Source organism: Leptodactylus fuscus, chromosome 2, assembly GCF_031893055.1.
Source record: "Leptodactylus fuscus isolate aLepFus1 chromosome 2, aLepFus1.hap2, whole genome shotgun sequence".
Classification (NCBI taxonomy): Eukaryota; Metazoa; Chordata; class Amphibia; order Anura; family Leptodactylidae; genus Leptodactylus; species Leptodactylus fuscus.
Window position 1 is genome coordinate 73,444,946 of NC_134266.1, and position 265,304 is coordinate 73,710,249.

The following is a 265,304-nucleotide window of genomic DNA, read 5'->3' on the forward strand; positions in this document are numbered from 1 at the left end:
GAAAGACTATATATTTGTTGCAGCCTGTTTCCAAAAAGGATGGGTTACCTGTAGAGATGAGCGAACAGTGTTCTATCGAACTCATGTTCGATCGGATATTAGGCTGTTCGGCATGTTCGAATCGAATCGAACACCGCGTGGTAAAGTGCGCCATTACTCGATTCCCCTCCCACCTTCCCTGGCGCCTTTTTTGCTCCAATAACAGCGCAGGGTAGGTGGGACAGGAACTACGACACGGTGACGTTGAAAAAAGTAGGCAAAACCCATTGGCTGCCGAATACATGTGACCTCTAATTTAAAAGAACAGCGACGCCCAGCTTCGCGTCATTCTGAGCTTGCAATTCACCGGGGACGGAGGTTTCCGTCCAGTTAGCTAGGGCTTAGATTCTGGGTAGGCAGGGACAGGCTAGGATAGGAAGGAGAAGACAACCAACAGCTCTTATAAGAGCTAAATTCCAGGGAGAAGCTTGTCAGTGTAACGTGGCACTGACGGGCTCAATCGCCGCAACCCAGCTTTCCCAGGATCCTGAATGGAATACACTGTCAGTGTATTCCCGTATACCCGATATATACCCCCGATACCCGTTCCAACGGTGTGCCCCCCCCACCTTCACCCCAGAAATACCCTGCAAGTCCCCTAGCAATAGAATTGGGGCTATATACACCCACTATTTTTGCTACTTCCATATAGTGCCATTGTCTCACTGGGAATTCAAAGAATATATTGGGGTTACATATCACTTCAATTCCAGGGAGAAGCTTGTCAGTGTAACGTGGCACTGACGGGCTCAATCGCCGCAACCCAGCTTTCCCAGGATCCTGAATGGAACACACTGACAGTGTATTCCCGTATACCCCATATATACACCCCAAATCCCCGTTCCAACGGTGTGCCCCCCCACCTTCACCTCAGAAATACCCTGCAAGTCCCCTAGCAATAGAATTGGGGCTATATACACCCACAATTTTTGCTACTGCTATACAGTGCCATTGTCTCACTGGGAATTCAAAGAATATATGGGGGTTACGTGCACCCACAATTTTTGCTACTGCTATATAGTGCCATTGTCTCACTGGGAATTCAAAGAATATATGGGGGTTATGTGCACCCACAATTTTTGCTACTGGTATATAGTGTCATTGTCTGACTGGGAATTCAAAGAATATATTGGGGTTATGTGCACCCACAATTTTTGCTACTGCTATATAGTGCCAGTTTCTGACTGGTAATTCAAAGAATATATTGGGGTTACGTGCACCCACAATTTTTGCTACTGGTATATAGTGCCATTGTCTCACTGGGAATTCAAAGAATATATTGGGGTTATGTGCACCCACAATTTTTGCTACTGGTATATAGTGCCATTGTCTGACTGGGAATTCAAAGAATATATTAGGTTTATGTGCACCCACAATTTTTGCTACTGCTATATAGTGCCAGTTTCTGACTGGTAATTCAAAGAATATATTGGGGTTAAGTGCACCCACAATTTTTGCTACTGGTATATAGTGCCATTGTCTGACTGGGAATTCAAAGAATATATTGGGGTTATGTGCACCCACAATTTTTGCTACTGGTATATAGTGCCATTGTCTGACTGGGAATTCAAAGAATATATTGGGTTTATGTGCACTCACAATTTTTGCTACTGCTATACAGTGCCATTGTCTCACTGGGAATTCAAAGAATATATTGGGGTTACGTGCACCCACAATTTTTGCTACTAGTATATAGTGCCAGTTTCTGACTGGGAATTCAAAGAATATATTGGGTTTATGTGCACCCACAATTTTTGCTACTGGTATATAGTGCCATTGTCTGACTGGGAATTCAAAGAATATATTGGGGTTACGTGCACCCACAATTTTTGCTACTGGTATATAGTGCCATTGTCTGACTGGGAATTCAAAGAATATATTGGGGTTACGTGCACCCACAATTTTTGCTACTGGTATATAGTGCCATTGTCTGACTGGGAATTCAAAGAATATATTGGGTTTATGTGCACCCACAATTTTTGCTACTGCTATACAGTGCCATTGTCTCACTGGGAATTCAAAGAATATATTGGGGTTACGTGCACCCACAATTTTTGCTACTGGTATATAGTGCCAGTTTCTGACTGGTAATTCAAAGAATATATTGGGGTTACGTGCACCCACAATTTTTGCTACTGGTATATAGTGCCATTGTCTGACTGGGAATTCAAAGAATATATTGGGGTTACGTGCACCCACAATTTTTGCTACTGGTATATAGTGCCATTGTCTGACTGGGAATTCAAAGAATATATTGGGGTTACGTGCACCCACAATTTTTGCTACTGGTATATAGTGCCATTGTCTCACTGGGAATTCAAAGAATATATTGGGGTTATGTGCACCCACAATTTTTGCTACTGGTATATAGTGCCATTGTCTCACTGGGAATTCAAAGAATATATTGGGTTTATGTGCACCCACAATTTTTGCTACTGCTATACAGTGCCATTGTCTCACTGGGAATTCAAAGAATATATGGGGGTTACGTGCACCCACAATTTTTGCTACTGCTATACAGTGCCATTGTCTCACTGGGAATTCAAAGAATATATGGGGGTTACGTGCACCCACAATTTTTGCTACTGCTATACAGTGCCATTGTCTCACTGGGAATTCAAAGAATATATGGGGGTTACGTGCACCCACAATTTTTGCTACTGCTATACAGTGCCATTGTCTCACTGGGAATTCAAAGAATATATGGGGGTTACGTGCACCCACAATTTTTGCTACTGCTATACAGTGCCATTGTCTCACTGGGAATTCAAAGAATATATGGGGGTTACGTGCACCCACAATTTTTGCTACTGCTATACAGTGCCATTGTCTCACTGGGAATTCAAAGAATATATGGGGGTTACGTGCACCCACAATTTTTGCTACTGCTATACAGTGCCATTGTCTCACTGGTAATTCAAAGAATATATTGGGGTTACGTGCACCCACAATTTTTGCTACTGGTATATAGTGCCATTGTCTCACTGGGAATTCAAAGAATATATTGGGTTTATGTTCACCCACAATTTTTGCTACTGGTATATAGTGCCATTGTCTGACTGGGAATTCAAAGAATATATTGGGTTTACAAATACCCTCATTTCTTGCTACTGCCATATAGTGCCAGTTTCTGACTGGGAATTCAAAGAATATATTGGGGTTACGTGCACCCACAATTTTTGCTACTGCTATATAGTGCCAGTTTCTGACTGGTAATTCAAAGAATATATTGGGGTTACGTGCACCCACAATTTTTGTTACTGGTATATTGTGCCAATGTCTCACTGGGAATTCAAAGAATATATTGGGGTTATGTGCACCCACAATTTTTGCTACTGGTATGTAGTGCCATTGTCTCACTGGGAATTCAAAGAATATATTGGGTTTATGTGCACCCACAATTTTTGCTACTGCTATATAGTGCCAGTTTCTGACTGGTAATTCAAAGAATATATTGGTGTTATGTGCACCCACAATTTTTGCTACTGGTATATAGTGCCAGTTTCTGACTGGGAATTCCCCAAATAATTTGGGGATTCATTCACCCTACATCTCAGGCTCTTGCCATATTCACCCAGGTTGTCAGTGCTGCACCAGCTCGTTCCCAGACAGCTCGGCCCGAAAAACACATTACCTATATAGAGGATTTGGACAATGAAGACAACATGTTCTAAATCTAATGTCTGCACCTTCTCCAGAATTAAAATAAAGGCAGCGTTTAACTTTCAAATAGCACTGCACAAAGGAAGATCTTATCAGCTTGTCTCATGACATGCTACTGAAAAGTGTCATTTGTGTATCTTAATGTAAATATAGTTGTATAAGCTTTTTGGGTTTTAGGCACTGCCAAGTTATTTATTACCACCCGCTCCCTTATAATGATGATGACGCCAAAGTCACTGTGGGTGTTCAGAGCTCACAGCTTTGGTTGACATTTGTCTTGCTCTCTGTCGGTACCAGCTGTCTTTTTGGATACCGTAAAGTTATGTTGACTTTATTAACAGCTATAGAAGCTTTAGCCAGGTTGTGACGGTGTGTAACCCTAACAACACTAAGTGGGATACACATTACTAGTCAGTCTATGTACGCTAAACGTATCACTGAAGTAATTTTTTTCCCTCTCCCCTAATATAAGAAAGGAACAGACATTAGACCTAGACCGGGGTTCGAGGCTTGTAAAAATCCAGTATTATTTGTTCTTCATGATGTGAAATATGTGTTGAAAAGCAACCCAAGATGAAGTCAGCCATGTGTGCCAGTGTGTTACTTGGCATGCCTTTGCTGGCCCCAACTGTAAGGGTCACTCTCCATTTCCTCCATTTTCCACTCCCCTTCACACCATTTGTGGTGAAGCAATGGGATGCACTGAAGTGCACCCTCTAGCCTCGTGTGGGACAGGGACATCAGATGCCACTCCAACCCCCTCGTCTTCCTCCGCCAGCCAACGGTGCGAAGATGAGAGGAGTGTGCTCTGAATGTTTTCTGCCTAGCAGAGGCTAGTTCTCACTTACGAAAATGGCCCCACTTTGACCTGTATATCAGGCACAATGGTGTAGGTTTCAAAGAAACATGGCACCAACAAGTTGGAAAACGTGGGCCATGCGTGGACCGTGTTTGAGTCTGGCAAGCTCCAGATCTGCTACCAGGTTCCAGCCATTATCACAGGCGCAAAAATGCCAGGCCCCAGGTGTAGCAGGGAAAAAAAAATGCCATCTCAGCCAGGATGGCATCCCTGACCTCGGAGGCACTGTGCTGTCTGTCCCCCAAGCTGATCAGTTTCAGCACGGCCTGCTGACATCTCCCCACGCCAGTGTTACAGTGTTTTCCGCTAGTAGCTGGGGTGGAGGTTGCAGCATCGTAGGGTTTCAGTCTACTCCTGCCATGAATTTTGGCCTGGGAGAGGAGATAGGCCACCCCAGTTTGCACCGGGGACCAGACTCCACCACATTCACCCTGCCTGTCATTAAAGATAAGCACTGCAGCATCCCTGACCACAGGCGCTTGTCCATGTGTCGATGGTCAAGTGGACCTTGCAGCAAAGCGCAGAGCTCTGGGCCCGACTGATGTTATGGGACACATGCAGGCGCAAGGCAGGGACAGCACACCAAGAGAAGTAGTAACGGCTAGGCCCAGCATAGGGAGGTGCCCCAGCTGCCATCTGCTGACGGAAGGCCTGGGTCTCCAGAAGCATAAACAAACACCAACATCTCCAGGGCCAGCAGTTTATCGATGAGGCTGTTAAAGGCTTGGGCATGGGGGTGGGTTGTGTTGTACTTCTGCCTGCAATGAAAAGCTTGGGAAATGTGGAGTGGCTGGGAAGAGGCGCATGATGGTGCAGGCCAAAAGGGCGCATGAGGGTGAACTCCCCAATGTGTCAGAGATAGGTGTGTAGGTGTCCTTGCATCATATACTTGCACCATATTTGGCTTTGGAAGTTAATTTTGTGCCAAAAAGTGGTTAAGACAGTGATCCCTCAGCTACTCCCGTTACACTGTCTAGTGAAATTACCATCTTTGGAAGTGGACCACCACTTGTAAGATCCCAAAGGAAGCAGGCAAGAGATGTGCAGTGCAGAAAAAAAGATGAGAAAATAAGTGTAGGCTGTAGAGCACAGAGGGATCGGAGAGGACAGAGCTGGTGTCGGCCAGGTATTCCCACAACATGCGCCTATACTTGTCCCTCCTGGTGACACTAGGCCCCTGAGTGGCAGTAATTTGTCCAGGGGGGCCATTAACGTGTTCCAGACCTAGGAATAAGTCTTCCAACAGGGTAGAGCTTTGCATGCCTTTGCTTCTACCCACTGTTTTTGCTGCTTAGCTTCCCTCCACATCTACACTGCTTTCACCCCTAAACATCACCCCAGTTTATGCCTTTGTTTCTACCCTGTTTTTTTTTGTTGAATTAGCTTCCCTCCACATCTACACTGCTTTAGCCCCTAAACATCACCCCAGTTTATGCCTTTGCTTCTACCCAGGTTTTTTGTTGATTTAGCTTCCCTCTACATCTACACTGCTTTAGCTCCTAGACATCACCCCTGTCCATGTGGGGTCGGTGGCCTCGTCATCCACCAACTCCTCTTCCAATTGCGCACTGGCCCCTTACTGCAAACCGCACATGACCACAGCTTGCCCTGATGGCAACTGTGTCTCATGATCCCCACTTAGGTCCAGACAAGTCGGTGGCGGGTCCAAAACCCCAAAATTGGAAGGAAATGGCGGATGCTGCAGTATTTCTAACACCTGTTCCTGGTGCTCGGGCCTGGTCTGCGTTGTACCCTGCACCCTGCTTAACGCAGCTGCCATATCCGAAGTTGTGCTGAGCGCATGCTAATGTTTCGTGTCCAGTGCAATGGATGGGATGGGATTTCACATAAGTCTGCCACCCATGGCCACTCATGGTTGAGCAACTGAGGGAGTTGACTTTGACGAACCCGAGGGTTTTGGAGTTGGAACTACATCAAAGGTCTGTGCTGCTCACACACTCTGCTCAACACATGATATGTTTAGTGCCAGCAGTGTGGAGACGTCGCACAACAGCCGTTGTTCCAGCAGGTACAGGCGTTGTAGGAGTGCATAGAGGCTAGCAGCGGCAACTATAGACTTTAAAAACTATCCGCACAAGCGCCACACTTTCACCAGTAGCTCAGGAACATTGGGGTACCTTTTTCAAAAGATTAGCAGCAATGAGTTAAAAACGTGGCCCAGGCATGGAATATGTTGCAGGCTGCCAAGCTACAGAGCCGATCCCAGGTTACGGCCATTATCACACATGACAACATGCCTGGGCCCAGGTGCAGTGGCAAAAACCACATTGCCGTCTCATCGAGGATGGCATGACTCACTTTGTAGGCAGTGTGCTGTCTGGCCCCCAAGCTGATGAGCTTCAGCACGGCCCGCTGACGTCTCCCCACACCAGTGTTGCAGCGTTTCCAGCTCGTAGCTGGGGTCAATTTAACAGCGGAGGAGGGTGGTGTTTCAGCCCTCCTCCCAGGAATGTTGTGTGGGGAGACAAGTCAGTCCACCACATTTTGCGACCCGGTCCATGCCTCAAGTACATTCAACCACTGTGCCAAGATTGAAAGGTAGCGTCCCTGTCCGCATGCACTTGTCCATTCGTAGCTGGTCACGTGGATCTTTTGGGCAAAGCGCTGAACTTAGGGACCGCCTCATGTTTGGGGAAAAGTGCTGGTGTGGACGGCACAGTGAGGTGGCGCAGTAGCCAGCAGGCCCAAAAAGGGCAGAGTGTCCACAAGCTGGGACCCCAACATCTCCTGGGCCAGAATTTTTGAGATGAGGCCGTTGAAGCCTTGGGCATGTGGGTGGGTTGTGCTGTACTTTAGCCTGGAATGAAAGACCTGGGAGATGGGGAGTCGCATTGCAAAGTGTGTAAACCACACTCAGTTTGTCCTCGACCTATACATTTAGAAATGATCTCCCCCAGCGAGGAACGTGGCCTCGATGGGGGAATTTTTCTAAGGAAGCTAGAAAAGAGGGCATCTTGGGCCTTGCTGGCTCAGGTCTAGCTTCTGTCATGCAGCTGTCTTCTGCCTCTGGACATCCCTTTGCCTCTAGCCACCTTTTTCCCTGCTTAGCTTGCCTCCACATCCACACTGCTTTTGCCCCTAGACATCATCCCTATCCATGCCTCTGCCCCTAGCCATAACTCTGCCACCCCTGGAAACTCATGGTGCAGAAACTTTGGGAGCTGACTTTGAGGAACCCTTGGGTTTTGTAGATGGAACTCCATCAAAGGTCTGTGCAGCTCACACACCCTGCTCAAGATATGGTATTGTAGGGTTTCAGCGTGTGTGAATGACGGACAACAGCCTGTGTTTGGACAGATGTAGGCCTTGCTAGAGTGTTTTTAGGCTAGCAGCGACTCCTGTGCACTTGCAAAAGTGGGCGCACAAGCGCCGCATTTTCAACAGTAGCTTCGGTACATTTGGGTATGTTTTCAAAAAACTTTGCACCACTAGGTTAGACGTGGGCCAAACATGGAACGTGTTGGAGGCTGACAAGATCCAGAGCCGCTACCAGGTTCCAGCCATTATCACAGGCGCAAAAATGCCAGGCCCCAGGTGTAGCAGGGAAAAAAAAATGCCATCTCAGCCAGGATGGCATCCCTGACCTCGGAGGCACTGTGCTGTCTGTCCCCCAAGCTGATGAGCTTCAGCACTGCCTGCTGACGTCTCCCCACACCAGTGTTTTAGAGTTTGCCGCTAGTAGCTGGGGTGGAGGTTGCAGCGTCGTAGGGTTTCAGTCTACTCCTGCCATGAATTTTGGCCTGGGAGAGGAGATAGGGTACCTCAGTTTGCACCCCGGGACCAGACTCCACCACATTCACCCTGCCTGTCCTTAAAGATAAGCAGCATCCCTGACCACAGGCGCTTGTCCAAGTGTCGGTGGTCATGTGGACCTTGCAGCAAAGCGCGGAACTAAGGGCCCACCTGATGTTGAGTGACACGTGCTGGTGCAAGGCGGGGACGCCACACCGGGAGAAGTTGTGACGGCTAGCGACGGCATAGTGAGGTGCCACAGTTGCCATCAGGTCCGGGAAGGCGGGAGTTTCAACAAGCCGGAACGCCAACCTCTCCTGGGCCAGCAGTTTAGCGATGTTGGCGTTCTAGGCTTGCGTGGGTGGGTGGTTAGCGGTGTATTTCTGCCGGCGCTCCAATGTCTGAGAGATGGTGGGTTGTTATAAAGAAGCGCCTGATGGTGCCTTTGATGGTGCAGGAGAAGGAGATAAGACAGAAACAGGGGAGGATGAGGGAGAAGTCAACAAAGTGGCGGAGGCAGATGAAGTGATGTCCTGGCTCGTCCTCTGGAGTGCATCGCCAGCACTGTGAGCAGAGGCAGTGGCATGAACGGCGGGCGACGTTTGTCCTGCCGTTGCTGCCTGCCACTGATTCCATTGCTTGGATTCCAAATGACGGTGCATTGAAGTGGTGGACAGGTTGCTCTTCTCAGGGCCCCTACTCGATTTCGAGAGGCAAATTGTGTAGACGACACTATATCTGTCCTCGGCGCATTCCTTGAAAAAACTCTACACCTTCAAGAAACGTGCCCTCGATGGGGGAGTTTTTCTGGGCTGGGTACAAAAGGGAACATCTTCGGACATTCCGGGTCTGGCCTGGCTTCGGCAAAGCAGCTGACCTCTGCCTCTGGACATGTCTCTGCCTCTAGCTACCCTTTTTGGTGCTGCACCTGCCTCAACATCCACACTACTTTCCCAGCTTGACATCCGCCTTGTCCAGGTGGGGTCGGTGTCCTCGTCGTCCACCACCTCCTCTTCCAACTCCTGTCTCGCCTCCTCCTCCTGCACAATGCGCATGTCAACTGGCTGCCCTGACAGCAACTGCGTCTCATCGTCGTCGATGAGGGTGGGTTGCTGGTCATCCGCCACCAAATCGACCGGAGATGGAATGGAGCAGACTCTAGTGTTTGAGCATCTGGACACAGATACTCGTCTGTTAGGTCCGTGGAATCGCGAAATGGAGGGGCAGGTTGCGGTACAGTCAAAGGAAGGGAGAACAGCTCTGGGGAGCAGGGACAGTTGGGGTTATTGTTCTGGGAAGATTGGGAATTTTGGGTGGAAGGAGGACAAGACTGTTGGGAAAGAGGAGGTAGAGGCTGACTGGCTGGTGGACAATGTGCTTTAAGCGTTATCCGACAGCCATTGCAAGACCTGTTCCTGGTTCTCGGGCCTACTAATCTTTGTACCATTCAGCCTAGTTAATGTGGAACTTTTGTGCAAAGCGCAGAACTTAGGGCCCGCCTGATGTTAAGGGACACACGCTGGTACAAGGCTCAACTCACCCTAAGTGCCAAAAACACTGCTGGTGCAAGGCTCTACTCATGCCAAGGGCTTCAATCTCTGCTGGTAGCTCAGCTTAAGGTCCTGCAACTTTGTTTGGAAGGGCTCATGTTAAGTGCTAGAAAAGTGAATTTTGGAAGGTCTTACCACATCACACACACACACACACACACACACACACACACACACAAAATGACAGTTAAGGGTGAGGGCTTTTGGAATTCCCATTGCCTATTCCATTTGTGGTTGTCATGGGGAACGTGATTTAAAGGGGTGGTTGTTACTGTTTGTTGAGCTTAAATTGGGGTTTGTGTCCATCCATTTTGGGAGTAAAGAAGGTTTCCAGGTATTTTCCCACTTTGATAGAGGTTTTTTTGAGTGTGTAAAGTGTGTAGTTGTTAGGCTGTAATGTTGGGGTAATAGAGGGTCTTTGGTGTGTTAGATGCCCCCAGACATGCTTCCCCTGCTGTCCCAGTGTCATTCCAGAGGTGTTGGCATCATTTCCTGGGGTGTCATAGTGGACTTGGTGACCCTCCAGACACGGATTTGGGTTTCCCCCTTAACGAGTATCTGTTCCCCATAGACTATAATGGGGTTCGAAACCCGTTCGAACACACGAACATTGAGCGGCTGTTCGAATCGAATTTCGAACCTCGAACATTTTAGTGTTCGCTCATGTCTAGTTACCTGTTATAGGAAGTCAAAATAATAATAAGGGTATAGACCATATAACTTTCTTATCAAGCACCATGCTTAAATTACTGGTCATAATGGTTTTCTCTGAATGCAGGAGGAACAATGTCAGTGTGAAGATGTAGCAACACCCCCGGTCTAATAGGGCAGGAGCCATTACTATTCTGTAAAATATTGGTTAAATTTGAAGTGCCCCTAAACCAGTCTGCCACATATTTTAGAAGAATTGTTTTTAAACAGAGTCATATGACAGAGGTATACACGAAGGGATGCTCCAACTCTATAACTCAGACAAGTACCATTAAGACTTTGCTCAGGAAAGGATTATACAGTCCTATGAAAAAGTTTGGGCACCCCTATTAATCTTAATCATTTTTAGTTCTAAATATTTTGGTATTTGCAACAGCCATTTCAGTTTGATATATCTAATAACTGATGGACACAGTAATATTTCAGGATTGAAATGAGGTTTATTGTACTAACAGAAAATGTGCAATATGCATTAAACCAAAATTTGACCGGTGCAAAAGTATGGGCACCTCAACAGAAAAGTGACATTAATATTTAATAGATCCTCCTTTTGCAAAGATAACAGCCTCTAGTCGCTTCCTGTAGCTTTTAATCAGTTCCTGGATCCTGGATAAAGGTATTTTGGACAAACAATTCAAGTTCAGTTAAGTTAGATGGTCGCCGAGCATGGACAGCCCGCTTCAAATCATCCCACAGATGTTCAATGATATTCAGGTCTGGGGACTGGGATGGCCATTCCAGAACATTGTACTTGTTCTTCTGCATGAATGCCTGAGTCGATTTGGAGCGGTGTTTTGGATCATTGTCTTGCTGAAATATCCATCCCCGGCGTAACTTCAACTTCGTCACTGATTCTTGAACATTATTCTCAAGAATCTGCTGATACTGAGTGGAATCCATGCGGCCCTCAACTTTAACAAGATTCCCGGTGCCGGCATTGGCCACACAGCCCCAAAGCATGATGGAACCTCCACCAAATTTTACAGTGGGTAGCAAGTGTTTTTCTTGGAATGCTGTTTCTTTTTGGACGCCATGCATAACGCCTTTTTGTATGACCAAACAACTCAATCTTTGTTTCAACAGTCCAGATGCTGCAGCTCTTTGGAGGTGGTCTGTGGATTGTCCTTGACTGTTCTCACCATTCTTCTTCTCTGCCTTTCTGATATTTTTCTTGGCCTGCCACTTCTGGGCTTAACAAGAACTGTCCCTGTGGTCTTCCATTTCCTTACTATGTTCCTCACAGTTGAAACTGACAGGTTAAATCTCTGAGACAACTTTTTGTATTCTGCCCATGAACAACTATGTTGAACAATCTTTGTTTTCAGATCATTTGAGAGCGGGCTGCCCATGCTCGGTGACCATCAAACTTATCTGAACTTGAATTGTTTTGTAAAGAGGAATGGTCCAAAATACCTTCATCCAGGATCCAGGAACTGATTAAAAGCTACAGGAAGCGACTAGAGGCTGTTATCTCTGCAAAAGGAGGATCTACTAAATATTAATGTCACTTTTCTGTTGAGGTGCCCATACTTTTGCACCGGTCAAATTTTGGTTTAATGCATATTGCACATTTTCTGTTAGTACAATAAACCTCATTTCAATCCTGAAATATTACTGTGTCCATCAGTTATTAGATATATCAAACTGAAATGGCTGTTGCAAACACCAAAATATTTAGAACTAAAAATGATTAAGATTAATAGGGGTGCCCAAACTTTTTCATAGGACTGTATATGTAAACCCTTAAGACAAAAAATATCTTTCCATACAGCATATGAACAAAACTTTGCCTTTTACATATCATATGACATGTTTTGATGTAAATAATAATGTACAAGAAAACACAAAATGAACTGTCATGTCTTCATCTAACCTGACAAACTGCAACTTGACAAGTTCATTATATAGAGATCAATGTGAGATGTAAGACATAGTAAAGGAATCTCAATTTAATCTACTGTATAGAACTGAAGGAGGAGGAGGAGATACAGAGTGAGCATCATTCAATAAAATGTAATAAGTGGCTGCACTGCCTAAAGACAAAACAATAGCCAGGTTTCATCAAGGAACAAAAATAAATGGTAAAACACATAAAGTCATAAAAAGCAAATATTACATGATATACAGTATAGAACTAATTGAAATATAACCTATGGTCGGTCTATCTATCTATCTATCTATCTATCTATCTCCTATCTATCTAGTAGAAAAAAACGCAGAATCAGCACAGCATACAAACCGGGTGCAAAGCCAAACTAGAAGATGGCTAATCTTCAACTTTACATAAGAAGTGGAAAAAATGGCAGCACTCCAACATTTAGAAAAAGTGTGGGCTTATTCCAAGCAGCGACGTTTCGGTTCTTATCCGAACCTTTTTCAAGCCTTTGCTTGCTTGGAATAAACCCACACTTTTTCTAAATGTTGGAGTGCTGCCATTTTTTCCACTTCTTATCTATCTATCTACAGTGTTGGCCAAAGGTATTGGCACCCCTGCAATTCTGTCAGATAATACTCAGTTTCTTCCAACTCCAAAAATGGGCCAGACAAAAGTATTAGCACCCTCAGCCTAATACTTGGTAGCACAACCTTTAGACAAAATAACTGCGAACAACCGCTTCCGGTAACCATCAATGAGTTTCTTACAATGCTCTGCTGGAATTTTAGACCATTCTTCTTTGGCAAACTGCTCCAGCTCCCTGAGATTTGAAGGGTGCCTTCTCCAAACTGCCATTTTGAGATCTCTCCACAGGTGTTCTATGGGGCCCTACATTATGCTGCAAAATTTGTTGGTAGTCTTCAGACTTCATAATGCCATGCACACGGTCAAGCAGTCCAGTGCCAGAGGCAACAAAGCAACCCCAAAACTTTTGGCCAACACTCTATCTATCTATCTATCTATCTATCTATCTATCTATCTATCTTATCTATCTTCTATCTATCATCGGCTTTGGTTATTATTTACTTAAGAGATATTGTTAAAGCTGATCAAGCTGTCTTATACATATTGTGAATTTTTTTTTGGTAGCATAGATGTTGTGAAGCAGCTTAATAGGGCTATCCAGCTTCCAGAAAGTATCTGCAAAAACATCCACTGCAGTGTTAAAAACTGTTTCCTTGTGCATCCTTTTCTTGGCTTCAATTTTCTTGAGACTCCTTGTATCACTGTTATTTACATGTAGTGAATCTGTGAACAAACAACATTTCCCATAATGCATTTGCTTACTCTGTCCTCCAATGAAATCACAGCTAATTATTCACTTCCACATTTGAGGTAAGATGATGCTGTGATGCTTCGTTTGGATCAGCAAACACAGTGCGTGAGAGCAGGCAGATGCATCATGGGAAATGTAGTTTTTTTTTATTATTTAATTATTATTTAATTATTTATTATTTAATTTTCGGCTTCAAATATCATAAAACAACCCCCCCCCCCCACTATAGCACTCACCTCTTTCTCCAGCAATCCAATGCTGATGCTCCAATCACTGTGACCAAAGTCATGGCATCATGGCTGTGGCCATCATCCTGCCAGTATGGTATGTGACTGCTGTGTCCACTGATTGGCTGTCTACAGTGGTCACATGCCAGCTCTATGCAAACAAACCATGGGATGACCAAAGGACTATCAGCAATAAACCATCAGATGAAAGAATAGGCGAGCAGTGTGTGTTTTTTTTTTTATTGCTGTATAACATTTTTAGAAGTTGGATGCCCACTTTATTGTTGGATGAACACCGTATTGTGTTATTTATTTATATATGTACAGTATACCTGCATGCATAGTCCTCCCAATCTACAGCATTAAGCACCTTTTGGACAATAGAACACCATTAAGTAAAGCACTAACCTATACCAATCAGTGACTTTAACCCCTTCAGCCCACCAAGGAAGTTTTAGTAGGTTTGATTGTTTTTTCTTAAAATAATTTTTGTCTGCCCCATAGTCCGAGCGAATACACTATATAACATTGCTTTTTTAAAATCACAATGCGATCTCGCATGCCTAGCTATTTTTCCTAGATGTTCTAAAGACATTCTACTCACATAGCAATTTAGGTGAGTAAATTTAGCAGCAGACTAATTTTACCTCTCTCTCTATATATTATATTCTTCACTGAAGATTGCTCATGAATTGTGTATTTCAAGGTCAAATTGTAGAACATTCCAAGATTGATTCAGTAATGTCAATATACAACTTACTGTTTGTGCTGCCTGTTTAAATTCCAGTTACTGCAAAAGTTTGTATTAGTAATAGAGATGAGCGAACACTAAAATGTCCGAGGTTCGAAATCCGATTCGAACAGCCGCACACTGTTCGACTGTTCTAACGGATTTCGAACCCCATTATAGTCTATGGGTGTCAGTGACTGATGTGACAGTATTTAGTCCTGGTATAATGGTCAGTGTCTGATGTGACAGTATTTAGTCCTGGTATAGCGGTCTTATTTGATAACTTTGTATGTATATAAATATTTTTTAGTGTATAGAGAAGGGCATGCACCTTGTTGCTTTTGCACCTGATCTTTAAAGATAAGGCACAGAAGTAACTAGTTTGCCTAGGAAAAAAAAACCTTACAAATTTACAAACAACCACTTAAAAAACATTAAGAACACCCCTGTAAGTACCAGTAATAATAATAATAATAATACATTTTATTTATATAGCGCCAACATATTCCGCAGCACTGTACAATTTATAGGGTTCAGATACAGACATACATAACAAAGAACGTCATTTCACACAATGGGACTGAGGGCCCTGCTCAAAAGAGCTTACAATCTATGAGGTAGAGGGGGTGACACAAGAGGTAGCAGGGGTGGCATTGCTTATACAGTGTTCAGACAATTTTGTGCATTAGGAATTGGCCTGCGGCACATTGAATTAACAGAATGTGACTATATTGTATGTAAAAGTGGGGCCCCACTTTTAATTTTGGCCAGGGCCCCACTTTTTTCTAAAACCAGCCCTGCCTAGAAGCTGTGTGTAAGGGTCAGTTCACATTAGCGTTTGTATTCCGTCCGGTTAGAGTCTGCATGGAGACTCCCTGGATGGAATACAATCTCAATTGCAAGCGCTGTGCTGTTAAAGCACACAGACCCCATAGACTATAATGGGGTCTGTGTGCTTTTACAGCACAGTGCTTGAAATTGCGATTGTATTCTGTCTGGGGGGACTCCATGCGGACTCTTACCGGATGGAATACATACACTAGTTTGAACCAGGGATAAGAGCAGTTGTACTGCAAACTGAAATCAAACCAGAACCCACAGCAAAACTCATAAGGCAAATAAAACCAGGAGAGTGGAATCAAAAAAATAATTGTGTCCAAGCCAAGATCAATTGGAGAATTAATAGTCAAAGCCAAAATCGGCAAGCAAGCGAATATCCAGTAAACAAGTAAAGGTTAGGAATACAGCAAACCAACAAATATAATCAGGGTACAGGAGCCCGACTAGTCACAACTAGAGATGAGCGAATAGTATTCGAAACTCTAGTTTCGAATACCTCGCCCCCGCCAGCCGCTTCCATTCATTTCTATGGAGCGAGGTATTCGAAACTAGAGTTTCGAATACTATTTGCTCATCTCTAGTCACAACTAACAGCAAGCATTTTAGGAGTTCAGAACATACTTTAAATATCCCTCCTCAGCTGCTTATTGGTCCAGCATCTGAGCTCTGATAAGATGCAGAAAGCTTCACATGTCTGCATGACAACCTTAAGGCAACAGAATTGAGGAGAGTACATGCTGAGATTCTTATCTCATATTTCATACAACATACACTATATTTGTATCATATTCTTATGGATTTTGTTTTTATTTTTTTTTACTGTGTAACAAAATTCACGTCACCTATATTCTATAAGTGAGTGAGATCACGGCAATGCCAAGTTTATATAGTTTTTGTTTTAATGCCTTTACAAAAATGCAAATCTTTGAAGAATATAGAAATTCTAAAGAAGGAAGCATGCTGTCACTCTTTTTTATATTTCCACATATAGAGCTTTTTCATGGTCAAGCTGTATTTTTATCTTTTCAATTTTGAGGATTGTCTGTATTGACCACTCTTTATTCAATTAGTTTTCAAAGATAAATGTATGATATATATATATATATATATATATATATATATATATATATATATATAGACATTATTTATAATTTCAGCATTTGTGAGGATACCTAGGGAAAGGCGGTGATTTGAAATTTTATATTTTAATTTTTACAATTAAATCTTTACAATTCTACTTTGTTTATAGACCCTTTTGGAGACTTACTGTATATACTCGAGTATAAGCCGACCCGAATATAAGCCGAGGACAATAATTTTACCTAAAAAAAAACTGGGAAAACTTATTGACTTGAGTATAAGCCGAGGAGGGGAAATGCAGCAGCTACTGGAAATTTTCAAAAATTAAAATGGTCTGAGTTTTTGGGTGCAGTAGATGCTGGGAGCTGGGAAAGGGGAGGGGGTGTTTTGGTTGTCTGTCTGGCCATTCCCTGAGCTTGAGGACTGTTTTTTTTTTCCCCACTTGGAATTCAGCCTGGCTGAATATAGGGTATCTGCAGTGCTCCTATTAACCCCTTTCCGACGGAAGAGGAGCACTGTAGATACCCTATATTAAGTAGACACAGGGATACCTAATGGGTATGTGTTTCACAGTAATTTTCTACTTTTTCATGTATTCTAGGTAAAGGAGTGATTTACAACTTTTATTTTTTATTTTTTTTAAAACTTCTCTTTTTTTCCTTTATTCTATGGGAGATTATATACATTGAAATTGCGGCTGGTCAGCGACCCCCCAACCCTCCTAAAAAAAAAAAAAATTAAATTTTTTTTTTGCTGACTCGAGTATAAGCCGAAGGGGGCTTTTTCAGCACAAAAACTGTGCTGAAAAATTTGGGTTATACTCGAGTATATACGGTAAACCCTAGGGGATCTAATTGTCACGATAAACAATATAATGCAACCTATAATAAAAGCATAGTATTGACAGAGCAGGGTGTCCTCAACAGATTACTGACTGTCATGGTAATTGTTCGCCATTCAGGATCTGATAGATGACAATTTGAGTCAACACGGCAGCACCTGCACACCTAAGCTTATATGCCTTGGTTGCATTTGACTGAATAAACTGAAAGTTAAACCCTGCGATTAGAGAAGACTCGGCGCCTCAGCAGACACCAAGTTTAATGTCCTGATATCTGTTGTGCATGCATGTCATGAAGAGGCTAATAATTTATCCCACTAGATTTTAGCTAAAATAGAAAATAAAGAAAGGTGATGCCTGTGATTTAGTGGTGTCACTCATCCATTTAGTTGTGTTCAGTAAAAGGTTTTTTTTTTATAAAAATAAATTTTAGATTTAATTTTTTTCAGTATTATTCAGATTCTTTTATAATAGGTCATAATAAAAGTTATGTATTATGTTTAAGGACCATATAAGTTTTGCTAGTGTCTGTCACACGGGTCCTTCCACCATCGGTGACTGTAACGTTTACGTAAGCTTTACATATATTGGATCTTGTCCTTTAATTTATTAAAGTTTTGCCTATAAGGTCTAAATGTAATATAAATATTTTATTTTGTTATGGTCACATCTTGCCATGTAAGAGGGTGATGTGTCTTTCCTAACCTCTCGTCTTGACTGGACACATCCAAATATTTGTCTTAGGAGATTGCTAGCTTTAAAAAAAATATATATATATATATATTTTTTTTAATCAAAGGTTTTTATTAAAATTTTTCACAACAAGAATTACAGAAAAAGAAAGAGAACACAAACAGTACAAATACAGCATGTACAGCTTATACAGTGCAGCATTGTTTAGAAGTGCCAATACCAACCTGATCCTTACATTTTTCCATAAGAAAGTCCAAGTAAATGCACAACATAACCGCATATAAAGAAAGAATTCGACAAAAGAAAGAGCAGGAGAAGAGAAGAAAAGGAGGGAAAAAGAAGGGAGCAGAAAGGAAAGAGGTGAGAAAAGAAAGGCAAGGGGGATGGCCAAGTCAGGGTTTAAGGAGCAGCCAGGGGGTCCAGACTTCCAGATATTTGTCATGGCTGCGGGAAGACCAGCTAAGCAATTCTTCAAAACGTGCAATTTGGTTCACTTTTTCTTTCCAGAGCAACACAGAAGGAGAGACACGTTGCATCCACAGAAGCGGGATAAGGGATTTTGCAGCAGAGATAAGGTAAGTCACAAGCTTATCCTTAGTAGGTTTGTACATCTTGAAGGGCAGGTACAGAAAAATCATCTCCGGGGAGAGGGTGAAGTACAGATAACTTACAGATCGAATGTGGGATTGTACTTCATTCCAAAAAGGGAGTATAATCGGGCACGACCACCACAGATGTAAATATGAACCTGGTCCCATTAGGCATCTCCAACATCAGTAAGTTGTATGTAGCTTTCGCTTTTACAGCCATTCTGGGGTACGATACCATCTTGACAGTAATTTGTAGCTATTTTCCTGAAGGCGGATACAGGGAGAGAAGCCATGGGAGGTACACAAAACCGTATCAATGTCTTCAACAGATAGGGAGATATCAAGCTCCTTTTCCCACGCTGTGATAAATGGAAGCTTAAAGGATTTAGGTGGATCGATAAAATGATGAAGGAAGTGTGATGCTTTGCAAAGAAAAGAGGTCTTGGATGCCAGCAATTTCTCAAATTCAGTAAGTTGGACACGGAGGGAGAATCGCTGCTGAAGCTCGGATAGGACAGCCTGTAGGTGCTGCTCATGAAGGAAAGTCCAAGGAAAATCGGTCAATAGCTGGAGTATATCCGGGAATGGCAGTAGGCCTGTGGGGGAGCAAATGTCAAATAAGGTATACGACCCCAGTTTATTCCACATAGCAGTATGAGCGGCAGTGTCCAGACCTAGCAAGTGAGGGATGAGATTCAGAGGGAGTAGGGGCGAGGGTTGAGGCGTAAAGGTTTCAAACAGGACTGACCATTCAGACGAGGTGGCATGGAGAAGGGGGGCTGCAGATTTCACAGATTTGGAGCAGCTGTCCGGAAACCATAAGGTAGCACGAAGGGAGGAGTCCATACTGCGTTGCATCAGTGCGGCAGGCGATGCAGAGCTGAGGGGTACAGCCAGGTCAACCCACCAGTTAAGATGGATTGCAGAATAATAATTACGAACAGCCGGCAAGCCCATACCGCCTTGCCTCTTCTGTTTAGTAATTTGCAACCAGGAAAGATGGGGGGGTTTACCCCTCCAGATGAATCTCAAAACTATGCTTCTCAGGGACTTAAAGAAGGAGTTCGGGATCGTAATTGGAAGCATAGCTATTTTGTACAATATCTTCGGGAATAAAAAGGTTTTGATAAAGTTTTTCCTACCAAACCAAGATAGCGGTAGAGCCTCATATCCTTGTAGCGTACTTCAAAAAAAATATTTTGTGTCAAGTAGTTGTGATATGGATTGTGCGCTGTTCTGTGAGAATATTGAGATATATGCATTTATATTGATTTGATTTTGTGAGAAAGTTACGTTTATGATCAAATTTATATTAAGTTAGGGTATAGACATCTGTAGCATCATTCTGTATCGTACTGGTACAGATATGCAGTTCCTTACCTTTCTTCTTGGCTAAATATCTGCAGATACAGTATATGCTTATAAATGTGGCCACCCAGAGGTTGTGTTATAAATTACAGCCTGTCAGTTTTTCTAGCTTGTCAAGACATTTTATTGAATTGCTCTGCTTAACTAAAAAAGAACTAATGCATCTTAAGAGTGGATACCATTGCTCAAGAAATGTCTAGAATATGATGGTATTATTTACACATTGTCAGCAATAGGGGTCTAATACCCAGATATATCTGCTCACTGAATACAAATTCTGTGGGGTATCCTTACATTTTACTCACCACACCTGCAATCATAAAAATGGGTACTCCGCTTACACACTCCCTTCCAGCTCATCAGTTATACTTTGATACACAAGGGTAGAGCGACCCCTACAATCGCACATCTATACACAGAGCTGCCACTTGCCACTTTATGGCAGTTGAGACACTAATATATGGCATGTTAAAGCCAAAAGAACCAAACTTATTAAATTTTAAATTTAATATGCACAAAAGGTACAATGATTTTAACAATTAAAAGATGGAACTACAAAACTCATTCGCATACAAACAATAAAAAAAAGGGGAAATTTAAAGGGATTCTACCATTAAACTACTTTTTTTTTCTAATGAACACGTCGGAATAGCCTTAAGAAAGGCTATTCGTCTCCTACCTTTAGACGTGGTCTCTGCCGCGCCGTTCCGTAGAAATACCGGTTTTAACCGGTATGCAAATGAGCTCTCCGCAGCAATGAGGGCGGGCCCCAGTGCTGAAAGGCCGATGAGCGCATCCCCATTGCTGCCCGAGAGCTCTTTCCTGCGTCGCCTCCTTGTTCTGCAGCAACTCCGCCTCTTCTGGCTTCTCTTGCTCTTGTAGTTCTATATAGGAGCATAGAGAGGCCACCCCAAAATGGCCGCCGGCCGGCTCCTGTATTGAACTGCAAGAGAGGCTACCCAAAATAAGCCGCCGGCCGGCTCTTGTATTGAACTGCAAGAGCAGCTACCCAAAAATGGCCGGCGGCCATTTTTGGGTAGCCGATCTTGCAGTTCAATACAGGAGCCGGCCAGCGGCCATTTTTGGGTGGCCTCTCTATGCCCCTATATAGAACTACAAGAGCAAGAGAAGCCAGAAGAGGCAGAGTTGCTGCAGAACAAGGAGGCGGTGCAGGAAAGAGCTCTCGGGCAGCAATGGGGATGCGCTCATCGGCCTTTCAGCGCTGGGGCCCATCCTCATTGCTGCAGAGAGCTCATTTGCATACCGGTTAAAACCGGTATTTCTACGGAACGGCGTGGCGGAGACCACGTCTAAAGGTAGGAGACGAATAGCCTTTCTTAAGGCTATTCCGACGTGGTAATTAGAAAAAAAAGTAGTTTAATGGTAGAATACCTTTAAGTATAGACCTATTTATCGCTGGAGGTGAAGAAGGGTACCGACGCCAGGAAACTCTAGCACAGAGAAGAACAAAAAGGCCACATCTCTTTACACCAATGAATAAAAAAAATTAACATTAACTATAAGGAAATCCCTAAATTGACACATCATTCATATCAAGATACTCACATATTTAATTATGCATAGTAAATTAATATAGGGCAAAACCTCTCAGAAGGTACCGTATCAGCCAAAAGCCTGGCAACACCTAATTTTATAGAAATGATATTTGTTCACTGGGGTTGAGCCGGTCTTGAGATTTCAGGATTGTTTTTAAAATCCAATTTCCGATCATTTTCCATTTGAACCTGATCCCAATGCAAGTCAATGGGATTTTTTTAATTATCGAAGATCAGATTTTAAAAACAATCCTATTCACTACATAGCATGGAATCTAAAAATTTAATGCTTTAATTGTTAGATTCCCATTAGAATGAATGGACGCAGACGGCGCGCAGGGGGTTAAGCTGCCGGACGCCAGCAAAGGCTGTGTGCCGGCTGCATCCATTCATTCCTATGGGACCTAGCTAACATTGTTAGCTTTTCCCACAATGCTTGGCCAGTAGCAAAGCATTGTGGGAAATAACCTCCGACCTCGATCTCGCCTAAAAATCGCGATCGCGATCGTGAAATTTACTTGATCGCCAATCGGAATCCGATCTTTTCCGATCCCGATCGCTCAACCCTATTGTTCACAAATATAAAATATTACAGTTGATATTACAGTATAATGTTTAAATACAATGTTTAAAGTACTTGTTTCATATTGAACATTCAGACTTGAAAACTGCTGAACCCCAATTATTCAGTCATCATTTTAAAGATATTATGAATATATCAAACTTTGGGCAGCATGAGATAATTTCCTGAGGGATGTGTACGATACCTATGAATATTAGATTTTCTCACCGCGCAGCAGGCTTGCACATTTCATGTATCTAATATGGCCAGATAAAATTGAGTACTGGCATTGTGTATGAATTAAATAGTCTGAACTAGCTTTCCTACCAGTGTTTAGAGAATCATCCTTGATTACAAATCAAAACTTAATTAGATCATTTTTATGCAAATTTTAAATGTGCAGCTTTTTCTTTAGACTCCAGCAAATTAGAAATGTTCTGTTAATCTTACATTAAACCTTTTATAAGTCACCTGAGTATGTATGTGTACAGTGCTGACTAAAAAGATGTACTATTATTATACTGAAATCTTACATAGAATTATGTAATTCAATAGTCAGCAAACTAGATAATTATGATTGTTCCCTGCCTATTTCACAAAGTGTATGACCTTCTCACAAAAGTGTAGGGAGTATCTGAGTATTCCCCCTTCCGTATGTTCGGTGTATTCCTGCTGCAAAGAATCTTGATGTATACAAACAACATGGACACCAAGGGACCCATCCTTCTCTCTTTATGCTCCTAGGAGGATATTCAAATTTGCTGCTGCTTGTAAATAGTCCTTATACTATAGATGGTCTGTACAGTAGTTTGTAGTCTTTTTCATTATGTACAAATGTACTAAACTTTAACTTGACAGTGCAACTTGTGGATTTACAAAGCTGGTTTTCACTTTTTAACCACCATTTGTTTTGTTCCTTTATAATGTAGATTGTGAGCCCCATATAGGGCTCACAATGGACATTTTTTCCCTATCAGTATGTATTTGGCGTATTAGAAGAAATCCACGCTAACACGGGGAGAACATACAAACTCCTTATAGAAAAGGATAGTAGGATCCGCTCGACCAGGTAAGTTAAAAAATAACTTTTAATCCGACATGGTTAAAAAACACACAAAAGTAAATAGATGTGAAATGACAAAAAAGAAGAAAAATGGTGATTAAAACCACATTCTGATAGCTCTAGCTGACGCGTTTCAAGCTATGAGTAAGAGACCTTGCGTCTTGAAACGCGTCAGCTAGAGCTATCAGAATGTGGTTTTAATCACCATTTTTCTTCTTTTTTGTCATTTCACATCTATTTACTTTTGTGTGTTTTTTAACCATGTCGGATTAAAAGTTATTTTTTAACTTACCTGGTCGAGCGGATCCTACTATCCTTTTCTATATGCTTCAACTACAAAGTGCCTTAGTCAGAGGCCAGGATCGTGCACCCAGGAATTATAAGGACTTATCAAGCTAACTGGAGGTGGTGAGCTATATGCTTATTTTTCTTATCTATTTATACAAACTCCTTGCAGATGTTGTCCTTGGCAGGATTTGAGCCTAGGAATCCAGCGCTGCAAGGCTGACCACTGAGCAACTGTGTTGCCCTTTTTAACCACCATTTGAGACAAAACAGGTTGAAAGTGGAATTTTAAATTTTCTCTCACCACGTACCAGAAAGGGGGTATGTCAAGTGGTATGTCTACAAAGGATGTCTTGATTTAATATGAGGTGTGCTTCACATAATAAAGCATCCACAGGGATTCAGACCAGTGTACTGAATGCCAGTCCTGAAATACCTCTCAATGAGTTAAAAAGTTTTAAAACAGCAACATTTGTACTTTTTCTGAGGCTATTCAATGACTTTTGGTATATGACAACAAGCTTCAGCAAGTTATCAATTTAACGCGCGTATATTTTTGCAAAATACACGTGTAAAAATAAGACTCCCATTGACTTCAATGATATTTTTTAGGGTGCATTCACACGATGTAATACGATCCTAACTCCCATTGAAATGAATGGGAGCTTTTACGGCGCACAAACTCTGATACGCCGTATACGTGCCAGATCACGCTGCAGGTTACATCGTGTGAATGCACCCTAAGGGTGCATTCACACTACTGATACGCTGCCTGTTTCTGAATGTTAAAACACGTTCAGAATCAGCGAGTATAAAGCAGTTCCCATTCATTTCAATGGAGCCGGCATACGAGCGCTCCCCATTGAAATGAATGGGCTGCTTTTTTCACTATGAGCGCTCCCATTGAAGTGAATGCGAAGTGCTCACGTGTACAGCTAGCTCTGCTCATTCCGAGCCGTACACGCGAGCACTTCCCATTCACTTCAATGGGAGCGCTCGTAGGGAAAAAAGCAGCCCATTCATTTCAATGGGGAGCGCTTGTATGACGGCTCCCATTGAAATGAATGTGAACTGCTTTATACGCGCTGATTCTGAACGTGTTTTAATGTTCAGAATCAGGCAGCGTATCAGTAGTGTGAATGCACCCTAACACGTGTAAAAATACGCCTGTAAAAATACGCCTGAAAAATGTCATTGAAGTCAATGGGAGTCTTATTTTTACATGTATATTTTTACACATTTTATTTTTTTTTTCAAAAATACACGCCCGTTTACTCCGTGTGAAGGCTCCCTCAATTTGAAGAATGCTACATCTGTATTTCTCTGTGACTTTTAGGACAGAATAAACAGAGGATAAAGCCTTTGTAACTTTTTATCACCTAACTAACCGATCTATGGATGCACTTGTCTCACATCTTGTTTGTACTTTCACACCAGCTGTCAAACATCATTTGATAAAAATCTTTAGCCTTTACTTTTTCTGTATTTTTTTTAAAGCATACTCTGATCTTAGGCCTAGTTCACATCTGCATTCGGTAAGCCGTTCTGGGGACTACCAAATGCACTGGCAAGCAGTGATCAGTGAAAGCAACCAGACTCCATTCTAGTCTGTGGGGTCCATGTGCTTTCACTGCTCACCGCTTGCCAATGCGTTCGGTAGTCCGTTCGGGGGGTCCTCATGCAGACTCCTTGGATTACCAAGCGCAGATGTGAACTAGGCCTTACTCTACCATGTACCCTAAACAAAATACTTATGTTTGTGGTTTTTCCTCACTGTATAAGAATGCTTATTCTTCTATGAATTCTGAGCATCTACCATACACCAAATGTGTTAAAACATTTGCTCCCAAAAGCCTGGAAGCTGTGATATATAGTGCTCTATCTGACCAAGATACCCTTTGTTCTTTAATAGATCTCTTACAGTATGCATTCTGCCCTTGACATTAATTGAAACTGCTATAAATAAGGTCTCTAATGATCTCTTGATGTCCAGTGGTGAGAGACAGTCCTCACCCTTAATATTTGAGGATCCATCTGCTGAATTTGATATAAATGTCTTATTAATCATGTTTAAAATTGCATTATTGATTCGCTGGTTTGGTCCAAATGTTTGATTCGGATCTGAACCGGTTTGATCCAAGTCAAAAGTGCAAATTTTCTTAAAAAGTCATGTATTTTACTTGGAGTGCTCCTAGAAATCTAACATCTTTCTTGCTTTAATGTAAGTAGAGAGGCATAAACCGGTTCCTAACAAATCAAATTTGATCCAAAGTTTTCAAAAACTTCAGATTCAGGTGAACCCAAACCTACTGAGGTTCTAGACCAGGGGCAGCAACTTTCGTCACACCAGCTGGTGTGAAACTACAACTCCCAAAATGCTCCGTTCACTTCCATGGGAGTGTCAAGAACAGCAGAGCAAGTATGCATGCTGGGAGTTGTAGTTTTATAACAGCTGGAGTGCCGAAGGCTGCCTACCCCTGTCCTAGTCACACAAACTGGCTATAATGGAATCTATCATGTGGAAGCATGAAGAAAACAGGGAAAGATGATCACATGACCTTAGGTATCAGGCAGGCTTCTACATCATGCCTTGTAAGTAATCTCCATGACGGAGGACATCCAATTATGAGAGACTATAGGTCAGATGTTACAGTCAATATAAAAGCCTAGTCAGAGAGAGAAGGTGTCTATTTTCTGGGGAAATATTAGACAAAAGGGAATATCTCAGACATTAAGATAGAGAGATAAGAAACAATACACTGATAATGCAGTCTGTGAATTTTTGGGAAGTGTAATGCACTTAAAACTGAAGAAAAATTCTTTAAAGTGAGTCTATCATTGGCAAAACACGTTTTTAACTAAAGCTGTGTTTGAATATCCCTTTTTACTGGCTATTCTATTCATGCTTGTCTTTCTTTTCAGCACGCTGCCATTTCTTTGAAAAAATGTTTCTTATCATATGCAAAATATACTCAGGATGCATTGCCTCCTGTTGTATAGTATGACTCCATTTACACTACTTTTTTAAAAATGTAGATTGTGAGCCCTATAAAGGGATCACAGTGTACATTTTTTTTCCCTATCGGTATGTTTTTGTAGAATGGGAGGAAATTCACGCAAATACAGGGAGAACATACAAACTCTTTGCAGATGTTGTTCCTGGTGGAATTCGAACTCAGGACTCCAGGACTGCAAGGCCACCGTGTTGCCCCACTTAATGCCACTTTTGTGGCGTAAATGTTTGTGAATTTAGGGTATGTGGCAATCCCACACACTTCCGCAAAAATGGAATGGGCAGTGCAAAAACTCAATTTTTCTGGCCTAATGAATTTGATGAATCCCCCCATTGTAAAAATTGCGGTCCATTTTTCTGACTCAAAGCCAGATAATAAGTGGTCTATAGTTAGACTAGGCAGTATATTGCATGTAACATAAGTAATGGATAACAATACAGTGTTTGTCAACAGATATTCATTCCAACCTCAATACACATGATCACTTGATTCAGAATGTGTTCTAAATAGGGAGAGGGCAATGGAGGCTGGGGTATGTCTTCACTTGGAGCCATACAGCTATATTCCTGTATAAATTGCAGGTTTTCTATATTTTTCATTTCTTGTATAGCATTTTCAACCTTGTGTTGTTGTTTGCTATTAAAAAGATTATCCAGCATAAACTAAAACTTTAACACAAAGCTAAACCCCCTCCACCTGCCTAACTTCTAATTTACTCCCTAGAAAATGAAAATGAAAGGTATGTGAAGTGGGAAGGAGAGAGAGAAAAAAATATGATAGAAGATTGGGTTAGAGATGTCGACACCTGCACACACCAGATAACTGTTAGAAATACACCTGGAACCTCTACAGTTGCTATGTGAGGTTGCCAGTCTTTTCTTAACACTTTCTGTTTGTATGTGTGCACCTGTTTAAGAACTGCTCGTTTGTCTTTCCAAGTCCTTATTAGTCCACTTCCATCTTTCCCTCACTGCTGGCTATTCAGTATTCCTGGTGGTTAAGCTGTTTGTACTTGTTCCTGTTTACCGTTTTTATCTGACCCTTGTCCTCGTTTCTTGACTATGTTCCTGCCTTCTGAATCTGTTCCCTCTTTCCTCTCTGTCATGACCCCTGCTTGCCTACTGAACCAACTTTGTACCACGCTGATCTCCTGCTACCAACAGGACTGTCGACTATTCTCTTATCTGATCCTTTTGTACTCTGTTGTCGTCCTGCTACCAACTGGACCGATGACCAAGATATACTCTGCCACTAGCTTTGTGGCTAAAGCTGCTCTCCTTCTACTACGGGTGCTTTCAGACCATCTGCCAGGTCCAACACAATTCTGGGGAGTTATTCCGCTCTTCTGGGTTTCCTGTTACCTATGGTGCACCTGTAGTGTCTTTCATTAGCTGCTAACTCTGAAGAAATCTGCCAAGTCCAACCCCATCATTAAGGTTTCTGGTGAACACATCTGGAGGCTGGACTTGTAGTGAGGTACAGGGTGCTGGGTGCACTGACGATAGTTTCTACCAGTACTAGAGTTTTCTGGAGGTTTGAACTGTATTTTCTCATAACAATGACACCAGTATCATCTCGTGGGGCCACAAACGATATTCAGAGGTACTGTGCATGCATGTGGGTCCAGAAACAGCTAGGGCATAGAAAATTGAATGGTTCCACCAATGTCCCAAAAGCTAAGGGTTTAATTTTTGAATTATTATGACTGATGCTTAGAAAATAATTATTTCAAGTTTGTTAATTAATATTTTATACATTTACAATGTTTTTTATGTTGGACCGCCATGGTCATCCACGTATGAAAACATCATGATGACGGTCCTTGAAGAAACATATTGAAAAAATGAGCCTACTGGGTGGGGTATTCATGTTGCCTACAGACTAGCCTTTTGGTTTGTCTTTTATGAGAGCTGTTCAGTTTTTAGTATCCATTTCTCCATAATATCTGCATTGAGCTTTCTAGCTACAGCGGTATCATGTCAAACTAACAATATACCATGGATACTACTTGAATTAGCTTTATCTCTGTCCAACACCTACAATGTATCTGGATGTTGGTGTATTTGGGGATTTAGATACATTTTTTACTGTGGGGGTACGTTGTTATCATATTGGGGTACAATTTCATTTGGTGTGCTGTACCCCAAGCCTTACAGCTTGAGTTACATTTGCATTGCAGTTACATGACTAACATTGTCATAACTAATTATATGATAAATAGTTGCAAGTCTAAATGTATGTATAAGCTAGCCAAGATGATTGCTTATAAAACACGGGTAGTCTCATTTTCAAAACTGTAGTGGATGGTGAGATATGAAGCCTGAAAGTCAAAAGTTCAAAAACTTTTTGCTTTTCAGTGTAAAAATGGAGCATAAAAATACCTGTTGGACTGAAGCCACAAGTTGAAACTGTCTTGGCAGTGCATAGGTGTGTCGGGAGGGTTGGGCTCACACAAGATGACAATGACTAGGGTCTATTCTCGCTGTTCCAGTTATTAGAACTCCCCCACAGGAGCAAGGGGCTGTAGATCGGTTCTTTGTGCAGTCTATAGTTCTAGAGAGTGTTGTATTTTCACTGTACTTTAGTGAAATTTGTTGGGTTGAGCAGTGGGGGCAATGTGTAATACGGCTAATAATTCAACTGTCTTTAACCCATCCAGGGCTGGTCTCTAGGCCTAGTAATATTACAGTCACAATCCATTAGCAATCCATTAGTGGCTGACATTGCATACATACTATAGTGCAAAACATGTTATGTCAGGCACAAATCAACTACACTGCCAATAAGTATTTGGACACCCATGCAAATGAAGATATTTGCGGTGTCTTGCCTTCTGCCATTAAATATCGAGTAGGAAACAACATTGGCATTAGTCGCATGCAAGAGGCCATGAAGTGTAGAGTTGTCCGATTTCGAGAAAGGGGTAATTGTCGAGAACCACAGAAATGGTTGATCCTTAAGGGACATACAGGTAGCAAGTGACCTGAATTACTCAAAATCGACAGTTGCCTATGTGATTATGAAGTGGAAGGTGAACAGTGATTGTCGGAATGTGCCCCAAGTCGGCAGACCCCAAAACTGGGAGATAGAGACCGATGGGTGCTGGCCAGAGAAATTCGGAAGAATCAAATCTCCCAAGTGATGGCTCACATACACCAGGAGTTTCAACAGGCATCCAGGAGTATTGTGTCTATTGAATATGAAGAAATATTGTTTTTCTATTCTACCACAGGGGTCCAAATACTTATTGTTAGATAATATAGAAACATTTTTTAGTGTTCCCAGTGGGACATTTCATATGGACTTCTGGACCACAAGATTAAACTAGTGGCAGGAACTGGTCTGCCAATGATCACAGTTTGCCAACTATTCATTAAAAGTGGCGCGAAATGGGGAATATGGCAAAGTTTGTTGGACATCTTTGGTGGAAATATAGCCCTTGCACCAAAGATAAACCTATATCTACGGTCATCTACATACATTTTTTTTGGCATAGAAAAAATTTTGAAGTCTCTCATTATGTTTTTTTGAGGGTAGGGGCAAAAGCAGTAAAACGTAAAAAAAAAAACTACACATGTTGCAATAATTATACTCACCCACAGGTAATGCACTTAACAATAACATGCTGCACGATGAGGAGTTCAAAATTTGTACCCCAGAGTTAATAAAAGTTAACTATTACATTATTTACTGTATATGTATATTGAAAAATACAACTTATTCTGCCAAAAACAATTCCTCATAAGGCAAAATCAATAAAAAAAAAAATGTTTTCGCGTTTAGAATACAGCAATAACATGATGGAAAAAATATTTGGTCATTAACGGTCAAATAGGCATCATTGTTAAGGGGTTAATAAATATGCTTAAAATAAAATGTAACATCTTGCAAAAAACTTGCACCAGATTAAGTTTCCCAGTAAACATTATTCAGGAGCAGTCACAAAAGTAAATGTGGGCAACTCTCTTAAAATAATTCAGCATTTTGCAATGTAAGATGTAATGAATCACGTTTACACGGTTCTTTTTCTGGTAGATCTGCATTACAAAACTTTACATTGTGTATTTCAATGTGTACTTTAAATATTTAGAGTTCACATTCTGCCTATTTTCAAGATTAATAGAACTCATTTAATGGCGGCTAGGATGCCGATAAACTTCCCAGCTATGTCTGCTTGTGCATAACACAAAAATATACATAGATGTATTTTGCAATTTTGTAATTGAGAAATTACGTCATTTTACAGCAATTTCTCTGCAGGGCTTGAATTGTATTTGTTCTTGCAATGTTTCACTTGCAGTAGCTGTTATTCAATATCACTTGAGTGTTGTTCATTATTTAATAATCTCCTGGAAATCAGAGGCAAGACCTTGTTCTGTGTACTTGTATTCTCATCTCAGTCTGGAGTGTTAATATGAGAAAAAAAAATACTAAGTGAATGCCGCAGACTTTTACTGTTGTCATTTGCTATAACATTAGGTGTGGATTTCTATAATGGAATAGATGGTACTTTGGTTTGAAACAGTGTATTTGATGAGTAGTGTTGAATCATGGCTTAGACGAGTCACAAATAGAGAAAATAACATTTCTTGTTTGGCACTACTATAATGTTTGAAATAGCCCTATGTCTGCAAATAGGAAACATTCTTTTCACCCAACATATACTGTATGTAATGAATCATTCTGTTTCAAAGGTATTTATTGAATGACAATAACAATAAAACATTAGTGCAAAATAGTAGCAAGTCAGACAGTCGTGAGTGAGAACAGAGCATGCATAGTATCATACAAAAACACAACATCTTATCAAAAAGAAGAAATCCAGTAACAAAATATGAAGAAAAAGGTAATTAATAGAGATGAGCGAACACTAAAATGTTCGAGGTTCGAAATCTGATTCGAGTAGCCCCTCAATGTTCGACTACTCAAATCTAATATCGAACCCTATTATAGTCTATGGTGGGAAAATGCTCGTTTCAGGGGTAGACAACATTCGATCAAAGTATACTTACCCACGAGTGAGGGTCGGACTGGATCCTCCGAGAAGTCTTGTCCGTGCAGCGTCCCCGTGGCATCTTCCGGCTCTGAATTCACTCTACCAGGCATCGGGCCTGGGCAGAGCCGACTGCGCATGTCCGCACTACAAGTGGGCATGCGCAGTCGGCTCTGCCCAGGCCCGATGCCTGGCAGAGTGAATTCAGAGCCAGAAGACGCCGCGGGGAAGCTGCACGGAGAAGACTTCTAAAGGTAGGAGAAAAACCAGCGTTGATTGGCCGACTGTATAGCATTCGGCCAATCAATGCTGGTTCTGCATCAAACTTCTCCATTCGAATAGCGAGTGGTATGAGTATTTCAATACCGTAGTATTCGATCGAATACCTACTCAATCGAATACTACTCGCTCATCTCTAGTAATTAACCAATAACAAACATAAAGGGGGGAGAAAGAAAAGGGTGAACAGCACAGATCGAGGTGAAGATGAAGGAATGTTCCCTGCCAAGGGTATAAAAACAAAACACTCAGCCACATCAATAGGTTAAAGATGGAGACAGTACAACAGGCCTGGAATATTAGTACTATTAACCCAAGGAGACCATACACTGTCAAAATGGGGACGAATTGATGGTTGATGGTTTCAGTCCGAGTGGAAAAAAACTAGGACATTTAGTGGGGTGGACTGTCCAAAGAGTCATTGCACCACCCCATGAATGAACGTCCATAAGCATTGAGCTAAAGGGCAAGTCTACCAGATATAAAGAGTGTCGTCTGAAGTGGCACATACCTGAAAACACGGGGCATGAAACCGTAGATTAAATACTATGTAGCCTATAGAGAATAAAATAGTTTCTGTGAAGAATTCTTAAGGAGGGTTCTATTAGGGTGACTTCCCAGCTGCCTTTGTTAATAAATGTCCAACACTACAGTATATGGTGTTGGGGTTAGGGTGGTCTTCAAGGTCTGTTCTTCCCAGGCCGACATATAATGGAATTAATCATTTGAATGAAAATATTTGACTAATAAAAAGAAGATTTGCAACTAATTGTGAATATCAAATGAAACTTTATGAGGCATGTTTATTGGTCCTAAGGATGCGTGTATACAAAAAACACATCTCCCTCCCAAAAATGCAGAACCATGAAACCCTTTAATGATTTTAGTTTTAAATACATTGCATTTTCCATTTTTGTATTTAATATCACAAATATGAATAAAATAAAATATTACAAATCCATTAGAGTATCCACTGGTAAAAACCCATTGGGTATCACAAGTGTTTCGTGCTTAGCACTGTTGCCTTGTAGCCGTGGAATCCTAAGGTTGGATCTGACCAGCAACTTCTGCAAAGTTAGGTCCAGAAATATTTGAGCAGTGACACAATCTTTATGATTTGGGCTCTGCAGCCACTAAATTGGATTTGTAATGAAAGAACTGAGATGCAATTAAATTTATACTTTTAGGTTTAATGCAAGAGGTTGAACAAAAATACTCTGGGAAATGTTTAGGAATTGCAACCAATTTTCTAGAAAGCCTCCTCAAAAGTAAATGGTGTAACTAATATTACTGTAAAAAAAATGTTAATTTTTAATACTTTGTAGAGAATTATTTATCTAAAACCCATGATCATCATCAACATTACCAGAGATCAGGGATACAGGGCACCCAAAGTCCCCCTATAGCCTTGAGATTACACTCCTGGAAGCCGCATAGATTTGAATGGACTGGTCACACAAGCACACTGGACCTCCATTCACAAGGAGGTTTTCCAACCTCCTGATCACTGGGAGACCCACCCTTTGGGCCCCACGAATCGAACATTTATTCTCTGTCCTTCATGGATAGGTCATCAAAATCACTTTTACCTGGATCTCATACAAATTATTTATGTCCTCATGAATCCCTGAAAACAACTGCATTATTCAGACCATAAAGATGCATATCTGGTAGAATGAGTCCTCAGTAGAGATGAGCTAGTAGTGAAATATTCGAGATTCGATATTCGTTTCGAGTAGAGCCTCAATTCTTGACTACTCAATCGAATATCAAATCCCATTACAGTCTATGGGAACAAATGCTCGTTTCAGGGGAAACCACTATTCGACTAAAGGAGAGTCACCAAGTCCACGAGTAGTAGGAGGAGAGTGTTTAGGAGGAGCGTTGTGCAGTTAAAGCGCATGGACCCCATAGACTATAACGGGACTGTGTGCTTTAACTGCACTGCGCTTGCAGTTGCGCTGATATTCCATTCGGGGGGTCCTCCTGCGGACTCCTTCTGGACGAGAGGCAAGTGCTAATGTGAACTTACTCGTCCTGCAGGCTCTTCTTTGCTAGTCGGGAGAGCTGGCAGCTTGCGTTATGCGGGAGCTGACGTTTTCTCATAGGTATGCATTGACCAGCTTTGATTGGCTGAATGCTATACAGCTAATATATATCAGCTAATCAATGCTGGTCAATGCATTCCCATGAGAAAAAGTCAGCTCCCGCATAATCGAAAGCTGCCAGCTCTCCCAACTAGCAAAGACAAGCCTGCTGCAGAACCAGCATTGATTGGCCGAATGCTATAGCATTTGGCCAATCCATGCTGGTTCTGAATCAAATCTTTACTGCGAATAGTATTAGAACGAGTATGAGTATATTGAATACCATAATATTCTATCAAATACCTACCCAATCGAATACTACTCACTCATCTCTAGTTCTGAGGGTCTGCAAAAAATCTATTGCAGATTTTTCAGCAGAATTTGGTAAAATCTGCATCCATTTCTCTGTATGTTTTTCTCTAGATGTGTTAAATCTCATTCAATTTTCTGCAAATGCACTATACTACAATTCTTAATACAAAAGCTATATTGAAAAAATTTATTGAGGGCAGACGGGATGTCCATTCCATTCTCCATCTCGTTGCATTTCACATTTAAAGAAATGTGGTTATTTTAAACACCAGTGGTCATTTACAAATACTTACCTTTCTGATTTTTTCAAAAGCTTCTTTTCCAATATGAATAATATGAATGTTGTTTTCCATCTAAGGGCATATATGTTTGATCGTAACACTAATCTTTCTGATTCCTTTGGAAATTCTTCTCTAATATGAATGCATAATATAAATGAAATGTTAAACTATTTATTCAGGTGGTATAATGTATTATGTTTTTAGTTGTTTTTATTCCCATAACATCATAAGTTTAGTATATTCCAGCTTTGATTTATCGCATTGGTTTGTTTTTTGCTGATCGAAGTGTCAGGTGTTTCCACTTGACACAGACCGGCTGAAACCTTTATATTGGAGTCCTATATGGTATTATGTCAGGCTACGACTAAGAGGATCATACATCCTCGAAACGCGTCAGTGGATATTTCCTGATATGTTTTTGTATATGGACATGAACAGAAAGATATGATGATGGATGGTTTTAACCATTGAAAATAAATGCTAAGTTTTAAGAAAACTTCACGTTGGTGCCGGATATCGTCTGTATATTTCTCTACTACTCATACCGATGGAGGCTGTTGGTTCCGGGCATCCGTGATTATTCCACAACACTGCACAAGTGAAGATCGTATCATATTATCACCTTACTAGAGTAAGTGGGCTGTGATTTTCCCTTTTCCCGTACCCTTTTGTATACAATATATGTTTCGGTTTCACGTGCCCCAGGAAGTGTTGGATTGTATAAGGACATAATTTTCTATACAGACTTTTCTCCTACTAAGGTTTCCATTAATACAGGACTGATATTGCAAGATACAATCCCATTTCCTAATCTCTATTTTTAATTCTGAATAATTAGGAAGTTTTTTCTTTTGGCTTCCGCTTTGGTTTGTACAATTTTTTTGATATCGGTGCAGTGTGTTTTTTACATTACATCTTGATTCATCGGATAATCATCCATACACACAATATAGTGTGATGATCAAAATTTGTTAAGTTTTTGAAATCATGGAAACTACAACTGCAGATCCCTTCTCGGAAGAAAATAGATTAAAAATCTTACGGAATATGTTTGAAGAGAACCAAACTGACATTGATACTAAGCAAGGTACGGGTAATAGTTGTAGTTCTTTATTATCTAAATTGTCCAAATTGTGGACCCAAGAAATCCGTACCTGGTGGGACTATAAAACCCTAAACACATACCTGAAAAAAAAGTTGATACCTCAGGGTTTGAGGATAAATAAATATCCCACATACGTTTTCAATCAATGTTTTAAAGAGGAATGAGAGTCTATCCTCTCTGAATGTTCTCTCAAACTTATCCAGTTAATAGTTAAACACGAGGAGGAGAGACTCGTTATGCTAAAAACAGATATTAGTCGTGTGAAGGAAGAACTAGACACATTCAAGTCAACACAAGAATATGAAACCAAGTTTAAAAACATACAAAGTCGAATTAATAAGATGGAGGATGATATTATTGAAATGAAACGGAACAAATTTCAACGTGATAAACAAGATTATGCACAGAAACAAGTATATAAATGGAATCAGGATTTTACATCCACTCCTAGATCCATTTTAAAGAATACTAGGAATTTTTCCCATCACAAGCGGCAACGCACAGATAAACGCATGGATAGGAGAGTGTCTTTTAGTTCGACTGAATATGATACAGACATGTCTGATGTTGAGCCCAATACTAGTTCGGGCAGTTTTTTGGAAATACGGGGAAATCAAAGAAAAATGTCGGGAAATATAAGAGAATCACGCCCACAGCAACAACAAAAAAACTCCCAAAAAAACAGAGACGAAGACGACATCGAGCAGGATGCAAACACAACAAGAAGACATTCTCGATATCCAACTCGCAGGAACAACAGAGTATAATTCAAGAAATTTCTTTGTGCGGTAATCTTGGCTGCACAGACAATACAAATGTACTCAATTTATCATCATTTCAACTTACCCAAAGCGATATTTCTTTATTATCGAAGGGTCTCAGTTTTGTTCCCTGGAACCATTTTAACCTATTTGATACTCTTTTGGACTTAAATAAGTTCATCCGTAATATGACAGTTAGAAAACATTTCCATGGGAACACTGAGAATCAACGATTAAAAACATCAGCATGTAATAGGAATAGATTTGATTGTTTCTCATTTAAAGAGCAATGTTGTATATTAAATTTACAGTCGATGTCGGATGATAAGTGTGAATATCAAATAGATATAGACACCAAAGTTGATGTTAGTAATCCTTCGTTTTATCCACTGGCTTCCAGGACAACACCAATAGAACAATTTCAAAATGTTGTTGAAAAAGAATTGATTAAACTTCATAGTCAAACTTTGGTAGCACCATTGAAAAGTAATTTGACGGATTTGGAGAAAATAAGCCTTAAGAGATTGGAAGAGAATTCTAACTTAATAATAAAAATGGCGGACAAAGGTGGATTGGTTGTTGTCCTGGACGCCAGTGATTATGAAAAAGCAGTGTATGATATATTAGGTGATACATCGACTTACAGATTGCTCCAATCCGATCCCACTGATGTTTTTTCCAAAAAACTTGAAAAATTATTGTTGGACGGTATACACATTGGCACGTTTTCCGAAAAGGAATTGAGGTATTTGAGGAATGAGTCACCGGTGGTTCCCCTGTTTCACGGCCTCCCGAAGGTCCACAAAGGTGTGCTCCCCCCTCCACTCAGGCCAATTATATCCGGGATTAATTCTCTTAATGAAAAAGTTTTTCAATGGGTTGACAAAATTTTTCAACCATTGGCTACGAGAGTCCCTGGTCACATAAGGGACACTAAGGAGGTTCTCAAAATTTTTGAGGACTTCCAGTGGAGGGGGTAGTACACCTGGCTTTCGTGTGATGTCGTGTCCTTGTATTCCACAATACCACACAATGTGGCTGTACAGGCTGTGGAGTTTCATCTGGCTAAATATTCAAAATTAACGGACAAACAGTGTGAGTATGTCATTACCATCATAAGATACCTCCTCAACCATAATTATTTTATGTTTGATCAGAAGTATTACATCCAAATATGTGGTGCCCCAATGGGCGCGAAATTTTCACCATCTCTTGCAAACATAGTTATGGCATGGTGGGAGGAGAGGTACATTTTTTGTGACGATAATCCATACAAAGAGGCAATAGCCTATTATGGCAGGTATATTGACGATACTCTCATTGTTTGGTCCAAGGAGAAAACATTAATTCCACAGTTTGTCAGCTACATAAATAATAATCCGTTTAATCTGAAATTTACGCATCAAGTAGAGGAACATCATATGAATTTTTTGGATGTCACTCACAGGAGACGCTGCCAGTGGGAAGGTGTCAGCCTGCATGTTCCGTAAGGAGCTTGCAGGTAACACAATTCTTCATGCCAGCAGTGCTCATCCCCAACATACTTTAAAATCCTTGCCGGTTGGCGAGTTTAAGAGAGTGCGGAGAGCATGCACAGATTTGTCTACATTTGAGATGCATGCACGGCAGACTTGGGGGAGACTAAAACAGCGTGGGTACCCCGATTGGTCGTTACAAAGAGCCAAACGTATAGCTTTGGACACAGATAGAAAAACTATGCTTTCTGATGATAGTAATAAAGAAATTTTTGGCAAAGAGTCATCTCTGTGTTTTTCTACCAGCTACAGTAACGACTATTATAGTGTGGTTAAAATAATTAAGAGAAACTTATCTATTCTATATCAAGATGATGAATTACATGATATACTATCAGGGGGTTGTAATTTCGTCACCAGACGTGGAAAAACGTTGGGTAACCATTTGTCCCCCAGCTTATATGTTAGTAATGTCACCCCCAGGTCTGAAACGTGGCTGCATCTTAAGGGATTTTTTAGATGTGGGGCTAGTAGATGCCGGATGTGTAAATATGCGGACAAAAATAACACCTTTTTTGATGCCTCAGGGTTACATGAATATGACATCAAGGAGTTTGTAAACTGCAATATGGAATTTTCTGTTTATTTGATTACATGCACTCTGTGTCAGTTGCATTATGTAGGGAGCAAATGTAGACCTGTCAAAACGAGGATCTCGGAGCATATCCAGAGTATACATAATCCAAAATCTGGAAAATCGACAGGGGTATCAAATCATTTTATACAGGAACATCAGGGAGATTGCACCTCATTTATATTTAAAGTTATTGAGAAGGTACATAAACCCATTAGAGGGGATGATTGGGACCATAGACTCAGAGTCAGGGAGGCCTTTTGGATTTTTAAGTTAGGTACCAGAAAACCCGGGGGTTTGAACCGGAGAAATGATCTAGCATATATCTATGCTTCAGAGAGACCTTCCAGATGCTACTCACAAGCGTAAATGCACCAAAAAGAGCCTCACAGGGAAGAAGAATTGAGTTTAGTGAGCGTTAGTCAACTCGTTACAGTAAAAAAAAAAAAAGATTTTCATAAAAAAAGTATAATAACACATTCATTTTATAAGTCTGTTTCTGCTTATTTTTGAGGTATTGCCTTATTTAACATAGTTACTGTACCTAAATTGTCAGGAAACATGATGTCCTATGACATAATGGAGGTCATTTTCAGATTCAGTGCATCAAAATATATAAAGGTTACGTGGAATAACCAAAACAACTCTTGAAAAAAAAATTTTTTTTGCAGATCTGTGTTATCACAGTTTTTTTAGATTGATTTCAGTGATCTAAAGAGTCCTGAGACACAAGAGCATCCATGAGTTTAATTGAAAACCAAAAGATGAAACTTTTATGACACTTAAAGGGGTTGGCCACTTTCAGACCAATATTGACAAACAAATGTACAATAAAAAGATATACAATTTTCCAATATACTTTCTGTATCAATTCCTCATGGTTTTCTAGATCTCTGCTCTCTGTCATTCATTCTGTTACTTCTAGAGGATAAAACTCTGACCATGGTCATGTGATGAGTACACAGGTGCACAGCTCATTACCAGGCAGATGTCTGATTACTGTGCTGTGACTATAACGAGCAGCACCTGTGTGCTCATCACATGACCATGGACTATATATCACATGACCGTGGTCAGAGTTTTATCCTCTAGAAGTAACAGAATGAATTACAGCAAGCCGAAATCTAGAAAACTGTGAGGAATTGATACAGAAAGTATATTGGAATATTGTATATCTTTTTATTGTACATTTGTTTGTCAATATTGGTCTGAAAGTGGCCAACCCCTTTAAATATTATTTGCATAACAATTTGGAACATGGGGTATAATATGGGAGTATTTTCATTACTATGGTTTCAATTGTACCAAAACAATGGATGGAGAAATTGTGTCTATAGTCAGGACAGATGGAAGGAGGAAGAAGAAGGAGAGCCTTCATAACAGAGTGCAATGTCTGACAGGAACAAGTTTGCTAATTTTACACCAGTTTCAGACATGTAAGGATTGAAAGCCTCATGTGAACTTCTGACCTGCTCCACAGCCTACAGACTCCGCCTCCTGTTTTTCCCGACAACCTACTGATTTCTTAGTTTAGGACAGAAGTTTCAAAGAGGGGGTGTAATCCCAATCTAAATTGTACATCTGACGCTGTCATGCCGATCCTGGCCGTCAGCGCTGGTCAGCATTTTATGCTCTCCACGGCTAAACTGTTTTTTTAAACCGGACACAAAGTCCTGCATGTCCGACTCTGTGTCCGATTAAAAAAAAACAAAATGGTTTCGCCGCAGAGAGCATAAAACGCTCACCGGCGCTCACAGCCGGACACTTTTCAAACCCATTCAAATGCATGGATTGTAAAATGCCTGCAGGTTTCCGTCTCCTGCCCAGTTTCGGGCAGGAAACGGAAACCTGCATAACGGAGACCCCGGGTGCAGATGTGAAAGAGCCTTAAGGAAATAGAGGGTGTATGGATTATGAGATACAGTTTTAAGGACTAATACTGAGGTTACCCTGAATTATTACTCCATTTATGTTTTTCCTATGAGTCTTTCTTTCTCATGTACTGTTGATATTGTTCTGGGGTTTATGTGCTGCCAGTGACTTAGGCAAGGGGAAAAGTTGAGTCAGGATGACTACTTCGCTACAGAATCACATTTTGCTGCCCCTACTCAGAAGGAGCAGAAAGCTGCCTGAAGCAGGAGACTCAGCTGGACTTATGGTTGGTATGGTCTTGGTCACAATTAGGTAAGTATCAGAATGGGGGCTCATTGTAGAGATAGGTCCCGGGACCTTTAATAACAAGATATCAAAGAGGATTTCCATTGGTATGGTTTTCTAATATTTTAAAGCACCTCCAAATATTTTCATCTTATTAAGATATTCTGGCAATCTAGTGCAGTTGTTAGCATACTACATTTGAGATTACATGTGCATTAGATAATAAACTAAATTGTTTCCATCATTGGCCATCTACAAGTGTCTCATGTACAGTTATGACATTATTTTGCTGGTAACATTCTAAGAACTGCGGTAATTTCAATTAGTCTAGATTGCACCGGTTTTTCCTCTTTTCGAATAACAAGAAAGTATATGGGCCAAATCGCCACAAAAACAAAGCAGATTCAATTTGTTTTATACTTGCCACAGTAAAAACTGATTTGATTGTAAGTTGGACAAACGTCACTTCATCAATTTTATTTTTTCAAGCATTAATAAATACTGGAGGTGATTGACTACCCAACAGCACATCCAAAAATATGCCAGATTAAAATCCTTCTGAACACACTACAAAATTCAACTTGCTGGAGGATACACATCACTCCACTGAGTTTGGTGTGCTAGTAGGGTTACACCCCATATAGAATAATAGTATACAAACACATGGCACTAAATGAGATAATGGAGAAATCCAAAGTTTTTCATTTTGATATACAATCCAAAGTAAAGCTAAGGCCCCACCTTGCAGAAATGCAGCTTTTTTTTTGTTGCAGATTTTTTAAATAATAATCCAAAAGTGAATAATAATTTAAATTTAAAATATAACTTTTAATGCATGCACGATAAAAATGTCATGAACCAATCAAACCCAATAATGAAACTCTGGCTTTAAGCCTAGCTAACTCTACCAGATAACATTGAGTCAATATAATAAATAAGACACTGAGACGCGGCGGTCTCCCCAAATATAATAAAAAAGGAAAAAATGTGACTCACCAGTATCAGTAGCAATAGGAGTCACATACTGGAGGTCCATGGTGTCCAATAGAGCAAAACAGTACAGAGGGATAAGGGTGGCAGCACTCGAGGTGTGTGAAATGGAACAACACACAATCTGGAAAATCTGGACAATCTGAATCTGGAAAAGTATCTGTATAGAAAATGACATGAACAGGTGCCAACCCTACATGCAAGTTTCATCAGGGCACAAATACAAACAATGCCCTGAATCATCAGGGGTTAAATGGCATGTTTCATGAATGCACATAAAGTGCTATCTTAATGTAGGGTCACACAGTGGCTCCCAACCCAGTCACTCACATTCAAACCACATACGATACCCAGTCCAAACGTCAGAGTACTGGTATAGGGGACCGTGGATAGTGAGAGTAACGCGCCTCAGCGTACACAAAGAGCGGCACACATTGCCTATACACCAGGAGGAGCAGACCCCAGATACAAAGCAACCTGTAAGAGAAGCTGACAAGCGGCCAGTGACGCGCGCGCCATTTAAACATAGTTCGTGCATGTGCCCAAGATCCCGTCCGAAAACATCGTCAACACGCATGTGCATGCTGACCCGCGCATGCGTCACAAACGAACAGTGGAACGTGAATAGGTAGGTATCAAATCATGAACCACCAATATAGAATCCTATATGCTGCTCCCTGAAGATACTAAATCAGGGGCAAGAGTAGGACATAAACAGCAATAATAATAAAGGTGAATATCCCCCCCCCCCCCAAACAAAAGGATTAAAATTAAGCACAACATGTCATCTTAAATTGTACTAAGATAAAAATACACCTTTGATCCACAAATAACAATGTAGGTGTATGTAGTATTTACACAGGCGCAAACAGCACAGGAATTGGAACTAACGCAGCAGTCAATAACCAGAACTTTAAATGAAGGAGGAAAAACTAAGTTTTTCATTTAGACCTGCTGAATTCACCGTGTTCAGTAGGAAAATCCATTTGGTCTCCATTTATGTAATAGTCTGATCCCAATCCCCTCTACGTACCGAGGGCTTAATCTGATCTATCCCCATGAATTTAATGCAAGATGCATCATCATGGTGAATCAGTCTAATATGCCGGGCAATAGGAGTCTAAATTCACGGATAGTTTTTCTGACATATTCCAAGCCAGAGATACAATTGGCCTTGTAGATCACCCCCTTAGAGCGACATATAGTATAACTTTTACCAGTAACATTGGAGGAAAATCGTTTGCCAGAAGCTATAAAGGGGCAAGCCACACAACCACTACAACGATGTCATCCCAATGTGGGTGCTGAAAGCCAATTCCGGATACCCATAGATTCAACAAAATGGCTAGACACTACCTGATCACAAATATTTTGGCCAAGCCGATAGGTAATTTGTGGCTGTTGGCCGATGACAGGCTTAATATCAGGGTCCACAGTGAGTAGATTGCAATACTTAGACACTATGTCACGTACTTGATTCGACAAACATCATACGTGGCGATCAGTCGGATTTGTTTATCCTGTATCGGTGTCTTTTTCGAAGCCAATAATTGTGAATGATCACTACATAGAGCTTTCTGATAGGCCTGCCGTAAAACAAAATCAGGGTATCCCCGGGAGAGGAATCTTAGCCTAAGGTCACCCGCTTGTTTTTTTTAAATTCAACTAGAGTGGAGCAATTCCGTCTTAACCGGAGGTATTGTCCCTTCGGAATACCTCTTTCTAAAGGCAGTGGATGGTGGCTCTCCCAACGTAACAAAGAATTAGTGGATGTTGGTTTACGAAAAACTGTTGTTTGTAAGTTTGTACTTGTTGTTGTACTAGCTCTGGTAGTATGCATTTAGACCCCCTCAAAAATGTACATACATTTAATGGAGATCTTAAAACACATAATAATAGTAATGATAATTATAATAAAACTGTAATTAATAAGTTATGCCTTTATTGAAATGGTGCCAAAAATACAAATGATCACACAAAAAAACAACCTCTCATATGGCTACATACAGTAGTCAGAAAAATTAGGAAGACTATGGCTTTTGGAATTTCAGTTCTTTGTATACTTTAAGGCTAGGGCTACACAATGACATTTGCATTAAAATTGCATGACAAAAAAGCTATGCAACTAATGCAATTCGATGTTGCACAATATAATTTTTGCTGAGATTTCACTGTGAAATGTATACCATAGCGATTGCGTGTTTTGTTTTTTTTTTATATGTGTACTAGAGATGAGCGAAAAGTGTTCTATCGAACTCATGTTCGATCGGATATTAGGCTGTTCGGCATGTTCGAATCGAATCGAACACCGCGTGGTAAAGTGCGCCATTACTCGATTCCCCTCCCACCTTCCCTGGCGCCTTTTTTGCTCCAATAACAGCGCAGGGTAGGTGGGACAGGAACTACGACACGGTGACGTTGAAAAAAGTAGGCAAAACCCATTGGCTGCCGAAAACATGTGACCTCTAATTTAAAAGAACAGCGACGCCCAGCTTCGCGTCATTCTGAGCTTGCAATTCACCGGGGACGGAGGTTTCCGTCCAGTTAGCTAGGGCTTAGATTCTGGGTAGGCAGGGACAGGCTAGGATAGGAAGGAGAAGACAACCAACAGCTCTTATAAGAGCTAAATTCCAGGGAGAAGCTTGTCAGTGTAACGTGGCACTGACGGGCTCAATCGCCGCAACCCAGCTTTCCCAGGATCCTGAATGGAATACACTGTCAGTGTATTCCCGTATACCCGATATATACCCCGATACCCGTTCCAACGGTGTGCCCCCCCACCTTCACCCCAGAAATACCCTGCAAGTCCCCTAGCAATAGAATTGGGGCTATATACACCCACAATTTTTACTACTGGTATACAGTGCCATTGTCTGACTGGGAATTCAAAGAATATATTGGGAATACAAATACCCTCATTTCTTGCTACTGCCATATAGTGCCAGTGTCTGACTGGGAATTCAAAGAATATATTGGGGTTACGTGCACCCACAATTTTTACTACTGGTATACAGTGCCATTGTCTGACTGGGAATTCAAAGAATATATTGGGAATACAAATACCCTCATTTCTTGCTACTGCCATATAGTGCCAGTGTCTGACTGGGAATTCAAAGAATATATTGGGGTTACGTGCACCCACAATTTTTACTACTGGTATACAGTGCCATTGTCTGACTGGGAATTCAAAGAATATATTGGGAATACAAATACCCTCATTTCTTGCTACTGCCATATAGTGCCAGTGTCTGACTGGGAATTCAAAGAATATATTGGGGTTACGTGCACCCACAATTTTTACTACTGGTATACAGTGCCATTGTCTGACTGGGAATTCAAAGAATATATTGGGAATACAAATACCCTCATTTCTTGCTACTGCCATATAGTGCCAGTTTCTGACTGGTAATTCAAAGAATATATTGGGGTTACGTGCACCCACAATTTTTACTACTGGTATACAGTGCCATTGTCTGACTGGGAATTCAAAGAATATATTGGGAATACAAATACCCTCATTTCTTGCTACTGCCATATAGTGCCAGTGTCTGACTGGGAATTCAAAGAATATATTGGGGTTACGTGCACCCACAATTTTTACTACTGGTATACAGTGCCATTGTCTGACTGGGAATTCAAAGAATATATTGGGAATACAAATACCCTCATTTCTTGCTACTGCCATATAGTGCCAGTGTCTGACTGGGAATTCAAAGAATATATTGGGGTTACGTGCACCCACAATTTTTACTACTGGTATACAGTGCCATTGTCTGACTGGGAATTCAAAGAATATATTGGGAATACAAATACCCTCATTTCTTGCTACTGCCATATAGTGCCAGTTTCTGACTGGTAATTCAAAGAATATATTGGGGTTACGTGCACCCACAATTTTTACTACTGGTATACAGTGCCATTGTCTGACTGGGAATTCAAAGAGTATATTGGGAATACAAATACCCTCATTTCTTGCTACTGCCATATAGTGCCAGTGTCTGACTGGGAATTCAAAGAATATATTGGGGTTACGTGCACCCACAATTTTTACTACTGGTATACAGTGCCATTGTCTGACTGGGAATTCAAAGAATATATTGGGGTTATAAATACCCTCATTTCTTGCTACTGCCATATAGTGCCAGTTTCTGACTGGTAATTCAAAGAATATATTGGGGTTACGTGCACCCACAATTTTTACTACTGGTATACAGTGCCATTGTCTGACTGGGAATTCAAAGAATATATTGGGAATACAAATACCCTCATTTCTTGCTACTGCCATATAGTGCCAGTGTCTGACTGGGAATTCAAAGAATATATTGGGGTTACGTGCACCCACAATTTTTACTACTGGTATACAGTGCCATTGTCTGACTGGGAATTCAAAGAATATATTGGGAATACAAATACCCTCATTTCTTGCTACTGCCATATAGCGCCAGTGTCTGACTGGTAATTCAAAGAATATATTGGGGTTACGTGCACCCACAATTTTTACTACTGGTATACAGTGCCATTGTCTGACTGGGAATTCAAAGAATATATTGGGAATACAAATACCCTCATTTCTTGCTACTGCCATATAGTGCCAGTGTCTGACTGGGAATTCAAAGAATATATTGGGGTTACGTGCACCCACAATTTTTACTACTGGTATACAGTGCCATTGTCTGACTGGGAATTCAAAGAATATATTGGGAATACAAATACCCTCATTTCTTGCTACTGCCATATAGTGCCAGTTTCTGACTGGTAATTCAAAGAATATATTGGGGTTACGTGCACCCACAATTTTTACTACTGGTATACAGTGCCATTGTCTGACTGGGAATTCAAAGAATATATTGGGGTTATAAATACCCTCATTTCTTGCTACTGCCATATAGTGCCAGTTTCTGACTGGTAATTCAAAGAATATATTGTGGTTACGTGCACCCACAATTTTTACTACTGGTATACAGTGCCATTGTCTGACTGGGAATTCAAAGAATATATTGGGAATACAAATACCCTCATTTCTTGCTACTGCCATATAGTGCCAGTTTCTGACTGGTAATTCAAAGAATATATTGTGGTTACGTGCACCCACAATTTTTACTACTGGTATACAGTGCCATTGTCTGACTGGGAATTCAAAGAATATATTGGGAATACAAATACCCTCATTTCTTGCTACTGCCATATAGTGCCAGTGTCTGACTGGGAATTCAAAGAATATATTGGGGTTACGTGCACCCACAATTTTTACTACTGGTATACAGTGCCATTGTCTGACTGGGAATTCAAAGAATATATTGGGGTTATAAATACCCTCATTTCTTGCTACTGCCATATAGTGCCAGTTTCTGACTGGTAATTCAAAGAATATATTGTGGTTACGTGCACCCACAATTTTTACTACTGGTATACAGTGCCATTGTCTGACTGGGAATTCAAAGAATATATTGGGAATACAAATACCCTCATTTCTTGCTACTGCCATATAGTGCCAGTTTCTGACTGGTAATTCAAAGAATATATTGTGGTTACGTGCACCCACAATTTTTACTACTGGTATACAGTGCCATTGTCTGACTGGGAATTCAAAGAATATATTGGGAATACAAATACCCTCATTTCTTGCTACTGCCATATAGTGCCAGTGTCTGACTGGGAATTCAAAGAATATATTGGGAATACAAATACCCTCATTTCTTGCTACTGCCATATAGTGCCAGTTTCTGACTGGTAATTCAAAGAATATATTGGGGTTACGTGCACCCACAATTTTTACTACTGGTATACAGTGCCAATTTCTAACTAGGAATTCAAAATGCGCAAGGCTCCCGGAAAGGGACGTGGACGAGGCCGTGGGCGAGGTCGGGGGAATGGTTCTGGGGAGCAAGGTAGCAGTGAAGCCACAGGGCGTCCCGTGCCTACTCCTGTGGGGCAGCAAGCATTGCGCCACTCCACAGTGCCAGGGTTGCTTGCCACATTAACTAAACTGCAGGGTACAAACCTTAGTAGGCCCGAGAACCAGGAACAGGTCTTGCAATGGCTGTCAGAGAACGCTTACAGCACATTGTCCAGCAGCCAGTCAGACTCTGCCTCCTCTCCTCCTATTACCCAACAGTCTTGTCTTCCTTCCTCCCAAAATTCCGAAGCTTTACAGAACAATAACCCAAACTGTCCCTGCTCCCCAGAGCTGTTCTCCGCTCCTTTCATTGTCCCTCAACCTGCCTCTCCACGTCACGATTCCACGAACCTAACAGAGGAGCATCTGTGTCCAGATGCTCAAACACTAGAGTCTCCTCCATCTCCGTTCGATTTGGTGGTGGATGACCAGCAACCCACCCTCATCGACGATGATGTGACGCAGTTGCCGTCAGGGCATCCAGTTGACCGGCGCATTGTGCGGGAGGAGGAGATGAGACAGGAGTTGGAAGAGGAAGTGGTGAATGATGAGGACACTGACCCGACCTGGACAGGGGGGATGTCAAGCGGGGAAAGTAGTGTGGATGTTGAGGCAGGTGCAGCACCAAAAAGGGTAGCTAGAGGCAGAGGCAGAGGTCAGCAGCTTAGGCGAAGCCAGGCCACACCCGGAATCTCCCAAGATGTTCCAGTTCGTACCCAGCCCCGAAAAACTCCCACCTCGAGGGCACGTTTCTCGAAGGTGTGGAGTTTTTTCAAGGAATGCGCCGAGGACAGATATAGTGTTGTCTGCACAATTTGCCTCTCGAAATTGATTAGGGGCTCTGAGAAGAGCAACCTGTCCACCACTTCAATGCGCCGTCATTTGGAATCCAAGCACTGGAATCAGTGGCAGGCAGCAACGGCAGGACAAAGGCCGCCTGCCGTTCACGCCACTGCCACTGCCTCTGCCACTGCCTCTGCCTCTGCCACTGCCACTGCTGACTGTGCTGGCGATGCACTCCAGAGGACGAGCCAGGACACCACTTCATCTGCCTCCGCCACTTTGTTGACTTCTACCTCATCCTCCCCTGGTCCTGTCTTATCTCCTTCTCCTGCACCATCAAAGGCACCATCAGGCGTTTCTTTACAACAACCCACCATCTCTCAGACATTGGAGCGGCGGCAGAAATACACTGCTAACCACCCACACGCGCAAGCCTTGAACGCCAACATCGCTAAACTGCTGGCCCAGGAGATGTTGGCGTTCCGGCTTGTTGAAACTCCCGCCTTCCTGGACCTGATGGCAACTGCGGCACCTCGCTATGCCGTCCCTAGCCGTCACTACTTCTCCCGGTGTGCCGTCCCCGCCTTGCACCAGCACGTGTCACTCAACATCAGGCGGGCCCTTAGTTCCGCGCTTTGCACAAAGGTCCACTTGACCACCGACGCGTGGACAAGTGCATGCGGACAGGGACGCTACATTTCACTGACGGCACACTGGGTGAATGTAGTTGAGGCTGGGACTGCTTCCCAAACTGGCCCGGTGTACCTCGTCTCCCCGCCTAACATTCCTGGCAGGGACACGAGAAGAACACCCCCCTCCTCCTCCTCCTCTACCGCCTCCTCCTCCGCCACCGCCTCCTCCTCCGCTGTTAGATTGACCCCAGCTACGAGTTGGAAACGTTGCAGCACTGGCGTTGGTAGACGTCAGCAGGCTGTGCTGAAGCTGATCAGCTTGGGGGACAGACAGCACACTGCCTCCGAGGTGAGGGATGCCCTCCTCGATGAGACGGCAATATGGTTTGAGCCGCTGCACCTGGGCCCAGGCATGGTCGTTTGTGATAACGGCCGGAACCTGGTAGCAGCTCTGGAGCTTGCCGGACTCCAACATGTTCCATGCCTGGCCCACGTCTTCAACCTAGTGGTGCAACGTTTCCTAAAGAGCTACCCCAATGTTCCAGAGCTACTGGTGAAAGTGCGGCGCATGTGCGCCCACTTTCGCAAGTCGACAGTAGCCGCTGCTAGCTTAAAATCTCTCCAGCAACGCCTGCATGTGCCACAACACCGGCTTTTGTGCGACGTCCCCACACGCTGGAACTCAACGTTTCAGATGTTGAATAGAGTGGTTGAGCAGCAGAGACCTTTGATGGAATACCAGCTACAAAACCCTAGGGTGCCACAAAGTCAGCTGCCTCAGTTTCACATCCATGAGTGGCCATGGATGAGAGACCTTTGTGACATCCTACGGGTCTTTGAGGAGTCCACAAGGAGGGTGAGCTCTGAGGATGCGATGGTGAGCCTTACAATCCCGCTCTTGTGTGTTCTGAGAGAATCCCTGATTGACATCAGGGATAACTCAGATCACACAGAGGAGTTAGGGATAGCATCCAATCCGTCACAGCTGGAGAGTAGGTCCACACATCTGTCCGCTTCACTGCGTTTAATGGAGGAGGAGGAGGAGGAGGAAGAAGAGTTGTCCGATGATGTGATGGTGATACAGGAGGCTTCCGGGCAACTTCGAATCGTCCCATTGTTGCAGCGCGGATGGGTAGACATGGAGGATGAGGAGGAAATGGAGATTGAACTTTCCGGTGGGGCCAGAGGAGTCATGCCAACTAACACTGTGGCAGACATGGCTGAGTTCATGTTGGGGTGCTTTACAACCGACAAGCGTATTGTCAAAATCATGGAGGACAACCAGTACTGGATCTTTGCTATCCTTGACCCCCGGTATAAAAACAACATCTCGTCTTTTATTCCGGTAGAGGGGAGGGCCAATCGCATCAATGCTTGCCACAGGCAATTGGTGCAGAATATGATGGAGATGTTTCCAGCATGTGACGTTGGCGGCAGGGAGGGCAGTTCCTCCAGTAGGCAACCAAGTTCTCACCGGTCCACACAAACGAGGGGCACACTGTCTAAGGTCTGGGACACCTTGATGGCACCCCCTCGCCAAAGTGCCGCCACGGAGGGTCCTAGTGTCACCAGGCGTGAGAAGTATAGGCGCATGTTGCGGGAATACCTTTCCGACCACAGCCCTGTCCTCTCCGACCCCTCTGCGCCCTACACGTATTGGGTGTCGAAGTTGGACCTGTGGCTTGAACTTGCCCTATATGCCTTGGAGGTGCTGTCCTGTCCTGCCGCCAGCGTCCTATCTGAGAGGGTGTTCAGTGCAGCCGGTGGCATCATCACTGACAAGCGCACCCGTCTGTCAGCTGAGAGTGCCGACCGGCTCACTTTGATAAAAATGAACCACCACTGGATAGAGCCTTCATTTTTGTGCCCACCTGTGTAAAGCACCCCAACATGAAACTCCATGTCTGTACTCAACCTCTCCAATTCCTCCGCATCCTCATACTCATCCACCATAAGCGTTGCACAATTCTGCTAATACTAGGCTCCCTCCAACATGATTTCCCCCAACTCTGCTGGTTAGAGGCTCCCTCCACCCTGATTTCCACCAACTCTGCTGGTTAGAGGCTCCCTCCACCCTGCTTTCCCACAACTCTGCTGGTTAGAGGCTCCCTCCACCATGAATTTGCCCAAACTGGGCTGGTTAGAGGCTCCCTCCACCATGAATTGGTCCAAACTGGGTTTTTTAGAGGCTCCCTCCACCATGAATTGGTCCAAACTGGGGTTTTTAGAGGCTCCCTCCACCATGAATTGGTCCAAACTGGGCTGTTTAGCGGCTCCCTCCACCATTAATTGGTCCAAACTGGGCTGGTTAGAGGCTCCCTCCACCATGAATTTGCCCAAACTGGGCTGTTTAGAGGCTCCCTCCACCATGAATTTGCCCAAACTGGGCTGGTTAGAGGCTCCCTCCACCATGAATTGGTCCAAACTGGGGTTTTTAGAGGCTCCCTCCACCATGAATTGGTCCAAACTTGGCTGTTTAGAGGCTCCCTCCACCATGAATTTGCCCAAACTGGGCTGTTTAGAGGCTCCCTCCACCATGAATTGGTCCAAACTGGGCTGTTTAGAGGCTCCCTCCACCATTAATTGGTCCAAACTGGGCTGGTTAGAGGCTCCCTCCACCATGAATTTCCCAAAACTTGGCTGTTTAGAGGCTCCCTCCACCATTAATTGGTCCAAACTGGGCTGGTTAGAGGCTCCCTCCACCATGAATTTGCCCAAACTGGGCTGTTTAGAGGCTCCCTCCACCATGAATTGGTCCAAACTGGGTTTTTTAGAGGCTCCCTCCACCATGAATTGGTCCAAACTGGGCTGTTTAGAGGCTCCCTCCACCATGAATTTGCCCAAACTGGGCTGTTTAGCGGCTCCCTCCACCATTAATTGGTCCAAACTGGGCTGGTTAGAGGCTCCCTCCACCATGAATTTGCCCAAACTGGGCTGTTTAGAGGCTCCCTCCACCATGAATTTGCCCAAACTGGGCTGGTTAGAGGCTCCCTCCACCATGAATTGGTCCAAACTGGGTTTTTTAGAGGCTCCCTCCACCATGAATTTGCCCAAACTGGGCTGTTTAGAGGCTCCCTCCACCATGAATTGGTCCAAACTGGGCTGTTTAGAGGCTCCCTCCACCATTAATTGGTCCAAACTGGGCTGGTTAGAGGCTCCCTCCACCATGAATTTCCCAAAACTTGGCTGTTTAGAGGCTCCCTCCACCATTAATTGGTCCAAACTGGGCTGGTTAGAGGCTCCCTCCACCATGAATTTGCCCAAACTGGGCTGTTTAGAGGCTCCCTCCACCATGAATTGGTCCAAACTGGGTTTTTTAGAGGCTCCCTCCACCATGAATTGGTCCAAACTGGGCTGGTTAGAGGCTCCCTCCACCATGAATTGGTCCAAACTGGGGTTTTTAGAGGCTCCCTCCACCATGAATTGGTCCAAACTTGGCTGTTTAGAGGCTCCCTCCACCATGAATTGGTCCAAACTGGGGTGGTTAGAGGCTCCCTCCACCATTAATTGGTCCAAACTGGGCTGGTTAGAGGCTCCCTCCACCATTAATTGGTCCAAACTGGGCTGGTTAGAGGCTCCCTCCACCATTAATTGGTCCAAACTGGGCTGGTTAGAGGCTCCCTCCACCATGAATTTGCCCAAACTGGGCTGTTTAGAGGCTCCCTCCACCATGAATTGGTCCAAACTGGGTTTTTTAGAGGCTCCCTCCACCATGAATTGGTCCAAACTGGGCTGTTTAGAGGCTCCCTCCACCATGAATTTGCCCAAACTGGGCTGTTTAGCGGCTCCCTCCACCATTAATTGGTCCAAACTGGGCTGGTTAGAGGCTCCCTCCACCATGAATTTGCCCAAACTGGGGTGTTTAGAGGCTCCCTCCACCATGAATTTGCCCAAACTGGGCTGGTTAGAGGCTCCCTCCACCATGAATTGGTCCAAACTGGGGTTTTTAGAGGCTCCCTCCACCATGAATTGGTCCAAACTTGGCTGTTTAGAGGCTCCCTCCACCATGAATTGGTCCAAACTGGGGTGGTTAGAGGCTCCCTCCACCATTAATTGGTCCAAACTGGGCTGGTTAGAGGCTCCCTCCACCATTAATTGGTCCAAACTGGGCTGGTTAGAGGCTCCCTCCACCATTAATTGGTCCAAACTGGGCTGGTTAGAGGCTCCCTCCACCATGAATTGGTCCAAACTGGGGTTTTTAGAGGCTCCCTCCCCCATGAATTGGTCCAAACTTGGCTGTTTAGAGGCTCCCTCCACCATTAATTGGTCCAAACTGGGCTGGTTAGAGGCTCCCTCCACCATGAATTGGTCCAAACTGGGTTTTTTAGAGGCTCCCTCCACCATGAATTGGTCCAAACTGGGGTTTTTAGAGGCTCCCTCCACCATGAATTGGTCCAAACTGGGCTGTTTAGCGGCTCCCTCCACCATTAATTGGTCCAAACTGGGCTGGTTAGAGGCTCCCTCCACCATGAATTTGCCCAAACTGGGCTGTTTAGAGGCTCCCTCCACCATGAATTTGCCCAAACTGGGCTGGTTAGAGGCTCCCTCCACCATGAATTGGTCCAAACTGGGGTTTTTAGAGGCTCCCTCCACCATAAATTGGTCCAAACTTGGCTGTTTAGAGGCTCCCTCCACCATTAATTGGTCCAAACTGGGCTGGTTAGAGGCTCCCTCCACCATGAATTGGTCCAAACTGGGTTTTTTAGAGGCTCCCTCCACCATGAATTTGCCCAAACTGGGCTGTTTAGAGGCTCCCTCCACCATGAATTGGTCCAAACTGGGCTGGTTAGAGGCTCCCTCCACCATGAATTTCCCAAAACTTGGCTGTTTAGAGGCTCCCTCCACCATTAATTGGTCCAAACTGGGCTGGTTAGAGGCTCCCTCCACCATGAATTTGCCCAAACTGGGCTGTTTAGAGGCTCCCTCCACCATGAATTGGTCCAAACTGGGTTTTTTAGAGGCTCCCTCCACCATGAATTGGTCCAAACTGGGCTGTTTAGAGGCTCCCTCCACCATGAATTTGCCCAAACTGGGCTGTTTAGCGGCTCCCTCCACCATTAATTGGTCCAAACTGGGCTGGTTAGAGGCTCCCTCCACCATGAATTTGCCCAAACTGGGCTGTTTAGAGGCTCCCTCCACCATGAATTTGCCCAAACTGGGCTGGTTAGAGGCTCCCTCCACCATGAATTGGTCCAAACTGGGGTTTTTAGAGGCTCCCTCCACCATGAATTGGTCCAAACTTGGGTGTTTAGAGGCTCCCTCCACCATGAATTGGTCCAAACTGGGGTGGTTAGAGGCTCCCTCCACCATTAATTGGTCCAAACTGGGCTGGTTAGAGGCTCCCTCCACCATTAATTGGTCCAAACTGGGCTGGTTAGAGGCTCCCTCCACCATTAATTGGTCCAAACTGGGCTGGTTAGAGGCTCCCTCCACCATGAATTTGCCCAAACTGGGCTGGTTAGAGGCTCCCTCCACCATGAATTGGTCCAAACTGGGTTTTTTAGAGGCTCCCTCCACCATGAATTTGCCCAAACTGGGCTGGTTAGAGGCTCCCTCCACCATGAATTTGCCCAAACTGGGCTGGTTAGAGGCTCCCTCCACCATGAATTGGTCCAAACTGGGTTTTTTAGAGGCTCCCTCCACCATGAATTTGCCCACACTGGGCTGGTTAGAGGCTCCCTCCACCATGAATTGGTCCAAACTGGGGTTTTTAGAGGCTCCCTCCACCATGAATTTGCCCAAACTGGGGTGTTTAGAGGCTCCCTCCACCATGAATTTGCCCAAACTCTGCTGGTTAGAGGCTCAATCCACCCTGATTTTCAAAACAAATGTTGGTGCCAACCTCAACTTACTACAAGGGCCAAATTCACTGCTGGTGACAAGCTCTCCTCACTGCAAGTGCCAAATACACATGTTTCAAGGTGTTTTCCTACTGTCAGAGAGGTGGTATTGAGTGTGTAAAGTGTGTAGTTGTTAGGCTGTGATGTTGGGGTAATAGAGGGTCTTTGGTGTGTTAGATGCCCCCAGACATGCTTCCCCTGCTGTCCCAGTGTCATTCCAGAGGTGTTGGCATCATTTCCTGGGGTGTCATAGTGGACTTGGTGACCCTCCAGACACGGATTTGGGTTTCCCCCTTAACGAGTATCTGTTCCCCATAGACTATAATGGGGTTCGAAACCCATTCGAACACACGAACATTGAGCGGCTGTTCGAATCGAATTTCGAACCTCGAACATTTTAGTGTTCGCTCATCTCTAATGTGTACATTAAAGATTACAATTATCTGTGTATAACTGCACAAATTCATATAAATAAAAAAAATGGATAGTAAGAAACATTTCAGGAAAGATTGCAATTGTAGTCATGTTAAACTTGCTGTTGCAAGCAACACAATTTCTGTCTACGGAAGTGGTGTTGCATGTCACATTGACATGCCACCAAGTGTCGGACGAGGTTGGAGTTTTGTCATGTCACACGTCACAACATGTCGCATGCAACATGATAAAAATTAATCGCTTTTTGGTTGTGCAACAAATGTCATCATAAAGCTTTAGCCTCATAAGCTCCACTTCCCTGATTCCAGTGCATTTGAAATATTTTCTCTAACCCCCTCCATTACTGAGCAATCATTTCTATTAGTTTTACCACTCAATAAATAAAGATAAACAATGATAAATAGACTTTCTGCTGTCAGGTAGGTGATCCTCGAATGGGGCAGGCAGTGTGACTGTCCTCCTAGCAATAGAGGGCCTGGACCTACTTAGCATATTGAGTGCTGAAACAGAACAGAGTGCTAAAACAGAAATGAATGATGGAAGCTAGAGAAAAAATTCAGTGTGCTGGAATCAGTGGCATTACACATAATAAGGAATGCAAAGTTAGAGTTGATGAAGGGAATGCTAGGTTCTCGTTGAGATGTTATAGGATTAATTAACATACTATTTCCATTGCATAACATTAAATAAGTAGGCTATAGCTCTACTTTAGTAAATTTTAGCTATGCTTACGTTTTTTTTGGTGGGGGGGGGGGTTGCTGTACCTGGAATTATCTAAATATTTTTTTTTTTTATTAATCATTTACAAGCACCATCATTGTAAATATGCAAACAAATATTTTTAAAAACTTCAAACATAAATATATCCATATTTTAATATGATACTTTTCAGTAATATCTGCATTTCAAGTTATGATTTGTGCTTTCAGGGTCTTAGCTAAGTAGTATTCTCTTAACACAGACCTCCCAGTGTTTAAGTGAGACTTTATCTTCTCTGTCATTTTCAAGTCATTTCGAAAACATTACTTTGGAATGCAAATGACAATGCTCTGTGGGTAGCTGACAAGTAATCTCATGTGAAAATAACTTTCCTTTGGATATTTAAAGCATCAGTTCATGAGTCCAGACAATTTATACAAAAAGTAGGAATACAAGGATTTTCATATCAATGACAGCATGAAGTATTATTGTAAGGATTTGTACAGTAGAATCTCTAATCACTGACTAGTCAATCAAATCTTTAAGTCTTATATACTAATTATGACCAGTCATTTTTAACAATGTTAACATGTGACTATTTTGGAAATTTGGTGCATCTTTGAATGTGTAAGCTGATTATTTCAAACAAAGAAATGACTAAGTAGTGAGCATTAGAGATGAGCGAGTAGTACTCGATCGAGTAGGTGTTCGATCGAATACTACGGTATTCGAAATACTCGTACTCGATCGAGTACTACTAGCTGTTCGAAGTTAAGATTCGATGCAGAACCAGTGTTGATTGGCAGAATGCTATACATTGCCAATCAACGCTGGTTCTTCTCTTACCTTTAGAAGTCTTCTCCCTGCGCAGCGTCCCCGCGGCGTCTTCCGGCTCTGAATTCACTCTGCCAGGCATCGGGCCTGGGCAGAGCCGACTGCGCATGTCCGCTTGTAGTGCGGGCATGCGCAGTCAGCTCTGTCCAGGCCCAATACCTAGCAGAGTGAATTCAAGGCCGGAAGAGGATGCGGGGACGCTGCGCAGGGAGAAGAATCCAGCCCGACCCTCACTCATGGACTTGGAAAGTAGAATTTGATCGAATGTTGCATACCCCTAAAACGAGCATTTCCCCCCATAGACTATAATGGGATTCGAAACCCATTCGAACAGTGTGCAGCTGTTCGAATCGGATTTCGAACCCCGAACATTTTAGTGTTCGCTCATCTCCAGTGAGCTTACTTCTGTGGTATAGTCTGCCCCCTCAACCACTATGTATACATGTAAGCAGAGTACAGAAAGTATTCCTTATATTAACATGAACATATTCATATTTAGAGTGTAGAGTAAATAATCGGCCACTAACTGTTGGAATAATCCAGTAGGCAGTGGATGATAGGGAAACCACTGAAGATGTCTAAAATATCTGGAAGTCATTGAGATAAGTACTAATCTACAGCATTTGTTGATAATGCTGCTTCTTATATTGCATAATAACTAGTAAGAAAACATTGAATGCCAATAATTTATTATACCACAGGTAAAGTTCTGAGGGTAAAATATACAGATGGACCACATTCTTGGAAAGAATACTTACATCTGGAATGACCACAATAATATCCGACTCCCTCAGTTTTAAAGGTATACACTCCGACCAATAGGTCGGTCAGTGTTGGGGATGACGGGATGATTTCTAGATAGAAGGTTGTGTTCAACCAGTGCCCGAATGATCAAGAAGAAACAAAAGCCGCAGGAATACAGTATAAATACCTTGGAACTGCCAAAAGTTCCAAAAACCAAAGTCGGAAATTGCACTCCTCACACTGTTAGCTAGAGTAGAAAACAGCTTTAGTCAAAATAACACGTTTCAGGATGTGAATTGCTTATGAATTGCACACCTCTTCATCAGATCATTAGGAGGCTCAGAGGAGTATATGTGTATGTATGTATGTATATATTCCCCTGAGCCTCCTAATGATCTGATGAAGGGCTATACTATTCGTAACCAATTCGCACCCCGAAATGCAGTATCTTGCATAAAACTGTTTTGTACTCTACTAAACAACTAACGGTATACCCAGTGTATCTGTAAGGAGCATGATTCCTGGACTTATTTCTTGGCACTTTTGGCAGTTCCAAGGTATTTCTGTACTATACCACTGGTGTTATAGTAATATATTGACTGATTAGTTCATAACACATATAGTCTTCATATACATTTTAGCAGTCATGTGGGATTTATTGTCAGTTAGGGCTAGTTCACACGGGGGCAAAGAGGCTGATTTTGACAGCAAATTTCGCTTCAAAATCCGCCCCTTTACAATAGTGGTCTATGTAGACTGCTAGCTTTTTTTTTTCTGTTAGCAGATTTTTCTGCGACATGACCTTTCTTTAGGCGTTTTCCACCTGAAGAAAGCAATAGAGGTGAATGGGAAGCGAAAAACGCACATTTTTTTCCGCCTATTCACTTTACGGGAGAGGAAAACAGCCTGGTGTTTTTTGAAGCGGTTTTTTTTAAAAAAAACTCTCCAAAAAAAGCTCAAAAAAGCACGGCAAGGTCCAAAAAAAGCTTCCTAATTAGAGATGAGCGAACAGTAAAATATTCGATGTTCGTTATTTGTTTCGAATAGCCTCTCAATATTCGACTATTCGAACGAATATCGAACCCCATTATAGCCTATGGGAGAAAATGCTTCGTTTCAGGGAATCCCACCATTCGACTCAGGAGGGTCACCAAGTCTACTATCACACCTCAGCAAATGATGCCAACACCTCTGCAATGCAACTGCGACAGCAGGGGAAGCATGTCTGGGGGCATCTAACACACCAAAGTCCCTGTATTACCCCAACATCACAGCCTAACAACTACACACTTTCCACATTCAAAAAAACCTCTATCAAAGTGGGAAAATACCTGGAAACCTTCTTTACTCCCCAAATGGATGGACACAAAGCCAAATTTAAGCTCAACAAACATTAACAAGCACCCCTTTAAATCACGTTACCCATGACAACCACAGATGGAATAGGCAATGGGAAATCCAACAGTACCCACCCTGAACTGTCATTGTGGATGTGGATGTGTGTGTGTGTGTGTGTGTGTGTGATGACCTTCCAAAATTCACATTTCTAGCTCTTAACATGAGCCCTTCCAAATTAAGTTACAGGTGCTTAAGCTGAGCTACCAGCAGAAATTGAGGCCCTTTAGGTGACTTCAGCCTTTTACCTTCAGAGTTTTAGGCCCTTTAACTTAGTTCAGCCTTGCACCAGCAGAGATTTGTTGGTTCTTTGAGTGAGTTGAGCCTTTAAACAGCAGAGATTTAGTTTTTAGCCCTTGGCGTGGGTAGAGCCTTTAAAATACAGTGCTTTTGGCCATTGGCATGAGTACAGCCTTTAAAATACAGTGAAGATGAAGGAGGTAAGGTCCGCAACTCTTGTTCGTAAAAAATATCAACTTTATTCCATCATTTTAAAAAAGCTTGACAAAAGATGTCATACAAAAGAAGTGAAAAAAGGAAAGAAACGTGAAATAAAACACACAAAAAATCACATCTCTGGCTTGGCTGACGCGTTTCGAAACCGCAAAGGTTTCTTAATCATAGCCTGATGTGTGCCTTACATGGACTAACACTAACTGTTCCCTATAAATACTGAGTTCAACAGGTGTAATTGATAGACTTTCTAACAGGGAGGATGGTAACTTCCTGTTGTATATACTCCAGGTTTTATAAATAAAGATTTGTTAAAACAAAATCATTTCCATTTATAATGCTATTGATACAATAAAAGTATCTCACGTGTTTTATATTTGTATATTTACTCACATATGTGTCTAAAGAAATAAGGATATCTGGAATCGAAGAGAAGGACATACTTCAGTGAACATTACCCAGATCCCATTCATAATTTCTACTCCGATCACGTGACCGGAGCTAACCAATCATAATCCACTACCTCCGTAGTGGGATGCATTGTAGTTTACATGGCCGTGCATATTATGAAATCGGGCTAAAAGATCCATAACTCTTCATAACTAGAGATGAGCGAACACTGAAATGTTCGAGGTTCGAAATTCGAATCGAACAGCCGCTCACTGTTCGTGTGTTCGAACGGGTTTCGAACCCCATTATAGTCTATGGGGAACATATACTCGTTAAGGGGGAAACCCAAATCCGTGTCTGGAGGGTCACCAAGTCCACTATGACACCACAGGAAATGATGCCAACACCTCTGGAATGACACTGGGACAGCAGGGGAAGCATGTCTGGGGGCATCTAACACACCAAAGACCCTCTATTACCCCAACATCACAGCCTAACAACTACACACTTTACACACTCAATACCACCTCTCTGACAGTAGGAAAACACCTTGAAACATGTGTATTTGGCACTTGCAGTGAGGAGAGCTTGTCACCAGCAGTGAATTTGGCCCTTGTAGTAAGTTGAGGTTGGCACCAACATTTGTTTTGAAAATCAGGGTGGATTGAGCCTCTAACCAGCAGAGTTTGGGCAAATTCATGGTGGAGGGAGCCTCTAAAAACCCCAGTTTGGACCAATTCATGGTGGAGGGAGCCTCTAAAAACCCCAGTTTGGACCAATTCATGGTGGAGGGAGCCTCTAAAAAACCCAGTTTGGACCAATTCATGGTGGAGGGAGCCTCTAAACAGCCCAGTTTGGACCAATTCATGGTGGAGGGAGCCTCTAACCAGCCCAGTTTGGGCAAATTCATGGTGGAGGGAGCCTCTAACCAGCCCAGTTTGGGCAAATTCATGGTGGAGGGAGCCTCTAAAAACCCCCGTTTGGACCAATTCATGGTGGAGGGAGCCTCTAAACAGCCCAGTTTGGGCAAATTCATGGTGGAGGGAGCCTCTAACCAGCCCAGTTTGGACCAATTCATGGTGGAGGGAGCCTCTAAAAACCCCAGTTTGGACCAATTCATGGTGGAGGGAGGCTCTAAAAACCCCAGTTTGGACCAATTCATGGTGGAGGGAGCCTCTAAAAACCCCAGTTTGGACCAATTCATGCTGGAGGGAGCCTCTAAACAGCCCAGTTTGGGCAAATTCATGGTGGAGGGAGCCTCTAAAAACCCCAGTTTGGACCAATTCATGGTGGAGGGAGCCTCTAAAAACCCCAATTTGGACCAATTCATGGTGGAGGGAGCCTCTAAACAGCCCAGTTTGGGCAAATTCATGGTGGAGGGAGCCTCTAAAAACCCCAGTTTGGACCAATTCATGGTGGAGGGAGCCTCTAAAAACCCCAGTTTGGACCAATTCATGGTGGAGGGAGCCTCTAAAAAACCCAGTTTGGACCAATTCATGGTGGAGGGAGCCTCTAAACAGCCCAGTTTGGGCAAATTCATGGTGGAGGGAGCCTCTAAAAACCCCAGTTTGGACCAATTCATGGTGGAGGGAGCCTCTAAAAACCCCAGTTTGGACCAATTCATGGTGGAGGGAGCCTCTAAAAACCCCAGTTTGGACCAATTCATGGTGGAGGGAGCCTCTAAAAAACCCAGTTTGGACCAATTCATGGTGGAGGGAGCCTCTAACCAGCCCAGTTTGGACCAATTCATGGTGGAGGGAGCCTCTAAAAACCCCAGCTTGGACCAATTCATGGTGGAGGGAGCCTCTAAACAGCCCAGTTTGGACCAATTCATGGTGGAGGGAGCCTCTAAAAACCCCAATTTGGACCAATTCATGGTGGAGGGAGCCTCTAACCAGCCCAGTTTGGACCAATTCATGGTGGAGGGAGCCTCTAACCAGCCCAGTTTGGACCAATTCATGGTGGAGGGAGCCTCTAAAAACCCCAATTTGGACCAATTCATGGTGGAGGGAGCCTCTAAACAGCCCAGTTTTGGCAAATTCATGGTGGAGGGAGCCTCTAAAAACCCCAGTTTGGACCAATTCATGGTGGAGGGAGCCTCTAACCAGCCCAGTTTGGGCAAATTCATGGTGGAGGGAGCCTCTAACCAGCAGAGTTGTGGGAAAGCAGGGTGGAGGGAGCCTCTAACCAGCAGAGTTGGTGGAAATCAGGGTGGAGGGAGCCTCTAACCAGCAGAGTTGGGGGAAATCATGTTGGAGGAAGCCTAGTATTAGCAGAATTGTGCAACGCTTATGGTGGATGAGTATGAGGATGCGGAGGAATTGGAGAGGTTGAGTACAGACATGGAGTTTCATGTTGGGGTGCTTTACACAGGTGGGCACAAAAATGAAGGCTCTATCCAGTGGTGGTTCATTTTTATCAAAGTGAGCCGGTCGGCACTCTCAGCTGACAGACGGGTGCGCTTGTCAGTGATGATGCCACCGGCTGCACTGAACACCCTCTCAGATAGGACGCTGGCGGCAGGACAGGACAGCACCTCCAAGGCATATAGGGCAAGTTCAAGCCACAGGTCCAACTTCGACACCCAATACGTGTAGGGCGCAGAGGGGTCGGAGAGGACAGGGCTGTGGTCGGAAAGGTATTCCCGCAACATGCGCCTATACTTCTCACGCCTGGTGACACTAGGACCCTCTGTGGCGGCACTTTGGCGAGGGGGTGCCATCAAGGTGTCCCAGACCTTAGACAGTGTGCCCCTCGTTTGTGTGGACCGGTGAGAACTTGGTCGCCTACTGGAGGAACTGTCCTCCCTGCCGCCAACGTCACATGCTGGAAACATCTCCATCATATTCTGCACCAATTGCCTGTGGCAAGCATTGATGCGATTGGCCCTCCCCTCTACCGGAATAAAAGACGAGATGTTGTTTTTATACCGGGGGTCAAGGATAGCAAAGATCCAGTACTGGTTGTCCTCCATGATTTTGACAATACGCTTGTCGGTTGTAAAGCACCCCAACATGAACTCAGCCATGTCTGCCACAGTGTTAGTTGGCATGACTCCTCTGGCCCCACCGGAAAGTTCAATCTCCATTTCCTCCTCATCCTCCATGTCTACCCATCCGCGCTGCAACAATGGGACGAATCGAAGTTGCCCGGAAGCCTCCTGTATCACCATCACATCATCGGACAACTCTTCTTCCTCCTCCTCCTCCTCCTCCATTAAACGCGATGAAGCGGACAGATGTGTGGACCTACTCTCCAGCTGTGACGGATCGGATGCTATCCCTGACTCCTCTGTGTGATCTGAGTTATCCCTGATGTCAATCAGGGATTCTCTCAGAACACACAAGAGCGGGATTGTAAGGCTCACCATCGCATCCTCAGAGCTCACCCTCCTTGTGGACTCCTCAAACACCCGTAGGATGTCACAAAGGTCTCTCATCCATGGCCACTCATGGATGAGAAACTGAGGCAGCTGACTTTGTGGCACCCTAGGGTTTTGTAGCTGGTATTCCATCAAAGGTCTCTGCTGCTCAACCACTCTATTCAACATCTGAAACGTTGAGTTCCAGCGTGTGGGGACGTCGCACAAAAGCCGGTGTTGTGGCACATGCAGGCGTTGCTGGAGAGATTTTAAGCTAGCAGCGGCTACTGTCGACTTGCGAAAGTGGGCGCACATGCGCCGCACTTTCACCAGTAGCTCTGGAACATTGGGGTAGCTCTTTAGGAAACGTTGCACCACTAGGTTGAAGACGTGGGCCAGGCATGGAACATGTTGGAGTCCGGCAAGCTCCAGAGCTGCTACCAGGTTCTGGCCGTTATCACAAACGACCATGCCTGGGCCCAGGTGCAGCGGCTCAAACCATATTGCCGTCTCATCGAGGAGGGCATCCCTCACCTCGGAGGCAGTGTGCTGTCTGTCCCCCAAGCTGATCAGCTTCAGCACAGCCTGCTGACGTCTACCAACGCCAGTGCTGCAACGTTTCCAACTCGTAGCTGGGGTCAATCTAACAGCGGAGGAGGAGGCGGCGGCGGAGGAGGAGGCGGTGGCGGAGGAGGAGGCGGTAGAGGAGGAGGAGGAGGGGGGTGTTCTTCTCGTGTCCCTGCCAGGAATGTTAGGCGGGGAGACGAGGTACACCGGGCCAGTTTGGGAAGCAGTCCCAGCCTCAACTACATTCACCCAGTGTGCCGTCAGTGAAATGTAGCGTCCCTGTCCGCATGCACTTGTCCACGCGTCGGTGGTCAAGTGGACCTTTGTGCAAAGCGCGGAACTAAGGGCCCGCCTGATGTTGAGTGACACGTGCTGGTGCAAGGCGGGGACGGCACACCGGGAGAAGTAGTGACGGCTAGGGACGGCATAGCGAGGTGCCGCAGTTGCCATCAGGTCCAGGAAGGCGGGAGTTTCAACAAGCCGGAACGCCAACATCTCCTGGGCCAGCAGTTTAGCGATGTTCAAGGCTTGCGCGTGTGGGTGGTTAGCAGTGTATTTCTGCCGCCGCTCCAATGTCTGAGAGATGGTGGGTTGTTGTAAAGAAGCGCCTGATGGTGCCTTTGATGGTGCAGGAGAAGGAGATAAGACAGGAACAGGGGAGGATGAGGGAGAAGTCAACAAAGTGGCGGAGGCAGATGAAGTGGTGTCCTGGCTCGTCCTCTGGAGTGCATCGCCAGCACAGTCGGCAGTGGCAGGCGGCCTTTGTCCTGCCGTTGCTGCCTGCCACTGATTCCAGTGCTTGGATTCCAAATGACGGCGCATTGAAGTGGTGGACAGGTTGCTCTTCTCAGAGCCCCTAATCAATTTTGAGAGGCAAATTGTGCAGACAACACTATATCTGTCCTCGGCGCATTCCTTGAAAAAACTCCACACCTTCGAGAAACGTGCCCTCGAGGTGGGAGTTTTTCGGGGCTGGGTACGAACTGGAACATCTTGGGAGATTCCGGGTGTGGCCTGGCTTCACCTAAGCTGCTGACCTCTGCCTCTGCCTCTAGCTACCCTTTTTGGTGCTGCACTTGCCTCAACATCCACACTACTTTCCCCGCTTGACATCCGCCCTGTCCAGGTCGGGTCAGTGTCCTCATCATCCACCACTTCCTCTTCCAACTCCTGTCTCATCTCCTCCTCCCGCACAATGCGCCGGTCAACTGGATGCCCTGACGGCAACTGCGTCACATCATCGTCGATGAGGGTGGGTTGCTGGTCATCCACCACCAAATCGAACGGAGATGGAGGAGACTCTAGTGTTTGAGCATCTGGACACAGATGCTCCTCTGTTAGGTTCGTGGAATCGTGACGTGGAGAGGCAGGTTGAGGGACAATGAAAGGAGCGGAGAACAGCTCTGGGGAGCAGGGACAGTTGGGGTTATTGTTCTGTGAAGCTTGGGAATTTTGGGAGGAAGGAGGACAAGACTGTTGGGTAATAGGAGGAGAGGAGGCAGAGTCTGACTGGCTGCTGGACAATGTGCTGTAAGCGTTCTCTGACAGCCATTGCAAGACCTGTTCCTGGTTCTCGGGCCTACTAAGGTTTGTACCCTGCAGTTTAGTTAATGTGGCAAGCAACCCTGGCACTGTGGAGTGGCGCAATGCTTGCTGCCCCACAGGAGTAGGCACGGGACGCCCTGTGGCTTCACTGCTACCTTGCTCCCCAGAACCATTCCCCCGACCTCGCCCACGGCCTCGTCCACGTCCCTTTCCGGGAGCCTTGCGCATTTTGAATTCCCAGTTAGAAATTGGCACTATATACCAGTAGCAAAAATTGTGGGTGCACGTAACCCCAATATATTCTTCGAATTCCCAGTCAGACAATGGCACTATATACCAGTAGCAAGAAATGAGGGTATTTATAACCCCAATATATTCTTTGAATTCCCAGTCAGACAATGGCACTGTATACCAGTAGTAAAAATTGTGGGTGCACGTAACCCCAATATATTCTTTGAATTACCAGTCAGAAACTGACACTATATGGCAGTAGCAAGAAATGAGGGTATTTGTAACCCCAATATATTCTTTGAATTCCCAGTCAGAAACTGGCACTGTATACCAGTAGTAAAAATTGTGGGTGCACGTAACCCCAATATATTCTTTGAATTACCAGTCAGAAACTGGCACTATATGGCAGTAGCAAGAAATGAGGGTATTTGTAACCCCAATATATTCTTTGAATTCCCAGTCAGAAACTGGCACTGTATACCAGTAGTAAAAATTGTGGGTGCACGTAACCCCAATATATTCTTTGAATTCCCAGTCAGACAATGGCACTATATACCAGTAGCAAGAAATGAGGGTATTTATAACCCCAATATATTCTTTGAATTCCCAGTCAGAAACTGGCACTATATGGCAGTAGCAAGAAATGAGGGTATTTATAACCCCAATATATTCTTTGAATTCCCAGTCAGACAATGGCACTGTATACCAGTAGTAAAAATTGTGGGTGCACGTAACCCCAATATATTCTTTGAATTACCAGTCAGAAACTGGCACTATATGGCAGTAGCAAGAAATGAGGGTATTTGTAACCCCAATATATTCTTTGAATTCCCAGTCAGAAACTGGCACTGTATACCAGTAGTAAAAATTGTGGGTGCACGTAACCCCAATATATTCTTTGAATTCCCAGTCAGACAATGGCACTATATACCAGTAGCAAGAAATGAGGGTATTTATAACCCCAATATATTCTTTGAATTACCAGTCAGAAACTGGCACTATATGGCAGTAGCAAGAAATGAGGGTATTTATAACCCCAATATATTCTTTGAATTCCCAGTCAGACAATGGCACTGTATACCAGTAGTAAAAATTGTGGGTGCACGTAACCCCAATATATTCTTTGAATTACCAGTCAGAAACTGGCACTATATGGCAGTAGCAAGAAATGAGGGTATTTGTAACCCCAATATATTCTTTGAATTCCCAGTCAGAAACTGGCACTGTATACCAGTAGTAAAAATTGTGGGTGCACGTAACCCCAATATATTCTTTGAATTCCCAGTCAGACAATGGCACTATATACCAGTAGCAAGAAATGAGGGTATTTATAACCCCAATATATTCTTTAAATTACCAGTCAGAAACTGGCACTATATGGCAGTAGCAAGAAATGAGGGTATTTGTTACCCCAATATATTCTTTGAATTCCCAGTCAGAAACTGGCACTGTATATTAGTAGTAAAAATTGTGGGTGCACGTAACCCCAATATATTCTTTGAATTACCAGTCAGAAACTGGCACTATATGGCAGTAGCAAGAAATGAGGGTATTTGTAACCCCAATATATTCTTTGAATTCCCAGTCAGAAACTGGCACTGTATACCAGTAGTAAAAATTGTGGGTGCACGTAACCCCAATATATTCTTTGAATTCCCAGTCAGACAATGGCACTATATACCAGTAGCAAGAAATGAGGGTATTTATAACCCCAATATATTCTTTGAATTCCCAGTCAGACAATGGCACTGTATACCAGTAGTAAAAATTGTGGGTGCACGTAACCCCAATATATTCTTTGAATTCCCAGTCAGAAACTGGCACTATATGGCAGTAGCAAGAAATGAGGGTATTTATAACCCCAATATATTCTTTGAATTCCCAGTCAGACAATGGCACTGTATACCAGTAGTAAAAATTGTGGGTGCACGTAACCCCAATATATTCTTTGAATTACCAGTCAGAAACTGGCACTATATGGCAGTAGCAAGAAATGAGGGTATTTGTAACCCCAATATATTCTTTGAATTCCCAGTCAGAAACTGGCACTGTATACCAGTAGTAAAAATTGTGGGTGCACGTAACCCCAATATATTCTTTGAATTCCCAGTCAGACAATGGCACTATATACCAGTAGCAAGAAATGAGGGTATTTATAACCCCAATATATTCTTTGAATTACCAGTCAGAAACTGGCACTGTATACCAGTAGTAAAAATTGTTGGTGCACGTAACCCCAATATATTCTTTGAATTCCCAGTCAGACAATGGCACTATATGGCAGTAGCAAAAATAGTGGGTGTATATAGCCCCAATTCTATTGCTAGGGGACTTGCAGGGTATTTCTGGGGTGAAGGTGGGGGGGCACACCGTTGGAACGGGTATCGGGGGTATATATCGGGTATACGGGAATACACTGACAGTGTATTCCATTCAGGATCCTGGGAAAGCTGGGTTGCGGCGATTGAGCCCGTCAGTGCCACGTTACACTGACAAGCTTCTCCCTGGAATTTAGCTCTTACAAGAGCTGTTGTGGTTGTCTTCTCCTTCCTATCCTAGCCTGTCCCTGCCTACCCAGAATCTAAGCCCTAGCTAGCTGGACGGAAACCTCCGTCCTCGGTGAATTGCAAGCTCAGAATGACGCGAACCTGGGCGGCGCTGTTCTTTTAAATTAGAGGTCACATGTTTTCGGCAGCCAATGGGTTTTGCCTACTTTTCTCAACGTCACCGGTGTCGTAGTTCCTGTCCCACCTACCCTGCGCTGTTATTGGAGCAAAAAAGGCGCCAGGGAAGGTGGGAGGGGAATCGAGTAATGGCGCACTTTACCACGCGGTGTTCGATTCGATTCGAACATGCCGAACAGCCTAATATCCGATCGAACATGAGTTCGATAGAACACTGTTCGCTCATCTCTATTCATAACCAAACTCTCCACATATAAATCTATTCATATATCCTCATATTGTACGTTCCCCTTCATTGAACAAACTTTTAACTGTATGTCGTTGTTCAATCAGCAACTTGCAATCACGTGACTTAAAATGCTCCAATGAACCAATGAACATTCCTTAGGTTCCATTCATAATTTCTATTCCGATCACGTGACCGGAGGCAACCAATTATAGCCCACTACCTCCGTGACAGAGCGCAGTGTACATTCTAGCTTTGGTTAGGCAGGAAATAACAGCTCTTTTCAGAGCTTAATTAATCCGCAAATCATGCAGCGTAGCAGCAGGGGACGTGCGCGAGGACATGGACGTGGATACCCAGTTGGATATCCAGTCCACAGTGCAGGTACTGGAGAGGGGCTGCCAGCAGTGCCCCTTGTCAGTAGCAGCAGGGGACGTGGGCGAAGACGTGGATATCCAGCTGGGTATCTAGTCCACAGTCCAGGTACTGGAGAGGGGCTGCCAGCAGTGTCCCTCGTCAGTATGAGCAGGGGACGTGGGATAGGATGTGGATACTCAGCTGTATATCCACTCCACAGTCCAGGTATTGGAGACGGGCTGCCAGCAGCAGCAGGGGACATGGGAGAGGACGTGGATATCCAGCAGGGTGTCCACTCCAGAGTCCAGGTACTGGAGAGAAGCTGCCAGCGCCCAATTTACTGTTCCTCCTCATCCTCCTGCTACAACCCCAGCCCCTACTTCTGAATGTGATTTATATATATATATATATATATATATATATATATATATATATATATATATATATATTCCATTATCCCCCCCCTTTCAGGGGCTTGCAACTCGATTTTTTAGGGCTCCATCCCAAGGGCCTGCAAAATAGTTTTTTAGGGCTCACTCCCAATGGGCTGAAATCTAATTTTTTGGGCTGCATGGCTCTAGTCACCCCAAGAGCCAAAAAATAAAACACTGCTGCTGCATGGCTCTAGTCACCCAAAGGGCCTAAAGCACTGTATTTTAAAGGCTCTGCTCACACCAAGGGCCCAAAACACTGCTTTTTAAAGGATGTACTCACGCCAAGGGCCAAAAGCACTGTATTTTAAAGGCTGTACTCACGCCAAGGGCCAAAAGCACTGTATTTTAAAGGCTGTACTCATGCCAAGGGCCAAAAGTACTGTATTTTAAAGGCTGTACTCGTGTCAGGGGCCAAAAGCACTGTATTTTGAAGGCTATACTCACACCAAGGGCCAAAAGCACTGTATTTTAAACCAAAAAAACGAGAAAAAGTTATATGACTCACCACTCGATGCAAGGTGCACGACCTGATTCTTCCGGACTTTAAGAAGAAAAATGCTTGCGAAGATGAAGGAGGTAAGGTCCGCAACTCTTGTTCATAAAAAAAATCAACTTTATTCCATCATTTTAAAAAAGCTTGACAAAAGATGTCATACAAAAGAAGTGAAAAAAGGAAAGAAACGTGAAATAAAACACACAAAAAAATCACATCTCTGGCTTGGCTGACGCGTTTCGAAACCACAAAGGTTTCTTAATCATAGCCTGATGTGTGCCTTACATGGACTAACACTAACTGTTCCCTATAAATACTGAGTTCAACAGGTGTAATTGATAGACTTTCTAACAGGGAGGATGGTAACTTCCTGTTGTATATACTCCAGGTTTTATAAATAAAGATTTGTTAAAACAAAATCATTTCCATTTATAATGCTATTGATACAATAAAAGTATCTCACGTGTTTTATATTTGTATATTTACTCACATATGTGTCTAAAGAAATAAGGATATGTGGAATCGAAGAGAAGGACATACTTCAGTGAACATTACCCAGATCCCATTCATAATTTCTACTCCGATCACGTGACGGAGATAGAAATTATAATGGAACTCGTAGAGGGAATGTTCATTGGTTTCATTGGAGCATTTATGAAGTCACGTGATCGCAAGTTGCTGATTGAACAACGACATACAGTTAAAAGTTTGTTCAATGAAGGGGAACGTACAATATATATTGTACGTTCCCCTTCATTGAACAAACTTTTAACTGTATGTCGTTGTTCAATCAGCAACTTGCGATCACGTGACTTAAAATGCTCCAATGAACCAATGAACATTCCTTAGGTTCCATTCATAATTTCTATTCCGATCACGTGACCGGAGGCAACCAATTATAGCCCACTACCTCCGTGACAGAGCGCAGTGTAGTTTGTATAGCCGTGTATATCAAAAAGAAGGCGATCAGCAAGTACCTAATTCAGCAACGTAACCACACAGCAGCAACCATAAGGGTACAAAGGTACAAAGGTAAGTACTTAATAGACAGATCTAAGTTAACAAAATACTCCAAGTATCTGTTGGACCTTAAAGCTGTTCGGAAAGAGCTTTCAATTTATATTCACAAATTCATTTTTGGATGAGTGACAAAAAATGCCTTTATGACGTCCAGTTAATGCTGTCCAGATCCCAGGGTTCTATATATTATTTCAGAAATATAGTGGGTCAATGTAAATAATTGGGTAATGGACTAACATTCACAGCTTTGGTAATTCGTTGGTGTCAACAATATCAAATTGTAGTCCCCAACCAGAATGCAAAAGTCGAATACTAAAAGAGCGAGTGCCAAAAAATAAATAACCATAGCTGTCAATAAATTAGGGATAAATCCGATCTCATATTCAGACCCTGCGGTTGTCTACAACCAAAACGCAGGATCCAAAGGGCTTCTTTTTTTAACAACATTTCTTTAATATTACCCCCCCTTTGGGATATTTGGATGACATCTATTCCCCAGTAAATGATTTATTTAAAAATAAAGAGAGACTTTTAATTCAGGAACTTTTTTGGGACCAAGCAACATTATCACAATATATAGAAAAATCAATGATACCGCGAGGTCTCAGGCTGCATAAACTCCCATCTTTTGAATATGATGATAATTTTCTAACTATGTGGAACAGAGTCCTGAGTGATTGTTCCATTAAACTCATGGGCCTGATTGTGGATTTTGAGAATAAAAAACTTAATAAAATAAGAGAGGAAGTTTCTTTGTTGGAACAAGAGATTGAGAAATCTAAATCTGGTGATAAACCTAATGAATGGGATGTCAACATGAAATCTAAGTTGGTTAAAATTGAGGAGAAAATCATGGAGAATAAAAAAAAGAAGTTTGAAAGAGATACACGTGACTATAAAGAAGGTTACGTCTATAAAAGACCGCTCAAAACCTCCTCTCCTATACCAAGACCTATTCTTAAGAGAAAACGCAATCAGAGAACAGGTGCACGACCTAACAACAAAAATGTATCTTTTGACACATGGAAAGATTCGGACTCATCATCATATTTTTCAAAAAGATATACCAGCTCTACGGATTCTTTGGAAAGTACATCGGATATTCATGCTAGAAGGAATCACGATTCTTTTCCAAAAAACGACGTACAAGAAGGGGACAAGGGGGAGTCAAGAAAGAAAAGAGTCAGATACTTCACCCGCTCAAAACAGCGTTAAATAAGAAAGAAGAGGAAGACATAAGTGTTGTCAATCTGTCTTCTGTTACTTTGACTACTTCACAGCTTGCGTTACTTAATAAAGGACTGAACTTTGTACCAGTTAAACACTTTAATCTATTTGAGACAATTTTAGACACCAACAGATTTGTGCGTTCCTTAGTGGTGAAAAAACATTTTTTTTCACAGTGTAGAAGATACACTTTCGTATGGTAATAAACAAGAGATAGATGAGGTTTCTCATGTAATTGAGGAAAGAAAGGGGTTAACATTGAGTGCCTCTTGCCAAGAACACACAGTTATGCAAGGCCTTTTAGATTCAGACTATGAAGACAGATCTATTGCTAGAAACATCGATACTATCAAAGTAGATAGAGAAAATTCCAAATTTTATCCTTTGAAAGAAAGAAATATTAACTTTATATTATTCCAACAAAAAATTGAGGAAGATCTTATCAAACTTGAAAGAAATACCAGATATAAAAAAACACCTAAAAATAATCTAACATGCAGTGAAAGAAGGGCTTTTCAGGAACTAATTAAAGAACAAAATTTGATCATAAAAAAAGCGGACAAAGGTGGGAGTACAGTAGTGTTAAATAAAAGTGATTATATAGAGAGCTGCTATAAGATCCTTAACCCCTTCCCGCCGATGGCATTTTTTGATTTTCGTTTTTCGTTTTTGACTCCCCTCCTTCTAAACCCCATAACTTTTTTATTTCTCCGCTCCCAGAGTCATATGAGGTCTTAATTTTTGCGGGACAATTTTTTCTTCATGATGCCACCATTAATTATTCTATATAATGTACTGGGAAGCAGGAAAAAAAATTCAGAATGGGGTGGATTTGAAGAAAAAATGCATTTCTGCGACTTTCTTACGGGCTTTGGTTTTACGGCGTTCACTGTGCAGCCAAAATGACATATCCCCTATATTCTGTGTTTCGGTACGGTTCCAGGGATACCAAATTTATATGGTTTTATTTACATTTTGACCCCTAAAAAAAATTCCAAAACGGTGTTAAAAAATTTTTTTTCTAAAAGTCGCCATATTCCGACGGCCGTAACTTTTTTATACGTGCGTGTACGGGGATGTATAGGGCGTCTTTTTTTGCGGGGCCGGGTGTACTTTTTAGTTCTACCATTTTCGGGAAATGTTATTGCTTTGATCACTTTTTATTCAAATTTTTATCAGAATTAAAACAGTGAAAAAACGGCGGTTTGGCACTTTTGACTATTTTTCCTGCTACGGCGTTTACCGAACAGGAAAAATATTTTTACAGATTTGTAGAGCGGGCAATTTCGGACGCGGGGATACCTAACATGTATATGTTTCACAGTTTTTAACTACTTTTATATGTGTTCTAGGGAAAGGGGGGTGATTTGAACTTTTAATTCTTTTTATATTTTTTAATATTTTTTTTAACTTTTTTTTTTTATTTTTTTTTTTGCATTTATTAGACCCCCTAGGGGTGTTGAACCCCAGGGGGTCTGATCACTAATGCAATGCATTACAATGCTAATGCATTGCAATGCATTGCAAAAAATCATCATCTCTTTTGCAGGCTGCATACACCAGCCTGCAAAAGAGAGAATTTGCAGACCGGCTGGGAGCCTTTAACAAGGCTCCCGGCTGTCATGGCAACGGGGGTCGGCCCTGGAGCATGCTCCAGGAGCCGGCGATCCCTGCCAAAATGGCGGCGCCCATGCGCCGCCGGGAAAATGGTGCCTCCGGCGCCTTTGACAGCAGCGCCGGAGGGGTTAATGCCTCCGATCGGTCCGGGGACCGATCAGAGGCATCAGAGCCGGTTGTCTACTGCTTAAAGCTAAGGCTCCCGGGCGGTCGCCATAGTTACAGACCCGACACGCGCCGTACTATTACGGCGCATGTCGGGAAGGGGTTAAAGATACAGACACCTACCAGTTACTCACATACAATCCAACTGAAAAATTTAACAAAAAGATAAAAGATCTAATATTAGAAGGGGTTGCATTGGGCATCTTTTCTCAATTGGAAGCAGAATTCCTATATAATCCTAACCCTACAGTACCTACCCTATGTGGGTTACCTAAGCTACACAAATTGGAAAGACCGGTACCGCTATGCCCGATAATCTCGGGAAAAAACTCCATCAACGAGCGTTTAGGTTCCTGGCTTGATAAAATTTTGCAGCCCCTAGTTATTCGCACTCCGGGCTTTATACGTGCCAGTAAAGAAGTCCTAAATTGTTTTAAGGATTTCAGATGGGACCAAAATTGCTCTTGGATTACATGTGATGTGCAGGCTTTGTATCCCAGTATCCCCCACGGGGATGCCCTGGAAGCACTGGCATTTCATTTATATAAATATAGTCAATGTACTGAAATTTTTAATGAATTCACTCTCACAGTTACAAAATTCTTGTTGAGTCAAATTTTTTTGTTTTTGATAACAATTTTTATTTACAGATTCGGGGGGCACCTATGGGTGCCCCCTTTTCACCTTTGTTAGCGAATCTGTTTTTGGCGTATTGGGAAGAACGGTTTTTGTTTTCTATTCATAATCCTTTTTTGATTCATTTACACTGGTATGGGCGTTACATAGACGACCTACTGATTGTGTGGGTCGGCGATGTAACGCCCATACCAGGTTTCATAAATTTTTTGAATAGTAACAATTATGGTTTAAAATTCACTTTCGAACATCAGTCGGTTGAAATTAATTTTCTTGATATTTCCTTAAAGGGGTCAATTGAGGATGCGAAAGTTATAACTAATTTGTACAGAAAACCATCTGCTGGCAACAGTTTATTAAAAGCCAACAGTTGTCATCCAAGTGCCACTGTAAGGGGTGTCCCCATGGGGGAACTGATACGTGCCAAAAGAGCATGCAGCAACAATGAAGATTATATCAAACAAGCAGAAAAACTTATAGGAAGGTTAAAACAAAGAGATTATCCGAATTGGATGATTGAACGAGCATTAAAACTGGTAGACGAAAAAGAAAGAGATACTTTATTGCTAGACCATAGGATGAGTAACGAACTTGATACTCAGAAAACAGTTTTTTCTACATCGTTTAGTCCTGAGTTCAAAGAAATCAAAAAAATAATCCAAAAAAATTTACCCATTCTTGAAGCTGATGCAACTACAGGGAAAATCTTAGAGAAAGGTGTACAGTTCGTAGCCAAAAGGGGAGTCACATTAGGAAACTCGTCCCCTAGTTTTCTTTCTACAGATAATATTAAAAAATCAATAGAGAAAAAAGGGTTCTTCAAATGTAATGAATTGAAATGCAAGACTTGTAAATATACCAGCAATAGAACTGAGTTGTCAAGTTTGGTCACTGGCTATGAAGTTAGATATCAATCATACATAAATTGCTGTACCCAAGCGGTAATATACTGCATAAGGTGTGAGGAATGTATGTTGGAATATATTGGGTGCACAACAAGACCTTTAAAAACAAGGATCATGGAACATATCAAGGACAGTAGTAAGAATCTAACGGAGGGAATGTCGGGTGCCTCGAAGCATTTTGCTTTAGTACATAAGGGTTCTGTCTCCACATTTAGATTTTGGGGAATAGATGTCATCCAAATATCCCAAAGGGGGGGTAATATTAAAGAAATGTTGTTAAAAAAAGAAGCCCTTTGGATCCTGCGTTTTGGTTGTAGACAACTGCAGGGTCTGAATATGAGATCGGATTTATCCCTAATTTATTGACAGCTATGGTTATTTATTTTTTGGCACTCGCTCTTTTAGTATTCGACTTTTGCATTCTGGTTGGGGACTACAATTTGATATTGTTGACACCAACGAATTACCAAAGCTGTGAATGTTAGTCCATTACCCAATTATTTACATTGACCCACTATATTTCTGAAATAATATATAGAACCCTGGGATCTGGACAGCATTAACTGGACGTCATAAAGGCATTTTTTGTCACTCATCCAAAAATGAATTTGTGAATATAAATTGAAAGCTCTTTCCGAACAGCTTTAAGGTCCAACAGATACTTGGAGTATTTTGTTAACTTAGATCTGTCTATTAAGTACTTACCTTTGTACCTTTGTACCCTTATGGTTGCTGCTGTGTGGTTACGTTGCTGAATTAGGTACTTGCTGATCGCCTTCTTTTTGATATACACGGCTATACAAACTACACTGCGCTCTGTCACGGAGGTAGTGGGCTATAATTGGTTGCCTCCGGTCACGTGATCGGAATAGAAATTATGAATGGAACCTAAGGAATGTTCATTGGTTCATTGGAGCATTTTAAGTCACGTGATCGCAAGTTGCTGATTGAACAACGACATACAGTTAAAAGTTTGTTCAATGAAGGGGAACGTACAATATGAGGATATATGAATAGATTTATATGTGGAGAGTTTGGTTATGAAGAGTTATGGATCTTTTAGCCCGATTTCATAATATGCACGGCCATGTAAACTACAATGCATCCCACTACGGAGGTAGTGGATTATGATTGGTTAGCTCCGGTCACGTGATCGGAGTAGAAATTATGAATGGGATCTGGGTAATGTTCACTGAAGTATGTCCTTCTCTTCGATTCCACATATCCTTATTTCTTTAGACACATATGTGAGTAAATATACAAATATAAAACACGTGAGATACTTTTATTGTATCAATAGCATTATAAATGGAAATGATTTTGTTTTAACAAATCTTTATTTATAAAACCTGGAGTATATACAACAGGAAGTTACCATCCTCCCTGTTAGAAAGTCTATCAATTACACCTGTTGAACTCAGTATTTATAGGGAACAGTTAGTGTTAGTCCATGTAAGGCACACATCAGGCTATGATTAAGAAACCTTTGCGGTTTCGAAACGCGTCAGCCAAGCCAGAGATGTGATTTTTTTGTGTGTTTTATTTCACGTTTCTTTCCTTTTTTCACTTCTTTTGTATGACATCTTTTGTCAAGCTTTTTTAAAATGATGGAATAAAGTTGATTTTTTTTATGAACAAGAGTTGCGGACCTTACCTCCTTCATCTTCGCAAGCATTTTTCTTCTTAAAGTCCGGAAGAATCAGGTCGTGCACCTTGCATCGAGTGGTGAGTCATATAACTTTTTCTCGTTTTTTTGGTTTAAAATACAGTGCTTTTGGCCCTTGGTGTGAGTATAGCCTTCAAAATACAGTGCTTTTGGCCCCTGACACGAGTACAGCCTTTAAAATACAGTACTTTTGGCCCTTGGCATGAGCACAGCCTTTAAAATACAGTGCTTTTGGCCCTTGGCGTGAGTACAGCCTTTAAAATACAGTGCTTTTGGCCCTTGGCGTGAGTACATCCTTTAAAAAGCAGTGTTTTGGGCCCTTGGTGTGAGCAGAGCCTTTAAAATACAGTGCTTTAGGCCCTTTGGGTGACTAGAGCCATGCAGCAGCAGTGTTTTATTTTTTGGCTCTTGGGGTGACTAGAGCCATGCAGCCCTAAAAAATTAGATTTCAGCCCATTGGGAGTGAGCCCTAAAAAACTATTTTGCAGGCCCTTGGGATGGAGCCCTAAAAAATCGAGTTGCAAGCCCCTGAAAGGGGGGGGGGGATAATGGAATATATATATATATATATATATATATATATATATACATATATAAATCACATTCAGAAGTAGGGGCTGGGGTTGTAGGAGGAGGATGAGGAGGAACAGTAAATTGGGCGCTGGCAGCTTCTCTCCAGTACCTGGACTCTGGAGTGGACACCCTGCTGGATATCCACGTCCTCTCCCATGTCCCCTGCTGCTGCTGGCAGCCCGTCTCCAATACCTGGACTGTGGAGTGGATATACAGCTGAGTATCCACATCCTATCCCACGTCCCCTGCTCATACTGACGAGGGACACTGCTGGCAGCCCCTCTCCAGTACCTGGACTGTGGACTAGATACCCAGCTGGATATCCACGTCCTCGCCCACGTCCCCTGCTGCTACTGACGAGGGGTACTGCTGGCAGCCCCTCTCCAGTACCTGGACTGTGGACTAGATACCCAGCTGGGTATCCACATCCACGTCTTCGCCCACGTCCCCTGCTGCTACTGACAAGGGGCACTGCTGGCAGCCCCTCTCCAGTACCTGCACTGTGGACTGGATATCCAACTGGGTATCCACGTCCATGTCCTCGCGCACGTCCCCTGCTGCTACGCTGCATGATTTGCGGATTAATTAAGCTCTGAAAAGAGCTGTTATTTCCTGCCTAACCAAAGCTAGAATGTACTGTATCACCCTGAGAACAACCTCTCCCTATCACTCCAAAACTGAAATGAAACAAAGATGGCCAACACTATTCTTATGAATCAGAGGTCACATGTGTTCGGCAGCCAATGGGTTTTTTCAATTTTTTTGACTGCCTACGTTGTTGTAGTTCCTGCCCCACCTCCCCTGCACAGTTATTGGTGCAAAAAAAGCGCCAGAAAAGGTGGGAGGGGATACGAATTTTTACTGCATTTGTGGCCTTGTATTCGACTGGAATCGAATATCCCGAACGGCCTTATATTCGATCAAATACCTATTCGACTGAACGGTGTTCGCTCATCTCTATTCCTAATTACGAAGCATTTTTCTCTGGTGTCAAAATAAGCCACACGTAATTTATGTGTGAACTAAGCCTTATGCAAAAATTTAAAAAAACCGCATGCTAATTGTCGGCAAATTATATGCAAATTTATGCACATTGTATGCTAATTTATGCAAAATGATAAAACTTTTTATTTTTCCAAAAGGCCGTGCGTCGGTTGTCTGCTTTTGATGGTTCTGCTTTTCTTTTATAAAGAAGTAGCAGAAGAAAGCTCATTCAGAGAGGTGAAATTACATTGAAATAAATATATAATTCCAACTCGACATGAGTAATTCCTTTGATCATTGACCTGTCTGTCCCACACTTTATTAAAACAATGCAAAATGTACGCAAATTTTTTTAAAAAAAATTAACAAAATCTGCATGCTAATTGTATACAAATTATATGCAAATTTATGCACATTTTATGCTATTTTAAGCGAAATGGAAAAAAACCCTCTTTTTTTTTTCAAAAAGCCTTGCATCGTGACAATATTTACCCAGACAAACTTAAATCTGTGCTAAAGAAAGGTTGGGACAATTTTCAACATTTACGCTTTAGAACTATACTTTCAGGGATCATGTCTACAGTCTTTGACGAGAGAAATTTTGCTCAAAATTTTTCAAACTTACTCTCCACGATGGAAAGAGTTTGAGCTTTTGTCTAATCGTGATGGCGGTTGGCAACAATGTTGTACACGTCGCTTGTCTGCTTTTGATGGTTCTGCTTTTCTTTTATGAAGAAGTAGCAGTAGAAAGCTCATTCAGAGCGGTAAAATTACATTGAAATAAATATATAATTCCAACTCGACATGAGTAATTCCTTTGATAATTGACCTGTCTGTCCCACACTTTAGTAAAACAATGCAAAATGTACGCAAAAATAAAAAAAAAATTACAAAATCTGCATGCTAATTGTATACAAATTATATGCAAATTATACACATTTTATGCTAATTTATGCGAAATGGAAAAAAAAACTCTTTATTTTTTCAAAAAGCCTTGCATCGTGACAATATTTACCCAGACAAACTTAAATCTGTGCTAAAGAAAGGTTGGGACAATTTTCAACGTTTACGCTTTAGAACTATATTTTCAGGGATCATGTCTACAGTCTTTGACGGGAGAAATTTTGCTCAAAATTTTTCAAACTTACTCTCCACGATGGAAAGAGTTTGAGCTTTCGTCTAATCGTAATGGCAGTTGTCAACAATGTTGTATGCGTCGGTTGTCTGCTTTTGATGGTTCTGCTTTTCTTTTATAAAGAAGTAGCAGTAGAAAGCTCATTCAGAGCGGTAAAATTACATTGAAATAAATATATAATTCCAACTCGACATGAGTAATTCCTTTGATCATTGACCTGTCTGTTCCACACTTTAGTAAAACAATGCAAAATGTAGGCAAAAATGTAAAAAAAATTTATGCGAAATGATTAAAAAAAACCTCTTTTTTTTCAAAAAGTCTTGCATCGTGACAATATTGTTATACGTGTCGGCTGTCTGTTTTTGATGACTCTACTTTTCTTTTATAACGAAGTAACAGAAGAAAGCTCATTCAAAGGGGTGAAATTTCAATAAAATAAATATATAATTTTAACTGGACATGAGTAATTCCTTTGATCATTGACCTGTCTGTCCCACACTTTAGTAAAACAATGCAAAACAATGCAAAATGTATGCAAAAATGTAAAAAAATGACAAAAACTGCATGCTAATTGTATACAAATTATATGCAAATATATGCACATTTTATGCTAATTTATGCGAAATGATTTTTTTTAAAAAAAAAAAAAACAATTTTGCAAAGCCTTGCATCATGACAATATTTACCCAGACAAACTTGTCATAACTTTTGTGTTGGGGATAAGTCCGGGAATTTCCACATAGTGGTTCGCCATAACTTAAAACTGTGCTAAAGAAAGGTTGGGACAATTTTCAAAATTTACGCTTTAGAGCTATACTTTCAGGAATCATGTCTACAGTCTTTGACGGGAGAAATTTTGCTCAAAACTTTTCAAACTTACTGTCAACGATGGAAAGACTTTGAGCTTTCGTCTAATCGTGATGGCGGTTGGCAACTATGTTGTACGCGTCGGTTGTCTGCTTTTGTCTACTTTAGTAAAACAATGTAAAATGTATGCAAAAAATGTAAAAACTGCATTCTAATTGTATGCAAATTATATGCAAATTTATGCACATTTTATGCTAATTTATGCGAAATGATACAAAAAATTTTTGGGAAAAAGCCTTGGATCGTTACAATATTTACACAGAAATTTTCCTCGAATATGTGGAAACTTACTCTCCACGATGAAGAGAGTTTGAGCTTTCTTGAAAGTGAGAATGCGTTTGGCAACCGTGTTGTAAGCGTCGATTGTCTGCTTTTGATGACTCTGCTTTTAGAAGAAAGCTCATTCAGAGTGGTGAATTTACCTTGAAATAAATATATAATTCAAACACGACATGGGTAATTCCTTTGCTCATTAACCTGTCTGTCCAACACTTTAATAAAACAATGTAAAATGTATGCAAATTTTTTTTTAAAAAAACTGCATGCTAAAAGTCGACAAATTATATGCAAATTGATGCACATTTTATGCTAATTTATGCGAAATGGAAAAGCCTTGCATCGTGACAATATTTACCCAGACAAACTTAAATTTGTGCTAAAGAAAGGTTGGGACAATTTTCAAAATTTACGCTTTAGAACTATACTTTCAGGGATCATGTCTACAGTCTTTGACGAGAGAAATTTTGCTCAAAATTTTTCAAAATTACTCTCCACGATGGAAAGAGTTTGAGCTTTCGTCTAACCGTGATGGAGGTTGGAAACAATGTTGTACGCGTCGCTTGTCTGCTTTTTTCTACTTTAGTAAAAAAAATGTAAAATGTATGCAAAAATGTAAAAACTGCATTCTAATTGTATGCAAATTATATGCAAATGTATGCACATTTTATGCTAATTTATGCGAAATGAGAAAAAACCCTCTTTTTTTCAAAAAGTCTTGCATCGTGACAATATTGTTGTACGTGTCGGTTGTCTGTTTTTGATGACTCTTCTTTTATAACGATGTAACAGAAGAAAGCTCATTCAAAGGGGTGAAATTTCAATAAAATAAATATATAATTTTAACTGGACATGAGTAATTCCTTTGATCATTGACCTGTCTGTCCCACACTTTATTAAAACAATGCAAAATGTACGCAAATTTTTTTTAAAAAAATTAACAATATCTGCATGCTAATTGTATACAAATTTTATGCAAATTTATGCACATTTTATGCTAATTTATGCGAAATGGAGAAAAAAAAACTCTTTATTTTTTCAAAAAGCCTTGCATCGTGACAATATTTACCCAGACAAACTTAAATCTGTGCTAAAGAAAGGTTGGGACAATTTTCAACGTTTACGCTTTAGAACTATATTTTCAGGGATCATGTCTACAGTCTTTGACGGGAGAAATTTTGCTCAAAATTTTTCAAACTTACTGTCAACGATGGAAAGAATTTGAGCTTTCGTCTAATCGTGATGGCGGTTGGCAACTATGTTGTACGCGTCATTTGTCTGCTTTTGATGGTTCTGCTTTTCTTTTATAAAGAAGTAGCAGTAGAAAGCTCATTCAGAGCGGTAAAATTACATTGAAATAAATATATAATTCCAACTTGACATGAGTAATTCCTTTGATCATTGACCTGTCTGTCCAACACTTTAGTAAAACAATGCAAAATGTACGCAAAATGTTTTTTAAAAAAATTAACAAAATCTGCATGCTAATTGTATACAAATTATATGAAAATCTATGCACATTTTATGCTAATTTATGCGAAATGAAAAAAACCCTCTTTTTTTTCCAAAAAGCCTTGCATCGTGACAATATTTACCCAGACAAACTTAAATCTGTGCTCAAGAAAGTTTGGGACAATTTTCAAAATTTACGCTTTAGAACTATACTTTCAGGAATCATGTCTACAGTCTTTGACGGGAGAAATTTTGCTCAAAATTTTTCAAACTTACTGTCAACGATGGAAAGACTTTGAGCTTTCGTCTAATCGTCATGGCGGTTGGCAACTATGTTGTACGCGTCGGTTGTCTGCTTTTGTCTACTTTAGTAAAACAATGTAAAATGTATGCAAAAATGTAAAAACTGCATTCTAATTGTATGCAAATTATATGCAAATTTATGCACATTTTATGCTAATTTATGCGAAATTATTCAAAAAAAAAATTGAAAAAGCCTTGCATCGTGACAATATTTACCCAGAAATTTTCCTCGAATGTGTTGAAACTTACTCTCCACGATGAAGAGAGTTTGAGCTTTCTTGTAAGCGCGAATGCGGTTGGCAACTGTGTTGTACGCGTCGATTGTCTGCTTTTGATGACTCTGCTTTTAGAAGAAAGCTCATTCATAGTGGTGAATTTACCTTGAAATAAATATATAATTCAAACACGACATGGGTAATTCCTTTGCTCATTGACCTGTCTGTCCAACACTTTAATAAAACAATGTAAAAGGTATGCAAAAATTGTTTAAAAAACGGCATGCTAAATGTCGGCAAATTATATGCAAATGTCTGCACATTTTATGCTAATTTATGCGAAATGATAAAAAAAAACCTTTTTTTTCCCAAAAAGTCTTGCATCGTGACAATATTGTTGTACGTGTCGGTTGTCTGTTTTTGATGACTCTACTTTTCTTTTATAACGAAGTAACAGAAGAAAGCTCATTCAGAGGGGTGAAATTTCAATAAAATAAATGTATAATTTTAACTGGACATGAGTAATTCCTTTGATCATTGACCTGTCTGTCCCACACTTTATTAAAACAATGCAAAATGTACGCAAATTTTTTTAAAAAAAAATTAACAAAATCTGCATGCTAATTGTATACAAATTATATGCAAATTTATGCACATTTTATGCTATTTTATGCAAAATGGAAAAAAAACCTCTTTTTTTTTTCAAAAAGCCTTGCATCGTGACAATATTTACCCAGACAAACTTAAATCTGTGCTAAAGAAAGGTTGGGACAATTTTCAACGTTTACGCTTTAGAACGATATTTTCAGGGATCGTGTCTACAGTCTTTGACGGGAGAAATTTTGCTCAAAATTTTTCAAACTTACTCTCCACGTTGGAAAGAGTTTGAGCTTTCGTCTAATCGTGATGACGGTTGGCAACAATGTTGTACGCGTCGGTTGTCTGCTTTTGATGGTTCTGCTTTTCTTTTATAAAGAAGTAGCAGTAGAAAGCTCATTCAGAGCGGTAAAATTACATTGAAATAAATATATACTTCCAACTCGACATAAGTAATTCCTTTGATCATTGACCTGTCTGTCCCACACTTTAGTAAAACAATGCAAAATGTACGCAAAAATGTAAAAAAAATACAAAAACTGCATGCTAATTGTATACAAATTATATGCAAATATATGCACATTTTATGCTATTTTATGCGAAATGATTAAAAAAAATTTTTCCAAAAGCCTTGCATCATGACAATATTTACCCAGACAAACTTGTCATAACTTTTGTGTTGGGGATAAGTCCGGGAATTTCCACATAGTGGTTCGCCATAACTTAAAACTGTGCTAAAGAAAGGTTGGGACAATTTTCAAAATTTACGCTTTAGAACTATTCTTTCAGGAATCATGTCTACAGTCTTTGACGGGAGAAATTTTGCTCAAAATTTTTCAAACTTACTGTCAACGATGGAAAGAGTTTGAGCTTTCGTCTAATCGTCATGGCGGTTGGCAACTATGTTGTATGCGTCGGTTGTCTGCTTTTGTCTACTTTAGTAAAACAATGTAAAATGTATGCAAAAATGTAAAAACTGCATTCTAATTGTATGCAAATTATATGCAAATTTATGCACATTTTATGCTAATTTATGCAAAATGATTCAAAAAAATTTTTGAAAAAGCCTTGCATCGTGACAATATTTACCCAGAAATTTTCCTCGAATGTGTTGAAACTTACTCTCCACGATTAAGAGAGTTTGAGCTTTCTTGTAAGCGCGAATGCGGTTGGCAACTGTGTTGTACGCGTCGATTGTCTGCTTTTGATGACTCTGCTTTTAGAAGAAAGCTCATTCATAGTGGTGAATTTACCTTGAAATAAATATATAATTCAAACACGACATGGGTAATTCCTTTGCTCATTGACCTGTCTGTCCAACACTTTAATAAAACAATGTAAAAGGTATGCAAAAATTGTTTAAAAAACGGCATGCTAAATGTCGGCAAATTATATACAAATGTCTGCACATTTTATGCTAATTTATGCGAAATGATAAAAAAAAACCTTTTTTTTCCCAAAAAGTCTTGCATCGTGACAATATTGTTGTACGTGTCGGTTGTCTGTTTTTGATGACTCTACTTTTCTTTTATAACGAAGTAACAGAAGAAAGCTCATTCAGAGGGGTGAAATTTCAATAAAATAAATGTATAATTTTAACTGGACATGAGTAATTCCTTTGATCATTGACCTGTCTGTCCCACACTTTATTAAAACAATAATGGAAAGACTTTAAGCTTTCGTCTAATCGTGATGGCGGTTGGCAACTATGTTGTACGCGTCGGTTGTCTGCTTTTGTCTACTTTAGTAAAAAACAATGTAAAATGTATGCAAAAATGTAAATACTGCATTCTAATTGTATAGAAATTATATGCAAATTTATGCACATTTTATGCTAATTTATGCGAAATGTTAAAAAACCCTCTTTTTTCAAAAAGTCTTGCATCGTGACAATATTGTTATACGTGTCGGTTGTCTGTTTTTGATGACTCTACTTTTCGTTTATAACGAAGTAACAGAAAAAAGCTCATTCAGAGGGGTGAAATTACATTAAAATAAATATATAATTTTAACTGGACATGAGTAATTCCTTTGATCATTGACCTGTCTGTCCCTCACTTTATTAAAACAATGCAAAATGTACTCAAATTTTTTTTAAATAATAACAAAATGTGCATGCTAATTGTATACAAATTATATGCAAATTTTGGCACATTTTATGCTAATTTATGCGAAATGGAAAAAAAAAACTCTTTATTTTTTCAAAAAGCCTTGCATCGTGACCATATTTACCCAGACAAACTTAAATCTGTGCTAAAGAAAAGTTGGGACAATTTTCAACGTTTACGCTTTAGAACTTTATTTTCAGGGATCATGTCTACAGTCTTTGACGGGAGAAATTTTGCTCAAAATTTTTCAAACTTACTCTCCACGATGGAAAGAGTTTGAGCTTTCATCTAATCGTGATGGCGGTTGGCAACAATGTTGTACGCGTCGCTTGTCTGCTTTTGATGGTTTTGTTTTTCTTTTATAAAGAAGTAGCAATAGAAAGCTCATTCAGAGCGGTAAAATTACATTGAAATAAATATATAATTCCAACTTGACATGAGTAATTCCTTTGATCATTGACCTGTCTGTCCCACACTTTAGTAAAACAATGCAAAATGTACGCAAAAATGTAAATAAAATTACAAAAACTGCATGCTAATTGTATACAAATTATATGCAAATATATGCACATTTTATGCTAATTTATGCGAAATGATTAAAAAAAAAATTTTTGCAAAAGCCTTGCATCATGACAATATTTTCCCAGACAAACTTGTCATAACTTTTGTGTTGGGGAGAATTCCTGGAATTTCCACATAGTGGTTCGCCATAACTTAAAACTGTGCTAAAGAAAGGTTGGGACAATTTTCAAAATTTACGCTTTAGAACTATACTTTCAGGAATCATGTCTACAGTCTTTGACGGGAGAAATTTTGCTCAAAACTTTTCAAACTTACTGTCAACGATGGAAAGACTTTGAGCTTTCGTCTAATCGTGATGGCGGTTGGCAACTATGTTGTACGCGTCGGTTGTCTGCTTTTGTCTACTTTAGTAAAACAATGTAAAATGTATGCAAAAATGTAAAAACTGCATTCTAATTGTATGCAAATTATATGCAAATTTATGCTAATTTTATGCGAATTTATGCAAAATGATATAAAAAAAATTGAAAAAGCCTTGCATCGTGACAATATTTACCCAGAAATTTTCCTCGAACGTGTTGAAACTTACTCTCCACGATGAAGAGAGTTTGAGCTTTCTTGTAAGCGCAAATGCGGTTGGCAACTGTGTTGTACGCGTCGATTGTCTGCTTTTGATGACTCTGCTTTTAGAAGAAAGCTCATTCAGAGTGGTGAATTTACCTTGAAATAAATATATAATTCAAACACGACATGGGTAATTCCTTTGCTCATTCACCTGTCTGTCCAACACTTTAATAAAACAATGTGAAATGTATGTAAAAATTTTTTTAAAAAACTGCATGCTAAATGTCGGCAAATTATATGCAAATTTATGCACATTTTATGCTAATTTATGCGAAATGATAAAAACCCTCTTTTTTTCAAAAAGTCTTGCATCGTGACAATATTGTTGTACGTGTCGGTTGTCTGTTTTTGATGACTCTACTTTTCTTTTATAACAAAGTAAAAGAAGAAAGCTCTTTCAGAGGGGTGAAATTACATTAAAATAAATATATAATTTTAACTGGACATGAGTAATTCCTTTGATCATTGACCTGTCTATCCCACACTTTATTAAAACAATGCAAAATGTACGCAAAAAAAAATAAAATCTGCATGCTAATTGTATACAAATTATATGCAAATTTATACACATTTTATGCTAATTTATGCGAAATGGAAAAAAAACTTTATTTTTTCAAAAAGCCTTGCATCGTGACAATATTTACCCAGACAAACTTAAATCTGTGCTAAAGAAAGGTTGGGACAATTTTCAACGTTTACGCTTTAGAACGATATTTTCAGGGATCATATCTACAGTCTTTGACGGGAGAAATTTTGCTCAAAATTTTTCAAACTTACTCTCCACGATGGAAAGAGTTTGAGCTTTCATCTAATCGTGATGACGGTTGGCAACAATGTTGTACGCGTCGGTTGTCTGCTTTTGATGGTTCTGCTTTTGATGGTTCTGCTTTTCTTTTATAAAGAAGTAGCAGTAGAAAGCTCATTCAGAGCGGTAAAATTACATTGAAATAAATATATAATTCCAACTTGACATAAGTAATTCCTTTGATCATTGACCTGTCTGTCCCACACCTTAGTAAAACAATGCAAAATGTACTCAAAAATGTAAAAAAATTACAAAAACTGCATGCTAATTGTATACAAATTATATGCAAATATATGCACATTTTATGCTAATTTATGTGAAATGATTAAAAAAAAATTTGCAAAATCCTTGCATCATGACAATATTTACCCAGACAAACTTGTCATAACTTTTGTGTTGGGGATAAGTCCGGGAATTTCCACATAGTGGTTCGCCATAACTTAAAACTGTGCTAGAGAAAGGTTGGGACAATTTTCAAAATTTACGCTTTAGAACTATACTTTCAGGAATCATGTCTACAGTCTTTGACGGGAGAAATTTTGCTCAAAATTTTTAAAACTTACTGTCAACGATGGAAAGAGTTTGAGCTTTCGTCTAATCGTGATGGCGGTTGGCAACTATGTTGTACGCGTCGGTTGTCTGCTTTTGTCTACTTTAGTAAAACAATGTAAGATGTATGCAAAAATGTAAAAACTGCATTCTAATTGTATGCAAATTATATGCAAATTTATGCACATTTAATGCTAATTTATGCGAAATGATACAAAAAACAATTTTTGAAAAAGCCTTGCATCGTTACAATATTTACCCAGAAATTTTCCTCGAATGTGTTGAAACTTACTCTCCACGATGAAGAGAGTTTGAGCTTTCTTGTAAGCGCGAATGCGGTTGGCAACTGTGTTGTACGCGTCCATTGTCTGCTTTGGATGACTCTGCTTTTCTTTTATAATGAAGTAACAGAAAAAAGCTCATTCAGAGGGGTGAAATTACATTAAAAAAATATATAATTTTAACTGGACATGAGTAATTCCTTTGATCATTGACCTGTCTGTCCCACACTTTATTAAAACAATGCAAAATGTACGCAATTTTTTTTTTTTTTTAAATAACAAAATGTGCATGCTAATTGTATACAAATTATATACAAATTTATGCACATTTTATGCTAATTTATGCGAAATGAAAAAAACCCTCTTTTTAAAAAAAAAAAAGCCTTGCATCATGACAATATTTACCCAGACAAACTTAAATCTGTGCTAAAGAAAGGTTGGGACAATTTTCAAAATTTACGCTTTAGAACTATACTTTCAGGAATCATGTCTACAGTCTTTGACGGGAGAAATTTTGCTCAAAATTTTTCAAAATTACTCTCCACGATGGAAAGAGTTTGAGCTTTCGTCTAATCGTGATGGCGGTTGGCAACAATGTTGTATGCGTCGGCTGTCTGCTTTTGATGGTTCTGCTTTTCTTTTATAAAGAAGTAGCAGTAGAAAGTTCATTCAGAGCGGTAAAATTACATTGAAATAAATATATAATTCCAACTCGACATGAGTAATTCCTTTGATCATTGACCTGTCTGTCCCACACTTTAGTAAAACAATGCAAAATGTACGCAAATTTTTAAAATAAAAATTAACAAAATCTGCATGCTAATTGTATACAAATTATATGCAAATTTATGCACATTTTATGCTAATTTATGCGAAATGAAAAAAACCCTCTTTTTAAAAAAAAAAAAAAAATCCATGCATCGTGACAATATTTACCCAGACAAAATTAAATCTGCTAAAGAAAGGTTGGGACAATTTTCAAAATTTACGCTTTAGAACTATACTTTCAGGAATCATGTCTACAGTCTTTGACAGGAGAAATTTTGCTCAAAATTTTTCAAAATTACTCTCCACGATGGAAAGACTTTAAGCTTTCGTCTAATCGTGATGGCGGTTGGCAACTATGTTGTACGCGTCGGTTGTCTGCTTTTGTCTACTTTAGTAAAAAACAATGTAAAATGTATGCAAAAATGTAAATACTGCATTCTAATTGTATACAAATTATATGCAAATGTATGCACATTTTATGCTAATTTATGCGAAATGTAAAAAAACCCCTCTTTTTTTCAAAAAGTCTTGCATCGTGACAATATTGTTATACGTGTCGGTTGTCTGTTTTTGATGACTCTACTTTTCTTTTATAACGAAGTAACAGAAAAAAGCTCATTCAGAGGGGTGAAATTACATTAAAATAAATATATAATTTTAACTGGACATGAGTAATTCCTTTGATCATTGACCTGTCTGTCCCTCACTTTATTAAAACAATGCAAAATGTACTCAAATTTTTTTTTAAATAATAACAAAATGTGCATGCTAATTGTATACAAATTATATGCAAATTTATGCACATTTTATGCTAATTTATGCGAAATGGAAAAAAACCTCTTTAGTTTTTTCAAAAAGCCTTGCATCGTGACAATATTTACCCAGACAAACTTAAATCTGTGCTAAAGAAAGGTTGGGACAATTTTCAAAATTTACGCTTTAGAACTATACTTTCAGGAATCATGTCTACAGTCTTTGACGGGAGAAATTTTGCTCAAAATTTTTCAAACTTACTGTCAACGATGGAAAAACTTTGAGCTTTCGTCTAATCGTGATGGCGGTTGGCAACTATGTTGTACGCGTCGGTTGTCTGCTTTTGATGACTCTGCTTTTAGAAGAAAGCTCATTCAGAGTGGTGAATTTACCTTGAAATAAATATATAATTCAAACACGACATGGGTAATTCCTTTGCTCATTGACCTGTCTGTCCAACACTTTAATAAAACAATGTGAAATGTATGTAAAAAATTTTTAAAAAAACTGCATGCTTAATGTCGGCAAATTATATGCAAATTTATGCACATTTTATGCTAATTTATGCAAAATGATAAAAAAACCCTCTTTTTTTCAAAAAGTCTTGCATCGTGACAATATTGTTGTACGTGTCGGTTGTCTGTTTTTGATGACTCTACTTTTCTTTTATAACAAAGTAAAAGAAGAAAGCTCATTCAGAGGGGTGAAATTACATTAAAATAAATATATAATTTTAACTGGACATGAGTAATTCCTTTGATCATTGACCTGTCTATCCCACACTTTATTAAAACAATGCAAAATGTACGCAAACATAAAAAAAATAACAAAATCTGCATGCTAATTGTATACAAATTATATGCAAATTTATGCACATTTTATGCTAATTTATGCGAAATTATAAAAAAAACCTCTTTTTTTCAAAAAGTCTTGCATCGTGACAATATTGTTATACGTGTCGGTTGTCTGTTTTTGATGACTCTACTTTTCTTTTATAACGAAGTAACAGAAAAAAGCTCATTCAGAGGGGTGAAATTACATTAAAATAAATAAATAATTTTAACTGGACATGAGTAATTCCTTTGATCATTGACCTGTCTGTCCCACACTTTATTAAAACAATGCAAAATGTACGCAATTTTTTTTAAAAAAATTTTTAACAAAATCTGCATGCTAATTGTATACAAATTATATGCAAATTTATGCACATTTTATGCTAATTTATGCGAAATGAAAAAAAACCTCTTTTATTTTAAAAAAAGCCTTTCATCATGACAATATTTACCCAGACAAACTTAAATCTGTGCTAAAGAAAAGTTGGGACAATTTTCAAAATTTACGCTTTAGAACTACACTTTCAGGAATCATGTCTATAGTCTTTGACGGGAGAAATTTTGCTCAAAATTTTTCAAAATTACTCTCCACGATGGAAAGAGTTTGAGCTTTCGTCTAATCGTGATGGCGGTTGGCAACAATGTTGTATGCGTCGGTTGTCTGCTTTTGATGGTTCTGCTTTTCTTTTATAAAGAAGTAGCAGTAGAAAGCTCATTCAGAGCGGTAAAATTACATTGAAATAAATATATAATTCCAACTCGACATGAGTAATTCCTTTGATCATTGACCTGTCTGTCCCACACTTTAGTAAAACAATGCGAAATGTACGGAAATTTTTTTTTAAAAAAAAAATTAACAAAATCTGCATGCTAATTATATACAAATTATATGCAAATTTATGCACATTTTATGCTAATTTATGCGAAATGATAAAAAAACCTCCTTTTTTTTTCAAAAAGTCTTGTATCGTGACAATATTGTTATACGTGTCGGTTGTCTGTTTTTGATGACTCTACTTTTCTTTTATAACGAAGTAACATAAAAAAGCTCATTCAGAGGGTTGAAATTACATTAAAAAAAAATATAATTTTAACTGGACATGAGTAATTCCTTTGATCATTGACCTGTCTGTCCCACACTTTATTAAAACAATGCAAAATGTACGCAATTTTTTTTTAAAAAAAAAAAATTAACAAAATCTGCATGCTAATTGTATACAAATTATATGCAAATTTATGCACATTTTATGCTAATTTATGCGACATGGAAAAAAAACTCTTTAGTTTTTTCAAAAAGCCTTGCATCGTGACAATATTTACCCAGACAAACTGAAATCTGTGCTAAAGAAAGGTTGGGACAATTTTCAACATTTACGCTTTAGAACGATATTTTCAGGGATCATGTCTACAGTCTTTGACGGGAGAAATTTTGCTCAAAATTTTTCAAACTTACTCTCCACGATGGAAAGAGTTTGAGCTTTCGTCTAATCGTGATGACGGTTGGCAACAATGTTGTATGCGTCGGCTGTCTGCTTTTGATGATTCTGCTTTTCTTTTATAAAGAAGTAGCAGTAGAAAGCTCATTCAGAACGGTAAAATTACATTGAAATAAATATATAATTCCAACTCGACATGAGTAATTCCTTTGATCATTGACCTGTCTGTCCCACACTTTAGTAAAACAATGCGAAATGTACGCAATTTTTTTTTTAAAAAAATTAACAAAATGTGCATGCTAATTGTATACAAATTATATGCAAATTTATGCACATTTTATGCTAATTTATGCGAAATGAAAAAAACCCTCTTTTTAAAAAAAAAAAAAAAAAAAGCCTTGCATCATTACAATATTTACCCAGACAAACTTAAATCTGTGCTAAAGAAAGGTTGGGACAATTTTCAAAATTTACGCTTTTGAACTATACTTTCAGGAATCATGTCTACAGTCTTTGACGGGAGAAATTTTGCTCAAAATTTTTCAAAATTACTCTCCACGATGGAAAGAGTTTGAGCTTTCGTCTAATCGTGATGGCGGTTGGCAACAATGTTGTATGCGTCGGTTGTCTGCTTTTGATGGTTCTGCTTTTCTTTTATAAAGAAGTAGCAGTAGAAAGCTCATTCAGAGCGGTAAAATTACGTTGAAATAAATATATAATTCCATCTCGACATGAGTAATTCCTTTGATCATTGACCTGTTTGTCCCACACTTTAGTAAAACAATGCGAAATGTACGCCAATTTTTTTTAAAAAAAAATTAACAAAATCTGCATGCTAATTGTATACAAATTATATGCAAATTTATGCACATTTTATGCTAATTTATGCGAAATGATAAAAAAAACCCTCTTTTTTTCAAAAAGTCTTGCATCGTGACAATATTGTTATACGTGTCGGTTGTCTGTTTTTGATGACTCTACTTTTCTTTTATAACGAAGTAACATAAAAAAGCTCATTCAAAGGGTTGAAATTACATTAAAAAAAATATATAAATTTAACTGGACATGAGTAATTCCTTTGATCATTGACCTGTCTGTCCCACACTTTATTAAAACAATGCAAAATGTACGCAATTTTTTTTTTAAAAAAATAATAATAACTAAATGTGCATGCTAATTGTATACAAATTATATACAAATTTATGCACATTTTATGCTAATTTATGCGAAATGAAAAAAAACCCTCTTTTTTTTAAAAAAAAAAAGCCTTGCATCATGACAATATTTACCCAGACAAACTTAAATCTGTGCTAAAGAAAGGTTGGGACAATTTTCAAAATTTACGCTTTAGAACTATACTTTCAGGAATCATGTCTACAGTCTTTGACGGGAGAAATTTTGCTCAAAATTTTTCAAAATTACTCTCCACGATGGAAAGAGTTTGAGCTTTCGTCTAATTGTGATGACGGTTGGCAACAATGTTGTATGCGTCGGCTGTCTGCTTTTGATGATTCTGCTTTTCTTTTATAAAGAAGTAGCAGTAGAAAGCTCATTCAGAACGGTAAAATTACATTGAAATAAATATATAATTCCAACTCGACATGAGTAATTCCTTTGATCATTGACCTGTCTGTCCCACACTTTAGTAAAACAATGCGAAATGTACGCAATTTTTTTTAAAAAAAATTAACAAAATGTGCATGCTAATTGTATACAAATTATATGCAAATTTATGCACATTTTATGCTAATTTATGCGAAATGAAAAAAACCCTCTTTTTAAAAAAAAAAAAAAAAAGCCTTGCATCATTACAATATTTACCCAGACAAACTTAAATCTGTGCTAAAGAAAGGTTGGGACAATTTTCAAAATTTACGCTTTTGAACTATACTTTCAGGAATCATGTCTACAGTCTTTGACGGGAGAAATTTTGCTCAAAATTTTTCAAAATTACTCTCCACGATGGAAAGAGTTTGAGCTTTCGTCTAATCGTGATGGCGGTTGGCAACAATGTTGTATGCGTCGGTTGTCTGCTTTTGATGGTTCTGCTTTTCTTTTATAAAGAAGTAGCAGTAGAAAGCTCATTCAGAGCGGTAAAATTACGTTGAAATAAATATATAATTCCAACTCGACATGAGTAATTCCTTTGATCATTGACCTGTCTGTCCCACACTTTAGTAAAACAATGCGAAATGTACGCCAATTTTTTTTTAAAAAAAATTAACAAAATCTGCATGCTAATTGTATACAAATTATATGCAAATTTATGCACATTTTATGCTAATTTATGCGAAATGATAAAAAAAACCTCTTTTTTTTCAAAAAATCTTGCATCGTGACAATATTGTTATACGTGTCGGTTGTCTGTTTTTGATGACTCTACTTTTCTTTTATAACGAAGTAACATAAAAAAGCTCATTCAAAGGGTTGAAATTACATTAAAAAAAATATATAAATTTAACTGGACATGAGTAATTCCTTTGATCATTGACCTGTCTGTCCCACACTTTATTAAAACAATGCAAAATGTACGCAATTTAAAAAAAAAAAAAAAAAAAAATAACTAAATGTGCATGCTAATTGTATACAAATTATATACAAATTTATGCACATTTTATGCTAATTTATGCGAAATGAAAAAAACCCTCTTTTTTTTTAAAAAAAAGCCTTGCATCATGACAATATTTACCCAGACAAACTTAAATCTGTGCTAAAGAAAGGTTGGGACAATTTTCAAAATTTACGCTTTAGAACTATACTTTCAGGAATCATGTCTACAGTCTTTGACGGGAGAAATTTTGCTCAAAATTTTTCAAAATTACTCTCCACGATGGAAAGAGTTTGAGCTTTCGTCTAATCGTGATGGCGGTTGGCAACAATGTTGTATGCGTCGGCTGTCTGCTTTTGATGATTCTGCTTTTCTTTTATAAAGAAGTAGCAGTAGAAAGCTCATTCAGAGCGGTAAAATTACATTGAAATAAATATATAATTCCAACTCGACATGAGTAATTCCTTTGATCATTGACCTGTCTGTCCCACACTTTAGTAAAACAATGCAAAATGTACGCAAATTTTTTAAATAAAAATTAACAAAATCTGCATGCTAATTGTATACAAATTATATGCAAATTTATGCACATTTTATGCTAATTTATGCGAAATGAAAAAAAACCCTCTTTTTAAAAAAAAAAAAAAAATCCATGCATCGTGACAATATTTACCCAGACAAAATTAAATCTGCTAAAGAAAGGTTGGGACAATTTTCAAAATTTACGCTTTAGAACTATACTTTCAGGAATCATGTCTACAGTCTTTGACGGGAGAAATTTTGCTCAAAATTTTTCAAAATTACTCTCCACGATGGAAAGAGTTTGAGCTTTCGTCTAATCGTGATGGCGGTTGGCAACAATGTTGTATGCGTCGGTTGTCTGCTTTTGATGGTTCTGCTTTTCTTTTATAAAGAAGTAGCAGTAGAAAGCTCATTCAGAGCGGTAAAATTACATTGAAATAAATATATAATTCCAACTCGACATAAGTAATTCCTTTGATCATTGACCTGTCTGTCCCACACTTTAGTAAAACAATGCAAAATGTACGCAAAAATGTAAAAAAAAATACAAAAACTGCATGCTAATTGTATACAAATTATATGCAAATATATGCACATTTTATGCTAATTTATGCGAAATGATTAAAAAAAATTTGCAAAAGCCTTCCATCGTGACAATATTTACCCAGACAAAATTAAATCTGCTAAAGAAAGGTTGGGACAATTTTCAAAATTTACGCTTTAGAACTATACTTTCAGGAATCATGTCTACAGTCTTTGACGGGAGAAATTTTGCTCAAAATTTTTCAAAATTACTCTCCACGATGGAAAGACTTTAAGCTTTCGTCTAATCGTGATGGCGGTTGGCAACTATGTTGTACGCGTCGGTTGTCTGCTTTTGTCTACTTTAGTAAAAAACAATGTAAAATGTATGCAAAAATGTAAATACTGCATTCTAATTGTATACAAATTATATGCAAATTTATGCACATTTTACGCTAATTTATGCGAAATGATAAAAAAAACCTCTTTTTTTCAAAAAGTCTTGCATCGTGACAATATTGTTATACGTGTCGGTTGTCTGTTTTTGATGACTCTACTTTTCTTTTATAACGAAGTAACATAAAAAAGCTCATTCAAAGGGTTGAAATTACATTAAAAAAAATATATAAATTTAACTGGACATGAGTAATTCCTTTGATCATTGACCTGTCTGTCCCACACTTTATTAAAACAATGCAAAATGTACGCAATTTTTTTTAAAAAAAAATAATAATAACTAAATGTGCATGCTAATTGTATACAAATTATATACAAATTTATGCACATTTTATGCTAATTTATGCGAAATGAAAAAAAACCCTCTTTTTTTTAAAAAAAAAAGCCTTGCATCATGACAATATTTACCCAGACAAACTTAAATCTGTGCTAAAGAAAGGTTGGGACAATTTTCAAAATTTACGCTTTAGAACTATACTTTCAGGAATCATGTCTACAGTCTTTGACGGGAGAAATTTTGCTCAAAATTTTTCAAAATTACTCTCCACGATGGAAAGAGTTTGAGCTTTCGTCTAATCGTGATGACGGTTGGCAACAATGTTGTATGCGTCGGCTGTCTGCTTTTGATGATTCTGCTTTTCTTTTATAAAGAAGTAGCAGTAGAAAGCTCATTCAGAACGGTAAAATTACATTGAAATAAATATATAATTCCAACTCGACATGAGTAATTCCTTTGATCATTGACCTGTCTGTCCCACACTTTAGTAAAACAATGCGAAATGTACGCAATTTTTTTAAAAAAAAAATTAACAAAATGTGCATGCTAATTGTATACAAATTATATGCAAATTTATGCACATTTTATGCTAATTTATGCGAAATGAAAAAAACCCTCTTTTTAAAAAAAAAAAAAAAAAAAGCCTTGCATCATTACAATATTTACCCAGACAAACTTAAATCTGTGCTAAAGAAAGGTTGGGACAATTTTCAAAATTTACGCTTTTGAACTATACTTTCAGGAATCATGTCTACAGTCTTTGACGGGAGAAATTTTGCTCAAAATTTTTCAAAATTACTCTCCACGATGGAAAGAGTTTGAGCTTTCGTCTAATCGTGATGGCGGTTGGCAACAATGTTGTATGCGTCGGTTGTCTGCATTTGATGGTTCTGCTTTTCTTTTATAAAGAAGTAGCAGTAGAAAGCTCATTCAGAGCGGTAAAATTACGTTGAAATAAATATATAATTCCAACTCGACATGAGTAATTCCTTTGATCATTGACCTGTCTGTCCCACACTTTAGTAAAACAATGCGAAATGTACGCCAATTTTTTTTTAAAAAAAATTAACAAAATCTGCATGCTAATTGTATACAAATTATATGCAAATTTATGCACATTTTATGCTAATTTATGCGAAATGATAAAAAAAACCTCTTTTTTTCAAAAAGTCTTGCATCGTGACAATATTGTTATACGTGTCGGTTGTCTGTTTTTGATGACTCTACTTTTCTTTTATAACGAAGTAACATAAAAAAGCTCATTCAAAGGGTTGAAATTACATTAAAAAAAATATATAAATTTAACTGGACATGAGTAATTCCTTTGATCATTGACCTGTCTGTCCCACACTTTATTAAAACAATGCAAAATGTACGCAATTTAAAAAAAAAAAAAAAAAAAAATAACTAAATGTGCATGCTAATTGTATACAAATTATATACAAATTTATGCACATTTTATGCTAATTTATGCGAAATGAAAAAAAACCCTCTTTTTTAAAAAAAAAAAAGCCTTGCATCATGACAATATTTACCCAGACAAACTTAAATCTGTGCTAAAGAAAGGTTGGGACAATTTTCAAAATTTACGCTTTAGAACTATACTTTCAGGAATCATGTCTACAGTCTTTGACGGGAGAAATTTTGCTCAAAATTTTTCAAAATTACTCTCCACGATGGAAAGAGTTTGAGCTTTCGTCTAATCGTGATGGCGGTTGGCAACAATGTTGTATGCGTCGGCTGTCTGCTTTTGATGATTCTGCTTTTCTTTTATAAAGAAGTAGCAGTAGAAAGCTCATTCAGAGCGGTAAAATTACATTGAAATAAATATATAATTCCAACTCGACATGAGTAATTCCTTTGATCATTGACCTGTCTGTCCCACACTTTAGTAAAACAATGCAAAATGTACGCAAATTTTTTAAATAAAAATTAACAAAATCTGCATGCTAATTGTATACAAATTATATGCAAATTTATGCACATTTTATGCTAATTTATGCGAAATGAAAAAAACCCCTCTTTTTTAAAAAAAAAAAAAATCCATGCATCGTGACAATATTTACCCAGACAAAATTAAATCTGCTAAAGAAAGGTTGGGACAATTTTCAAAATTTACGCTTTAGAACTATACTTTCAGGAATCATGTCTACAGTCTTTGACGGGAGAAATTTTGCTCAAAATTTTTCAAACTTACTCTCCACGATGGAAAGAGTTTGAGCTTTCGTCTAATCGTGATGGCGGTTGGCAACAATGTTGTATGCGTCGGTTGTCTGCTTTTGATGGTTCTGCTTTTCTTTTATAAAGAAGTAGCAGTAGAAAGCTCATTCAGAACGGTAAAATTACATTGAAATAAATATATAATTCCAACTCGACATAAGTAATTCCTTTGATCATTGACCTGTCTGTCCCACACTTTAGTAAAACAATGCAAAATGTACGCAAAAATGTTAAAAAAAAATACAAAAACTGCATGCTAATTGTATACAAATTATATGCAAATATATGCACATTTTATGCTAATTTATGCGAAATGATTAAAAAAAAAATTGCAAAAGCCTTCCATCGTGACAATATTTACCCAGACAAAATTAAATCTGCTAAAGAAAGGTTGGGACAATTTTCAAAATTTACGCTTTAGAACTATACTTTCAGGAATCATGTCTACAGTCTTTGACGGGAGAAATTTTGCTCAAAATTTTTCAAAATTACTCTCCACGATGGAAAGACTTTAAGCTTTCGTCTAATCGTGATGGCGGTTGGCAACTATGTTGTACGCGTCGGTTGTCTGCTTTTGTCTACTTTAGTAAAAAACAATGTAAAATGTATGCAAAAATGTAAATACTGCATTCTAATTGTATACAAATTATATGCAAATTTGTGCACATTTTATGCTAATTTATGCGAAATGTTAAAAAACCCTCTTTTTTTCAAAAAGTCTTGCATCGTGACAATATTGTTATACGTGTCGGTTGTCTGTTTTTGATGACTCTACTTTTCTTTTATAACGAAGTAACAGAAAAAAGCTCATTCAGAGGGGTGAAGTTACATTAAAATAAATATATAATTTTAACTGGACATGAGTAATTCCTTTGATCATTGACCTGTCTGTCCCTCACTTTATTAAAACAATGCAAAATGTACTCAAATTTTTTTTAAATAATAACAAAATGTGCATGCTAATTGTATACAAATTATATGCAAATTTATGCACATTTTATGCTAATTTATGCGAAATGGAAAAAAACCTCTTTAGTTTTTTCAAAAAGCCTTGCATCGTGACAATATTTACCCAGACAAACTTAAATCTGTGCTAAAGAAAGGTTGGGACAATTTTCAAAATTTACGCTTTAGAACTATACTTTCAGGAATCATGTCTACAGTCTTTGACGGGAGAAATTTTGCTCAAAATTTTTCAAACTTACTGTCAACGATGGAAAGACTTTGAGCTTTCGTCTAATCGTGATGGCGGTTGGCAACTATGTTGTACGCGTCGGTTGTCTGCTTTTGATGACTCTGCTTTTAGAAGAAAGCTCATTCAGAGTGGTGAATTTACCTTGAAATAAATATATAATTCAAACACGACATGGGTAATTCCTTTGCTCATTGACCTGTCTGTCCAACACTTTAATAAAACAATGTGAAATGTATGTAAAAATTTTTTTAAAAAACTGCATGCTTAATGTCGGCAAATTATATGCAAATTTATGCACATTTTATGCTAATTTATGCAATATGATAAAAAAAACCCTCTTTTTTTCAAAAAGTCTTGCATCGTGACAATATTGTTGTACGTGTCGGTTGTCTGTTTTTGATGACTCTACTTTTCTTTTATAACAAAGTAAAAGAAGAAAGCTCATTCAGAGGGGTGAAATTACATTAAAATAAATATATAATTTTAACTGGACATGAGTAATTCCTTTGATCATTGACCTGTCTATCCCACACTTTATTAAAACAATGCAAAATGTACGCAAAAATAAAAAAATAACAAAATCTGCATGCTAATTGTATACAAATTATATGCAAATTTATGCACATTTTATGATAATTTATGCGAAATGATAAAAAACCCTCTGTTTTTTTCAAAAAGTCTTGCATCGTGACAATATTGTTGTACGTGTCGGTTGTCTGTTTTTGATGACTCTACTTTTCTTTTATAACAAAGTAAAAGAAGAAAGCTCATTCAGAGGGTTGAAATTACATTAAAAAAAATATATAAATTTAACTGGACATGAGTAATTCCTTTGATCATTGACCTGTCTGTCCCACACTTTATTAAAACAATGCAAAATGTACGCAATTTTTTTTAAAAAAAAAATTAACATAATCTGCATGCTAATTGTATACAAATTATATGCAAATTTATGCACATTTTATGCTAATTTATGCGAAATGGAAAAAAACTCTTTAGTTTTTTCAAAAAGCCTTGCATCGTGACAATATTTACCCAGACAAACTTAAATCTGTGCTAAAGAAAGGTTGGGACAATTTTCAACATTTACGCTTTAGAACGATATTTTCAGGGATCGTGTCTACAGTCTTTGACGGGAGAAATTTTGCTCAAAATTTTTCAAACTTACTCTCCACGATGGAAAGAGTTTGAGCTTTCGTCTAATCGTGATGACGGTTGGTAACAATGTTGTACGCGTCGGTTGTCTGCTTTTGATGGTTCTGCTTTTCTTTTATAAAGAAGTAGCAGTAGAAAGCTCATTCAGAGCGGTAAAATTACATTGAAATAAATATATAATTCCAACTCGACATGAGTAATTCCTTTGATCATTGACCTGTCTGTCCCACACTTTAGTAAAACAATGCAAAATGTACGCAAAAATGTAAAAAACAATTACAAAAACTGCATGCTAATTGTATACAAATTATATGCAAATATATGCACATTTTATGCTAATTTATGCAAAATGATTTTAAAAAAATTTTTTTGCAAAAGCCTTGCATCATGACAATATTTACCCAGAAAAACTTGTCATAACTTTTGTGTTGGGGATAATTCCGGGAATTTCCACATAGTGGTTCGCCATAACTTAAAACTGTGCTAAAGAAAGGTTGGGACAATTTTCAAAATTTACGCTTTAGAACTATACTTTCAGGAATCATGTCTACAGTCTTTGACGGGAGAAATTTTGCTCAAAATTTTTCAAACTTACTGTCAACGATGGAAAGACTTTGAGCTTTCGTCTAATCGTGATGGCGGTTGGCAACTATGTTGTACGCGTCGGTTGTCTGCTTTTGTCTACTTTAGTAAAAAAAAATGTAAAATGTATATGCAAATTTGTGCACATTTTATGCTAATTTATGCGAAATGTTAAAAACCCTCTTTTTTTCAAAAAGTCTTGCATCGTGACAATATTGTTATACGTGTCGGTTGTCTGTTTTTGATGACTCTACTTTTCTTTTATAACGAAGTAACAGAAAAAAGCTCATTCAGAGGGGTGAAATTACATTAAAATAAATATATAATTTTAACTGGACATGAGTAATTCCTTTGATCATTGACCTGTCTGTCCCTCACTTTATTAAAACAATGCAAAATGTACTCAAATTTTTTTTTAAATAATAACAAAATGTGCATGCTAATTGTATACAAATTATATGCAAATTTATGCACATTTTATGCTAATTTATGCGAAATGGAAAAAAACCTCTTTAGTTTTTTCAAAAAGCCTTGCATCGTGACAATATTTACCCAGACAAACTTAAATCTGTGCTAAAGAAAGGATGGGACAATTTTCAAAATTTACGCTTTAGAACTATACTTTCAGGAATCATGTCTACAGTCTTTGACGGGAGAAATTTTGCTCAAAATTTTTCAAACTTACTGTCAACGATGGAAAGACTTTGAGCTTTCGTCTAATCGTGATGGCGGTTGGCAACTATGTTGTACGCGTCGGTTGTCTGCTTTTGATGACTCTGCTTTTAGAAGAAAGCTCATTCAGAGTGGTGAATTTACCTTGAAATAAATATATAATTCAAACACGACATGGGTAATTCCTTTGCTCATTGACCTGTCTGTCCAACACTTTAATAAAACAATGTGAAATGTATGTAAAAAATTTTTAAAAAAACTGCATGCTTAATGTCGGCAAATTATATGCAAATTTATGCACATTTTATGCTAATTTATGCAAAATGATAAAAAAAACCCCTCTTTTTTCAAAAAGTCTTGCATCGTGACAATATTGTTGTACGTGTCGGTTGTCTGTTTTTGATGACTCTACTTTTCTTTTATAACAAAGTAAAAGAAGAAAGCTCATTCAGAGGGGTGAAATTACATTAAAATAAATATATAATTTTAACTGGACATGAGTAATTCCTTTGATCATTGACCTGTCTATCCCACACTTTATTAAAACAATGCAAAATGTACGCAATTTTTTTAAAAAAAAATTAACAAAATCTGCATGCTAATTGTATACAAATTATATGCAAATTTATGCACATTTTATGCTAATTTATGCGAAATGATAAAAAACCCTCTGTTTTTTCAAAAAGTCTTGCATCGTGACAATATTGTTGTACGTGTCGGTTGTCTGTTTTTGATGACTCTACTTTTCTTTTATAACAAAGTAAAAGAAGAAAGCTCATTCAGAGGGGTGAAATTACATTAAAATAAACATATATTTAATTTTAACTGGACGTGAGTAATTCCTTTGATCATTGACCTGTCTATCCCACACTTTATTAAAACAATGCAAAATGTACGCAAAAATAAAAAAAATAACAAAATCTGCATGCTAATTGTATACAAATTATATGCAAATTTATGCACATTTTATGCTAATTTATGCGAAATGATAAAAAAACCTCTTTTTTTCAAAAAGTCTTGCATCGTGACAATATTGTTATACGTGTCGGTTGTCTGTTTTTGATGACTCTACTTTTCTTTTATAACGAGGTATTAGAAAAAAGCTCATTCAGAGCGGTGAAATTACATTAAAATAAATATATAATTTTAACTGGACATGAGTAATTCCTTTGATCATTGACCTGTCTGTCCCACACTTTATTAAAACAATGCAAAATGTACGCAAAAATGTAAAAAAAAATGACAAAGACTGCATGCTAATTGTATACAAATTATATGCAAATATATGCACATTTTATGCTAATTTATGCGAAATGATTAAAAAAAAAATTTGCAAAATCCTTGCATCATGTCAATATTTACCCAGACAAACTTGTCATAACTTTTGTGTTGGGATTAAGTCCGGGAATTTCCACATAGTGGTTCGCCATAACTTAAAACTGTGCTAAAGAAAGGTTGGGACAATTTTCAAAATTTACGCTTTAGAACAATACTTTCAGGGATCATGTCTACAGTCTTTGACGGGTGAAATTTTGCTGAAAATTTTTCAAACTTACTGTCAATGATGGAAAGAGTTTGAGCTTTCGTCTAATCGTGTACGCGTCGGTTGTCTGCTTTTGATGATTCTGCTTTTCTTTTATAAAGAAGTAGCAGAAGAATTCTCATTCAGAGTGGTGAAATTACATTTAAATAAATATATAATTCCAACTGGACATGAGTAATTTCTGTGATCATTGACCTGTCTGTCCAACACTTTAATAAAGCATTGCAAAATGTATGCAAAAGTTTTTTTTTAAAACGGCATGCTAAATGTTGGCAAATTATATGCAAATTTATGCACATTTTATGCTAATGTATGCGAAATGAATAAACCCTTCTTTTTTTCAAAATGCCTTGCATCGTGACAATATTTACCCAGACAAACTTGTCATAATTTTTGTGTTGGAGATAAGTCTGGGAATTTCCACGTAGGGGTTCGCCATAACTTAAATCTGTGCTAAAGAAAGGTTGGGACAATTTTCAAAATTTACGCTTTAGAACTATACTTTCAGGAATCATGTCACGTGTTGGTTGTCTGTTTTTGGTGACTCTACTTTTCTTTTATAACGAAGTAACAGAAGAAAGCTCATTCAGAGGGGTGAAATTTCAATTAATTAAATATATAATTTTAACTGGACATGAGTATTTCCTTTGATCATTGACCTGTCTGTCCCACACTTTATTAAAACAATGCAAAATGTACGCAAATTTTTTAAAAAAAATTAACAAAATCTGCATGCTAATTGTATACAAATTATATGCAAATTCATGCACATTTTATGCTATTTTATGCAAAATGGAAAAAAAACCTCTTTTTTTTTTCAAAAAGCCTTGCATCGTGACAATATTTACCCAGACAAACTTAAATCTGTGCTAAAGAAAGGTTGGGACAATTTTCAACGTTTACGCTTTAGAACGATAATGTCGTACGCGTCGGTTGTCTGCTTTTGATGGTTCTGCTTTTCTTTTATAAAGAAGTAGCAGTAGAAAGCTCATTCAGAGCGGTAAAATTACATTGAAATAAATATATAATTCCAACTCGACATAAGTAATTCCTTTGATCATTGACCTGTCTGTCCCACACTTTAGTAAAACAATGCAAAATGTACGCAAAAATGTTAAAAAAAAATTACAAAAACTGCATGCTAATTGTATACAAATTATATGCAAATATATGCACATTTTATGCTAATTTATGCAAAATGATTAAAAAAAAATGTGCAAAATCCTTGCATCATGACAATATTTACCCAGACAAACTTGTCATAACTTTTGTGTTGGGGATAAGTCCGGGAATTTCCACATAGTGGTTCGCCATAACTTAAAACTGTGCTAACGACAGGTTGGGACAATTTTCAAATTTTACGCTTTAGAACTATACTTTCAGGAATCATGTCTACAGTCTTTGACGGGAGAAATTTTGCTCAAAATTTTTCAAACTTACTGTCAACGATGGAAAGAGTTTGAGCTTTCGTCTAATCATAATGGCGGTTGGCAACTATGTTATACGCGTCGGTTGTCTGCTTTTGTCTACTTTAGTAAAAAAAATGTAAAATGTATGCAAAAATGTAAAAACTGCATTCTAATTGTATGCAAATTATATGCAAATTTATGCACATTTTATGCGAATTTATGCAAAATGATATAAAAAAATTTGAAAAAGCCTTGCATCGTGACAATATTTACCCAGAAATTTTCCTCGAATGTATTGAAACTTACTCTCCACGATGAAGAGAGTTTGAGCTTTCTTGTAAGCGCGAATGCGGTTGGCAACCGTGTTGTACGCGTCGATTGTCTGCTTTTGATGACTCTGCTTTTAGAAGAAAGCTCATTCAGAGTGGTGAATTTACCTTGAAATAAATATATAATTCAAACACGACATGGGTAATTCCTTTGCTCATTAACCTGTCTGTCCAACACTTTAATAAATCAATGTAAAATGTATGCAAAATTCTTTTTTTAAAAAACTGCATGCTAAATGTCGGCAAATTATATGCAAATTTATGCACATTTTATGCTAATTTATGCGAAATGATAAAAAAAGCCTCTTTTTTTCAAAAAGTCTTGCATCGTGACAATATATTTATACGTGTCGGTTGTCTGTTTTTGATGACTCTACTTTTCTTTTATAACGAAGTAACAGAAAAAAGCTCATTCAGAGGGGTGAAATTACATTAAAATAAATATATAATTTTAACTGGACATGAGTAATTCCTTTGATCATTGACCTGTCTGTCCCACACTTTATTAAAACAATGCAAAATGTACGCATTTTTTTTTTTAAAATAATAACAAAAACTGCATGCTAATTGTATACAAATTATAGGCAAATATATGCACATTTTATGCTAATTTATGCAAAGTGATTTTTTTAAAAAAATTTTTTGCAAAAGCCTTGCATCATGACAATATTTACCCAGACAAACTTGTCATAACTTTTGTGTTGGGGATAAGTCCGGGAATTTCCACATAGTGGTTCGCCATAACTTAAAACTGTGCTAAAGAAAGGTTGGGACAATTTTCAAAATTTACGCTTTAGAACTATACTTTCAGGAATCATGTCTACAGTCTTTGACGGGAGAAATTTTGCTCAAAATTTTTCAAACTTACTGTCAACGATGGAAAGAGTTTGAGCTTTCGTCTAATCGTGATGGCGGTTGGCAACTATGTTGTACGCGTCGGTTGTCTGCTTTTGTCTACTTTAGTAAAACAATGTAAAATGTATGCAAAAATGTAAAAACTGCATTCTAATTGTATGCAAATTATACGCAAATTTATGCACAATTTATGCTAATTTATGCGAAATGATACAAAAAAAATTTTTAGAAATAGCCTTGCATCGTTACAATATTTACCCAGAAATTTTCCTCGAATGTGTTGAAACTTACTCTCCACGATGAAGAGAGTTTGAGCTTTCTTGTAAGCGCGAATGCGGTTGGCAACCGTGTTGTACCCGTCGATTGTCTGCTTTTAATGACTCTGCTTTTAGAAGAAAGCTCATTCAGAGTGGTGAATTTACCTTGAAATAAAAATATATTTCAAACACGACATGGGTAATTCCTTTGCTCATTAACCTGTCTGTCCAACACTTTAATAAAACAATGTAAAATGTATGCAAAAATTGTTTTTTTTAAAAAAAAACTGCATGCGAAATGTCAACAAATTATATGCAAATTTATGCACATTTTATGCTAATTTATGCGAAATGATAAAAAAAACCCTCTTTTTTTAAAAAAAAAAGTCTTGCATCGTGACAATATTGTTATACTTGTCGGTTTTCTGTTTTTGATGACTCTACTTTTCTTTTATAACGAAGTAACAGAAAAAAGCTCATTCAGAGGGGTGAAATTACATTAAAAAAAATATATAATTTTAACTGGACATGAGTAATTCCTTTGATCATTGACCTGTCTGTCCCACACTTTATTAAAACAATGCAAAATGTACGCAATTTATTTTTTTAAAAAATAACAAAATCTGCATGCTAATTGTATACAAATTATATGCAAATTTATGCACATTTTATGCTAATTTATGCAAAATGGGGGGAAAAAAACAACTCTGTTTTTTTTCAAAAAGCCTTGCATCGTGACAATATTTACCCGGACAAACTTAAATTTGTGCTAAAGAAAGGTTGGGACAATTTTCAAAATTTACGCTTTAGAACTATACTTTCAAAGATCATGTCTACAGTCTTTGACGGGAGAAATTTTGCTCAAAATTTTTCAAAATTACTCTCCACGTTGGAAAGAGTTTGAGCTTTCGTCTATTCGTGATGGCGGTTGGCAACAATGTTGTACGCGTCGGTTGTCTGCTTTTGATGGTTCTGCTTTTCTTTTATAAAGAAGTAGCAGTAGAAAGCTCATTCAGAGCGGTAAAATTACATTGAAATAAATATATAATTCCAACTCGACATGAGTAATTCCTTTGATCATTGACCTGTCTGTCCCACACTTTAGTAAAACAATCCAAAATGTACGAAAAATTTAAAAAAAATGACAAAGACTGCGTGCTAATTGTATACAAATTATATGCAAATATATGCACATTTTATGCTAATTTATGCAAAATGATTTTAAAAAATTTTTTTGCAAAAGCCTTGCATCATGACAATATTTACCCAGACAAACTTGTCATAACTTTTGTGTTAGGGATAAGTCCGGGAATTTCCACATAGTGGTTCGCCATAACTTAAAACTGTGCTAAAGAAAGGTTGGGACAATTTTTAAAATTTACGCTTTAGAACTATACTTTCAGGAATCATGTCTACAGTGTTTGACGGGAGAAATTTTGCTCAAAATTTTTCAAACTTACTGTCAACGATGGAAAGAGTTTGAGCTTTCGTCTAATCGTCATGGCGGTTGGCAACTATGTTGTACGCGTCGGTTGTCTGCTTTTGTCTACTTTAGTAAAACAATGTAAAATGTATGCAAAAATGTAAAAACTGCATTCTAATTGTATGCAAATTATATTCAAATTTATGCACATTTTATGCTAATTTATGCGAAACGATACAAAAAAATTTTTGGGAAAAAGCCTTGCATCGTTACAATATTTACCCAGAAATTTTCCTCGAATGTGTTGAAACTTACTCTCCACAATGAAGAGAGTTTGAGCTTTCTTGTAAGCGCGAATGCGGTTGGCAACCGTGTTGTACGCGTCGATTGTCTGCTTTTAATGACTCTGCTTTTAGAAGAAAGCTCATTCAGAGTGGTGAATTTACCTTGAAATAAATATATTATTTAAACACGACATGGGTAATTCCTTTGCTCATTAACCTGTCTGTCCAACACTTTAATAAAACAATGTGAAATGTATGCAAATTTTTTTTTTAAAAAAACTGCATGCTAAATGTCAGCAAATTATATGCAAATTTATGCACATTTTATGCTAATTTATGCGAAATGACAAAAAAACCTCTTTTTTTTTTTTTTCAAAAAGCCTTGCATCGTGACAATATTTGCCCAGACAAACTTAAATCTGTGCTAAAGAAAGGTTGGGACAATTTTCAACATTTACGCTTTAGAACGATATTTTCAGGGATCATGTCTCCAGTCTTTGATGGGAGAAATTTTGCTCAAAATTTTTCAAACTTACTCTCCACGATGGAAAGAGTTTGAGCTTTCGTCTAATCGTGATGACGGTTGGTAACAATGTTGTACGCGTCGGTTGTCTGCTTTTGATGGTTCTGCTTTTCTTTTATAAAGAAGTAGCAGTAGAAAGTTCATTCAGAGCGGTAAAATTACATTGAAATAAATATATAATTCCAACTCGACATGAGTAATTCCTATGATCATTGACCTGTCTGTCCCACACTTTAGTAAAACAATGCAAAATGTACGCAAAAATGTAAATAACAATTACAAAAACTGCATGCTAATTGTATACAAATTATATGCAAATATATGCACATTTTATGCTAATTTATGCAAAATGATTTAAAAATTTTTTTTGCAAAAGCCTTGCATCATGACAATATTTACCTAGAAAAACTTGTCATAACTTTTGTGTTGGGGATAATTCCGGGAATTTCCACATAGTGGTTCGCCATAACTTAAAACTGTGCTAAAGAAAGGTTGGGACAATTTTCAAAATTTACGCTTTAGAACTATACTTTCAGGAATCATGTCTACAGTCTTTGACGGGAGAAATTTTGCTCAAAATTTTTCAAACTTACTGTCAACGATGGAAAGACTTTGAGCTTTCGTCTAATCGTGATGGCGGTTGGCAACTATGTTGTACGCGTCGGTTGTCTGCTTTTGTCTACTTTAGTAAAAAAAAATGTAAAATGTATGCAAAAATGTAAAAACTGCATTCTAATTGTATGCAAATTATATGCAAATTTATGCACATTTTATGCGAATTTATGCTAAATGATATAAAAAAATTTGAAAAAGCCTTGCATCGTGACAATATTTACCCAGAAATTTTCCTCGAATGTGTTGAAACTTACTCTCCACGATGAAGAGAGTTTGAGCTTTCTTGTAAGCGCGAATGCGGTTGGCAACTGTGTTGTACGCGTCGATCGTCTGCTTTTGATGACTCTGCTTTTAGAAGAAAGCTCATTCAGAGTGGTGAATTTACCTTGAAATAAATATATAATTCAAACATGACATGGGTAATTCCTTTGCTCATTGACCTGCCTTTCCAACACTTTAATAAAACAATGTGAAATGTATGTAAAAATTTTTTTAAAAAACTCCATGCTTAATGTCGGCAAATTATATGCAAATTTATGCACATTTTATGCTAATTTATGCAAAATGATAAAAACCCCTCTTTTTTTCAAAAAGTCTTGCATCGTGACAATATTGTTGTACGTGTCGGTTGTCTGTTTTTGATGACTCTACTTTTCTTTTATAACAAAGTAAAAGAAGAAAGCTCATTCAGAGGGGTGAAATTACATTAAAATAAATATATAATTTTAACTGGACATGAGTAATTCCTTTGATCATTGACCTGTCTATCCCACACTTTATTAAAACAATGCAAAATGTACGCAAAAATAAAAAAAATAACAAAATCTGCATGCTAATTGTATACAAATTATATGCAAATTTATGCACATTTTATGCTAATTTATGCGAAATGATAAAAAACCCCTCTTTTTTTCAAAAAGTCTTGCATCGTGACAATATTGTTATACGTGTCGGTTGTCTGTTTTTGATGACTCTACTTTTCTTTTATAACGAAGTAACAGAAAAAAGCTAATTCAGAGGGGTGAAATTACATTAAAATAAATATATAATTTTAACTGGACATGAGTAATTCCTTTGATCATTGACCTGTCTGTCCCACACTTTATTAAAACAATGCAAAATGTACGCAAATTTTTTAAAAATAAAATTAACAAAATCTGCATGCTAATTGTATACAAATTATATGCAAATTTATGCACATTTTATGCTAATTTATGCGAAATGGAAAAAAACTCTTTAGTTTTTTCAAAAAGCCTTGCATCGTGACAATATTTACCCAGACAAACTTAAATCTGTGCTAAAGAAAGGTTGGGACAATTTTCAACGTTTACGCTTTAGAACAATATTTTCAGGGATCATGTCTACAGTCTTTGACGGGAGAAATTTTGCTCAAAATTTTTCAAACTTACTCTCCACGATGGAAAGAGTTTGAGCTTTCGTCTAATCGTGATGACGGTTGGCAACAATGTTGTACGCGTCAGTTGTCTGCTTTTGATGGTTCTGCTTTTCTTTTATAAAGAAGTAGTAGTAGAAAGCTCATTCAGAGCAGTAAAATTACATTGAAATAAATATATAATTCCAACTCGACATAAGTAATTTCTTTGATCATTGACCTGTCTGTCCCACACTTTAGTAAAACAATGCAAAATGTACGCAAAAATGTAAAAAAAAATTACAAAAACTGCATGCTAATTGTATACAAATTATATGCAAATATATGCACATTTTATGCTAATTTATGCAAAAATTGATTTTTTTTTTTTAAAAAAAACTTTTTTTTGCAAAAGCCCTGCATCATGACAATATTTACCCAGACAAACTTGTCATAACGTTTGTGTTAGGGATAATTCCGGGAATTTCCACATAGTGGTTCGCCATAACTTAAAACTGTGCTAAAGAAAGGTTGGGACAATTTTCAAAATTTACGCTTTAGAACTATACTTTCAGGAATCATGTCTACAGTCTTTGACGGGAGAAATTTTGCTCAAAATTTTTCAAACTTACTGTCAACGATGGAAAGAGTTTGAGCTTTCGTCTAATCGTGATGGCGGTTGGCAACTATGTTGTACGCGTCGGTTGTCTGCTTTTGTCTGCTTTTGTCTACTTTAGTAAAACAATGTAAAATGTATGCAAAAATGTAAAAACTGCATTCTAATTGTATGCAAATTATATGCAAATTTATGCACATTTTATGCGAATTTATGCAAAATGATATAAAAAAAATTTGAAAAAACCTTGCATCGTTACAATATTTACCCAGAAATTTTCCTGGAATGTGTTGAAACTTACTCTCCACGATGAAGAGAGTTTGAGCTTTCTTGTAAGCGCGAATGCGGTTGGCAACCGTGTTGTACGCGTCGATTGTCTGATTTTAATGACTCTGCTTTTAGAAGAAAGCTCATTCAGAGTGGTGAATTTACCATGAAATAAATATATAATTCAAACACGACATGGGTAATTCCTTTGCTCATTAACCTGTCTGTCCAAAACTTTAATAAAACAATGTAAAATGTATGCAAAAAATTTTTTTTTAAAAAAACTGCATGCTAAATGTCAGCAAATTATATGCAAATTTATGCACATTTTATGCTTATTTATGCAAAATGATAAAAAAACCCCTCTTTTTTTCAAAAAGTCTTGCATCGTGACAATATTGTTGTACGTGTCGGTTGTCTGTTTTTGATGACTCTACTTTTCTTTTATAACAAAGTAAAAGAAGAAAGCTCATTCAGAGGGGTGAAATTACATTAAAATAAATATATAATTTTAACTGGACATGAGTAATTCCTTTGATCATTGACCTGTCTATCCCACACTTTATTAAAACAATGCAAAATGTACACAAAAATAAAAAAAAACATAACAAAATCTGCATGCTAATTGTATACAAATTATATGCAAATTTATGCACATTTTATGCTAATTTATGCGAAATGATAAAAAAAACCTCTGTTTTTTCAAAAAGTCTTGCATCGTGACAATATTTACCCAGACAAACTTAAATCTGTGCTAAGGAAAGGTTGGGACAATTTTCAACATTTACGCTTTAGAACGATATTTTCAGGGATCATGTCTACAGTCTTTGACGGGAGAAATTTTGCTCAAAATTTTTCAAACTTACTCTCCACGATGGAAAGAGTTTGAGCTTTCGTCTAATCGTGATGACGGTTGGCAACAATGTTGTACGCGTCGGTTGTCTGCTTTTGATGGTTCTGCTTTTCTTTTATAAAGAAGTAGCAGTAGAAAGCTCATTCAGAGCAGTAAAATTACATTGAAATAAATATATAATTCCAACTCGACATAAGTAATTCCTTTGATCATTGACCTGTCTGTCCCACACTTTAGTAAAACAATGCAAAATGTACGCAAAAATGTAAAAAAAATTACAAAAATTGCATGCTAATTGTATACAAATTATATGCAAATATATGCACATTTTATGCTAATTTATGCAAAAATTGATTTTTAAAAAAAACTTTTTTTTTGCAAAAGCCCTGCATCATGACAATATTTACCCAGACAAACTTGTCATAACTTTTGTGTTAGGGATAAGTCCGGGAATTTCCACATAGTGGTTCGCCATAACTTAAAACTGTGCTAAAGAAAGGTTGGGACAATTTTCAAAATTTACGCTTTAGAACTATACTTTCAGGAATCATGTCTACAGTCTTTGACGGTAGAAATTTTGCTCAAAATTTTTCAAACTTACTGTCAACGATGGAAAGACTTTGAGCTTTCGTCTAATCGTGATGGCGGTTGGCAACTATGTTGTACGCGTCGGTTGTCTGCTTTTGTCTACTTTAGTAAAAAAAAATGTAAAATGTATGCAAAAATGTAAAAACTGCATTCTAATTGTATGCAAATTATATGCAAATTTATGCACATTTTATGCTAATTTATGCGAAATGATAAAAAAAACCCTCTTTTTTTCAAAAAGTCTTGCATCGTGACAATATTGTTATACGTGTCGGTTGTCTGTTTTTGATGACTCTACTTTTCTTTTATAACGAAGTAACAGAAAAAGCTCATTCAGAGGGGTGAAATTACATTAAAATAAATATATAATTTTAACTGGACATGAGTAATTCCTTTGATCATTGACCTGTCTGTCCCACACTTTATTAAAACAATGCAAAATGTACGCAAACATAAAAAAAATAACAAAATCTGCATGCTAATTGTATACAAATTATATGCAAATTTATGCACATTTTATGCTAATTTATGCGAAATGATAAAAAAAACCTCTTTTTTTCAAAAAGTCTTGCATCGTGACAATATTGTTATACGTGTCGGTTGTCTGTTTTTGATGACTCTACTTTTCTTTTATAACGAAGTAACAGAAAAAAGCTCATTCAGAGGGGTGAAATTACATTAAAATAAATAAATAATTTTAACTGGACATGAGTAATTCCTTTGATCATTGACCTGTCTGTCCCACACTTTATTAAAACAATGCAAAATGTACGCAATTTTTTTTAAAAATTTTTTTAACAAAATCTGCATGCTAATTGTATACAAATTATATGCAAATTTATGCACATTTTATGCTAATTTATGCGAAATGAAAAAAAACCTCTTTTATTTTAAAAAAAGCCTTTCATCATGACAATATTTACCCAGACAAACTTAAATCTGTGCTAAAGAAAAGTTGGGACAATTTTCAAAATTTACGCTTTAGAACTACACTTTCAGGAATCATGTCTATAGTCTTTGACGGGAGAAATTTTGCTCAAAATTTTTCAAACTTACTCTCCACGATGGAAAGAGTTTGAGCTTTCGTCTAATCGTGATGACGGTTGGCAACAATGTTGTATGCGTCGGCTGTCTGCTTTTGATGATTCTGCTTTTCTTTTATAAAGAAGTAGCAGTAGAAAGCTCATTCAGAACGGTAAAATTACATTGAAATAAATATATAATTCCAACTCGACATGAGTAATTCCTTTGATCATTGACCTGTCTGTCCCACACTTTAGTAAAACAATGCGAAATGTACGCAATTTTTTTTTAAAAAAAATTAACAAAATGTGCATGCTAATTGTATACAAATTATATGCAAATTTATGCACATTTTATGCTAATTTATGCGAAATGAAAAAACCCTCTTTTTAAAAAAAAAAAAAAAAAAAAGCCTTGCATCATTACAATATTTACCCAGACAAACTTAAATCTGTGCTAAAGAAAGGTTGGGACAATTTTCAAAATTTACGCTTTTGAACTATACTTTCAGGAATCATGTCTACAGTCTTTGACGGGAGAAATTTTGCTCAAAATTTTTCAAAATTACTCTCCACGATGGAAAGAGTTTGAGCTTTCGTCTAATCGTGATGGCGGTTGGCAACAATGTTGTATGCGTCGGTTGTCTGCTTTTGATGGTTCTGCTTTTCTTTTATAAAGAAGTAGCAGTAGAAAGCTCATTCAGAGCGGTAAAATTACGTTGAAATAAATATATAATTCCATCTCGACATGAGTAATTCCTTTGATCATTGACCTGTTTGTCCCACACTTTAGTAAAACAATGCGAAATGTACGCCAATTTTTTTAAAAAAAAAATTAACAAAATCTGCATGCTAATTGTATACAAATTATATGCAAATTTATGCACATTTTATGCTAATTTATGCGAAATGATAAAAAAAAACCTCTTTTTTTTCAAAAAGTCTTGCATCGTGACAATATTGTTATACGTGTCGGTTGTCTGTTTTTGATGACTCTACTTTTCTTTTATAACGAAGTAACATAAAAAAGCTCATTCAAAGGGTTGAAATTACATTAAAAAAAATATATAAATTTAACTGGACATGAGTAATTCCTTTGATCATTGACCTGTCTGTCCCACACTTTATTAAAACAATGCAAAATGTACGCAATTTTTTTTTTAAAAAAATAATAATAACTAAATGTGCATGCTAATTGTATACAAATTATATACAAATTTATGCACATTTTATGCTAATTTATGCGAAATGAAAAAAAACCCTCTTTTTTTTTAAAAAAAAAAAGCCTTGCATCATGACAATATTTACCCAGACAAACTTAAATCTGTGCTAAAGAAAGGTTGGGACAATTTTCAAAATTTACGCTTTAGAACTATACTTTCAGGAATCATGTCTACAGTCTTTGACGGGAGAAATTTTGCTCAAAATTTTTCAAAATTACTCTCCACGATGGAAAGAGTTTGAGCTTTCGTCTAATTGTGATGACGGTTGGCAACAATGTTGTATGCGTCGGCTGTCTGCTTTTGATGATTCTGCTTTTCTTTTATAAAGAAGTAGCAGTAGAAAGCTCATTCAGAACGGTAAAATTACATTGAAATAAATGTATAATTCCAACTCGACATGAGTAATTCCTTTGATCATTGACCTGTCTGTCCCACACTTTAGTAAAACAATGCGAAATGTACGCAATTTTTTTTAAAAAAAATTAACAAAATGTGCATGCTAATTGTATACAAATTATATGCAAATTTATGCACATTTTATGCTAATTTATGCGAAATGAAAAAAACCCTCTTTTTTTAAAAAAAAAAAAAAAAGCCTTGCATCATTACAATATTTACCCAGACAAACTTAAATCTGTGCTAAAGAAAGGTTGGGACAATTTTCAAAATTTACGCTTTTGAACTATACTTTCAGGAATCATGTCTACAGTCTTTGACGGGAGAAATTTTGCTCAAAATTTTTCAAAATTACTCTCCACGATGGAAAGAGTTTGAGCTTTCGTCTAATCGTGATGGCGGTTGGCAACAATGTTGTATGCGTCGGTTGTCTGCTTTTGATGGTTCTGCTTTTCTTTTATAAAGAAGTAGCAGTAGAAAGCTCATTCAGAGCGGTAAAATTACGTTGAAATAAATATATAATTCCAACTCGACATGAGTAATTCCTTTGATCATTGACCTGTCTGTCCCACACTTTAGTAAAACAATGCGAAATGTACGCCAATTTTTTTAAAAAAAAAATTAACAAAATCTGCATGCTAATTGTATACAAATTATATGCAAATTTATGCACATTTTATGCTAATTTATGCGAAATGATAAAAAAACCTCTTTTTTTTCAAAAAATCTTGCATCGTGACAATATTGTTATACGTGTCGGTTGTCTGTTTTTGATGACTCTACTTTTCTTTTATAACGAAGTAACATAAAAAAGCTCATTCAAAGGGTTGAAATTACATTAAAAAAAATATATAAATTTAACTGGACATGAGTAATTCCTTTGATCATTGACCTGTCTGTCCCACACTTTATTAAAACAATGCAAAATGTACGCAATTTAAAAAAAAAAAAAAAAAAAAATAACTAAATGTGCATGCTAATTGTATACAAATTATATACAAATTTATGCACATTTTATGCTAATTTATGCGAAATGAAAAAAAACCCTCTTTTTTTTAAAAAAAAAGCCTTGCATCATGACAATATTTACCCAGACAAACTTAAATCTGTGCTAAAGAAAGGTTGGGACAATTTTCAAAATTTACGCTTTAGAACTATACTTTCAGGAATCATGTCTACAGTCTTTGACGGGAGAAATTTTGCTCAAAATTTTTCAAAATTACTCTCCACGATGGAAAGAGTTTGAGCTTTCGTCTAATCGTGATGGCGGTTGGCAACAATGTTGTATGCGTCGGCTGTCTGCTTTTGATGATTCTGCTTTTCTTTTATAAAGAAGTAGCAGTAGAAAGCTCATTCAGAGCGGTAAAATTACATTGAAATAAATATATAATTCCAACTCGACATGAGTAATTCCTTTGATCATTGACCTGTCTGTCCCACACTTTAGTAAAACAATGCAAAATGTACGCAAATTTTTTAAATAAAAATTAACAAAATCTGCATGCTAATTGTATACAAATTATATGCAAATTTATGCACATTTTATGCTAATTTATGCGAAATGAAAAAAAACCCTCTTTTTAAAAAAAAAAAAAAAATCCATGCATCGTGACAATATTTACCCAGACAAAATTAAATCTGCTAAAGAAAGGTTGGGACAATTTTCAAAATTTACGCTTTAGAACTATACTTTCAGGAATCATGTCTACAGTCTTTGACGGGAGAAATTTTGCTCAAAATTTTTCAAAATTACTCTCCACGATGGAAAGAGTTTGAGCTTTCGTCTAATCGTGATGGCGGTTGGCAACAATGTTGTATGCGTCGGTTGTCTGCTTTTGATGGTTCTGCTTTTCTTTTATAAAGAAGTAGCAGTAGAAAGCTCATTCAGAGCGGTAAAATTACATTGAAATAAATATATAATTCCAACTCGACATAAGTAATTCCTTTGATCATTGACCTGTCTGTCCCACACTTTAGTAAAACAATGCAAAATGTACGCAAAAATGTAAAAAAAAATACAAAAACTGCATGCTAATTGTATACAAATTATATGCAAATATATGCACATTTTATGCTAATTTATGCGAAATGATTAAAAAAAATTTGCAAAAGCCTTCCATCGTGACAATATTTACCCAGACAAAATTAAATCTGCTAAAGAAAGGTTGGGACAATTTTCAAAATTTACGCTTTAGAACTATACTTTCAGGAATCATGTCTACAGTCTTTGACGGGAGAAATTTTGCTCAAAATTTTTCAAAATTACTCTCCACGATGGAAAGACTTTAAGCTTTCGTCTAATCGTGATGGCGGTTGGCAACTATGTTGTACGCGTCGGTTGTCTGCTTTTGTCTACTTTAGTAAAAAACAATGTAAAATGTATGCAAAAATGTAAATACTGCATTCTAATTGTATACAAATTATATGCAAATTTATGCACATTTTACGCTAATTTATGCGAAATGATAAAAAAAACCTCTTTTTTTCAAAAAGTCTTGCATCGTGACAATATTGTTATACGTGTCGGTTGTCTGTTTTTGATGACTCTACTTTTCTTTTATAACGAAGTAACATAAAAAAGCTCATTCAAAGGGTTGAAATTACATTAAAAAAAATATATAAATTTAACTGGACATGAGTAATTCCTTTGATCATTGACCTGTCTGTCCCACACTTTATTAAAACAATGCAAAATGTACGCAATTTTTTTTAAAAAAAAATAATAATAACTAGAGATGAGCGAACAGTGTTCTATCGAACTCATGTTCGATCGGATATTAGGCTGTTCGGCATGTTCGAATCGAATCGAACACCGCGTGGTAAAGTGCGCCATTACTCGATTCCCCTCCCACCTTCCCTGGCGCCTTTTTTGCTCCAATAACAGCGCTGGGTAGGTGGGACAGGAACTACGACACCGGTGACGTTGAAAAAAGTAGGCAAAACCCATTGGCTGCCGAAAACATGTGACCTCTAATTTAAAAGAACAGCGACGCCCAGCTTCGCGTCATTCTGAGCTTGCAATTCACCGAGGACGGAGGTTTCCGTCCAGCTAGCTAGGGCTTAGATTCTGGGTAGGCAGGGACAGGCTAGGATAGGAAGGAGAAGACAACCAACAGCTCTTGTAAGAGCTAAATTCCAGGGAGAAGCTTGTCAGTGTAACGTGGCACTGACGGGCTCAATCGCCGCAACCCAGCTTTCCCAGGATCCTGAATGGAATACACTGTCAGTGTATTCCCGTATACCCGATATATACCCCGATACCCGTTCCAACGGTGTGCCCCCCCACCTTCACCCCAGAAATACCCTGCAAGTCCCCTAGCAATAGAATTGGGGCTATATACACCCACAATTTTTACTACTGGTATACAGTGCCATTGTCTGACTGGGAATTCAAAGAATATATTGGGAATACAAATACCCTCATTTCTTGCTACTGCCATATAGTGCCAGTTTCTGACTGGTAATTCAAAGAATATATTGGGGTTACGTGCACCCACAATTTTTACTACTGGTATACAGTGCCATTGTCTGACTGGGAATTCAAAGAATATATTGGGAATACAAATACCCTCATTTCTTGCTACTGCCATATAGTGCCAGTGTCTGACTGGGAATTCAAAGAATATATTGGGGTTACGTGCACCCACAATTTTTACTACTGGTATACAGTGCCATTGTCTGACTGGGAATTCAAAGAGTATATTGGGAATACAAATACCCTCATTTCTTGCTACTGCCATATAGTGCCAGTTTCTGACTGGGAATTCAAAGAATATATTGGGGTTACGTGCACCCACAATTTTTACTACTGGTATACAGTGCCATTGTCTGACTGGGAATTCAAAGAATATATTGGGGTTATAAATACCCTCATTTCTTGCTACTGCCATATAGTGCCAGTTTCTGACTGGGAATTCAAAGAATATATTGGGGTTACGTGCACCCACAATTTTTACTACTGGTATACAGTGCCATTGTCTGACTGGGAATTCAAAGAGTATATTGGGAATACAAATACCCTCATTTCTTGCTACTGCCATATAGTGCCAGTTTCTGACTGGGAATTCAAAGAATATATTGGGGTTACGTGCACCCACAATTTTTACTACTGGTATACAGTGCCATTGTCTGACTGGGAATTCAAAGAATATATTGGGGTTATAAATACCCTCATTTCTTGCTACTGCCATATAGTGCCAGTTTCTGACTGGGAATTCAAAGAATATATTGGGGTTACGTGCACCCACAATTTTTACTACTGGTATACAGTGCCATTGTCTGACTGGGAATTCAAAGAATATATTGGGGTTATAAATACCCTCATTTCTTGCTACTGCCATATAGTGCCAGTTTCTGACTGGTAATTCAAAGAATATATTGGGGTTACGTGCACCCACAATTTTTACTACTGGTATACAGTGCCATTGTCTGACTGGGAATTCAAAGAGTATATTGGGAATACAAATACCCTCATTTCTTGCTACTGCCATATAGTGCCAGTGTCTGACTGGGAATTCAAAGAATATATTGGGGTTACGTGCACCCACAATTTTTACTACTGGTATACAGTGCCATTGTCTGACTGGGAATTCAAAGAGTATATTGGGAATACAAATACCCTCATTTCTTGCTACTGCCATATAGTGCCAGTTTCTGACTGGGAATTCAAAGAATATATTGGGGTTACGTGCACCCACAATTTTTACTACTGGTATACAGTGCCATTGTCTGACTGGGAATTCAAAGAGTATATTGGGAATACAAATACCCTCATTTCTTGCTACTGCCATATAGTGCCAGTTTCTGACTGGGAATTCAAAGAATATATTGGGGTTACGTGCACCCACAATTTTTACTACTGGTATACAGTGCCATTGTCTGACTGGGAATTCAAAGAATATATTGGGGTTATAAATACCCTCATTTCTTGCTACTGCCATATAGTGCCAGTTTCTGACTGGGAATTCAAAGAATATATTGGGGTTACGTGCACCCACAATTTTTACTACTGGTATACAGTGCCATTGTCTGACTGGGAATTCAAAGAATATATTGGGGTTATAAATACCCTCATTTCTTGCTACTGCCATATAGTGCCAGTTTCTGACTGGTAATTCAAAGAATATATTGGGGTTACGTGCACCCACAATTTTTACTACTGGTATACAGTGCCATTGTCTGACTGGGAATTCAAAGAGTATATTGGGAATACAAATACCCTCATTTCTTGCTACTGCCATATAGTGCCAGTGTCTGACTGGGAATTCAAAGAATATATTGGGGTTACGTGCACCCACAATTTTTACTACTGGTATACAGTGCCATTGTCTGACTGGGAATTCAAAGAGTATATTGGGAATACAAATACCCTCATTTCTTGCTACTGCCATATAGTGCCAGTTTCTGACTGGGAATTCAAAGAATATATTGGGGTTACGTGCACCCACAATTTTTACTACTGGTATACAGTGCCATTGTCTGACTGGGAATTCAAAGAGTATATTGGGAATACAAATACCCTCATTTCTTGCTACTGCCATATAGTGCCAGTGTCTGACTGGGAATTCAAAGAATATATTGGGGTTACGTGCACCCACAATTTTTACTACTGGTATACAGTGCCAATTTCTAACTAGGAATTCAAAATGCGCAAGGCTCCCGGAAAGGGACGTGGACGAGGCCGTGGGCGAGGTCGGGGGAATGGTTCTGGGGAGCAAGGTAGCAGTGAAGCCACAGGGCGTCCCGTGCCTACTCCTGTGGGGCAGCAAGCATTGCGCCACTCCACAGTGCCAGGGTTGCTTGCCACATTAACTAAACTGCAGGGTACAAACCTTAGTAGGCCCGAGAACCAGGAACAGGTCTTGCAATGGCTGTCAGAGAACGCTTACAGCACATTGTCCAGCAGCCAGTCAGACTCTGCCTCCTCTCCTCCTATTACCCAACAGTCTTGTCTTCCTTCCTCCCAAAATTCCGAAGCTTTACAGAACAATAACCCAAACTGTCCCTGCTCCCCAGAGCTGTTCTCCGCTCCTTTCATTGTCCCTCAACCTGCCTCTCCACGTCACGATTCCACGAACCTAACAGAGGAGCATCTGTATCCAGATGCTCAAACACTAGAGTCTCCTCCATCTCCGTTCGATTTGGTGGTGGATGACCAGCAACCCACCCTCATCGACGATGATGTGACGCAGTTGCCGTCAGGGCATCCAGTTGACCGGCGCATTGTGCGGGAGGAGGAGATGAGACAGGAGTTGGAAGAGGAAGTGGTGGATGATGAGGACACTGACCCGACCTGGACAGGGGGGATGTCAAGCGGGGAAAGTAGTGTGGATGTTGAGGCAGGTGCAGCACCAAAAAGGGTAGCTAGAGGCAGAGGCAGAGGTCAGCAGCTTAGGCGAAGCCAGGCCACACCCGGAATCTCCCAAGATGTTCCAGTTCGTACCCAGCCCCGAAAAACTCCCACCTCGAGGGCACGTTTCTCGAAGGTGTGGAGTTTTTTCAAGGAATGCGCCGAGGACAGATATAGTGTTGTCTGCACAATTTGCCTCTCGAAATTGATTAGGGGCTCTGAGAAGAGCAACCTGTCCACCACTTCAATGCGCCGTCATTTGGAATCCAAGCACTGGAATCAGTGGCAGGCAGCAACGGCAGGACAAAGGCCGACTGCCGTTCACGCCACTGCCACTGCCTCTGCCTCTGCCTCTGCCACTGCCACTGCTGACTGTGCTGGCGATGCACTCCAGAGGACGAGCCAGGACACCACTTCATCTGCCTCCGCCACTTTGTTGACTTCTACCTCATCCTCCCCTGGTCCTGTCTTATCTCCTTCTCCTGCACCATCAAAGGCACCATCAGGCGTTTCTTTACAACAACCCACCATCTCTCAGACATTGGAGCGGCGGCAGAAATACACTGCTAACCACCCACACGCGCAAGCCTTGAACGCCAACATCGCTAAACTGCTGGCCCAGGAGATGTTGGCGTTCCGGCTTGTTGAAACTCCCGCCTTCCTGGACCTGATGGCAACTGCGGCACCTCGCTATGCCGTCCCTAGCCGTCACTACTTCTCCCGGTGTGCCGTCCCCGCCTTGCACCAGCACGTGTCACTCAACATCAGGCGGGCCCTTAGTTCCGCGCTTTGCACAAAGGTCCACTTGACCACCGACGCGTGGACAAGTGCATGCGGACAGGGACGCTACATTTCACTGACGGCACACTGGGTGAATGTAGTTGAGGCTGGGACTGCTTCCCAAACTGGCCCGGTGTACCTCGTCTCCCCGCCTAACATTCCTGGCAGGGACACGAGAAGAACACCCCCCTCCTCCTCCTCCTCCTCTACCGCCTCCTCCTCCGCCACCGCCTCCTCCTCCGCCACCGCCTCCTCCTCCGCTGTTAGATTGACCCCAGCTACGAGTTGGAAACGTTGCAGCACTGGTGTTGGTAGACGTCAGCAGGCTGTGCTGAAGCTGATCAGCTTGGGGGACAGACAGCACACTGCCTCCGAGGTGAGGGATGCCCTCCTCGATGAGACGGCAATATGGTTTGAGCCGCTGCACCTGGGCCCAGGCATGGTCGTTTGTGATAACGGCCGGAACCTGGTAGCAGCTCTGGAGCTTGCCGGACTCCAACATGTTCCATGCCTGGCCCACGTCTTCAACCTAGTGGTGCAACGTTTCCTAAAGAGCTACCCCAATGTTCCAGAGCTACTGGTGAAAGTGCGGCGCATGTGCGCCCACTTTCGCAAGTCGACAGTAGCCGCTGCTAGCTTAAAATCTCTCCAGCAACGCCTGCATGTGCCACAACACCGGCTTTTGTGCGACGTCCCCACACGCTGGAACTCAACGTTTCAGATGTTGAATAGAGTGGTTGAGCAGCAGAGACCTTTGATGGAATACCAGCTACAAAACCCTAGGGTGCCACAAAGTCAGCTGCCTCAGTTTCACATCCATGAGTGGCCATGGATGAGAGACCTTTGTGACATCCTACGGGTCTTTGAGGAGTCCACAAGGAGGGTGAGCTCTGAGGATGCGATGGTGAGCCTTACAATCCCGCTCTTGTGTGTTCTGAGAGAATCCCTGATTGACATCAGGGATAACTCAGATCACACAGAGGAGTTAGGGATAGCATCCGATCCGTCACAGCTGGAGAGTAGGTCCACACATCTGTCCGCTTCACTGCGTTTAATGGAGGAGGAGGAGGAGGAGGAGGAGGAAGAAGAGTTGTCCGATGATGTGATGGTGATACAGGAGGCTTCCGGGCAACTTCGAATCGTCCCATTGTTGCAGCGCGGATGGGTAGACATGGAGGATGAGGAGGAAATGGAGATTGAACTTTCCGGTGGGGCCAGAGGAGTCATGCCAACTAACACTGTGGCAGACATGGCTGAGTTCATGTTGGGGTGCTTTACAACCGACAAGCGTATTGTCAAAATCATGGAGGACAACCAGTACTGGATCTTTGCTATCCTTGACCCCCGGTATAAAAACAACATCTCGTCTTTTATTCCGGTAGAGGGGAGGGCCAATCGCATCAATGCTTGCCACAGGCAATTGGTGCAGAATATGATGGAGATGTTTCCAGCATGTGACGTTGGCGGCAGGGAGGGCAGTTCCTCCAGTAGGCAACCAAGTTCTCACCGGTCCACACAAACGAGGGGCACACTGTCTAAGGTCTGGGACACCTTGATGGCACCCCCTCGCCAAAGTGCCGCCACGGAGGGTCCTAGTGTCACCAGGCGTGAGAAGTATAGGCGCATGTTGCGGGAATACCTTTCCGACCACAGCCCTGTCCTCTCCGACCCCTCTGCGCCCTACACGTATTGGGTGTCGAAGTTGGACCTGTGGCTTGAACTTGCCCTATATGCCTTGGAGGTGCTGTCCTGTCCTGCCGCCAGCGTCCTATCTGAGAGGGTGTTCAGTGCAGCCGGTGGCATCATCACTGACAAGCGCACCCGTCTGTCAGCTGAGAGTGCCGACCGGCTCACTTTGATAAAAATGAACCACCACTGGGTAGAGCCGTCATTTTTGTGCCCACCTGTGTAAAGCACCCCAACATGAAACTCCATGTCTGTACTCAACCTCTCCAATTCCTCCGCATCCTCATACTCATCCACCATAAGCGTTGCACAATTCTGCTAATACTAGGCTCCCTCCACCCTGATTTCCCCCAACTCTGCTGGTTAGAGGCTCCCTCCACCATGAATTTGCCCAAACTGGGCTGTTTAGAGGCTCCCTCCACCATGAATTGGTCCAAACTGGGTTTTTTAGAGGCTCCCTCCACCATGAATTTGCCCAAACTGGGCTGTTTAGAGGCTCCCTCCACCATGAATTGGTCCAAACTGGGCTGGTTAGAGGCTCCCTCCACCATGAATTTCCCAAAACTTGGCTGTTTAGAGGCTCCCTCCACCATGAATTTGCCCAAACTGGGCTGTTTAGAGGCTCCCTCCACCATTAATTGGTCCAAACTGGGCTGGTTAGAGGCTCCCTCCACCATGAATTTGCCCAAACTGGGGTGGTTAGAGGCTCCCTCCACCATTAATTGGTCCAAACTGGGCTGGTTAGAGGCTCCCTCCACCATGAATTTCCCAAAACTTGGCTGTTTAGAGGCTCCCTCCACCATTAATTGGTCCAAACTGGGCTGGTTAGAGGCTCCCTCCACCATGAATTTGCCCAAACTGGGCTGTTTAGAGGCTCCCTCCACCATTAATTGGTCCAAACTGGGCTGGTTAGAGGCTCCCTCCACCATGAATTTGCCCAAACTGGGCTGTTTAGAGGCTCCCTCCACCATGAATTGGTCCAAACTGGGGTGGTTAGAGGCTCCCTCCACCATGAATTGGTCCAAACTGGGGTGGTTAGAGGCTCCCTCCACCATTAATTGGTCCAAACTGGGCTGGTTAGAGGCTCCCTCCACAATTAATTGGTCCAAACTGGGCTAATTAGAGGCTCCCTCCACCATGAATTGGTCCAAACTGGGTTTTTTAGAGGCTCCCTCCACCATGAATTTGCCCAAACTGGGCTGTTTAGAGGCTCCCTCCACCATGAATTGGTCCAAACTGGGCTGGTTAGAGGCTCCCTCCACCATGAATTGGTCCAAACTGGGGTGGTTAGAGGCTCCCTCCACCATGAATTTGCCCAAACTGGGCTGTTTAGAGGCTCCCTCCACCATGAATTGGTCCAAACTGGGCTGGTTAGAGGCTCCCTCCACCATGAATTGGTCCAAACTGGGGTGGTTAGAGGCTCCCTCCACCATTAATTGGTCCAAACTGGGCTGGTTAGAGGCTCCCTCCACCATTAATTGGTCCAAACTGGGCTGGTTAGAGGCTCCCTCCACCATGAATTTGCCCAAACTGGGGTGGTTAGAGGCTCCCTCCACCATTAATTGGTCCAAACTGGGCTGGTTAGAGGCTCCCTCCACAATTAATTGGTCCAAACTGGGCTAATTAGAGGCTCCCTCCACCATGAATTGGTCCAAACTGGGTTTTTTAGAGGCTCCCTCCACCATGAATTTGCCCAAACTGGGCTGTTTAGAGGCTCCCTCCACCATGAATTGGTCCAAACTGGGCTGGTTAGAGGCTCCCTCCACCATGAATTTCCCAAAACTTGGCTGTTTAGAGGCTCCCTCCACCATTAATTGGTCCAAACTGGGCTGGTTAGAGGCTCCCTCCACCATTAATTGGTCCAAACTGGGCTGGTTAGAGGCTCCCTCCACCATTAATTGGTCCAAACTGGGCTGGTTAGAGGCTCCCTCCACCATGAATTTCCCAAAACTTGGCTGTTTAGAGGCTCCCTCCACCATTAATTGGTCCAAACTGGGCTGGTTAGAGGCTCCCTCCACCATGAATTTGCCCAAACTGGGCTGTTTAGAGGCTCCCTCCACCATGAATTGGTCCAAACTGGGTTTTTTAGAGGCTCCCTCCACCATTAATTGGTCCAAACTGGGCTGGTTAGAGGCTCCCTCCACAATTAATTGGTCCAAACTGGGCTAATTAGAGGCTCCCTCCACCATGAATTGGTCCAAACTGGGTTTTTTAGAGGCTCCCTCCACCATGAATTTGCCCAAACTGGGCTGTTTAGAGGCTCCCTCCACCATGAATTGGTCCAAACTGGGCTGGTTAGAGGCTCCCTCCACCATGAATTGGTCCAAACTGGGGTGGTTAGAGGCTCCCTCCACCATTAATTGGTCCAAACTGGGCTGGTTAGAGGCTCCCTCCACCATTAATTGGTCCAAACTGGGCTGGTTAGAGGCTCCCTCCACCATGAATTTGCCCAAACTGGGGTGGTTAGAGGCTCCCTCCACCATTAATTGGTCCAAACTGGGCTGGTTAGAGGCTCCCTCCACAATTAATTGGTCCAAACTGGGCTAATTAGAGGCTCCCTCCACCATGAATTGGTCCAAACTGGGTTTTTTAGAGGCTCCCTCCACCATGAATTTGCCCAAACTGGGCTGTTTAGAGGCTCCCTCCACCATGAATTGGTCCAAACTGGGCTGGTTAGAGGCTCCCTCCACCATGAATTTCCCAAAACTTGGCTGTTTAGAGGCTCCCTCCACCATGAATTTGCCCAAACTGGGCTGTTTAGAGGCTCCCTCCACCATTAATTGGTCCAAACTGGGCTGGTTAGAGGCTCCCTCCACCATGAATTTGCCCAAACTGGGGTGGTTAGAGGCTCCCTCCACCATTAATTGGTCCAAACTGGGCTGGTTAGAGGCTCCCTCCACCATGAATTTCCCAAAACTTGGCTGTTTAGAGGCTCCCTCCACCATTAATTGGTCCAAACTGGGCTGGTTAGAGGCTCCCTCCACCATGAATTTGCCCAAACTGGGCTGTTTAGAGGCTCCCTCCACCATTAATTGGTCCAAACTGGGCTGGTTAGAGGCTCCCTCCACCATGAATTTGCCCAAACTGGGCTGTTTAGAGGCTCCCTCCACCATGAATTGGTCCAAACTGGGGTGGTTAGAGGCTCCCTCCACCATGAATTGGTCCAAACTGGGGTGGTTAGAGGCTCCCTCCACCATTAATTGGTCCAAACTGGGCTGGTTAGAGGCTCCCTCCACAATTAATTGGTCCAAACTGGGCTAATTAGAGGCTCCCTCCACCATGAATTGGTCCAAACTGGGTTTTTTAGAGGCTCCCTCCACCATTAATTGGTCCAAACTGGGCTGGTTAGAGGCTCCCTCCACAATTAATTGGTCCAAACTGGGCTAATTAGAGGCTCCCTCCACCATGAATTGGTCCAAACTGGGTTTTTTAGAGGCTCCCTCCACCATGAATTTGCCCAAACTGGGCTGTTTAGAGGCTCCCTCCACCATTAATTGGTCCAAACTTGGCTGTTTAGAGGCTCCCTCCACCATGAATTTGCCCAAACTGGGCTGTTTAGAGGCTCCCTCCACCATTAATTGGTCCAAACTGGGCTGGTTAGAGGCTCCCTCCACCATGAATTTGCCCAAACTGGGGTGGTTAGAGGCTCCCTCCACCATTAATTGGTCCAAACTGGGCTGGTTAGAGGCTCCCTCCACCATTAATTGGTCCAAACTGGGCTGGTTAGAGGCTCCCTCCACCATGAATTTGCCCAAACTGGGCTGTTTAGAGGCTCCCTCCACCATGAATTGGTCCAAACTGGGCTGGTTAGAGGCTCCCTCCACCATGAATTTCCCAAAACTTGGCTGTTTAGAGGCTCCCTCCACCATTAATTGGTCCAAACTGGGCTGGTTAGAGGCTCCCTCCACCATGAATTGGTCCAAACTGGGGTTTTTAGAGGCTCCCTCCACCATGAATTGGTCCAAACTGGGGTTTTTAGAGTCTCCCTCCACCATGAATTGGTCCAAACTGGGGTTTTTAGAGTCTCCCTCCACCATGAATTGGTCCAAACTGGGGTTTTTAGAGGCTCCCTCCACCATGAATTTGCCCAAACTCTGCTGGTTAGAGGCTCAATCCACCCTGATTTTCAAAACAAATGTTGGTGCCAACCTCAACTTACTACAAGGGCCAAATTCACTGCTGGTGACAAGCTCTCCTCACTGCAAGTGCCAAATACACATGTTTCAAGGTGTTTTCCTACTGTCAGAGAGGTGGTATTGAGTGTGTAAAGTGTGTAGTTGTTAGGCTGTGATGTTGGGGTAATAGAGGGTCTTTGGTGTGTTAGATGCCCCCAGACATGCTTCCCCTGCTGTCCCAGTGTCATTCCAGAGGTGTTGGCATCATTTCCTGGGGTGTCATAGTGGACTTGGTGACCCTCCAGACACGGATTTGGGTTTCCCCCTTAACGAGTATCTGTTCCCCATAGACTATAATGGGGTTCGAAACCCGTTCGAACACACGAACATTGAGCGGCTGTTCGAATCGAATTTCGAACCTCGAACATTTTAGTGTTCGCTCATCTCTAATAATAACTAAATGTGCATGCTAATTGTATACAAATTATATACAAATTTATGCACATTTTATGCTAATTTATGCGAAATGAAAAAAACCCTCTTTTTTTAAAAAAAAAAAAGCCTTGCATCATGACAATATTTACCCAGACAAACTTAAATCTGTGCTAAAGAAAGGTTGGGACAATTTTCAAAATTTACGCTTTAGAACTATACTTTCAGGAATCATGTCTACAGTCTTTGACGGGAGAAATTTTGCTCAAAATTTTTCAAAATTACTCTCCACGATGGAAAGAGTTTGAGCTTTCGTCTAATCGTGATGACGGTTGGCAACAATGTTGTATGCGTCGGCTGTCTGCTTTTGATGATTCTGCTTTTCTTTTATAAAGAAGTAGCAGTAGAAAGCTCATTCAGAACGGTAAAATTACATTGAAATAAATATATAATTCCAACTCGACATGAGTAATTCCTTTGATCATTGACCTGTCTGTCCCACACTTTAGTAAAACAATGCGAAATGTACGCAATTTTTTTAAAAAAAAAATTAACAAAATGTGCATGCTAATTGTATACAAATTATATGCAAATTTATGCACATTTTATGCTAATTTATGCGAAATGAAAAAAACCCTCTTTTTAAAAAAAAAAAAAAAAAAAGCCTTGCATCATTACAATATTTACCCAGACAAACTTAAATCTGTGCTAAAGAAAGGTTGGGACAATTTTCAAAATTTACGCTTTTGAACTATACTTTCAGGAATCATGTCTACAGTCTTTGACGGGAGAAATTTTGCTCAAAATTTTTCAAAATTACTCTCCACGATGGAAAGAGTTTGAGCTTTCGTCTAATCGTGATGGCGGTTGGCAACAATGTTGTATGCGTCGGTTGTCTGCTTTTGATGGTTCTGCTTTTCTTTTATAAAGAAGTAGCAGTAGAAAGCTCATTCAGAGCGGTAAAATTACGTTGAAATAAATATATAATTCCAACTCGACATGAGTAATTCCTTTGATCATTGACCTGTCTGTCCCACACTTTAGTAAAACAATGCGAAATGTACGCCAATTTTTTTTTTTTAAAAATTAACAAAATCTGCATGCTAATTGTATACAAATTATATGCAAATTTATGCACATTTTATGCTAATTTATGCGAAATGATAAAAAAAACCTCTTTTTTTCAAAAAGTCTTGCATCGTGACAATATTGTTATACGTGTCGGTTGTCTGTTTTTGATGACTCTACTTTTCTTTTATAACGAAGTAACATAAAAAAGCTCATTCAAAGGGTTGAAATTACATTAAAAAAAATATATAAATTTAACTTGACATGAGTAATTCCTTTGATCATTGACCTGTCTGTCCCACACTTTATTAAAACAATGCAAAATGTACGCAATTTAAAAAAAAAAAAAAAAAAAATAACTAAATGTGCATGCTAATTGTATACAAATTATATACAAATTTATGCACATTTTATGCTAATTTATGCGAAATGAAAAAAAACCCTCTTTTTTTTAAAAAAAAAAAGCCTTGCATCATGACAATATTTACCCAGACAAACTTAAATCTGTGCTAAAGAAAGGTTGGGACAATTTTCAAAATTTACGCTTTAGAACTATACTTTCAGGAATCATGTCTACAGTCTTTGACGGGAGAAATTTTGCTCAAAATTTTTCAAAATTACTCTCCACGATGGAAAGAGTTTGAGCTTTCGTCTAATCGTGATGGCGGTTGGCAACAATGTTGTATGCGTCGGCTGTCTGCTTTTGATGATTCTGCTTTTCTTTTATAAAGAAGTAGCAGTAGAAAGCTCATTCAGAGCGGTAAAATTACATTGAAATAAATATATAATTCCAACTCGACATGAGTAATTCCTTTGATCATTGACCTGTCTGTCCCACACTTTAGTAAAACAATGCAAAATGTACGCAAAGTTTTTTAAATAAAAATTAACAAAATCTGCATGCTAATTGTATACAAATTATATGCAAATTTATGCACATTTTATGCTAATTTATGCGAAATGAAAAAAACCCCTCTTTTTTTAAAAAAAAAAAAATCCATGCATCGTGACAATATTTACCCAGACAAAATTAAATCTGCTAAAGAAAGGTTGGGACAATTTTCAAAATTTACGCTTTAGAACTATACTTTCAGGAATCATGTCTACAGTCTTTGACGGGAGAAATTTTGCTCAAAATTTTTCAAACTTACTCTCCACGATGGAAAGAGTTTGAGCTTTCGTCTAATCGTGATGGCGGTTGGCAACAATGTTGTATGCGTCGGTTGTCTGCTTTTGATGGTTTTGCTTTTCTTTTATAAAGAAGTAGCAGTAGAAAGCTCATTCAGAGCGGTAAAATTACATTGAAATAAATATATAATTCCAACTCGACATAAGTAATTCCTTTGATCATTGACCTGTCTGTCCCACACTTTAGTAAAACAATGCAAAATGTACGCAAAAATGTTAAAAAAAAATACAAAAACTGCATGCTAATTGTATACAAATTATATGCAAATATATGCACATTTTATGCTAATTTATGCGAAATGATTAAAAAAAATTTTGCAAAAGCCTTCCATCGTGACAATATTTACCCAGACAAAATTAAATCTGCTAAAGAAAGGTTGGGACAATTTTCAAAATTTACGCTTTAGAACTATACTTTCAGGAATCATGTCTACAGTCTTTGACGGGAGAAATTTTGCTCAAAATTTTTCAAAATTACTCTCCACGATGGAAAGACTTTAAGCTTTCGTCTAATCGTGATGGCGGTTGGCAACTATGTTGTACGCGTCGGTTGTCTGCTTTTGTCTACTTTAGTAAAAAACAATGTAAAATGTATGCAAAAATGTAAATACTGCATTCTAATTGTATACAAATTATATGCAAATTTGTGCACATTTTATGCTAATTTATGCGAAATGTTAAAAAACCCTCTTTTTTTCAAAAAGTCTTGCATCGTGACAATATTGTTATACGTGTCGGTTGTCTGTTTTTGATGACTCTACTTTTCTTTTATAACGAAGTAACAGAAAAAAGCTCATTCAGAGGGGTGAAGTTACATTAAAATAAATATATAATTTTAACTGGACATGAGTAATTCCTTTGATCATTGACCTGTCTGTCCCTCACTTTATTAAAACAATGCAAAATGTACTCAAATTTTTTTTAAATAATAACAAAATGTGCATGCTAATTGTATACAAATTATATGCAAATTTATGCACATTTTATGCTAATTTATGCGAAATGGAAAAAACCTCTTTAGTTTTTTCAAAAAGCCTTGCATCGTGACAATATTTACCCAGACAAACTTAAATCTGTGCTAAAGAAAGGTTGGGACAATTTTCAAAATTTACGCTTTAGAACTATACTTTCAGGAATCATGTCTACAGTCTTTGACGGGAGAAATTTTGCTCAAAATTTTTCAAACTTACTGTCAACGATGGAAAGACTTTGAGCTTTCGTCTAATCGTGATGGCGGTTGGCAACTATGTTGTACGCGTCGGTTGTCTGCTTTTGATGACTCTGCTTTTAGAAGAAAGCTCATTCAGAGTGGTGAATTTACCTTGAAATAAATATATAATTCAAACACGACATGGGTAATTCCTTTGCTCATTGACCTGTCTGTCCAACACTTTAATAAAACAATGTGAAATGTATGTAAAATTTTTTTTTAAAAACTGCATGCTTAATGTCGGCAAATTATATGCAAATTTATGCACATTTTATGCTAATTTATGCAAAATGATAAAAAAAACCCTCTTTTTTTCAAAAAGTCTTGCATCGTGACAATATTGTTGTACGTGTCGGTTGTCTGTTTTTGATGACTCTACTTTTCTTTTATAACAAAGTAAAAGAAGAAAGCTCATTCAGAGGGGTGAAATTACATTAAAATAAATATATAATTTTAACTGGACATGAGTAATTCCTTTGATCATTGACCTGTCTATCCCACACTTTATTAAAACAATGCAAAATGTACGCAAAAATAAAAAAATAACAAAATCTGCATGCTAATTGTATACAAATTATATGCAAATTTATGCACATTTTATGATAATTTATGCGAAATGATAAAAAACCCTCTGTTTTTTTCAAAAAGTCTTGCATCGTGACAATATTGTTGTACGTGTCGGTTGTCTGTTTTTGATGACTCTACTTTTCTTTTATAACAAAGTAAAAGAAGAAAGCTCATTCAGAGGGTTGAAATTACATTAAAAAAAATATATAAATTTAACTGGACATGAGTAATTCCTTTGATCATTGACCTGTCTGTCCCACACTTTATTAAAACAATGCAAAATGTACGCAATTTTTTTTAAAAAAAATTAACATAATCTGCATGCTAATTGTATACAAATTATATGCAAATTTATGCACATTTTATGCTAATTTATGCGAAATGGAAAAAAACTCTTTAGTTTTTTCAAAAAGCCTTGCATCGTGACAATATTTACCCAGACAAACTTAAATCTGTGCTAAAGAAAGGTTGGGACAATTTTCAACATTTACGCTTTAGAACGATATTTTCAGGGATCGTGTCTACAGTCTTTGACGGGAGAAATTTTGCTCAAAATTTTTCAAACTTACTCTCCACGATGGAAAGAGTTTGAGCTTTCGTCTAATCGTGATGACGGTTGGTAACAATGTTGTACGCGTCGGTTGTCTGCTTTTGATGGTTCTGCTTTTCTTTTATAAAGAAGTAGCAGTAGAAAGCTCATTCAGAGCGGTAAAATTACATTGAAATAAATATATAATTCCAACTCGACATGAGTAATTCCTTTGATCATTGACCTGTCTGTCCCACACTTTAGTAAAACAATGCAAAATGTACGCAAAAATGTAAAAAACAATTACAAAAACTGCATGCTAATTGTATACAAATTATATGCAAATATATGCACATTTTATGCTAATTTATGCAAAATGATTTAAAAAAAAATTTTTTGCAAAAGCCTTGCATCATGACAATATTTACCCAGAAAAACTTGTCATAACTTTTGTGTTGGGGATAATTCCGGGAATTTCCACATAGTGGTTCGCCATAACTTAAAACTGTGCTAAAGAAAGGTTGGGACAATTTTCAAAATTTACGCTTTAGAACTATACTTTCAGGAATCATGTCTACAGTCTTTGACGGGAGAAATTTTGCTCAAAATTTTTCAAACTTACTGTCAACGATGGAAAGACTTTGAGCTTTCGTCTAATCGTGATGGCGGTTGGCAACTATGTTGTACGCGTCGGTTGTCTGCTTTTGTCTACTTTAGTAAAAAAAAATGTAAAATGTATATGCAAATTTGTGCACATTTTATGCTAATTTATGCGAAATGTTAAAAACCCTCTTTTTTTCAAAAAGTCTTGCATCGTGACAATATTGTTATACGTGTCGGTTGTCTGTTTTTGATGACTCTACTTTTCTTTTATAACGAAGTAACAGAAAAAAGCTCATTCAGAGGGGTGAAATTACATTAAAATAAATATATAATTTTAACTGGACATGAGTAATTCCTTTGATCATTGACCTGTCTGTCCCTCACTTTATTAAAACAATGCAAAATGTACTCAAATTTTTTTTTAAATAATAACAAAATGTGCATGCTAATTGTATACAAATTATATGCAAATTTATGCACATTTTATGCTAATTTATGCGAAATGGAAAAAAACCTCTTTAGTTTTTTCAAAAAGCCTTGCATCGTGACAATATTTACCCAGACAAACTTAAATCTGTGCTAAAGAAAGGATGGGACAATTTTCAAAATTTACGCTTTAGAACTATACTTTCAGGAATCATGTCTACAGTCTTTGACGGGAGAAATTTTGCTCAAAATTTTTCAAACTTACTGTCAACGATGGAAAGACTTTGAGCTTTCGTCTAATCGTGATGGCGGTTGGCAACTATGTTGTACGCGTCGGTTGTCTGCTTTTGATGACTCTGCTTTTAGAAGAAAGCTCATTCAGAGTGGTGAATTTACCTTGAAATAAATATATAATTCAAACACGACATGGGTAATTCCTTTGCTCATTGACCTGTCTGTCCAACACTTTAATAAAACAATGTGAAATGTATGTAAAAAATTTTTAAAAAAACTGCATGCTTAATGTCGGCAAATTATATGCAAATTTATGCACATTTTATGCTAATTTATGCAAAATGATAAAAAAAACCCCTCTTTTTTCAAAAAGTCTTGCATCGTGACAATATTGTTGTACGTGTCGGTTGTCTGTTTTTGATGACTCTACTTTTCTTTTATAACAAAGTAAAAGAAGAAAGCTCATTCAGAGGGGTGAAATTACATTAAAATAAATATATAATTTTAACTGGACATGAGTAATTCCTTTGATCATTGACCTGTCTATCCCACACTTTATTAAAACAATGCAAAATGTACGTAATTTTTTTAAAAAAAATTAACAAAATCTGCATGCTAATTGTATACAAATTATATGCAAATTTATGCACATTTTATGCTAATTTATGCGAAATGATAAAAAACCCTCTGTTTTTTCAAAAAGTCTTGCATCGTGACAATATTGTTGTACGTGTCGGTTGTCTGTTTTTGATGACTCTACTTTTCTTTTATAACAAAGTAAAAGAAGAAAGCTCATTAAGAAGGGTGAAATTACATTAAAATAAACATATATTTAATTTTAACTGGACGTGAGTAATTCCTTTGATCATTGACCTGTCTATCCCACACTTTATTAAAACAATGCAAAATGTACGCAAAAATAAAAAAAATAACAAAATCTGCATGCTAATTGTATACAAATTATATGCAAATTTATGCACATTTTATGCTAATTTATGCGAAATGATAAAAAAAACCTCTTTTTTTCAAAAAGTCTTGCATCGTGACAATATTGTTATACGTGTCGGTTGTCTGTTTTTGATGACTCTACTTTTCTTTTATAACGAGGTATTAGAAAAAAGCTCATTCAGAGCGGTGAAATTACATTAAAATAAATATATAATTTTAACTGGACATGAGTAATTCCTTTGATCATTGACCTGTCTGTCCCACACTTTATTAAAACAATGCAAAATGTACGCAAAAATGTAAAAAAAAATGACAAAGACTGCATGCTAATTGTATACAAATTATATGCAAATATATGCACATTTTATGCTAATTTATGCGAAATGATTAAAAAAAAAATTTGCAAAATCCTTGCATCATGTCAATATTTACCCAGACAAACTTGTCATAACTTTTGTGTTGGGATTAAGTCCGGGAATTTCCACATAGTGGTTCGCCATAACTTAAAACTGTGCTAAAGAAAGGTTGGGACAATTTTCAAAATTTACGCTTTAGAACAATACTTTCAGGGATCATGTCTACAGTCTTTGACGGGTGAAATTTTGCTGAAAATTTTTCAAACTTACTGTCAATGATGGAAAGAGTTTGAGCTTTCGTCTAATCGTGTACGCGTCGGTTGTCTGCTTTTGATGATTCTGCTTTTCTTTTATAAAGAAGTAGCAGAAGAATTCTCATTCAGAGTGGTGAAATTACATTTAAATAAATATATAATTCCAACTGGACATGAGTAATTTCTGTGATCATTGACCTGTCTGTCCAACACTTTAATAAAGCATTGCAAAATGTATGCAAAAGTTTTTTTTTAAAACGGCATGCTAAATGTTGGCAAATTATATGCAAATTTATGCACATTTTATGCTAATGTATGCGAAATGAATAAACCCTTCTTTTTTTCAAAATGCCTTGCATCGTGACAATATTTACCCAGACAAACTTGTCATAATTTTTGTGTTGGAGATAAGTCTGGGAATTTCCACGTAGGGGTTCGCCATAACTTAAATCTGTGCTAAAGAAAGGTTGGGACAATTTTCAAAATTTACGCTTTAGAACTATACTTTCAGGAATCATGTCACGTGTTGGTTGTCTGTTTTTGGTGACTCTACTTTTCTTTTATAACGAAGTAACAGAAGAAAGCTCATTCAGAGGGGTGAAATTTCAATAAAATAAATATATAATTTTAACTGGACATGAGTATTTCCTTTGATCATTGACCTGTCTGTCCCACACTTTATTAAAACAATGCAAAATGTACGCAAATTTTTTAAAAAAAATTAACAAAATCTGCATGCTAATTGTATACAAATTATATGCAAATTCATGCACATTTTATGCTATTTTATGCAAAATGGAAAAAAAACCTCTTTTTTTTTTCAAAAAGCCTTGCATCGTGACAATATTTACCCAGACAAACTTAAATCTGTGCTAAAGAAAGGTTGGGACAATTTTCAACGTTTACGCTTTAGAACGATAATGTCGTACGCGTCGGTTGTCTGCTTTTGATGGTTCTGCTTTTCTTTTATAAAGAAGTAGCAGTAGAAAGCTCATTCAGAGCGGTAAAATTACATTGAAATAAATATATAATTCCAACTCGACATAAGTAATTCCTTTGATCATTGACCTGTCTGTCCCACACTTTAGTAAAACAATGCAAAATGTACGCAAAAATGTAAAAAAAAAATTACAAAAACTGCATGCTAATTGTATACAAATTATATGCAAATATATGCACATTTTATGCTAATTTATGCAAAATGATTAAAAAAAAATGTGCAAAATCCTTGCATCATGACAATATTTACCCAGACAAACTTGTCATAACTTTTGTGTTGGGGATAAGTCCGGGAATTTCCACATAGTGGTTCGCCATAACTTAAAACTGTGCTAACGACAGGTTGGGACAATTTTCAAATTTTACGCTTTAGAACTATACTTTCAGGAATCATGTCTACAGTCTTTGACGGGAGAAATTTTGCTCAAAATTTTTCAAACTTACTGTCAACGATGGAAAGAGTTTGAGCTTTCGTCTAATCATAATGGCGGTTGGCAACTATGTTATACGCGTCGGTTGTCTGCTTTTGTCTACTTTAGTAAAAAAAATGTAAAATGTATGCAAAAATGTAAAAACTGCATTCTAATTGTATGCAAATTATATGCAAATTTATGCACATTTTATGCGAATTTATGCAAAATGATATAAAAAATTTGAAAAAGCCTTGCATCGTGACAATATTTACCCAGAAATTTTCCTCGAATGTATTGAAACTTACTCTCCACGATGAAGAGAGTTTGAGCTTTCTTGTAAGCGCGAATGCGGTTGGCAACCGTGTTGTACGCGTCGATTGTCTGCTTTTGATGACTCTGCTTTTAGAAGAAAGCTCATTCAGAGTGGTGAATTTACCTTGAAATAAATATATAATTCAAACACGACATGGGTAATTCCTTTGCTCATTAACCTGTCTGTCCAACACTTTAATAAATCAATGTAAAATGTATGCAAAATTCTTTTTTAAAAAAACTGCATGCTAAATGTCGGCAAATTATATGCAAATTTATGCACATTTTATGCTAATTTATGCGAAATGATAAAAAAAGCCTCTTTTTTTCAAAAAGTCTTGCATCGTCACAATATATTTATACGTGTCGGTTGTCTGTTTTTGATGACTCTACTTTTCTTTTATAACGAAGTAACAAAAAAAGCTCATTCAGAGGGGTGAAATTACATTAAAATAAATATATAATTTTAACTGGACATGAGTAATTCCTTTGATCATTGACCTGTCTGTCCCACACTTTATTAAAACAATGCAAAATGTACGCAATTTTTTTAAAAAAATAATAACAAAAACTGCATGCTAATTGTATACAAATTATATGCAAATATATGCACATTTTATGCTAATTTATGCAAAGTGATTTTTTTTAAAAAATTTTTGCAAAAGCCTTGCATCATGACAATATTTACCCAGACAAACTTGTCATAACTTTTGTGTTGGGGATAAGTCCGGGAATTTCCACATAGTGGTTCGCCATAACTTAAAACTGTGCTAAAGAAAGGTTGGGACAATTTTCAAAATTTACGCTTTAGAACTATACTTTCAGGAATCATGTCTACAGTCTTTGACGGGAGAAATTTTGCTCAAAATTTTTCAAACTTACTGTCAACGATGGAAAGAGTTTGAGCTTTCGTCTAATCGTGATGGCGGTTGGCAACTATGTTGTACGCGTCGGTTGTCTGCTTTTGTCTACTTTAGTAAAACAATGTAAAATGTATGCAAAAATGTAAAAACTGCATTCTAATTGTATGCAAATTATACGCAAATTTATGCACATTTTATGCTAATTTATGCGAAATGATACAAAAATTTTTTTTAAAAAAAAAAGCCTTGCATCGTTACAATATTTACCCAGAAATTTTCCTCGAATGTGTTGAAACTTACTCTCCACGATGAAGAGAGTTTGAGCTTTCTTGTAAGCGCGAATGCGGTTGGCAACCGTGTTGTACCCGTCGATTGTCTGCTTTTAATGACTCTGCTTTTAGAAGAAAGCTCATTCAGAGTGGTGAATTTACCTTGAAATAAAAATATATTTCAAACACGACATGGGTAATTCCTTTGCTCATTAACCTGTCTGTCCAACACTTTAATAAAACAATGTAAAATGTATGCAAAAATTTTTTTTTTTTAAAAAAAACTGCATGTGAAATGTCAACAAATTATATGCAAATTTATGCACATTTTATGCTAATTTATGCGAAATGATTTAAAAAAACCCTATTTTTTTTAAAAAAAAGTCTTGCATCGTGACAATATTGTTATACTTGTCGGTTTTCTGTTTTTGATGACTCTACTTTTCTTTTATAACGAAGTAACAGAAAAAAGCTCATTCAGAGGGGTGAAATTACATTAAAAAAATATATAATTTTAACTGGACATGAGTAATTCCTTTGATCATTGACCTGTCTGTCCCACACTTTATTAAAACAATGCAAAATGTACGCAATTTATTTTTTTAAAAAATAACAAAATCTGCATGCTAATTGTATACAAATTATATGCAAATTTATGCACATGTTATGCTAATTTATGCAAAATGGGGGAAAAAATACAACTCTGTTTTTTTTCAAAAAGCCTTGCATCGTGACAATATTTACCCGGACAAACTTAAATTTGTGCTAAAGAAAGGTTGGGACAATTTTCAAAATTTACGCTTTAGAACTATACTTTCAAGGATCATGTCTACAGTCTTTGACGGGAGAAATTTTGCTCAAAATTTTTCAAAATTACTCTCCACGTTGGAAAGAGTTTGAGCTTTCGTCTATTCGTGATGGCGGTTGGCAACAATGTTGTACGCGTCGGTTGTCTGCTTTTGATGGTTCTGCTTTTCTTTTATAAAGAAGTAGCAGTAGAAAGCTCATTCAGAGCGGTAAAATTACATTGAAATAAATATATAATTCCAACTCGACATGAGTAATTCCTTTGATCATTGACCTGTCTGTCCCACACTTTAGTAAAACAATCCAAAATGTACGAAAAATTTTTAAAAAAATGACAAAGCCTGCGTGCTAATTGTATACAAATTATATGCAAATATATGCACATTTTATGCTAATTTATGCAAAATTATTTTAGAAAAATTTTTTTGCAAAAGCCTTGCATCATGACAATATTTACCCAGACAAACTTGTCATAACTTTTGTGTTGGGGATAAGTCCGGGAATTTCCACATAGTGGTTCGCCATAACTTAAAACTGTGCTAAAGAAAGGTTGGGACAATTTTTAAAATTTACGCTTTAGAACTATACTTTCAGGAATCATGTCTACAGTGTTTGACGGGAGAAATTTTGCTCAAAATTTTTCAAACTTACTGTCAACGATGGAAAGAGTTTGAGCTTTCGTCTAATCGTCATGGCGGTTGGCAACTATGTTGTACGCGTCGGTTGTCTGCTTTTGTCTACTTTAGTAAAACAATGTAAAATGTATGCAAAAATGTAAAAACTGCATTCTAATTGTATGCAAATTATATGCAAATTTATGCACATTTTATGCTAATTTATGCGAAACGATACAAAAAATTTTTGGGAAAAAGCCTTGCATCGTTACAATATTTACCCAGAAATTTTCCTCGAATGTGTTGAAACTTACTCTCCACAATGAAGACAGTTTGAGCTTTCTTGTAAGCGCGAATGCGGTTGGCAACCGTGTTGTACGCGTCGATTGTCTGCTTTTAATGACTCTGCTTTTAGAAGAAAGCTCATTCAGAGTGGTGAATTTGCCTTGAAATAAATATATTATTCAAACACGACATGGGTAATTCCTTTGCTCATTAACCTGTCTGTCCAACACTTTAATAAAACAATGTGAAATGGATGCAAAAATTTTTTTTAAAAAAACTGCATGCTAAATGTCAGCAAATTATATGCAAATTTATGCACATTTTATGCTAATTTATGCGAAATGACAAAAAACCTCTTTTTTTTTTTTTTTCAAAAAGCCTTGCATCGTGACAATATTTACCCAGACAAACTTAAATCTGTGCTAAAGAAAGGTTGGGACAATTTTCAACATTTACGCTTTAGAACGATATTTTCAGGGATCATGTCTCCAGTCTTTGACGGGAGAAATTTTGCTCAAAATTTTTCAAACTTACTCTCCACGATGGAAAGAGTTTGAGCTTTCGTCTAATCTTGATGACGGTTGGTAACAATGTTGTACGCGTCGGTTGCCTGCTTTTGATGGTTCTGCTTTTCTTTTATAAAGAAGTAGCAGTAGAAAGTTCATTCAGAGCGGTAAAATTACATTGAAATAAATATATAATTCCAACTCGACATGAGTAATTCCTTTGATCATTGACCTGTCTGTCCCACACTTTAGTAAAACAATGCAAAATGTACGCAAAAATGTAAATAACAATTACAAAAACTGCATGCTAATTGTATACAAATTATATGAAAATATATGCACATTTTATGCTAATTTATGCAAAATGATTTTTAAAAAAATTTTTTGCAAAAGCCTTGCATCATGACAATATTTACCTAGAAAAACTTGTCATAACTTTTGTGTTGGGGATAATTCCGGGAATTTCCACATAGTGGTTCGCCATAACTTAAAACTGTGCTAAAGAAAGGTTGGGACAATTTTCAAAATTTACGCTTTAGAACTATACTTTCAGGAATCATGTCTACAGTCTTTGACGGGAGAAATTTTGCTCAAAATTTTTCAAACTTACTGTCAACGATGGAAAGACTTTGAGCTTTCGTCTAATCGTGATGGCGGTTGGCAACTATGTTGTACGCGTCGGTTGTCTGCTTTTGTCTACTTTAGTAAAAAAAATGTAAAATGTAAAAACTGCATTCTAATTGTATGCAAATTATATGCAAATTTATGCACATTTTATGCGAATTTATGCTAAATGATATAAAAAAAATTTGAAAAAGCCTTGCATCGTGACAATATTTACCTAGAAATTTTCCTCGAATGTGTTGAAACTTACTCTCCACGATGAAGAGAGTTTGAGCTTTCTTGTAAGCGCGAATGCGGTTGGCAACTGTGTTGTACGCGTCGATCGTCTGCTTTTGATGACTCTGCTTTTAGAAGAAAGCTCATTCAGAGTGGTGAATTTACCTTGAAATAAATATATAATTCAAACATGACATGGGTAATTCCTTTGCTCATTGACCTGCCTGTCCAACACTTTAATAAAACAATGTGAAATGTATGTAAAAATTTTTTAAAAAAACTGCATGCTTAATGTCGGCAAATTATATGCAAATTTATGCACATTTTATGCTAATTTATGCAAAATGATAAAAACCCCTCTTTTTTTCAAAAAGTCTTGCATCGTGACAATATTGTTGTACGTGTCGGTTGTCTGTTTTTGATGACTCTACTTTTCTTTTATAACAAAGTAAAAGAAGAAAGCTCATTCAGAGGGGTGAAATTACATTAAAATAAATATATAATTTTAACTGGACATGAGTAATTCCTTTGATCATTGACCTGTCTATCCCACACTTTATTAAAACAATGCAAAATGTACGCAAAAATAAAAAAAATAACAAAATCTGCATGCTAATTGTATACAAATTATATGCAAATTTATGCACATTTTATGCTAATTTATGCGAAATGATAAAAAACCCCTCTTTTTTTCAAAAAGTCTTGCATCGTGACAATATTGTTATACGTGTCGGTTGTCTGTTTTTGATGACTCTACTTTTCTTTTATAACGAAGTAACAGAAAAAAGCTAATTCAGAGGGGTGAAATTACATTAAAATAAATATATAATTTTAACTGGACATGAGTAATTCCTTTGATCATTGACCTGTCTGTCCCACACTTTATTAAAACAATGCAAAATGTACGCAAATTTTTTTTTAAAAAAAAATTAACAAAATCTGCATGCTAATTGTATACAAATTATATGCAAATTTATGCACATTTTATGCTAATTTATGCGAAATGGACAAAAAAACTCTTTAGTTTTTTCAAAAAGCCTTGCATCGTGACAATATTTACCCAGACAAACTTAAATCTGTGCTAAAGAAAGGTTGGGACAATTTTCAACGTTTACGCTTTAGAACGATATTTTCAGGGATCATGTCTACAGTCTTTGACGGGAGAAATTTTGCTCAAAATTTTTCAAACTTACTCTCCACGATGGAAAGAGTTTGAGCTTTCGTCTAATCGTGATGACGGTTGGCAACAATGTTGTACGCGTCGGTTGTCTGCTTTTGATGGTTCTGCTTTTCTTTTATAAAGAAGTAGCAGTAGAAAGCTCATTCAGAGCAGTAAAATTATATTGAAATAAATATATAATTCCAACTCGACATAAGTAATTCCTTTGATCATTGACCTGTCTGTCCCACACTTTAGTAAAACAATGCAAAATGTACGCAAAAATGTAAAAAAAAAATTACAAAAACTGCATGCTAATTGTATACAAATTATATGCAAATATATGCACATTTTATGCTAATTTATGCAAAAATTGATTTTTTAAAAAAAAAAAAATTTTTTTTGCAAAAGCCCTGCATCATGACAATATTTACCCAGACAAACTTGTCATAACTTTTGTGTTAGGGATAATTCCGGGAATTTCCACATAGTGGTTCGCCATAACTTAAAACTGTGCTAAAGAAAGGTTGGGACAATTTTCAAAATTTACGCTTTAGAACTATACTTTCAGGAATCATGTCTACAGTCTTTGACGGGAGAAATTTTGCTCAAAATTTTTCAAACTTACTGTCAACGATGGAAAGAGTTTGAGCTTTCGTCTAATCGTGATGGCGGTTGGCAACTATGTTGTACGCGTCGGTTGTCTGCTTTTGTCTACTTTAGTAAAACAATGTAAAATGTATGCAAAAATGTAAAAACTGCATTCTAATTGTATGCAAATTATATGCAAATTTATGCACATTTTATGCGAATTTATGCAAAATGATATAAAAAAATTTTGAAAAAACCTTGCATCGTTACAATATTTACCCAGAAATTTTCCTGGAATGTGTTGAAACTTACTCTCCACGATGAAGAGAGTTTGAGCTTTCTTGTAAGCGCGAATTTGGTTGGCAACCGTGTTGTACGCGTCGATTGTCTGATTTTAATGACTCTGCTTTTAGAAGAAAGCTCATTCAGAGTGGTGAATTTACCATGAAATAAATATATAATTCAAACACGACATGGGTAATTCCTTTGCTCATTAACCTGTCTGTCCAAAACTTTAATAAAACAATGTAAAATGTATGCAAAAATTTTTTTTTTAAAAAAACTGCATGCTAAATGTCAGCAAATTATATGCAAATTTATGCACATTTTATGCTTATTTATGCAAAATGATAAAAAAACCCTCTTTTTTTCAAAAAGTCTTGCATCGTGACAATATTGTTGTACGTGTCGGTTGTCTGTTTTTGATGACTCTACTTTTCTTTTATAACAAAGTAAAAGAAGAAAGCTCATTCAGAGGGGTGAAATTACATTAAAATAAATATATATTTAATTTTAACTGGACATGAGTAATTCCTTTGATCATTGACCTGTCTATCCCACACTTTATTAAAACAATGCAAAATGTACGCAAAAATAAAAAAAAAAAAAAAATCTGCATGCTAATTGTATACAAATTATATGCAAATTTATGCACATTTTATGCTAATTTATGCGAAATGATAAAAAAAACCTCTTCTTTTTCAAAAAGTCTTGCACCGTGACAATATTGTTATACGTGTCGGTTGTCTGTTTTTGATGACTCTACTTTTCTTTTATAACGAAGTAACAGAAAAAAGCTCATTCAGAGGGGTGAAATTACATTAAAATAAATATATAATTTTAACTGGACATGAGTAATTCCTTTGATCATTGACCTGTCTGTCCCACACTTTATTAAAACAATGCAAAATGTACGCAATTTTTTTTAAAAAAAATTAACAAAATCTGCATGCTAATTGTATACAAATTATATGCAAATTTATGCACATTTTATGCTAATTTATGCAAAATGGGAAAAAAACTCTTTATTTTTTCAAAAAGCCTTGCATCGTGACAATATTTACCCAGACAAACTTAAATTTGTGCTAATGAAAGGTTGGGACAATTTTCAACGTTTACGCTTTAGAACGATATTTTCAGGGATCATGTCTACAGTCTTTGACGGGAGAAATTTTGCTCAAAATTTTTCAAACTTACTCTCCACGATGGAAAGAGTTTGAGCTTTCGTCTAATCGTGATGACGGTTGGCAACAATGTTGTACGCGTCGGTTGTCTGCTTTTGATGGTTCTGCTTTTCTTTTATAAAGAAGTAGCAGTAGAAAGCTCATTCAGAGCGGTAAAATTACATTGAAATAAATATATAATTCCAACTCGACATAAGTAATTCCTTTGATCATTGACCTGTCTGTCCCACACTTTAGTAAAACAATGCAAAATGTACGCAAAAATGAAAAAATTTTTTACAAAAACTGCATGCTAATTGTATACAAATTATATGCAAATATATGCACATTTTATGCTAATTTATGCAAAAATGATTTTTTAAAAAACTTTTTTTTGCAAAAGCCTTGCATCATGACAATATTTACCCAGACAAACTTGTCATAACTTTTGTGTTAGGGATAAGTCCGGGAATTTCCACATAGTGGTTCGCCATAACTTAAAACTGTGCTAAAGAAAGGTTGGGACAATTTTCAAAATTTACGCTTTAGAACTATACTTTCAGGAATCATGTCTACAGTCTTTGACGGGAGAAATTTTGCTCAAAATTTTTCAAACTTACTGTCAACGATGGAAAGACTTTGAGCTTTCGTCTAATCGTGATGGCGGTTGGCAACTATGTTGTACGCGTCGGTTGTCTGCTTTTGTCTACTTTAGTAAAAAAAAATGTAAAATGTATGCAAAAATGTAAAAACTGCATTCTAATTGTATGCAAATTATATGCAAATTTATGCACATTTTATGCGAATTTATGCAAAATGATATAAAAAAAATTAGAAAAATCCTTGCATCTTGACAATATTTACCCAGAAATTTTCCTCGAATGTGTTGAAACTTACTCTCCACGATGAAGAGAGTTTGAGCTTTCTTGTAAGCGCGAATGCGGTTGGCAACTGTGTTGTACGCGTCGATTGTCTGCTTTTGATGAATCTGCTTTTAGAAGAAAGCTCATTCAGAGTGGTAAATTTACCTTGAAATAAATATATAATTCAAACACGACATGGGTAATTCCTTTGCTCATTGACCTGCCTGTCCAACACTTTAATAAAACAATGTGAAATGTATGTAAAAAATTTTTAAAAAAACTGCATGCTTAATGTCGGCAAATTGTATGCAAATTTATGCACATTTTATGCTAATTTATGCAAAATGATAAAAAAAAACCCCTCTTTTTTTCAAAAAGTCTTGCATCGTGACAATATTGTTGTACGTGTCGGTTGTCTGTTTTTGATGACTCTACTTTTCTTTTATAACAAAGTAAAAGAAGAAAGCTCATTCAGAGGGGTGAAATTACATTAAAATAAATATATAATTTTAACTGGACATGAGTAATTCCTTTGATCATTGACCTGTCTATCCCACACTTTATTAAAACAATGCAAAATGTACGCAAAAATAAAAAAAATAACAAAATCTGCATGCTAATTGTATACAAATTATATGCAAATTTATGCACATTTTATGCTAATTTATGCGAAATGAAAAAAACTCTTTAGTTTTTTCAAAAAGCCTTGCATCGTGACAATATTTACCCAGACAAACTTAAATCTGTGCTAAAGAAAGGTTGGGACAATTTTCAACGTTTACGCTTTAGAACGATATTTTCAGGGATCATGTCTACAGTCTTTGACGGGAGAAATTTTGCTCAAAATTTTTCAAACTTACTCTCCACGATGGAAAGAGTTTGAGCTTTCGTCTAATCGTGATGACGGTTGGCAACAATGTTGTACGCGTCGGTTGTCTGCTTTTGATGGTTCTGCTTTTCTTTTATAAAGAAGTAGCAGTAGAAAGCTCATTCAGAGCAGTAAAATTACATTGAAATAAATATATAATTCCAACTCGACATAAGTAATTCCTTTGATCATTGACCTGTCTGTCCCACACTTTAGTAAAACAATGCAAAATGTACGCAAAAATGTAAAAAAAAAATTACAAAAATTGCATGCTAATTGTATACAAATTATATGCAAATATATGCACATTTTATGCTAATTTATGCAAAAATTGATTTAAAAAAAAAAACTTTTTTTTTGCAAAAGCCCTGCATCATGACAATATTTACCCAGACAAACTTGTCATAACTTTTGTGTTAGGGATAAGTCCGGGAATTTCCACATAGTGGTTCGCCATAACTTAAAACTGTGCTAAAGAAAGGTTAGGACAATTTTCAAAATTTACGCTTTAGAACTATACTTTCAGGAATCATGTCTACAGTCTTTGACGGGAGAAATTTTGCTCAAAATTTTTCAAACTTACTGTCAACGATGGAAAGACTTTGAGCTTTCGTCTAATCGTGATGGCGGTTGGCAACTATGTTGTACGCGTCGGTTGTCTGCTTTTGTCTACTTTAGTAAAAAAAAAAGTAAAATGTATGCAAAAATGTAAAAACTGCATTCTAATTGTATGCAAATTATATGCAAATTTATGCACATTTTATGCTAATTTATGTGAAATGATAAAAAAAACCCCTCTTTTTTTCAAAAAGTCTTGCATCGTGACAATATTGTTATACGTGTCGGTTGTCTGTTTTTGATGACTCTACTTTTCTTTTATAACGAAGTAACAGAAAAAGCTCATTCAGAGGGGTGAAATTACATTAAAATAAATATATAATTTTAACTGGACATTAGTAATTCCTTTGATCATTGACCTGTCTGTCCCACACTTTATTAAAACAATGCAAAATGTACGCAAATTTTTTTTTTAAAAAAACTTAACAAAATCTGCATGCTAATTGTATACAAATTATATGCAAATTTATGCACATTTTATGCTAATTTATGTGAAATGGAAAAAAAAACTCTTTATTTTTTTCAAAAAGCCTTGCATCGTGACAATATTTACCCAGACAAACTTAAATCTGTGCTAAAGAAAGGTTGGACAATTTTCAACGTTTACGCTTTAGAACGATATTTTCAGGGATCATGTCTACAGTCTTTGACGGGAGAAATTTTGCTCAAAATTTTTCAAACTTACTCTCCACGATGGAAAGAGTTTGAGCTTTCGTCTAATCGTGATGACGGTTGGCAACAATGTTGTACGCGTCGGTTGTCTGCTTTTGATGGTTCTGCTTTTCTTTTATAAAGAAGTAGCAGTAGAAAGCTCATTCAGAGCGGTAAAATTACATTGAAATAAATATATAATTCCAACTCGACATAAGTAATTCCTTTGATCATTGACCTGTCTGTCCCACACTTTAGTAAAACAATGCAAAATGTACGCAAAAATGTAAAAAAAAATTACAAAAACTGCATGCTAATTGTATACAAATTATATGCAAATATATGCACATTTTATGCTAATTTATGCAAAAATTGATTAAAAAAAAACAACTTTTTTTTGCAAAAGCCTTGCATCATGACAATATTTACCCAGAGAAACTTGTCATAACTTTTGTGTTAGGGATAAGTCCGGGAATTTCCACATAGTGGTTCGCCATAACTTAAAACTGTGCTAAAGAAAGGTTGGGACAATTTTCAAAATTTACGCTTTAGAACTATACTTTCAGGAATCATGTCTACAGTCTTTGACGGGAGAAATTTTGCTCAAAATTTTTCAAACTTACTGTCAACGATGGAAAGACTTTGAGCTTTCGTCTAATTGTGATGGCGGTTGGCAACTATGTTGTACGCGTCGGTTGTCTGCTTTTGTCTACTTTAGTAAAAAAAATGTAAAATGTATGCAAAAATGTAAAAACTGCATTCTAATTGTATGCAAATTATATGCAAATTTATGATCATTTTATGCGAATTTATGCAAAATGATAAAAAAAATTTTGAAAAATCCTTGCATCGTGACAATATTTACCCAGAAATTTTCCTTGAATGTGTTGAAACTTACTCTCCACGATGAAGAGAGTTTGAGCTTTCTTGTAAGCGCGAATGCGGTTGGCAACTGTGTTGTACGCGTCGATTGTCTGCTTTTGATGAATCTGCTTTTAGAAGAAAGCTCATTCAGAGTGGTAAATTTACCTTGAAATAAATATATAATTCAAACACGACATGGGTAATTCCTTTGCTCATTGACCTGCCTGTCCAACACTTTAATAAAACAATGTGAAATGTATGTAAAAATTTTTTAAAAAAACTGCATGCTTAATGTCGGCAAATTATATGCAAATTTATGCACATTTTATGCTAATTTATGCAAAATGATAAAAAAAAAACCCCTCTTTTTTTCAAAAAGTCTTGCATCGTGACAATATTGTTGTACGTGTCGGTTGTCTGTTTTTGATGACTCTACTTTTCTTTTATAACAAAGTAAAAGAAGAAAGCTCATTCAGAGGGGTGAAATTACATTAAAATAAATATATAATTTTAACTGGACATGAGTAATTCCTTTGATCATTGACCTGTCTATCCCACACTTTATTAAAACAATGCAAAATGTACGCAAAAATAAAAAAAAAAAAAATCTGCATGCTAATTGTATACAAATTATATGCAAATTTATGCACATTTTATGCTAATTTATGCGAAATGATAAAAAAAAAACCCTCTTCTTTTTCAAAAAGTCTTGCATCGTGACAATATTGTTATACGTGTCGGTTGTCTGTTTTTGATGACTCTACTTTTCTTTTATAACGAAGTAACAGAAAAAAGCTCATTCAGAGGGGTGAAATTACATTAAAATAAATATATAATTTTAACTGGACATGAGTAATTCCTTTGATCATTGACCTGTCTGTCCCACACTTTATTAAAACAATGCAAAATGTACGCAATTTTTTTTAAAAAAAAAAATAACAAAATCTGCATGCTAATTGTATACAAATTATATGCAAATTTATGCACATTTTATGCTAATTTATGCAAAATGGGAAAAAAACTCTTTATTTTTTCAAAAAGCCTTGCATCGTGACAATATTTACCCAGACAAACTTAAATTTGTGCTAAAGAAAGGTTGGGACAATTTTTAACGTTTACGCTTTAGAACGATATTTTCAGGGATCATGTCTACAGTCTTTGACGGGAGAAATTTTGATCAAAATTTTTCAAACTTACTCTCCACGATGGAAAGAGTTTGAGCTTTCGTCTAATCGTGATGACGGTTGGCAACAACGTTGTACGCGTCGGTTGTCTGCTTTTGATGGTTCTGCTTATCTTTTATAAAGAAGTAGCAGTAGAAAGCTCATTCAGAGCGGTAAAATTACATTGAAATAAATATATAATTCCAACTCGACATAAGTAATTCCTTTGATCATTGACCTGTCTGTCCCACACTTTAGTAAAACAATGCAAAATGTACGCAAAAATGAAAAAAATTTTTACAAAAACTGCATGCTAATTGTATACAAATTATATGCAAATATATGCACATTTTATGCTAATTTATGCAACAATGATTTTAAAAAAAACTTTTTTTTGCAAAAGCCTTGCATCATGACAATATTTACCCAGACAAACTTGTCATAACTTTTGTGTAAGGGATAAGTCCGGGAATTTCCACATAGTGGTTCGCCATAACTTAAAACTGTGCTAAAGAAAGGTTGGGACAATTTTCAAAATTTACGCTTTAGAACTATACTTTCAGGAATCATGTCTACAGTCCTTGACGGGAGAAATTTTGCTCAAAATTTTTCAAACTTACTGTCAACGATGGAAAGACTTTGAGCTTTCGTCTAATCGTGATGGCGGTTGGCAACTATGTTGTACGCGTCGGTTGTCTGCTTTTGTCTACTTTAGTAAAAAAAAATGTAAAATGTATGCAAAAATGTAAAAACTGCATTCTAATTGTATGCAAATTATATGCAAATTTATGCATATTTTATGCGAATTTATGCAAAATGATATAAAAAAAATTGAAAAATCCTTGCATCTTGACAATATTTACCCAGAAATTTTCCTCGAATGTGTTGAAACTTACTCTCCACGATGAAGAGAGTTTGAGCTTTCTTGTAAGCGCGAATGCGGTTGGCAACCGTGTTGTACGCGTCGATTGTCTGCTTTTGATGAATCTGCTTTTAGAAGAAAGCTCATTCAGAGTGGTAAATTTACCTTGAAATAAATATATAATTCAAACACGACATGGGTAATTCCTTTGCTCATTGACCTGCCTGTCCAACACTTTAATAAAACAATGTGAAATGTATGTAAAAAATTTTGAAAAAAACTGCATGCTTAATGTCGGCAAATTGTATGCAAATTTATGCACATTTTATGCTAATTTATGCAAAATGATAAAAAAAACCCTCTTTTTTTTCAAAAAGTCTTGCATCGTGACAATATTGTTGTACGTGTCAGTTGTCTGTTTTTGATGACTCTACTTTTCTTTTATAACAAAGTAAAAGAAGAAAGCTCATTCAGAGGGGTGAAATTACATTAAAATAAATATATAATTTTAACTGGACATGAGTAATTCCTTTGATCATTGACCTGTCTATCCCACACTTTATTAAAACAATGCAAAATGTACGCAAAAATAAAAAAAATATCAAAATCTGCATGCTAATTGTATACAAATTATATGCAAATTTATGCACATTTTATGCTAATTTATGCGAAATGAAAAAAAACTCTTTAGTTTTTTCAAAAAGCCTTGCATCGTGACAATATTTACCCAGACAAACTTAAATCTGTGCTAAAGAAAGGTTGGGACAATTTTCAACGTTTACGCTTTAGAACGATATTTTCAGGGATCATGTCTACAGTCTTTGACGGGAGAAATTTTGCTCAAAATTTTTCAAACTTACTCTCCACGATGGAAAGAGTTTGAGCTTTCGTCTAATCGTGATGACGGTTGGCAACAATGTTGTACGTGTCGGTTGTCTGCTTTTGATGGTTCTGCTTTTCTTTTATAAAGAAGTAGCAGTAGAAAGCTCATTCAGAGCAGTAAAATTACATTGAAATAAATATATAATTCCAACTCGACATAAGTAATTCCTTTGATCATTGACCTGTCTGTCCCACACTTTAGTAAAACAATGCAAAATGTACGCAAAAATGTAAAAAAAAATTACAAAAATTGCATGCTAATTGTATACAAATTATATGCAAATATATGCACATTTTATGCTAATTTATGCAAAAATTGATTTAAAAAAAAAAACTTTTTTTTTGCAAAAGCCCTGCATCATGACAATATTTACCCAGACAAACTTGTCATAACTTTTGTGTTAGGGATAAGTCCGAGAATTTCCACATAGTGGTTCGCCATAACTTAAAACTGTGCTAAAGAAAGGTTGGGACAATTTTCAAAATTTACGCTTTAGAACTATACTTTCAGGAATCATGTCTACAGTCTTTGACGGGAGAAATTTTGCTCAAAATTTTTCAAACTTACTGTCAACGATGGAAAGACTTTGAGCTTTCGTCTAATCGTGATGGCGGTTGGCAACTATGTTGTACGCGTCGGTTGTCTGCTTTTGTCTACTTTAGTAAAAAAAATGTAAAATGTATGCAAAAATGTAAAAACTGCATTCTAATTGTATGCAAATTATATGCAAATTTATGCACATTTTATGCTAATTTATGTGAAATGATAAAAAAAACCCCTCTTTTTTTCAAAAAGTCTTGCATCGTGACAATATTGTTATACGTGTCGGTTGTCTGTTTTTGATGACTCTACTTTTCTTTTATAACGAAGTAACAGAAAAAGCTCATTCAGAGGGGTGAAATTACATTAAAATAAATATATAATTTTAACTGGACATGAGTAATTCCTTTGATCATTGACCTGTCTGTCCCACACTTTATTAAAACAATGCAAAATGTACGCAATTTTTTTTTAAAAAAATTAACAAAATCTGCATGCTAATTGTATACAAATTATATGCAAATTTATGCACATTTTATGCTAATTTATGCAAAATGGGAAAAAAAACTCTTTATTTTTTTCAAAAAGCCTTGCATCGTTACAATATTTACCCAGACAAACTTAAATCTGTGCTAAAGAAAGGTTGGGACAATTTTCAACGTTTACGCTTTAGAACGATATTTTCAGGGATCATGTCTACAGTCTTTGACGGGAGAACTTTTGCTCAAAATTTTTCAAACTTACTCTCCACGATGGAAAGAGTTTGAGCTTTCGTCTAATCGTGATGACGGTTGGCAACAATGTTGTACGCGTCGGTTGTCTGCTTTTGATGGTTCTGCTTTTCTTTTATAAAGAAGTAGCAGTAGAAAGCTCATTCAGAGCGGTAAAATTACATTGAAATAAATATATAATTCCAACTCGACATAAGTAATTCCTTTGATCATTGACCTGTCTGTCCCACACTTTAGTAAAACAATGCAAAATGTACGCAAAAATGAAAAAAATTTTTACAAAAACTGCATGCTAATTGTATACAAATTATATGCAAATATATGCACATTTTATGCTAATTTATGCAAAAATGATTTTTAAAAAAACTTTTTTTTGCAAAAGCCTTGCATCATGACAATATTTACCCAGACAAACTTGTCATAACTTTTGTGTTAGGGATAAGTCCGGGAATTTCCACATAGTGGTTCGCCATAACTTAAAACTGTGCTAAAGAAAGGTTGGGACAATTTTCAAAATTTACGCTTTAGAACTATACTTTCAGGAATCATGTCTACAGTCTTTGACGGGAGAAATTTTGCTCAAAATTTTTCAAACTTACTGTCAACGATGGAAAGACTTTGAGCTTTCGTCTAATCGTGATGGCGGTTGGCAACTATGTTGTACGCGTCGGTTGTCTGCTTTTGTCTACTTTAGTAAAAAAAAATGTAAAATGTATGCAAAAATGTAAAAACTGCATTCTAATTGTATGCAAATTATATGCAAATTTATGCACATTTTATGCGAATTTATGCAAAATGATATAAAAAAAATTAGAAAAATCCTTGCATCTTGACAATATTTACCCAGAAATTTTCCTCGAATGTGTTGAAACTTACTCTCCACGATGAAGAGAGTTTGAGCTTTCTTGTAAGCGCGAATGCGGTTGGCAACTGTGTTGTACGCGTCGATTGTCTGCTTTTGATGAATCTGCTTTTAGAAGAAAGCTCATTCAGAGTGGTAAATTTACCTTGAAATAAATATATAATTCAAACACGACATGGGTAATTCCTTTGCTCATTGACCTGCCTGTCCAACACTTTAATAAAACAATGTGAAATGTATGTAAAAATTTTTTAAAAAAACTGCATGCTTAATGTCGGCAAATTGTATGCAAATTTATGCACATTTTATGCTAATTTATGCAAAATGATAAAAAAAACCCCTCTTTTTTTCAAAAAGTCTTGCATCGTGACAATATTGTTGTACGTGTCGGTTGTCTGTTTTTGATGACTCTACTTTTCTTTTATAACAAAGTAAAAGAAGAAAGCTCATTCAGAGGGGTGAAATTACATTAAAATAAATATATAATTTTAACTGGACATGAGTAATTCCTTTGATCATTGACCTGTCTATCCCACACTTTATTAAAACAATGCAAAATGTACGCAAAAATAAAAAAAATAACAAAATCTGCATGCTAATTGTATACAAATTATATGCAAATTTATGCACATTTTATGCTAATTTATGCGAAATGAAAAAAACTCTTTAGTTTTTTCAAAAAGCCTTGCATCGTGACAATATTTACCCAGACAAACTTAAATCTGTGCTAAAGAAAGGTTGGGACAATTTTCAACGTTTACGCTTTAGAACGATATTTTCAGGGATCATGTCTACAGTCTTTGACGGGAGAAATTTTGCTCAAAATTTTTCAAACTTACTCTCCACGATGGAAAGAGTTTGAGCTTTCGTCTAATCGTGATGACGGTTGGCAACAATGTTGTACGCGTCGGTTGTCTGCTTTTGATGGTTCTGCTTTTCTTTTATAAAGAAGTAGCAGTAGAAAGCTCATTCAGAGCAGTAAAATTACATTGAAATAAATATATAATTCCAACTCGACATAAGTAATTCCTTTGATCATTGACCTGTCTGTCCCACACTTTAGTAAAACAATGCAAAATGTACGCAAAAATGTAAAAAAAAAATTACAAAAATTGCATGCTAATTGTATACAAATTATATGCAAATATATGCACATTTTATGCTAATTTATGCAAAAATTGATTTAAAAAAAAAAACTTTTTTTTTGCAAAAGCCCTGCATCATGACAATATTTACCCAGACAAACTTGTCATAACTTTTGTGTTAGGGATAAGTCCGGGAATTTCCACATAGTGGTTCGCCATAACTTAAAACTGTGCTAAAGAAAGGTTGGGACAATTTTCAAAATTTACGCTTTAGAACTATACTTTCAGGAATCATGTCTACAGTCTTTGACGGGAGAAATTTTGCTCAAAATTTTTCAAACTTACTGTCAACGATGGAAAGACTTTGAGCTTTCGTCTAATCGTGATGGCGGTTGGCAACTATGTTGTACGCGTCGGTTGTCTGCTTTTGTCTACTTTAGTAAAAAAAAAAAGTAAAATGTATGCAAAAATGTAAAAACTGCATTCTAATTGTATGCAAATTATATGCAAATTTATGCACATTTTATGCTAATTTATGTGAAATGATAAAAAAACCCCTCTTTTTTTCAAAAAGTCTTGCATCGTGACAATATTGTTATACGTGTCGGTTGTCTGTTTTTGATGACTCTACTTTTCTTTTATAACGAAGTAACAGAAAAAGCTCATTCAGAGGGGTGAAATTACATTAAAATAAATATACAATTTTAACTGGACATTAGTAATTCCTTTGATCATTGACCTGTCTGTCCCACACTTTATTAAAACAATGCAAAATGTACGCAAATTTTTTTTTTAAAAAAACTTAACAAAATCTGCATGCTAATTGTATACAAATTATATGCAAATTTATGCACATTTTATGCTAATTTATGTGAAATGGAAAAAAAAAACTCTTTATTTTTTTCAAAAAGCCTTGCATCGTGACAATATTTACCCAGACAAACTTAAATCTGTGCTAAAGAAAGGTTGGACAATTTTCAACGTTTACGCTTTAGAACGATATTTTCAGGGATCATGTCTACAGTCTTTGACGGGAGAAATTTTGCTCAAAATTTTTCAAACTTACTCTCCACGATGGAAAGAGTTTGAGCTTTCGTCTAATCGTGATGACGGTTGGCAACAATGTTGTACGCGTCGGTTGTCTGCTTTTGATGGTTCTGCTTTTCTTTTATAAAGAAGTAGCAGTAGAAAGCTCATTCAGAGCGGTAAAATTACATTGAAATAAATATATAATTCCAACTCGACATAAGTAATTCCTTTGATCATTGACCTGTCTGTCCCACACTTTAGTAAAACAATGCAAAATGTACGCAAAAATGTAAAAAAAAATTACAAAAACTGCATGCTAATTGTATACAAATTATATGCAAATATATGCACATTTTATGCTAATTTATGCAAAAATTGATTAAAAAAAAAAACTTTTTTTTGCAAAAGCCTTGCATCATGACAATATTTACCCAGAGAAACTTGTCATAACTTTTGTGTTAGGGATAAGTCCGGGAATTTCCACATAGTGGTTCGCCATAACTTAAAACTGTGCTAAAGAAAGGTTGGGACAATTTTCAAAATTTACGCTTTAGAACTATACTTTCAGGAATCATGTCTACAGTCTTTGACGGGAGAAATTTTGCTCAAAATTTTTCAAACTTACTGTCAACGATGGAAAGACTTTGAGCTTTCGTCTAATTGTGATGGCGGTTGGCAACTATGTTGTACGCGTCGGTTGTCTGCTTTTGTCTACTTTAGTAAAAAAAATGTAAAATGTATGCAAAAATGTAAAAACTGCATTCTAATTGTATGCAAATTATATGCAAATTTATGATCATTTTATGCGAATTTATGCAAAATGATAAAAAAAAATTTTGAAAAATCCTTGCATCGTGACAATATTTACCCAGAAATTTTCCTTGAATGTGTTGAAACTTACTCTCCACGATGAAGAGAGTTTGAGCTTTCTTGTAAGCGCGAATGCGGTTGGCAACTGTGTTGTACGCGTCGATTGTCTGCTTTTGATGAATCTGCTTTTAGAAGAAAGCTCATTCAGAGTGGTAAATTTACCTTGAAATAAATATATAATTCAAACACGACATGGGTAATTCCTTTGCTCATTGACCTGCCTGTCCAACACTTTAATAAAACAATGTGAAATGTATGTAAAAATTTTTTAAAAAAACTGCATGCTTAATGTCGGCAAATTATATGCAAATTTATGCACATTTTATGCTAATTTATGCAAAATGATAAAAAAAACCCCTCTTTTTTTCAAAAAGTCTTGCATCGTGACAATATTGTTGTACGTGTCGGTTGTCTGTTTTTGATGACTCTACTTTTCTTTTATAACAAAGTAAAAGAAGAAAGCTCATTCAGAGGGGTGAAATTACATTAAAATAAATATATAATTTTAACTGGACATGAGTAATTCCTTTGATCATTGACCTGTCTATCCCACACTTTATTAAAACAATGCAAAATGTACGCAAAAATAAAAAAAATAAAAAAATCTGCATGCTAATTGTATACAAATTATATGCAAATTTATGCACATTTTATGCTAATTTATGCGAAATGATAAAAAAAAACCTCTTCTTTTTCAAAAAGTCTTGCATCGTGACAATATTGTTATACGTGTCGGTTGTCTGTTTTTGATGACTCTACTTTTCTTTTATAACGAAGTAACAGAAAAAAGCTCATTCAGAGGGGTGAAATTACATTAAAATAAATATATAATTTTAACTGGACATGAGTAATTCCTTTGATCATTGACCTGTCTGTCCCACACTTTATTAAAACAATGCAAAATGTACGCAATTTTTTTTAAAAAAAAAATTAACAAAATCTGCATGCTAATTGTATACAAATTATATGCAAATTTATGCACATTTTATGCTAATTTATGCAAAATGGGAAAAAAAACTCTTTATTTTTTCAAAAAGCCTTGCATCGTGACAATATTTACCCAGACAAACTTAAATTTGTGCTAAAGAAAGGTTGGGACAATTTTCAACGTTTACGCTTTAGAACGATATTTTCAGGGATCATGTCTACAGTCTTTGACGGGAGAAATTTTGCTCAAAATTTTTCAAACTTACTCTCCACGATGGAAAGAGTTTGAGCTTTCGTCTAATCGTGATGACGGTTGGCAACAACGTTGTACGCGTCGGTTGTCTGCTTTTGATGGTTCTGCTTATCTTTTATAAAGAAGTAGCAGTAGAAAGCTCATTCAGAGCGGTAAAATTACATTGAAATAAATATATAATTCCAACTCGACATAAGTAATTCCTTTGATCATTGACCTGTCTGTCCCACACTTTAGTAAAACAATGCAAAATGTACGCAAAAATGAAAAAAATTTTTACAAAAACTGCATGCTAATTGTATACAAATTATATGCAAATATATGCACATTTTATGCTAATTTATGCAACAATGATTTTTAAAAAAAACTTTTTTTTGCAAAAGCCTTGCATCATGACAATATTTACCCAGACAAACTTGTCATAACTTTTGTGTAAGGGATAAGTCCGGGAATTTCCACATAGTGGTTCGCCATAACTTAAAACTGTGCTAAAGAAAGGTTGGGACAATTTTCAAAATTTACGCTTTAGAACTATACTTTCAGGAATCATGTCTACAGTCTTTGACGGGAGAAATTTTGCTCAAAATTTTTCAAACTTACTGTCAACGATGGAAAGACTTTGAGCTTTCGTCTAATCGTGATGGCGGTTGGCAACTATGTTGTACGCGTCGGTTGTCTGCTTTTGTCTACTTTAGTAAAAAAAAAATGTAAAATGTATGCAAAAATGTAAAAACTGCATTCTAATTGTATGCAAATTATATGCAAATTTATGCATATTTTATGCGAATTTATGCAAAATGATATAAAAAAAAATTGAAAAATCCTTGCATCTTGACAATATTTACCCAGAAATTTTCCTCGAATGTGTTGAAACTTACTCTCCACGATGAAGAGAGTTTGAGCTTTCTTGTAAGCGCGAATGCGGTTGGCAACCGTGTTGTACGCGTCGATTGTCTGCTTTTGATGAATCTGCTTTTAGAAGAAAGCTCATTCAGAGTGGTAAATTTACCTTGAAATAAATATATAATTCAAACACGACATGGGTAATTCCTTTGCTCATTGACCTGCCTGTCCAACACTTTAATAAAACAATGTGAAATGTATGTAAAAATTTTTTAAAAAAACTGCATGCTTAATGTCGGCAAATTGTATGCAAATTTATGCACATTTTATGCTAATTTATGCAAAATGATAAAAAAAACCCTCTTTTTTTTCAAAAAGTCTTGCATCGTGACAATATTGTTGTACGTGTCAGTTGTCTGTTTTTGATGACTCTACTTTTCTTTTATAACAAAGTAAAAGAAGAAAGCTCATTCAGAGGGGTGAAATTACATTAAAATAAATATATAATTTTAACTGGACATGAGTAATTCCTTTGATCATTGACCTGTCTATCCCACACTTTATTAAAACAATGCAAAATGTACGCAAAAATAAAAAAAAAAAATAAAATCTGCATGCTAATTGTATACAAATTATATGCAAATTTATGCACATTTTATGCTAATTTAAGCGAAATGATAAAAAAAAACCCTCTGTTTTTTCAAAAAGTCTTGCATCGTGACAATATTGTTGTACGTGTCGGTTGTCTGTTTTTGATGACTCTACTTTTCTTTTATAACAAAGTAAAAGAAGAAAGCTCATTCAGAGGGGTGAAATTGCATTAAAATAAATATATATTTAATTTTAACTGGACATGAGTAATTCCTTTGATCATTGACCTGTCTATCCCACACTTTATTAAAACAATGCAAAATGTACGCAAAAATAAAAAAAAAAAAAAAAATCTGCATGCTAATTGTATACAAATTATATGCAAATTTATGCACATTTTATGCTAATTTATGCGAAATGATAAAAAAAACCCACTTCTTTTTCAAAAAGTCTTGCACCGTGACAATATTGTTATACGTGTCGGTTGTCTGTTTTTGATGACTCTACTTTTCTTTTATAACGAAGTAACAGAAAAAAGCTCATTCAGAGGGGTGAAATTACATTAAAATAAATATATAATTTTAACTGGACATGAGTAATTCCTTTGATCATTGACCTGTCTGTCCCACACTTTATTAAAACAATGCAAAATGTACGCAATTTTTTTTAAAAAAAATTAACAAAATCTGCATGCTAATTGTATACAAATTATATGCAAATTTATGCACATTTTATGCTAATTTATGCAAAATGGGAAAAAAAACTCTTTATTTTTTCAAAAAGCCTTGCATCGTGACAATATTTACCCAGACAAACTTAAATTTGTGCTAATGAAAGGTTGGGACAATTTTCAACGTTTACGCTTTAGAACGATATTTTCAGGGATCATGTCTACAGTCTTTGACGGGAGAAATTTTGCTCAAAATTTTTCAAACTTACTCTCCACGATGGAAAGAGTTTGAGCTTTCGTCTAATCGTGATGACGGTTGGCAACAATGTTGTACGCGTCGGTTGTCTGTTTTTGATGACTCTACTTTTCTTTTATAACAAAGTAAAAGAAGAAAGCTCATTCAGAGGGGTGAAATTACATTAAAATAAATATATAATTTTAACTGGACATGAGTAATTCCTTTGATCATTGACCTGTCTATCCCACACTTTATTAAAACAATGCAAAATGTACGCAAAAATAAAAAAAATAACAAAATCTGCATGCTAATTGTATACAAATTATATGCAAATTTATGCACATTTTATGCTAATTTATGCGAAATGAAAAAAAAACTCTTTAGTTTTTTCAAAAAGCCTTGCATCGTGACAATATTTACCCAGACAAACTTAAATCTGTGCTAAAGAAAGGTTGGGACAATTTTCAACGTTTACGCTTTAGAACGATATTTTCAGGGATCATGTCTACAGTCTTTGACGGGAGAAATTTTGCTCAAAATTTTTCAAACTTACTCTCCACGATGGAAAGAGTTTGAGCTTTCGTCTAATCGTGATGACGGTTGGCAACAATGTTGTACGCGTCGGTTGTCTGCTTTTGATGGTTCTGCTTTTCTTTTATAAAGAAGTAGCAGTAGAAAGCTCATTCAGAGCAGTAAAATTACATTGAAATAAATATATAATTCCAACTCGACATAAGTAATTCCTTTGATCATTGACCTGTCTGTCCCACACTTTAGTAAAACAATGCAAAATGTACGCAAAAATGTAAAAAAAAATTACAAAAATTGCATGCTAATTGTATACAAATTATATGCAAATATATGCACATTTTATGCTAATTTATGCAAAAATTGATTTAAAAAAAAAAACTTTTTTTTTGCAAAAGCCCTGCATCATGACAATATTTACCCAGACAAACTTGTCATAACTTTTGTGTTAGGGATAAGTCCGAGAATTTCCACATAGTGGTTCGCCATAACTTAAAACTGTGCTAAAGAAAGGTTGGGACAATTTTCAAAATTTACGCTTTAGAACTATACTTTCAGGAATCATGTCTACAGTCTTTGACGGGAGAAATTTTGCTCAAAATTTTTCAAACTTACTGTCAACGATGGAAAGACTTTGAGCTTTCGTCTAATCGTGATGGCGGTTGGCAACTATGTTGTACGCGTCGGTTGTCTGCTTTTGTCTACTTTAGTAAAAAAAATGTAAAATGTATGCAAAAATGTAAAAACTGCATTCTAATTGTATGCAAATTATATGCAAATTTATGCACATTTTATGCTAATTTATGTGAAATGATAAAAAACCCCTCTTTTTTTCAAAAAGTCTTGCATCGTGACAATATTGTTATACGTGTCGGTTGTCTGTTTTTGATGACTCTACTTTTCTTTTATAACGAAGTAACAGAAAAAGCTCATTCAGAGGGGTGAAATTACATTAAAATAAATATATAATTTTAACTGGACATGAGTAATTCCTTTGATCATTGACCTGTCTGTCCCACACTTTATTAAAACAATGCAAAATGTACGCAATTTTTTTTAAAAAAAATTAACAAAATCTGCATGCTAATTGTATACAAATTATATGCAAATTTATGCACATTTTATGCTAATTTATGCAAAATGGGAAAAAACTCTTTATTTTTTTCAAAAAGCCTTGCATCGTTACAATATTTACCCAGACAAACTTAAATCTGTGCTAAAGAAAGGTTGGGACAATTTTCAACGTTTACGTTTTAGAACGATATTTTCAGGGATCATGTCTACAGTCTTTGACGGGAGAACTTTTGCTCAAAATTTTTCAAACTTACTCTCCACGATGGAAAGAGTTTGAGCTTTCGTCTAATCGTGATGACGGTTGGCAACAATGTTGTACGCGTCGGTTGTCTGCTTTTGATGGTTCTGCTTTTCTTTTATAAAGAAGTAGCAGTAGAAAGCTCATTCAGAGCGGTAAAATTACATTGAAATAAATATATAATTCCAACTCGACATAAGTAATTCCTTTGATCATTGACCTGTCTGTCCCACACTTTAGTAAAACAATGCAAAATGTACGCAAAAATGTAAAATAAAATACAAAAACTGCATGCTAATTGTATACAAATTATATGCAAATATATGCACATTTTATGCTAATTTATGCGAAATGATTAAATAAAAAAATTGCAAAATCCTTGCATCATGACAATATTTACCCAGACAAACTTGTCATAACTTTTGTGTTGGGGATAATTCCGGGAATTTCCACATAGTGGTTCGCCATAACTTAAAACTGTGCTAAAGAAAGGTTCGGACAATTTTCAAAATTTACGCTTTAGAACTATACTTTCAGGAATCATGTCTACAGTCTTTGACGGGAGAAATTTTGCTCAAAATTTTTCAAACTTACTGTCAACGATGGAAAGAGTTTGAGCTTTCGTCTAATCGTGATGGCGGTTGGCAACTATGTTGTACGCGTCGGTTGTCTGCTTTTGTCTACTTTAGTAAAACAATGTAAAATGTATGCAAAAATGTAAAAACTGCATTCTAATTGTATGCAAATTATATGCAAATTTATGCACATTTTATGCGAATTTATGCAAAATGATATAAAAAAAAATTGAAAAAACCTTGCATCGTTACAATATTTACCCAGAAATTTTCCTGGAATGTGTTGAAACTTACTCTCCACGATGAAGAGAGTTTGAGCTTTCTTGTAAGCGCGAATTTGGTTGGCAACCGTGTTGTACGCGTCGATTGTCTGATTTTAATGACTCTGCTTTTAGAAGAAAGCTCATTCAGAGTGGTGAATTTACCATGAAATAAATATATAATTCAAACACGACATGGGTAATTCCTTTGCTCATTAACCTGTCTGTCCAAAACTTTAATAAAACAATGTAAAATGTATGCAAAAATTTTTTTTTTAAAAAAACTGCATGCTAAATGTCAGCAAATTATATGCAAATTTATGCACATTTTATGCTTATTTATGCAAAATGATAAAAAAAAACCCTCTTTTTTTCAAAAAGTCTTGCATCGTGACAATATTGTTGTACGTGTCGGTTGTCTGTTTTTGATGACTCTACTTTTCTTTTATAACAAAGTAAAAGAAGAAAGCTCATTCAGAGGGGTGAAATTACATTAAAATAAATATATAATTTTAACTGGACATGAGTAATTCCTTTGATCATTGACCTGTCTATCCCACACTTTATTAAAACAATGCAAAATGTACGCAAAAAAAAAAAATAAAATAAAATCTGCATGCTAATTGTATACAAATTATATGCAAATTTATGCACATTTTATGCTAATTTATGCGAAATGATAAAAAAAACCCTCTGTTTTTTCAAAAAGTCTTGCATCGTGACAATATTGTTGTACGTGTCGGTTGTCTGTTTTTGATGACTCTACTTTTCTTTTATAACAAAGTAAAAGAAGAAAGCTCATTCAGAGGGGTGAAATTACATTAAAATAAATATATATTTAATTTTAACTGGACATGAGTAATTCCTTTGATCATTGACCTGTCTATCCCACACTTTATTAAAACAATGCAAAATGTACGCAAAAAAAAAAAAAAAAATCTGCATGCTAATTGTATACAAATTATATGCAAATTTATGCACATTTTATGCTAATTTATGCGAAATGATAAAAAAAAAACCCTCTTCTTTTTCAAAAAGTCTTGCACCGTGACAATATTGTTATACGTGTCGGTTGTCTGTTTTTGATGACTCTACTTTTCTTTTATAACGAAGTAACAGAAAAAAGCTCATTCAGAGGGGTGAAATTACATTAAAATAAATATATAATTTTAACTGGACATGAGTAATTCCTTTGATCATTGACCTGTCTGTCCCACACTTTATTAAAACAATGCAAAATGTACGCAATTTTTTTAAAAAAAAATTAACAAAATCTGCATGCTAATTGTATACAAATTATATGCAAATTTATGCACATTTTATGCTAATTTATGCAAAATGGGAAAAAAACTCTTTATTTTTTCAAAAAGCCTTGCATCGTGACAATATTTACCCAGACAAACTTAAATTTGTGCTAATGAAAGGTTGGGACAATTTTCAACGTTTACGCTTTAGAACGATATTTTCAGGGATCATGTCTACAGTCTTTGACGGGAGAAATTTTGCTCAAAATTTTTCAAACTTACTCTCCACGATGGAAAGAGTTTGAGCTTTCGTCTAATCGTGATGACGGTTGGCAACAATGTTGTACGCGTCGGTTGTCTGCTTTTGATGGTTCTGCTTTTCTTTTATAAAGAAGTAGCAGTAGAAAGCTCATTCAGAGCGGTAAAATTACATTGAAATAAATATATAATTCCAACTCGACATAAGTAATTCCTTTGATCATTGACCTGTCTGTCCCACACTTTAGTAAAACAATGCAAAATGTACGCAAAAATGAAAAATTTTTTTACAAAAACTGCATGCTAATTGTATACAAATTATATGCAAATATATGCACATTTTATGCTAATTTATGCAAAAATGATTTAAAAAAAAACTTTTTTTTGCAAAAGCCTTGCATCATGACAATATTTACCCAGACAAACTTGTCATAACTTTTGTGTTAGGGATAAGTCCGGGAATTTCCACATAGTGGTTCGCCATAACTTAAAACTGTGCTAAAGAAAGGTTGGGACAATTTTCAAAATTTACGCTTTAGAACTATACTTTCAGGAATCATGTCTACAGTCTTTGACGGGAGAAATTTTGCTCAAAATTTTTCAAACTTACTGTCAACGATGGAAAGACTTTGAGCTTTCGTCTAATCGTGATGGCGGTTGGCAACTATGTTGTACGCGTCGGTTGTCTGCTTTTGTCTACTTTAGTAAAAAAAAATGTAAAATGTATGCAAAAATGTAAAAACTGCATTCTAATTGTATGCAAATTATATGCAAATTTATGCACATTTTATGCGAATTTATGCAAAATGATATAAAAAAAATTAGAAAAATCCTTGCATCTTGACAATATTTACCCAGAAATTTTCCTCGAATGTGTTGAAACTTACTCTCCACGATGAAGAGAGTTTGAGCTTTCTTGTAAGCGCGAATGCGGTTGGCAACTGTGTTGTACGCGTCGATTGTCTGCTTTTGATGAATCTGCTTTTAGAAGAAAGCTCATTCAGAGTGGTAAATTTACCTTGAAATAAATATATAATTCAAACACGACATGGGTAATTCCTTTGCTCATTGACCTGCCTGTCCAACGCTTTAATAAAACAATGTGAAATGTATGTAAAAATTTTTTTAAAAAACTGCATGCTTAATGTCGGCAAATTGTATGCAAATTTATGCACATTTTATGCTAATTTATGCAAAATGATAAAAAAACCCTCTTTTTTTCAAAAAGTCTTGCATCGTGACAATATTGTTGTACGTGTCGGTTGTCTGTTTTTGATGACTCTACTTTTCTTTTATAACAAAGTAAAAGAAGAAAGCTCATTCAGAGGGGTGAAATTACATTAAAATAAATATATAATTTTAACTGGACATGAGTAATTCCTTTGATCATTGACCTGTCTATCCCACACTTTATTAAAACAATGCAAAATGTACGCAAAAATAAAAAAAATAACAAAATCTGCATGCTAATTGTATACAAATTATATGCAAATTTATGCACATTTTATGCTAATTTATGCGAAATGAAAAAAAATCTTTAGTTTTTTCAAAAAGCCTTGCATCGTGACAATATTTACCCAGACAAACTTAAATCTGTGCTAAAGAAAGGTTGGGACAATTTTCAAAATTTACGCTTTAGAACTATACTTTCAGGAATCATGTCTACAGTCTTTGACGGGAGAAATTTTGCTCAAAATTTTTCAAGCTTACTGTCAACGATGGAAAGACTTTGAGCTTTCGTCTAATCGTGATGGCGGTTGGCAACTATGTTGTACGCGTCGGTTGTCTGCTTTTGTCTACTTTAGTAAAAAAAAATGTAAAATGTATGCAAAAATGTAAAAACTGCATTCTAATTGTATGCAAATTATATGCAAATTTATGCACATTTTATGCTAATTTATGTGAAATGATAAAAAAAACCCTCTTTTTTTCAAAAAGTCTTGCATCGTGACAATATTGTTATACGTGTCGGTTGTCTGTTTTTGATGACTCTACTTTTCTTTTATAACGAAGTAACAGAAAAAGCTCATTCAGAGGGGTGAAATTACATTAAAATAAATATATAATTTTAACTGGACATTAGTAATTCCTTTGATCATTGACCTGTCTGTCCCACACTTTATTAAAACAATGCAAAATGTACGCAAATTTTTTTTTAAAAAAAAATTAACAAAATCTGCATGCTAATTGTATACAAATTATATGCAAATTTATGCACATTTTATGCTAATTTATGTGAAATGGAAAAAAAAACTTTTTAGTTTTTTCAAAAAGCCTTGCATCGTGACAATATTTACCCAGACAAACTTAAATCTGTGCTAAAGAAAGGTTGGGACAATTTTCAACGTTTACGCTTTAGAACGATATTTTCAGGGATCATGTCTACAGTCTTTGACGGGAGAAATTTTGCTCAAAATTTTTTAAACTTACTCTCCACGATGGAAAGAGTTTGAGCTTTCGTCTAATCGTGATGACGGTTGGCAACAATGTTGTACGCGTCGGTTGTCTGCTTTTGATGGTTCTGCTTTTCTTTTATAAAGAAGTAGCAGTAGAAAGCTCATTCAGAGCGGTAAAATTACATTGAAATAAATATATAATTCCAACTCGACATAAGTAATTCCTTTGATCATTGACCTGTCTGTCCCACACTTTAGTAAAACAATGCAAAATGTACGCAAAAATGTAAAAAAAAATTACAAAAACTGCATGCTAATTGTATACAAATTATATGCAAATATATGCACATTTTATGCTAATTTATGCAAAAATTGATTTAAAAAAAACAACTTTTTTTTGCAAAAGCCTTGCATCATGACAATATTTACCCAGACAAACTTGTCATAACTTTTGTGTTAGGGATAAGTCCGGGAATTTCCACATAGTGGTTCGCCATAACTTAAAACTGTGCTAAAGAAAGGTTGGGACAATTTTCAAAATTTACGCTTTAGAACTATACTTTCAGGAATCATGTCTACAGTCTTTGACGGGAGAAATTTTGCTCAAAATTTTTCAAACTTACTGTCAACGATGGAAAGACTTTGAGCTTTCGTCTAATTGTGATGGCGGTTGGCAACTATGTTGTACGCGTCGGTTGTCTGCTTTTGTCTACTTTAGTAAAAAAAATGTAAAATGTATGCAAAAATGTAAAAACTGCATTCTAATTGTATGCAAATTATATGCAAATTTATGATCATTTTATGCGAATTTATGCAAAATGATAAAAAAAAATTTTGAAAAATCCTTGCATCGTGACAATATTTACCCAGAAATTTTCCTTGAATGTGTTGAAACTTACTCTCCACGATGAAGAGAGTTTGAGCTTTCTTGTAAGCGCGAATGCGGTTGGCAACTGTGTTGTACGCGTCGATTGTCTGCTTTTGATGAATCTGCTTTTAGAAGAAAGCTCATTCAGAGTGGTAAATTTACCTTGAAATAAATATATAATTCAAACACGACATGGGTAATTCCTTTGCTCATTGACCTGCCTGTCCAACACTTTAATAAAACAATGTGAAATGTATGTAAAAATTTTTTAAAAAAACTGCATGCTTAATGTCGGCAAATTATATGCAAATTTATGCACATTTTATGCTAATTTATGCAAAATGATAAAAAAAACCCTCTTTTTTTCAAAAAGTCTTGCATCGTGACAATATTGTTGTACGTGTCGGTTGTCTGTTTTTGATGACTCTACTTTTCTTTTATAACAAAGTAAAAGAAGAAAGCTCATTCAGAGGGGTGAAATTACATTAAAATAAATATATAATTTTAACTGGACATGAGTAATTCCTTTGATCATTGACCTGTCTATCCCACACTTTATTAAAACAATGCAAAATGTACGCAAAAATAAAAAAAATAACAAAATCTGCATGCTAATTGTATACAAATTATATGCAAATTTATGCACATTTTATGCTAATTTATGCGAAATGAAAAAAAACTCTTTAGTTTTTTCAAAAAGCCTTGCATCGTGACAATATTTACCCAGACAAACTTAAATCTGTGCTAAAGAAAGGTTGGGACAATTTTCAACGTTTACGCTTTAGAACGATATTTTCAGGGATCATGTCTACAGTCTTTGACGGGAGAAATTTTGCTCAAAATTTTTCAAACTTACTCTCCACGATGGAAAGAGTTTGAGCTTTCGTCTAATCGTGATGACGGTTGGCAACAATGTTGTACGCGTCGGTTGTCTGCTTTTGATGGTTCTGCTTTTCTTTTATAAAGAAGTAGCAGTAGAAAGCTCATTCAGAGCAGTAAAATTACATTGAAATAAATATATAATTCCAACTCGACATAAGTAATTCCTTTGATCATTGACCTGTCTGTCCCACACTTTAGTAAAACAATGCAAAATGTACGCAAAAATGTAAAAAAAAATTACAAAAATTGCATGCTAATTGTATACAAATTATATGCAAATATATGCACATTTTATGCAAAAATTGATTTAAAAAAAAAAACTTTTTTTTTGCAAAAGCCCTGCATCATGACAATATTTACCCAGACAAACTTGTCATAACTTTTGTGTTAGGGATAAGTCCGAGAATTTCCACATAGTGGTTCGCCATAACTTAAAACTGTGCTAAAGAAAGGTTGGGACAATTTTCAAAATTTACGCTTTAGAACTATACTTTCAGGAATCATGTCTACAGTCTTTGACGGGAGAAATTTTGCTCAAAATTTTTCAAACTTACTGTCAACGATGGAAAGACTTTGAGCTTTCGTCTAATCGTGATGGCGGTTGGCAACTATGTTGTACGCGTCGGTTGTCTGCTTTTGTCTACTTTAGTAAAAAAAATGTAAAATGTATGCAAAAATGTAAAAACTGCATTCTAATTGTATGCAAATTATATGCAAATTTATGCACATTTTATGCTAATTTATGTGAAATGATAAAAAAAACCCTCTTTTTTTCAAAAAGTCTTGCATCGTGACAATATTGTTATACGTGTCGGTTGTCTGTTTTTGATGACTCTACTTTTCTTTTATAACGAAGTAACAGAAAAAGCTCATTCAGAGGGGTGAAATTACATTAAAATAAATATATAATTTTAACTGGACATGAGTAATTCCTTTGATCATTGACCTGTCTGTCCCACACTTTATTAAAACAATGCAAAATGTACGCAATTTTTTTAAAAAAAAATTAACAAAATCTGCATGCTAATTGTATATGCAAATTTATGCACATTTTATGCTAATTTATGCAAAATGGGAAAAAAACTCTTTATTTTTTTCAAAAAGCCTTGCATCGTTACAATATTTACCCAGACAAACTTAAATCTGTGCTAAAGAAAGGTTGGGACAATTTTCAACGTTTACGCTTTAGAACGATATTTTCAGGGATCATGTCTACAGTCTTTGACGGGAGAACTTTTGCTCAAAATTTTTCAAACTTACTCTCCACGATGGAAAGAGTTTGAGCTTTCGTCTAATCGTGATGACGGTTGGCAACTATGTTGTACGCGTCGGTTGTCTGCTTTTGTCTACTTTAGTAAAACAATGTAAAATGTATGCAAAAATGTAAAAACTGCATTCTAATTGTATGCAAATTATATGCAAATTTATGCACATTTTATGCTAATTTATGCGAAATGATACAAAAAATTTTTTTGAAAAAGCCTTGCACCGTTACAATATTTACCCAGAAATTTTCCTCGAATGTGTTGAAACTTACTCTCCACGATGAAGAGAGTTTGAGCTTTCTTGTAAGCGCGAATGCGGTTGACAACCGTGTTGTACGCGTCGATTGTCTGCTTTTAATGACTCTGCTTTTAGAAGAAAGCTCATTCAGAGTGGTGAATTTACCTTGAAATAAATATATTATTCAAACACGACATGGGTAATTCCTTTGCTCATTAACCTGTCTGTCCAACACTTTAATAAAACAATGTAAAATGTATGCAAATTTTTTTTTAAAAAAACTGCATGCTAAATGTCGGCAAATTATATGCAAATTTATGCACATTTTATGCTAATTTATGCGAAATGACAAAAAACCTCTTTTTTAAAAAAAATTTTTTCCAAAAAGCCTTGCATCGTGACAATATTTACCCAGACAAACTTAAATCTGTGCTACAGAAAGGTTGGGACAATTTTCAAAATTTACGCTTTAGAAGTATACTTTCAGGAATCATGTCTACAGTCTTTGACGGGAGAAATTTTGCTCAAAATTTTTCAAACTTACTGTCAACGATGGAAAGAGTTTGAGCTTTCGTCTAATCGTGATGGCGGTTGGCAACTATGTTGTATGCGTCGGTTGTCTGCTTTTGTCTACTTTAGTAAAGCAATGTAAAATGTATGCAAAAATGTAAAAACTGCATTCTAATTGTATGCAAATTATATGCAAATTTATGCACATTTTATGCTAATTTATGCGAAACGATACAAAAAAATTTTTTGAAAAAGCCTTGCACCGTTACAATATTTACCCAGAAATTTTCCTCGAATGTGTTGAAACTTACTCTCCACAATGAAGAGAGTTTGAGCTTTCTTGTAAGCGCGAATGCGGTTGGCAACCGCGTTGTACGCGTCGATTGTCTGCTTTTAATGACTCTGCTTTTAGAAGAAAGCTCATTCAGAGTGGTGAATTTACCTTGAAATAAATATATTATTCAAACACGACATGGGTAATTCCTTTGCTCATTAACCTGTCTGTCCAACACTTTAATAAAACAATGTAAAATGTATGCAAATTTATTTTTTGAAAAAACTGCATGCTAAATGTCGGCAAATTATATGCAAATTTATGCACATTTTATGCTAATTTATGCAAAATGACAAAAAACCTCTTTTTTTTAAATTTTTTTTTCCAAAAAGCCTTGCATCGTGACAATATTTACCCAGACAAACTTAAATCTGTGCTACAGAAAGGTTGGGACAATTTTCAAAATTTACGCTTTAGAACTATACTTTCAGGAATCATGTCTACAGTCTTTGACGGGAGAAATTTTGCTCAAAATTTTTCAAACTTACTGTCAACGATGGAAAGAGTTTGAGCTTTCGTCTAATCGTGATGGCGGTTGGCAACTATGTTGTACGCGTCGATTGTCTGCTTTTGTCTACTTTAGTAAAACAATGTAAAATGTATGCAAAAATGTAAAAACTGCATTCTAATTGTATGCAAATTATACGCATAATTATGCACATTTTATGCTAATTTATGCGAAATGATACAAAAAAATTTTTGGGAAAAAGCCTTGCATCGTTACAATATTTACCCAGAAATTTTCCTCGAATGTGTTGAAACTTACTCTCCACGATGAAGAGAGTTTGAGCTTTCTTGTAAGCGCGAATGCGGTTGGCAACCGTGTTGTACGCGTCCATTGTCTGCTTTTAATGACTCTGCTTTTAGAAGAAAGCTCATTCAGAGTGGTGAAATTACATTAAAATAAACATATAATTCCAACACGACATGAGTAATTCCTTTGATCATTGACCTGTCTGTCCCACACTTTAGTAAAACAATGCAAAATGTACGCAAAAATGTAAAAAAAATTGTCAAAAACGGCATGCTAATTGTATACAAATTATATGCAAATATATGCACATTTTATGCTAAATTATGCAAAATGATTTTTAAAAAATTATTTACAAAAGCCTTGCATCATGACAATATTTACCCAGACAAACTTGTCATAACTTTTGTGTTGGGGATATGTCCGGTAATTTTTCACGTAGTGGTTCGATATAACTTAAAACTGTGCTAAAGAAAGGTTGGAACAATTTGCAACATTTCCGCTTTAAAACTATACTTTCAGGGATCATATCTTTAGTCTTTGACGGGAGAAATTTTGCTCAAATGAATTCAAACTTACTCTCCACGATGAAGACAGTTTGAGCTTTCTTCTAAGTGTCAAGGCGGTTAGTAACGATGTTGTACACTTCGTTTGTCTGCTTTTGATGACTCTGCTTCTCTTTTATAAGAAGTAGCAGAAGAAAGCTCATTCGGAGAGGTGAAATTACATTGAAATAAATACATAATTCCAACTCGACTTGAGTAATTCCTTCGCTCATTGACCTGTCTTTCCCACACTTTAGTAAAACAATGTAAAATGTACACAAATATGTAAAAAGTGTGTTCTAATTTCATGCAAATTATATGCAAATTTATGCACATTTTATGCAAATTTATGTGAAATGATGAAAAAAAAAATCAAAAAGCCTTGCATCGGGACAATATTTACCCAGAAATTTTGCTCAAAAGTGTTGAAACTTACTCTCCACGATGAAGAGAGTTTGAGCTTTATTGTAAGCGTGAATACGGTTGGCAAATGTGTTGTACGCGTCGATTGTCTGCTTTTGATGACTCTGCTTTTAGAAGAAAGCTCATTCAGAGCGGTGAAATTACATTTAAATAAATATATAATTTTAACTGGACATGAGTAATTTCTTTGATCATTGACCTGTCTGTCCCACACTTTAGTAAAACAATGCAAAATGTACGCAAAAATTAAAAATATTAACAAAATCTGCATGCTAATTGTATACAAATTATATGCAAATTTATGCACATTTATGCTAATTCATGTGAAATGATAAAAAAAAACCTTTTTTTTTTTTTTTTTTTTTTCCCCAAAAAGCCTCGTGACAATATTTACCCAGACAAACTTTTCATAACTTTTATGTTGGGGATAAGTCCGGGAATTTCTGCATAGGGATTTGCCATAAATCAAAAGTGTGCTTAATAAAGGTTGAGTCAGGGCTCAGTGGTTAGCTCTGCAGCCTTGCAGCGCTGGGTTCTTGTGTTCAAATCCAACCAAAGGCAAAAAAACATCTGCAAGGAGTTTGTATGTTTTCCCTGTGTTTGCATGGATTTTCCTCCCATATTCCAAAAAGACATACTGATAGGGGAAAAAAAATGTACATTGTGAGCCCTATGTGGGGCTCACAATCTACATTTAAAAAAAAAAAAGAAAGAAATGTTGGGGCAATTTGCTTCATTTATTGAAAGTGTTCAACCTCACTCTCCACGATGAAGACAGTTTGAGCTTTCTTCTAAGCGTGAACGTGGTTGGCAATTATTAGAGATGAGCGAACACTAAAATGTTCGAGGTTCGAAATTCGATTCGAACAGCCGCTCACTGTTCGAGTGTTCGAATGGGTTTCGAACCCCATTATAGTCTATGGGGAACATAAACTCGTTAAGGGGGAAACCCAAATTCGTGTCTGGAGGGTCACCAAGTCCACTATGACACCCCAGGAAATGATACCAACACCCTGGAATGACACTGGGACAGCAGGGGAAGCATGTCTGGGGGCATAAAAGTCACTTTATTTCATGGAAATCCCTGTCAGTTTGCGATTTTCGCAAGCTAACTTTTCCCCATAGAAATGCATTGGCCAGTGCTGATTGGCCAGAGTACGGAACTCGACCAATCAGCGCTGGCTCTGCTGGAGGAGGCGGAGTCTAAGATAGCTCCACACCAGTCTCCATTCAGGTCCGACCTTAGACTCCGCCTCCTCCGGCAGAGCCAGCGCTGATTGGCCGAAGGCTGGCCAATGCATTCCTATGCGAATGCAGACTTAGCAGTGCTGAGTCAGTTTTGCTCAACTACACATCTGATGCACACTCGGCACTGCTACATCAGATGTAGCAATCTGATGTAGCAGAGCCGAGGGTGCACTAGAACCCCTGTGCAAACTCAGTTCACGCTAATAGAATGCATTGGCCAGCGCTGATTGGCCAATGCATTCTATTAGCCCGATGAAGTAGAGCTGAATGTGTGTGCTAAGCACACACATTCAGCACTGCTTCATCAAGCCAATACAATGCATTAGCCAGTGCTGATTGGCCAGAGTACGGAATTCGGCCAATCAGCGCTGGCTCTGCTGGAGGAGGCGGAGTCTAAGGTCGCTCCACACCAGTCTCCATTCAGGTCCGACCTTAGACTCCGCCTCCTCCGGCAGAGCCAGCGCTGATTGGCCGAAGGCTGGCCAATGCATTCCTATGCGAATGCAGACTTAGCAGTGCTGAGTCAGTTTTGCTCAACTACACATCTGATGCACACTCGGCACTGCTACATCAGATGTAGCAATCTGATGTAGCAGAGCCGAGGGTGCACTAGAACCCCTGTGCAAACTCAGTTCACGCTAATAGAATGCATTGGCCAGCGCTGATTGGCCAATGCATTCTATTAGCCCGATGAAGTAGAGCTGAATGTGTGTGCTAAGCACACACATTCAGCACTGCTTCATCAAGCCAATACAATGCATTAGCCAGTGCTGATTGGCCAGAGTACGGAATTCGGCCAATCAGCGCTGGCCAATGCATTCTATTAGCCCGATGAAGTAGAGCTGAATGTGTGTGCTAAGCACACACATTCAGCACTGCTTCATCAAGCCAATACAATGCATTAGCCAGTGCTGATTGGCCAGAGTACGGAATTCGGCCAATCAGCGCTGGCTCTGCTGGAGGAGGCGGAGTCTAAGGTCGCTCCACACCAGTCTCCATTCAGGTCCGACCTTAGACTCCGCCTCCTCCGGCAGAGCCAGCGCTGATTGGCCGAAGGCTGGCCAATGCATTCCTATGCGAATGCAGACTTAGCAGTGCTGAGTCAGTTTTGCTCAACTACACATCTGATGCACACTCGGCACTGCTACATCAGATGTAGCAATCTGATGTAGCAGAGCCGAGGGTGCACTAGAACCCCTGTGCAAACTCAGTTCACGCTAATAGAATGCATTGGCCAGCGCTGATTGGCCAATGCATTCTATTAGCCCGATGAAGTAGAGCTGAATGTGTGTGCTAAGCACACACATTCAGCACTGCTTCATCAAGCCAATACAATGCATTAGCCAGTGCTGATTGGCCAGAGTACGGAATTCGGCCAATCAGCGCTGGCCAATGCATTCTATTAGCCCGATGAAGTAGAGCTGAATGTGTGTGCTAAGCACACACATTCAGCTCTACTTCATCGGGCTAATAGAATGCATTGGCCAGCGCTGATTGGCCAGAGTACGGAACTCGACCAATCAGCGCTGGCTCTGCTGGAGGAGGCGGAGTCTAAGGTCGGACCTGAATGGAGACTGGTGTGGAGCGATCTTAGACTCCGCCTCCTCCAGCAGAGCCAGCGCTGATTGGCCGAATTCCGTACTCTGGCCAATCAGCACTGGCTAATGCATTGTATTGGCGTGATGAAGCAGTGCTGAATGTGTGTGCTTAGCACACACATTCAGCTCTACTTCATCGGGCTAATAGAATGCATTGGCCAGCGCTGATTGGCCGAATTCCGTACTCTGGCCAATCAGTGCTGGCCAATGCATTCTATTAGCTTGATGAAGCAGAGTGTGCACAAGGGTTCAAGCGCACCCTCGGCTCTGATGTAGGAGAGCCGAGGGTGCACTTGAACCCTTGTGCACCCTCAGCTCTGCTACATCAGAGCCGAGGGTGCGCTTGAACCCTTGTGCACACTCTGCTTCATCAAGCTAATAGAATGCATTGGCCAGCGCTGATTGGCCAATGTATTCTATTAGCCTGATGAAGTAGAGCTGAATGTGTGTGCTAAGCACACACATTCAGCTCTACTTCATCGGGCTAATAGAATGCATTGGCCAGCGCTGATTGGCCGAATTCCGTACTCTGGCCAATCAGTGCTGGCCAATGCATTCTATTAGCTTGATGAAGCAGAGTGTGCACAAGGGTTCAAGCGCACCCTCGGCTCTGATGTAGGAGAGCCGAGGGTGCACTTGAACCCTTGTGCACCCTCAGCTCTGCTACATCAGAGCCGAGGGTGCGCTTGAACCCTTGTGCACACTCTGCTTCATCAAGCTAATAGAATGCATTGGCCAGCGCTGATTGGCCAATGTATTCTATTAGCCTGATGAAGTAGAGCTGAATGTGTGTGCTAAGCACACACATTCAGCTCTACTTCATCGGGCTAATAGAATGCATTGGCCAGCGCTGATTGGCCAGAGTACGGAACTCGACCAATCAGCGCTGGCTCTGCTGGAGGAGGCGGAGTCTAAGATCGCTCCACACCAGTCTCCATTCAGGTCCGACCTTAGACTCCGCCTCCTCCAGCAGAGCCAGCGCTGATTGGCCGAATTCCGTACTCTGGCCAATCAGCACTGGCTAATGCATTGTATTGGCTTGATGAAGCAGTGCTGAATGTGTGTGCTTAGCACACACATTCAGCTCTACTTCATCGGGCTAATAGAATGCATTGGCCAATCAGCGCTGGCCAATGCATTCTATTAGCGTGAACTGAGTTTGCACAGGGGTTCTAGTGCACCCTCGGCTCTGCTACATCAGATTGCTACATCTGATGTAGCAGTGCCGAGTGTGCATCAGATGTGTAGTTGAGCAAAACTGACTCAGCACTGCTAAGTATGCATTCGCATAGGAATGCATTGGCCAGCCTTCGGCCAATCAGCGCTGGCTCTGCCGGAGGAGGCGGAGTCTAAGGTCGGACCTGAATGGAGACTGGTGTGGAGCGACCTTAGACTCCGCCTCCTCCAGCAGAGCCAGCGCTGATTGGCCGAATTCCGTACTCTGGCCAATCAGCACTGGCTAATGCATTGTATTGGCTTGATGAAGCAGTGCTGAATGTGTGTGCTTAGCACACACATTCAGCTCTACTTCATCGGGCTAATAGAATGCATTGGCCAATCAGCGCTGGCCAATGCATTCTATTAGCGTGAACTGAGTTTGCACAGGGGTTCTAGTGCACCCTCGGCTCTGCTACATCAGATTGCTACATCTGATGTAGCAGTGCCGAGTGTGCATCAGATGTGTAGTTGAGCAAAACTGACTCAGCACTGCTAAGTCTCTGCATTCGCATAGGAATGCATTGGCCAGCCTTCGGCCAATCAGCGCTGGCTCTGCCGGAGGAGGCGGAGTCTAAGGTCGGACCTGAATGGAGACTGGTGTGGAGCGATCTTAGACTCCGCCTCCTCCAGCAGAGCCAGCGCTGATTGGTCGAGTTCCGTACTCTGGCCAATCAGCGCTGGCCAATGCATTCTATTAGCCCGATGAAGTAGAGCTGAATGTGTGTGCTTAGCACACACATTCAGCTCTACTTCATCAGGCTAATAGAATACATTGGCCAATCAGCGCTGGCCAATGCATTCTATTAGCTTGATGAAGCAGAGTGTGCACAAGGGTTCAAGCGCACCCTCGGCTCTGATGTAGCAGAGCTGAGGGTGCACAAGGGTTCAAGTGCACCCTCGGCTCTCCTACATCAGAGCCGAGGGTGCGCTTGAACCCTTGTGCAGCCTCGGCTCTGCTACATCAGAGCCGAGGGTGCGCTTGAACCCTTGTGCACACTCTGCTTCATCAAGCTAATAGAATGCATTGGCCAGCACTGATTGGCCAGAGTACGGAATTTGGCCAATCAGCGCTGGCCAATGCATCCCTATGGGAAAAAGTTTATCTCACAAAAATCACAATTAAACACCCGATAGAGCCCCAAAAAGTTATTTTTAATAACATTCCCCCCTAAATAAAGGTTATCCCTAGCTATCCCTGCCTGTACAGCTATCCCTGTCTCATAGTCACAAAGTTCACATTCTCATATGACCCGGATTTGAAATCCACTATTCGTCTAAAATGGAGGTCACCTGATTTCGGCAGCCAATGACTTTTTCCAATTTTTTTCAATGCCCCCAGTGTCGTAGTTCCTGTCCCACCTCCCCTGCGCTGTTATTGGTGCAAAAAAGGCGCCAGGGAAGGTGGGAGGGGAATCGAATTTTGGCGCACTTTACCACGTGGTGTTCGATTCGATTCGAACATGGCGAACACCCTGATATCCGATCGAACATGTGTTCGATAGAACACTGTTCGCTCATCTCTAGCAATTATGTTGTCCATGTTGGTTGTCTGCTTTTGATGTCTCTGCTTTTGATGTTTCTGCTTCTTTTTTTTTTTTTATAAAGAAGTAGCAGAAGAAATTTCATTCAGAGTGGTGAAATTACATTGAAATAAATATATAATTCCAACACGACTTGGGTAATTCTTTCCTCATTTTGTATTTTAAAAAAAGCAATCCATCGAAAAGTATTTTAATTTGAAATAACTCATGATATTTTGACAAATATCAACAATGATAGTCTTTGCTGTTTGAGAAACAATGGAAGTTATTGCTAACAATATAACCAAAACTGTCTTAAAATGGCTCAGTAAGTAAAAGGATTTTATATGCTCAATGTGACTTCTAATGACATGAAACAAATTTTGCCCAATCTATAAAAATATTTTTCCTGTACGGTAAACGCCGTAGTGGGGAAAAAAAAGTCAAAAGTGCCAAACCGCCATTTTTTCATTGTTTTACCTCTGATCAAAATTTGAATTAAAAATGACCAAAGCAATACCAATTCCTCAAAATGGTAGAACGAGTGATTATGAAGATAATCTTGTTTCCCTTAGTCCTAACAGCGGCACAATGTGGGGTATTTCTGCCCCTGTGTGCTGGTAGGACAGGCGGATATTTAATTAGCCAATAAGATGCGTGGCAGGCCCTATAAGAGGGCACAAGAACCTCCCCTCTGCGTGTAAATACAAAAGTACCTCCATAATATTTATATACAGTTTTATACATAAGATATGATTCCCAGGGTGGGAAATCTTGTGCTGCTGTTAGGACTAAGGGAAACAAGATTATCTTCATAATCACTCGTTCTCTATCGTCCTCAACAGCGGCACAATGTGGGGATATAGCAAGCAGGTCCCCAAGATGGGTGGGATTAACCCATAACCGAACTTAGAACGGTATGGGCAAAGGCAGTGGAGTCTGCCACTTGGTCCTTCAGGCGATAATGCTGGATGAAGGTAGATTCCGACGCCCACGAGGCCGCTGCACATATTTGATCCACCGGCAAGGCACTTTTTTCTGCCCGAGAGGTGGAAACTGCCCTGGTTGAATGGGCATGAAGAAATGCTGGAGCCGACAAACCTTGGGCGGTATAGGCGACTTTAATAGTCTCGGTAACCCACCGGGATATTGTGGCTTTAGCGGCTTTGGCGCCCTTGTTTCTCCCAGTGTAGCTGACCAACAGGTTTTCAGTTCACCTAAAAGGGCGAGTGCGCTGCAAGTAAATCTGTAAACATCTGACCACATCCAGTTTGTGCCATCTTTCTTCTTCAGCAGAAGAAAGAAAGGGAAAAAATACCGGAAGGGAGATTATCTGGTTTCTGTTTACAGCGGATGGAACCTTGGGACGAAAACCCGGGAGGAACCTAAGCTGCACATGGTCAGAAAAAAAGGTGGTATATGGCTCCTCAGCGGACAAGGCTTGCAGTTCACCAACCCGTTTGGCAGTTGTTACTGCCAATAGTAGCGCCATCTTGTCGGTTAGTGACTTGAGGGAGATTTCCTCCAAAGGTTCAAATGGATGAACACATAGAGCGTTTAGGACTGGAATAAGGTCCCATTGGTGGACAGGGGTGTTTACCACCGGTCTCAGCCTAGTTGCCCCTTTAATAAAGGTGCTCACTAAGGAATCCTGAGACAAACGCCTGCCCAGATAGGCGGACAGGGCCGCCACGTGTACCTTGAGTGTGGCCGCAGCAAGACCTCTGTCTAGTTCGTCTTGAAGGAAGTCCAGGATCACCTCCGTCGGGGGATCGGTGGAGTCCACTTGATGCTGCAGACACCAGGCATTAAAGATGTTACTTATTCGACGGTAGTTCTTGTTAGTCGAATCTGCTCTGGCGCTGGATAGGGTCTTCAAGACGGCTTGTGACAGTCCTCTATTCCTCAATAGGGACTGGTCAACCTCCAGGCTGTCAGGTTGAGTCTCCTCAGATCCTGGCATCTCAGCTCTCCTTGGGTTACCAGGTCTGGGAGTGGGGGAAGCCTCCAATATATGCCCTGACTCATTTGTATGAGCTGAGCAAACCAAGCCCTTTTTGGCCAGAACGGGATTATGGCTATTCCCGAGGCTTGGTCCTGTCTTATTTTTATCAATACCTTCGGTATGATTGGAATTGGAGGGAATATGTAAAACAGCCTGAACCTCCATGGGATAGACAGGGCATCCACTGCCAAGGGATTGTCCTCCTGGTACAGGGAGCAGAAGGTCCCTACCTTGGCATTGAGTCGGGTAGCCATAAGATCGACCTCTGGGAGACCCCATCTCTGGACGATCTGTTGAAATATGTCTGGATTGAGAGACCATTCTCCTGATACGGTAATACCCCGACTCAGCTGATCCGCTACTATGTTTAGGGAGCCCTTTATGTGAACAGCGGATAACTGGACTAGATTCTTCTCTGCCCAGGTGAATATGAGATTCGTCTCTCTCAGCAAGGTTGGTGACCTGGTGCCCCCTTGTTTGTTTATATAAACAACCACCGTCGTATTGTCTGACCGGATTTTGACTGACTTGCCTTTCAATTCCGGGGCAAAGTGTACTAGGGCCAGGTACACTGCTCTGAGTTCCTTGAGATTGGATGACCCCAGCTCCGGACATCTCCATCGTCCCTGAACCATTTTGTCTTGACAATGGGCTCCCCATCCCCACTGGGATGCATCTGTTGTCAACAGGGTCCACAATGTCGGGACTGTGGACCTTCCGTCTTTCAGGTGTATCCACCATCTGAGGGAAAGACGGGTAGCGGGAGAAAGGCAGATCTTCTTGTGCAATCCCTGTGGAGACCTGTTCCAGGTTCTCAACACTTCCATCTGTAGGGGACGCAAATGCCATAAAGCCCAAGGGACCGCCCTGGCCGAGGATGACATCAGGCCCAGAACTCTCATGGCGGTGCGGATGGTTACCTGCCGAGTGCGCAATAGGAATCGTGCACTGGCTTGGATCCTTTCTTTTCTTGGACTGGAGAGGAAGATCTGCATCGCTTCTGAATCCACTAGAAAACCGAGGAATTTCCTTCGGGTGGATGGAACGACTTCGGACTTCTCCCAATTGATAATCCATCCTAATTCTTGTAGGAAGTTGGTGGCAAGGTTGAGTTGCTGGAGGAGAGCAGCAGAAGACTGAGCTTTCAGTAGCCAGTCGTCTAGATAAGGGACGATGAAAAGACCCTGAAGTCTGAGGGTCGCGGCGACCGGGGCGATCACCTTGGTGAATACCAATGGGGCGGATGTGATGCCGAAAGGCAGAGCTGTGAATTGATAGTGCTCCCTGTGGCCTGCCATAGAGACGGCAATCCTGAGGAACTTCCTGTGGGAACGAGCAATAGGGACATGTAGATAAGAGTCCTTCAAGTCGAGGGTAACCATCACCTCTCCTGGTTGAAGAAAAACAGCCACGGAATCCACGGTCTCCATTCGAAATGACCTCTTCCTGATAAACTGGTTGAGGTACCTCAGGTCTATTATCATTCTCCAGCCTCTGGTGACTTTGGGGACCAGAAAGATGGGGGAGTAAACTCCCAGACCGTGATCTGAGGCTGGTACCTTCTCCAGGGCACCCTTGGTAACATAATCAGTGACCGAGGCTTCCAGACTAGCCTGCTGAGAAGGTGGAAGAATTCGGGTGGTGACGAACCGATCTGGAGGTGGAAGGTGAAAATCGATATGATACCCGTGCTGTATAATCTTCAACACCCATGGGTCTTGAATATGGGTGAACCATGCTTTGAAAAAGGAGGAGAGACGTCCTCCCACAGGAAGAGGGGCCACAGGGAGCTGCCCCACGTCAAAACTCAGGCTTCCTCTTGGTGTCCTCCTTGGAAGCGCCACATCCGGCACCCCTAGGGTGGTATCTAGAACACAGTTGCTGAGCTGGGCGTCTATAATTAGAGGAAGAACCTCTGCCTCTAGAGGGAGCACGTCTGCCCCTGGATGCTTGAGGTAGGGACTTTCCCCTACCTTCAGCTAATCCCTCCATAATGGCATCCAAACTTTGGCCAAACACTCTTCCCGGTTCAAAAGGGAGAGCGCAGAGAGCTGCCTTAGATGCAAAATCTGCACGCCAAGGCTTTAGCCACAGGGGTCTACGGGCAGCGGTAGACAACGCCATAGATTTGGCGGAGATCTTCAATTGATGGCGGGAAGCTTCCGCCAGATAATCTGCAGCCCTATGAACTCTCTTCATAGAGGTCAGAATTTCATCTCTATCCACGCCCGCATCTATATCCCGCTCCAAGGCGGCTAAACGGTTGCGCAGAAAGTTGCCAACTGTGGAGGAGGCTATGGCCACAGATGCTTGTGCAGAGGAAGCGGAGTAGATCTTTTTTAGAATGGAGTCCGCCCTACGATCCAGAGGATCTTGAAGATTTGATCCGTCTTCTAAGGGCACCAGGGTTCTGCGGGACAGCTTGGCTACGGCCAAATCCACCTTCGGGGGAGGCCCCCAGGAATCCCACTGGGCAGTGTCAACAGGAAACAGAGTCTTGAAAATCCTGGAGAGAGAGTGTCCCTTCTCTGGCTGTTTCCACTGCTGCGCCATAAGGTCGGACAGCGTGGCGTCCGCATGGAAGGCAATATGTCCCACAGAGGCAGACGTGGAGGCTTCCCCGTCAACATCTCGGCCCACTGTAGACTGGATGGACTTCAGCAGCCTGCCTGTTTGTTCATAGTGGAACACAGGTCTGCCGGAAATCACTGAGTCGTCCTCGGAGGAATCATCCTCTGCCACCCGCAGCTGTTCCAAAGGGGGCAGGGAGAAGGAACGGTGCTCAGGGCATGGTCTCTTGGTGAGCTGAGACAAGGTGGAATGGATCCCTTTGAGGGAATCATCCTGCAAAACAAAAGGAGAGTACAAGCAAGGGAAAAACTATTTACTCAAGCGATGCCCAAACTCACCATCTCCTTGACCCAAGCCATCATATCTCTGGGAGAGGGCTCCTCAGGTGGAGGGCCTCTACACCCGCGACAACAGGCCCATTCGTAGCCTAAAAATAATAGGCAAGTTATAGGACCACAATACATCAAAGGGAACAACCCCTTAAGCCGCTACCTACCATCAGGGAGCGGTGTGTCGCAATTAAAACAGGAAAGATGTTTCCTCTTGGCAGAGGTTTTCCTCCTACCATCCCCAGGGGGGGTAGTAGAGGATGACATATCCTGCAAAAAAGAGACAATAGACCATGCAATACTGTCACCATGACATCATACCATTGATTTAAAAAAAGAGAGTAGATCTTACCAGGTTCAGAAGACCGGATCAATAAAGATGACAGACCAATAAGGTTTAACAACAGCAATCAAGCTAGTGCACAACAATAGCACAGCCTTCCAGATACTGCAGGAAGGTACTAGTGACACGGCCGGCCTGACCTTTAACCTGGCCGGCCGGAAATGGGAGGAGCCAACCGCTCCCATCACTACCCCAGACAGGGGTTAATCAGATTGACTTTATCTCCCATTCCCCAGCAATCCCCTACCAGGGGAACACTCACCCCCTCCTCCGCTAGGACTCCGAGTATAGCCGTGGAGCCTGGAGGAACATAGAGCCGGCTGCGGCTGCCGTGCCGCGAACTTCCGGTCAAAACCGGAAGTGAGCGCAAGCAAAATGCGGCCGCTGCGAATGCAGCCGTACACAATAGTTCTGGCTGCCGCACGGACCCGCCGTAACCACGGACGCAGTGGCGTGGTGAAGGGACGGCTCTGAAGATCAGCGCTCACCTACAGACGCTGGAAGGGTAAGAAGGAGAGGGGAGGGAGGGAGGGAGGGAGGGAGAGAGGAGAAGGAGGATTTAGAGGATAAATAAGCCAACGCAGGCTAAACAGCACCCTCTTTCCCTAGGAAGGAGGGTGACTTTTAAACAAAAAACATCATGCTCAGCCCAGCTGAGCCCTGTAAGAGGACACAAGTCCTCCCACCTGTCCTCTGTCCACACAGGACAGAAAAAAACATGCAGAGGGGAGGTTCTTGTGCCCTCTTATAGGGCCTGCCATGCATCTTATTGGCTAATTAAATATCCGCCTGTCCTACCAGCACACAGGGGCAGAAATACCCCACATTGTGCCGCTGTTGAGGACGATAGGGAACTAAAAAGTACACCCTGCCCTATAAAAACAGATTTCATATACACCCCGTAGATGGAAGTCTAAAAAAGTTATAGATGTCAGAATATGGAGACTTTTAGAAAAAAAAAAAAATTGGCACAGTTTTGGATTTTTGCTAAGGGGTTAAAATGCAAAAAGAACCATACAAATTTGGTATCTCCAGAATCGTACTGAAAATTAGAATACAGATGACGTCATTTTGGCTGCACAGTAAACGACGTAAAAACAAATCCTGTAAGAAAATCACACAAATGCACTTTTCATATGGCTCTGAGAGTGGAGAAATAAAAAAGTTATGGGGTTTGGAAGGGATGGGGATTCAAAAACGAAAATAAAAAAATACTGTCAGCGGGAAGGGGTTAAAACACCAGCCATTGTAATTGTTACATGATGCTGGAGTGACACACCCCTATGATGTTAGCTACCTGTGTCTTTGCAGACACAGTGTGGAGAGAGAAGCAGGAAGTGATGAGATAGGGAGCTGCAGCTATCTTGGCAGAGGAAAGACTGTCTGTGATATATTGAGTAGGTGTGGAGATCTCTGAGGACTTCCCTTTGCAGCTAAGCTGTAGATATTTCAGTCCAGAGGCAAACAGAGTATAAAGAGACAGTGCGTCTAGTGGACCACATTACAAGAACTGTGCTAAGTAGATACCCTGTGAAACTGACATTGTGGCTAAGTATATTACCACCACAAATAGAGACTCTCGCAGTACGTACTGTTTAAGTACCAGACAGTAGCTGCAAAACCTTGGCTTACATCCCAGCTCTGCTGAGTGATATCTGCTGTTGGACTCCATTGCATCCATTTGGTCTCCCTGCTTGCTGAGAATTTCATCACTTCAGATATCCTGATAACCATGAGGAGAAGATGCTTCACTAGAAAAGAAAGGAGCGACTTTGGGCCCCACTGTGCACTTCTACAGACTATAAGTGGTCCATCTGGACCACTAGGAAAACGGGGTGCGCACCCAAATGTGAAGTGAGGGTCAGTTAGGGACAGTGTTGTGTATATTGTTCATTCAGTGTCCGTACTGCAGAAGCAGACATAGTACAAGTGGAAAACATTGCAAAATCTACCTTGAATTGTTCATACTATACTGTATTTTGCTTATTCTTCCTCTTGTTATTTGACCGTTAACTTGCCTTTATTAACCTGTAGTAAATACATTTTTCCCTTGAACTTGATCACCACGTCTGTGTTCATTTTTGGTTGCGGAGTCCAAACCACCAGCTATATAGTAGGCAGCATATAAGGCCACACCATTATAACAGAAACCTCCCACTTAAAAAAAAAAGATCCAAGATCCAAACAGACTTAGAACATAGACTCCTTAACCCCTTCCCGCCGATGGCATTTTTTGATTTTCGTTTTTCGTTTTTGACTCCCCTCCTTCTAAACCCCATAACTTTTTTATTTCTCCGCTCCCAGAGCCATATGAGGTCTTAATTTTTGCGGGACAAATTTTTCTTGATGATGCTATCATTAATTATTCTATATAATGTACTGGGAAGCAGGAAAAAAATTATGAATGGGGGGGATTTGAAGAAAAAATGCATTTCTGCGACTTTCTTATGGGCTTTGGTTTTACGGCGTTCACTGTGCAGCCAAAATGACATGTCCCCTATATTGTGTGTTTCGGTCCGGTTCCAGGGATACCAAATTTATATGGTTTTATTTACATTTTGACCCCTAAAAAAAATTCCAAAACGGTGTTAAAAATTTTTTTTTCTAAAAGTCGCCATATTCCGACGGCCGTAACTTTTTTATACATAGGTGTACGGGGATGCATAGGGCGTCTTTTTTTGCGGGGCCAGGTGTACTTTTTAGTTCTACCATTTTCGGGAAATGTTATTGCTTTGATCACTTTTTATTCAAATTTTTATCAGAATCAAAACAGTGAAAAAACGGCGGTTTGGCAATTTTGACTATTTTTCCTGCTACGGCGTTTACCGAACAGGAAAAATATTTTTATAAATTTGTAGAGCGGGCGATTTCGGACGCGGGGATACCTAACATGTATATGTTTCACAGTTTTTAACTACTTTTATATTTGTTCTAGGGAAAGGGGGGTGATTTGAACTTTTAATACTTTTTATATTTTTTTTATATTTTTTTTAACTTTTTTTTTTAATTTTTTTTTGCATTTATTAGACCCCCTAGGGGTGTTGAACCCCAGGGGGTCTGATCACTAATGCAATGCATTACAATGCTAATGCATTGCAATGCATTGCAAAAAATCATCATCTCTTTTGCAGGCTGCATACACCAGCCTGCAAAAGAGAGAATTTGCAGACCGGCTGGGAGCCTTTAACAAGGCTCCCGGCTGTCATGGCAACATGACGTCGGCCCTGGAGCATGCTTGCAGGAGCCGGCAATCCCTGCCAAAATGGCGGCGCCCATGCGCCGCCGGGCAAATGGCGCCTCTGGCGCCTTTGACAGCAGCGCCGGAGGGGTTAATGCCTCCGATCGGTCCGGGGACCGATCGGAGGCATTAGAGCCGGTTGTCTACTGCTTAAAGCAGTAGACACCCGGCGGCTATGACAGCCGCCCGGCTCCCGGGCGGTCGCCATAGTTACAGACCCGACACGCGCCGTACTATTACGGCGCATGTCGGGAAGGGGTTAAACATGAAACTGACAATCAGCTCCAACACTCCTGATATCTTGTGAGAAGTATTAGAGATGAGTGAGTAGTATTCGATAGAGTAGATATTCAATCGAATACTATGGTATTCGAAATACTCCTACTAGGTCGAATACCATGCGGTAAACGCAGTAAAAATTTTATTCTCCTCCACCTTCCCTGGTGCTTTTTTTACACCAATAACTATGCAGGGTAGGTGGGACAGGAAGTAGGACAACGTGGGCATCGAAAAAAAAATGTATGCAGTCATTGGCTGGCTAAATCAGGTGACCTCCACTCTATAAGAATAGAAAGTTTCAGATTTGGTTCAGATGCAACTGTGAATTAGACTAATTTTCCCCCAATCTACCTTTCCCATCTCCTGTCCTATACCTGTTGTAAGCTAGGTGTATACTTGCTATACAGTACGCTTGTATACATCTAACATACAGAGGATTTTGGGCTCTTTATACCTTGCCCATCTCCAGTTATATACGTGTTTTAAGCTCAGTATATACTTCTAACTTACAGAGGTATTTGGGTGTTATATACCTTGTCCATCTCCAGTTATATACGTGTTTTAAGGACAGTATATACTTCTAACATACAGAGGTATTTCAGTCCAAAACAGCAAACAGCCTCACACGTTTTATCCATGAATAATGCATGTAAAAAATAAATAAAGTATGAAAAAGTGGTAACTCAGTGTTTGTTCTCAGTAGCCATGGTGCAGTGGTCGGATCATAGATATAAGTGCACGGATAATCTCCACCGGCTGAGATGTTGTAATTGAAGAGAAGAAATATTGAGAAATCCAGCACTCAGAGATCCACCATCGATATACAATAAAACTTGACTTTTTTTTCATGGGAGACATACTCCAAGTAAAAACATTAATAGGTCCAAGCGTAGAGGTTGGTTCACTGGCTAGTTTGTGAACCAACCTCTGCATTTGGGCCTATTACTGTTTTTACTTGGAGTATGTCTCCCATGAAATAAAAGTCAAGTTTTATTGAATATCAATGGTGGATCTCTGAGTGCTGGATTTCTCAATATTTCTTCTCTTCACTGTTCTACCAGAAACTTTATTCTGCCCCTTCTATGGCCTGCCCCTCAGAGATTGACTCTTTCCTCCATTCCCTCCATCTTCCTTCAGTCTCTGCCCTGAATGACCCAATAACTACGGAAGAATTTGATGTTCCTATAGTTGCCCTTAAAAATGGGAAAGACCCTGGGCTTAATGGCTTCTCTTCCCTATATATAGCCCCGACCTCCCTACAAGCTCTGCTTTGGACCCCAAGGTCAACTGCCACACCCTTCCTGCAGCTGCCAAGGTTACTGATTATATGCTACAATTTTGTCAGAGGGTTCATTTTCACTATTGTTTGGGAAGTCCGATCTGTCTGCTAATTCACTTATTTTTAAATCTCCTATTATCTTCTGGTCTATCCCTTGAGGTTTTTGCTTGGTAGAGGCACAAAAAGGTTTTGCAATTTTATTAACTTTGTCTCAGACAAAGACTACTTTGTTAGCACTTATTCCCACTGTTTCATTTTCTCCTTTCACTTACTCAGTTCAATCCAGAAGTCTCTCCTATTAGTTTTAAGAAGTTTTGTTCATTTAGAGCCACAGATAGGAGTTTCCTTTCTCTTGTATACAGTTTACTATATGGTTCTCCCCCTCTGACATAAGTTGGACTTTATGGCAGCCTGGGAATGAGATCTTGATTCCAATTTGAACCTAGCCCAGTAGATTGACTGTTGCTTATCTATCAGCAAAGGCAGCTGACAGGTCACCCTTATGGAACGTCTTTGAAGTTCCTTCATAGGACCTACTTGATACCTCACCATTTACACAGTTTTTATCCTTCAATTTTGCCTCTATGTTTCCGAGACTGTAATGTCTTAGGTACTTGTCAGGATACGGAGTCGCCGCAGTCTAAATTATAATTTTGATACATTTGGTTTAACCCTTTCCCAACATTCACCATAATAGTATTACAGATGTTGGATAGTTAAAAATGATGGCAATGCCTGCAATCTGTGTCCACACTAGTCATGGGCATAATCACATCCCTGCACCTTCATCAAAGGTGACCAAGGCACCATTTTCCTGACAACAAATGCTGGGATCCATTGCCATGACAGCTATTGAAGGCTCCCAGGCTTGATTGGCATTAGCTTTTATTACTAGAGATGAGCGAACACTGTTCTGAACAGCCCTTCCGAACAGCACGCTCACAGCACGCTCCCATAGAAATGAATGGAAGCGGCTGGCATGCGGGGGGGTTAAGCGGCCGGCAAAGTCTGCGTGCCAGGTGCTTCCATTCATTTCTATGGGAGCATGCTGTTCGGATCGGCTGATCCGAACAGTGTTCGCTCATATCTATTTATTACAGATTGCTCTATGTGGCCTGTAATAGAAGTGCCACAATTTTGCATTAGCAATTGCATTTGCATTAGCATTGAAATTCATTATATTAATGATCAGACCCCAGGGGTTCAAGACTCTTAATGGGGTCTAAAAGTGAAAGTTGAAAAAATATTTAAAAAAATACAAAAGAAGTAAAAATTCAAATCATCCCCCCTCCCTTAGAACACATATATATGAAACACTAGCTGGTACCCGCGACTTCGTCTGCGGTGATTGTAGAAGTGGGTATATACAGGCGCGGGTAAGGTTTTCGTACTGTGTATAAGGTATGGGATATAAAATGTAACTGTGTATCTTGTTGTTGCTGTAATTCTGAGAGCACATGAGACTTTTGTGTTGAATGTAATTTGTATTTCAGCCGCTATACGGTGTTGGTATAAACTGTACATAGTGTCTTTGGGACAGAGGTATTTCAGGTTAATATACTTCGATATATGACATTGTATGATTTGTTATTTTCCGCCAGTACATGTAAGTTTTGGGCACAGGATACTCTTGAGTAAGCAGCATAAAGTCTGGCCCTGTGCATGACAGTTTAGTAACTCCATGTGCCTCTCATTAATAGCAATTAACCCCATCATGTCCCTCACATTAACCCCAGTGTAAGAGTTACTGATAGAGATGAGCGAGTACTGTCGGGATCAGCCGATCCGAACAGCACGCTCGCATAGAAATGAATGGATGTAGCCGGCACGCGGGGGGTTAAGCGCGCTGGCTACGTCCAAGCGGAAGTACCAGGTGCATCCATTCATTTCTATGGAGCGTGCTGTTTGGATTGGCTGATCCCAACAGTACTCGCTCATCTCTAGTTACTGATATGTGAGAGACTTGGAGGTAATAATTAAGTATCTTCATTACTGAGGTCTTTTATTAGTACCTCCATATGTCTCACATATTAGTAACCTTTATATGGAGCACACAGGGGTGAATATGAGGGACATGATGGGGGTTATTCCTATTAATGTGAGGCACATGGAGTTACTAACACTAAACTAATAACCCCAAATGCCTGACATTAATGAGAATAGGAAGTAAAGGAAGGGAGCTGTGTGTTTCTTACTTTCAGTTTGCTAGCAGCTTCGGCAGGAGCTATCACTATAGCAGGCAGGCAGAGACTTGAGCGATGAAGCTCCACCCCCTGGGTTTCCTGCACCCCTCTCAAAGGGGAGTGTCCTTATGTCTTTGCTCTAGCAGAGACTTTATTTAACTCTTGCAGGTCCTGTGCTGCTGGCATGCCAGTGAAATATGGCAGGAGTGCCACTCTTGGCATGTGTGCCAGGGGTTGCTGACCTCTGCTGTAGGGGGTAATATGAATTTTGTGGCTTGCTATGGTCCAAAGTGTGTGAGATTGCAGAGATAGTGAGGTGAGTTTGGGTTTTGGGGGGGTCCTGGGAAAAACGTATGTGCGCTATTGTGACGAAAAGTACCCTATTGCGCAATCGAGTGTAGGGACTATGTTTGTGGAAAATTTCAGCCAAATCGGTGGAGCGGTTTTTGCGTGATTGACCGCCAAAGATCCGAACATCCAAAGGGTCCTGGGAAAAACGTATGTGCGCTATTGTGACGAAAATTAGCCTATTGCGCAATCGAGTGTAGGGACTATGTTTGTGGAAAATTTCAGCCAAATCAGTGGAGCGGTTTTTGCGTGATTGACCGCCAAACATCCGAACATCCAAAGGGTCCTGGGAAAAATGTATGTGCGCTATTGTGACGAAAAGTAGCCTATTGCGCAATCGAGTGTAGGGACTATGTTTGTGGAAAATTTCAGCCAAATCGGGGTCCAAAGTGTGTGAGATTGCAGAGATGGTGGTGTGAGTTTGGGGTTTGTGGGGGTCCTGGGAAAAACGTATGTGCGCTATTGTGACGAAAAGTAGCCTATTGCGCAATGGGGTGTATTAACTATGTTTGTGGAAAATTTCAGCCAAATCGGTCAAGCGGGTTTTGCGTGATTGACTAACAAACATCCGAACACACAAACCCACAAACATCCAAACTCACAAACTTTCACATTTATAATATTAATAGGATATACACATTATGTACCTTTGTCTGAAAACAATCAGTCTACAAACACCTAAAAACAACATAGATGGCAAAAAAATCAAAACAGCTAAATTATGATGTACAGTTTGTCTTACAAAAGTTAAGTCGTCATTCAGCTATATGAATTGAATAATAAAAAAGTAATGGCTTTTGGAGAGTAGGAAGTCAAAAAGGAAAATAGAAAAATACCTGCACAGGGGTTAATAAAGCACCTGCATTGTTTTTCTCTTTAGACAAGAATTGTTTAGCATTAAATACATTAATTTTGCTATTTTTAGGAAGAAATTCAATAGGGTCTATATCATTATGTAAAATGAGAACATGTTTCATTTATATGTGGTTTCATGAAGAGATTTTCTAGAAAATTGAAATACACTTATTTGCAGCTAAATTAAAAATAAATGAATTGTATCCAGTCAACCTCTTCATCTGTTCTTCAAAAACAAGAACAAAATGTGTTATACAGCAAACGAGAAGTGGAAGTGAGAGTTTGATTTTAAAGTACCGCTACATAAAGATGGCAGCTGCTGATTTTTAATGGGAGATTTGCATAGAAAAAAAAAGGCAATCATTTTTTTCCGCAACGAGCAAAAATTCATTTACTTTGTGTATTCTTTCTATATACCACAGCTGCAAAACATTCTAAAGCAACAGCAAATCCCACCATGTATTTCTCATTTGGTATATTTGCATCCTTGGTTCCATTTGGTGCTTTGATTGCACTATAGTATATTGCCAATACGGTTGTAGAGAAAAAAAATTGTAAATAAAGAAATTAATTTTGGATTATATAAGGCATGTGTTTTATCTTGGTTGCTTATTATTACTTTTAAAATTGTTTAAGACAAGTAAAATGTTTGACCAAAAGTAACAAAATAATTGTGTAATTTAATATTTCATGTGAATATAATTTAGGATCTTCAAGTGGATCTTTCAGTCTAGAATTATTATTATTATACCAAATGACACAAATAAAATTTGTGATTCATTTATCAAAGCTATGAAACCGAAAAGCTCATCCTTCATCTCCGAAAAAAGTTATGTGACTGATTTCAATGGGCAACAAGACCAAAGTTTTCATTAGATTGTTTTGAGGAGTCTTCAGTAGTTGACACCTTTTTTAATGGCTAACTAAAAATTATGACATATTACAAGCTTTCGGGACTACTAAAAGGTCCCTACATCAGGCTGGTACCAATTGGGCAAAAGTGTCTTAGTACCTAAACTTAGCTTACTATTTCTAATATGTGCTGGTAAATGCCTCAGTACATGCACTAAAAATGTGTGAATTGGTTTGTAACAAAGCAGATTCTACCCAAATATCTCAAATTATTATTTTTTTATGAAACCAAACAAATGGAGATTTGTTTCGGAAAAACTAAAATGGTCACTGCATTATACTCTGGGATCTGCTCAGATTCCAGATTATAATAGGTGGAGACCCAAGGTAGGTGAAAAAAATCAAAAACATTCATACTCGTATTCCCTTACCTCTTTTGGGACCCCTTGCAGCGTCTGGCACTCTTCTGTGATGTCATAGACCCAATCACAGGCCTCAGCTGTGACCCAGGGCTCCAACATACGTCACCAGGAGAGTGCCAGAGGACACAAGGAGGCTCAAAAGAGGTAAGGGAAGGTGAGTATGAATGGGGTCTAAAGAAACCGGAGAGAATAATGTCACTTTCACTTTAACATGACTTTTGCTGGATTTGCCTTAGATAGTTAGAAAATCAGTTACATTGTAATTAGAGATGAGCGAACACTAAAATGTTCGAGGTTCGAAATTCGATTCGAACAGCCGCTCAATGTTCGTGTGTTCGAACGGGTTTCGAACCCCATTATAGTCTATGGGGAACAGATACTCGTTAAGGGGGAAACCCAAATCCGTGTCTGGAGGGTCACCAAGTCCACTATGACACCCCAGGAAATGATGCCAACACCTCTGGAATGACACTGGGACAGCAGGGGAAGCATGTCTGGGGGCATCTAACACACCAAAGACCCTCTATTACCCCAACATCACAGCCTAACAACTACACACTTTACACACTCAATACCACCTCTCTGACAGTAGGAAAACACCTTGAAACATGTGTATTTGGCACTTGCAGTGAGGAGAGCTTGTCACCAGCAGTGAATTTGGCCCTTGTAGTAAGTTGAGGTTGGCACCAACATTTGTTTTGAAAATCAGGGTGGATTGAGCCTCTAACCAGCAGAGTTTGGGCAAATTCATGGTGGAGGGAGCCTCTAAAAACCCCAGTTTGGACCAATTCATGGTGGAGGGAGACTCTAAAAACCCCAGTTTGGACCAATTCATGGTGGAGGGAGACTCTAAAAACCCCAGTTTGGACCAATTCATGGTGGAGGGAGCCTCTAAAAACCCCAGTTTGGACCAATTCATGGTGGAGGGAGCCTCTAACCAGCCCAGTTTGGACCAATTAATGGTGGAGGGAGCCTCTAAACAGCCAAGTTTTGGGAAATTCATGGTGGAGGGAGCCTCTAACCAGCCCAGTTTGGACCAATTCATGGTGGAGGGAGCCTCTAACCAGCCCAGTTTGGACCAATTCATGGTGGAGGGAGCCTCTAAACAGCCCAGTTTGGGCAAATTCATGGTGGAGGGAGCCTCTAAAAAACCCAGTTTGGACCAATTCATGGTGGAGGGAGCCTCTAATTAGCCCAGTTTGGACCAATTAATTGTGGAGGGAGCCTCTAACCAGCCCAGTTTGGACCAATTAATGGTGGAGGGAGCCTCTAACCACCCCAGTTTGGGCAAATTCATGGTGGAGGGAGCCTCTAACCAGCCCAGTTTGGACCAATTAATGGTGGAGGGAGCCTCTAAACAGCCAAGTTTTGGGAAATTCATGGTGGAGGGAGCCTCTAACCAGCCCAGTTTGGACCAATTCATGGTGGAGGGAGCCTCTAAACAGCCCAGTTTGGGCAAATTCATGGTGGAGGGAGCCTCTAAACAGCCCAGTTTGGGCAAATTCATGGTGGAGGGAGCCTCTAACCAGCCCAGTTTGGACCAATTAATGGTGGAGGGAGCCTCTAAACAGCCAAGTTTTGGGAAATTCATGGTGGAGGGAGCCTCTAACCAGCCCAGTTTGGACCAATTCATGGTGGAGGGAGCCTCTAACCAGCCCAGTTTGGACCAATTAATGGTGGAGGGAGCCTCTAACCAGCCCAGTTTGGACCAATTAATGGTGGAGGGAGCCTCTAAACAGCCAAGTTTTGGGAAATTCATGGTGGAGGGAGCCTCTAACCAGCCCAGTTTGGACCAATTCATGGTGGAGGGAGCCTCTAAACAGCCCAGTTTGGGCAAATTCATGGTGGAGGGAGCCTCTAAAAAACCCAGTTTGGACCAATTCATGGTGGAGGGAGCCTCTAATTAGCCCAGTTTGGACCAATTAATTGTGGAGGGAGCCTCTAACCAGCCCAGTTTGGACCAATTAATGGTGGAGGGAGCCTCTAACCACCCCAGTTTGGGCAAATTCATGGTGGAGGGAGCCTCTAACCAGCCCAGTTTGGACCAATTAATGGTGGAGGGAGCCTCTAAACAGCCAAGTTTTGGGAAATTCATGGTGGAGGGAGCCTCTAACCAGCCCAGTTTGGACCAATTCATGGTGGAGGGAGCCTCTAAACAGCCCAGTTTTGACCAATTAATGGTGGAGGGAGCCTCTAACCAGCCCAGTTTGGACCAATTAATGGTGGAGGGAGCCTCTAAACAGCCAAGTTTTGGGAAATTCATGGTGGAGGGAGCCTCTAACCAGCCCAGTTTGGACCAATTCATGGTGGAGGGAGCCTCTAAACAGCCCAGTTTGGGCAAATTCATGGTGGAGGGAGCCTCTAAAAAACCCAGTTTGGACCAATTCATGGTGGAGGGAGCCTCTAATTAGCCCAGTTTGGACCAATTAATTGTGGAGGGAGCCTCTAACCAGCCCAGTTTGGACCAATTAATGGTGGAGGGAGCCTCTAACCACCCCAGTTTGGACCAATTCATGGTGGAGGGAGCCTCTAACCACCCCAGTTTGGACCAATTCATGGTGGAGGGAGCCTCTAAACAGCCCAGTTTGGGCAAATTCATGGTGGAGGGAGCCTCTAACCAGCCCAGTTTGGACCAATTAATGGTGGAGGGAGCCTCTAAACAGCCAAGTTTTGGGAAATTCATGGTGGAGGGAGCCTCTAACCAGCCCAGTTTGGACCAATTCATGGTGGAGGGAGCCTCTAAACAGCCAAGTTTTGGGAAATTCATGGTGGAGGGAGCCTCTAAAAAACCCAGTTTGGACCAATTCATGGTGGAGGGAGCCTCTAATTAGCCCAGTTTGGACCAATTAATTGTGGAGGGAGCCTCTAACCAGCCCAGTTTGGACCAATTAATGGTGGAGGGAGCCTCTAACCACCCCAGTTTGGGCAAATTCATGGTGGAGGGAGCCTCTAACCAGCCCAGTTTGGACCAATTAATGGTGGAGGGAGCCTCTAAACAGCCAAGTTTTGGGAAATTCATGGTGGAGGGAGCCTCTAACCAGCCCAGTTTGGACCAATTCATGGTGGAGGGAGCCTCTAAACAGCCCAGTATGGGCAAATTCATGGTGGAGGGAGCCTCTAAACAGCCCAGTTTGGGCAAATTCATGGTGGAGGGAGCCTCTAACCAGCCCAGTTTGGACCAATTAATGGTGGAGGGAGCCTCTAAACAGCCAAGTTTTGGGAAATTCATGGTGGAGGGAGCCTCTAACCAGCCCAGTTTGGACCAATTAATGGTGGAGGGAGCCTCTAACCAGCCCAGTTTGGACCAATTAATGGTGGAGGGAGCCTCTAACCAGCCCAGTTTGGACCAATTAATGGTGGAGGGAGCCTCTAAACAGCCAAGTTTTGGGAAATTCATGGTGGAGGGAGCCTCTAACCAGCCCAGTTTGGACCAATTCATGGTGGAGGGAGCCTCTAAACAGCCCAGTTTGGGCAAATTCATGGTGGAGGGAGCCTCTAAAAAACCCAGTTTGGACCAATTCATGGTGGAGGGAGCCTCTAAAAAACCCAGTTTGGACCAATTCATGGTGGAGGGAGCCTCTAATTAGCCCAGTTTGGACCAATTAATTGTGGAGGGAGCCTCTAACCAGCCCAGTTTGGACCAATTAATGGTGGAGGGAGCCTCTAAAAAACCCAGTTTGGACCAATTCATGGTGGAGGGAGCCTCTAATTAGCCCAGTTTGGACCAATTAATTGTGGAGGGAGCCTCTAACCAGCCCAGTTTGGACCAATTAATGGTGGAGGGAGCCTCTAACCACCCCAGTTTGGACCAATTCATGGTGGAGGGAGCCTCTAACCACCCCAGTTTGGACCAATTCATGGTGGAGGGAGCCTCTAAACAGCCCAGTTTGGGCAAATTCATGGTGGAGGGAGCCTCTAAACAGCCCAGTTTGGGCAAATTCATGGTGGAGGGAGCCTCTAACCAGCCCAGTTTGGACCAATTAATGGTGGAGGGAGCCTCTAAACAGCCAAGTTTTGGGAAATTCATGGTGGAGGGAGCCTCTAACCAGCCCAGTTTGGACCAATTCATGGTGGAGGGAGCCTCTAAACAGCCCAGTTTGGGCAAATTCATGGTGGAGGGAGCCTCTAAACAGCCCAGTTTGGGCAAATTCATGGTGGAGGGAGCCTCTAACCAGCCCAGTTTGGACCAATTAATGGTGGAGGGAGCCTCTAAACAGCCAAGTTTTGGGAAATTCATGGTGGAGGGAGCCTCTAACCAGCCCAGTTTGGACCAATTAATGGTGGAGGGAGCCTCTAACCAGCCCAGTTTGGACCAATTAATGGTGGAGGGAGCCTCTAACCAGCCCAGTTTGGACCAATTAATGGTGGAGGGAGCCTCTAAACAGCCAAGTTTTGGGAAATTCATGGTGGAGGGAGCCTCTAACCAGCCCAGTTTGGACCAATTCATGGTGGAGGGAGCCTCTAACCAGCCCAGTTTGGGCAAATTCATGGTGGAGGGAGCCTCTAAAAAACCCAGTTTGGACCAATTCATGGTGGAGGGAGCCTCTAATTAGCCCAGTTTGGACCAATTAATTGTGGAGGGAGCCTCTAACCAGCCCAGTTTGGACCAATTAATGGTGGAGGGAGCCTCTAACCACCCCAGTTTGGACCAATTCATGGTGGAGGGAGCCTCTAACCACCCCAGTTTGGACCAATTCATGGTGGAGGGAGCCTCTAAACAGCCCAGTTTGGGCAAATTCATGGTGGAGGGAGCCTCTAACCAGCCCAGTTTGGACCAATTAATGGTGGAGGGAGCCTCTAAACAGCCAAGTTTTGGGAAATTCATGGTGGAGGGAGCCTCTAACCAGCCCAGTTTGGACCAATTCATGGTGGAGGGAGCCTCTAAACAGCCAAGTTTTGGGAAATTCATGGTGGAGGGAGCCTCTAACCAGCCCAGTTTGGACCAATTAATGGTGGAGGGAGCCTCTAACCAGCCCAGTTTGGACCAATTAATGGTGGAGGGAGCCTCTAACCAGCCCAGTTTGGACCAATTAATGGTGGAGGGAGCCTCTAAACAGCCAAGTTTTGGGAAATTCATGGTGGAGGGAGCCTCTAACCAGCCCAGTTTGGACCAATTCATGGTGGAGGGAGCCTCTAAACAGCCCAGTTTGGGCAAATTCATGGTGGAGGGAGCCTCTAAAAAACCCAGTTTGGACCAATTCATGGTGGAGGGAGCCTCTAATTAGCCCAGTTTGGACCAATTAATTGTGGAGGGAGCCTCTAACCAGCCCAGTTTGGACCAATTAATGGTGGAGGGAGCCTCTAACCACCCCAGTTTGGGCAAATTCATGGTGGAGGGAGCCTCTAACCAGCCCAGTTTGGACCAATTAATGGTGGAGGGAGCCTCTAAACAGCCAAGTTTTGGGAAATTCATGGTGGAGGGAGCCTCTAACCAGCCCAGTTTGGACCAATTCATGGTGGAGGGAGCCTCTAAACAGCCCAGTTTGGACCAATTAATGGTGGAGGGAGCCTCTAACCAGCCCAGTTTGGACCAATTAATGGTGGAGGGAGCCTCTAAACAGCCAAGTTTTGGGAAATTCATGGTGGAGGGAGCCTCTAACCAGCCCAGTTTGGACCAATTCATGGTGGAGGGAGCCTCTAAACAGCCCAGTTTGGGCAAATTCATGGTGGAGGGAGCCTCTAAAAAACCCAGTTTGGACCAATTCATGGTGGAGGGAGCCTCTAATTAGCCCAGTTTGGACCAATTAATTGTGGAGGGAGCCTCTAACCAGCCCAGTTTGGACCAATTAATGGTGGAGGGAGCCTCTAACCACCCCAGTTTGGACCAATTCATGGTGGAGGGAGCCTCTAACCACCCCAGTTTGGACCAATTCATGGTGGAGGGAGCCTCTAAACAGCCCAGTTTGGGCAAATTCATGGTGGAGGGAGCCTCTAACCAGCCCAGTTTGGACCAATTAATGGTGGAGGGAGCCTCTAAACAGCCAAGTTTTGGGAAATTCATGGTGGAGGGAGCCTCTAAAAAACCCAGTTTGGACCAATTCATGGTGGAGGGAGCCTCTAATTAGCCCAGTTTGGACCAATTAATTGTGGAGGGAGCCTCTAACCAGCCCAGTTTGGACCAATTAATGGTGGAGGGAGCCTCTAATTAGCCCAGTTTGGACCAATTAATTGTGGAGGGAGCCTCTAACCAGCCCAGTTTGGACCAATTAATGGTGGAGGGAGCCTCTAACCACCCCAGTTTGGACCAATTCATGGTGGAGGGAGCCTCTAACCAGCAGAGTTGGTGGAAATCAGGGTGGAGGGAGCCTCTAACCAGCAGAGTTGGGGGAAATCAGGGTGGAGGGAGCCTAGTATTAGCAGAATTGTGCAACGCTTATGGTGGATGAGTATGAGGATGCGGAGGAATTGGAGAGGTTGAGTACAGACATGGAGTTTCATGTTGGGGTGCTTTACACAGGTGGGCACAAAAATGACGGCTCTACCCAGTGGTGGTTCATTTTTATCAAAGTGAGCCGGTCGGCACTCTCAGCTGACAGACGGGTGCGCTTGTCAGTGATGATGCCACCGGCTGCACTGAACACCCTCTCAGATAGGACGCTGGCGGCAGGACAGGACAGCACCTCCAAGGCATATAGGGCAAGTTCAAGCCACAGGTCCAACTTCGACACCCAATACGTGTAGGGCGCAGAGGGGTCGGAGAGGACAGGGCTGTGGTCGGAAAGGTATTCCCGCAACATGCGCCTATACTTCTCACGCCTGGTGACACTAGGACCCTCCGTGGCGGCACTTTGGCGAGGGGGTGCCATCAAGGTGTCCCAGACCTTAGACAGTGTGCCCCTCGTTTGTGTGGACCGGTGAGAACTTGGTTGCCTACTGGAGGAACTGCCCTCCCTGCCGCCAACGTCACATGCTGGAAACATCTCCATCATATTCTGCACCAATTGCCTGTGGCAAGCATTGATGCGATTGGCCCTCCCCTCTACCGGAATAAAAGACGAGATGTTGTTTTTATACCGGGGGTCAAGGATAGCAAAGATCCAGTACTGGTTGTCCTCCATGATTTTGACAATACGCTTGTTGGTTGTAAAGCACCCCAACATGAACTCAGCCATGTCTGCCACAGTGTTAGTTGGCATGACTCCTCTGGCCCCACCGGAAAGTTCAATCTCCATTTCCTCCTCATCCTCCATGTCTACCCATCCGCGCTGCAACAATGGGACGATTCGAAGTTGCCCGGAAGCCTCCTGTATCACCATCACATCATCGGACAACTCTTCTTCCTCCTCCTCCTCCTCCTCCTCCTCCATTAAACGCAGTGAAGCGGACAGATGTGTGGACCTACTCTCCAGCTGTGACGGATCGGATGCTATCCCTAACTCCTCTGTGTGATCTGAGTTATCCCTGATGTCAATCAGGGATTCTCTCAGAACACACAAGAGCGGGATTGTAAGGCTCACCATCGCATCCTCAGAGCTCACCCTCCTTGTGGACTCCTCAAAGACCCGTAGGATGTCACAAAGGTCTCTCATCCATGGCCACTCATGGATGTGAAACTGAGGCAGCTGACTTTGTGGCACCCTAGGGTTTTGTAGCTGGTATTCCATCAAAGGTCTCTGCTGCTCAACCACTCTATTCAACATCTGAAACGTTGAGTTCCAGCGTGTGGGGACGTCGCACAAAAGCCGGTGTTGTGGCACATGCAGGCGTTGCTGGAGAGATTTTAAGCTAGCAGCGGCTACTGTCGACTTGCGAAAGTGGGCGCACATGCGCCGCACTTTCACCAGTAGCTCTGGAACATTGGGGTAGCTCTTTAGGAAACGTTGCACCACTAGGTTGAAGACGTGGGCCAGGCATGGAACATGTTGGAGTCCGGCAAGCTCCAGAGCTGCTACCAGGTTCCGGCCGTTATCACAAACGACCATGCCTGGGCCCAGGTGCAGCGGCTCAAACCATATTGCCGTCTCATCGAGGAGGGCATCCCTCACCTCGGAGGCAGTGTGCTGTCTGTCCCCCAAGCTGATCAGCTTCAGCACAGCCTGCTGACGTCTACCAACGCCAGTGCTGCAACGTTTCCAACTCGTAGCTGGGGTCAATCTAACAGCGGAGGAGGAGGCGGTGGCGGAGGAGGAGGCGGTGGCGGAGGAGGAGGCGGTAGAGGAGGAGGAGGAGGGGGGTGTTCTTCTCGTGTCCCTGCCAGGAATGTTAGGCGGGGAGACGAGGTACACCGGGCCAGTTTGGGAAGCAGTCCCAGCCTCAACTACATTCACCCAGTGTGCCGTCAGTGAAATGTAGCGTCCCTGTCCGCATGCACTTGTCCACGCGTCGGTGGTCAAGTGGACCTTTGTGCAAAGCGCGGAACTAAGGGCCCGCCTGATGTTGAGTGACACGTGCTGGTGCAAGGCGGGGACGGCACACCGGGAGAAGTAGTGACGGCTAGGGACGGCATAGCGAGGTGCCGCAGTTGCCATCAGGTCCAGGAAGGCGGGAGTTTCAACAAGCCGGAACGCCAACATCTCCTGGGCCAGCAGTTTAGCGATGTTGGCGTTCAAGGCTTGCGCGTGTGGGTGGTTAGCAGTGTATTTCTGCCGCCGCTCCAATGTCTGAGAGATGGTGGGTTGTTGTAAAGAAACGCCTGATGGTGCCTTTGATGGTGCAGGAGAAGGAGATAAGACAGGACCAGGGGAGGATGAGGTAGAAGTCAACAAAGTGGCGGAGGCAGATGAAGTGGTGTCCTGGCTCGTCCTCTGGAGTGCATCGCCAGCACAGTCAGCAGTGGCAGTGGCAGAGGCAGAGGCAGAGGCAGTGGCAGTGGCGTGAACGGCAGGCGGCCTTTGTCCTGCCGTTGCTGCCTGCCACTGATTCCAGTGCTTGGATTCCAAATGACGGCGCATTGAAGTGGTGGACAGGTTGCTCTTCTCAGAGCCCCTAATCAATTTCGAGAGGCAAATTGTGCAGACAACACTATATCTGTCCTCGGCGCATTCCTTGAAAAAACTCCACACCTTCGAGAAACGTGCCCTCGAGGTGGGAGTTTTTCGGGGCTGGGTACGAACTGGAACATCTTGGGAGATTCCGGGTGTGGCCTGGCTTCGCCTAAGCTGCTGACCTCTGCCTCTGCCTCTAGCTACCCTTTTTGGTGCTGCACCTGCCTCAACATCCACACTACTTTCCCCGCTTGACATCCCCCCTGTCCAGGTCGGGTCAGTGTCCTCATCATCCACCACTTCCTCTTCCAACTCCTGTCTCATCTCCTCCTCCCGCACAATGCGCCGGTCAACTGGATGCCCTGACGGCAACTGCGTCACATCATCGTCGATGAGGGTGGGTTGCTGGTCATCCACCACCAAATCGAACGGAGATGGAGGAGACTCTAGTGTTTGAGCATCTGGATACAGATGCTCCTCTGTTAGGTTCGTGGAATCGTGACGTGGAGAGGCAGGTTGAGGGACAATGAAAGGAGCGGAGAACAGCTCTGGGGAGCAGGGACAGTTTGGGTTATTGTTCTGTAAAGCTTCGGAATTTTGGGAGGAAGGAAGACAAGACTGTTGGGTAATAGGAGGAGAGGAGGCAGAGTCTGACTGGCTGCTGGACAATGTGCTGTAAGCGTTCTCTGACAGCCATTGCAAGACCTGTTCCTGGTTCTCGGGCCTACTAAGGTTTGTACCCTGCAGTTTAGTTAATGTGGCAAGCAACCCTGGCACTGTGGAGTGGCGCAATGCTTGCTGCCCCACAGGAGTAGGCACGGGACGCCCTGTGGCTTCACTGCTACCTTGCTCCCCAGAACCATTCCCCCGACCTCGCCCACGGCCTCGTCCACGTCCCTTTCCGGGAGCCTTGCGCATTTTGAATTCCTAGTTAGAAATTGGCACTGTATACCAGTAGTAAAAATTGTGGGTGCACGTAACCCCAATATATTCTTTGAATTACCAGTCAGAAACTGGCACTATATGGCAGTAGCAAGAAATGAGGGTATTTATAACCCCAATATACTCTTTGAATTCCCAGTCAGACAATGGCACTGTATACCAGTAGTAAAAATTGTGGGTGCACGTAACCCCAATATATTCTTTGAATTCCCAGTCAGAAACTGGCACTATATGGCAGTAGCAAGAAATGAGGGTATTTATAACCCCAATATATTCTTTGAATTCCCAGTCAGACAATGGCACTGTATACCAGTAGTAAAAATTGTGGGTGCACGTAACCCCAATATATTCTTTGAATTACCAGTCAGAAACTGGCACTATATGGCAGTAGCAAGAAATGAGGGTATTTATAACCCCAATATATTCTTTGAATTCCCAGTCAGACAATGGCACTGTATACCAGTAGTAAAAATTGTGGGTGCACGTAACCCCAATATATTCTTTGAATTACCAGTCAGAAACTGGCACTATATGGCAGTAGCAAGAAATGAGGGTATTTATAACCCCAATATATTCTTTGAATTCCCAGTCAGACAATGGCACTGTATACCAGTAGTAAAAATTGTGGGTGCACGTAACCCCAATATATTCTTTGAATTCCCAGTCAGAAACTGGCACTATATGGCAGTAGCAAGAAATGAGGGTATTTGTATTCCCAATATACTCTTTGAATTCCCAGTCAGACAATGGCACTGTATACCAGTAGTAAAAATTGTGGGTGCACGTAACCCCAATATATTCTTTGAATTCCCAGTCAGAAACTGGCACTATATGGCAGTAGCAAGAAATGAGGGTATTTATAACCCCAATATATTCTTTGAATTCCCAGTCAGACAATGGCACTGTATACCAGTAGTAAAAATTGTGGGTGCACGTAACCCCAATATATTCTTTGAATTCCCAGTCAGAAACTGGCACTATATGGCAGTAGCAAGAAATGAGGGTATTTGTATTCCCAATATACTCTTTGAATTCCCAGTCAGACAATGGCACTGTATACCAGTAGTAAAAATTGTGGGTGCACGTAACCCCAATATATTCTTTGAATTCCCAGTCAGAAACTGGCACTATATGGCAGTAGCAAGAAATGAGGGTATTTATAACCCCAATATATTCTTTGAATTCCCAGTCAGACAATGGCACTGTATACCAGTAGTAAAAATTGTGGGTGCACGTAACCCCAATATATTCTTTGAATTACCAGTCAGAAACTGGCACTATATGGCAGTAGCAAGAAATGAGGGTATTTATAACCCCAATATATTCTTTGAATTCCCAGTCAGACAATGGCACTGTATACCAGTAGTAAAAATTGTGGGTGCACGTAACCCCAATATATTCTTTGAATTCCCAGTCAGAAACTGGCACTATATGGCAGTAGCAAGAAATGAGGGTATTTGTATTCCCAATATACTCTTTGAATTCCCAGTCAGACAATGGCACTGTATACCAGTAGTAAAAATTGTGGGTGCACGTAACCCCAATATATTCTTTGAATTCCCAGTCAGAAACTGGCACTATATGGCAGTAGCAAGAAATGAGGGTATTTATAACCCCAATATATTCTTTGAATTCCCAGTCAGACAATGGCACTGTATACCAGTAGTAAAAATTGTGGGTGCACGTAACCCCAATATATTCTTTGAATTCCCAGTCAGAAACTGGCACTATATGGCAGTAGCAAGAAATGAGGGTATTTGTATTCCCAATATACTCTTTGAATTCCCAGTCAGACAATGGCACTGTATACCAGTAGTAAAAATTGTGGGTGCACGTAACCCCAATATATTCTTTGAATTCCCAGTCAGAAACTGGCACTATATGGCAGTAGCAAGAAATGAGGGTATTTATAACCCCAATATATTCTTTGAATTCCCAGTCAGACAATGGCACTGTATACCAGTAGTAAAAATTGTGGGTGCACGTAACCCCAATATATTCTTTGAATTCCCAGTCAGAAACTGGCACTATATGGCAGTAGCAAGAAATGAGGGTATTTGTATTCCCAATATACTCTTTGAATTCCCAGTCAGACAATGGCACTGTATACCAGTAGTAAAAATTGTGGGTGCACGTAACCCCAATATATTCTTTGAATTACCAGTCAGAAACTGGCACTATATGGCAGTAGCAAGAAATGAGGGTATTTATAACCCCAATATATTCTTTGAATTCCCAGTCAGACAATGGCACTGTATACCAGTAGTAAAAATTGTGGGTGCACGTAACCCCAATATATTCTTTGAATTCCCAGTCAGAAACTGGCACTATATGGCAGTAGCAAGAAATGAGGGTATTTGTATTCCCAATATACTCTTTGAATTCCCAGTCAGACAATGGCACTGTATACCAGTAGTAAAAATTGTGGGTGCACGTAACCCCAATATATTCTTTGAATTCCCAGTCAGAAACTGGCACTATATGGCAGTAGCAAGAAATGAGGGTATTTATAACCCCAATATATTCTTTGAATTCCCAGTCAGACAATGGCACTGTATACCAGTAGTAAAAATTGTGGGTGCACGTAACCCCAATATATTCTTTGAATTCCCAGTCAGAAACTGGCACTATATGGCAGTAGCAAGAAATGAGGGTATTTGTATTCCCAATATACTCTTTGAATTCCCAGTCAGACAATGGCACTGTATACCAGTAGTAAAAATTGTGGGTGCACGTAACCCCAATATATTCTTTGAATTCCCAGTCAGAAACTGGCACTATATGGCAGTAGCAAGAAATGAGGGTATTTATAACCCCAATATATTCTTTGAATTCCCAGTCAGACAATGGCACTGTATACCAGTAGTAAAAATTGTGGGTGCACGTAACCCCAATATATTCTTTGAATTCCCAGTCAGAAACTGGCACTATATGGCAGTAGCAAGAAATGAGGGTATTTGTATTCCCAATATACTCTTTGAATTCCCAGTCAGACAATGGCACTGTATACCAGTAGTAAAAATTGTGGGTGCACGTAACCCCAATATATTCTTTGAATTACCAGTCAGAAACTGGCACTATATGGCAGTAGCAAGAAATGAGGGTATTTATAACCCCAATATATTCTTTGAATTCCCAGTCAGACAATGGCACTGTATACCAGTAGTAAAAATTGTGGGTGCACGTAACCCCAATATATTCTTTGAATTCCCAGTCAGAAACTGGCACTATATGGCAGTAGCAAGAAATGAGGGTATTTATATTCCCAATATACTCTTTGAATTCCCAGTCAGACAATGGCACTGTATACCAGTAGTAAAAATTGTGGGTGCACGTAACCCCAATATATTCTTTGAATTCCCAGTCAGACACTGGCACTATATGGCAGTAGCAAGAAATGAGGGTATTTGTATTCCCAATATATTCTTTGAATTCCCAGTCAGACAATGGCACTGTATACCAGTAGTAAAAATTGTGGGTGCACGTAACCCCAATATATTCTTTGAATTACCAGTCAGAAACTGGCACTATATGGCAGTAGCAAGAAATGAGGGTATTTGTATTCCCAATATATTCTTTGAATTCCCAGTCAGACAATGGCACTGTATACCAGTAGTAAAAATTGTGGGTGTATATAGCCCCAATTCTATTGCTAGGGGACTTGCAGGGTATTTCTGGGGTGAAGGTGGGGGGGCACACCGTTGGAACGGGTATCGGGGTATATATCGGGTATACGGGAATACACTGACAGTGTATTCCATTCAGGATCCTGGGAAAGCTGGGTTGCGGCGATTGAGCCCGTCAGTGCCACGTTACACTGACAAGCTTCTCCCTGGAATTTAGCTCTTATAAGAGCTGTTGGTTGTCTTCTTCTTCCTATCCTAGCCTGTCCCTGCCTACCCAGAATCTAAGCCCTAGCTAGCTGGACGGAAACCTCCGTCCTCGGTGAATTGCAAGCTCAGAATGACGCGAAGCTGGGCGTCGCTGTTCTTTTAAATTAGAGGTCACATGTTTTCGGCAGCCAATGGGTTTTGCCTACTTTTTTCAACGTCACCGGTGTCGTAGTTCCTGTCCCACCTACCCAGCGCTGTTATTGGAGCAAAAAAGGCGCCAGGGAAGGTGGGAGGGGAATCGAGTAATGGCGCACTTTACCACGCGGTGTTCGATTCGATTCGAACATGCCGAACAGCCTAATATCCGATCGAACATGAGTTCGATAGAACACTGTTCGCTCATCTCTAATTGTAATGTCTCTGCCTGTTCGGATCAATGCACCACAATGCTGCGGTGCAGGAGGCGTGTGCAGTTTCATTCCTTGCTTAGAGTTTTTGGTTGCACTGTGTGAACATGGCTCTATTTCTGTATTGATTTTCCACCACACCCGTCTGTCTTCACCTTCATTTCCCTCTGCTCCTCTAATGGTTAAATTTAGTCTTTCCCTGTGATTGACAGCTGGCCTTCCTATCAGGTCCAGGATGGGTTCATCCTCCCTATTTATGCTTGGGTCACATTCACATTGGTGCTTGCTATTGCCTTGTGCGTGCTGGCTTTTCTCTCGCTGTTCATTCTTGTATTCCTATTCTTGACCTCTGGCTTTCCCTATTGACTACTCTTTTGGATTTGCCTTTTCACACTGCATTGTTCGACTGTTACTGACCCCTGGCTAGCTGACCTCCCTTTGTTGTTTGTCTTGTCTGCATTTTGTGTGTCACGTATTTAGGAAGGGTTTTGTTGTCCAGTTGTCACCTATTACCTAGGATAGGACCAGCAAGCAGGAAGGGACAATGGGGGATTTCAGACCAGGTCTCACTGTCTCTTGTGCCCCTTCCTCCAGGGTTTCCAGCAGCTACTGAGGAATTGCTGTCCTAGCAATTTTCTAACATTCATAGATTTTTAGTAGCTCTGAGACTATTCTGTGATATGTTTTAAGCCAATTTAAGGTTTGATTCATACCAAATGTGTTCAACCTCAAATAAGTTAGTAACCCAAACCAGCTAAACATGCTATGAGAGGTTCACCTATCTCTAACATGGACCTACTGTATATCTTCAGTGGGAGGTTTATACTTACCAAATCTAAGGACCATTTAAATCCTTCAACACTACATACTGTACAGTAATGATTATACCAAACGACAATGTAATATATGCCTACACAAAGTAATATAGCAAGGAGATATAACTACCCCTATAGTAACTTGTGTGGCATGTTATTACAATCATGTGGAAGTATTCAATAACTATCCTAGCTTAAAATACTACAGTAGCATTTTATTGAATACATATTGTACATGTAATAAAACCACTGTAAATAGGGGATAATTGTCTTTGATAGGATCACTTCTTTTTCTAACGTGTTAAAGGAACATCAGATCTTGTGTATTAGCCCCACCCCAGACGACACCATACAAAATAAAAATTACCGTAATGGAAAGAAAAGACTATTTTATAAAGTGTTTTAATAGCACTTTGTGTTATTAAATAAAAAAAAAAAAAAGAAAAGTGAAAAACACACACAATTTCCCTCCTATTTTGTTTATATTTTCCCAGATATAAAAAAAATTCAAACACATGCAAAAATAAATCAACATAAAAATAAAGCCCTATGTGGAACTGGAAAGAGTTGAAGAAATTAGTTGAATAACACATATGATAAAAGTTAGAGATGAGAGAGTAGTAGTAGTAGTTTCATCTGGCTGTTTTCAGCATTCTCCTCAATCTTTTTCTGTCTCTGAGTGAGGTCATATGTCCCAGGCATCATTGCTGGGATCTGTGATTGGGTCTCATGGGCCATGTGACTTCTCAGGCCCAATTACAGGCTTCAGCAGTGACCCCTGGAGAATGTGACCTCAGTCACAGGCCAATAGAACCCCAAAGAGGATGTTGGGGATCATCAAAAGGCCAGGAAAGGTGTATAAGTGTTTGTTATTTTTACTCACATCCCCTGGGTAGTCGATGTGTCTAGCAGTTGGGGAACCAGGTGTTATGGTCTGGGGATCTCTGACCATGGTCTGGCCCCTAACTGATAACTTATCAGACAGGTTAAAGAAAATACATACAAAAAACAGAAGTATGAGCAGTTTGGAATACTAGTGTGGATACTCCTATACCCTGCCTTGCACAACTAGAAGTAGCCATGGGCCTGACTAAATTGCCTGAGTGGGCGCGGACACAGCCGGAGAGATAACTAACCTAATAGAGAAACAGAAACCCCTGACTAGTTTCACATTTGTGAAGGAGAAGCAGATAGAGAAAAAGCCCCCCACAGAGGTCCGACTGGACACGGTGAATTTGAGGGAACACAAAGTATAGTGTAGCAAATAAATGTGAAATAAAGGAATACTGATAAACAGAACTTAGTATCACACACAAAAAAACTCACAAAAAATCCAAACCTCCAAACAGAAAAAATAAACTAGGGCTCACTACGCCCGGAACAGCTATGTTTGGATAAGGAGCTCAATACTTAACAAGGTCCAGATAGTGTGAACAGGCAGCTATGGAAGGTGCCAGGACTCAGGTGCAGATGGAATAGCAGGCTTCAGACAGACAGACCATGTCTGGGACACAGGCACTAAAGATTTAAGACCGGCACTGACAAAATGCAAGGCGGAATATAAATGGCCAAAAGCAGGAGTAAAGAGAAGGCCCATTGGATATTAGAACCACCTGAATAGAAGCCTAGCACAGCAGAGACACTTAACCCCTTCTGAGGCTAAGACACACTAGCAATGGTCAGCAGTGCAGCTCATAGCACAATCCATGCCAGAGTGTAGCCACCGAACTGCATGCCAGTGTGAACATTCCCCTACTGCACATCGGACAGTTCACGTGCAGAATGCCATTCTGACACTCAACACCCAAACCTAGCAGGCTGAGATAGAGATTACTGGGTCCTAACACCAGGCTTTCCCTGATCACTATAATGGTGTTGTTGGGCCCTGACCATCTCCAGCTGGCTGCGGTCCCTTTATCACCAGCAGTACTGTGCTGTAGGTGTTTGAAATTTGGCACTACATTGCTACATTTGAGTATGTGGATCTTGGTTTTAAACATCAGTTGTGGTTATTACACTCTCCCAATACTCACAGAACTCCCGCCCACTGTTTTAATAGCCCCAACTTTCCTGCTCTCCTAGTAGTCACAGTACGTCTCCCTCTTCTTAGATCACCCCCCCCCCCCCAATTCACGCCAAGAATAATCATGAGGCCTATGAAGCAGATTCTTGGAGCCTACCTAACTTATTCCTTTAAATTCTTTTATTGAGTTCTCACAGGCCTCTAAGTCACCTACCCAACTTGGCATATAAAAACTATTTGGCTTATATAATTTCTATAGCTAGAGATTTAAGGTTACTTTTAAAAGCATACTTTGTTTTTTGAAATATATTCAGAGACCACAACAAAAAGTTTTGCACACTACTTTTGATTTCAAGCGACTCTCATGACATTTCTGTGCTTCTATTCCTCATATGATACATAATATTAGAGGAATGTTGTCATGTTCCTAGGAAAGAATGAGTGAATAGAGAATGGATATTACCGTTTTCTTTGGGTCACTCATAAGTGGAATCGTAATGCATAGTGCTCAATTTATTCATACTGTACATTTCCAGAAGTAGCTACAATAGCACACTGCATAGTCCAAAGATTAGATATTCGAGCATTATTATTTAATGAGAATTTTTTAATTTTTTTTTTACTAAAGCAGACATGTCAACCAGTGGCGTAACTAGGAATGGTGGGGCCCCTGGCAAACTTTTGACATGGGCCCCCCCCAGCACCGACGATCTTGCCCGAGTCCCGCCAACGCATTCCCGCACTATTATGCCCCATGGTGGACCCTGCACACAATATTATGCCCATACGCTATAACAGGACGATTGTGGATAAAAAGTCTGGTCATGTGCATTACAATTTAGTAACTCCATGTGCCTCATATTAATAGCAGTTAAACCCATCATGTCCCTCACATTAACCTTTGTGTACCTCACATAAGAGTTACTGATATGTTGGAGACATGGAGGTAATAATAAAGTATCTTCATTATTATTACCCCCATATGTCTCACATATTAGTAACTCTTATGGTGAGGCACACAGGGGTTAATGTGAGGGACATGATGGGGTTAATTGCTATTAATATGAGGCTCATGGAGTTACTAAAACAAAATTAATCACCCCAAATGCCTGATATTAAAAAGTATAGTAACCCCAGTATGTCCTGTGTACCTGTGTTTTCTTCTTTTAGTTTCACTTTCCTGGAGCTTCTTCTCTTGCATGCAGGAGCTCGGCAGGGGTCCATTTCCTGTATAGGGATAAGTCCCGCCTCCTGGGCTCTCCTCAGCCCTCTCATTGGTGGGCAGAGGACAGCCAGAGAAAGGGAGGGGGAGGGGAGAGAGAAAGCGTCCTGAAGCACTGAGAGTAGCAAGACCTGCAGCTCCTGTGTATCAGCCGTAGCTGCAGCATCGTACATATACTTTCCCTATATTAATTGGGAGAGTATTCCACCAACAGTGGGCCCCGATCATTGTACTCGGGGGTCCGAAAAGACCCCCGAGAATAATGATAGCAGTGGTAGCGGCTGTCACCGGGCCCCTAATGTCCCGGGCCCTGTGGCAGCTGCCTCTGCTGCCTCCGTGGTAGTTATGCATTACATCACGGAAAAAGCTCAAGCCAACACACAATCAAATTTGTTAAAAATTTGTAAATATTTATTAAATATTTTGGCAAATAATTGACACTTAAAAATCAATAATATACAGCAGGGCAGATGGATTTAGCCAAAGACACAAACAAATAGACACATAGACTAAATAGCATAAGGCATAATGCTGAATCCCATAAATATAAGATTAAGTAAATACAATGTAAATATATGTTAGGATTGTGCAGAGACTGCGGCCATGATATGGGCGTCGCTGTCTGTTCCTCTGCACAATCCAGGGTTGCAAGGGTTAACCTGCCTTGCAACAGCCGGGCGTGGTCGACTGGTTGATCGACATGTGTGTCGACCAATGGACGCTCGGATTGGGCAGCTGGGCTATCTGCTGGTGACCGCCCCTTGCCTATATAAGGGGGCTGGTCTGGACGCCCGGCGTCTCCTTGATCTCATTCCAAACCTGAAGTGTTGTGTGTTGTGTGTTGTGTGTTGTGTGTTGTGTGTTGTGTGTTGTGTGTTGTGTGTTGTGTGTTGTGTGTTGTGTGTTGTGTGTTGTGTGTTGTGTGTTGTGTGTTGTGTGTGCTTGGGTTCCTGCCTGAAATATTATTAGAATTGCCCTAGTTAGCAAATGACCCCTGAGCTAGCATTTCCACAGTTAGTCAGGCAGCATGCTGCCTTGTATGTGTGGTACAACTCTGTAGGGGCAGCTAGCAATACTTCCCAGACAGGGTGACTGGGAGTGGGCTAGGCAGTAGTTGCCTAGGTGTTGAGTGGAACTACCACACACAGGGTTTACATGGTCTCTGGCTAGTCCTGGAGTTCAGGCTAGCCAGTTTGTTTATTTGTGCGGCTGCTCTGATTGCACAGGGCTCTGTGAATTGCAACAGAGCACACCTGGTCATTTAATTTAGCTTGCAGTGACATCAACTGTCAGACACTGTTCACACCAGGTTGGTTAGTAGTCAGTGGCCCAGAGGGCTACATAGGGTTTAGTTTGTTTTATTTTTTTTAATAAACCCTGCTGACCATAACAATATATGGAATAACAGAACTCTGTTATACTAGCAGTTGAGTATTATTGATATATAACAAAATTCAGAATATGTCACCCATAATAAAGATATATGATATAATATCAGTGCATCATAAGTAGCAATGGGAGACACATCAGAACTTTGTTACACAGAATTGAACATGAAGATGTAAGGCAGCTAAAGAAATAATAGTCCCATTGACAAAAGTATAGCTCCCATAGAATTATGTATAAGTATGCCCAATCACTTTCAACCTAAGTGTAACATCCTGCTGCAGAGCCTGAAAAAATTCCAATATAATGGTGACTATGTTAATTACCTGATGTCATGTTGAAAAAGTTAAGTGGTCAGCTAAACGTCCCAAAAACAATGTACTGATAGGTAGAAGGACCACCCCAATCCGTGGTAGTTATACCACTGATTTTTTTTGATTGAAAATGCGTTTATTCACAATCAGTCGTCAAGCAAAAGTATTTACAAAGTACTGCGTCGCAGCGCATTTGATACACCACTTACAATACTTGCAGAATAAATAAATAAATAAATAGAAATACTTTTCCCATACCTAATGGGGCAGGGCAAAGCAGAGACCCAGAAGAAGACTCCTGAGTGCTCTGCCTCGTCCTGCCTCATACCAGTACTTCCTAGCCCCACAGCATGCATGCATTCAACAACTAGCTATCTGACATGTGGAGGAGGGGGGGAGGGGAGTAAACACAGTGCCCGAAGCTTTATTGAAGAACACACAAACACGAGGGAGCAACACAATGTCTAATAGCCAGCTTGGGGGAGGGAGGAGAGAGAGGGAAGACTGGCTCAGAGCTCTGACAATGCAACTATACCAAATGCAAAGACAAAAATGGCAAAGTCCCAAAATGGAGGAAACAATCGAAGAAAAAGGCTTCTCAGTCTTCTTCTTCGTCTTCGCCTCTCAGGCTGTCCAGGATGGTGTAGTCCCGCAGCAAGCTGTGGATGAGCCTGCAGCAGTCCTGAAAGGTGACTTGTTCCCTCCTGAGAACAAGCCGGTTTCTGGCGAACCAGATAGCGTCTTTGAAACAGTTGAGGATCCTCCAGGCCTTCTCGCAGTCTGTCTCTCGATGGGTCCCCGGGAAGAGTCCATAAAAAACAGAATGGTAAGAAAGCTGGTTCCGGGGGACCGAGTCCTGCAAGTCGTCCTCCAGGGCATCCAACAGGCCCTGAGCAAACGGGCAGGCCCAGAAAAGATGGTGGGTGGTCTCCTCCTTGAAGGGACATCTGGGGCAGTAGTGCGTCTTGCTCAGGTTGCGGGCATGCATGAACGACCTCACCGCCAAACCTCCTTGCACGGCCATCCACGACATATCCTTGTGCCCGTTGGTCAGCTGGGCCGAAGAGATGTTCTTCCAAACGACCTCCGCGGTTCCAGCCGGCAGCCCTGGGAATTCCTCCATGGTGTCCTTAGCTCGGATGAGCTTGTGGACGGTCTTGGGTTTCCAAAGGTCAGGCTTGAGCTCCTCCAGCTGGTGCTCCCTCACGAACCGGGTGACGTCTTGGTAGTGCCAAGGGACGGTCCAGTTGTAAGGGACGGAGCTGTTCCACTTGTCCCATCCTAGGCGACGCCACAGGGGTAACAGGAACAAACGGGACATGGCTCGGCCTGCCGATTCCTTTCCAGTCCTCAGGGTTCTGCGGACACAATCACAAACAAAGGTTAGTCTCAACAGAGTGGGGATGTCGGGGACACCCTTACCTCCTTTGGACGGATCCTTGTACATGATGGCCCGCTTCACCCTGTCCATCTTGGAGCCCCAGATGAAGTGGAAGACGATCCTGTAGATGGCTTTGACCACGGTGTTGAGAGGTGGCCAGGCCTGCGCGGTGTAGAGGAGCACAGGCAGGATCTCATTCCGCAGGACCAGCGTCTTCCCTTCCAGCGAAAGCTGTCTGAGGCTCCACAGTCCAATCCTCTGGTTGCATTTGGCCAAGCGCTCGTTCCAGGACTTCAGGGCCGCTCCCTCCTTTCCGAACCAGACTCCCAGGATCTTGATGAAGTCCGGTTGCACTGTGAAAGGAAGGGGAGAGGATGAAGCCAGACGCCAGTCTCCGAAGAGCATGACCTCTGACTTCGCACAGTTGACTTTTGCCCCCGAAGCCCGGCCGAACTTCTCGCAGGTCTGGACGAGCGCTGAGACCGATGATCTGTCGGAACAGAAGACGGTGACGTCGTCCATGTACAGCGAGCACTTGACCACGTGGTTGCCAGGTCCCGGTGCGGTGATCCCTCTAATCCCTGCATTCTGTCGGATAGACTCCGCGAAGAGTTCTATAACACAAACAAAAAGAAGGGGTGAAAGAGGGCAGCCTTGTCTGACCCCAGAAAGGACCGGAAAGGGGTCAGTCTTCCAGCCGTTCACCATCACCGAGCTGTGGATGTCAAAGTACATTAGGTTGACATACTTACAGAACCCCGCACCCAGACCGAGTCTGCGGAGAGCCTTAGCCATGAAGGCGTGAGAGACACGATCGAAGGCCTTCTCCTGATCAAGACTGACCAGGGCCGCGTGTGCACGGCGGTCTCCGATGTAGTGCAATGTGTCTCTCACCATGGCCAGGCTATCCGCAATCCTACGGCCAGGAATGCCGCAGGTTTGGTCGGGGTGGATGATCCTGTCGATGACAACCTTCAGTCTCGTCGCCAACACCTTTGCCAGGATCTTGTAGTCCACGTTGAGGAGAGAGATGGGTCGCCAATTCTTCAGCTTGCACCTGTCCCCCTTCCGCTTGTACAGGATCGTGACCAGACCTTCCCTCAGCGACGGCGGCATAGCACCCTCCACCACCATCTCCTCGTAAAGGTCCTTCAGGTCCGGGCAAATGAGGTCGCCCAGCGCTACGTAGAGCTCCGCTGGGAGACCGTCACTGCCCGGGGTCCTTCCGGTCCTAAAGGATTTAGTGGCAGAGAGCACCTCTTCCGCCGTCAGAGGGTCATCGAGCCCCTCGGCACCTGCAGGATCAAGGGTGTTAGTGATACCTGACAGGAACTCCTCGGCGTCGTCGTCATCGATGGGCCTTTGGGAGTAGAGGTCGCGGTAGTAGTCGTGGACGACTCCCATCACTTCCTGCTTCCCCTGCCGGATGTTGCCGTCCTCATCCTTCATCTCTGTCACAGGCGTGTGGCTGGCGTGGAGCTTCCTGAAAAAGAACGAGTTACATTTCTCACCCTTCTCCAGTGTCTCCACCTTGGAACGGAAGATGATGTGCTGGGCCTCCTCCTCGAAGTGCCTTTTCAGGTCCCTCTTGGCCTCGGCGAGCATGTCCCTGACGTCCCAGCCGCAGCGATCGAGGTCCATCAGTGAGTTGAGCTCGCGCTGCATCCCCTTGAGGTCCCTCTTGCGCTGTGACGCCTGCTGGCGTCCCTTGGCCTGGAAGAAATGACGGATTTGGAGTTTAACATATTCCCACCATTCCCAAACAGTCCTGAAAAAGAAGCGGTCGTTACGCCAACACAAGTACGCATTTCTAAGCTCCGCCAGCGACCCCTCATTTTCCAGCAGTGCGCAGTTCAACTTCCAGGAACCTGGGCCAGGAGGAAAACCGTGGCCCAGAGTACCCTGGAAGAGAATGCCCCTGTGGTCAGAGAAGAAGCAGGGGATCATAGAGTGCCTTACCTGGGTGACCGATCGAGAGGTGAACACAAAGTCAATCCTGGAGCGCTGCGAGCCATCCGGGCGGCACCAGGTATAATTAACTGATGCCGGCCCCATGGAACCCACAGCGTCCCGAAGAGAGGCTTCGGACACCATCTCGATCAGTAGCTTTGACGTGACGTCCAGCTTCGCAGATGTCGAGGAGCTTCGTCCGTCTGCTTTGACAGGGCAGTTGAAATCCCCGGCCAATACCACTGCCCTGGTGGTGACGAGCTGAGTGTGCAGGATCTGGAAAAGCTCCAGTCGCTTGGCCTTCATGGGGGAAGACCGCAAGACGGCCAACGACGAGCTCCTGGACGGATTCAACAGTGAAGGCGTTCTCCTTAATGAGGACAGCAATACCTGCGGACTTACAGTCGCCCCCACCAAACCAGTAGGACGGACCGTGGCTCCACTCCCTGCACAGGTGATGGTATGACCTGGAAGAAGGAAGGGAACACTCCTGCAACATAATAACATTAACACTAGGAATAGCAGCAAAAAAAGCAAGTGCCGTCTGTCGTCTCCTCTTCTCTCTCACACTTCGCACGTTAATGGAAAGAAGGTTAATTCCTGCCATAGTGAAAAGGTAAAAGGGTTAAGTTAACAATCAGAACGATACATGCTGTTACCGCTCCCATCGTAGATGTCTGGGCCCATCTCCGGTGTCCCGAGGCTGAGGCCGCTTCCGTAGATATCTTCCTCCAGATCCTTGATCACGAGGGCCATCTGGCTGGGAGGTCCTTCACCCTCTAAGACGGCAACGATGTCTGGGTCCATCTCCGTGGCGGAGTCGTCCACCAGCTCGTCGACCCTCTTCTCCAGTTCGATGACCTCAGGGATGGGATCTCTCTGGACGTCCACCTCGATGGCGTCCTCTGAGACTTCGATGGCGATCTTTTTGGAAGAGTCGTCATCTGAGTCCTCCCTGTCCTTCCTCTTCTTAGGCTGCTTGGGCGGCTCTGAGGAGACAAGAGATCGACAAGGGAGGGGGGGAACTCCTCCATAGACAATACCGAGGTAGCTGGAGGAAGGTCTGTTAGTGCTACCTCGGGGGAAGGGCGGGTGGGGGGTTGGGTGTTAACAGGGGTGTCCACCGAGGTTGTGGAGACTATAGGGGTGGAAACCTCGGTGGGGGTGGAGGTAGGGAGGGGTGCCGATTTCTTACCCTTGGCCTGTCCCTTTTTCTTCTCCTTCTCCGGTCCCGGTTTCTTCTCCTTAGTGGCCGCCTGGGCTCTAGCCTGGGTCCCGGAGGGACCGGCCCGAGCCGCTGGGGCCTTGGCGTTTCCGGCTGGGGCTTTGGAGGCCTTCGCCGGTCCCGTCTTGGCCCCGGCAGAAACCACGGTGGAGGGGGGTTCCTTGGCCACGGAAGCCCAGGATCGGGTGCGCATCTTGCAAGCCTTGTAGACATGGTCCGCCATGCCGCACAGGTTGCAAGTCTTGGCCATAGGGCAGTTTTTCGTGGCATGGCCCTCCACTCGACACATCCTGCAGGCGTCAGCTTTGCAGTCTTTCATCTGGTGGCCCTCCTTTCCGCAGCGCCGGCAGGTCTTCGGTAGGTCGGGGTAATAGATGAGACCGCTGCTGTTACCTAAGGAAAATGTTTGAGGGAGATGCCTTACCTCGCCATCCCGTCGCAGTTTGACGACCACCGACCATCTTCCAGTCCAGTAGCCCGTCTTGTTCAGGATGCGAGTGGGATCCCGCAGCACTGTGCAAAAACGAGCCAGGAACCGGGCGATGTCTCCGGGTGGGGTGTGCGGGTTCCTCATCGTCACCGTCACCCTCCTCTCATCCATCTGGACAGGGCAACTGCCCAGGAAGGCCTTGAAGGGGGAGCCTGGTGCCGCTGACTTGACCGCCTCCCAGTACCGGCGGCAGATCTCCTTACTGGCGAACATGACGTAGAACAAGCCCGTCACAAAGCTCTGGACGCTGAGGGTCTGGCAGGGTGAGAAGCCCTGGTCTGCCATCATGGTCCGGCAGAAGACCTCCTCACTCAGGTCCGGGAGCCTCCCGTCCACCTCCCTAAGCTTGAGCACCACGGTCTGCTTCATCCAGGGCTCCAGTGAAGGAGGTCCCTGTTTCCGCAGACCGGGTACACCAGGCCCGGGGAGAGTTTCAGGGCTGGCGTCTCCGGTTGCCGTCTTCCGTCCGACGTCTTCTTGAGGAGCAGCAGCGGTGGTTGCCACGTCGTCTCTTGAAGTCGCCATCCTTGTCGTCTTCTTCTTCTCCAGCAGTGTTCTAGCTCAGTTGCCTCTTCAGCTGCTCTCTCTTGCTCCTCGTCGTCCGAAGTGTTCTATCACTCGTAGACAAGGGGCTCGTGTTCTCGGCCCCGAACTGGTGGGATACAAGGTTTCTCTGGAATCAGAATAAATTCTGATAAGAACAGATTTTTTTTTTTTTTAACTTGTTTACCCCCACTGGGGCACCATTTATTTTTCTATAAAAACCATACATACATCAAAAAATATCAATAAGTACAATTACATATACAATACATAAAAGACATACAAATAACAGTAATTTCCATAATTTCTATAACACCTACAACTTTGTCATACAGTTACATAACCAATACATAAATACATAAAATATCTGTATATCAGCACAAATTATATTCACAATTTCCCCTTTATTTTCATTTTTAATCATTATCTAACGGATAACCACCCTCCAAAGCTTTTACTACCAAGAAGGAACTTTTATAATTTCTAGATATCTTATACCGACTTATATGATCTCTTACCCAGGCCTCTGGAATATATCTCTCCATAAACACATTTTTGTCTTTTTCCCAATCCCGAAGTATCTTTTCCTTTACTTCCTCACCTGCTTTACCTCTCGGCATCCAAATCATTACTTTAAACATTACTGCTTCAAGAGTATCACATCCAATTGCTCCCTCTCTCATTCCCCCCATTTCATCCAAATACACATCTCTCAAATCATACGGCGTCCACTCTGCAGGAATCCTCTCTTCCCCAAATTTAATAACTCTCCTTTTAGCTTTCAACTCTTAACTTCTATTATTTTTGCGTTCTCCACATTCACACCTTCCAAATCTACCACCTCCCCGCAACTCACTACTACATCAGACTCATTCACTACCCCAAAGGACAGTAATTCCCTAGATGAAGGTGATCCTGCAAAAGAAACATCATCAACACCAAAAAAAATTCCAAATTCACTTTTCACTTCTTTCTCTTGTATATAAGAGTCCTTTGCCTTTTCAGGCTGAGCCTCATCAAATGAGGTCTCACAAAAATCCATCTCTGGTACATCAGAGATCTGTGCACCAACAGTCTCAAAGACATCACAGTGATTGTCCATAGTTACCACATCCTGGTCACTGCTTTCCTTACTGGGTGACCCTTTTTTCCGGCCTCCATCTTCCCAGTAACAGTAACCAGTCTTTCCATCAAAGTCCATAAGTCCATTTAATTTGTCCATATCAATGTCCCGAATCCAGACTGAAAATCTCCGCTTTCCAGTCCAATACTTGGCTTTGTTCAATAAGTCTTTCTTAAATCTCACCATTGGGGCATGCAGTCTCAGGAAACCCAAAACGGTCCGGGCATCCACAAAAGGGTCGTCCATAGACACGATCAGGCTCCGCCACCCTCCGTGCAATGAAGCCAAACAACAGACCTTCTTCCTGACTCCAGCTGCTCCTCCCTCGTACCACCTCAGGAAGGCCTCCGAACACAGGTGATCTGAACTGAAGGTCACGTCGTAAGAGCCTCTGGTCGGGTTGAACTGCATGGCCACCACATCCTTCTTGTCCACCAGGAGACACTCCCTCAGGATCTGGTCCAAAAAGAGCTCATCCCACTCCTCCATCACAACGTCCTTTTTGAGGAAGAATCGCAGGCAGTGCTTCTTCTCCCTCAGATCCATAATGGCAAACGGCAATCAGCAAACCTGCAAGACACAGTAGTGCACTTCAGGGATCGCTCCTCGTTGCCCCGGGACTAAGCCTCAAACCCTATAGCAGCATGTGCATCCAGCCAGGCTATAAACCTGGATTTCCACACAAGGCCGAGTAGAGGGTACCCGGGGCACCTCCGGCTAAGATCTCTGGCAGCACACAGACACTGAGCAGAAAGTATGCTACACTTGATCTTAGCCAGGAGGCCGAGAAGCGAGTTATACCACTGATGTCAACAGTGATTGTATTAGGGAGCCTATCACATTGAAAGCAATAGGTAAAAATGCCTCCATTGAGCGCACGTATGTCGGCACACATTCAAGTCGATGAGATCTGTTTTTTACGCTGCTCACTCTGAACGATTTTTATGTTCAGAATGAGCGAATGTAAACTCCATGTAATGCTCCCTTATTGGTTATATTGGTTGTTAAGTTGTGGTAATTGAAAAAACATGTATACATTATGTATGTAGTATGTATTTTTATACAATCCATATTTAACAACATCCTACTTGTCCTAGTAGTATATTCCATCAGTATTCTCTCCACAGAAGTCAATGCATAGCTTTTCATATTTAAATCTGTGTTTTATTTGTGTGTGCCTACAGTGCAAAATGTAATTTAACGCTAAGGAAAACAAAACTGGCAGTAGCAAAACAGGTTAAGGGACGTTCACACTACTGTTGTTAATGTCCGTTGCTGTCTTCCGTCATAGGATGACAGCAATGGACAGTAAACTGTTGCAGAGATTACTTTTGTAATGGAAGGTAAAATCGCACATGCAGGACTTTATCTTTCGTTAAAGGTAAACAAACAGGGCAGAAGATAGCGATGGACTTTAACAACAGTAATGTGAATGCTCCCCTATTTAAGAACATTCCAAAAGATAAAATAAAGGACACTAATTAACATAAGCAAATTAGTATAACATAAAATAGATTTTAATGCAGTGAAATCCAAAATATATTCTGAATATTAAAGTATGAACATGACAACATTGTTTTACATGGTTATAATAATGCTAAAATTACTTTGATGCAATGTGTTAGCTTTGTGGACATTTGTGTAACCTTCATAATTAAGGTTATTATCTAAGTGCTTCATACCAATTCAATTTTATATTAAAATAACAGTTTCCATGCCTCCAGTGCCATATAATCCTATTAATATTATAAATGTGAAAGTTTGTGAGTTTGGATGTTTGTGGGTTTGTGTGTTCGGATGTTTGTTAGTCAATCACGCAAAACCCGCTTGACCGATTTGGCTGAAATTTTCCACAAACATAGTTAATACACCCCATTGCGCAATAGGCTACTTTTCGTCACAATAGCGCACATACGTTTTTCCCAGGACCCCCACAAACCCCAAACTCACACCACCATCTCTGCAATCTCACACACTTTGGACCCCGATTTGGCTGAAATTTTCCACAAACATAGTCCCTACACTCGATTGCGCAATAGGCTACTTTTCGTCACAATAGCGCACATACATTTTTCCCAGGACCCTTTGGATGTTCGGATGTTTGGCGGTCAATCACGCAAAAACCGCTCCACTGATTTGGCTGAAATTTTCCACAAACATAGTCCCTACACTCGATTGCGCAATAGGCTAATTTTCGTCACAATAGCGCACATACGTTTTTCCCAGGACCCTTTGGATGTTTGGATCTTTGGCGGTCAATCACGCAAAAACCGCTCCACCGATTTGGCTGAAATTTTCCACAAACATAGTCCCTACACTCGATTGCGCAATAGGCTACTTTTCGTCACAATAGCGCACATACGTTTTTCCCAGGACCCCCCCAAAACCCAAACTCACATCACTATCTCTGCAATCTCATACACTTTGGACCATAGCAAGCCACAAAATTCATATTACCCCCTACAGCAGAGGTCAGCAACCCCTGGCACACATGCCAAGAGTGGCACTCCTGCCATATTTCACTGGCATGCCAGCAGCACAGGACCTGCAAGAGTTAAATAAAGTCTCTGCTAGAGCAAAGACATAAGGACACTCCCCTTTGAGAGGGGTGCAGGAAACCCAGGGGGTGGAGCTTCATCGCTCAAGTCTCTGCCTGCCTGCCTGCTATAGTGATAGCTCCTGCTGAAGCTGCTAGCAAACTGAAAGTAAGAAACACACAGCTCCCTTCCTTTACTTCCTATTCTCATTAATGTGAGGCATTTGGGGTTATTAGTTTAGTGTTAGTAACTCCATGTGCCTCACATTAATAGGAATAACCCCCATCATGTCCCTCATATTCACCCCTGTGTGCTCCATATAAAGGTTACTAATATGTGAGACATATGGAGGTACTAATAAAAGACCTCAGTAATGAAGATACTTAATTATTACCTCCAAGTCTCTCACATATCAGTAACTAGAGATGAGCGAGTACTGTTGGGATCAGCCAATCCGAACAGCACGCTCCATAGAAATGAATGGATGCACCTGGTACTTCCGCTTGGACGTAGCCAGCGCGCTTAACCCCCCGCGTGCCGGCTACGTCCATTCATTTCTATGCGAGCGTGCTGTTCGGATCGGCTGATCCCGACAGTACTCGCTCATCTCTATCAGTAACTCTTACACTGGGGTTAATGTGAGGGACATGATGGGGTTAATTGCTATTAATGAGAGGCACATGGAGTTACTAAACTGTCATGCACAGGGCCAGACTTTATGTTGCTTACTCAAGAGTATCCTGTGCCCAAAACTTACATGTACTGGCGGAAAATAACAAATCATACAATGTCATATATCGAAGTATATTAACCTGAAATACCTCTATCCCAAAGACACTATGTACAGTTTATACCAACACCGTATAGCGGCTGAAATACAAATTACATTCAACACAAAAGTCTCATGTGCTCTCAGAATTACAGCAACAACAAGATACACAGTTACATTTTATATCCCATACCTTATACACAGTACGAAAACCTTACCCGCGCCTGTATATACCCACTTCTACAATCACCGCAGACGAAGTCGCGGGTACCAGCTAGTGTTTCATATATATGTGTTCTAAGGGAGGGGGGATGATTTGAATTTTTACTTCTTTTGTATTTTTTTAAATATTTTTTCAACTTTCACTTTTAGACCCCATTAAGAGTCTTGAACCCCTGGGGTCTGATCATTAATATAATGAATTTCAATGCTAATGCAAATGCAATTGCTAATGCAAAATTGTGGCACTTCTATTACAGGCCACATAGAGCAATCTGTAATAAATAGATATGAGCGAACACTGTTCGGATCAGCCGATCCGAACAGCATGCTCCCATAGAAATGAATGGAAGCACCTGGCACGCAGACTTTGCCGGCCGCTTAACCCCCACCGCATGCCAGCCGCTTCCATTCATTTCTATGGGAGCGTGCTGTGAGCGTGCTGTTCGGAAGGGCTGTTCAGAACAGTGTTCGCTCATCTCTAGTAATAAAAGCTAATGCCAATCAAGCCTGGGAGCCTTCAATAGCTGTCATGGCAATGGATCCCAGCATTTGTTGTCAGGAAAATGGTGCCTTGGTCACCTTTGATGAAGGTGCAGGGATGTGATTATGCCCATGACTAGTGTGGACACAGATTGCAGGCATTGCCATCATTTTTAACTATCCAACATCTGTAATACTATTATGGTGAATGTTGGGAAAGGGTTAAACCAAATGTATCAAAATTATAATTTAGACCGCGGCGACTCCGTATCCTGACAAGTACCTAAGACATTACAGTCTCGGAAACATAGAGGCAAAATTGAAGGATAAAAACTGTGTAAATGGTGAGGTATCAAGTAGGTCCTATGAAGGAACTTCAAAGACGTTCCATAAGGGTGACCTGTCAGCTGCCTTTGCTGATAGATAAGCAACAGTCAATCTACTGGGCTAGGTTCAAATTGGAATCAAGATCTCATTCCCAGGCTGCCATAAAGTCCAACTTATGTCAGAGGGGGAGAACCATATAGTAAACTGTATACAAGAGAAAGGAAACTCCTATCTGTGGCTCTAAATGAACAAAACTTCTTAAAACTAATAGGAGAGACTTCTGGATTGAACTGAGTAAGTGAAAGGAGAAAATGAAACAGTGGGAATAAGTGCTAACAAAGTAGTCTTTGTCTGAGACAAAGTTAATAAAATTGCAAAACCTTTTTGTGCCTCTACCAAGCAAAAACCTCAAGGGATAGACCAGAAGATAATAGGAGATTTAAAAATAAGTGAATTAGCAGACAGATTGGACTTCCCAAACAATAGTGAAAATGAACCCTCCGACAAAATTGTAGCATATAATCAGTAACCTTGGCAGCTGCAGGAAGGGTGTGGAAGTTGACCTTGGGGTCCAAAGCAGAGCTTGTAGGGAGGTCGGGGCTATATATAGGGAAGAGAAGCCATTAAGCCCAGGGTCTTTCCCATTTTTAAGGGCAACTATAGGAACATCCAATTCTTCCGTAGTTATTGGGTCATTCAGAGCAGAGACTGAAGGAAGATGGAGGGAATGGAGGACATTCAACACAAAAGTCTCATGTGCTCTCAGAATTACAGCAACAACAAGATACACAGTTACATTTTATATCCCATACCTTATACACAGTACGAAAACCTTACCCGCGCCTGTATATACCCACTTCTACAATCACCGCAGACGAAGTCACGGGTACCAGCTAGTTTCAGAATATTTTCCACTATACACAGTTTGTCAAGTGAATGTTTTTGTTACCTTCATTTTAGATAATGACATTTATAGGTAATAGTCATGAGACAAATACAAGAGATCTGCAGTTGTTATTGACACAAAGGGAGTTAGATTCGTACACAGCGGGAGGTTAATTACAGGTCTTATACTGAGATAATAGTACAACACAAGATATATAACAACAATTAGTATTTTTGCTATTTTCTTTCTTTTTTATTTTTTTGCCAGATTGCAGAAATGGAGAAAGAGATTTAAGAGTGACAAGGCAATTACTACATAATACATGTATGTAGGGAAACTCTGAACAAAACAGTAAAAAAAAAAATGTTGAAAATAGAACTGTAAATAGTATATGCTGCACAGTATGGAAGTCCAATCTCCCTTGGAGAAAATCACAAAATGAAGAAAATTCTGTATGGATTATGACTGGATTCATAGCATTCCCATTTGCTGCCCTGAAGGGTTTATTTAATAATTAAATCATAACACGGGACATTTGTGCAGAAAACGGTATCAATTATTTATTACATTTTTATAAAATAAAAGCACTATTATATTATTTATTTTAATAGATAAATGAAGCATGAAAGTGGCTAAGTAAATAGGCATAAAAATAACTAAAATATGTGCCAAAAACGATTAAGGCTTGTGGATGCAAACTCAATTTCTAGCTACAGCAAGGATACAGCCCCACAAAAATTTCTTCGTTCACCAGAGGGGCATCCATCTTCTAGCATTTGACTGTGTGGAGGGATTCTTTGCAAACAGACATGACCTTTATTTTCATAAAAAGGACCATCAAAATATCAGTCATGTGAATAACCCCCAATCACATCAGCCATATGACAGATATATATATAAAAAAAAAGTAGCAGGTGCAAGATCTGCATATGATCAAATTTCAAGCTGCAATCTGTAGCATGTTGGAGGGGCATAAAGGCCAGATTGAGAACAAAGCTTTTTAGCCACCTGAAAACTTGTAAACATAAAAAAATTGTATTAAATAGTGTGGGATGATTGTACAATGTCTCCCATTAATTCATTGTACCAGTTATCACCACTTACCACAGACTTAGACGAAAAGAATCTCAGAAGTCAGAGATGTTGATTTATCACTTTGTCCGATTGCTAGGCTGATATGTCAGCACTGCTCAACATATTGTGTCCCAGTGGTTGAACAATGAATTGGAATGACACCATGAGGTGAGTGGAGGCGAAGTTCTACAACTGATGAACTTCTGAGTGGAGGAACAGTTCTTTATCCATTCTGCACTGCAAGGACATGAAGGAAATTGATACTGACAACCCACATACCCACGGAAGTGAGATCCACCACCCAGAACCCACACAGACAAGAAGAAACAGCCAAGACAGAATTGTCAACAAGAGCGGGAGACAACTGCTGAACATGTGCTGAAGCCTAGGACTATACATAATGAACGGACGTATCAGAGGTGACTCCATAGGACGCTTCACACTAAACTCCCAAGTGGGCAACAGTGTGGTGGACTACGCCATTCAGACATTGAAGACTTCACAATCGCCCCCGACTGTCACCTATCAGACCACAACCAGATCCTGCTCTGCATGAGAACCACGAACAAAACACCCCCACAAGAGCCCCAACAGACCGGCCTCTACAACCTACCAAGACATTTCAATTGGGCCAACCACCAAATGGCCCAACACTGGCCAATTAGAACTGTTAAATATCTTGTATTTGTGGGTGAGACTTGTTCCATGTGTTGTGGGCCTTATCCACGATAGGAAGAAGTCAGCTTGTTATAAATCAGTGTAGAGGTTTATTAATATCTTGAAGGAAAACACAGGAACAGGGAAAGTATCCAAATAACACATATATCAGTCAATGTCAATAGCTTACATCTTCAGATAAGTTAAATCATCAGGATATCTTGTAGTTACAGCTTGGTTCATGCTTGATCATCTGGTCTGGTCATCTGGGATATTCACAACATCTTGTCCAGGATGACAGAGAGGGATAGCAGACAGACCTGACATAGATTCCCCATGGATCCCCCTCATGGATGACAACCTGCAAGGGTCACCCACCCTGGTCATCCCAACGACCGTCCTCCTGGTCTTCCCAAAGACAGACCTCGACATGTGTATTTGTCACTAATTTATATACATGAGAGGGGATGTTACCTTCCATCTTACAGCTATGTAAGGAGATTTCTACTATGGTGTACTCTAACCGCACCCATGTTCCCAGAATATAGCAAATATGATGTCAGTAGGGTATTAACCCTTATTGCACTAGAGAATATTGTAACTGTCATACTATTTAACAAGAACACTGTCCTAATTCCTCTCCACTGTAATTGACTTTCCACCACACCCATCTCCTGCACTTTGTTTCCCTCTGGCCATCAAATAGTTAATCTTAGCCTTGCCTGTGTGATTGACAGCCTGTCTACCAATAAAGTCTGGGGCAAGTCCTGGATTTCCTATATACAGGTCATCAGCCCACACAGGTTTGCTGGATATTTTGATTCTGTCTAGTGACTTTGTCCTCGCTAACTTCCTACTTGCTCTTTCTAGTGTATTACTGACCTCTGACCTTTGGCTTCCCCTGTGACTACTCTTTGGATTACAATTTTGTACTGCTTTGTCTGTCTGGCTTTGACCCTTGGCTTGATGCCTCCCCTTCTGTGTTATTTTTCTTGTCTTTGTGTGTGTCTGTCATCACGTATATTTAGGGACGGTTGTGCTACTAAGTTGTCTTCTGCTGTTGAAGGCAGTAAGGCAAGTAGGCATAGACAGGAGTTGGGTAAAGTTTAGGACTCACTGTCTCTGTCTCCCTTGTTCTATTGTTCCAGCAGCACTAGGGAATTGCACAACTAGCAATTTCCTTACATATACTTTTACCTCTATACAAATCAGTAAGTAGATCACATATGAAGTATAGTTCAGTATAGCATTTGGGGGCAGAGCTGAAGTATTTTTAGGGTACATTGAGAAGGTTTTTTGCACTACCATGAAAGATTATCAAAATTTGAGTTATTATTTTAAGCAAAAACATTTAATGAATCACTATGTACTGTATATCAGCACTGTGGACAGAAGAGGGATCAGTTTATACAGATAAATCAAGAGGGAAACCACAATGTCTAGATTAAGAGAAAAGAAGCATTTTATGTAAGAAGACTGTAATATAATAGTAAGAAATATAGACTTTTTCCAGTGCTTTATTTTGGTATAATAGTTGAAAGATTTGTATGCCTTTACAAAAGAATACCATGTTTGTTGGGATTATGTGGAAATTGAAAGTTAATTCAATGATTTTTTAATATGTTAAGCGTAATACTAAGTTTCAGACTGATGTCTTCTTTCCCATTTTCAAATGCTATTTTAAACAATTTGCCATCTGCTCCTAGTTTCATAATTTTCTCATGTGCTCTGTCCCTTGGAGTAATACATGTTGGATGTAAGTTTGGAGTGTCAAGAAATTCACCATCGATAGACTGAAAAACACTTTCTATGATTACACCGTAAAACTGTCCACTAAACTATAATTATTAGAGATGAGTTACTACGAATACTATGCGGCAAACACAGTAAAAATTCATTTCCCCTCCCACCAGGAACTATGACAATGTAGGCATTGAAAAAAAATAGGAAAAAGCCATTGGCTGCCGAAATCAGGTGACCTCGGATTCATAAGAATAATGGCCGCCATGTTTGTCTCATTTGCGGCTTGGAGAGATAGGGACAGAGATCTGCTGAGGGCTAGAGAGGGATTAGCTTCTGCTAGGCAGGAAAACATTCTGAAACAACAGCTCTTTTCAGAGCTACACTACGAGGAAATCCAGCTGAGCATCCAGTCCACAGTCCTGGTACTGGAGAGGGGCTGCCAGCAGTGCCCCTTGTCAGTAGCACAAGGGGGCGAGGATGTGGAAATCCAGCTGGGCATCCAGTCCACAGTCCAGCTACTGGAGAGGGGCTGCCAGCGGTGCCCCTCGTCAGTAGCACAAGGGGCCGAGGATGTGGACATGAAAATCCAGCTGGGCATCCAGTCATCAAGCGGGGTGCACACAATTTACTTGTCCTCCTCCTCCAACACCAGCTTCACCGAAATGTAATACTTAAAAAAAACCATTAATGTTTTAGGGCTCCCCCCCAAGGGCCTGAAAAGTAATGTTTTAGGGCTCCCCCCCCCACAAGGGCCAAAAATTAATGTTTTAGGGCTCCCCCAAATGGCCTGAAAATTAATGTTTTAGGGCTCCCCCCAAGGGCCTGAAATCTAATTTTTTAGGGATCACCCAAACGGCATAAAACTCTGCTGCTATAAAGTTCAACTCAATTTAAGGGCCTAAAACTCTGCTGCTACAAGGCTCAACTCTATTTAAAGGCCTAATACTCTAATGATGCAAGGTTCAACTCACTCCAAGGGCCAAAAAGTAAAACACTGCTGGTGCAAGGCTCTACTCACCCCAAGGGCCAAAAACACTGTTGGTGCAAGGCTCAACTCACCTCAAGATCCAAAAAGACTGCTGATGCAAGGCTCTACTAACCCCAAGGGCCAAAAAGTAAAACACTGCTGGTGCAAGGCTCTACTCACCCCAAAGGCCAAAAAGTAAAACACTGCTGGTGCAAGGCTCTACTCACCCCAAGGGCCGAAAACACTGTTGGTGCAAGGCTCAACTCACCTCAAGAGCCAAAAAGACTGCTGGTGCAAGGCTCTACTCACCCCAAAGGCCAAAAAGTTAAACAATGCTGGTGCAAGGCACTACTAACCCCAAGGGCCAAAAAGTAAAACACTGCTGGTGCAAGGCTCAACTCACCCAAAGGGCCTAACATTCTGCTGGTTAAAGGCTCAACTCACCCAAAGGGCCTAACATTCTGCTGGTTAAAGGCTCAACTCACCCAAAGGGCCTAACATTCTGCTGGTTAAAGGCTCAACTCACCCAAAGGGCCTAACATTCTGCTGGTTAAAGGCTCAACTCACCCAAAGGGCCTAACATACTGCTGGTTAAAGGCTCAACTCATCCAAAGGGCCTAACATTCTGCTGGTTAAAGGCTCAACTCACCCAAAGTGCCTAACATTCTGCTGGTTAAAGGCTCAACTCACCTAAAGGGCCTAAAATTCTGCTAGTTAAAGACTCAACTCACCCAAATAGCCTAACATTCTGCTGGTGCAATGCTCAACTCAATTAAAGGTGCAACGTTTAGATGGCTTCTTTCCAAACTGAGGGTGATTCCTTTCGGTAAGATCTGATGGCTGTTTCCAGCCCTGATTATCCTGGTTGATCTTGTTCAGTAATGAGGCCAGCTCAGCATGATTATCTTGTACGTCAGATTGTCCATGCCCACTAATGTGCATGAAGACTCAATCACAGTAAATGTTCTTATTTGTCTCCAATTCAATCTCTGAATGAACTGCTCTGACAGATGGCCTAGGCACTTCTGCAATGGCAATCACTGGGTTTTCCTGTTCTGGTTCCAAAGAATCTTGTGTCTTACTTGATGAAGTGACAATCTTAGGCTGACTGCTGGTTGTTTGTGCTGCAGCATTTGGAGTTGGGTCTGTCAGCCTTGTGATGAACTCCTCACACTCACACATACATACACAATAAGAGTTAAGGGTAGGTACTGTTGGATTTCCCATTGCCTATTCCATCTGTGGTTGTCATGGGCAACGTGATTTAAAGGAGTGCTTGTTAAGGTTTCATTAGCGTAAAATTTGGATTTCAGTCCATACAATTGGGGAGAAAAGAAGGTTTCCAGGTATTTTTCCACGTTCATAGAGGGTTTTTTGAGTGTGAAAAGTGTCTAGTTGATAAGCTGTGATGGTGGGGTAAAACTGTGACTTGGGTGTGTTAGATGCTTCCCCTGCTGTCCCAGTTGCATTCTAGAGGTGTTGTCACTTGCTGAGGTGTCATAGTGGACTTGGTGACCCTCCTAAGTCGAATAGTGGTTTCCCCTGAAACAAACTTTTTTCCCCATAGACTATAATGGGATTCGATATTCGTTCGAATAGTCTAATATTGAGGGGCTATTTGAATTGAATATTGAATATTTCACTGTTTGCTCACCTCTAGTAATTATGCCTTCATTATGATTCACACAGTAAACGAGCTTATGAGAGGGTCTTATATGATAGTAATGACCTGTATAGTAATACTGTCCCCTCTGTGTCCTGACATTGTAATAATGCTCCCCTATATTTGACCATATAGTATAATGCTTCCCATATGATAATAATACTCCCATATTTTTTTAATGAGTGGACAGATTTTAATAAAATAGCAAATTGTTAAGAGTCACAAGCAGCAATCAAATGATGTATGTCAGTTAGAATTATGCACTTAGTAAAAGGTCATCTTTAAGAAGCAAATGTTATAAAAACAGGCTTTGTGCTTTTCTTTGCACCAATAATCAAATAATATTCAAAATACAAAACCATTATATTCTCTACTTTACTATCATTGCCCCTTAGTTTCACATTAAATTTTCAGTTGCTTAGGTATTAAGAATATATATATATATATATATATATATATATATATATATATATATATATATATATATGTATATATATATATATATATACTAGAGGGAGGACCCGGCTTCGCACGGGTATATTACATTTTATGTTTGTGTAGTGGCCCCATAAGAAATGTCCAATTTTGCACTGGTGTATTTTGTATGTGGTTTGTGTGTATGTCCATAAGCGTCATGTGATTATGTGTATCTCATTTTGGATATCAGTGAAAAACCTGTGATCAGTTGTTATGGATACCTGGAGTAAAGCTGTATTTAATCCTTCCCCGTGTAGTACTGTGTTTAGACGCAAGTATCTAATCCTTGTTGGTGTGGTACTGTGTGCAGATGCACATATCTAATCCTCCGGCGTGTGGTACTGTGTGCAGATGTGTGTATCTAATCCTCCCCCGTGTGACATTGTGTGAAGAGGCACGTATCTAATCCTCTGGTAAGTGAAACTGTGTGCAGACGTTCATATCTAATCTTACGGCATGTGGTACTATGTGCAGACGCGCGTATCTAATCCTCTGGCGTGTGGTACTGTGTGCAGACAGGTGTATCTAATCCTCTGGCATGTGGTACTGTGTGCAGATGCACGTATCTAATCCTCCCCCATGTGGTACTGTGTGCTGAGACGCGTATCTAATTATCTGGCATGTGGTACTGTGTGCAGAGGCATGTATCTAATCCTCCAAAGTGTGGTACTGTGTTCAGACGCACGTATCTAATCCTCCCCTGTGTGGTATTGTGTGAAGAGGCGCGTATCTAATCCTACGGCATGTGGAACTGTGTGTAGACGCACGTATCTAATCCTACAGCATGTGGTACTGTATGCAGACGTGTGTATCTAATCCTATGGCGTGTACAACTGTGTGAAGATGTGCGTATCTAATCGTCTGACATGTGGAACTGTAAGCAGACGTGCGTATCTAATCCTACGGCATGTGGTACTGTGTGCACACATGCTTATCTAATCCTCTGGTGTGTGGAACTGTGTGCAGATGCGCGTAGCTAATCCTCCCCTGTGTGGTATTGTGTGATGAGGCGTGTATCTAATCCTACGGCGAGTGGAACTGTGTGTAGACGCGCGTATCTAATCCTACGGCATGTGGTACTGTGTGCAGATGCGTGTATCTAATCCTCTTGCATGTGGTACTGTGTATTGAGACACATATCTAATTCTCTGGCTTGTGGTACTGTGTGCAGAGGCTTGTATCTAATCCTCCAAAGTGTGGTACTGTATGCAGACACACGTATCTAATCCTTCCCTGTGTGGTATTGTGTGAAGAGTCGCATATCTAATCCTACGGCGTGTGGAACTGTGTGTAGACGCGCGTATCTAATTCTTTGGCGTGTGGTACTGTGTGCAGATACGCGTATCTAATTCTTTCCTGTGTGGTACTGTGTGCTGATGCGCGTATCTAATTCTCTGGCTTGTGGTACTGTGTGCAGAGGCATGTATCTAATCCTCCAAAGTGTGGTACTGTATGCAGACATACGTATCTAATCCTCCCCTGTGTGGTACTGTGTGAAGAGGTGCGTATCTAATCCTACGGCATGTGGAACTGTGTGTAGATGCGCGTATCTAATCCTACAGCATGTGGTACTGTGTACAGATGCGCGTATCTAATCCTCTGGCGTGTGGCACTGTGTGCAGATGCGCGTATCTAATCCTCTGGCATGTGGTACTGTGTGCAGATGTGTGTATCTAATCCTCCCCAGTGTGGTACTGTGTGCTGAGGCTTGTATCTAATCCTCCAAAGTGTGGTACTGTATGCAGACACACGTATCTAATCCTTCCCTGTGTGGTATTGTGTGAAGAGTCGCATATCTAATCCTACGGCGTGTGGAACTGTGTGTAGACGCGCGTATCTAATTCTTTGGCGTGTGGTACTGTGTGCAGATACGCGTATCTAATTCTTTCCTGTGTGGTACTGTGTGCTGATGCGCGTATCTAATTCTCTGGCTTGTGGTACTGTGTGCAGAGGCATGTATCTAATCCTCCAAAGTGTGGTACTGTATGCAGACATACGTATCTAATCCTCCCCTGTGTGGTACTGTGTGAAGAGGTGCGTATCTAATCCTACGGCATGTGGAACTGTGTGTAGATGCGCGTATCTAATCCTACAGCATGTGGTACTGTGTACAGATGCGCGTATCTAATCCTCTGGCGTGTGGCACTGTGTGCAGATGCGCGTATCTAATCCTCTGGCATGTGGTACTGTGTGCAGATGTGTGTATCTAATCCTCCCCAGTGTGGTACTGTGTGCTGAGACATGTATGTAATTCTCTGGCTTGTGGTACTGTGTGCAGAGGCATGTATCTAATCCTCCAAAGTGTGGTACTGTGTGCAGACACACGTATCTAATCCTCCCCTGTGTGGTATTGTGTGAAGAGGTGCGTATCTAATCCTACGGCATGTGGAACTGTGTGTAGACGCGCGTATCTAATCCTACGGCATGTGGTACTGTGTGCAGACGCATGTATCTAATCCTCCCTGTGTGGTACTGTGTGCTGAGACGTGTATGTAATTCTCTGGCTTGTGGTACTGTGTGCAGAGGCATGTATCTAATCCTCCAAAGTGTGGTACTGTGTGCAGACACACGTATCTAATCCTCCCCTGTGTGGTATTGTGTGAAGAGGCGCGTATCTAATCCTACGGCATGTGGAACTGTGTGTAGATGCACATATCTAATTCTACGGCATGTGGTACTGTGTGCAGATGTGCATATCTTATGCTCTGGTGTGTGGTACTTTGTGCAGACACGTGTATCTAATCCTTCGGCATGTGCATCTGTGTGCAGAAGCACGTATTTAATCCTCTGATTTGTGGGACTGTGTGCAGACGCGTGTATCTAATCCTCTGGCGTGTGATACTGTGTGCTGATCTGTGTATCTAATCCTCTGATGCATGTATCTCAGTTTGGATATCAGTGTTGGGTTGTGTATGTGGAGTGACCATGTGTATTGCAGTTGGAATATGAGTGAAAGACTTGCAGGTTTGTATTGGCTAAGGGGGAGGGCATTGTGTTTGGAATGCTGTATCTCAGCAACGGTACGTCCGAGCGAGTTGGAGTCTCATCTTAAACCTTCCCGGATATCTGAAGTATCTCTGTACCAAATTTGGTGAAGATCGGTCCAGTCGTTTGGTTCGCATTAGAGTACAGACAGACAGACAGACGGACAGACAGACAGACAGACAAGAATTCATTTTTATAAGATAGGGAGATATATATATATATATATATATATATATATATATATATTTATATATTCATCTATTGCAAAAGATGGCAATGCATTTTTAATGGCAAACACGATAGAATGAGTCCACAGCCTGTCATATAGACCAAGTGATGATGCACGGACCAGTCCCCCGGATTGGGACGGCAAGACATGTACAAGAGAAAATTAGTCCAGCACCACAAGCATATAATATGCTAAAACATAGCTTTTAATTATAAAAAGTAAAAAAACATATATGGGAGGATACAAAAAAGATACACAATGTCCTTTAAATTCCACACATATTCATGAAAAAATCAATAGATGGAAGAAAAAAAAAAAAAAAAAAAAGAGCATGACTGAGATATTGAAATGGAACAAACCACGTCCCTGTTCACATGATGAGAGCTGACGCGTTTCGAGATGTTTAATCTCTTAGTCGTCAGACAGACGACTAAGAGATTAAACGACTGTTCACATGATGAGAGCTGACGCGTTTCGAGATGTTTAATCTCTTAGTCGTAGCCAGAAATGCGTATTTAATCCTCTGGTGTGTGGGACTGTGTGGAGACCCGTGTATCTAATCCTCTGGCGTGTGATACTGTGTGCTGATCTGTGTATCTAATCCTCTGGAGTATGGAACTGTGTGTAGACGCCTGTATCTAATGCTTCGGCATGTGGAACCGTGTGCAGGCGCACGTATCTAATCCTATGGCATGTGGTACTGTGTGCAGAAGTGCGTATTTAATCCTCTGGTGTGTGGGACTGTGTGCAGACCCGTGTATCTAATCCTATGGCGTGTACAACTATGTGAAGACACGTGTATCTAATCCTCCCCTGTATGGTATTGTGTGAAGAGGCGCGTATCTAATCCTACGGCGTGTGGAACTGTGTGTAGACGCGCGTATCCAATCCCCCGGCATGTGGTATTGTGTGCAGATGTGCGTATCTAATCCTATGGCATGTGGTACTGTGTGTAGACGCGCGTATCTAATCCTCCCCCGTGTGGTACTGTGTGCAGACGTGCATATCTAATCCTTTGGCGTGTGGAGCTATGTGTAGACGCGCGTATCTAATCCTACTGCATGTGGTACTGTGTGCAGACGCGTGTATCTAATCCTATGGCATGTACAACTGTGTACAGATGCGCGTATCTAATCCTCTGGAATGTGGAACTGTGTGCAGACGCGCATATGTAATCCTCTGGAATGTGGAACTGTGTGCAGACGCGTGTATCTAATCCTATGGCGTGTACAAATGTGTGCAGACGCACGTATCTAATCCTCTGGAGTGTGGAACTGTGTGTAGACGCCTGTATCTAATCCTTTGGCATGTGAAACCGTGTGCAAATGCACGTATCAAATCCTTCAGTGTGTGGAACTGTGTGCAGAAATGCGTATTTAATCCTCTGGTGTGTGGGACTGTGTGCAGACCCGTGTATCTAATCCTCTGGCATGTGATACTGTGTGCTGATCTGTGTATCTAATCCTCTGATGCGTGTATCTCAGTTTGGATATCAGTGTTGTATTGTGCATGTGAGGTGACCGTGTGTATTGCAGTTGGAATATGAGTGAAAGACTTGCAGGTTTGTATTGGCTAAGGGGGGGGGCACTGTATTTGGAATGCTGTATCTCAGCAACGGTACGTCCGAGCGAGTTGGAGTCTCGTCTTAAACCTTCCTGGATACCTGAAGTATCTCTGTACCAAATTTGGTGAAGATCGGTCCAGTCGTTTGGTTCGCATTAGAGTACAGACAGACAGACAGACGGACAGACAGACAGACAAGAATTCATTTTTATAAGATAGGGATATATATATATATATATATATATATATATATTTATATATTCATCTATTGCAAAAGATGGCAATGCATTTTTAATGCCTATGAAAATTGTATAAGTAGTAGTGTGTTGAAGTGTATCTCTCCCAGATGAAGTTCAATCAGATTAACTTCCAGCTGTTCACACTGTCTTATTCACAGTTCATGTGTAAATGCTTTCCCCTGTGCTTTACAGCAACCTTTCAATAATACTACCATAAAACCTCTGAAAAAATCAAAGATGTTCACTTCTAAATTTCCATAAATAGGAAAGAACTGCTTAAGATCAAGAAGACCTATCCAGAATAAAATGCTAATGTTATTAATTTAAAACTACAGCTTTTGACAGAAGTAATGTAGCTTTTTCTGTGCTGTATTATATAGACTACGAAAAGTCAATCAAATAAATCAAAGCAATGGAAATCTTTTCAGCAAGAAACAGATTCCCTCTTTTAGGTGGCACCTGTACCTACATTGTATCTGCAGTTCAAATAAAATGCCTGGAGCTCTGCATTTTTATGATTCTTATCAAGTCACTCGCAATTATAGGCAAATGCAATTTCGCAAAACACAAAATAACACAATCTAACAAATTACACAAAACCATTTGTAGTGTTCATGACTTTTGATCAAAGAGATTAAGTAAACGTCCAACATGCAGAAAATAAGTACCGTATTTTTCAGACTATAAGACGCACTTTTTTCCCTCTGGGGGGAAAATGAGGGTGTGTCTTATAGTCCAAATGTGGAGATTGCCATGTTCCTGCCGCTGCTGGCTTGCTGCACTGACAGGAGCGTGCTAATGCTGCAGGCCCCGGCATCTGTGCTGGCGTCTAAAACCTCCTTCCCGGCATTCTCCGTTCTATTGCCAGGATGCTGGCTATACGCGAAGGCCCAAAGCTAATGCCCACAATTAGAATGCATTCTAATTGCGGGCATTAAAACTTAACCCCCCTTCCCCCCAAAGTGTAGAATACACCCCTATACCTTTAAAGTTGCAGGCCGGCTCCTGCATGGCGAGGTTGCAGGAGACGACCTGTTATGGTGACAGCCGGGAGCCAACTGAAAGCTCCCAGGCCTGTCACTGCTATATTACTATTGCGGTTGGTCTATGACCAGCCATAATAGTAATGTAGAGCATCTCCTATAGATGGCAATACACTTCTATTGCTGTCTATGGGACTTTCAATCAAATGATTGCAGGTTCAAGCCACCTAGGGGGAAGGGGCAATAAAATAGTAAAAAAAAAAAAAAAAAAAAAAGTTTTAAGAAAATAAAATAAAATAAGTAAAACTTCTAAATTATCTCCTTTCCCTAGAATACATATAAAATTAGAGAATTACTGTGAAACACATACACATTAGGAATCGCTGTGTCCTTACGTCCACCATCATTGAAATACCTTGTGTTCCAGCTATACGCATAATACAGCAGACACGCAGTGGCTATGGCGGCCGCCCGACTCCCATCTTTAAATACCTGGGAAGAGGTTAATAAATGTCTACCATTCTGTTTAACACTTTTTTTGTTTTATACTTAATTCATATGAAAAACATGAAAACTATGAAGGAACACATATGAAATCTACAGTTTAGAAAATGTAAAACACAAGTAAAACCAGAGAATGAAAGACTTTGTCCAAACGTTTGACTAGGACTTTACATGCATATATAGTTATATATATAAATGGACACACTTGCATGCCTTTGCACTTATCTATGCTCACAATTACACATATGCTTCTGATATTTTCTTGAATTTTATGAATTTTTGGAGAGTTTTTCTTCTACTACACTGTCTACCAATAAGTACTTGGACACCCAGGCAAATGAAGATATCTGTGGTCGTGATGCCGTTAATTAGGAAACAGCATTGGCATTAGTGCATTGGTATTAGTCACATGCAAGATGCCATGAAGTGCAGAGTTGTACGATTTTGAGACAGGGGTAATTGTGGGGTACCACAGAAATGGTCGATCCTTAGGGGACATAGCAAGCGAACTGAATTACCCAAAATATACAGCGGCCTATATGATTACAAAGTGGAAGGTGAACGGTGATTGTCGGAATGTGCCTCGAGTCGGCAGACCCCTGAGACTGGGAGATAGAGACCAACGAGTGTTGGGCAGAGAAACCGCATCCAACCGATGGCTCACGTACACCAGGAGTTTCAACAGCCATCTGGGAGTATTGTGTCGCTCAGTAAGGATGCATCTGCTGGGTTCTACCAACTATTGTATATGAATAAATGTTGTTTTTCTATTCTATTCCAAATACTTATTGGTATATAGTGTACAGATACATAGGGTCATTCTCATGTGGATTATCTATTGAACTATTGCTTTTGGACTTTTGTTCATATAGAATTGAAGTTCATGATCCAACTATGCTGCACCTTCTATACAGATGTATCATTACCTTTCACCTTCGCTGTAATTAAAAAAGCTGCCTTGATATGTAATTAGAAATGAATATAACACAAAGTGATAAACTATTTATCCTACATGGTCTATGACTTTAATGAGGTCCATCCTTTTAACCCCTTCCTGACATGCGCCATAATAGTACGGCGCATGTCGGGTCTGTAACTATGGCAACCGCCTGGGAGCCGGGCGGCCGCCATAGCCGCCGGGCGGCCGCCATAGCCGCCGGGTGTCTACTGCTTTAAGCAGTAGACAACCGGCTCTCATGCCTCCGATCGGTCCCCGGACCGATCGGAGGGATTAACCCCTCCGGCGCCGCCATTTTGCCCGGGATCGCCGGCTCCTGGAGCATGCTCCAGGGCTGACGTCCCGTTGCCATGACAGCCGGGCGCCTGTTAAAGGCTCCCAGGCTTGTCTGCAAATCCTCCCTTTTGCAGGCTGGTCTATGCAGCCTGCAAAAGAAAGGATGATTTTTTGCAATGCATTGCAATGCATTAGCATTGTAATGCATTGCATTAGTGATCAGACCCCCTGGGGTTCAACACCCCTAGGGGGTCTAATAAATGCAAAAAAAAAAAAAAAAAGTAAAAAAAAAATATAAAAAAATATAAAAAGTATTAAAAGTTCAAATCACCCCCCTTTCCCTAGAACACATATAAAAGTAGTTGAAAACTGTGAAACATATACATGTTAGGTATCCCCACGTCCAAAATCGCCCGCTCTACAAATCTATAAAAATATTTTTCCTGTTCGGTAAACACCGTAGCGGGAAAAATAGGTGAAAGTTCCAAACCGCCGTTTTTTCACTGTTTTGATTCTGATAAAAATTTGAATAAAAAGTGATCAAAGCAATAACATTTTCCGAAAATGGTAGAACTAAAAAGTACACTGGGCCCCGCAAAAAAAGACGCCCTATGCATCCCTGTACACTGACGTATAAAAAAGTTACGGCCGTCGGAATATGGCAACTTTTAGAAAAAAAATTTTTTAACACAGTTTTGGAATTTTTTTTAGGGGTCAAAATGTAAATAAAACCATATAAATTTGGTATCCCTGGAACTGTACCGAAACACAGAATATAGGGGACATGTCATTTTGGCTGCACAGTGAACGCCGTAAAACCAAAGCCCGTAAGAAAGTCGCAGAAATGCATTTTTTCTTCAAATCCACCCCATTCTGAATTTTTTTCCTGCTTCCCAGTACATTATATAGAATAATTAATGGTAGAATAATGAAGAAAAATTTGTCCCGCAAAAATTAAGACCTCATATGGCTCTGGGAGCGGAGAAATAAAAAAGTTATGGGGTTTAGAAGGAGGGGAGTCAAAAACGAAAACCGAAAATCAAAAAATGCCATCAGCGGGAAGGGGTTAAAACAAACCAGTAGAGTAAAAAGTCCTCCATGTAGGAGTATCCATGTATCTCCTCTACCAATTTTCAGGTGGACACTGTAACAGGAGTCTCCAAAAGAGACTTTGGCGCAGATGTGAACGTACCCTTAGCCTGTCATGATATTGTATTAAACAGGTTTCATGAGAAAGTGGAGTCCTTAACCCCTTCCCGACATGCGCCGTAATAGTACGGCGCATGTCGGGTCTGTAACTATGGCGACCGCCCGGGAGCCGGGCGGTCGCCATAGCCACCGGGTGTCTACTGCTTTAAGCAGTAGACAACCGGCTCTAATGCCTCCGATCGGTCCCTGGACCGATCGGAGGCATTAACCCCTCCGGCGCCGCGGTCAAAGGCGCCGGAGGCGCCATTTTCCCGGCGGCGCATGGGCGCCGCCATTTTGCCGGTGATCGCCGGCTCCTGGAGCATGCTCCAGGGCCGACGTCACGTTGCCATGGCAGCCGGGAGCCTGTACAAGGCTTCAAGGCTTGTCTGCAAATTGTCTCTTTTGCAGGCTGGTCTATGCAGCCTGCAAAAGAGAGGATGATTTTTTGCAATGCATTGCAATGTATTAGCATTGTAATGCATTGCATTAGTGATCAGACTGGTATCTCAAAACGCGTAGGCGGTTGATTTTTATCCTGGATCTGTGCTCTATGGAGCTTTGTTCATTTTTAATGATTTGAAGTAAAGGTTATTTTTTATTTTTCAAATTTTTGGGCGTGCTGGATTTTTTTACTGTTTTCTTCATACTTGATTACCACCTGACGGTCGGAGGTTCCGTGCAGCCCGCAATACATTGGATAGCATCTGGCTAGCAACTCAGGTAGAGCGATTTCCTTTTTGAATTTTGCTAATGTAAATGAGCCTGTCTGTGCACCCTGGGCGTTCCTCCAAGCCACCGTGCACCCCCCTGAGTCATATCTTGAAACCGGCCCCTCTTTAGCTTGCGCGCCGAAAATTCCTCCTCCTCTCCCCCTGTTACCGACTCCAGTGTCTCTCATCTCACTCCTGTACATTGAAATCTCGGGCATGCGCAGTAACACTCCCTTCTGAGCGCTACTGCACATACTCGAGGACCATTTTTTTGTGGACAGAAGAAGAAAGCATGCAAGAAATGATGATGAAAGACGCTGGAGGTGGTTACAGGGAGAGAGAAAGAGGAATTTTCGGAGCGCAAGCAAGGCGGGGCGTTTTGAAGATATGACGTAAGGGGGGGCGTATAGGTTTCTTTTTGGGGAGTGTCGAAGCAGACTCCCCGAATGAAAATCAGAACGCAGATGTGAACCGGGCCTAAGCATCACATTATATAATACAATTTTAGTATGTATAATGGTAGACATGTATAGAAGCAAATACAGATAGATAGATAGATAGATAGATAGATAGATAGATAGATAGATGAATAGATAGGTAGGTAGATAGATAAATAGATAGGAGATAGATAGATAGATAGATAGATAGATAGGATAGATAGGAGATAGATAAATAGATAGATAGATAGGAGACAGATAGATAGGTAGATAGATAGAGAGAGAGTTGTATATACTTACACATATACCCATCTACTCACACACATACAGCCATATACAACATAAACACACACACCTATCTACACACATACAGGACTCACACAGTATATAAGACACATAATGTAAACACATATACGCATATTTCACCCAAGAATATATATTTCCTTTGGCTGAATTGCTGGGTGCACAGGACATGGAGGAAACTTCTGTGCAGCTCTGCCTGGCAGTGGAAAAACTGTGACATCGCAAGAGACTTCTCCCCTCACACTCCGATGCTGAGGGGGAGGGGCAGCACAGCAAGCTGATGTGTGCAGGGAAACTTTTACAAACAGCGATTGGCAGCCCCTGGATAGATGCCGAATTTCAAAAGGACCTTTTATGACATCATCACTGACATCATCAAAGGTCCTTTAACGTTAATACTGTTTAGGTTAAAAAAAAATCACGTGGCAGCCGCCCCCTCCCAAACTGCCGCTCTGAGGCGGCTGCCTCACGTCGCCTCATTAGAGGTTCGGTCCTGACCGACTGTCACAGTGGGGTAGAGGGCCCTGCCCACAAGGGCTTACAATCTGTGAGGGAAGGGGGGTAAAGACAGAAGGAGAAGGGGGGACTAGACTGTTCGTCCTCTTATGTAAACTATGTAATCCCCTGTTTGTGCAGCCTGCAATATGTAGGTTGCACAATTATGAGTCTTCGCGACAGAATTAAAAAAAACATAGGTCAAACGTAACAAATGGGTTTGAAAAGCATAGTATTTCTTGACACGCCAAGGCAAAACAGAACTGTGATTTTTCATGTTTTAGCGTTATTCCTAAGGAACAAATATCCTCCAGTGCTTCAAATAGAAGGAAATGTTCTGGATCTACAATTAGGCACACTCAGTTTAGACGTCTAAACGAAGCACTCGAGAACATTTCAAAGTGTGTGTTGGTTTTTATTGGAATAAAGCTACGTGTGATTTAAGAATTTGGAGTAAGCGCGATGCCGTTTCGTTCTGGCCTCTTCTTCTGCAATCTAAAGAGACAGTAGACTCACTCAAAAGAATGCCAGTAAGAGGAGGATCCTATTAATATTATAAATGTGAAAGTTTGTGGGTTTGTGAGTTTTGGATGTTCGGATGTTTGTTCCTCAATCACGGAAAAACCGCTCCACCGATTTGGCTGAAATTTTCCACAAACATAGTTAATACACCCAATTGCGCAATAGGCTACTTTTCGTCACAATAGCGCACATACGTTTGTGCCAGGACCCCCACAAAACCCAAACTCACACCACCATCTCTGCAATCTCACACAGTTTGGACCATAGCAAGCCCCAAAATTCATATTGCCCTCTACAGCCTAGCCCCTAACCCCACACAATCTCATATACATATACTTTACCAATTTGCCCCTCACCTTAACAATACTCCAGGAGGCGCTCTTTAACGCTCCGGAGCAGCCATGTTTGACGACCACCACCGCTCTGACAATCCGCGACACCGCCCACCCATGTCAATACCCTTAGGCGCTCTAATAAATGCAAAAAAAAGTTTAAAAAAAAGTAAAAAAAATATAAAAACAAATAAAAAGGATTAAAAATTCAAATCACCCCCCTTTCCCTAGAACACATATAAAAGTAGTTAAATACTGTGAAACACATACATGTTAGGTATCCCCACGTCCGAAATCGCCCGCTCTACAAAGCTATACAAATATTTTTCCTGTTTGGTAAACGCCGTAGCAGGAAAAATGGTCAAAAGTGCCAAACTGCCGTTTTTTCACTGTTTTGATTCTGATACAAATTTGAATAAAAAGTGATCAAAGCAATAACATTTCCCGAAAATGGTAGAACTACAAAGTACACCCGGTCCCGCAAAAAAAGACGCCCTATACATCCCCGTACACGCACGTATAAAAAAGTTACGGCTGTCGGACTATGGCGACTTTTCAAAAAAAAAATTTTTTACCACAGTTTTGCCTTTTTTTAAGGGGTCAATATGTAAATAAAACCATATAAATTTGGTATCCCCAGCATCGTAACGAAACACAGAATATAGTGGACATGTCATTTTGGCTGCACAGTGAACGCCGTAAAACCAAAGCCCGTAAGAAAGTTGCAGAAATGCATTTTTTCTTCAAATCCACCCCATTCTGATTTTTTCCCCTGCTTCCCAGTACATTATATAGAATAAATAATGGCGGCATCATGAAGAAAAATTTGTCCCAGGAAAAATTAAGACCTCATATGACTCTGGGAGCGGAGAAATAAAAAAGTTATGGGTTTTAGAGGGAGGGGAGTGGGAAAAAAAAAAAAAAAATCAAAAAATACCATCGGCGGGAAAGGGTTAACTTCAAATCTTCAAAAACGTTTTGGAAGAATGTTCTTTGGTCAGATGAGACAAAAGTAGAGCTTTTTGGGAAAAGGCATCAACACAGAGTTTACAGGCCTTCAAAGAAAAGAACATGGTCCCTACAGTCAAACATGGCGGAGGTTCCCTGGTATCTGGTATCTCAAAATGCGTAGGCGGTTGATTTTTATCCTGGATCTGTGCTCTATGGAGCTTTGTTCATTTTTAATGATTTGAAGTAAAGGTTATTTTTTATTTTTCAAATTTTTGGGCGTGCTGGATTTTTTTACTGTTTTCTTCATACTTGATTACCACCTGACGGTCGGAGGTTCCGTGCAGCCCGCAATACATTGGATAGCATCTGGCTAGCAACTCAGGTAGAGCGATTTCCTTTTTGAATTTTGCTAATGTAAATGAGCCTGTCTGTGCACCCTGGGCGTTCCTCCAAGCCACCGTGCACCCCCCTGAGTCATATCTTGAAACTGGCCCCTCTTTAGCTTGCGCGCCGAAAATTCCTCCTCCTCTCCCCCTGTTACCGACTCCAGTGTCTCTCATCTCACTCCTGTACATTGAAATCTCGGGCATGCGCAGTAACACTCCCTTCTGAGCGCTACTGCACATACCCGAGGACCATTTTTTTGTGGACAGAAGAAGAAAGCATGCAAGAAATGATGATGAAAGACGCTGGAGGTGGTTACAGGGAGAGAGAAAGAGGAATTTTCGGAGCGCAAGCAAGGCGGGGCGTTTTGAAGATATGACATAAGGGGGGGCGTATAGGTTTCTTTTTGGGGAGTGTCGAAGCAGACTCCCCGAATGAAAATCAGAACGCAGATGTGAACCGGGCCTAAGCATCACATTATATAATACAATTTTGTATGTATAATGGTAGACATGTATAGAAGCAAATACAGATAGATAGATAGATAGATAGATAGATAGATAGATAGATAGATGAATAGATAGGTAGGTAGATAGATAAATAGATAGGAGATAGATAGATAGATAGATAGATAGATAGATAGATAGATAGATAGGAGACAGATAGATAGGTAGATAGATAGAGAGAGAGTTGTATATACTTACACATATACCCATCTACTCACACACATACAGCCATATACAACATAAACACACACACCTATCTACACACATACAGGACTCACACAGTATATAAGACACATAATGTAAACACATATACGCATATTTCACCCAAGAATATATATTTCCTTTGGCTGAATTGCTGGGTGCACAGGACATGGAGGAAACTTCTGTGCAGCTCTGCCTGGCAGTGGAAAAACTGTGACATCGCAAGAGACTTCTCCCCTCACACTCCGATGCTGAGGGGGAGGGGCAGCACAGCAAGCTGATGTGTGCAGGGAAACTTTTACAAACAGCGATTGGCAGCCCCTGGATAGATGCCGAATTTCAAAAGGACCTTTTATGACATCATCACTGACATCATCAAAGGTCCTTTAACGTTAATACTGTTTAGGTTAAAAAAAAATCACGTGGCAGCCGCCCCCTCCCAAACTGCCGCTCTGAGGCGGCTGCCTCACGTCGCCTCATTAGAGGTTCGGTCCTGACCGACTGTCACAGTGGGGTAGAGGGCCCTGCCCACAAGGGCTTACAATCTGTGAGGGAAGGGGGGTAAAGACAGAAGGAGAAGGGGGGACTAGACTGTTCGTCCTCTTATGTAAACTATGTAATCCCCTGTTTGTGCAGCCTGCAATATGTAGGTTGCACAATTATGAGTCTTCGCGACAGAATTAAAAAAAACATAGGTCAAACGTAACAAATGGGTTTGAAAAGCATAGTATTTCTTGACACGCCAAGGCAAAACAGAACTGTGATTTTTCATGTTTTAGCGTTATTCCTAAGGAACAAATATCCTCCAGTGCTTCAAATAGAAGGAAATGTTCTGGATCTACAATTAGGCACACTCAGTTTAGACGTCTAAACGAAGCACTCGAGAACATTTCAAAGTGTGTGTTGGTTTTTATTGGAATAAAGCTACGTGTGATTTAAGAATTTGGAGTAAGCGCGATGCCGTTTCGTTCTGGCCTCTTCTTCTGCAATCTAAAGAGACAGTAGACTCACTCAAAAGAATGCCAGTAAGAGGAGGATCCTATTAATATTATAAATGTGAAAGTTTGTGGGTTTGTGAGTTTTGGATGTTCGGATGTTTGTTCCTCAATCACGGAAAAACCGCTCCACCGATTTGGCTGAAATTTTCCACAAACATAGTTAATACACCCAATTGCGCAATAGGCTACTTTTCGTCACAATAGCGCACATACGTTTGTGCCAGGACCCCCACAAAACCCAAACTCACACCACCATCTCTGCAATCTCACACAGTTTGGACCATAGCAAGCCCCAAAATTCATATTGCCCTCTACAGCCTAGCCCCTAACCCCACACAATCTCATATACATATACTTTACCAATTTGCCCCTCACCTTAACAATACTCCAGGAGGCGCTCTTTAACGCTCCGGAGCAGCCATGTTTGACGACCACCACCGCTCTGACAATCCGCGACACCGCCCACCCATGTCAATACCCTTAGGCGCTCTAATAAATGCAAAAAAAAGTTTAAAAAAAAGTAAAAAAAATATAAAAACAAATAAAAAGGATTAAAAATTCAAATCACCCCCCTTTCCCTAGAACACATATAAAAGTAGTTAAATACTGTGAAACACATACATGTTAGGTATCCCCACGTCCGAAATCGCCCGCTCTACAAAGCTATACAAATATTTTTCCTGTTTGGTAAACGCCGTAGCAGGAAAAATGGTCAAAAGTGCCAAACTGCCGTTTTTTCACTGTTTTGATTCTGATACAAATTTGAATAAAAAGTGATCAAAGCAATAACATTTCCCGAAAATGGTAGAACTACAAAGTACACCCGGTCCCGCAAAAAAAGACGCCCTATACATCCCCGTACACGCACGTATAAAAAAGTTACGGCTGTCGGACTATGGCGACTTTTCAAAAAAAAATTTTTTTACCACAGTTTTGCCTTTTTTTAAGGGGTCAATATGTAAATAAAACCATATAAATTTGGTATCCCCAGCATCGTAACGAAACACAGAATATAGTGGACATGTCATTTTGGCTGCACAGTGAACGCCGTAAAACCAAAGCCCGTAAGAAAGTTGCAGAAATGCATTTTTTCTTCAAATCCACCCCATTCTGATTTTTTCCCCTGCTTCCCAGTACATTATATAGAATAAATAATGGCGGCATCATGAAGAAAAATTTGTCCCAGGAAAAATTAAGACCTCATATGACTCTGGGAGCGGAGAAATAAAAAAGTTATGGGTTTTAGAGGGAGGGGAGTGGGAAAAAAAAAAAAAAAAATCAAAAAATACCATCGGCGGGAAAGGGTTAACTTCAAATCTTCAAAAACGTTTTGGAAGAATGTTCTTTGGTCAGATGAGACAAAAGTAGAGCTTTTTGGGAAAAGGCATCAACACAGAGTTTACAGGCCTTCAAAGAAAAGAACATGGTCCCTACAGTCAAACATGGCGGAGGTTCCCTGGTATCTGGTATCTCAAAACGCGTAGGCGGTTGATTTTTATCCTGGATCTGTGCTCTATGGAGCTTTGTTCATTTTTAATGATTTGAAGTAAAGGTTATTTTTTATTTTTCAAATTTTTGGGCGTGCTGGATTTTTTTACTGTTTTCTTCATACTTGATTACCACCTGACGGTCGGAGGTTCCGTGCAGCCCGCAATACATTGGATAGCATCTGGCTAGCAACTCAGGTAGAGCGATTTCCTTTTTGAATTTTGCTAATGTAAATGAGCCTGTCTGTGCACCCTGGGCGTTCCTCCAAGCCACCGTGCACCCCCCTGAGTCATATCTTGAAACTGGCCCCTCTTTAGCTTGCGCGCCGAAAATTCCTCCTCCTCTCCCCCTGTTACCGACTCCAGTGTCTCTCATCTCACTCCTGTACATTGAAATCTCGGGCATGCGCAGTAACACTCCCTTCTGAGCGCTACTGCACATACCCGAGGACCATTTTTTTGTGGACAGAAGAAGAAAGCATGCAAGAAATGATGATGAAAGACGCTGGAGGTGGTTACAGGGAGAGAGAAAGAGGAATTTTCGGAGCGCAAGCAAGGCGGGGCGTTTTGAAGATATGACATAAGGGGGGGCGTATAGGTTTCTTTTTGGGGAGTGTCGAAGCAGACTCCCCGAATGAAAATCAGAACGCAGATGTGAACCGGGCCTAAGCATCACATTATATAATACAATTTTGTATGTATAATGGTAGACATGTATAGAAGCAAATACAGATAGATAGATAGATAGATAGATAGATAGATGAATAGATAGGTAGGTAGATAGATAAATAGATAGGAGATAGATAGATAGATAGATAGATAGGATAGATAGGAGATAGATAAATAGATAGATAGATAGATAGATAGATAGATAGATAGATAGGAGACAGATAGATAGGTAGATAGATAGAGAGAGAGTTGTATATACTTACACATATACCCATCTACTCACACACATACAGCCATATACAACATAAACACACACACCTATCTACACACATACAGGACTCACACAGTATATAAGACACATAATGTAAACACATATACGCATATTTCACCCAAGAATATATATTTCCTTTGGCTGAATTGCTGGGTGCACAGGACATGGAGGAAACTTCTGTGCAGCTCTGCCTGGCAGTGGAAAAACTGTGACATCGCAAGAGACTTCTCCCCTCACACTCCGATGCTGAGGGGGAGGGGCAGCACAGCAAGCTGATGTGTGCAGGGAAACTTTTACAAACAGCGATTGGCAGCCCCTGGATAGATGCCGAATTTCAAAAGGACCTTTTATGACATCATCACTGACATCATCAAAGGTCCTTTAACGTTAATACTGTTTAGGTTAAAAAAAAATCACGTGGCAGCCGCCCCCTCCCAAACTGCCGCTCTGAGGCGGCTGCCTCACGTCGCCTCATTAGAGGTTCGGTCCTGACCGACTGTCACAGTGGGGTAGAGGGCCCTGCCCACAAGGGCTTACAATCTGTGAGGGAAGGGGGGTAAAGACAGAAGGAGAAGGGGGGACTAGACTGTTCGTCCTCTTATGTAAACTATGTAATCCCCTGTTTGTGCAGCCTGCAATATGTAGGTTGCACAATTATGAGTCTTCGCGACAGAATTAAAAAAAACATAGGTCAAACGTAACAAATGGGTTTGAAAAGCATAGTATTTCTTGACACGCCAAGGCAAAACAGAACTGTGACTTTTCATGTTTTAGCGTTATTCCTAAGGAACAAATATCCTCCAGTGCTTCAAATAGAAGGAAATGTTCTGGATCTACAATTAGGCACACTCAGTTTAGACGTCTAAACGAAGCACTCGAGAACATTTCAAAGTGTGTGTTGGTTTTTATTGGAATAAAGCTACGTGTGATTTAAGAATTTGGAGTAAGCGCGATGCCGTTTCGTTCTGGCCTCTTCTTCTGCAATCTAAAGAGACAGTAGACTCACTCAAAAGAATGCCAGTAAGAGGAGGATCCTATTAATATTATAAATGTGAAAGTTTGTGGGTTTGTGAGTTTTGGATGTTCGGATGTTTGTTCCTCAATCACGGAAAAACCGCTCCACCGATTTGGCTGAAATTTTCCACAAACATAGTTAATACACCCAATTGCGCAATAGGCTACTTTTCGTCACAATAGCGCACATACGTTTGTGCCAGGACCCCCACAAAACCCAAACTCACACCACCATCTCTGCAATCTCACACACTTTGGACCATAGCAAGCCCCAAAATTCATATTGCCCTCTACAGCCTAGCCCCTAACCCCACACAATCTCATATACATATACTTTACCACTTTGCCCCTCACCTTAACAATACTCCAGGAGGCGCTCTTTAACGCTCCGGAGCAGCCATGTTTGACGACCACCACCGCTCTGACAATCCGCGACACCGCCCACCCATGTCAATACCCTTAGGCGCTCTAATAAATGCAAAAAAAAAGTTTAAAAAAAAAGTTAAAAAAATATAAAAACAAATAAAAAGGATTAAAAATTCAAATCACCCCCCTTTCCCTAGAACACATATAAAAGTAGTTAAATACTGTGAAACACATACATGTTAGGTATCCCCACGTCCGAAATCGCCCGCTCTACAAAGCTATACAAATATTTTTCCTGTTCGGTAAACGCCGTAGCAGGAAAAATGGTCAAAAGTGCCAAACTGCCGTTTTTTCACTGTTTTGATTCTGATACAAATTTGAATAAAAAGTGATCAAAGCAATAACATTTCCCGAAAATGGTAGAACTACAAAGTACACCCGGTCCCGCAAAAAAAGACGCCCTATTCATCCCCGTACACGCACGTATAAAAAAGTTACGGCTGTCGGACTATGGCGACTTTTCAAAAAAAAAATTTTTACCACAGTTTTGCCTTTTTTTAAGGGGTCAAAATGTAAATAAAACCATATAAATTTGGTATCCCCAGCATCGTAACGAAACACAGAATACAGGGGACATGTCATTTTGGGTGCACAGTGAACGCCGTAAAACCAAAGCCCGTAAGAAAGTTGCAGAAATGCATTTTTTCTTCAAATCCACCCCATTCTGATTTTTTCCCCTGCTTCCCAGTACATTATATAGAATAAATAATGGCGGCATCATGAAGAAAAATTTGTCCCAGGAAAAATTAAGACCTCATATGACTCTGGGAGCGGAGAAATAAAAAAGTTATGGGTTTTAGAGGGAGGGGAGTCGGAAAAAAAAAAACAAAATCAAAAAATACCATCGGCGGGAAAGGGTTAACTTCAAATCTCTCTGTCCCAAAGTCACTATGTACAGTTTATACCAACACCGTATATATAGCAGCTCAAATACAAATTAACTTCAACACAAAAGTCTCACGTATTCTCTGAATTACAGCAAAAACAAGATACAAAGTTACATTTCATATCCCATACCTTATACACAGTACGAAAACCTTACCCACGCCTGTATATACCCACTTCTACAATCACCGCAGACGAAGTCGCGGGTACCAGCTAGTATATCATAAGTTGCAAGTGCTGAAGAGTGGTGACTTAACACCTTGAAAGATGGAGGCCACACTGCCCCTGCCATAGCCACTGGGTCTTGCAGTGTATTGCAGTCTATGGGACTTGCAACCAGAAGATTTTAGGTTCAAGCCCATAAGGGGAGGGGCTAATAAAATAGTTTTAAAAAAAGTTTAAATATAAAAAAAATATCAAAACCTAAAAATTCAAGTCACCCCTCTTTATGTAAATTTGAAGTAAAGATAAATAAACAAAAGAAAACATCTAAAAGCAGCTATACCTATTGGAAAAAAATCTAAAGAACCAAACCTTGTTTTTGTTTTGTTTTTGCCATTTTGATTCTCATAAAAATTTACATAAAATGCGATCAAAACATCAAATGCTTACGCATCCCCATACATGGAAATATAAAAAAAAGTTAAGGGTGTCAGAATATGGTGACCCTAAGAATTTTTCTTTTTTTTTTGCAAAGTTTAGAATTCTTTTAAGGGGTTAAAACTTTAAAATAACTAGATAAATTTGGTATCTGCAGAATTGTACCGACCCATAGAATGCAGGAGACAAGCCAGTTTGCCTGTACAGTGAACATCGTAAAAACAAGCTCATAAGAAAGTGAAACATAGTATTTCTAGAATTCCTGCCCATTCTGATTTTTTTCCGGCTTCCCAGTACTTGTACAGAATAGTAAATGGCAGCATTTGTAACTACAACTTGTGTAGCAAACATCACAGAGCCCTCATATGGCTTTGTAAATGGAAAAATAACAGAATTATAGGGTTTGTAAGGAGTCATAAATGCAGCAGGAAGAGGTTAAAGCAAATGAGCCTGTGTTTAGTATAATGTTATTGAATAAGCCATTGACTTCTTTATTGAGATGTTATCTGCCTCCCACCAGGGCACTGACCTTATCTCTGCTTTTATGATGCACACAGTGTTTCATATATGAACATGACATCAGACTCACAATGCTGGTCTATTAGAGCCTCTCCGATACTCAGACACCTGCATTGATACTTGGACCTCCTTTTCATACAAGAAACACTAAGGGGAATCTACTGTCTCTGATACACCAAACAAAAAATAGCAAAGCATCTTAACCTCAAGACTCTGATTTGCGCCTTAGATACACCGTAACAGAATTTCTTGTCCCACTATTTTTTAAGAAGGTGGGTAGAGCAGGGTGAGAGGGTGTCAGTAACATTACACTACACACAGGCTCATTATCAATTGAGTGTTCAAGAGGTTTATGTCGCTAGATAACATAAAAATAAATGAACGCAAACGTGTTTCTAATACTTAGCTATCCAAGATGTAGCCACCAGGTGGCACCACAATAACATAGAGCAATGCAATCTAGTAGTGAATATTTAATTCTGATTGTTCACTTATTTGATGGTTAAAAGGAATCAGCAGCTTCAAGCAATTCTGTATTACCTTTGTTTCTCTCATGAACAATTTACGTACAATTAAATGACCCAAAACTAATGAATATCACAGCTAAAAAAGGTGTAATGAAATGGAATGTATATATTCTATAGCAAACTGACATATGCCAGGCATGCATTTACACATAAATTCACATCGATCGTCATTTTATAAAGGTGGCTAAAATATGTCATCAAATACTTATAAAATTTTAATATTCTTAGAATTAATTGCAGTCATGAGGCAAACAAATTCCATTCTCTTTGAATTCTATGGCTGTATGTAGCAGGAAATAAAAAAGAAATCTGGTATTTGGAACATCTTAAAATTAGGTAAACACTACTTAAGAAGAACAAGACATAAGAAACTCCACCATTCCATTATTTAATAGAGATGAGCGAACACTGTTCGGATCAGCCGATCCGAACAGCACGCACCCATAGAAATGAATGGAAGCACCTGTGACGCTGACTTTGTCGGTGGCCGGCGTCACAGGTGCTTCCATTCATTTCTATGGGAGCGTGCTGTTCGGGTCGGCTGATCCGAACAGTGTTCGCTCATCTCTATTATTTAACAAAAATGAAACCAAAGTAAAAGTGTCATGTGTGAAAAATGAGGTACACCCCATGAATCAATAGCTTGTAGAACCACCTTTAGCTCTAGTAACTTGAGGTAATGTTTTTTTTGTATGACCTTATCAGTTTCTTATATTGTGAAAAATAACTTTTCTCTCTCCTCTTAAATTTTAATTTTGCTTCAGTTCATTGAGGTTTGTGGCATTCATTGAGCTGTTGGATAGATGGCCTTACATTTGATTCTACCTTGGTTTACATTATGGACTCAGCTGCAACATGCTTAGGTCCTGTGGCTGTAAAACGAAGCCCAAATAATTACACACATTCTCCACTGTGCCTGACACCTAGTATGAGGTGCTATGGTGAAATGCTTTATTTGGAATTTGTAAATCATAGTGCTGTGCAGTATGGCCAAACATCTCCAATTTTGTCTTCTCTGTCCCAAGGACATTGTTAAAGGGGCTGGAAATGGAAATCCCTATAGTAGTCTAAAGACCCTCCCCCCTACTACTTTCGAAATAACATAATTAATCAAAAATACATATTTACCCATATCCTGGGTTGGTCTTGTGACAGCACAAGGGACATATTCTGATTATCCGGTGACGATCCATTTCCCTGTTTCCTCAAACAGATCATCACTGCTACTCCCCCCATGCAGGTTACTTTCCACCTTTTTCAAGCAAGATGGATCCTCCTTCTTTTCTGATTGCCGCCCCCTCTCCCAGTGCTGCCCTGTAGAGATGAGCGAACACTAAAATGTTCGGGGTTCGAAATCCGATTTGAACAGCCGCACACTGTTTGACTGTTCAAACGGGTTTCGAACCCCATTATAGTCTATGGGGGGAAATGCTCGTTTCAGGGGTACGCAACATTCGATCAAATTCTACTTACCAAGTCCATGAATGATGGTTGGGCTGGATTCTTCTCCCTGCGCAGCGTCCCCGCGTCCTCTTCCGGCCTTGAATTCACTCTGCTAGGCATTGGGCCTGGACAGAGCCGACTGCGCATGCCCGCACTACAAGCGGACATGCGCAGTCGACTCTGCCCAGGCCCGATGCCTGGCAGAGTGAATTCAGAGCCAGAAGAGGATGCGGGACGCTGCGCAGGGAGAAAGGTAAGAGAAGAACCAGCGTTGATTGGCAATGTATAGCATTCTGCCAATCAACGCTGGTTGTGCATCAAATCTTAACTTTGAACAGCTAGTAGTACTCGATCGAGTACGAGTATTTCGAATACCGTAGTATTCGATCGAAAACCTCGCTCATCTCTACTACCCTGCACTCTGCTACAGATAATCCACACCTGCACAGTAGAGGGGGATCATCACTGCAAAGCACAGAGAAGCACCCAGGAGAAGGGCACACTCGGGAATCAGAAAAGAAAGAGGAGCCATCCCGCAGGAAGAAGCCTGGAACCAAGGAAGAGAGGTAAGTTTATAATAGGGTTGGGGTGAGTAGGCAGGCAAGGGCTAGTAGTGGCGGGATAGCTAGAGATAAAGGGAGAGGATGTATAGGAGGCAGGGAGAGAGAGGGGGGAGGGAGAGAGAAAGAAAAGGAGGGTTGAGGTGAAAGAGGTCGTGTGGAAGTTATATAGCAGGAAGCTGTACCAAGTAAACAAATGCAGAAGATACCAGGATCCCCCAGAGACACACAGAAATCACTCAAAACATGACTAAAGGTATATGGGTGCATTTATTAATCCATTAATAGCACTAGCAGACATTTTTTTAAAAAACATTTTTTGCCCGGAAAACCCCTTTAACAAAGTCTTGTGGGTTTTTATGATGCAACTTTGCAAAGTACTTACACTTATAATACTTAATAATTTCATAAATTAATAGAAGAGGTGAATATAAGAAGCCTTGCAATACATCTTTTTTTTTTTTTCAAAAAAACCTTCTCCACTTATTAGGCTTCTCTCCTCATTTTCCCTCAGACTCTTTCTATTTACCTCATTTACACAAGTCTATGCAGAAGGTGCAGAAGGAAAGGGGTCCTATATTAAGCAAGCATTCTGGCCTCTGGTTGAAACTAATGTTCAATATCATGTGTTCGATATGTGAGTAACCTTGTGTCAATATAGAGAGATATTTAAATCTTTATTAACACTCACTTAAATTTTTAAAGTGGGTTTCTGCTCCTAAGATTTACCCCCTCCACAAGGTAGAGGAATCATCTTCTGGGATCAAGAGAGTACTATATATGAATAGCTCAGTGGTGCACATGTTCTGTCACCACTTCATTCACTTCCATGGAACTGAAAGAGACCAAACATCCATGAGGCCTCTTAAAACTGAATTGAGAGGTGGATTCTCCTGTTAGAACCAGATTTTGCCATCTTCAAGGGTAAATTATGAAGTATAGCCTATTTCTTAAATAAAAACATTCATGTAAAATGATTACTGGGTCCATCCGCAATGTGCTCCACCGATATAGATCCGCATATGAGGCGTGAACACATATACAGCATGCACAGAAAGAAGATCTACAGGTCACATTATGATTTACAATATACAAATAGTTCATGTGCAAATATAATCAAGAACAAAGGTAATAGATATATAATTTTTCCATTCAAATAGATAGCAATACTTTGCAATCTACAAATGCTGCACACGCAAATGATATAGACAGTGGTGCCCAAAAGTCATATGATCTATAAACAGAACATGCAAAGAAAATCTATAAACCGTATATACTTGAGTATAAGCCGAATTTTTAAGCACAGTTTTTATGCTGAAAAAGCCCCCCTTGGCTTATACTCCAGTCAATTTTTTTTTTTTGGAGGGGGGGTGTCTATGACCAGTCGCAATAGTAATGTATAGAATCTCCCATAGAATAGTGAAAAAAAAAAGTGCCCGGTCTACTGAATATAGGATCTGCAGTGCTCCTCTTCCATCAGGAAGGGGTTAAAAGGAGCACTGCAGATACCCTATATTCAATGTACACACTGGACACCGAGCGCAAGTGTGAATGAGCCCTAAATGGATCATGATAATAAAAGGCTCAGGTGCTGGCAGATAGATTAATAAATATTAGAAAAAAAATATATGTAGCCAAATATACAAACCTTAGAAAACAAATCAAAATAATACTCAATTCATAAATACCACAAGGAAATAATGGGGTACATTTATCAATACTGTCTAACTTTGCACTGTCAAGCTAGGAATCCCACTCCTAGTTTTAGACACATTTATGAATCTGTTGTAAAGACCTTCATAAATGTGGAGAGTTTCTAGAAGCTTCAAAATCCTGTCTCAAAAATATTTGGCGCTAGACACAATGGCGTAACATAAGCAAAAAAATCATCCTTTGCTTATTGAGAGAAATATGTGGCGCAGGATAGGAATTTTTCTTTCCTTTTTTAACTCTTAAAAAAGGAAAATTACTCTAAATCCTAACATAGTTGGTGAAAGAAGGTAACTAGGTAATTATTAGGAGTATGTGAATCAACCAGGCAAATTTCATGGCCATACCATTTACACAAAATAGCAATATATCAGGCCTTATGGTCCACTGTACTAGAGATGACAGAGAAAGCAGCAGCGTTTCTTGCGAATACTGCGACCCAGGAGAGTATAACCAGATGAAAACATTTTGGAACAGGGGTGGCTGTAAAATCAGAATATAAATAATATCAGGTTGCAATATATCATATTGGAAGACGGTTTTACACCATTTCTGTGGGGAGCTAAACCCCCTCACATTTTAGGAAAGAATCTTACACATGGGAGGAGAGACTAAGTTTGCTGAATTTATAGTAAAACAGCTGCTCTTAAGAAGGTCATTGAAAAATAAACGGAGGACCCCAATATTGCCATGTACATTCCGTGTTATTAAGAGAACAGGTGGTGTGCAAAGGTTATCTCCATCAATAATGGATCTGTGTCTTCTGGAGAGCTAGAGCATAGCTGGAGCTAAATCAGCAAAGAGTTAAACAAAGGGTGCCATGCCCAGCAAAGATTGAAGATTTCATGCCTCTGGCACTGGGTGCCTTTACTGTGTGCTAGGCATCATGTAATCTGAAGATTACCAAAGGATTTTGGGTTTCAATTTAGAGCCCAGTGTCAAAAAACTGGGTTTGTGTCCTAGGTCATGTGTCTTCCAGCAGGACAATGACCCCAAACACATTTCAAAAAACACCCCAAAATGGATAGAAACAAAGCAATGGAGTTCTAAAGTGACCAACAGTGAGTCCAGATCTAAATCCCATTAACCATTTTCTTGCCAATGACGTCATCGCTACGTCCTCCCAGGGTGGCACCACAGTAGTGGAGGACGTAGCTACTACGTCCTCCCTACTAATGCCCATATCTCTGGACTGCATAAACATATCGTGATGATTAAGAATCATTTTAAAGATGAGAATCTCATCTTTAAAATGATGCCAAGCATTTGATGATAGAATTTATACTTTTGGAGCAATTCACGATCTCAATTCACAACAGCGTTTTAACAGTGAATCATTCCAAAAGTGCTAGGTATCATTTTAACGATGAGATTCTCCTCTTTAAAATGAATTTTAATGCATCAAGATATCTTCATGCAGTCCAAAGATATAGGGCTCTAAAATGCCCCCCCCCCCCTTCCTGCCTAAGCAAGCAATTTATGAACTGTAAAAGGAAGGGGAGGAGGGAGGAGAGCTCCTGCAGCATGAACACAAACAGAGAAGCAATCTGATCTTTGTGCACAACCTGTATGTGACCCCAGGAGGGGGGAGAAGGGGATTCAGTCCCTATTTCCCCCCTCCTGTCAATCAGAGGACATACTATACTTTTGCACTCTGATTGTCACATACAGGTATAATGTAATTCCCTTTAAGCCTTACTAGAGGGGTATTCTTATGTTATACTCCCTGAACATAACCAGGAAATTTATTGGCGCTGTGACCCAGACGTTTACCATTGTCCAGGTTGCAGCGCCAAAAAACAAGTTGCATCAAACACTTACACAACATATACACAAAATCATGAATAAAATTTACATTTCACCCAATCTCTGTCCTGTCCATACCTGAGCTTTCTAGAGTAAAATATGTCTCTAGTAGGGTTGAGCGATCGTGTTCGGAAAAGATCGGATTCCGATCGGCGATCGAGAAAATTTCACGAATTCCGAACACGATCTTTTTATGTGGGATCGAGATCAGTGATTTTTCCCACAATGCATTGCTTAGCCTTCACACTGAGTATACGATGTATATTCAGTGTGAAGGCTCCGCTGCAGTTCCATAGGAATGAATGGAAGCAGCCGACACACAGCCTTAACCCCCTGCGCGCCGGCTGCCTCCATTCATTTGAATGGAAGGCTAAACTAAATCTCTAGCAGCTACTTACCCTTAGAGATGGCTGCTCCAGTGACCTCCTTCTTCTTGCCTCGCTGCCCCGCCTCCCAGGTTAGTGTTTAAAGCGCTAGGTAGGTGGGGCTTGTGGCTTAGAGTGTGGGCGGGTACAGGGCGGGGAGACATGACGTCTCCCCTCCCAGTACCTGCCCACACTCTCCTAACCCGCCCACACTCTCCTAACCTGGCAGGGAAGGGGCAGCGAAGGAAGAAAAGCAGCGTGGAGCAGCAGGGAGGTGAAGAATGAAGGCACGGGGCACAGGACCAGCCATCTCTGGAAGTAAGTGGACACTAGGGGGTAGGATTGCTTTTAAAATCCGATCTCCGATTAATAAAAAAAATCCCATTGACTTGCATTGGGATCGGAATTGGGATCGAGATTGGGTTCGAATGAAAGATGATCGGAAATCGGATTTTAAATAATAAAATAATAATATTTTTATTTAAAGTCCTATTTTGAAATGGATTAAAGTTGACTCAACCTTTGTCCTGTGTCCTTGTGTGTACCACATTGAGCATGGAGAAAAGAAAGAAGACCAAAGAACTGTCTGAGGACTTGAGAAGCAAAATTGTGAGGAAAGACCTCCAAAGACCTGAATGTTCCTGTGTCTACTGTGCGCAGTGTCATCAAGAAGTTTAAAGCCCATGGCACTGTGGCTAACCTCCCTAGATGTGGACGGAAAAGAAAAATTGACGAGAGATTTCAACGCAAGATTGTGCGTATGGTGGATAAAGAACCTCGACTAACATCCAAACAAGTTCAAGCTGCCCTGTAGTCCAAGGGTACAACAGTGTCAACCCGTACTATACGCCGGCGTCTGAATGAAAAGGGACTGTATGGTAGGATACTCAGGAAGACCCCACTTCTTACCCAGAGACATAAAAAAGCCAAGCTGGAGTTTGTCAAATTTTACCTGAGAAAGCCAAAAATGTTTTGGAAGAATGTTCTCTGGTCAGATGAGACAAAAATAGGAAAAGGCATCAACATAGAGTTTACAGGAAAAAAAAAAGAGGCCTTCAAAGAAAAGAGCACGGTCCCTACAGTCAAACATGGCGGAGGTTCCCTGATGTTTTGGGGTTGCTTTGCTGCCTCTGGCACTGGACTACTTGACCGTGTGCATGGCATTATGAAGTCTGAAGACTACCAACAAATTTTGCAGCATAATGTAGGGCCCAATGTGAGAAAGCTGGGTCTCCCTCAGGTCATGGGTCTTCCAGCAGGACAATGACCCAAAACACACTTCAAAAAGCACTAGAAAATGGTTTGAGAGAAAGCACTGGAGACTTCTAAAGTGGCCAGCAATGAGTCCAGACCTGAATCCCATAGAACACCTGTGGAGAGATCTCAAAATGGCAGTTTGGAGAAGGCCCCCTTCAAATCTCAGGGACCTGGAGCAGTTTGGCAAAGAAGAATGGTCTAAAATTCCAGCAGAGCATTGTAAGAAACTCATTGATGGTTACCGGAAGCGGTTGTTTCAGTTACTTTGTCTAAAGGTTGTGCTACAAAGTATTAGGCTGAGGGGCCAATACTTTTGTCTGGCCCATTTTTGGAGTTTTGTGTAAAATGATCAATGATTTGACTTTTTTTTCATTCTATTTTGTGTTTTTTCATTACAAGCAAAATAAATGAAGATATTAATACCAAAGAGTTTGTGCTTGCAATCATTTTCTGGAAGTAAATGGGTATTATCTGACAGAATTGCAAGGGTGCCAATACTTTTGGCCAACACTATATCTAAGTGTGTGTAATACATACAATGCTGCTCATTCTCTTTGTGGGATATACGTGTAAAGCATGCTTTGCAGAGATATGGGTTGTACAGTGTAGAGCTGTATGTAAGTGTGTAAAATCATGTAGGGTAGAGCTGTTTGTACATGTAAAGCATACAGTACAGAGATGAATATATAAAGCAACTCTGCAAGGATGTTTATTATGTGTATTTGTAATACAATGTAGAGCGGTATGTTTGTGTAATACAGTATAGAGAAGTATGTAATTTTGTGCAATAAAATGTAGAACTGTTTTGTAAGTGTGGGTAAAACATGCATACAGCATTGTGTGTTGAACGTGCAGAATGCACAGCTGTATGTAAGTGTATGTTATAGAGTGTATGACTGATATAAAAGTGTGTATGATACATATAGTGCAGAGCTGTGTATATTATACAGTGTACAGCTGATATAAAAGTGTGTATGATATATACCAGGGGTCTCAAACTTGCGGCCCGAGGGCCAACTGCGGCCCTCGGGACGAAAGTTTGCGGCCCCCGCGCAGCTCCCTGCATGTCCCGCTATAGTCATTTTTCGGTCGGCACACTAAGACACGCCTCCAATAGTCAGGTGACGTCTGACGTCACACACAGGTCCTTGAGTCTTAAACTTCAGCAGTACTAGCTTTCCACTGATCACCCATCGCTTTTATTGCTGTTATAACAGCAATGTGTGTGACGTCAGACGTCACGTGACTATTGGAGGCGTGTCTTAGTGTGCCGGCCAAAAGATGAAGAGATGTAGTACTGAGAGGAATGTGAGATGGAGTGTGTGTGTGTGTGTCAGTAACCTAGGGGCAGAGATGGAGGGGGGACATGAACCTGGGGTCACAGATGGAAGGGGGAGCATGAAAATGGGGGCAGATGAAGGGGGGTATCTGAAATTGGGGCAAATGGAGGGGAACATGAAACTGGGGACAGATGGAGGGGGGACATAAAACTGGGGACAGATGGAGGGGGGACATAAAATGGGGCTAATGAAGGGGGATATCAAACTGGGGGAGAAATGGTGGGGGGAGTTGAAACTGAGGGTAGATGAAGGGGGGCACTTAAACTGGGGACAACTGGAGGGGGCATTAAACCGTGGGAGTAGCTGGAGGGGGACTTATCTGCCTCTAGTTGCCCCCAGTTTATTGTCACCCTCCAGCTACCCCTACAGTTTAATGTCTGCTTCTAGCCTCCCAAGTTTAATGTTCCCCTCTAGTTGCCCCCGGTTTAATGTCCCACTTCATCTGCCATTAATTTATTGCCCCCCTCCAACTACCTCCACTGTTTTATATCCTCCTCCAGCTGTCCCAATTTCATGTCCCCTCTAGTTTTCCCCAGTTTAAACTGGGGCACCAGGAGAGGGACCTAATACTGTGGGGCAGTTGGAAGGGAACATTATAATGTGGGGACATATAGTGTACGGGTGACTGTAGGAGGATTATACTGTGTGGGGGCACATGAAAAATGAATAAGAATGGGTGGAGTCATCATAAAATTGGGCGGAGCTAAATTTGCTGCGGCGAGCATAGCTTGTGGAAAACCTGATGCGGCCCAGCCTCACCCAGACTCTACCTCCAGCGGCCCCTGTGTAAATTGAGTTTGAGACCCCTGATATATACAGTGCAGAGCTGTGTATAATATAAAGTGTATAGCTGATATAAAAGTGTGTATGATACATACAGTGCAGAGCTGTGTATATTATACAGTGTACAGCTGATATAAAAGTGTGTATGATACATACAGTGCAGAGCTGTGTATAATATACAGTGTACAGCTGATATAAAAGTGTGTGTGATACATATAGTGCAGAGCTGTGTGTAAGTTCACATCAATGTTCGTATTCCATCCGGGGGAGTGTGTGTAATACATATAGTGCACAGCAAAAGTATGTGTCCCACATACTTTTCTATCTGCTCTACAGTCTATAAAATACACTTGCATAAAAATGTGTACTATATGTATTATACACACTTTTATATCAGCACTACTTGGTATAACACACACTTACACACAGCTCTGCACTACACTGGCTCCTACCACCACCAAGCCTGACTACGCCACAGAGCCCAAAGCATACCCGACGCCCTCCAAACGAGCGACAGCCAACCGCCAAGCCCAAAATCCCAACAGGCCCTGAACAAGCCCAAATAAAGGGGGCCATAGAAAGCGGCAAAGAGCGATACATCATAGAATGGAGAAACAAAATAAATAACTCCAAGAAACTCGCCGTGTACCAATCACGGCAAAGAGACTGCACCACGGCCATCTACCTGGAGAAAACACACCATCCCAAACACAGACAGACCCTGAGCTGGTGCAGAATGAGAGCCCACAGCCTAGAGATACAGATAGGGCAGCACAGGCAGACGTACAAGCCACGGGAGAACAGACTGTGCCAACACTGTGCCCAGGAGGCCCTAGAAGACAAGGCCCACTTCCTCCTTCACTACACCAAATACTCAGCGGTGAGGGCTGTCTGCTTCCAAAGTGGGACGTGCAATATTATTCGGCCCCTTTACTTTCAGCGTAGTAAACTCACTCCGTTCAGTTCAGTGAGGATCTCTGATTGATCCAATGTTGTCCTAAATGATTGATGATGATAAATAGAATCCACCTGTGTGTAACCAAGTCTCCATATAAATGCACCTGCTCTGTGATAGGCTTAGGGTTCTGTTTAAAGCGCAGAGAGCATCATGAAGACCAAGGAACACACCAGCGAGGTCCGAGATACTGTTGTTGAAAAGTTTAAAGCCGGATTTGGATACAAAAAGATTTCCCAAGCTTTAAACATCCCAAGGAGCACTGTGCAAGCAATCATATTGAAAAGGAAAGAGTATCAGACCACTGCAAATCTACCAAGACTCAGCCGTCCCTCTAAACTTTCATCTCATTGAGAAGACTGATCAGAGATGCAGCCAAGAGGCCTATGATCACTCTGGATGAACTGCAGAGATCTACAGCTGAGGTGGGAGAGTCTGTCCATAGGACAGCAATCAGTCGTATACTGCACAAATCTGGCCTTTATGGAAGAGTGGCAAGAAGAAAGACATTTCTCAACGATATCCATAAAAAGTCTTGTGTAAAGTTTTCCACAAGCCACCTGGGAGACGCACCAAACATGTGGAAGAAGATGCAACCAGAATCAAACTTTTTGGCCACAATGCAAAATGATGTTTGGTGTAAAAGCAACACAGCTCATCACCCTGAACACAACATCCTCACTGTCAAACATGGTGGTGGCAGCATCATGGTTTGGGCCTACTTTTCTTCAGCAGGTACAGGGAAGATGGTTAAAATTGATGGGGAGATGGATGGAGCCAAAAACAAGACAATGATCCAAAACATAAAGCAAAATCTACAATGGAAAGGTTCACAAAATAACGTATCCAGGTGTTAGAATAGCCAGTGGCCAGGATCGGTAAGTGACGCCACGGGCCCCACAAACATTATTATTAAACTCAAGGGTCTTTTCAGACCCCCGAGTATAATGATCGGAGGTCCAGGGGAGGTAAGGTAGCCAGGGGAGGTAAAAAACCGTGTTACTTACCTCTCCGGGCCTACTTCTGTGACTCTACCTGATGTCACATGATCGGGGTCTGCGTCCCGGGTCATGTGACGTCCCGGACGTCATTGAAGATGGCCGACACCACCGAGGACTGCAGTAGAGACGGGGATAGGTAAGTAACATTGTTTTTTATGTTGGTATCCCCCCTTCGGTCTCAGATTTACTCTGGGGTCTGAAAAGGGGTCACTATGGGGCATAATACTGTGTGTAGGGGCCATTATGGGGCATAATCCTGTGTGTAGGGGTCACTATGTGGCATAATACTGTGTGCATGGGCCACCATGGGGCATAATACTGTGTGCAGGGGCCACTATGGGGCATAATAGAGAACGCAGGAATGCTGGGGGGGATTCGGTTAGGGTCTTTGGCGGACGTCGGTTGGAAGGGGGGTGCATGTCAAAAGTTTGCCACGGGCCCCGCTGTTCTTAGTTACGCCACTGTAGTGTACAGCTGATATATAAGGCTAAGTTTACACGGGGGAGGGTGGTATAGCGGGTTTTGGCACCGAGAGTGACGCAGGGAGCCGCGCCACTCTCGGGTCAAAACCCGCCTTCCACGACTGTCACAGTCGTGGGTTCCCCCTCTTCCCCCGGAGTCAGCTCACTGAGCTGCGTAATCTGCCTGAAGAAAGGGCAGCCCGCTTTTTTCCGTGAGCAGGCGAATGTGGGGGCGAATTATGACGTGTATTATGCGCCATAATCCGCCCCCTCTGTGCCTGTGTGAACGGGCCCTAAGTGTGTGTGATACGTATAGTGCAGAGCTATGTGTGTGTTATATAGTGTAGTGCTGATATATAGGTGTGTGTGACATGTATAGTGCAGAGCTGTAAGTG

The 265,304-nt window shown here is 40.1% G+C and overlaps 52 non-coding genes and 36 pseudogenes across 52 annotated transcripts; all 88 read left to right on the forward strand.

Annotated features, from left to right (window-relative positions):
* Positions 1-79,054: 79,054 nt before the first annotated feature.
* LOC142196260 (small nucleolar RNA U3) lies at positions 79,055-79,268 on the forward strand. The gene has a single exon (XR_012715147.1). It is a non-coding gene; the product is annotated as a small nucleolar RNA U3 (small nucleolar RNA).
* Positions 79,269-79,577: 309 nt separating this feature from the next.
* LOC142196274 (small nucleolar RNA U3) lies at positions 79,578-79,791 on the forward strand. Its single transcript, XR_012715160.1, has one exon. It is a non-coding gene; the product is annotated as a small nucleolar RNA U3 (small nucleolar RNA).
* A 939-nt stretch (positions 79,792-80,730) lies between these two features.
* On the forward strand, positions 80,731-80,918 carry LOC142196314 (small nucleolar RNA U3; annotated as a pseudogene).
* A 991-nt stretch (positions 80,919-81,909) lies between these two features.
* On the forward strand, positions 81,910-82,123 carry LOC142196300 (small nucleolar RNA U3). The gene has a single exon (XR_012715178.1). It is a non-coding gene; the product is annotated as a small nucleolar RNA U3 (small nucleolar RNA).
* A 614-nt stretch (positions 82,124-82,737) lies between these two features.
* LOC142196326 (small nucleolar RNA U3) lies at positions 82,738-82,907 on the forward strand (annotated as a pseudogene).
* A 636-nt stretch (positions 82,908-83,543) lies between these two features.
* LOC142196294 (small nucleolar RNA U3) lies at positions 83,544-83,757 on the forward strand. The gene has a single exon (XR_012715174.1). It is a non-coding gene; the product is annotated as a small nucleolar RNA U3 (small nucleolar RNA).
* A 665-nt stretch (positions 83,758-84,422) lies between these two features.
* Positions 84,423-84,592, forward strand: LOC142196336 (small nucleolar RNA U3; annotated as a pseudogene).
* A 1,047-nt stretch (positions 84,593-85,639) lies between these two features.
* On the forward strand, positions 85,640-85,853 carry LOC142196301 (small nucleolar RNA U3). The gene has a single exon (XR_012715179.1). It is a non-coding gene; the product is annotated as a small nucleolar RNA U3 (small nucleolar RNA).
* Positions 85,854-86,519: 666 nt separating this feature from the next.
* Positions 86,520-86,689, forward strand: LOC142196325 (small nucleolar RNA U3; annotated as a pseudogene).
* Positions 86,690-87,305: 616 nt separating this feature from the next.
* Positions 87,306-87,534, forward strand: LOC142196297 (small nucleolar RNA U3; annotated as a pseudogene).
* A 648-nt stretch (positions 87,535-88,182) lies between these two features.
* LOC142196332 (small nucleolar RNA U3) lies at positions 88,183-88,388 on the forward strand (annotated as a pseudogene).
* A 313-nt stretch (positions 88,389-88,701) lies between these two features.
* Positions 88,702-88,915, forward strand: LOC142196261 (small nucleolar RNA U3). Its single transcript, XR_012715148.1, has one exon. It is a non-coding gene; the product is annotated as a small nucleolar RNA U3 (small nucleolar RNA).
* Positions 88,916-89,945: 1,030 nt separating this feature from the next.
* Positions 89,946-90,141, forward strand: LOC142196285 (small nucleolar RNA U3; annotated as a pseudogene).
* Positions 90,142-91,102: 961 nt separating this feature from the next.
* On the forward strand, positions 91,103-91,316 carry LOC142196251 (small nucleolar RNA U3). The gene has a single exon (XR_012715138.1). It is a non-coding gene; the product is annotated as a small nucleolar RNA U3 (small nucleolar RNA).
* A 654-nt stretch (positions 91,317-91,970) lies between these two features.
* Positions 91,971-92,184, forward strand: LOC142196282 (small nucleolar RNA U3). The gene has a single exon (XR_012715163.1). It is a non-coding gene; the product is annotated as a small nucleolar RNA U3 (small nucleolar RNA).
* Positions 92,185-92,504: 320 nt separating this feature from the next.
* On the forward strand, positions 92,505-92,719 carry LOC142196454 (small nucleolar RNA U3). Its single transcript, XR_012715256.1, has one exon. It is a non-coding gene; the product is annotated as a small nucleolar RNA U3 (small nucleolar RNA).
* A 656-nt stretch (positions 92,720-93,375) lies between these two features.
* Positions 93,376-93,589, forward strand: LOC142196257 (small nucleolar RNA U3). The gene has a single exon (XR_012715144.1). It is a non-coding gene; the product is annotated as a small nucleolar RNA U3 (small nucleolar RNA).
* A 317-nt stretch (positions 93,590-93,906) lies between these two features.
* LOC142196455 (small nucleolar RNA U3) lies at positions 93,907-94,121 on the forward strand. The gene has a single exon (XR_012715257.1). It is a non-coding gene; the product is annotated as a small nucleolar RNA U3 (small nucleolar RNA).
* A 654-nt stretch (positions 94,122-94,775) lies between these two features.
* LOC142196245 (small nucleolar RNA U3) lies at positions 94,776-94,989 on the forward strand. The gene has a single exon (XR_012715133.1). It is a non-coding gene; the product is annotated as a small nucleolar RNA U3 (small nucleolar RNA).
* Positions 94,990-95,305: 316 nt separating this feature from the next.
* LOC142196252 (small nucleolar RNA U3) lies at positions 95,306-95,519 on the forward strand. The gene has a single exon (XR_012715139.1). It is a non-coding gene; the product is annotated as a small nucleolar RNA U3 (small nucleolar RNA).
* A 1,023-nt stretch (positions 95,520-96,542) lies between these two features.
* LOC142196255 (small nucleolar RNA U3) lies at positions 96,543-96,756 on the forward strand. Its single transcript, XR_012715142.1, has one exon. It is a non-coding gene; the product is annotated as a small nucleolar RNA U3 (small nucleolar RNA).
* Positions 96,757-97,076: 320 nt separating this feature from the next.
* LOC142196254 (small nucleolar RNA U3) lies at positions 97,077-97,291 on the forward strand. The gene has a single exon (XR_012715141.1). It is a non-coding gene; the product is annotated as a small nucleolar RNA U3 (small nucleolar RNA).
* A 655-nt stretch (positions 97,292-97,946) lies between these two features.
* Positions 97,947-98,160, forward strand: LOC142196246 (small nucleolar RNA U3). The gene has a single exon (XR_012715134.1). It is a non-coding gene; the product is annotated as a small nucleolar RNA U3 (small nucleolar RNA).
* A 315-nt stretch (positions 98,161-98,475) lies between these two features.
* On the forward strand, positions 98,476-98,689 carry LOC142196268 (small nucleolar RNA U3). The gene has a single exon (XR_012715154.1). It is a non-coding gene; the product is annotated as a small nucleolar RNA U3 (small nucleolar RNA).
* A 1,014-nt stretch (positions 98,690-99,703) lies between these two features.
* LOC142196276 (small nucleolar RNA U3) lies at positions 99,704-99,899 on the forward strand (annotated as a pseudogene).
* A 962-nt stretch (positions 99,900-100,861) lies between these two features.
* On the forward strand, positions 100,862-101,075 carry LOC142196292 (small nucleolar RNA U3). The gene has a single exon (XR_012715172.1). It is a non-coding gene; the product is annotated as a small nucleolar RNA U3 (small nucleolar RNA).
* Positions 101,076-102,115: 1,040 nt separating this feature from the next.
* On the forward strand, positions 102,116-102,311 carry LOC142196277 (small nucleolar RNA U3; annotated as a pseudogene).
* A 1,347-nt stretch (positions 102,312-103,658) lies between these two features.
* LOC142196303 (small nucleolar RNA U3) lies at positions 103,659-103,850 on the forward strand (annotated as a pseudogene).
* Positions 103,851-105,386: 1,536 nt separating this feature from the next.
* On the forward strand, positions 105,387-105,556 carry LOC142196311 (small nucleolar RNA U3; annotated as a pseudogene).
* A 981-nt stretch (positions 105,557-106,537) lies between these two features.
* LOC142196324 (small nucleolar RNA U3) lies at positions 106,538-106,725 on the forward strand (annotated as a pseudogene).
* A 651-nt stretch (positions 106,726-107,376) lies between these two features.
* On the forward strand, positions 107,377-107,590 carry LOC142196298 (small nucleolar RNA U3). Its single transcript, XR_012715176.1, has one exon. It is a non-coding gene; the product is annotated as a small nucleolar RNA U3 (small nucleolar RNA).
* Positions 107,591-108,240: 650 nt separating this feature from the next.
* On the forward strand, positions 108,241-108,429 carry LOC142196319 (small nucleolar RNA U3; annotated as a pseudogene).
* A 309-nt stretch (positions 108,430-108,738) lies between these two features.
* On the forward strand, positions 108,739-108,952 carry LOC142196284 (small nucleolar RNA U3). Its single transcript, XR_012715165.1, has one exon. It is a non-coding gene; the product is annotated as a small nucleolar RNA U3 (small nucleolar RNA).
* A 668-nt stretch (positions 108,953-109,620) lies between these two features.
* LOC142196321 (small nucleolar RNA U3) lies at positions 109,621-109,790 on the forward strand (annotated as a pseudogene).
* A 959-nt stretch (positions 109,791-110,749) lies between these two features.
* Positions 110,750-110,963, forward strand: LOC142196281 (small nucleolar RNA U3). Its single transcript, XR_012715162.1, has one exon. It is a non-coding gene; the product is annotated as a small nucleolar RNA U3 (small nucleolar RNA).
* A 674-nt stretch (positions 110,964-111,637) lies between these two features.
* LOC142196335 (small nucleolar RNA U3) lies at positions 111,638-111,825 on the forward strand (annotated as a pseudogene).
* A 636-nt stretch (positions 111,826-112,461) lies between these two features.
* Positions 112,462-112,675, forward strand: LOC142196286 (small nucleolar RNA U3). Its single transcript, XR_012715166.1, has one exon. It is a non-coding gene; the product is annotated as a small nucleolar RNA U3 (small nucleolar RNA).
* Positions 112,676-114,092: 1,417 nt separating this feature from the next.
* Positions 114,093-114,306, forward strand: LOC142196259 (small nucleolar RNA U3). The gene has a single exon (XR_012715146.1). It is a non-coding gene; the product is annotated as a small nucleolar RNA U3 (small nucleolar RNA).
* Positions 114,307-114,626: 320 nt separating this feature from the next.
* Positions 114,627-114,841, forward strand: LOC142196456 (small nucleolar RNA U3). Its single transcript, XR_012715258.1, has one exon. It is a non-coding gene; the product is annotated as a small nucleolar RNA U3 (small nucleolar RNA).
* Positions 114,842-115,499: 658 nt separating this feature from the next.
* On the forward strand, positions 115,500-115,713 carry LOC142196258 (small nucleolar RNA U3). The gene has a single exon (XR_012715145.1). It is a non-coding gene; the product is annotated as a small nucleolar RNA U3 (small nucleolar RNA).
* A 318-nt stretch (positions 115,714-116,031) lies between these two features.
* Positions 116,032-116,246, forward strand: LOC142196457 (small nucleolar RNA U3). Its single transcript, XR_012715259.1, has one exon. It is a non-coding gene; the product is annotated as a small nucleolar RNA U3 (small nucleolar RNA).
* Positions 116,247-116,900: 654 nt separating this feature from the next.
* Positions 116,901-117,114, forward strand: LOC142196247 (small nucleolar RNA U3). Its single transcript, XR_012715135.1, has one exon. It is a non-coding gene; the product is annotated as a small nucleolar RNA U3 (small nucleolar RNA).
* A 316-nt stretch (positions 117,115-117,430) lies between these two features.
* Positions 117,431-117,644, forward strand: LOC142196253 (small nucleolar RNA U3). Its single transcript, XR_012715140.1, has one exon. It is a non-coding gene; the product is annotated as a small nucleolar RNA U3 (small nucleolar RNA).
* Positions 117,645-129,324: 11,680 nt separating this feature from the next.
* On the forward strand, positions 129,325-129,538 carry LOC142196256 (small nucleolar RNA U3). Its single transcript, XR_012715143.1, has one exon. It is a non-coding gene; the product is annotated as a small nucleolar RNA U3 (small nucleolar RNA).
* A 320-nt stretch (positions 129,539-129,858) lies between these two features.
* On the forward strand, positions 129,859-130,073 carry LOC142196458 (small nucleolar RNA U3). The gene has a single exon (XR_012715260.1). It is a non-coding gene; the product is annotated as a small nucleolar RNA U3 (small nucleolar RNA).
* Positions 130,074-130,728: 655 nt separating this feature from the next.
* On the forward strand, positions 130,729-130,942 carry LOC142196249 (small nucleolar RNA U3). Its single transcript, XR_012715136.1, has one exon. It is a non-coding gene; the product is annotated as a small nucleolar RNA U3 (small nucleolar RNA).
* A 316-nt stretch (positions 130,943-131,258) lies between these two features.
* Positions 131,259-131,472, forward strand: LOC142196250 (small nucleolar RNA U3). Its single transcript, XR_012715137.1, has one exon. It is a non-coding gene; the product is annotated as a small nucleolar RNA U3 (small nucleolar RNA).
* Positions 131,473-132,485: 1,013 nt separating this feature from the next.
* On the forward strand, positions 132,486-132,681 carry LOC142196278 (small nucleolar RNA U3; annotated as a pseudogene).
* Positions 132,682-133,641: 960 nt separating this feature from the next.
* On the forward strand, positions 133,642-133,855 carry LOC142196293 (small nucleolar RNA U3). Its single transcript, XR_012715173.1, has one exon. It is a non-coding gene; the product is annotated as a small nucleolar RNA U3 (small nucleolar RNA).
* Positions 133,856-134,895: 1,040 nt separating this feature from the next.
* LOC142196279 (small nucleolar RNA U3) lies at positions 134,896-135,091 on the forward strand (annotated as a pseudogene).
* A 1,347-nt stretch (positions 135,092-136,438) lies between these two features.
* On the forward strand, positions 136,439-136,630 carry LOC142196304 (small nucleolar RNA U3; annotated as a pseudogene).
* A 1,535-nt stretch (positions 136,631-138,165) lies between these two features.
* Positions 138,166-138,335, forward strand: LOC142196313 (small nucleolar RNA U3; annotated as a pseudogene).
* A 968-nt stretch (positions 138,336-139,303) lies between these two features.
* LOC142196330 (small nucleolar RNA U3) lies at positions 139,304-139,505 on the forward strand (annotated as a pseudogene).
* A 650-nt stretch (positions 139,506-140,155) lies between these two features.
* LOC142196275 (small nucleolar RNA U3) lies at positions 140,156-140,369 on the forward strand. The gene has a single exon (XR_012715161.1). It is a non-coding gene; the product is annotated as a small nucleolar RNA U3 (small nucleolar RNA).
* Positions 140,370-141,020: 651 nt separating this feature from the next.
* On the forward strand, positions 141,021-141,209 carry LOC142196329 (small nucleolar RNA U3; annotated as a pseudogene).
* A 309-nt stretch (positions 141,210-141,518) lies between these two features.
* On the forward strand, positions 141,519-141,732 carry LOC142196299 (small nucleolar RNA U3). The gene has a single exon (XR_012715177.1). It is a non-coding gene; the product is annotated as a small nucleolar RNA U3 (small nucleolar RNA).
* A 630-nt stretch (positions 141,733-142,362) lies between these two features.
* On the forward strand, positions 142,363-142,560 carry LOC142196320 (small nucleolar RNA U3; annotated as a pseudogene).
* A 963-nt stretch (positions 142,561-143,523) lies between these two features.
* Positions 143,524-143,737, forward strand: LOC142196287 (small nucleolar RNA U3). The gene has a single exon (XR_012715167.1). It is a non-coding gene; the product is annotated as a small nucleolar RNA U3 (small nucleolar RNA).
* Positions 143,738-144,400: 663 nt separating this feature from the next.
* On the forward strand, positions 144,401-144,588 carry LOC142196333 (small nucleolar RNA U3; annotated as a pseudogene).
* A 968-nt stretch (positions 144,589-145,556) lies between these two features.
* LOC142196263 (small nucleolar RNA U3) lies at positions 145,557-145,770 on the forward strand. The gene has a single exon (XR_012715150.1). It is a non-coding gene; the product is annotated as a small nucleolar RNA U3 (small nucleolar RNA).
* Positions 145,771-146,445: 675 nt separating this feature from the next.
* LOC142196307 (small nucleolar RNA U3) lies at positions 146,446-146,615 on the forward strand (annotated as a pseudogene).
* Positions 146,616-147,245: 630 nt separating this feature from the next.
* Positions 147,246-147,459, forward strand: LOC142196288 (small nucleolar RNA U3). Its single transcript, XR_012715168.1, has one exon. It is a non-coding gene; the product is annotated as a small nucleolar RNA U3 (small nucleolar RNA).
* A 1,097-nt stretch (positions 147,460-148,556) lies between these two features.
* Positions 148,557-148,770, forward strand: LOC142196265 (small nucleolar RNA U3). Its single transcript, XR_012715151.1, has one exon. It is a non-coding gene; the product is annotated as a small nucleolar RNA U3 (small nucleolar RNA).
* Positions 148,771-149,446: 676 nt separating this feature from the next.
* LOC142196318 (small nucleolar RNA U3) lies at positions 149,447-149,616 on the forward strand (annotated as a pseudogene).
* A 967-nt stretch (positions 149,617-150,583) lies between these two features.
* On the forward strand, positions 150,584-150,797 carry LOC142196269 (small nucleolar RNA U3). Its single transcript, XR_012715155.1, has one exon. It is a non-coding gene; the product is annotated as a small nucleolar RNA U3 (small nucleolar RNA).
* Positions 150,798-151,471: 674 nt separating this feature from the next.
* Positions 151,472-151,641, forward strand: LOC142196305 (small nucleolar RNA U3; annotated as a pseudogene).
* A 630-nt stretch (positions 151,642-152,271) lies between these two features.
* On the forward strand, positions 152,272-152,485 carry LOC142196295 (small nucleolar RNA U3). The gene has a single exon (XR_012715175.1). It is a non-coding gene; the product is annotated as a small nucleolar RNA U3 (small nucleolar RNA).
* A 1,093-nt stretch (positions 152,486-153,578) lies between these two features.
* On the forward strand, positions 153,579-153,792 carry LOC142196270 (small nucleolar RNA U3). Its single transcript, XR_012715156.1, has one exon. It is a non-coding gene; the product is annotated as a small nucleolar RNA U3 (small nucleolar RNA).
* Positions 153,793-154,467: 675 nt separating this feature from the next.
* LOC142196308 (small nucleolar RNA U3) lies at positions 154,468-154,637 on the forward strand (annotated as a pseudogene).
* A 629-nt stretch (positions 154,638-155,266) lies between these two features.
* Positions 155,267-155,480, forward strand: LOC142196289 (small nucleolar RNA U3). The gene has a single exon (XR_012715169.1). It is a non-coding gene; the product is annotated as a small nucleolar RNA U3 (small nucleolar RNA).
* Positions 155,481-156,578: 1,098 nt separating this feature from the next.
* Positions 156,579-156,792, forward strand: LOC142196266 (small nucleolar RNA U3). The gene has a single exon (XR_012715152.1). It is a non-coding gene; the product is annotated as a small nucleolar RNA U3 (small nucleolar RNA).
* A 676-nt stretch (positions 156,793-157,468) lies between these two features.
* LOC142196315 (small nucleolar RNA U3) lies at positions 157,469-157,638 on the forward strand (annotated as a pseudogene).
* Positions 157,639-158,604: 966 nt separating this feature from the next.
* LOC142196273 (small nucleolar RNA U3) lies at positions 158,605-158,818 on the forward strand. Its single transcript, XR_012715159.1, has one exon. It is a non-coding gene; the product is annotated as a small nucleolar RNA U3 (small nucleolar RNA).
* Positions 158,819-159,495: 677 nt separating this feature from the next.
* LOC142196306 (small nucleolar RNA U3) lies at positions 159,496-159,665 on the forward strand (annotated as a pseudogene).
* A 1,299-nt stretch (positions 159,666-160,964) lies between these two features.
* On the forward strand, positions 160,965-161,178 carry LOC142196272 (small nucleolar RNA U3). Its single transcript, XR_012715158.1, has one exon. It is a non-coding gene; the product is annotated as a small nucleolar RNA U3 (small nucleolar RNA).
* A 308-nt stretch (positions 161,179-161,486) lies between these two features.
* LOC142196290 (small nucleolar RNA U3) lies at positions 161,487-161,700 on the forward strand. The gene has a single exon (XR_012715170.1). It is a non-coding gene; the product is annotated as a small nucleolar RNA U3 (small nucleolar RNA).
* A 1,089-nt stretch (positions 161,701-162,789) lies between these two features.
* On the forward strand, positions 162,790-163,003 carry LOC142196271 (small nucleolar RNA U3). The gene has a single exon (XR_012715157.1). It is a non-coding gene; the product is annotated as a small nucleolar RNA U3 (small nucleolar RNA).
* Positions 163,004-163,650: 647 nt separating this feature from the next.
* LOC142196334 (small nucleolar RNA U3) lies at positions 163,651-163,838 on the forward strand (annotated as a pseudogene).
* Positions 163,839-165,134: 1,296 nt separating this feature from the next.
* LOC142196267 (small nucleolar RNA U3) lies at positions 165,135-165,348 on the forward strand. Its single transcript, XR_012715153.1, has one exon. It is a non-coding gene; the product is annotated as a small nucleolar RNA U3 (small nucleolar RNA).
* Positions 165,349-166,023: 675 nt separating this feature from the next.
* Positions 166,024-166,193, forward strand: LOC142196309 (small nucleolar RNA U3; annotated as a pseudogene).
* A 1,347-nt stretch (positions 166,194-167,540) lies between these two features.
* Positions 167,541-167,754, forward strand: LOC142196262 (small nucleolar RNA U3). Its single transcript, XR_012715149.1, has one exon. It is a non-coding gene; the product is annotated as a small nucleolar RNA U3 (small nucleolar RNA).
* A 677-nt stretch (positions 167,755-168,431) lies between these two features.
* LOC142196317 (small nucleolar RNA U3) lies at positions 168,432-168,601 on the forward strand (annotated as a pseudogene).
* Positions 168,602-169,230: 629 nt separating this feature from the next.
* LOC142196291 (small nucleolar RNA U3) lies at positions 169,231-169,444 on the forward strand. Its single transcript, XR_012715171.1, has one exon. It is a non-coding gene; the product is annotated as a small nucleolar RNA U3 (small nucleolar RNA).
* A 1,348-nt stretch (positions 169,445-170,792) lies between these two features.
* LOC142196322 (small nucleolar RNA U3) lies at positions 170,793-170,989 on the forward strand (annotated as a pseudogene).
* A 591-nt stretch (positions 170,990-171,580) lies between these two features.
* Positions 171,581-171,776, forward strand: LOC142196331 (small nucleolar RNA U3; annotated as a pseudogene).
* Positions 171,777-172,376: 600 nt separating this feature from the next.
* Positions 172,377-172,565, forward strand: LOC142196302 (small nucleolar RNA U3; annotated as a pseudogene).
* A 368-nt stretch (positions 172,566-172,933) lies between these two features.
* On the forward strand, positions 172,934-173,146 carry LOC142196453 (small nucleolar RNA U3). Its single transcript, XR_012715255.1, has one exon. It is a non-coding gene; the product is annotated as a small nucleolar RNA U3 (small nucleolar RNA).
* Positions 173,147-173,361: 215 nt separating this feature from the next.
* LOC142196323 (small nucleolar RNA U3) lies at positions 173,362-173,531 on the forward strand (annotated as a pseudogene).
* Positions 173,532-265,304: the final 91,773 nt, after the last annotated feature.